At 47.5% G+C, this 274,331-nt stretch overlaps 7 protein-coding genes across 12 annotated transcripts; 3 read left to right on the top strand and 4 right to left on the bottom strand.

The window, feature by feature from the left end:
* The first annotated feature begins 53,030 nt into the window (after nt 1-53,030).
* Nucleotides 53,031-66,124, top strand: tmem91 (transmembrane protein 91). Its single transcript, XM_078533251.1, has 3 exons — nt 53,031-53,523; nt 64,616-64,771; nt 65,667-66,124. The coding sequence occupies exons 1-3, from the start codon at nt 53,074-53,076 to the stop codon at nt 65,823-65,825; spliced, it is 765 nt and encodes a 254-aa protein (XP_078389377.1). The 5' UTR covers nt 53,031-53,073; the 3' UTR covers nt 65,826-66,124.
* A 2,215-nt stretch (nt 66,125-68,339) lies between these two features.
* On the bottom strand, nt 68,340-82,821 carry exosc5 (exosome component 5). The gene is made up of 6 exons (XM_078533308.1): nt 82,345-82,821; nt 79,662-79,775; nt 76,348-76,469; nt 73,088-73,228; nt 72,071-72,160; nt 68,340-68,765 (listed from the first exon to the last, which is right to left on the bottom strand). The coding sequence occupies exons 1-6, from the start codon at nt 82,442-82,444 to the stop codon at nt 68,667-68,669; spliced, it is 666 nt and encodes a 221-aa protein (XP_078389434.1). The 5' UTR covers nt 82,445-82,821; the 3' UTR covers nt 68,340-68,666.
* bckdha (branched chain keto acid dehydrogenase E1 subunit alpha) lies at nt 82,795-126,860 on the top strand. The gene is made up of 9 exons (XM_078533289.1): nt 82,795-82,917; nt 100,068-100,244; nt 102,765-102,851; nt 103,936-104,044; nt 105,539-105,700; nt 106,234-106,440; nt 107,832-107,973; nt 120,648-120,819; nt 125,315-126,860. The coding sequence occupies exons 1-9, from the start codon at nt 82,807-82,809 to the stop codon at nt 125,483-125,485; spliced, it is 1,338 nt and encodes a 445-aa protein (XP_078389415.1). The 5' UTR covers nt 82,795-82,806; the 3' UTR covers nt 125,486-126,860.
* Nucleotides 126,861-132,087: 5,227 nt separating this feature from the next.
* LOC144671400 (N-acetyllactosaminide beta-1,3-N-acetylglucosaminyltransferase 2-like) lies at nt 132,088-158,162 on the bottom strand. Of its 4 annotated transcripts, none has more exons than XM_078533293.1 (2): nt 157,998-158,162; nt 132,088-134,330 (listed from the first exon to the last, which is right to left on the bottom strand). In XM_078533293.1, exon 2 carries the CDS (start codon nt 134,314-134,316, stop codon nt 133,084-133,086), a length of 1,233 nt encoding a protein of 410 aa, XP_078389419.1. In that variant the 5' UTR covers nt 134,317-134,330; nt 157,998-158,162; the 3' UTR covers nt 132,088-133,083. The 4 variants fall into 4 exon arrangements, with proteins under 4 accessions (XP_078389419.1, XP_078389421.1, XP_078389417.1 ...); XM_078533295.1 differs by lacking the exon at nt 157,998-158,162 and adding an exon at nt 144,355-144,377; XM_078533291.1 differs by lacking the exon at nt 157,998-158,162 and adding an exon at nt 141,705-141,757.
* A 19,856-nt stretch (nt 158,163-178,018) lies between these two features.
* Nucleotides 178,019-200,062, bottom strand: dmac2 (distal membrane arm assembly component 2). Its single transcript, XM_078533082.1, has 6 exons — nt 199,965-200,062; nt 192,710-192,891; nt 187,752-187,832; nt 184,755-184,894; nt 181,682-181,844; nt 178,019-178,621 (listed from the first exon to the last, which is right to left on the bottom strand). The coding sequence occupies exons 1-6, from the start codon at nt 200,013-200,015 to the stop codon at nt 178,432-178,434; spliced, it is 807 nt and encodes a 268-aa protein (XP_078389208.1). The 5' UTR covers nt 200,016-200,062; the 3' UTR covers nt 178,019-178,431.
* A 2,407-nt stretch (nt 200,063-202,469) lies between these two features.
* Nucleotides 202,470-224,247, bottom strand: prss16 (serine protease 16). The gene is made up of 12 exons (XM_078533281.1): nt 224,095-224,247; nt 219,705-219,892; nt 218,922-219,021; nt 216,942-217,071; nt 214,998-215,121; nt 213,799-213,876; nt 213,083-213,130; nt 211,449-211,718; nt 210,115-210,256; nt 209,131-209,310; nt 204,910-205,055; nt 202,470-203,902 (listed from the first exon to the last, which is right to left on the bottom strand). Exons 1-12 carry the CDS (start codon nt 224,171-224,173, stop codon nt 203,846-203,848), a joined length of 1,542 nt encoding a protein of 513 aa, XP_078389407.1. The 5' UTR covers nt 224,174-224,247; the 3' UTR covers nt 202,470-203,845.
* Nucleotides 224,248-249,539: 25,292 nt separating this feature from the next.
* LOC144671324 (uncharacterized) lies at nt 249,540-262,666 on the top strand. Of its 3 annotated transcripts, none has more exons than XM_078533148.1 (6): nt 249,540-250,988; nt 253,917-254,176; nt 255,188-255,309; nt 257,713-257,842; nt 258,845-258,970; nt 261,466-262,666. In XM_078533148.1, the coding sequence occupies exons 1-6, from the start codon at nt 249,662-249,664 to the stop codon at nt 261,598-261,600; spliced, it is 2,100 nt and encodes a 699-aa protein (XP_078389274.1). In that variant the 5' UTR covers nt 249,540-249,661; the 3' UTR covers nt 261,601-262,666. The 3 variants fall into 3 exon arrangements, with proteins under 3 accessions (XP_078389274.1, XP_078389275.1, XP_078389276.1); XM_078533149.1 differs by having other exon boundaries at nt 249,540-250,925; nt 261,466-262,665; XM_078533150.1 differs by lacking the exon at nt 258,845-258,970 and having other exon boundaries at nt 261,466-262,418.
* The last annotated feature ends 11,665 nt before the right edge of the window (nt 262,667-274,331 follow it).

The following is a 274,331-nucleotide window of genomic DNA, read 5'->3' as shown; positions in this document are numbered from 1 at the left end:
CACCTCATTCCACCTCACCCCACTCCCCCTCCCTTCACCCCACTCCCCCTCACCTCACCCCCACTCCCCCTCACCTCACTCCACCTCACCCCACTCCCCCTCCCCTCACATCACTCCCCCTCACCCCACTCCCCTTCCCCTCACATCACTCCCCCTCACATCACTCACCCCACTCCCCCTCCCCTCACTCCACCTCACCCCACTCCCCCTCCCCTCACTCCACCTCACCCCACTCCCCCTCCCCTCACCCCACTCCCCCTCACCTCACCCCACTCCCCCTTACCTCACTCCCCCTCCCCTCACCCCACTCCCCCTCACCTCACCCCACTCCCCCTTACCTCACTCCCCCTCACCTCACCCCACTCCCCCTCATCTCACTCCCCCTCACCTCACTCCCCCTCCCCTCACCCCACTCCCCCTCCCCTCACCCCACTCCCCCCTCACCTCACCCCACTCCCTTCTCCCTCCCCTCCCCCTTCTCCAGTGCCTCAACCCCGCTCCCTCCCCTGTAAAATTAACAACTTATTTATTTAGCACCTTTCACCTAATGAAGTCTCCCAGCAGCCAAATTGTGCACAGCAAGATCCCATAAGGTGCACTCGTTTTAAAAAGTACATTTTTGTTACAAATGAAACCATTTTGTTACAAATGAAACCAGCTCCTTGTGATTAAATGGTTTCAGCAGACGCCCTTTCCACTTACATCATAAAACTCATTCCTAAATCCCGCTTCCAGCTCCCCATAACCCAGGCTGACGCTCCAGAGCAGTGCTGCACTGTCAGAGGCGCAGTCCAAGATCCCTTTTGTACTGTGTGAGTAAAGCTATTTAACAAAGAACAGGAGAGTTCTCCCGGTGTCCCTGCCGCTAACATTCTTCCCTCAACCAACGCTGCCAAAGACATTAACTGGAATGCTGGAAATCATAGAACGGTTACAGCACAGAAGGAGGCCATTTGGCCCATCATGTCTGTGCTGGCTCTTTGAAGGAGCAATTCACCTACTGCCATTCTCCCACCTGCTCCCTGTAGCCCTGCACATTATTTTCTTTTCCAATAATAATCCAATTATCTCTTGAATGCCTCGATTGAACCTGTCTCCACCCCGCTCTCAGGCAGTGCATCCCAGATCCTAACCACTCACTACATGAAAAGAATTTTCCTCGTCACCATTGCTTCTTTTGCCAATTACCTTAAATCTGTGCCCTCTGGTTCTCGACCTAGAGCCCAAGGCTTGCATGGATGATTCCACCATCCGTGCAATGCCCCACTAAGTCTCTGGCACCTCAGCCAGATTTTCCCCTGCCCGTCTCTGCATCTCCAGTAGGCTTATTGTGGCCAAGCCCTGAGACTTGTCATCGGCCCAGGGTTGAGCATGGGCCTGATCCCAACAGTCCTCCCACTGCCAGGGACCCCTGTATCAGGCTGAGACAGGCTCCTTCAGCTGCTGGGACATGTCGGTGCGGCAGTCACCAATGTGTACCCCTGATTCTATACACGAACCCTCCGAGACATGTGCCTCCTCAGGGGAGTCACCATCTTGAGGCCACTTGTACAGATCAACATGTGCCCCCCACACACACCCCTTCCCTGGGGACATCCCCTTCCCCAGTACAGCCCCCACCCTCAGCTTCTTCCCTGAGGCCACTTCTTCCCCTTCCCCAAGCAAGCCCTAGCCCTCCAGCTGTTGAAAAGCCACCCCCTCACACTCCTGGCTTGTGCCTTGTAGATGATGGACAGGCTTTGGGGAGTCAGGAGGTGAGTTAATCATCTCAGGATTCTTACCCTCTGACCTGCTCTTGTAGCCACTGTATTTATATGGCTAGTCCGGTTCAGTTTCTGGTCAATGGTAACCCCCATTAATAGTGGGGGATTCAGTAATGCCATTGAATGTCAAGGGGCGATGGTTAGATTCTCTCTTGTTGGAGATGGTCATTGCCTGGCACTTGTCACTTGTCAGCCCAAGCCTGGATATTGCCCAGGACTTGCTGCATTGGGACATGGACTGCTTCAGTATCTGAGGAGTCGCGAATGGTGCTGAATATTGCGCAATCATCAGTGAACATCCCCACTTCTGACCTTATGATGGAAGGAAGGTCATTGATGAAGCAGCTGAAGATGGTTGGGCCGAGAACACCAACAGGAGGAACTCCTGCAGTGATGCCCTGAAGCTGAGATGATTGATCTCCAACAGCCACAACCATCTTCCTTTGTGCTCAGTATGACTCCAACCAGCGGAGAGTTTTCCCCTGATTCCCATTGACTCCAGTTTTGCTAGGGCTCCTTGATGCCACACTCAGTCAAATGCAGCCTTGATGTCAAGGACTGTCACTCTCACATCACCTTTGGAGTTCAGGTCTTTTGTCCATGTTTGAACCAAGGTTGTAATGAGGTCAGGAGCTGAGTGGCCCTGGCGGAACCAAAACAGAGTGTCAATGAACAGGTTATTGCTAAGCAAGTGCCGCTTGATAGCATTGTTGGTGACCCCTTCCATTACTTTACTGATGATCAAGAGTAGACTGATGGGGCGGTAATTGGCCAGGTTGGATTTTTCCTGCTTTTTGTGTATAGGACATACCTGGATAATTGTCCACATAGCCGGGTAGATGCCAGTGTTGTAGCTGTACTGGAACAGCTTGGCCAGGGGCACGGCAAGTTCTGGAGTCTTCAGTACCATTGTTGAAATGTTGTCAGGGCCCATAGCCTTTGCAATATCCAGTGCCTTCAGCCATTTCTTGCTATCACGTGGAGTGAATTGAATTGGCTGAAGACTGGCATCTGTGATGCTGGGGACCTCAGGAAGAGGCTGAGATGGATCATCCACTCGGCACTTCTGGCTGAAGATGGCAGCAAATGCTTCAGCCTTATCTTTTGCACTGATGTGCTGGGCTCCTTCACCATTGAGGATGGGGTATTTGTGGAGCCACCTCCTCAAGTGAGTTGTTTACTTGTCCACCACCATTCATGACTGGATGTGGCAGGACAGAGCTTAGATCTGAACCGTTGGATGTGGGATCGCTTAGCTTTGTCTATCTTATGCTGCTGCTTCCGCTGTTTGGCATGCAAGTAGTCCTGCATTGTAGCTTCACCAGGTTGACACCTCATTTTTAGGTATGCCTGGTGCAGGTCCTGGCATGCCCTCCTGCACTCTTCAGTGAACCAGTATTGATCCTTGGACTTGATGGTAATGGTAGAGTAAAGTTTATGCTGGGCCATGAGGTTACAGATTGTGGTTGTGTACAATTCTCCTTTTGCTGATGGCCTACAGCACCTCATGGATGCCCATTGTTGAGCTGCTAGATCTGTTTGAAATCTATCCCATTTAGCACAGTGATAGTGTCACACAATACGATGGAGGTTATCCTCAATGTGAAGACAATATTTCATCTCCACAAGGATTGTGCGGTTATCATTCCTACCAGTATTGTTGTGGACAGATGCGTCAGGTAGATTGGTGAGGACAAGGTCAAGTAGGTTTTTCCCTCTTGTTGCTTTCCTCAGTAACTGCCGCAGACCCAGCCTAGCAGCTATGTCCTTCAGGACTCAGCCAGTTTGGTCAGTCGTGGTGCTGCAGAGCCAGTCTTGATGATGAACATTGAAGTCCTCCAACCCAGAATACATTCTGCACCCTTGCCACCCTCAGTGCTTCCTCCAAGTGGTGTTCAATGTGGAGAAGTACTGATTCATCATCTGAGGGTTGGGGGGTGGGGGTGGGTAGGTGGTAACCAGCAGGAGATTTCCTTGCCCATGTTTGACTTGATGCCATGAGACTTCATGGGGCCCAGAGTTGATGTTGAGGACTCCCAGGGCAATTCCCAATCAACAGTTTACCACTGTGCCATCACCCCTGGTGTCCTGTCCCATTGGCAGGACAGAGCCAAGGATGGTGATGTCTGGGGTATTATTTGTAAGGTATAATTCCGTGTGTATGACTGTATCAGGCTGTTGCATGACTGGTCTGTGGGATAGCTTTCCCAATTTCAGCACAAGCGCCCTCAGGACTTTGCAGGATTTACAGGGCTGGATATGCCATTGTGATTTCCAGTGTCATAGTCATAGAGTCATAGGGGTCTACAGCACAGAAAAAAGCCCTTCGGCCCATTGTGTCTGCGTCGGTCCAACAAGTACCTAACTATTCTAATCCCATTTTCCAGCACTAGGCCCATAGCCTTGTATGCCATGGCATCACAAGTGCACATCCAAATACTTCTTAAATGTTATGAGGGTTTCTGCCTCTACCACCCTTTCAGACAGTGAGTTCCAGATTCCCACCACCCTCTGGATGAAAAAATTCTTCCTCACATCCCCTCTAAACCTGCCCCTTACCTTAAATCTATGCCCTCTGGTTATTGATCCCTCCACCAAGGGGAAAAGTTCCTTCCTGTCTACCCTATCCATGCCCCTCATAATTTTATATACCTCAATCATGTCCCCCCTCAATCTCCTCTGCTCCAGGGAAAATAACCCCGGTCTATCCAATCTCTCCTCATAACTAAAACTCCCCAGCCCAGGCAACATCCTGGTAAATCTCCTCTGCACTCTCTCTAGTGCAATCACATCCTTCCTATAATGCGGATTCCAGAACTGCACGCAATACTCTAGCTGTGGCCTAACCAGCGTTTTATGCAGTTCCAGCATAACCTCCCTGCTCTTATATTCTATGCCTCGGCTAATAAAGGCAAGTATCCCATATGCCTTCTTAACCACCTTATACAGGGGGGGATGTGTAATTACGGTTTTATCTGATGTATAATATACCTTTAAGAAGAATGTTATAAAGGAAGATCACATGATCTTAGTATCCAATAGTAGAGCAGTGTGGGCTACCTCAGTCATTTGTAGTTAGCAGTGTAGAGATAGAGTTTGAAGTGTAAGCACATGTTTAGTTGCTGCTGAGTAGCTTTGTAAATAAATTAAATTTCTACCTAAGAAGTATCTGCTGAGCAACTCTATCTATAGTACCAACTCGGTTACCACTCACAACAAGCGTGCAATGAGGATCCACAGGTCCAACACCCGACGTCGGGAAATCAGTTTGCAATCTTCCTCGCCTGCCTTTGATGATGGGTTAATGATGGGTCACCTTTCCCGCTGGTCATTGTCGGGAATCTGTTTTGCATCTCATGAATGTTCATTAAAACCCCAATAGACCAGAATCTTCTGGTCCCCTCCAATCGACCAACTCGTCAGAGGAAACTTCCACCATCCCGTTTCCTGACTTTATAAATGTGACAAGGGAGAATTTCATTACTTACTAACCAGTCGATGATGCGATGAGAAGGTGCGTTTTAGAGATGGAGGGTGGGTGGGCTGTGGTGTGTGGGTGTTGGGTGGTGCGTGGGTATTGGAAGGCATGAGGTGAAGGGGTATTGGGAGAGATGAAGGGAGGGGGGGGCGGTCAATGATATGCATGAGAGGAATGGGTGTTGGAAGAGATGAAGGGAAGAAGTCAAAGACATGAGGGGAAGGACTGCTGGAAGAGATGGGGGGGGTGGCGTAATGGAGTGAACAGGGAAGGAAGGCAGGAAAGGGAAGAGGGGGAGGAAGGCATGAAGGGGAAGGGGGGAAGGAGGGCGTGGGGACAGAATGTTTCATAGGGCAGGGACAGCCGAGTCAACCTGGAAGGAATGGAGTGTACACAAACATTAGAACAACTAGTAGCAAGAATGAATCCAGGACATTTCCAAACAGTGCAAATTAACATATATTTATAAGTGTCCAAACAATATACAATAATTGTACATTCATGCCACCAGGTGCATTCAGAACTTTTTAATCTTTCTGACCCTATCACTATCTCTAGGTGCATGCCCAATATCCACAGCAGAGATGAAGGCAGCCTGCTGAATGCTATGCCTTCTTGTCTGTGAAAACTTTGGCGGTCATCCTCTGGACGTTGAAGGCCTGGAGGGTCCTGGCCTGCTTTGGGACTCCTGCTCAGGGGCAAGTGCACCCTTCTTGGTCTGAAGGAGCTGATCAGGCCACAGGCAGAGGGCATTGGGAGTGCTTGGACACCCTTGGAGTGTCCTGTGTGGAGGCCGCTAGGGTGTCTGGCTGATGTTCCTCCTCACTCTGGGTGCCCAAGGGCCCTCCCTGACTTCTTGAGGAGAAGGAGCACCTGGGTGGAGATCGAGGTGGCCCATCCCCCTCTCACCTAGCCACTGCTGGAATGCAGCCATGGCTACAGCAATGATGTGTAGGCCCAGCATATTTACTATGACTGCTTCCAGAGGCCCATCATCAGACTTGGTCTGAGCAGATGCCTATTCTCCAGCAGTCCTCCAAGTGCCAGAGACTTTGGCTGCCACTACCTCCAACTACTGTGGACACGTGTGTGTGAGGTAACCATCAGAATTTGACCCCAAGCCTAAACTAGATCTATGATCTACCGAGCTGTGTGTCTCTGGGCTGGTGGAGGGTATGGACGATCGCTGTGATGGCTCTACAGGTGTGAAGTCGTCTTCTTCCACCAAGGTGGCCTGGAGCTGTGGATGCCTTCTGAGAGGGATATTGGCCTCCCCCTCTTCCTGTTGGCATCTGGAATGGAGTAAAGAGAGAATGAGTGACTGCATGGACTGGCTTAAGCATTGCATGCATCACCTTGATTTTCCGAAGTTCTCGGAATAATGCATGCTTCCTCGCTGGACTCTTGGGACAGGCAAACTCAGCCTCGGCACAGACACAGCCTCTAGCCTCCCTTGCCAGCTCAGCAGCCTGCTGCTCGAATGCAGTGAGGGATCTCAGCTCTGGCATCCCACCTCCTGTCTTCTCCCTCTCCCTCCGGTTGTAGGCTGTTCTCCTGCATAAAGACAGATGGATGGATTGTGGGCAAGTTTGAAGAAAGAGCAGGTTTATAGTCTGCTAATTCTGTGACTACTAACTGACCTCCTGATTCCCCCAAGGCTGACCACCACGTATAAGATACAAGTCAGCAGTCTGACGGAGTACTCTCCAATTGCCTGTATGAGTGCAGATCCAGAGAGATTTAACAAGCTAGACAGCATTCAGGAAAACATAGCTCGCTTGATTGGCATGCCATTCACCACCTTCAACATTCAGTCCCCCCACCACCAATGCAGGGTGGCAGCAGTGTGTACATGTACAAGATGTATTGCAGCAACTCACCAAGTCTTTAATATCGTCTTCCAAACACTCAAGCTCTACCAGCTAAATGGGTAAGGGCAGCAGGCACATGGGAACAGATGCACCTGCAAGTTTCTCTCCCCTCCAGACGCCATGGCTGTCCCTCCTTTGTGGCTGGGTCAAAATCCTGCAGTTTCCTTCCTCATAGCACAGCACATGGACTGCAGCGGTTCACAAAGGCAGCACCCACCACCTTCTCAAGGCATTTAGAGATGGGCAACAAAAGTGGTGGCCTAGACAGTGAAGCCCTTGTCCTATGACAGAATCGCAAAATGAGTGGTGATGTGAGTTTGGAGTGAGTAGAAGGTTCACTTAACCTGTGGCATGGATCAGATCATTGACCCATTTCCTGCACTGTAGGGATGTCCTCCTATGGAACCCACAGACGCTGACCAACCTGGTGACCGCCTCCCAGTCTGCCATGGTCAGTTAGGAGGCCTTCCCACGACAGCCTGGAGGAGAATGTCCAGGGAGGCACTACTAAATCGTGGGGCCGGAGCTTGCTGCCTTCTCCTGTACATTTTCCTGCAAGGGTCTGGTGCCGTTAATGAAGGGCTGTCCGGGTGCCTTTTAAATATGGCACCTGGACATGATGGCGAGGCTGCCGACTTAATGCCTGCCCGCCATGAGACTTGATGTGAACTGTGTGCATGTGTAAATAATGAGGGAGGGAGCGCACAATTGTGTGTAATAGCTCACCCCGTTCAATAGCGGAAGTCACTCCTATTTCCCGCTCTTACCGTGGGACTTAGGGCGGAATCGTCCCAGATTTGCACTAAGTGAGGTAGCAGGGGGCAAAGAGGACATTTTACCCACTGGCCAAAATGGCGGCTTTTCACGCCATATCATCCCAATCCCGCCTCATTAATCATGCATTCCTGAGAAACACACCATTTCGATGATGGGCAGGCTCCGATTCACCCGCCATGCCGTCACCTTACTGTTTCCTCATGCTGGGCACCATATTTAAATTGCAGCCCCGCGCACACCTCTCAGTACTTCCAGCCCAGGACCACTGCCAAGACATAGCCCCAAAAGGCAAGAAGACTGCAGCCCCCTGGTTTAATGACACGTCCGCCGAGTGCCTTTTGAATGCCGTGGAGGCCCGTCGTGATGTCCTACGCCCCTGCTCTGGCTGCTGGAAGGGCAACAACATTACCACTCCGGTTTGGTAGGTAATGGCAGTGGTGGTCAGTGGCAATGCTGCACAGAAGAGGTCGGCCATCCAGTGCAGATAGAGGGTGAATGATCTCATCCGTGTCGCCAGGGTAAGGCAACCATCTCATCACTCTAAACTCACACATTCAAGCCCTCACACATTCGCTGACATCTCACTCATTGCCAGTTCAAGGGACTCTCTCACACACACCCTCACGCCTCCATCTAGCTGATCTCCTCTGGAGACTGCCTGGGGGTGGAGGATCTTGCTGCAAACTTGCTTCCAGCTCTCTGTTTAGTCTCTCTGCAGAGACTGGGCGCTTGCAGAGGCATTAAAGTCCACCCCGTCCTGGAATTGAGCTAATGAGCATATGAACAAGGAATAGGAATAGGCCATTCGGCCCCTCGAGCCTGCTCCGCCAGTTAATAAGATCATGGCTGATCTGATAGTAACCTCAAATCTGCATCCCAGCTACCCCCCGATAACCTATCACCCCCTTGCCTACCAAGAATCTATCCGCCTCTGCCTTAAAAATATTCAAATATTCAAAGCTCCACTGCCCTTTCAAGAAGAGAGTTCCAAAGACTCACGACCCTCTGAGAGAAAAAATTTTGCCTCAACTCCGTCCTAAGTGGGAGACCCCTTATTTTTAAACAGTGACCCCTAGTTCTAGATTCTTCCACAAGAGGAAACATCCTCTCCACATCCATCCTGTCAAGACCCCTCAGGATCTTATATGTTTCAATCAAATCGCCTCTTACTCTTCTAAACTCCAAAGGATACAAGCCTAGTCTGTCCAACCTTTCCTCATAGGGCAACCTGCCCAATCCAGGTATTAGTCTGGTAAGCCTTCTCTGAACTGCTTCCAAAGCATTTGCCTCCTTCCTTAAATAAAGTGACCAATGCTATACACAGTACTCCAGATGTGGTCTCAATAGTGCTCTGTATAACTGAAGCATAATCTGATGGCGCGGACAGACACTTCCAGCCCATCCACACCATGTAGTTGCACGTGGAGCACGTGCCCGCCGCACCCACTTATGATCGGCACCGCAACTGTGTGCGTTGCGGCTCCCGACACGAGTGGAAGTGGCACCCACTTCTGGTCCCATCGGGAACTGCGCCCTTCTGATTAAATTCCGCCCTGTGACTTCTATTTCCCCACCATGTACAAATCTTCTGAATGCCCAACAGAGGGAGACAGACGTCCATTAACAAGCTTGTGTCTGGAAGCTGATGTTACTCCTTTTGTTACTTACGTAATATGATGTTACTTTGGATTATTCCCAGTGATAAAAGCCACAAGGGGCATATTAGATTTAATACACAATGAGCAATGAGCCAGATTTAGTTAACAGCTTAACGATGCGTGACCATTTATCTAATAGCGATTGTAATATGATGGAGTTCAACATAGTGTTTGAAAGGTAAAAACGTGAAACAGCAGATTCTACATTTTGGTAAGGCTGATTTCAATGGGATGAGGCACAGATGGTCCATACTAAACTGGGCAGATCTGTTAATAGGTAAAAAGACAGAGGGTTAGTGGGAGGTGTTACAAAAAACTTAATATTATATAGAAAGAGAAAAGAAAGACAGGCATTAGTATAACATCTTTCACAACCACAGGACATCACAAATCCAATGAAATACTTTTGGAGTGTCTATCACACTATTACTCTATTGTAATGCAGGGAACACAGCAGCTATAATTGGCTCACAGCAAGCACCAACATACAGCAATGTGATTAGTGACCAGATCATTTGTTTTCGTGATGTTGATCGAGGGATAAATATTGGCCAGGACACCGGGGAGAACAGGTCCCCTGTTCTTCTTTGAACTAGTGTCATGGGATCTTTTACATCCACCTGCAAGGGCAGACAGAGCCTCAATGTCCCATCCATGAGATAGCATCTCCAACAGTACAGCATTCCTTCAGTACTGCACTGTCTGCCTTGACTTTTATGCTCAAGTCCTGGAGTGGGACTTGAACATATAACCTTCTGATTCAGAGGAACATAGGAGCAGGAGTAGGCCATTCAGCCCATTGAGCCTGCTACACCGTTCAATACAATCATCCACTGATCATCCACTTCAATGCCTTTTTCCCATACTATCCCCATGTCCTTTTATGTCGTTGGTATTTACAAATCTGTCGATCTCTGCTTTAAACATACTCAATGACTGAGCTTCCATAGCCCTCTGGAGCGGAGGTGAGTGAACTACCAGTTGTGCCACAGCTAACGCTCAAAAACTATTGAGACAGGCACTTACCAAAATTACCGTAAGCAAAGTAACAGTAATGAGGTAAGTAACAGCTCTAAAGAGTGACAAATCCCCAGGACAAGATGGTTTCCACCCTAGGGTTTGAATAAAGTAGGTGAAAACATTGCAGATTGCCTAACTATAATCTTCCAAAGTTCTCTCAGTCCTACCTTTCCTGTAGATTGGAAAATTCTGCGTGCTATTTGTGAGAGGTGAAAAGTGAGAGAGAGAAATCAGGGAACTATAAACCAGTTAGCCTAACATCTGTTGTTGGAAAATTAATAGAGTCTATTATGAAGAACTCAATGACTGAGGACCTTCAACATTTTCAACTGATCAGAGAGAGCCAACATAGATTTGTAAACCTATGCCTGACAAACCTGATTGAGTTTTTATTCAAGAGGTGAGTAAAGCAGAGAACTTGGGGAATGTCTATGGATGTTATTTATGTGGACTTTCAGAAGGCACTTGATAAAGTCCCTCATGAGAGACTGTTAGCTAAAGTTGTGTTATGATCCTTGACCAGACCCCAAATGTTTGGTACTATCCAGTTAGGAACTGATAACTATTCATTTAAAGTAGACAAAGTTTGAGATTCAAGACACTTGCTAAAGGAATAAAGACACAAGATTCCACGGGTTTTGAACAACAAAAATAAACTTTATTATACAAGGTCAGAAAGATAAAACAATTTACGATATCTATTTTGTACTCTAACGTTCAGGTTTAATATGAGGTACATTTGAATTAACAGGCAAATTGTGGTTGAACGCACCACACTGCACTAAATGGCAGATGTGACCAAGGCAGATTCCACAGATTTCTCAGCAACCCACCCAGATGTCAGTAAACACTGTATCTCTCACGAGAGATTCCAGTCTTCAACTTCATAAAGAACTTGCCTTGGAATTCTCCCCAAAAGTCGCTCCAACTCAGATGGCCTCAATGAGGGCCCACCTCGCAGGGTTTCAATCTCGCCTCTCGAGACTCTGTTCCCCTGGATACCCGAGTATGCGCTCCAGCACCAACTCACAAGCACAACTTCCGCTCTTCAGCCACTCTGAGCAGAACACTGCTGCTCCAAAGAGTTATCTGTGCCCCAGTGGCCCACAGCACAGAGTCACCAACCTTTTGCTGCCTTCTTTGATTGCCAAAGCTTCTCCTGAGCCGTCAACACTTAAAGTTTGCCAAACGCAGCCTTTTTTCCTGCTTGGAGCCTCCTTTTCTGTTCCTCTTTCTTTTTAACTTAATTGGGACCTCTCCCTGTCTCTTTGTCCCCACCTGGGACTCCATTTTTGGGACCTCTCCCCATCTCCTCTCTTTATCCCCTGCCTGATCCTGGGAAGCTTCTCAACTGTGGCGCTCTGCTCCCAGGTCACATGACGCAATCCTTGCGCCATTTCTCTTTGTTCTTTTTACTCAAACCCACCGCTGTCAGGATGTCCGAGCCCTTTACCTGCCGGATCACGCGTGCACGAAACTCCCGAGGTCTGTCAGGACATGGAGCTCACGCAAGAAACTGAGTTGGGTCCCATCGCAGTTGAAGTTCATGGAAGTGAAGGCAAATTATGGTCGTGGTTTGGAAATTGGCTGAACGGCAGGAGACAGAGGGTAAGGATAATGGGCAGGTACTCTAATTGACAGGATATGACTGGTGGCAGCATCCAGTAAGGGTCTGTATTAGGGCCTCAACAGTTCAACACATTTATTAAAGACTTAGATGATGGGGTAGAAAGCCAGATATCCAAGCTGCCCAATGACAATAGGTGGCATTCTAAGCGATGTAGATGGAAGTTAGTGCAGGAGGAAGGGCTTTAGATTCCTGGATCATTGGGCCAGTTTCTGGGAAAGGTGGGACCAGTACAAGTCTGACAAGTTGCACCTGAACCGGAACGGGACCAACATCCTTGTGGGGGTGGGGGTGGGGGTGGGGTTTGCTAGTGCTGTTGGTAGGGGTTTAAACTAATTTAGTAAGGGGATGGGATACAGAGTGGAGGTATAGTAGGGGTGATGCACAGACAAGTAGAGAAGAAAAACCTGGTCAGTCTGGAAGGCAGAGCATATATAGTCAAGCTAAGGCACAAGGGAGCATGGCAAGGCTGGATGGCATTTATTTTAATGCAAGGAGTCTTGCGAGTAAGGCAGATGAGTTGAGGGTGTTGAGTAACACATGGGGATATGATATCATTGCTATCACAGAGACATGGTTGAGGAAGGGGCAGGACTGGCAGCTCAGTATTCCAGGGTATAGAATCTTCAGGCGAGACCAGGGTGGGGAGGTGGTGTTGCAATATTGATCAAGGAGTCAATTACTGCAATAAGGAGGGATTAGGAGGTTCCTCAAATAAGGTCATATGGGTAGAACTTAAAAACAAAAAGGGGGCAATCACATTGCTGGGAGTGTACTATAGACCTCCAAACAGTCAGGGAGAGATAGAATAGCAGATATGTAGGCAAATCACAGAGAAGTGTAAAAATTATAGGATAACAATAGCAGGGGATTTCAACTTCCCCAATATTAACTGGGATAAATAAAGTGTGAAAGGCTTAGAGGGGGTGAAATTCTTAAAATGTATCCAAGAGAGCTTTTTAAGCCAGCACATAGAAAGTCCTACAAGAGAGGTGCTGGACCGAATTTTAGGGAACGAAGTCAGGCAAATGGTAGAAGTGTCAGTGGGGGAGCATTTCGGTGATAGTGACCATAATTCAGTAAGATTTAAGGTAGTTATAGAAAAGGACAAAAGATGGACCAGATATAAAGGTTCTGAATTGGGGGGGAAGGCTGATTTTAATGTGATAAGACAGGATCTGGCCAAAGTGGACTGGGAGCAGCTACTTGTAGGAAAATCTACATCAGAGCAGTGGGAATCATTCAAAAAGGAAATAGTGAGAATGCAGGTCCAACATGTTCCTGTAAAGGTGAAGGGCAGGATCAACAAGTCCAGACACTGGATGTCAAGGAATGTGCAGGATTGGATAAGGAAAAAAAAGGAAGCTTATGGTAGATACTGAGGGCTCAAAACAGCGGAAGCCCTAGAGGAGTATAGAAAAAGAAATTAGGAGAGCGAAGAGGGGGCATGAAAAACCACTGGCGGGTAAAATAAAGGAAAATCCAAAGGCATTTTAAAGGTATATTAGGGTCAAGAGGGTAACCAGGAAAAGAGTAGGGCCCATTAGGGACCAAAGTGGCAATCTGTGTGAGGAGCCGGAAAACATAGGTGAGGTTCTAAATGAGTACTTTGCATCTGTATTCACTATAGAGAAGGATGGTATAGAAATCAGGGAGGGGACTTGATACACTTGAACAAATTAGCATTAAGAGGGAGGAGGTTTTAGTGGTTTTAGTGGGCTTAAAAGTAGATAAATCCCAAGGCCCAGATGAGATGTATCCCAGGCTGCTGTGGGAGTAAAGGGGGGAAATAGCAGGGGCCCTGACATTAATTTTCAAATCCTCTCTGGCCACAGGAGAGGCACCAGAGGACTGGAGGACAGCTAATGTGGTAACACCATTCAAGAAGGGTGGTAGGGAGAAACCAGGGAACTATAGGCCAGTGAGTCTAACATCAGTGATAGGGAAACTTTTGGAAAAAATTCAGAGGGACAGGATTAATCTCTACTTGGGGAGACAAGGATTAATCAAGGATAGTCAGCATGGCTTTGTCAGGGGGAGATCATGTCTAACAAATTTGACTGAATTTTTCGAGGAGGTGACGAGATGTGTAGATGAGGGGAGTGCAGTTGATGTAGTCTACATGGATTTCAGTAAGGCTTTTGACAAGGTCTCAAATGGGAGGCTGGTCAAGAAGGTAAGAGCCCATGGAATCCAGGGCAATTTAGCAAATTGGATCCAAAATTGGCTTAGTGGCAGGAGGCAGAGGGTGCTGGTTGAAGGTTGTTTTTGTGACTGGAAGCCTGTGTCCAGTGGCATACCGCAGGGTTCAATGCTGGGTCCCTTGCTGTTATGGTTTGCATTAATGGTCTAGACATGAGTGTAGGAAGTATAATCAGTGAGTTCGCAGATGACACGAAAATTGGTGGTATGGTAAATAGCACACGAAATAGACAAGCTGGTCAGATGGGCAGAGCAGTGGCAAATGGAATTTAATCCTGAAAAGTGTGAGGTGATGCATTTTGGGAGGACTAACAAGGCAAGGGAGTGCACAATGAATGGTAAGACCCTAGGAAGTACAGAGGATCAGGGGGAACTTGGTGTACATGTCCATAGATCCTTGAAGGCAGAGGCACAGGTGGATAAGATGGTTAAGAAGGCATATGGGATACTTGCCTTTATTAGTTGAGGCATTGAATACAAGAGTAGGGAGTTTATGATGAAGCTGTATAAAGCATTGGATAGGCCACATCTGGAGTACTGTGCAGTTTTGGTCGCCACACTGTAGGGAGGGTGTGATTGCACTAGAGAGGGTGCAGAGGAGATTCACCCAGATGTTGCCTAGGCTGGAGCGTTTCAGCTATGAAAAGAGACTAGATAGGCTGAGGTTGTTTTCCTTAGAGCAGAGAAGGCTGAGGGGGGTGGCAGTGGGCCTGATTGAGGTGTAAAAATTTATGAGGGGCATAGATAGGGTAGATAGGAAGAAACTTTTCCCTTAGTGAGGGGTCAATAACCAGGGGGCATAGGGCAGGAGGTTTGGAGGGGATTTGAGGAAAAAATCTTTCACCCAGAGGATGGGGGAATATCTGGAACTCACTGACTGAAAAGGGTGGTAGAGGTAGAAACCCTCACAACATCTAAGAACTATTTAGATGAACATTTGAAACACCATAGCATACAAGGCTATGGGCCAAGTGCTGGAAAATGGGATTAGAGTAGATAGGGGCTTGATGACCGGCATGGACACAATGGGCCTAAGGGCTTCTTTCCGTGCTGTAAAACTCTATGACTCTATGAAAGCATAACAATTCTTGAGATTATTATTTTTTCATCCATTAATAAATTCAACAGAGGTTGCAGGGTCCTTTGTCCTTGCAGACTGATTGTCTCCTGGCATGGTCTTAGAAATGTAAATGGCCTTCGTACAATTCCATGGGATTTGATCTCTGCAGTCACAGGGGGCATTAGCGCCTCTTTAGAGATAACACAGTTGCTGCTGGTCTGAAGGCCAAAAATTCCTTTTGCGTGAGTCATAGCCAGCCATGGCTTCAGTCACCTTAAAGCCTTTGTCTAGTTTTTTAAAAATATTAAAAGATTAAATGAATGGACAAAACTGACAAGTAATTTCCGTGTAGGCAAATCTGAGGCTATCCATTGGACCTAAAAGGGATGTAAAGGGGGCCTTTCTAAATGGGGAAAAGCTAGAAACAGTGGAGGAACGAAGACACTTTGGGGTCCAGGTACATAGGACATTAAACTGTCATGAACATATACAGAAAATAATCAAAATGCTGGTCTTTATTTCTCGAGATCTGGAATGCATGGGCAAAAGATCATGCTACAGTAACACAAAACCTTGGTTAGACCATACCTGGTGTACTATGAGCCATTCTGGGCACTGCACCTAAGTAAGGTATATTGGCCAAGAAGGGAGTACCGCTTAGATTTACCATAATGATACCTGGACTCTAAGTGTTAAATTATGAGGAGAGATTCAACTAGGGTTGTATTCCCTGGAATTTTTGAAGGTTAAGGGGTGATTTCCATCTAGCAGGCAGCAGCAGAAAAAGGGCTTTGTCCAGGTTTTTGAATACCTGGCCCCCCCACCTGCACTGTTTCCTACTGGAACCTTTGAACTTCTGTACCAGCACCTACAACACTGATTCATCCCTATGGGCCGATCTCCTCGTGAAAGTCATCTCTACTGGAAAAGTGGATTATCCAGCATCCGTCTTCAACCTGCTGACTCTGTGAAAAAATACACCATTGGACTTTGATTCTGGGCTCTGGACTCACGTGAAACAATAATTATCTTGTCTGCGATCTCTGCCCTGTACTTCTTTCCATTCTCTATCCAACCTTCATTGTAAGAATAAGAAGGAGGCCATGTTACGACCCACCTTTCGCATTTGAGTGTGTGCAGATAAATTAACCCTTTTAGTTCATCCTATCTCGAGTTTGCTGTGGGGTTATTAATAGAGAATTACATCACACCAAAACTGAGGGGTTGGGAAAATACGCCACCACAGATAAAGGGGAAATCAAAAAAGCCTTTCTGTTTACGGACGGGTGGTGAAAGGAGATATCACGGCTGTTTATATTAAACACCCTTCAGGTATGAAATTAGGAGACACTTCTACACACAAAGGGCAGTAGAAGTTTCGAACTCTTTTCCGCAAATAGCAATTGACACTGGATCAATTGTTAATTTGAAACTGAGGCGATAGATTTTTAACTAAAGCTATTAGAGGATATGAGGCAAAGAGGTTGAGGATCAGCCATGATCTCATTGAATGTGGAACAGGCTCGAGGGGCTGAATGGCCTCTTCCTGTTCCTATGTTCCTATAACATGATGTAAGTCAAAAAATCCTGTGGGTTGAGCCTGAGGAAAAGTGGCGCCTGTACTGGTTCCAGTAGCCTAGCACTGGAGTTCCCAACTGAGGGGTCCACGGCCCTCTGGGAGCACGAATGAGGGTTTCAAGGGCTCTGATTGTTCTAAGATGATTGCACATTGACTTCCCATCACGTTATACTCAATGTTCACCGTTACTTCAATGCTACTGTTCCCTAGGGACAATTATCTTTCTGTGAACAAATGCAGGGATTTAAAGATCGGGAATGCCCAGACAAGGACAAAGGTCTCCAACAGATATTAATGTTGGAGTTTGGAAGAGACAAAGAGGTCGGTTTATGCAGAGGCAGCTTTCTGCCCTGCCAGGTGAAGGACATGATGTTGCCTGTGCAGCCTTCCCCCCCCGGCTTTGCCTTTCAGCATCCTCTGACAGCTTATTAAATAAAATGATTCATTCCTGAATGTGCCCGAACAATGCAAAGGGAATCACTGAGCATGTTGCTCTGGCACAGCTATAATAATTGTTTTCGTGCATTCTTTTTTACACATTTCATTTCAATTCTACACACTAGACGAATGTCCGTTATATGATTTGCCAGTCAGCCGTGTAATGTGGAAATGGGCTGCCTGGGTTTAAATAGGATTGCGATGTCAGGAAGTAGGGTTGCAATGTCAGGGGTATTGATTTTGTGGGATCATCTTGATAGATATTGAAGTGTGATCGGTTTGATCACTCTCTGCAGATGCAGCCACTTGATAAATGCGTTTCATCTAAAGGAATGGCATCAATTTCTTAACGTTACGAACATCGATTACTGGCTACACCAACAACGGGCTGAAAACATTAAACCATTAATTTCTGCTGTGGAGCCACAAGCTGTCAATGGTCAATCCTACTTTTGTGTTGTCCCAGTTGGTTCACAAGTATTAACATTGATGTTGAGATGTTGGGCTCGACTTCTCTGGTGTATCAGCAAGTTTTCAGGCCTGAGAATCAGAATCCCAATTTATCATGATGGGACTACGACAAGATGTGGAGATTCCAAGTACTCGTCTAATTGGGAAAGAAGATTGGATAGACGGTAACTTATCAACCATTTTTAAGTTGAAACACTAAGATAAAAGCAAAATACTGCGGATGCTGGAAATTTGAATAAAACAGAAAATGCTGGAGAAACTCAGCAGGTGTGGCAGCGTCGGTGGAGAGAGAAACAGTTAACGTTTCGAGTCCATATGACTTCTTCAGAGCTACATAGAAGAGGAAATGCGATGGATTTTGTACTGTTTAAAAGAGGGTGGAGCAAGATAGAAGGTAAGGGATAAGTGACAGCAAAGGAGAGATTGACAAAGATGCCATGGACACAAGACAAAGGGAGTGTTAATGGTGGTGGCGAAGGGTAAAGAAGGTTCTGGTAATGACATAGATGTAAAATAGCAGAAGGTGTTAATAGCCGAACTGTGAAAGCACGACATAGGAACAAGTGACAGATGGCCCTATGGGGGAAGGGGGGTTTAGGGATTAAAGATTAAAAAATGAACAAATAAATAAAAGCATAAAATAAAATAAAAAATAATAAAAATAAAATAAATAAAAATTGGATTAATAAAGGGGGGAGGGGTCAAGATGGAGGAAAGTTCATTGTCTGAAGCTGTTGAACTCAATGTTAAGTTTGGAAGGCTGTAAAGTGCCTAGTCGGAAGATGAGGTGCTGTTCCTCCAGTTTGCGTTGGGTTTCACTGGAACACTGCAGCAGGCCAACGACGGACATGTGGGCATGAGAGCAGGGTGGAGTGTTGAAATGGCAAGCGACAGGGAGGTCTGGGTCATGCTTGCAGACTGAGCAAAGGTGTTCCGCAAAGCCGGTCACCCAGTCTGTGTTTAGTCTCCCCAATGTAGAGGAGGCCACATTGGGAGCAGCGAATACAGTAGACCAAATGGAAGGAGGTGCAAGTGAAGCGCTCTTCACCTGAAAGGAGTGTTTTGGGCTTAGGACAGTGAGGAGAGAGGAGGTAAAGGGGCCAGTGTGGCACCTTCTGCGATTGCATGGGAAGGTGCCATAGGAAGTTGGGGGTGATGGAGGAGCGGACCAGGGTGTCACGGAGGGAAAGGTCCCTACAGAATGTTGACAGTGGGGGTGAAGGGAAGATGTGTTTGGTGGTGGCATCATGCTGGAGTTGGTGGAAATGGCGGAGGATGATCCTTTGAATGCGGAGGCTGGTGGGGTGAAATGTGAGGAGAAAGGGAGGCGCTATCATGGTTCTGGAAGGGAGGGGAAGGGGTGAGGGCAGAGGCACGGGAGATGGGTCGGACATGGTTGAGGGCCCTGTCAACCACCGTGGAGGGGAATCCATGGTTAAGAAAAAAGGAAGACAAGTCAGAAGCTCCGCTTTGGAAGATGGCATCATCAGAACAGATGCAGTGGAGGCGAAGGAACTGGGAGAATGGGATGGAGTCCTTACAGGAAGCGGGGTGTGAGGAGCTGTAGTCAAGGTAGCTGTGGGAATCAGTGGGCTTGTTATGAATATTGGTGGACAGTCTATCACCAGAAATGGAGATGGAGAGGTCAAGGAAGGGAAGGGAAGTGCTAATTGATAGTTATATATTTGCCATGACATTCGTCACTTCATATGCTTAAGCCGGACTATCATAATAATTGAATCAATGGATAGAGTACACTTGGGGTGGTAGGAGTTGGGGGGGAAGAGGAGAGAGGGGATGATGGTGGCATTGTGGTAATGTCACTATACCAGTAATCCAGAGGCCCAGGCTAATGATCTGGGAGCATGGGTTCAGATCCCACCATGGTAACTTTGGAGTTTACATTCAATTAATAAATCAGGAATTGAAAGGTAGTCTCAGTAATGGTGACCATAAAACTATCACTTTTTTTGTTGCTAAAAACATATCTCGTTCACTCATGCCCTTTAGGGAAGGAAATCTGCCATCCTTACCCAGTCTGGCCTACATGTGACTCCAGACCCACAGCAACGTGGTTGACTCTTAACTGCCCCCTGAAATGGTCTCGCAAGCCACTCAGTTCAAGGGCAATGAGAGATGGGCAACAAATGCTGGCCTTGCCAGTGACACCCACATATAATTGGGGATACGCAAGAGGCCAGAATTAGAGGAGTTCAGATAAATCAGAGGGTTGTGGGTGGGGGGAATACAGAGATAGACACTAGGCCATGGAGGGCTGTAAAAACAAGGATAGCAATTTTAAAATCAAAACATTGCTTGACCAGAAGCCAATGTAGGTCAGTGAGAACAGGGGGTGATAGGGGAACGGGATTTAGTTAAGACATGAGCAACAGAGCCTTGGATGACCTCAAGTTAACAGAGGGTAGAATATGGGAGAGCAGTTAAGGGTGCATTGGAATAGTCGAGTCTTGAGGTAACAAAGATAGGGGGATGAGAGTTTCAGCAGCAAATGAGTTGAGACGGGGCAAAGTCAGTCGATGATACAGAGGTGGAAATAAGCAGTCTTAGCGATGGCACGGCGATGATGTTGAAAGTGCACCTCGTGATCAACTGACTGGATCGTGAACCGACTGGATTGATCTCAGAAGTTTGCCAGGAGGAGTAATGGAGTCAATCGGTAGTTAGTACAAAGCACATGGAGATTATTCAATACCAGGCGTCCATTCCCAGATTATAGACCATTTCCCACTACTTGTCATCCCTTAACTATTGCGCTGTCCTTCAGCTCCCTGATTCCCGAACAACAGCAACTTGCATTAACATAGTGCCTTCAACATAGTAAAATGTCTCAAGGTGCTTCACAGGAGTGTTATCAAATAATTTTTGACATTGAGATACCAAAGGACAGGTGACCAAAAGCTTGGTCAAACAGGTAGGTTTTAAGAAGCGTTTTAAAGGAGGAAAGAGTTGTAGAGAGGTAGGGAGGGAATTCCAAAGCTTATCGCAGCTGAGGGCAGGGCTACCAATGGCGGGGCAATTAAAATCATGGACGCTCAAGAGGCCCCGGAATCAGAATTAGTGGAATTAGAAGCAAGTGTAAGCATTCTAGGTGATATTTTGCAATATATGGGATAGAGTATGTGGCAGCTACACCTCTTTGCTCCCGTGGCCATCAACTGCAGAGAGTTAACTGTGTTTCAGAGCTAAAAAGAAGTAGAAATGTGATGGATTTTATACTGTTTAAGAGGGGGTGGAGCAGGAGAGTAAAATAGAAGGTCAGGAATAAATGGGAGCTCAGGAGAGATTGACGAAGATGTCATGAACACAAAACAAAGGGAGTGTTAATGGTAACGTTAAGGACTAAAGAAGGTGCTGATAGTGGCATAAAGGCACGATAGCAGAGTGTGTTAATAGCAGAATAAAGGTCCAGACTCTGCGGAAGCCCAACATGGAAGCATCTGACAGATGGTCCTGTGTGTGTTGGGGGAAGGGGTGCTGGTGGTGGGGGTTGGGGGAAAAAAAGGATTTAAAAAAATTAAAATAATAATAAATGAATTAAAAATTAAAAAAATATTACAATGAACAAATAAATAAAAACCAATAAATAAGGATTTTAAAAGTTGATTTAACAAGGAGTAAAGATGGAAGAGAGAGTTCATGATCTGGAGTTGTTGAACTCAATGGGGAGAATTTTCGGCTCGGCGAGCAGGGGAGGTGTCCGCTCGCTGACGCGGGGTGATGTCGGGCGTGCGTCCCGACGTCACCGTGGGTCATTTAGATTTTCAGTGCGGCAGACCCACAGCCGACTCAGCTGCGCACCCACCAAACTGTCAAAGGCCTGTTAAGACCATTAATTAACTACTTAAGGCTGTTGAGAGAGCTGCCTGTCCACGCTTCAGGTTGGCGGGGGGGCAGGCGAAGAGCCCAGGCGCCCTTCGCGTTTTTCATGGGACCTCATCCACGGACGGGATGAGGCTTCATGAAGGGTTTACAAATTAAATACATTTTTTTCATTAACGTTCATTGACACGTCCCAGCTCACGTGAGGGGACATGTCTTAAATTTTTTTCTTCTTTCGTTAAAATTTTTAAAACTTAAAACTTATCTCCCTGAGGCACCTCTGTGCTTTCTCGTATGCATGCACGAGAGAGCGCACTCCCTAACTCAGGGAACCCGCACAGGGAGCGCACAGTGTTTCCGGGTGTGCGTCACACTAGGCGGGCCTTAATCAGCACGCTCAGGTAAAATGGCGGCGTGGGCCTGATCGGGGGCGCCGATTGGGTCCATGCCCGCCCACCCCCGCACAGCCCCCCTGACCGGGGGTGGGGGGGAATTCTCTCCAATGATAAGTCCGGAAGGCTGTAAAGTGCCTAGTCGGCAGATGAGGTGCTGTTCCTCCAGTTTGCGCTGGGCTTCACTGGAACATTGCAGCAGGCCAAGGACGGACATGTGGGCATGAGAGCTGCACTGGGGCTGTTTAGTGCTCTTGGCAAGGGATAGTTTTAGTCAACTCATGCATAGATGACATTCGTTAATAGAATATCACATCCAATGAATTACTGATGAAAGAACAGGGGCCTTTGGGTCTGTTTAGTGACTGGTCTACAGACACAGGATGCCAAGTGCACCATTTTAAATGGCACACTTTCTCTGTGAAGATTTCAGTCACTCCAGTCAAGTTTCAGGAGGTGTGATCGGAGTTCACTCAGCGGCCATCAGCAGGGTTCAACACTGAAGAACTAGCTCGTGATTTGAGTGATCTTTCCTTTTGCCTTTTGCTTTTAGTCATTCTCCCCGAAGAGCATCTCCCAACTACTCAGAGTCACCTGGCTGATTGCCAACCTAACCAACCCTCTCACCGGCCATGAACTCCTCTAGGCTTGCTTCAAAGCACCAACATGGGGGCAGCATATTTTATTTACGTGGACAGTAGCTTCAAATATTTTAAGGCAATTTGATAGAGTTACCATCTGCAACAGAATGACTCATTCATAAAGTGACCAGTTAATTAGAGAACCACTCAGTGGTCAACCAATGAATATTTCCCATCTGCCTCAATTTCAGATTTCCAGTGTCTGCACAATGTTGCTTTCAGCACAGAAGGAGGCCATTTGGCCCATCGCATCCAGGGTGTCTCTCTGCAAGAGCAACTCACCTAGCCCCACTCCCCGCCCCGTCTTTTACCCATAGCCCTGCAATATTTCCTTCTCTTCAGATAATGACCCCAATTCCCTTTTGGAAGCCCCGATTGAATCTCCCTCCGTCATACTCTCGGATAGTGCATTCCAGAGCCCAACCACTCATTGTGTAAAATAGTTTTACCTTGTGTTGCCTTTGGTTTTTTTTTTGTCAATCGCTTTAAATCCGTGTCATCTGGTTCTCGATCCTTCAGTCAATGGAACAGTTTCTCTCTATCTACTCCGTCCAGTCCCCTCGTGATTCTGAACACCTCTGACAAAACTGGTGATCCACCGATCTGCCCTTTGTCATTCTGCAAAGACTGGACATGGTCAATAGTCTCCTCTCACTCTTTTTCAGCCTCTCCCACACATGGTTCACTTATCCTTCATTTTTGTCACACAGTAAGGAATGCCTTGCATGTACAATGGGTGTATTTAAGGGGAAATTAGATAAGCACATGAGGGAGAAGGGAATAGCAGATTATGTCGATTAGAGTTAGATGAAGAGGAGTGGGAGGATGCTCGTGTACATCATAAATGCCCAGCGTAGACTACTTGGACCGAATGATCTGTACCTGCGCCGTACATTCTATGTAAATCATCTGTGTAATTCTGACCATTCACAATTATTGTCCATGCCCATCTATTTCCCTCTCAGACTTTACTGCCTCTTGCCCTTAGTTTAGTATCACATGTGAATTTGTAAAGCTTACTTTTGTGAATTCACATCGTTCATGCACATCAGAAGCACGAGCAACCTAAGTATCAGCCCCTGGGCCACTCTATTCCACATAATTCCCCCCATCCCAACATTATTCCTCCAACCAGTACCCACTGTTTTATCTGTTTCAATCAGTTCCTATCCACTTCCAAATTCTATCTAGATTACTCAATGACCTATGTAAGGTAACAGCCTTTCATGTGGAACTTTACAAAAGACTATCTGGAAATTTAGGTGTAGCCATCTAATTGCTGCTTTTAATTTTTCTTGGGAAAGCAACTTACCCAAAATGTTAATGAATAGATGCCTTTATCTTAAGCACAAAGATGATGACTGAGATAAAAACAAAAAACTACTGCGGATGCTGGAAATCCAAAACAAAAACAGAATTACCTGGAAAAACTCAGCAGGTCTGGCAGCATCGGTGGAGAAGAAAAGAGTTGACGTTTCGAGTCCTCACGACCCTTCAACAGAACTGAGTATAGTTAGGAGAGGGGTGAAATATAAGCTGGTTTAAGGTGGGGGGGGTGGGGGAGAGAGAAGTTGAGGGGGAGGGTGGTTGTAGGGACAAGCAAGCAGTGATAGGGGCAGATAATCAAAAGATGTCACAGACAAAAGGATCAAAGAGGTGTTGAAGGTGGTGATATTATCTAAGAAAATGTGCTAATTAAGAATGGATGGCAGGACACTCAAGGTACAGCTCTAGTGGGGGTGGGGTGGAAAGACTGCGCACTGACCTCTACCTCGCGGAGGCTGAGCGTCAACTCGCAGACACTTCCTCCTACATCTCCCTGGACCATGACCCCACCACTGAACATCAAGCCATTGTTTCCAGGACTGTCACTAACCTGATCTCCTCTGGAGATCTTCCTCCCACAGCTTCCAACCTGATAGTCGCCCAACCTCGGACGGCCCACTTCTACCTCCTACCCAAAATCAACAAACAGGACTGTCCCGGCAGACCGATCGTGTCAGCCTGTTCCTGCCCCACGGAACTCATTTCTCGTTATCTCCATTCTCTCTCCCCTTGTCCAGTCCCTTCCCACCTACATCCGTGATTCCTCTGACACCTTACGTCACATCAACAATTTCCAGTTCCCTGGCCCCAACCGCCTCCTCTTCACCATGGACGTCCAATCCCTCTACACCTCCATCCCCCACCAGGATGGTCTGAGGGCCCTTAGCTTCTTCCTTGAACAGAGGCCCCAACAATCCCCATCCACCACTACTCTCCTCCGTCTTGCTGAACTTGTTCTCACACTGAACAATTTCTCCTTTAACTCCTCTCACTTCCTCCAAATAAAAGGTGTGGCTATGGGTACCCGCATGGGCCCCAGCTATGCCTGTCTCTTTATGGGGTATGTGGAACATTCCTTGTTCCAGTCCTACTCCGGACCCCTCCCACAACTCTTTCTCCGGTACATCGATGATTACTTCGGTGCTGCTTCATGCTCTCGTCGGGACCTGGAAAAATTTATTAATTTTGCTTCCAATCTCCACCCCTCCATCATTTTCACATGGTGCATCTCTGACACTTCCCTTCCCTTCCTTGACCTCTCTGTCTCAATTTCTGATGATAGACTGTCCACCAATATCCATTACAAGCCTACCGACTCCCACAGCTACCTCGACTACAGCTCCTCACACCCCGCTTCCTGTAAGGACTCCATCCCATTCTCTCAGTTCCTTCGACTCCGTCGCATCTGTTCTGATGACGCTACCTTCAAAAACAGCTCCTCTGACATGTCCTCCTTCTTCCTTAACCGAGGTTTTCCACCCACGGTCGTTGACAGGGCCCTCAACCGTGTCCGGCCCATCTCCCGCGCATCCGCCCTCACGCCTTCTCCTCCCTCCCAGAAACATGATAGGGTCTCCCTTGTCCTCACTTATCACCCCACCAGCCTCTGCATTCAAAGGATCATCCTCCGCCATTTCCGCCAACTCCAGCATGATGCCACCACCAAACACATCTTCCCTTCACCCCCCCTGGCGGCATTCCGTAGGGATCGTTCCCTCCGGGACACCCTGGTCCACTCCTCCATCACCGCCTACTCCTCAACCCCCACCTATGGCACCTCCCCATGCCCATGCAGAAGATGCAACACCTTCCCCTTCACTTCCTCTCTCCGCACCGTCCAAGGGCCCAAACACTCCTTTCAAGTGAAGCAGCATTTCACTTGCATTTCCCCTAACTTAGTCTACTGCATTCGTTGCTCCCAATGCGGTTTCCTCTACATTGGAGAGACCAAACGCAAACTGGGTGACTGCTTTGCAGAACACCTGCGGCCTGTCCGCAAGAAAGACCCAAACCTCCCTGTCGCTTGCCATTTTAACACACCACCCTGTTCTCTTGCCTACATGTCCGTCCTTGGCCTGCTGCATTGTTCCAGTAAAGCCCAACGCAAACTGGAGGAACAGCACCTCATCTTCCGACTAGGCACTTTACAGCCTTCCGGACTGAATATTGAGTTCAACAATTTTAGATCTTAAACTCCCTTCCCCCTCCCTTTTGTTTTTTTCAATAATTTATATAGATTTTTCTTTTCCCACCTATTTCCATTATTTTAAAATCTACAACTAATACCTTGTCAGTCTTTCCACCCCACCCCAACTAGAGCTGTACCTTGAGTGTCCTGCCATCCATTCTTAATTAGCACATTTTCTTAGATAATATCACCACCTTCAACACCTCTTTGATCCTTTTGTCTGTGACATCTTTTGATTATCTGCTCCTATCACTGCTTGCTTGTCCCTACAACCACCCCACCCCCTCAACTTCTCTCTCCCCCCCACCCACCTTAAACCAGCTTATATTTCACCCCTCTCCTAACTATACTCAGTTCTGTTGAAGGGTCGTGAGGACTCGAAACGTCGACTCTTTTCTTCTCCACCGATGCTGCCAGACCTGCTGAGTTTTTCCAGGTAATTCTGTTTTTGTTTAAGATGATGACTGAGTTGGAAAAGAGACTTCAGTAACTCACTCAACAGGACCACCTAGTGGCCATCACTTTTAATTACATTGTGGCAGCAGACATAGCAAAACTTAATGGGATCGAGAGATTCACAGTGGCAGAAACGGAGAGAGAAAGCATGAACAAATCTCAAGACAACAAGAAAAGATTTGTGAATAGCAGGTGCTCAACCTACACAGGGTGTTTAGAAATGTATTGATTGATTAGTCCCTTCTATTTAGTTACTTTGTCAGAGGGGGGATGCTACTCCCTATTTGACCATGCATCAAGCTCTGATTTTCTACACTTAAAGTATTTAAGAATATGCGTTTAAAATTTGCATGACAATTGGGAAAGGGCAGGGGAATGGGAGTAATTGGTAAGCTCTTTCAGCAGTGTCTGCACTTGACTGTAATGCGCCTTGGGATGTCCTGACATTGTGAAAGGCATCAAATAAAGATCGAGCGTGATCTAATCGAATGGCGGAACAAGCCCGAGGGGGCTGAATGGCCTCCCACCCATTCCTAAGAGCCAGCACGGGCACAATAGGCCAAATGGCCTCCTTTTGTGTGGTACCAGTTCATTATTGCCTTCTGCCTGGAGTGTAAAGGAACCTCAATTTCTCTCCCTATGCCATCAGTAAATATTAATATACCGCGTGAATTGTTGCACCTTCACCAAGATTACCGTGAATCTCTCAATTCCATTAAGTCTGCTCTGTCACTCTCCCAACGGAGGTCTTGTGGTGCAGTGGGTAGTGTCCCTGCCTCTAAACCCGAAGGTCCCGGCTTCAAGACCCATTCCAGGGACTTGATGGTCAAGGAAGGTGTGTTTAAAACATGAACCAAACAGGTTGATCCTGTGGGATCAATGGGAGAGATTCCCTGTTGGCCTTGTGATGGAAAGAAAGTGGTGCTTCTGCAATGTGCATGTGAAAGTGTGTGTACAGCTCCTCATGGAGCTGGACGATGAGGTACTTCCCTTTAATCCAGGTTGTTTTAAATCTCCAGAGAGACAACATGAATCATTTTAATCGCCCAAGCTGGCCTTGCTCGGAGCAATCCATCTTCACGAGTTCCCTGGGCGAATTATTTGCAAACCATTTATGTTGACAGAAATCATTATTTCTAAGCTGCTCGGCTAGTGAGAGTTAATGAGCTGCGCTGATCAGGAAGAGTCTGATGCTCAGCTTTGAATAATCGTCCAGCGTGCACACAGGGTGAATGTCTTCAATCCGTTTCGGCAAACTGTTTCTCTTCCACAGCCCCCACTCCCCCTCACGCCTCAGGTGTCAAGGAGCAGATGATGTTTTAGATTCCAACCGTGATGGATGAGTTGTATTCCTGGAGGTTCCATCACACGACTCGCCCCCACGCTCCAGCCATTAGTCGGCCAACACGTCCATCCTTGTGACGTACGGCCTTCCTACGCCAATTGGAAAGCAAAAAGACTCATTACCCAATTGGATGATGCTTGACTGTCAGCCAAACAGCCTTTTTCCCCCATTTTATAACTGGGTAAAGAGAAATGTTCAAAGAAAATTTTTTTAAAAAACAATCTTTGTTAATGTCCTGATGATTTCTCTCCAGGGTGGCCCACAGCAGCGTCCTGGAGATTGATCTTCAATTCCTGGAGACTCCAGGCCAATCCTGGAGGATTGGCAACCCTAATTCTGAGGCACAGGATAAAGACACTGTGAAACTGGCCCCAGCTCAGGGCTTTACCCAGACTCTCAGAGGAGTGATCCCACACCCACACAACCACCCCGCTCCCCCCGCTAACCCCTTTTGCAGCAGAGCCTCCTCTGCAGCTGATAAGTGCCGTATTAAGAGATTTTTGCATGGTGTGCCAATGGTTACCAGGAACTGAGCTGAGATTGCTAAACTCCGCAATGTTAAAACTTTCACTGCCGATGGAAGAGAATTTCAGCCCATCAGTCACTCCGGTTGTGTCTTCATTCTCCAAGTAAGACCGAGTAATATTCTTCATTGCTTTCAGCACCGTATTCCCTGTATCAATCAGATTCATCACATTTGCTGAGGTACACGATTGGGATGGTGTAGAAGGAGTTTTACTGTTGTTAATTGTATTATTAAAGTTTGTCAGAATCATCTCTCTCAAGACTGAAGTTTTCTTTTACAAAATGGAAGGACCTGGCATGAACTGGTCACCTGGATGCTAACCTGGGATTTTTTAAAAAGGTCAGAAGTTCACCTTGGAACGGTCAACAAACAGACCCCTTCCAAGAGATTACCTGAGCTTTATGGTACTTGAGAAGGAGTTGTTTCTTTCTTTGTTTGTGTTGAACTGCAAAACACTTTAATTAATGAAAAGCTGGGAGACAAAAAGGCAATCGCATGGCAGAGGAAAAAAGCTTAAGTTGTGAACCAGCTTGTTTGGAAGGCAGTCTTGTTAGAGAACAAACAGAGGGAAGGAAGGCTACATCAACTGACTCCCTCTCTCTACCTTCCCTAACATTGTGTGTGGCTATCAACCTGTAGCCAGGGAACCCTCATCTGAGTGTAACCAGTCTGCATTTGGATCTGCAAAGGCTGAGAGTTGGTGAGAACTTCCAGGCATCCACCGGCACCAGGGCCTGTCTTCACACGAGGGAAATCCAGGTCAACAGCGTCACGACCCTGTGGACTTTATCCTTTATTTTATAACACCTGTCCTCCAAAGCCCATCTCTGCAGAGAGACTCTATCTGTTTGTCCTTTGTTTGTTGTGTGTGTGTGCTGGGGAATTCTTTCGGAAGAGATAAATAGTTATACTTCCCGATTACAATTGTGTGTTAACCAGTTTTGTTCTAAAATAAATTAATCATTCTGAGTTTTTTGAAAGAAGCCTGGGTGGTCAGAGTCTCTTTTCTTCTGGGTTCTCGAGGTTTAGATACACAACTGGCCATTTCAGTGAGAAAATTACACATTTAAATTAATGGTACGGCCTGCTGAGTAGTGGGGCTTGAGAATTCATGCACTCCTCCCATCCCAGTCATAACAGGTTAAGGATATATAAATGAAGGGTACCTTGAACACATATAAAGAGAGACTCTGGGACATTGGGTGTTGGTTAGGGAGAAGGCAGGTGTTTGTAATGTTGGTGTTCTGTAACTAAATCTTGTACCACATAAAAGATTAGCGCCTGGTTTTCTCCTTCACCAACTAGCTTCAGAATGAAGTAAAATTGACTTTGTGTCTAACTCAAGCAGTCCCTTTCCTGAGAGCGTTTGATGGGAACAGTGTGGAGGCAGCTTTACTGTTTATCTAACCCAGGAGTGGGGAACCTCCAGCCTGTGGGCCAGATCCGGCCCTTTCCTCAATTTCATTCAGCCCGCAGCAAGATTTCTAAAAATATAGACCTATGACAGTAGCGCCTTCAAATAGTATTTATCATCTTCATTACCAATTTGCTTTGGATAAAAGCACCATCCAAATTACTATAATAATATTTAACAATATATTATTCAAATTCAGCCATTGCTTTAAAACAGCGGGTGGGCTGAACATTTCTATATTCTCTCTAAAAAAACTAAATTGAGTGTGGCCTGTGACTGATTCTGTCTATTTGTGAATGGCCCTTGATAAGAAAAAGGCTCCTCACTCCTGACCTAACCTATCCTGTACCTGCCCTGGGAGTGTTTGATGGGGACAGTGTAGAGGGAGCTTTACTCTGTATCTAACCCCGTGCTGTACCTGTCCTGGGAGTGTTTGATGGGGACAGTGTAGAGGGAGCTTTACTCTGTATCTAACCCCGTGCTGTACCTGTCCTGGGAGTGTTTGATGGGGACAGTGTAGAGGGAGCTTTACTCTGTATCTAACCCCGTGCTGTACCTGCCCTGGGAGTGTTTGATGGGGGGAGTGTAGAGGGAGCTTTACTCTGTATCTAACCCCGTGCTGTACCTGCCCTGGGAGTGTTTGATGGGGACAGTGTAGAGGGAGCTTTACTCTGTATCTAACCCCCGTGCTGTACCTGTCCTGGGAGTGTTTGATGGGGAGAGTGTAGAGGGAGCTTTACTCTGTATCTAACCCCGTGCTGTACCTGTCCTGGGAGTGTTTGATGGGGACAGTGTAGAGGGAGCTTTACTCTGTATCTAACCCCGTGCTGTACCTGTCCTGGGAGTGTTTGATGGGGGGAGTGTAGAGGGAGCTTTACTCTGTATCTAACCCCGTGCTGTACCTGCCCTGGGAGTGTTTGATGGGGGGAGTGTAGAGGGAGCTTTACTCTGTATCTAACCCCGTGCTGTACCTGCCCTGGGAGTGTTTGATGGGGACAGTGTAGAGGGAGCTTTACTCTGTATCTAGCCTGTGCTGTACCTGCCCTGGGAGTGTTTGATGGGGACTTTGAGGAGGGAGCTTTACTCTGTATCTAACCCCGTGCTGTACCTGCCCCCACCACAGATTCACATAATGCTGATGAGGACAGAATTTGTAAAGGAAGAAATCTGAGTAAAATTGTTACCTATGTCTTGCAGAGACTGTACTAACCCAGGTAGAAAACCAAGATTAAAAATATGGATTGGCTGAGTTACTCTTGGAATACAGAGGTGGTGCTAATCTCTATTGAGCCTGAGAGTAAACAACTGATAAGAAATTTGGGAATATTGCTTGAAGGGGAGCTGTTACACTCTCCGATTCCGCAATGGCCACACAAGACTCAGGCTTCTTTTTAACTTGTTAATTCGAGCATAAGCAAGGGAACTGCTACCATTCCGTGAAATGGCGACCCAGCTTCCCAATCGATTACATTCCATTATTTTTGTACTAATACATCTGAATATATTCGAATACAATCAATCCATAACCGGCACACCGGTTCCGTACTATCTCTATCCTACTGAGTACATAAACATGTGATTTTGCTACCCAATTATTCTAAAGCACGTATTCATAATTATACGATCCAATCAGAATCAAGGCACCTATACCTGGACCTTGATTCTTGCAACTCAAGGCTGCTTGTGCGTCATCAAAGTCCCCTCTTTGTCCATTGTTCATCTTCCCATAGCTAAGCTAAAACCATCTGCCCCTTCCCTATCTGTCAAAGAGCACACTTAAGCTATTCTTGATGTCATGCTTTTCGTCTCCAGACTGACTCTCAAGGCTGTGCAAGGTTCATCTGGCAATCTTCAACTGTTAATAGGCTTAGCAGCCATGTCTGCCTGGAGATTTTAAGTATTTCCAATGAGTTCTTACTATATTCTTCTTTCAATAAATTTAATTCCCCCTATCAGTTGCATAGCTTTTCTGTAATGATCCCGTTGCTGCATGTTCTCTCAATATCCTGGCAAAGGCACTCAGAAGGAGCGAAGCATCTATGCAATAGAGTAAAAGATACCCACCCGACCCATAGTGGAGTGTCCCTCCTCCTCTCCTTCAGCCCCACACTGATAATGCCAGTTGGGAAATAGCCAATATCTTCAAATTTAGTTGTCCATTTGTGGTTGCTCATACCGTCGGTAATGAGATGAGGCCAGCAGGTACTGCACGATTTAGATACACAATCAAGCCGTGTGTGATGGAAGGCTTTCTCCAACGGAGACACCTGACTAGTGGTAGTGTGGGTCATAGCTCAGTGTACAGAGCTGGTCAGTGATCAGCCATAAATACAGCTGGGACCTGGTCTTTTTGAATGAGAGATTAAATCGAGGCCCCGTCTACCTTCTCATGCAGGCGTAAAAGATCCCATGGCACTAATTCAAAGAGGAGCAGAGTTCTCTCTGGTGTCTTGGACAATATTGGGCCCTCAATCAACTCCAGAAAAAACTATTATCTGGTCATTATCACATTGCTGTTTGTGGGAGCTTGCTGTGTGCATATTGGCTGCCGCGTTTCCTACATTGCAACAGTAGCTACATTTCAAAAGTTCTTCGTTGGTTGTAAAGCACTTTGGGGTGTCCTGAGGTTGTGAAAGACACGATATAAATGCAAGTTAATTCATTTTTTCCTTCCTTCCTTCCTTCTTTCCTCCTTTCTCTTTGTTCTTTCTTCCACTCGTTAGTTTGTTCTTTCTTTTCCTGAGGTGAAGCAAAGAGTCTTCATGTGGCGGTAACAGGACACAATGGCCTTGAACTGGAATTGGTGTCCTTCCTGCCCCGTAACCGCCGGCAACGCAACTGGCTCCATTTTGAAAGGGGCCTACCACCGGTCAGTCGTCCGATGTACTTGCCTGTTTCAGGCGTTCAGCCCCTTTTCATATGGGAATTTTTTTAAAAATTTCATGGGGTGGATAGGACCCTGATTGCTATTTTAGGTCAGCTCTGGTGGTGCTGCCCAGGACCTCTCACAGCAAACCCTGAACCTCGAATCACCTCACTGCCAAATGTTTCAGCGAGATCGGCCTGGCGCAGATTTGAGCTTGATTTAAATGCCCTTACTGTGTGTTACAACTCACCTTTTTTTAATTAACGTGAGATATTAGCTGTCAAGCAGAAGCTTTGCATTATTGATAAGGAGACCAAAAACTGCAAGCTGACATTTACAAAATGCTTCATTATTGAATATATCCTGGTGCTTTTCAGTAAACTTGGCAAGATGCCACAGTGGACACCAGCTGCTGGTTTGACTGTACCGAGTCTCCCTCTCTAGATCTGGCTGGACTACACTGAGCTCTCTCAGGCCTTGGTGTCCTTTGACAGGGCAGCCCACCCCCTTTGCACCACCTGAGGGGTAAAAATAACATGGTCTTCTTTTCACTGCTCCAACCATCTCCTTAAACCCCTTCCCTCCCCATCCTACCCTTCCAGCAATAATGAGGAGCTCATGATTCCTTTGTCACCAAAGCTGATCTCATGTGTTTGGATGTCTCTGCTGCTGCCTCCCTTCCCTTGTCCACACAGCCTAACTCCTGGTTTCATCTCTCTCTCTCTCTCTAGTTTCCACCCCCCCTCCCTCCCCTTCATAGCCTTCCTGAGCTCACCCTGTCCATGATACCCACCGCCTGCTCCATCAATCCCATTCCGCCATCCGCCATACTGCTGACAGTAAAATTGCCCAACTCTGCCCTGGCCTCAGTTCAACTGCTGCTCAAACCATTCCTTTTCTTCTAGTCATTCATGGGATGTGGGCGCTGCTGGCTAGGCCAGCATTTATTGCCCTTGTTTAGGGGGCATTTAAGAGTTAACCACATTGCTGTGGGTCTGGAGTCACATGTAGGCCAGACCAGCTGAGGATGGCAGATTTCCTTCCCTAAAGGGGATTAGTGAACCAGATAGGTTTTTCTGACAATCGGCAATGGTTTTGTGCTCATCATCCAGGTTTTTATAGAATTCAAATTTCACCATCTGCCGTGGTGGGATTCAAACCTGGGTCCCCAGAGTATTAACCCTTGGTCTCTAGAATACTAGTCCAGTGACAATACCACTACACCACCTCCTCTAGACCTGACTATTCCAACAGGCGCCTTGCTGGCCTCCCACATCAAACCTTTTGTAAACTTGAGACCCCATCCAAAACTCAGCGAGCCTTATCCTTACTCACACCAAGTCCCATTCACTCAACACCCCCATGCTTGCTGACTGACATTGGCTTCTGGTCCGACAAAGCCTCAATTTTAAAATTCTCACCCTTCTTTTCAAATCCCTCCATGGCCTCGCCCCTCCCTATCTCTGTAATTTCCTCTGGACCCACAACCCTCCAAGATATCAGCCCTCCTCTAATTCCGGCATATTGTGCATCCCTTATTTCAATTGCTTGACCATCAGCCATGCCTTCAGTGCCCTAGGCCCCAAAGCTCTGGAATTACCTTTCCCAAACCTCTCCGCCTCTCTACCTCTGTTTCCTCTTCTAAGACACTCCTGAAAACCCACTTCTTTGACCAAGCTTTTGTTCATCTGCTGTTACAAATGTGAGGTTTTACAAGGTTGTTCAGTTTTGGGGCTGTGTTTTAATATAGGGTGAAATGTAGCAATGAGGGGATCATGTGACCTATTCTGCTGACAGCAAACCTGTGCCGTTTGATAGTTAAAGATTAAAGTGTGGGGTGGGGCAAGGTTGTTTTACTGGGAAAAAGGCATGAGGTGTTCACACTTGTAAAAATTGGCAGAAGTGCTGAAACTATTAGTCTCCAAAGTCCCAGGGAAATGTTAAGAATGTTAGGTTTTGTAAATGGCTATCTCTTAACTGTCTGTTTAATTTCAAGATAGAATAAATTAAAGAGTCTAAAGGATAACTAATCAGCATGTCTATCTAGATACCGGGTCCATGTGATTCACGTTGCCATGGTGATGGGCTTTGAGAGGGGAAGCGTGCATAGGAAGCCATTATTGGATTGGATTACAAGGTTCTCCTATAATATATTCCCGAATTTCACAGAAGGTCTGTCTGCCAGGGTCCGAGGGAAGGGGAGCAGATAGAGGTGGCAAATTCCTCTGGTTCACCATGCAGGAATGTGTGTGGAAGTTCAAGCTCGAATTAAAAGGACAAAATCTGTGAGGGTGTAAAATGAGGCTGGAAGATTCGCCTAGCTTGAGGTATAGGGGGAATGCCCAAGGAAACCCTCACCGTGAAAGACAGTTCTGGGGTTAAAAGTTACAAGACTGGGAAAGCAAAAGAAAGGAAGTAAATCCTTGGGAGCTAAGAATCGCTTTGATCTGGTTCCAGGAGGAGTGAATGTCTACTTAAGGGTCAGCGTAAAATATAACCGTGAAGTGGGATTTTCGTTTGCAATAAAAATGAAATGGAAAGTGCTGTTCTGTAATTTAAAGCATAAGTTGTCTACAAACATAGTGTTTAATCAATGTTGCTTTTGGTTTGTTTGCAGTAAAAGTCTTAAAACTTGAAATCTTGTTGTGTGAGCCTCTAAACTGGTCACCGGGAATTCGACTTTCTTTTAAAAAGTTTTGGATCTCTACGAAAATCATAACATTGCCCTAATATCTCAATCTGTGGCTCGAGGTCAAACGTTGCTTTATAATGTTTCTGTGAAGCAACTTGGGACATTTTATTATGTCAAAGATAAATACAAATTGTTGTTGTTGACCAGCCATCAGTCCTTCCTGATCTCCACCTTCACAGTCACTGTAACTGTCTCCCTATTCTTATGCACTGTTCCCTTCCCTTTCAAAACTGCTGTGCAAATACATTGATCCTCAAACCCACCCCCCTATTCTCGCCAACTACCGTCCCATGTTAACCTCCATTGCTTCTCCAAATTGTCCAAAGCTGGACCGCGGTGAGAGGCGCTGGAGGATGATGGTGTGGCCGGTCATATCAAAGGTTACAGACAGGTCAAGAAAGGCCACGAGGCCAAACCGCTGTGTGAAGATGTGTTTCCTGGCATCACCACTGAATGACCTCATTCTAATTTTAAGGTTATGCCCCCTTTTCCTCAGCATTATCGACAGACGCAGGGAACCAGAGCCACAAAATCCAAGGGGCTGAATTTTCACCTCCCAGTGGAGGTGTGAATCAGGTCTCGAAACGGTGATCCTAGTTTTTTTTTTGCTGGTGAAACAAGTTTCCTCTGTCTTCCCAATCCCTCACCATTTTCATGTGGGGTTTTGGCAGGTTGGGAAGGCCTGGGTGCAAAATGCATCTCCTCCGAGGTGGGGGGTCCCCATTGTGAGGACCACAGGAAAATTGTATTTCCTCCCGCACACTATTTTCACATGCTGGTGTAGGCTTTGGAAGCCCTAAAAAAAAACACATCTCCTTGGAGAGTTCATGAGTTTTGGGAGAAACCTGCTGAGCGGGTGGGAACATTCTGAAAGTAGCAATGAAGGGGTCATGTGACCTGTTCTGAATTCTGCTGATAGCAAACCTGCCTGGTTTGATAGTTAAAGATTAAAGAGGTTGAGGGGGGGGGGATAGGGTGCAAGGTTGTTTTACTAGGAAGAAGGTGCAAGGTGTTCACACTTGTATAAAATGGCAGAAGCATCTGTGCTAACAGTAGATAGACTGTTAGTCTTCAAAGTCCCAGGAAAATGTTAAGAATGTCAGGCTTTGTAAATAGCTATACGTTATGATGCCTTCAAAGGTCACTATTGGATGCTGTATTGTCATATGGATCTGTTTTTAAAGCAGTGATTCATGACCGGGATCTGTCCTGCAAAGGTGAGTAGACCCTTACACTGACCAGTATTGTGTAATTGTTGCCATGCATTGCAATACTTTTCCAATTGTCAAAAGTGCCATAATGCATTAAAAATACTAAAAAAGAAGTGTTGTCAGCCTCTGTTGCCATGTTTTGTACCGTGATTTAAATCAGCTGATGGCTCTGACTGTTTAAAAAAAACCCTACTTTTGAAAGTTGAAAAAAAATCTCTGCACCTACCCCCCCTCCATTGATTGACAGGCAATCCACTTGGAAATAGAAATGGGACAGGATTCAAGTTGTGTCAGTTTAAGGCAATGTCGCTATGACAACTGTAACCATTATGAATGTTTGGCTGGCTTTCAAAAGCTAAAATAGCTTCATCTCAACAGGTGGTTTATTGATTCAAGAATGATTGGCAGTTGTAAGAGGCTGTAATAATAGAATATGCCTTTTATATCGTTTCTTTGTTTGTTTACAAACATAATAGGCACTTAAAGGATTACAATATTTTTGCACTGTAGTAGTTTTTATTTACTTTCCAGTATCAAAGATAGTGTGTTTGAATTTAGGGTTTTATTAGATTGCTAGAGGTTTAATTTTTTTTTCCAATAATTTTACAATTACTCCCATTGCTATTGCATGGCTCTTGAAGACTGTAACATTGGGCAGGAATTTCAGCTCGGTGTGCGGGCGCACACCCGGCACGCATAAACGTGAAATAGCGCACCATGATGTTGGGTGAGTGTGCCACCATCATTGTGTACTCGCGCGATATTTCGGTCAGCGGGCGTGCGGGAGAGGCAGCTGCATGCCCGCCAATAATTAAGAGGGCTATTAAGCCCCTTAACCAATTAATTAAATTGAATTTTTCGCTGCCTGTCCGACCCGGTTGACAGGCGGGTGGATAGGCTAGGCGGCCGTTGCATTTTCTGTGAAACCTCATCCACGGGCAAAATGAGGTTTCGAACAGTGGCTAAAAAGAAAATAAAAATCTTTAAAACTCATTTTTCGCATGTCCCTGTTCGTGTGACAGATTTGCATGTGGGGATATGTTTCCCTTATTTTTAAAATCTTTATTTCTCATGTTAAAAATCTTCAGCTCCCTGAGCTCTGTGCCTTCAGGGAGCTGTCAGCGTGCGCTCTCCCGTACATGCGCACATTTCAGGGCTCGTGCTCCTCCTGCCACCACCCAGGCAGCGCTGAGGTTATCAGCGCGCGTTCCACACTGGCTGGCCGTTAACTGGACAGCCAACGTGTAATCGCGGTCGTGGCCCGATTGTGGGTGGCGGACCACTGCACCCACCCGATGAGGGGAAAATCCTCCCCATGGTGTATACCACATGAGTGGCTGTGGAAGATACTTGGGGGGCACAAAGAGGGCATGGAGGTGGCATGGGCAATCTGAGGGGGAAGGGATAACATTGGGGATGGGTGGGCAGTGTGAGGGTGAGGTTTAATGGGCGGGTTGCCGTATGAGGAAAGGTTGGACAGGCTAGGCTTGTGGAGTTTAGAAGAGTAAGAGGCGACTTGATTGAAACCTTTAAGATCCTGAGGGTCTTGACCGGGTGGTTGTGGAGAGGATGTTTCCTCTTGTGGGAGAATCTAGAACTAGGGGCCACTGTTTAAAAATAAGGGGTCGCCCACTTAAGACAGAGATGAGGAAAAATTTTTTCTCTCAAAATGTTGTAAGTCTTTGGAACTCTCTCCCTCAAAAGGCAGTGGAAGCAGAGTCTTTGAGTGTTTTTAAGGCAGAGCTAGATAGATTCTTGATAAGCAAGAGGGTGAAAGATTTTCGGAGGTAGAGGGGAATGTGGAGTTGAGGTTACAATCAGATCAGCCATGATCTTATTAAATGGCAGAGCAGGTTCGAGGGGCCAAGTGGCCTACTCCTGCTCCTAATACAAACGTACGAGCAAGGAACAGGAGTAGGCCATTCGGCCCCTCGAGCCTGCTCGTGTGTTTGTACGTTAAGGGGGCCTTTAAACGATGGCGGGAGCTGGGCTACTGTGTTGGAGAACTGAGGCGGGGCCTTCGAACTGGCCCACCTCCTCACCCACACTCCTCGCACTCTCCATCATGGTGAACACAACCCCTGCGTAAAAAAGACAAGAATCCCGAACAAAGTCATACACGGGGTTGGGTGAGAATTTCAGAAGGCGAGAAAATGAACAGGTTGGGCGTCCCTGAACCCACACGAAAATCTGGGCCCAGAGGCCCAGTCATTCCCGTGAGCCGCTCACAGAACAAGAACCAGCCGTTCAAAGCCTTGAGCCTGTCGTGCCATTCATAGAACCATAGAACACTACAGCACAGAAAAACAGGCCATTCGGCCCTTCTAGTCTGTGCCGAAATATTATTCCGCTAGTCCCATTGACCTGCACCCAGTCCATAACCCTCCAGACCTCTCCCATCCATGTATCTATCTAATTTATTCTTAAAACTTAAGAGTGAGCCCGCATTTACCACGTCAGATGGTAGCTCGTTCCACGCTCTCACCACTCTCTGAGTGAAGAAGTTCCCCCTAATGTTCCCCCTAAACCTTTCCCCTTTCACCCTAAAGCCATGTCCTCTCGTGTTTATCTCTCCTAATCTAAGTGGAAAGAGCCTACTCGCATTTACTCTGACTATTCCCCTCATAATTTTGTAAACTTCTATCAAATCTCCCCTCATTCTTCTACGCTCCAAGGAATAAAGTCCTAACCTGTTTAATCTTTCCCTGTAACTCAACTCCTTAAGACCTGGCAACATCTTAGTAAATCTTCTCTGCACTCTCTCAATCTTACTGATATCCTTCCTGTAGTTAGGCGACCAGAATTCAGTTAGATCATGGCTGATTTGTATCTTAACTCCAGCCACCTGATTTGGTCCCATAACCCTTAATACCCTCACTCAACAAAAATTTAGCAATGTCCGTTTTGAAATTTTCAATTGGCTTCAACAGATTTTTTGGCAGGGAGTTGAGGGGGTGGGAGAGAGTTCCAGTTTTCCACTAAAAGAAAGAAAAATTGCATTTATATAGCGCTTTTCACGACCACTTGACATCTCAATGTATTTTACAGCCAATCAAGTACTTCCTTTTGAAGCATAGCTATTGTTGTAAGATAGGAAACGCGGCAGCAAATTTGGACACAGCTGCTCCTCCCAGGACATCTACTGTCACGGTATGCCACATTCGTCTGTCTCGTGCCATCCTCACACTCCACTGTAGCTCGTCTAAAGGTGCGCTGTGGCGTCTGTCATCCAGCTATGTGCGCCCAGATCGACCCCATTCTTCCTGCTGCCCTCTAGGAGAGATCTCTGTACCTTTTCAGCTCCAATCAAATGGCCATAGAATCCTGGAAAAGTTACGGTGCAGAAAGAGGCCATTCAGCCCATCGTGTCTGCACCGGCCAAAAAGAGAGAAAAGAAACTAGCCGCTCGTTTTAATCCCACTTTTCAGCACCTGGTCCGTAGCCTTGCAGGTTACAGCGCTTCAGGTGCAGATCCAGGTACCTTTTGAATGAGTTGAGTGTTTCAGCCTCAACCACCAACTTAGGCAGTGAATTCCAGACACCCACCATCCTCTGGGTGAAAAAGTTTTTCCTCATGTCCCCTCTAATCCTTCTACCAAATCACCTTAAATCTGTGCCCACTGGTAATTGGCCCCTCAGCTAGGGGAAACAAGTCTTTCCTGTTTACCCTATCTAGGCCCCTCATAATTTTGCACACCTCATTTAGGTCACCCCTCAGCCTCCTCTGTTTTAAGGAAAACAACCCCAGCCTATCCGATCTCTCCTCATAGCTGCAATTTTCAAGCCCTGGCAACATTCTTGTAAATCTCCTCTGCACTCTCTCCAGAGCAATGATGTCCTTCCTGTAATCTGGTGACCAGAACTGTAAAATACTGACATTTTCTCTTCTGGATGTCATTTGGGCACAGCAAGCTCCCACAAACAGCAATGTAATCATGACCAGATACCTTGTTTTAGTGATGTTGATTGAGGGACAAATATTGAGCAGGACACAGGGGAGAACTCCTCCGCTCTTCTTCGAAGTAGTGCTATGGGATCTTTTACCTCTACTCGAAGAGGCAGAGGTGGTGCTTGAGGTGGAGGTGGAGGTGGAGGTAGAGGGTTTTCAGGGTTGAAAAACACTGATCTGTAATAAAAGAAATGAGAGTGGGTTTGTGGGAAGGCAAAGAGGAGGTGGTTGTTGAGCAACTATGTGGGGCCTCAGCTAGTCTGTTGTGTTTGCAAAGCTCAGTGACAGATCTTGGTTACATCTGTACGGTGTTGTCCTCTCAATTCTCCAGAAAGGACATCTCCAGACTTGGCGTTAGGGTTGCCAATTGTGATTAAATGGTATTCCTGGAGGTTTCATCACATGACTTGCCCCCACAGTCCAGCCATTAGTTGGCCAACACGTCCATCCTTGTGACGTACGGCCTTCCTACGCCAATTGGAAAGCAAAATGACTCATTACCCAATTGGATGATGCTTGACTGTCAGCCAAACAGCCCTTTTCCACCACCCCCATGATTTGTGCAAAGAAGTGTTTCTTGAGATCATCCCTGAGGGCCTGAATGGCCTGGCTCTAAGTTTAAGGTTGTGCCCTCTTGCTCTGTACTGCCCCGCCAGAGGAAATAGTTTCTATCAACTCCCTAGGTCATACATCTGATAGCAGGTGAGGTGGCCGAACTAGCCGGGAGAGGACCAGGACCGTGCGTGCATCGGTGGAGAATCTGGAGTCTCGCTGCATTCCAGTGAGGAAGACTCCAGTCTGCAGTTGACAAATGGACGCACAGGGCTAACGCCTGAAACACTTCGTAAAAGGTGTGCAGCCATCAGCCAATTCTTTTTGTTCTCCACTGCAGGTCCCCACAACAAGTCCAAGAAGAGGAGGCAGCCTACCCCTAGCTCCGGCTCCAGCTCTAGGGTTGCTAACTCTCCAGGATTGGCCTGGAGTCTCCAGGAATTGAAGATCAATCTCCAGGACACTGCTGTGTGCAGCCCTGGAGAGAAATCATCGGGGCATTAAAAAAGATTTCTTTTTTTGTCATTTCCTTTGACCATTTCTCTTTGCAAGATATAAAAATATTGAAAATGGGTGAAAAGGGGTATTTGGCTGACAGTCACGCATCATCCAATCAGGTAATGAGTCTTTTTGCTTTCCAATTGGTGTAGGAAAGCCGTACGTCACAAGGATGGACGTGTTGGCCGCCTAAGGAACGTGGGGGGCGAGTCATGTGATGAAACCTCCAGGAATACATTTAATCACAGTTGGCAACCCTAAGCTCTACCTCCACCTCCACCTCGAGCACCACCTCTGAGGATAGTCACCAAGGTCATCACAGTCAACAGGGCATAGCAGTCACATCAGCTGTGGATGTCAGGGCTGCACATAGGCATAGTGACAGAAAAAGAAAGAGTAAGAAGTTCTAAAGGCACAAAGGTGGCACAGGGTTCAAAGCCTGTTTCGATGAAACACATTTGTCAATAGCCATTTGGTAGTACAGAACTTGAGAATTATAGAGAAAAGACACATGTCGAAACTTTTCATCTTGCACTCATCAGGACCTTTCGCAAGAATGCCAAATGTAAAGGGAACAACAATTTATACTTCATGAGAAGAGAGTGCTGATTTTACTCTGATTGGCAGAGGTGTTGCCATGGAGAATGCACCAGTTAACTGATGAGCGACAGTTAACTGCCAAGCTTACCTTGTTCAATAAAATGTTTAATTGCATGTAAGCATGTAATTGCTTTAAGTATGCATGTTACATTTTCATTTTGTTAGACCTTGGCACCAGCACAGGCCTCATTGTACAGCAGACCAAAAGAGGACGACTCAATCTGTTACAGACAGAGGGACATTATTTATGACACAAAGAACAATAGCTGCATGTAAAGTCTTAACATCTCCTTCAGGGAGAACTCAAGTGTTCCACAGCTCCTGGTAGAGCCCGTTCTTTTGAATGCAGCAATGAATGTGTGAGAAGTCCCCGATTGTCTCTAATTGGTGCTATTTACAGCTGTCACCTCTCAAGTGCCTGTGAATGAAACTGAGGCCCCCGTGGACTCTGAAGAATTGTGCTTTATAGCAAATTACAAACTGCAGTAGAATTCAAATTATCCCTGTGGGTGGGAGGGAAAAACATTTAGAATAATGTGCTCAGTAATTTAGTGGTGAGGCAGACATCAGAATCAAAATGCAGTCAGATTCAATCTGGAAAGCTAGGATACAACGGGGATGTACTTCACTGGAAAATAGGAACAGGAGGAGGCCATTCAGCCCCTCAAGCCTGTTCTGCCATTCAATAAGATCATGGTTGTTCTTTAATAACTCCATCTACCCACCTTGGTTCAGTAACCCTTAGTACCCTTGCCTAACAAAACTCGATCAATCTCACTTTGAAATTCTCAGCTGACCCCCAATCTCCACAACTTTTTTGGTGGGGGAAGAGGCTTCCAGATCTCCACGACCGTTCATGTGAAGAAATACTTCTGATATCACCCCTGAAAGGACTGGCTCGAATTTTAAGGTAATGCCCCCTTGTTCTGGGCTCCAGCCAACCTGAGGAAGAGTTTTTCTTTATCTCCCCTGTCAAATCCTTTAATCATCTAAAACCCCTCAATTAGATCCTTAATTTTCGATATTCAAGGAAATACAAGTCTGGTCTGTGCAGTCCTTGGGTCCTTTAAAGGCGCTTTATAAATTCAAGCTGTTGTTGATTAGGTCCATTCTGAACCTACAACTCTCCAAAGAGCCCTAACTGATTTCAGGGAGTTAGAAGCCAGGCAGGTTTTGTGTTAATCCAATATTGTGAAGAGAGTGCTCAACGAGAGGGGAAAAGATACTTGACCTCATCCTCACCAACCTGCCTGCCACAGATGCATCTGTCCATGACAGTATTGGTCGGAGTGACCACCACACGGTCGTTGCGGAGATGAAATCCCGCCTTCATATTGAGGATACCCTCCATCGTGTTGTGTGGCACTACCACCGTGCTAAATGGGATAGATTTCGTACAGATCTAGCAACTCAAGACTGGGCATCCATGAGGCATTATGGACCATCAGCAGCAGCAGAGTTGTACTCGAACACAATCTGTAATCTCATGACCCGGCATATCCCCTTCTCTACCATTACCATCAAGCCAGGGGATCAACCCTGGTTCAATGGAGCGTGCAAGAGGGCATGCCAGGTGCAGCACCAGGCATACCTAAAAATGAGGTGTCAACCTGGGGAAGCTATAACACAGGACTACTTGCGTGCCAAACAGCATAAGCAGCAAGTGATAGACAGAGCTAAGCGATCCCACAACCAACGGATCAGATCTAAGCTCTGCAGTCCTGCCACATCCAGTCATGAATGGTGGTGACAATTAAACAACTCACCGGAGGAGGAGGCTCCACAAATGTCTCCATCCTCAGTGATTGAGGAGCCCAGCACATCAGTGCATAAGTTAAGGCTGGAGCATTTGCTACAATCTTCAGCCAGAGGTGCCGAGTGGATGATCCATCTCAGCCTCCTCCGGAGGTCCCCAGCATCACAGATGCCAGACTTCAACCAATTCAGTTCACTCCATGTGATATCAAGAAACAGCTGAAGGCACTGGGTACTGCAAAGGCTATGGGCCCTGACAACATTCTGGCAATAGTACTGAAGTCTTGTGCTCCAGAAAATGCCGCGCTAAACTGTTCCAGTACAGCTACAACGTTGGTATTTACCCGGCTATATAGAAAATTGCCCAGGTATGTCCTGTACACAAAAAGCAGGACAAATCCAACCCGGCCAATTGCCGCCCCATCAGTCTACTCTCGATCATCAGTAAAGTAATGGAAGGGGGTAATCAACAGTGCTATCAAGCAGCACTTGCTTAGCAATAACCTGCTCACTGACGCCCAGTTTGGGTTCCGCCAGGACCACTCAGCTCCTGACCTCATCACAGCCTTGGTTCAAACATGGACAAAAGAGCTGAACTCCCGAGGTGAGGTGAGAGTGACTGCCCTTGACGTCAAGGCCGCATTTGACTAAGTGTGGCACCAAGGAGCCCTAGCAAAACTGGAGTCAATGAGAATCAGGAGGAAAACGCTCCTAGCACAAAGAAAGATGGTTGTGGTTGTTGGAGGTCAGTCATCTCAGTTCCAGGACATCACTGCAGGAGTTCCTCAGGGTAGTGCCCTCGGCCCAACCATCTTCAGCTGCTTCACCAATGACCTTCCTTCTATCATAAGGTCAGAAGTGGGGATGTTCACTGATGATTGCACAATATGCACCATTTGCGACTCCTCAGATACTGAAGCAGTCCATGTCCAAATGCAGCAAGACCTGGACAATATCCAGGCTTGGGCTGACAAGTGGCAAATAACATTCACGACACACAAGTGTCAGGCAATGACTATCTCCAACAAGAGAGAATCCAACCATCGCCCCTTGATGTTCAATGGCATTACCATCACTTACTCCCCTACTATCAACATCCTGGGGGTTACCATTGACCAGAAACTGAACTGGACTAGCCATATAAATACTGTGGCTACAAGAGCAGGTCAGAGGCTAGAAATCGTGCGATGAGTAACTCACCTCCTGACTCCCCAAAGCCTGTCCACCATATACAAGGCACAAGTCAGGAGTGTGATGGAATACTCTCCACTTGCCTGTATGAGTGCAGCTCCCACAACACTCAAGAAGCTTGACATCGTCCAGGACAAAGCAGCCCACTTGATTGGCACCACATCCACAAACATTCACTCCGTCCACCACTGATGCACTTTACCAGCAGTGTGTACCATCTACAAGATGCATTTTAGGAACTCACCAAGGCTCCTTCGCCAGCACCTTCCAAACCCACGACCACTAACATCTAGAAGGACAAGGGCAACAGATAGTTGCAGGCACCACCACCTGGAAGTTCCCCACCAAGTCACTCACCATCCTGATTTGGAAATATATCGCTGTCTCTTCACTGGGTCAAAATCCTGGAAACTCTTCCTAACAGCACTGTGGATGTATCTATACCACATGGACTGCAGCGGCTCAAGAAAACAGCTCACCACCACCTTCTCAAGGGCAATTAGGGATGGGCAATAAATGCTGGCCCAGCCAGTGACACCCACATCCCATGAAAGAATGAAAAAAGACTCATCAGATTAGGGAGGCCTTGTTACAATTTGGGCATTACAGACAGGTTAATTCTGGAGTAGAAAAACAAATAGCACTAATTACCGAGAGGACACTGTTAAGATTTACTGAGGTTAAGGGAACAATCCTCAATCTGGGCCTTGTGCCATTTATCTCATTAGCATGCAGTTCATTGCTGCTAATTGCTCCCATTTTGATTCACACACATACCCTGTACAGGGCCCACATACAGCTCACACCACAACACACATATACATGCAACAGGAGGCAGCTGGGACAGAGGAGGGGTGGAGAGCAGGAAAGAGAGAGGGGGATGGTGACAGAAGAAAGGTGAAGGGGTAGGCAGAATAAAAAAGAAGGAAGCAGGAAGGGATGGGGAGGTGGAGAGAGAGAAAGGGAGATGAGAGGAACGGAGAGAGGGGAGGCGAGGAGATCAGGGGCGAGGAGGAAGGGAGAAAAAGAGATGGCAGAAGGAACCTTGGCAATCAAGAGGTAGCATCCCTGGAACTTAGATGACTTCCCACATCCAGAGATACAGAGGCAGACGAAGCACACGCTTATGTCTGTCTTCCATAGCTTGCGAACAGATCACTAGCCTGAAGTCAGAGGCTTTAGCTGGAGGGACATCACTTCACATCCGGCGTAGCTGACCAGTCGTCTCACCCATGGGCAAATCGGACGGATTTAGAAGTGGACAATCAGCCTATTCGGCCGCATTCTGAACACACCTTCTTTGGCCATCGGACTCAGATCCAGAGCTTCTGACTCAGAGACAGGGTGGGTACCCACTGCACCACAAGAACTCCCTTCGTCCCTGGAACTCCAGCCCGGAACGGCAGCACCATCCAGGGACGGGGGGAGGTCAGCTGTGGAACATGAACTCCCGTTCACCCGCAGGTTAGCCTCTTGCCCTCAGGACAAGTGAGCCAAGACCTAAAGAATGTCCCAGGAGCGTGTCCCAGCCCTTAACTACAGCCAGTGTCTTCCCTGTATTTAGCCGCTTGCCTCAGTACATGGCAGATAAATCTGCCTGGGCACCAGCTCTAGGGCACCTGCCAGACGCCTAACGCAATCCTGCGAGATGTGCGAGGCAGGGGAAAGCGAGGTACCGACGACATCTGCAGAAAGGGAGTCGAACCCCATTTGTTTAGCACAACAGCACATCCCTGGCAGCAACGGAGAGGGGAGCAGGATGGGCACTAGGACCGGGGAGGAGTCCTGCAGTCAGTGGCAAGGATAGGATTGATTGGAGAGGTAGTTTGGAGATACAGTGTTTGGTGAATGGCTGAACTGAGAGGTCTTCTGTTTCAGAAAACTTTCACCGGGGAAGTCTTTTACTGCCTGGGGCTGGGCTCGCTGTCACTTGCCTGCAAGGAAGCTCGTTTCTGATGTGGGGGGGTTTCATAGGACGGAGATGCTGATACCTTCCACTGCTAAGCTCGCTGCCGCATTCCCCACCGCGTCTCCTGGTAAGTCGCTCAGTATGTGTTGCTGAACCCGTCTCTCCCTCCATCCTCTCCATTCCCAATTAAACTGCTGACCGGCACGTCAATCCAGCAGTGTGTAAAAGCGAAAAGCTGGATCACAGAAGCCATAGAAATTAACAGCACGGAAGAAGGCTATTTGGCCCGTTGTGTCCGTACTGGTTGACAAGTAACCCTCCAGCCTAATCCCACTTTTTCCAGCCCTTGTGCACATCTTTGTATGTTATGGTGCTCCAGGTGCATATCCCAAGTATTTTTTTAAAATGCGATGAGGGTTTCTGCCTCTTTAAAGCCCTTTCGGGCAGTGAGTTCCAGACCCCCAGCACCCTCTGAGTGACAAAATTGCCCCTCAAATCCACTTTGAGCTTCCTCCTTCTTATCCTAAGCCCCTCAAAAACGATTCTGCACCTGACAATCAATTTAGAAAAATCAACTGCAGGCAACAGGATTTAAAATGAAAGGAGAAAATGCTGAGAGTACACAGTAGGTCCGCTCATGCCTGCGAGAGAGAGGGAGAAAGAGAGAGAGAATGTAAAAAAAACCTCTCACATTTCCATCGCAAAATTAGTCTCATCCAATTCAGATTGCATAATTCCCCGTACAGCAGCTCTGTGCACTCGTTACACTCTTCTAATCCCTTCTTTCTATTCCAGTCTCACTTTAATATCTCTTCTTCAATTCTCATTCATTACTCTCTCTCTCTTTATTCCATCCCTCTGTTCCATCTCTTTATCCTCTGTTTCAGCAACAACTTGTATTTATGTAGCACCTTTAATGGAATAAAACATCCCAAGGTGCCTCATAGGAGCATTTTAAAACAAAGTGTGACACCAAACCACATAAGAGGTATTAGGTCTGATGACCAAAAGCTTGGTCAAAGAGGTAGGTTTTAAAGAGCGTCTTAGAGAAAGAAAAGGAGGTAGGAGAGGCAGACAGGTTTAGGGGGAGGGTTCTACATGTGTGTGTCGGTATGTGAGTCTGTATTTGTGTGTCTGCATGTGTGTGCGTGTGTGTGTGGGGGGGGTGGTGTTCCGTGTCTGTGTCTCACTGTGTGTGGGTGTGTGTAATTTATTTGCCGTGTTATTTCACCGCTATCTCTACCTGTCAACTACTGATTCATGCAGTCACGTAAGGATCTCATTATTCATAACAACCCTCAGTACAGCTTTGTTAAGCTGTTCACTCTCTTTCCATTATCTGCACTTTAAGCTAAATTAGTCGTTGGTGATGTTGATAGAGGTCTTTTTTACTCTTTGATGGGATGTGGGTATTGGGTGTTGCTGGCAAGAACCAGCATTTGTTGCCCATCCCTAATTGCCTTTGAGCTTAGTGGCTTGCTCGGCCATTTAAGAGGCAACTACATTGCTGTGAGTCTGGAGTCACGTGTAGGTCAGACCGGGTAAGGACGGCAGATTTCCTTCCCTAAAGGGCATTAGCGAACCAGAATGGTTTTTACAACAATCGATGAGTTTTATGGTCACTATTACTGAGACTAGCTTTCAATTCCAGATTGTTTTCTAAATTATTAATTGAATTGAGCTGCCATGGTGGAATTTGAGCCCATGTCCCGAGGCCCCCTAGCTTCCTATCCCAATGACACTACCATCTCCCCAATGAGGTGAGTCCTAATGACACTACCATTTCCCCAATGAGTTGAGTCCCAATGACACTACCATCTCCCCAATGAGGTGAGTCCCAATGACACTACCATTTCCCCAATGAGGTGAGTCCCAATGACACTACCATTTCCCCAATGAGGTGAGTCCCAAAGACACTACCATCTCCCCAATGAGGTGAGTCCCAATGACACTACCATCTCCCCAATGAGGTGAGTCTCAAACACAGAAATATAACAGGGTGACAGTCTCAGAGACAACCTTTTTATATTTCATTGAGAAAGCCAGGGAAAGAATCATGATCTAGAGGACAGAACCAAGGGTGAAAAGAATAGGAGAGCTAATATGAGCTAAAATTGTGGAGGAAGCAAGCGACCCCAAGGTTCTTGTCTAAAGCCTGTGGATCATAAGACAAGGGGGAGACTGCAGGGAATGATGAGTTTAATGGTTTTACTTGAGTCATTTAGTTGGTTATAGATGTGGAGTGGGGCCATAATGTGGTGAGAAGCACAGTGGGTAGCACTCTCGTCTCTGAGTTTGAAGGTTGTGGGTTCAATACCCACCCCAGAGATTTGAATAGGTTAATCTACCCTAAAGGTGTTGGAGAGCCTGTTTCTCAGATGAGGTGTCCCCTCAGGTGGATGTATTCATAGGAAGAGGCCAATTTGCCCCTCAAGCCTGTTCTTTAATTTGAATAGATCATTGCTGACCTTTATTTTACCTCGATCCACCTGGCTTCCATAACCCTTAATACCTTTACCTAACAAAAATCAATCTCAGTTTTGAAATTTTCAATTGATCCCCATCATCGAAAGCTTTTTGGGGGAGAAAGTTCCAGATTGCCACTATCCTTTGTGTGAAGACTGCTTCCCAACATTACTCCTGAAGGGCTATAATTTTAACAGTATGTTCCCCACCACCACCCACCCCCTCCTCCCCACCCCCCAACCAACATTGCACAACTTCTCCACCAGAGGAAATAGTTTCTCTCTATCTACCCATCAAATCCTTATTAATAACCTTAATTACATCACAACCTAATCCTTCATACTCAGGGAAATGCAGACATAGTCCATGCAAACTGTGGTCATAATTTAACCCTTTCAGCCAGGTGTCATTCAGGTGAATCTGTGCTCCATGCCCTCTCCAAGGTCAATATACCCTTCCTGAGGTGAGGAGCCCAGAACTGAACACAGTTACTCCAGATGGAGCCACACTAGAGCTTCCTATATTCTAGCCCTCTTGTGATAAAAGCTAACATTCCATTAGCCTTTTTAAATTATTTCTTATACCTGTGCAGGATTTTAGTGGTTTCCTAAATCTCCCTGCTCATCCCCAGTTTCTAGTTTCTCACAATTTCGATCTACCTTCCTTAGGCCCCAAATGGATGACCTCATACTTCCCCACCTTGACTTCCATTTACCACAGTTTTGCCCACTCACTTAATCTATCAATGCCTCTTAATAGCTTTCTGCTCTCATATACCATGCCACCTCGCTTAGAGTCATCAGCAAACTTAGAAATATGGTTCAAAAACAAAAATACCTGGAAAAACTCAGCAGGTCTGACAGCATCTGCGGAGAGGGATACAGTTGACGTTTCGAGTCCGTATGACCCTTCATCAGAACTAAGAAATATAGAAATGAGATGAAATATAACCTGGTAGAGATGGGGTGGGAAAGGTAGAGCTCGATCGGGGGCCAGTGATAGGTGGAGGCCAAGAAGAGACTGCCAAAGATGTCATAGACAAAAGGACAAAGGGGTGTTGATGGTGGCAATATTATCTAAAGGATGTGCTAATGGGGGCATTAAGGGTAGCAAGCTAGTGGCAGATGGCACTAGTGGGGGTGGGGTGGGGGGAAGGGATCGAAATGGGCTAAAAGGTGGAGATAAAACAATAGATCGAAATAAATTTTAAAATAGGAGGGAAAAGAAAAATATATTTGTTTAAAAATTATAAATTATTGGAAAAGGGGGGATCGGAAAGGCGGTGGGGTTGGAGGAGATAGTTCATGATCTGAAATTGTTGAACTCAATATTAAGTCTGGAAGACTGTAAAGTGCCTAGTCGGAAGATGAGGTGCTGTTCCTCTAGTTTGCGTTGAGCTTCACTGGAACATTGCAGCAGGCCAAGGACGGACATGTGGGCTTGAGAGCAGGGTGGAGTGTTGAAATGGCAAGCGACAGGGAGGTCTGGGTCATGCTTGCGGACAGACCAAAGGTGTTCCGCAAAGCAGTCACCCAGTCTGCGTTTGGTCTCTCCAATGTAGAGGAAACCGCATTGGGAGCAGCGAATGCAGTAGACTAAATTGAGGGAAGTGCAAGTGAAGCGCTGCTTTACTTGAAAGGAGCTACCAGCTTATATTTCATCCCATTTCTATATTTCTTAGTTCTGATGAAGGGTCATACGGACTCGAAAAGTCACTGTATCCCTCTCCGCAGATGCTGTCAGGCCTGCTAAGTTTTTCCAGGTATTTTTGTTTTTGTTCTAGATTTCCAGCATCCACAGTATTTTACTTTTATCTTAGAAATATGGCTCTCTATTACTCCATTCAAGCCGCTTATAAATATAGTGAAAAGCTGAGGCCCCAGTACAGATCCCTGGGGATGCCATTACTAATGGGAGTATATATCCATTATCCCTCCCCTCTGTCTCCTACCTCCTAATCAATTACCTCCCCAAACAATAGGTTGCCTCCAATTCCATATGCTCTCATTTATGCTGACAGTATCTTGGGTTTTAGATAGGTTAAGCGAGTGGGCAAAAATTTTGCAGATGGAGTATAATGTGAGCTTGTCCACTTTGGCAGGAAGAATAGAAAAGCAATATATTATTTAAATGGTGAGAGACTGCAGAACTCTGCAGTCGAGAGGGATCTGGGTACAAGATTCACAAAAAGCTAATATGCAGGTACAGCAAGAGATTAGGAAGACAAATGGAATATTGGCATTTATTGCAAGGGGAATGCAATATAAAAGTAGGGAAGTTTTGCTACAGCTGGTGAGACCACATCTATGTACAGTTTTGGTCTCCTTACTTAAGAAAGGATACAATTGCATCAGAAGCAGTTCAGTGAAGCTTCACTTGACTGATTCCTGGGATGATGGGGTTGACTTATGTGGACAGGCTGGGCCTGTATCCATTGCAGTTTAGAAGAATGAGAGGTGATCTTATTGAAACACACAGGATCCTGAAGAAACTTGACAGGGTGGATGCTGAGAGGATGTTTCCCCTTCTGAGACAGACTCGAACTAGGGGACACAGTTTAAAAATAAGAGGTCTCCCACTTAAGATGGAGAGGAGGATAATTTTTTTCTCTCAGAGAGTCGTTTGTCTGTGGAACTCTCTTCCCCGGAGAGCAGAGGAGGCAGGGTCATTGAATATTTTGAAGGCTGAGTTAGGTAGGTTCTAGACTGACAAGGGAGTCAAAGGGTAGGCAGGAAAGTGGAGTTGAGGCCACAATCAGATCAGCCATGATCTTATCAAATGGCGGTACAGGCTTGAGGGGCCAAATGGCCTAATCCTGCTCCTAATTCAAATGTATGTATGTGGAATCTTGTTGAATGCTTCCTGGAAGCCCAATTAAATAACATCCAGAGATACTGCCTTATATACCGCATTGGTTACCTCCTCAAAAAATTTAACTAGGTTTGTTAGACATGACCTACCCTTTACAAACTCATCCTGGCTCTCCCTGAAGAAGAGGAGAGTTCTCCCCGGTGTCCTGGCCATTATTTATCCCCTAACTAGCATCACCAAAATAGATGGCCTGGTTATTGTCAGGTTGCTTTTTTTGGGACCTTGCTACGGGCAAATTGGCTGCCACGTTTTTCCTACATTACAATGGTGAACACGCTTTCAAAAAGTAATTCTTTGACTGGAAAGTGGGTGACAGGCATCATATCTTTTGAGAAAGCTTGAAGATTTTAATCGTTGTCATTCATCTATAAACAGATCCTTTTGCTTGACAGGTATGAAGCAGGGCATCTATTAACATTGGGAGAACGAGACTGTGAAAGGATGGAAAATCTGTCTGAACTTCAGAGCCCTCTGTTGGGGAAGGAGACGAGCAGCAAAGCATTTAGTCATGTATTTCTCAGCCGAAGATCAGCCCAGGAGGGTCCTACGTCTCCCCACGACAGAGCCGACCGCACACCGATCTGGAGCTACCTCGTCCAGGCCGGGTCTCCCAACAGCATGGACACCCAGCTGGTCCCGCAACTCCTGGACACCTGCTCACTGCAGAACAGGGTGGAATCTCTGTACCGCCCAAGCCTGATGCTGTGCGCAGACCCTGGCGTCTGGGCGAGCCTGAAGGACTGCACTGAGACCACTTTCACAGAGAACAGGACTGGGGACCAGGAAATCGGAAACTCCAAAGAGCCCAAGGCCCTGGAATCGGAAGTCGGCCAGGAAAAAGTTCCAACTGTGTCGATCGATGTGGAGGAACCTCCGTTTCTGGAGATACAGGTAAACTGGTTGCCGTGGAAATCAAAATGGATGGCAGGCATTACAAACATGTCTTGCCTCCTGTCCTAATTTGCCACTTACATTAGGAACTTTCAAAGATTCCTCACGGAAAAATTGTGTTGGGACTGTGGAAAAAGGCTATCTGAGTTGGAACCAAGAAGCCCATCCCTCTCTGATTGATGGCAACCTCCCCCATCTACCCTTTCACCATATCTCAAATCCTTGCTTCCCCAGAAGCATGCCTAGTCGAATTTTCAATCCATTTGTGCTATTTTTCTCGCTGATGTTCCCGAACAACATTCCTCCCTTGCCCAATAACATCACCAACAGACCGGCCCGTGATTCACCTCATTGCTATTTGTGGAATCTTTCTGTGCACAAAATGGCTGCTATATTGGCCTCAAGCGGCCATGCTATAAAAGCAATTCATTCTACATGAAGCAGGTTGAGGCATTTTCCAGAGATTGTGACAAGCTTTACATAAACGCTGTCTTTCTGCCCGACCATTTATTCAAAATGTCTGTACTTAGTACCAATGTTACTATTTGTTTGCTAAATGTAGCATGTTTTTTTTAAACCTTTGTTAGCCTGAAGGTTTTACCTGCATTATCTGATCTACCCCCTTCATAAGTTGGCAAAGTTCTAGGAGGATTTGCCTGATCCAAGGGAAGAGGTAGCAATGGCCCATCCTGAGCTCAAACGTGTGACTCATCTGTGGCTCCCAATTGGGTGGTGTTGATGAAGGATGTGGGGGCAGGGAAGGCACCTCTGACATTCTCAGCCAAAGCAGGATGAGGAACCTACTAAAGAGAGACAGTTGAGCACAAGAATCCAGGTTGACACTCCTGGTGCCATTACTGAGAGAGTTGGCGGTGCTGTCTTTCAGATGAGACATTAAACCTGCTCTCGCAGGTGGACGTAAAAGATCCCATGCCTACTTGGAGAAGAGCAGGGAAGTTCCCTCCTGTGTCCTGAGCAACGTTTATCTTTCAATCAACACCTTAAACAGGTGAATTAGTCATTATCTTATTGTTGTGTAGTGGGGCCTCCAGCAGCAGGTGGCGATGGTAGGGGAGAGCACCGAGCAGGGGAACTGGTCAGCCCTCTCTGCAAGGAGCGGTGTCGTTGGCAAACTGAGGGGTGGAGCCATGTGCCATGAGGCAAGGGAGAAAGCAGTAAGGTCAAGTCTAGGACTTGTGAGTTGTAGACTGGTGAGGAACCGAGGCCATGAATAGGGCAAAATTGGAGACCTAGTCAGACTGACTGGAAGCACCCTGGAGTCTGAGAAGCCTCGTGGAGAGAGAGAGAGAGCATCAGCCATGAATATTTGCTGTAAACAGCTTGTCCCTTGAAGTTAAGCTTTCCCTTTAGAGTTTATACAGCTTTGATGCCAGTGAAATAAAGCAACCCTGTTTTTTTAACCTTTGTGCAGTCCTTGTGCTTAAATTGCATGTTATGTTTTGGTGCCAGGCGTGAAATTTCACAACACAGGCATTGACTAATGGCAGGCAAAATGGAAGGGTGCCTGGCTGAGATGTAGCAGATGGTGAGAGAACTGAAATTAGCCATGTCAGCGAGGGAGGCTGAAGCAGCTGCAGCTCTTGCTGAGGCACAGGCTTCACTGCATTAAGCTGAGAGTCAAAAGTAGTGGCCAGGAAGTGTATTCCAGTGTTCCCTCTTTTAATGTAGCAGGAAAGGACGGAATATCCCATCACTGATAGTCTATCTGCCAACGGCTAGGAAGCTGAACAGATTTCGGGGAAGACTGGAGATGTCCAACGACGAGGACTGGATTGAGGATGCACAGCTGATCATGGCATCTGGGGGCCTCAATGACAGGGAGCAGGCAGTGTTCATGATGGAACGTCTGTGCAGGAAAGCTCACTGGGAAATACTTGGGGGGGAAGCGTAGATATTCAAAAGATATTCAAAGGTGGACCTTTGAGGGGTCCTGGCACGGGTTTTTGGTGACAGTCGTAGCCTGCCACAGCTGCAACAGATGTTTTTTTGAGTACAGGCAAGCCGAAGGTGAGGATCTGGTCTCCATATCCCTGGAGCTGGGGAAGTTATTCAACCACGTTGTCCTCCTGGATCCCTCCTTCAAATCGACCAGGGGCATGCAGCTGAAAAACCATCCAGCTAAGCGGTGAGGGGTAAAGACCTCCGGAGGGAGTTGAGGAGATTTACAAACCCCCCGAGTGTCCTTCTTTGATGTGCAAGATTACATCATCCGGAGATGATGTGGCTCCTAAGACCAGGAAAGAGGCCACCATCAGTTGGCACAGAGATGGGATGTATCCCTCAGGCTGAAGAGGCAGGCGGAACAGATTGCTGCACACCGAGCACAAATCCAATCCCTGCTGTCTTATGTCTACAGTAAGCCTCGCGATCGAGCGTGCCCGAGGGATGGTCCAAAGAGGTGCCGGAATTGTAACAGGATTGGGCACTTCCAACGAAACTGCCCTCAACGAGCACAAACACCACAGATGTCAGGCATGGTGACCCTGTCCAGCGCAACTCGTCTCTCACCAGAGAAGATACTCGGACAAGGTGATAGAAATATTGAGGCCTTCAGCCAGAAGACTGAATGTTGAAGGTAAACCATTTTTGCCAGTTTGGAGGGGATTGTGGTTGATGCTGTGCCCATGTCTCATGCAAATTGCAGCATTCACACCCCGACCCCCTGCGGAATCCAGGCAGGGAATTGTCAAAGTATCAACAATGTGCATACGAGGGAGATCCAAACGTGATCCAGAGGGGTAGAGCTTCATCTTTGACATCATCTCAAAGGAGGACATAGGGCAGCTCCAACTGGTTGATGAACACATTGGTAGATTTCACTTCTACTTGAAGACTAAACATCCAACAACCCGACGTTGCCTAATGAGGGAGTCCAAACAGGCGCGTGAGCTGCTGAGGTGCTGGAAGAGGATTAGGGAGCTGAGTGGAGTTCTCTATCAGCTGGTTCATGACGATGAGAGAGAGGTGAAGCAACTCATCCTGCCCGGCACTCTCAGACGTTGACCAGATTCATGATCAGGTGGGACACTGAACCTCGGCGAAGACAGGCTGCACTAACACGGAGGTGGTGTTGCTGGCCAGGGATGGCTGACGATATTGCCAATTACTGGCAAAACCGGGAGAGGTGTACTTTGGCCAAAGCAGGGAAGCAGCACGACACTGGTGGTCACACCCAAAGCTGCTCGGCACCCGGTGGTCACACCTGAAGCAGTTCGATACCAGTGGTCACACCAGGAGCAGCTTGACACTGGTGGTCACACCTGAAGCTAGAGGGCAACTTCAGAAGACCATTCCCAGAGCGGAGTTGCTTGATGCCAGAAGTCTGGTGGATGATGTGGGGACAAGCTTAACGCGGTAGAGGAACCAGAAGTGGCAGCCAGCGGTGGCCTGAGCGAAGAGGAGACAGCTAGCGACGGGGAATCTGGAATGTGTGTGTTAGGGATTCCAGGGGCGCATCCAGTGTGAGGAGGTGCCAAGGTGTCAGGCAGGGAGGCTGCAACTGAAGCAACCAGTGCTGCTGATCATATGGTCCCTGGCGACATGATTGATCTAGACTCCTACATGACTGACCCATCACAAAGCCTGGGTGCGATTGGAAGTGCCAGTGGGGAAGAGGGGCTGAGGAGATCATCTTGAGCAAACGCTGGCTTATCATCCCAACCCATACCATTTCCCAGATGGGTGATGGACAACAGAAATGTTACCACAATTTGTGGACTCAAATATGCTAGCTATTGTAGCTCAATCGAACCGACTGATCACGAGATTGCTCAGTAAACAGTCGCCGTGTGATAATGTCTAGTTTGCAGAGTGGCAACTCTCAAGCAGGGAAATGTGTAGCTGGGTCTCTGGCAGCAAGAGAACACTGAGCAGGGGAACTGGTCGGCCCCTCTGGAACCCTCTCTGCAGGGAGCAGTGTCTTCGACAAGCTGAGGGGCGGAGACAAAATGCCCTGAGTGAGGGAGAAAGCAGAAAGGCCAAGGCTAGGACCTGTGAGTTGTAGACTGGTGATGAGCAGAGGCCGTGAATAAGGCAAAATTGGAGACCAAGTCAGACTGACTGGCAGCATCCCTGAGTCTGAGGAGCTTTGTGGAGAAAGAGAGAGAGAGAGAGAGCAAAGGGCAGCAGCAAGGATCTGGAGCATCGGCCATGAATATTCATTGTAAATAACTTATCCCTTGAAGTTAAGCTGTCCCTCGAGAGTCTATACAGCTTTGATGCTGGCAGAATAAAGTTTTAATCTTCGTGCCGTCAGCGTGTTTAAATCGCACGTTACAGTTGTTAGTGGGAGCTTGTTGTGTGCAAAATGTTTGCTGCATTTCCTCCATTACAACATCAGTGACTACACTTCAAAAGTGTTTCATTGGCTTTCAAGTGTTTTGGGTCATCCTGGGTGCAGTAGAAATGTCTTTCTTTCTTAACAATTCTTTACTAAGACAAAAATTGGTAGGAAAGTGATAAAAGTGCTCCATTGTTTCACTGTGTGATGCACAAATCCATCAATTCACTGTCTCTGTAAACCCACCACAGTTGAATAAACTAGGAGTTAGTAGCTATCCACTTGACCCAATGACTAGTAAATTGTCTGCGAATTTAACCCACAATTGGTTGAGGATTAACATTAACTTACACAGAATTTACAACACAGGCTGCCCATTCCACCTATCCAGTCTCTGGTCTTTATCCCCCACAGGAGCAGTATTCTAATCCCATCTTCCCAAAGCCCTTTCCTTCAACCATCTGGCTTAAAACCTGGCATGGTCTCTGCTTCAGCCACCAACTCCATAGTGAATTCCACAGCCTCACAAACCCTCTGTGTAAAAAAAGGTTCCCCCTACTCTCTGTTCACGAGCTCTTACACTTAATTCTACAAGTTTATCCCCTTGATCTAATGACGGAGTTGGGACAGGGACGGCGGGAACCCTGTCCACATAACCATCTAGTGGCAGAAGCCTGCAAGTACAGTGTGACAGTTGACATAGCAATTCACAATGGGAGACGTTGAGATAAAAATGTGATCAAAAATCGCGATAACAAGTGTGTGCACCCTATCCAAGATTTTGAATAACCTGCTCTGTTTAAAGTGAATGTTGAACCAGATGAGCTGGATATTGGGCTGGGTGAGATGGGTGCCAGACTTGGTAAATTGACAGGGTGAGCTGGAAGCTGAGCTGAGCTAACAGATTATGTGATCAAACATCGATTGAACCCACCACTTTTTGACTTAGAGATGAGAGTGCTATCACTGAGCCTTGGCTGGCAGCTACATTATTAACTGCTTCAACAAATGCAAAATACTGCAGAAGCTGGGGATCTGAAATAAAAACAGAAAATGGTGAATATACTCGGCTGGTCTGGCAGCATCTGTGGAGAGAGAAACAGAGGTAACGTTTCAGGACAAGGATACTTCTTCGGTCTGTTCTGAAGACCTGAAACACCAACTCTCTTTCTCTCTCCACAAATGCTGCCAGACCTGCTGAGTATTTCCACCATGTTCTGTTGTACATTAAGTGCTCGTTCACCCAATCACTGTTCATGGGATCTTGCTGATTGGAAATCACGCCCTGAATTTGTCTACATAACAGTTGAAGCCCTGATTTCCCTCTTGTGGACATAAAAGATCCCATGGCATTTTTTTAGAGAAGAGCAGGGGAGTTCTCACTGGTGCCCAGGCCAATATTTATCCCTCAATGAACATCACTAAAACAGATGATCTGAGCATTATCACATTGCCGTTTGTGGGAGCTTGCTGTGCACAATTTGGCTGCTGTATTTCCACAACATTGACTCTACACTTTATTGGGTATAAAGAACTTTAAGATGTTCTGGGCTGTGAAAGGCACTGTACAAATATAAGCCTTTCTTTCAAAGTAACTCAGTGTGTGTGGGAAACTTAAAATGTTTCCATGATGTGATTAGATAATGAAATCTCACTCACTCAGCATTACATTCACTTTGATTAATTTATCTCTTCAATGCTGTTGATTTTTACAATTATTTCCTCATTATTCACTCCTGTGAAATAAAGTAATAATTCACACGATTGAAACAACTGGGATTTATTTTAATTAGTTCCCTTAGGATTAGAGTAACATTAGATAGAAATTTACAGCATCAAAAACCAATATAATCTTTTAATCACTTTATAAATAGCACAGGCAGAGTGAGAAAGAGAGAGGAAGAAAGAAATAGAAAGGGGAGAAAGAGAGAGAGACACACACAGAGGGATGCAAAGAGATGGAGCAAGAGAGCGCGAGAAAGAAAAAAAAAGAGACAGAGATAAAGAGAAACAGGGAGGGTGAGATATAGATAGATGGAGAGAAATGGAGAGGAAGAGAAATGGAGAGACACAGAGGGATGCAGAGAGATGGAACAAGAGAGGGAGATGGGGAGATGGACAGAGACAGAAAGAAACACAGGGGGAGGGAGATGTTGAGAGGGAGAGTCAGGGGCTGGAATTTTCTGCCCTACACTGTGGCAACCTTGGTGACCAGTGGAGGGGCGGGGTGGCATTTAATCAGGCAGGAGGGTGATGGGTGGGTGCTGGAAAGGCTCAGCAGGTCTGGCAGCATCTTTGGAGAGAGGAACAGAGTTAACAGTTTGAGTCCAAATGATTCTTCTTCAGAACTAAAGAGAAGTAGAAATGTGATGGATTTTATGCTGCTTAAAAGGGGGTGGAGCAGGTGGAGCAAGAAAGAAGGTCAAGGATAGGTGACAGCTAAGAAGAGATTGACAAAGATGTCATGGACACACGGCAAAGAGAGTGTTAATGGTGGTGGTGAAGAGTAAAGATGCTGAGAGTGGCTGATAGAGGGTGGCGGGTGGGGACGCCTTCCCATCTCCACCTCGATTAAGTCTGTGGCTGGAATGCCCGCGCACAGCCTTCCTGCCCTGCTGCCAATTCAGGCCTTTAACTGGTGATTTAATGCTCACTTAAGTGCCTCAGCCCACTGCCACTCAGATTAACCCAGCGGCGAATGGGGGACTGGCCATGCAGTGAGAACAACAAGCAAACATGTGAACAGTTGCTTGCGGGCTCCCAGTGCCTGATCGACGCACTCAACATTGGGAAGGTGAGGGCTGGGAGGGGCCATTGAGAAACACCCCCCCCCCAAAACCCCACCCCACTCCCGGGTTCAGAAAAGGCCTGCCCTGGTCTGTCAAATGCTGATTGACACATGATGAGGCAGGGCTTCCCCAAAAAGGCGACGCGGGACTCTTGCCAGTTCGATGGCCGAGACCCCATCGCGTCCACGATTCCAGTGTGAGAGAGGAGGAGAGATAAAAAAGGAGAGAGATGAAGAGATAGTAATGAAGAGACATGGAGAAAGCAAGAGAGACAGAGAGAGCGTAATCTTGGGACAGGAGGAATGTCACAGGATGCAATGTGGGTTGGCGGTGAGTCACAGACGAGGCAAGGCTCAGGTTTAATCCCTGAGTTAGCGGGATGGCAGCCAGGGTTACATCTGGATGCTGTGAATGGCCTCTGTATCCCTTGGGCTGGAAAAGTAGAAATCTGCTGATCATTATCCACTGACCTTTGCTGGAGACAGTTGGCATGTGTGAACGTACTGTCCCCACAATTGAATACTCCGCCAACGCACAATTCTGCAGACAGCTCCCAGGACCTCAATATAAGCCTGGATCAACCACTGCTTAAAGCTTTCAATGAGACAGTTAATTATAGCCATAAGGTTGTGGGTTTGAGGCCCACTCCAGGAACGTGCACAAAATCTAGGTTTGACATTCCAGTGCAGTACTGAACGAATGCTGCACTATCAGTAGGTGCTGTCCTTAAGATGAGACATTAAACCAAGGCTCTGTCCAAAAGATCCCACTGTACTATTTTGATGAAGAGCAAGAGATTTCTCCCCAGCATCCTGGGAAATATATTTCCCTTAACCAACATTGTAAACAGATGATTTCTGTTTGTGGGAGCTTGCTGTGTGCAAATTGGCTGTTGCGCTTCCTACAACAGTGACTACACTTCGAAAATGCTTCATTGGCTGTAAAGCAATTTGGGATGGTCCAATGGTCAGGAAAGGTGCTACATAAATGTAAGTCGTTCTTTATTTTAATAATGACATTTTACCATGATTTAAGTGTCAGTTGGTGGCACTCTGACCTCTGTGTCAGGAAGTTGTGGTTATAAGTCCATTCAAGTTGAGTACTGAGGAAGTGCTACACTGTCAGAGGAGCAGTCTAGCTATGATTGCCAGTTTTGGTTGGCCATATTCTTGGAGGCTTTAGCACATGACCTGCAGTCTCCAAACATCCCACTGCTACACTCCTGCTATTGGCCACCCAAAATGTCCATTTACACAGGGCCCCCCACCTTCCTGCCAATCAGAAAGTGAAGAGACTGCTCATTAACCAATTAAACAATTCCTCACAGTCCAGCCTTTTCCCCTCCACGTCAGAGACACAGGCGCTCGAGGAAAATTTAATTCCCTCCGTTTCTTCCCTGGGTTTCAATGCAGCAGTTCAATTCCTGGAAACTCCAAGGAAATCCTGGAGGGTTGGCAACTCTACATCCATCCGATGAGATGTTAAACTTGTTGATGTAAGAGATCCCACTGCACGAAGAGGAGGGAGGATATTGAGAGGGGTTGAGGAAGTGAGAGACTTTGGAGTGCATGTCCACAGGTTCCTGAAAGTGGCAGGACAGGTAGATAAGGTGGTAAAGAAAGCATATGGAATGCTTTCCTTTATTGCACAAGGTATAGAATACAAAGGCAGGGATGGAATGCCGGAACTATGTAAAATGCTGGTTAGGCCACAGCTGGAGTTTGGTGTACAGTTCTGGTCACATTACAGGAAAGACATAATTGCTCTGGAGAGAGTACAGAGGAGATTTACAAGAATGTTGCCGGGGCTGGAAAATTGCAGCTGTGAGGAAAGATTGGAGAGGCTGGGGTTGTTTTCCTTAGAGCAGAGGAGGCTGAGGGGTGACTTGATTGAGGTGTACAAAATTATGAGGGGCCTAGATAGGGTAGACAGGAAAGACTTGTTTCCCCCTAGCTGAGGGGTCAATTTCCAGGGGGCACAGATTTAAAGCGATTGGTAGAAAGATTAGAAGGGATATTAGGAAAAACCTTTCCACCCAGAAGGGGGTAGGTGTCTGGAATTTGCTGCCCGGATTGGTGGTTAAGGCAGGAACCCTCAACTCATTTAAAAGGTACCTGGACCTGCACCTGAAGTGCTGTAACCTGAAGGCTACAGGCCGGGGGCTGGAAGGTGGGATTAGAATGTGCAGCTGGTTTTTTCAACCACCGCAGACTCAGTGGGCTGAATGGCCTCTTTCTGTGCCGTAACAGTTCTATGGTTCTAAGAGTAGAAAGTTCTCCCAATGCCCTGGCCAACATTGTGCTCTCAAGAGGCCAATAGAAACAGCTTCACTGCTCATGCATCACATCTGTTCAATCTATTCTCCTCGAAACAAAGAAGGTTGAGAGGAGATCTGATCGAGGGTGTACAAGATCATGACAGGTTTGGATAAGGTAGACAAAGAAAAGCTGTTCCCATTAGCTAATGGTACAAGAGCTGAGGAACATAGGTTTAAGGGTTTTGGCGAGAGATGCTGAAGGATGTGAGGAAGAACTTTTTTGATGCAGCGAGCACAAATGACCCTGGAGCTCACTGCCAATAAAGGAGATGGAAGTGGAGATTATCAATGATTTCATAAGAAACAGGATGGGCACTTGAGGGAAATAAACTTGCAAGTTCATGGGGATAGGGTGGGGAATGGGACTGACTGGTTTGCTCTAGAGGGCCAACATTGACTCAATGGGCCAAATGGCCTCCTATGTGATAACGACTCTGACTTTATTTGCTTGTTGTGGGATCTTGCTATGTTTAAATTGCCTGTTGTCTTTGCCTACAAAAGTATCTGCACTTTGACAGGAATTCATTGGCTTGCAAAGCGCTTTGAGATGTGCTGAGTTGCTGTGTAAATACCTTACTTTCTTACAATAGACACTTTGAAACTGTCGCTGTTCCAATCAAAACACTGCTTCGGTCATGCACTTCCTGTCTGCAAACATTACCTCCCGTGACACTGTCAACATTCAGAAGGAACAAATCAAGATTTTGCAAATCACAGATTGTTGAATCAAATCACTAAGTTGAGTCTGATAGAATGTCTTGTCCAATGCCTCACCATTGGCAGCTGTAACTGCAGCACCTAAACCCCATGCTCTGCAGTACTCTCTTTAACCTTTCCACCACCCACCTCTGCCTTCTTTTAAGACCCTCCTTAAAACTCACCTCTTTGGTCATCCCTTCCCAGTATCACCTGCTTTGACTTGACATCCACCTTGGTCTGATTATGCTCCTGAGACACACATTAGAGCATTTTTCTGAAAAAAAGGTGTTCTGCCTACCACACAAATGAGTAATGTGGGATATGAATTTCAGCGCTGGTGCAATGCAAGGTACAAAGGCTGTACATTCCAACGACTGGCAGATCGTATCAAAGCACGTCCCTTTGGCTGTTCACAATAGACAGGGTACTGACTGTTTTCAACCCAATCCAAAACTCAGAACAAAATGTCCAACATTAGATGTGATTCCATGATTGGTCAGCACTTGCTGAACAATGTAGTTCACTTGCGCTTGCCAGAAGCTACATATATTGATACACAGGGACCTGTCCTCCGTGAGCAGAAAGAACATGTCCAGGCTTTACACCTTTATTGAATTAAACAAAAGCGTGGGAGGCAATAGTTCCCCAATGCATTCTCCATGGCAATGCCCCGAGCGACCAGAGTTGACTTGTCAACCAATCAGCACCCTTTCCCCATGCAGTATAAGTTGTTGCTCCCTTAGAATTTTGGCATTTTTGCATCTGTCCTGATGGGTGCATGACAAAAATCTGCGACAGCATGTCTCTTTTTTCCTGCAATACATTTTTTATGGTTAAAGGCGCTATATAAATGCAGGTCACTGTTATAGCTTGTGCTGGATTTGAACGCAGTTCCCAGAGGTGAAAGGTTGGTGCCTGAGCTGCTCCCCCACAATGTGATATTTTACCCTGAGTGTATTTGCAGTGTTGATGTTGCTGTTTTCACAGACTAATTGCTACAGCGATGGCGACAGTAATAGTGATAGTGACGGTGACAGCACCATCTCCCTCAACATCCCTCAGGATCACCTGGGACTGGCTGTCTTCTCCATGCTCTGCTGCTTCTGGCCAATGGGAATTGCTGCATTTTATTTATCACAGAAGGTAAGATACCATCTTCTGCAAATTCCCACTAGAATAGTTTAGGATTCAATTGTGAGAACAGGTCACGTAAACTTAAGTTTTGTTTCCTGGAGTTTAGAAGATTGAGGACGATATAATTAAGCTGTTTAATATGATTAAGGGGCTATTGGGGGAGATACAGAAAAGCTATTTCCTCTGCTGGAGGAATTCCGGAACAAAGGTGCACAAGATTAAAAGTAGAATGAAACGGTTCAGGACTGAAGTCAGGCAACATGCTTTCGCACAAAATCCAATGGAAATCTCCAACTATCTCCCTCAAAAGTCTGTGGATGCCAGGTGTCAGGTGGAGCTTTACGATGATGATAATAGAGCTGCCTCAAGGAGATGAGTGGCCGACTCCAGTTCCTGCGTTCCCAGCTACCTGCTTCAAGAGGGATGAGGGCATTTTACCAGCCAACAGTTCAATACTCTGTGGACAGTGTGCAGTCGCAGTAATTAAACTTGCCGTAATCTCTTCCAACCATACAATCCCTCGAGATATGTGCACTCCTCCAATTGTGGCCTCTTGAGCATTCCCGATTTGAATCTCTCCCATCACTGACGACTGAGCCTTCAGCTACCTTGGCTTGAAGCTCTGGCATTCCCTCCCTCAACCTCTCTGCTTCTCTCTCTCTTCCTTCAAGATGTTCCTTAAAGTGACCCAAGTGTCTTAATATCTCCTTATGTTGCCCAGTGTCAAGTTTTATCGCCTGTGAGGCACCTTGGAACGTTTTAACGTTAAAGGCTCTATATAAATGCAGCTGTTGTTGGATTATCGGTTTTAAATATCTTAACTGCTCGTTAGAAAAATTAACTTTGGCCGCTTCCGTTTTATTCTTCAATGTAACAATTAAGCTTCTCGTCTTATGCTTTCCAGACCAGCAAAGCCACAGCCAAAGGGGACTATCGGCAGGCCAGCTCAGCCTCCAGGAAAACTCTGTGCACAGCCATCTGCTCCATTGCCCTTGGGGTCTGTACATATATCGGAGGCGTGGTGGCCCTGGCTGTATACATGTCAAAGAATGGTCACTCGTAGCGCCAGTCCCGAGCAGGTGCCAACCTCCGCGGGAGTTGAGACCAAGAGGAGGCTTTTGCTGGACATTGGGGTCTGACTCCCACTGGTCTGAGATAGAGGACATCCCAAAAGGGAAAGCAGCAACATCTGACTAAAGGTGACCAATACCCTTGCCTGTCACGGTCTGACAGGAGGCCTCATCTGGTTGTTTGTAGAACACTTCATCGCACATCGTGTCACAGCCATTTCGCTGTTCTGACAACTGATTCAATTACAATAAATGGAAGATTTCACCTTGGGGCAACCCGGACTAAATCAGGGATCAGAGTTGCGGCTCTCTCTGTGATGTTGCGTGTAATTAATTGTAACAGAGTTAAAAAGGTCTAGTTGTGGGTTCAAGTCCCACTCCAGAGATTTGAGCACGTAAGCTAAAGTTGGCACTCCCAATGCAGTTCTTGAGGGAGTGCTGCACTGTCGGCAGCTGCCATCTTTTGGATGAGATGTTAAACCAAGACATTAAACATCTGCCCTCTCAGATGGACGTAACAGTTACCATGGCACTATTTGAAGAACAGGGGACTTCACCCCGGTGTTCTGGCTAATATTGATGCCTCAACCAACATTGCCAAAATAGACTATCTGGTTATTATGACATTGCTGTTTGGAGCTTGCTGTGCACAAACAGGCAGCCACATTTCCCACATTACTACAGTGACTACATTGTCTGTAAAGGGTTTTGGGAAGTCATGAAAGGTGCTATATAAATGCAAGTTTTTTTTTGTACAGGCTCTCAGGGAATGGGAGCCTCTGTGGGTCAGAGACTGTGGGTTTGGAGGGGGCAGAGCCAATGAGGGTGGGGTTGGGGAGGAGGAGTTGGAGGGGACAATGCGAGAATGTTAAGACACTCCAACCTTACAAAACTTTCGCAGCTAAAGTAAAACATCACTTGCAGTGGAGTGCGATGCCCCAAACTCCACTCCGATGAAAAATACTGAACGCTGGTCCCACAGATTCAGTGTGCTCCTTGTAGAGCTCCTGCTAGAGCCCTGCAGCACATCGAGGGCTGAAATGCTTTCTTCTCCTCAGTGGCATAAACACGCTCATTAACTGCAGTGAAGATCTTAATACTTACTGGCTTACTTGATAATCACTTCAAATAGACTGCACCATAAGTATGAGAGCAAAAAGCTTTGAACAGCAGGGCAGGGGATAAAGTGCCAGTCAATTTATATCTGAACAAAAAACACTGAGGATTGTTTTTAGAAAATTTAAGGAGAAACGCAATAGCAACCACACTCGCCAGCTCAACATTGCACAAGTTTTTTTTAAAAATTCATTCTTGGGATGTGGGTGTCATTGGCAAGGCCAACAGTTATTACCCATCCCCAGTCTCTCTTCAGATGATGATGGGCTTCCTCCTCAAACCGTTGCAGTACTTTGTGAAGGTACACCTCGCAATGATGTTAAGTATGGAGTTCTAGGATTTTGGCCCAGCGATATTGAAGGTACACAACAATACCTATCCAAGTCATGGTGGTAAGTGACTTGGAGGGAAACTTGGAGGCACTGTGTTTCCACACACCTGCTCACCATGTCCTACTTGGTGGTAGAGGATAAGGATTTGGGAGGTGAGGGTCGGCGCCCGGGGAACCCGCACCCCGGGGAGGGTCGGCGCCCGGGGAACCCGCACCCCGGGGAGGGTCGGCGCCCGGGGAACCCGCACCCCGGGGAGGGTCGGCGCCCGGGGAACCCGCACCCCGGGGAGGGTCGGCGCCCGGGGAACCCGCACCCCGGGGAGGGTCGGCGCCCGGGGAACCCGCACCCCGGGGAGGGTCGGCGCCCGGGGAACCCGCACCCCGGGGAGGGTCGGCGCCCGGGGAACCCGCACCCCGGGGAGGGTCGGCGCCCGGGGAACCCGCACCCCGGGGAGGGTCGGCGCCCGGGGAACCCGCACCCCGGGGAGGGTCGGCGCCCGGGGAACCCGCACCCCGGGGAGGGTCGGCGTCTGGGGAACCCGCACCCCGGGGAGGGTCGGCGCCCGGGGAACCCGCACCCCGGGGAGGGTCGGCGTCTGGGTAACCCGCACCCCGGGGAGGGTCGGCGCCCGGGGAACCCGCACCCCGGGGAGGGTCGGCGCCCGGGGAACCCGCACCCCGGGGAGGGTCGGCGTCTGGGGAACCCACACCCCGGGGAGGGTTGGCGCCATCGGTAGGGAAAGAAAATTGTCACAAATCTGCAACTTTGTTGTTGAAGTACAGAAGGCAGGAACAACCATGTTATAAAACAACGAGTTCCAAAGAATGAGATTCGACTCGAAACGTTAACTCTATTTCACTCTCCACACATCCTACCAGACCTGCTGAGTTTTTCCAGGATTTCCTGATTTTATTTGCTCCCAGGGCAGGTACTGAAACCTGAGTTGCCAGTGATGGCAGTGGGTAAATAAACCAGATTTTTACTTATTGTGAACCCTGCTTGTCAGATTTGAAGGGACGTTGCTGGATAATGCAAAATTAGCATGAAACCAAACTAGAATTCATTAGCATTAAATTTTATTTTAAAAAACAGGGCTCCTTCTTCCTGACTCCCAGATATACGCTCAGCGGGTGTTTGGCACGTTTCGTGAAGTAAGCCTCAGTGCTGGGGGCTGGTGAGGGTTACCGTTTCTCTCAGACGCTCACCAGCTCAGAATAACCACATTATCTACAGGATCAACCAACAGTTACCGTGGAGGGCTCAGGAACACGACAGAAGCAAAGCACAATCGCTGCTCTCCACCAGAGACTGTGTCCATCGGCCTCGTTCTGGATGTGAGAGGACTTGACTTTGCTGAAGACCCTTTGCACACTGCTGCCCCCAGCTTTATTCGTTCAGTTTCGAGTACCTCCTGCTCACCGAGTCCCTGTAGAACTGGAAGATTTTCTCTGCTGCTTTCTGGCACATTGCAACACACTGCTGGAGCTATGTGAAGAGACAGGAGCATTAGCGACAGCATGCAGAATGCCTTAGTTGTCCCCCCCAGAACTCTGCACAGAGGAGGGGCCCGAGTATTTAAATACTGAATGTTGAGGAAGGAAGTGTTACCTAAATACCATCAGTGTCATGTACAGCTTGAGATTATTAGAAAATTGTACATTGAGAGGGGTGGGAAAGCAGGGACTAACTCACTCAAAGCCTTTATACAGAATTTAAAGCACAGAAAAAGGCCATTCACCATAGGTCCATGCCTGTCCACCCCCCATCTCTGAAGCCTCCTCTAGCCCTACAGCTAATATTCCCTATAACAGACCAAATAACTTTAAGTTACTCTGCGTGTGGCCGCACATAAAGGTTTGAAGGGTTCACACACTTCAATGAGTAGGCAGCACAAAACCAAAAGAGAAATTAGAAGGAATGTTGCCCTCTGAAATCTCTGCACTCCTTCAATTTTGGCCTCTTGCACTTTCCCGATTTTAGTCGCTCTACCATCGGAAGCCGTGCCTTCAGCTGCCTAGGCCCCAAGCTCCGGAATTCCCTCGTCTAACTCTCTCTTCTACTTAATGACTCTTTTTAAAACCTCCCTCTTTGACCAAATTTTTGGTCCCCCTGATATGGCTCAGTGTCAAATGTCGTTTGAAAGTGCTCCTGTGAACCCCCTTGGGATGTTTGACTACATTCAAGGCACTTTACAAACGCAAGCCATCATTGTTGTTGCTGGAGTTTGTGCTCCACACGAGCCTTTCCTGCACCCTTTATCTAACTCTGTCAACATAACCTTCTATTCCCTTCTCACTCATGTGCTTATCCAGCTTCCTCTTACATGCCTCTATGCTATTTGCCTCAAACACTCCATGAGGTAGCAAGTTCCACATTCTGACCATTCTCTGGGTAAAAGTTTCACCTGAGCTCCTTATTAAAATTATTAGTGACTATCTTATATTTGCGGCTCCTAAGTTTTGGACTTTGCACAAGTGCAAACAGCTTCTCTACATCTATCGTATCAAGCTAGTCATAATTATCAAGATCTCTATTTGGTCGCCCCTCAGCCTTCTCTTTTCTGGACAGTAGAGCCGCAGCCTGTTCAATCTTTCCTGATACTTATAACTCCTGAGTTCAGGTGTCATCCTTGTAAATTTATTTTTACACATTCACCATAAACCAACAGGGAATGTTGACATGCTCACATCTGTGCACTGAGTGTTGAGTCCACCAACTAGGGGCCAAGCAAGTTACCAGCCTTTTCAATTCACATGTCAGACCGTCTATTCTGAGAAAGCTCCTACACAGTTCACTGGGTTCAGGCAGCAACAAGCCTGCACACTTGCTAATGAAGCCCTGCGCCACACAGGCACAGTGCCTGTTGACAGCAGAAGATGGAAGTTCACACTGTGCCCAACCTCAAGGAGCAGGTGTCAGGATTCTACCCTGCAGCACTTTACAAATGATCCAGATTGTGAAGCAGCCCACGCACATGTAGATTATTAAAGAATAATTAGATCTGATAAACACTGGATCGGGAGAGACACTCACTGCAGCCATATGGAGACGAGCAAAGAATACACGATGCAAAAATAAAATGGACTCAAGACTATTTCGAATATAAAGAACAATCTCCTTGATGCCTCCTGTGGGTAAAGGCATTGCAGTATTGAGTCACGCAGACCCCCAACAGAGCCAACATTGTCTGCATGTGGCTTTCTCTGACAAACCATTTCACTGTACCACAGCTGATTAAATGCAGTGGCAATCTGGCACTGAGCCATAGAAGGCTCGGAGAGTACCAGGTTTGACCCTCCTTCTCGCTGTCCTCACTACCCTGGCCCACGTTGAACTGCCAATCTTGGTCATTGTGTCAGTAAGGTTGCTACAATTAGTCTCAGTTTCCTGGGCTCTAACACACACCCACCCTTGCTGGCAGGTGTACATGCACACGCATGTCCTAGGAGCACAGAGTGGGCCTCAGTTGTGATGCCCCCACAGTTGACTACCTCAGCCACACTTCTGGGCGCACACATGAAGGGTTCCACAGGAGATGGGAAGCAGAGGGTGGTATCTGATGTCCACAGGAATTGTATCCCTGAAAGATGAAGGGCTGCAAAAAAAAAGGGAGACAATCTGGTGATATGGCCTAGCTCCCATAACTAGATCTGTCCTGTGGCTGCTCATGGTAGCACACGGTGCTGAAGTAAAGTGGTCTTTCATCTGGTCTGTCCTTTAACCCGTAGTTCTAGTTCTCCCTGAGGGCAAGTACTCAAAATAGGCACAATTAGTGTAGAATCTTTCAGTACACAAGGAAACAATTTAACCAAACAACCTGAGCTCTCTCTCCCAAACAGGGATTTGATCCCATTCCCATTTTCTTCACTAGGGAATAAAAGGAATTGCTGATAGGGTTAGATAAAGTAGAGTGGGATGAGGCTCATGTGGGGAATAAACATAGATATGGACCAGTGTGGCCAAATGGCCTGTTTCTGTGCTGTACGTTCCATGTATTTCTACATATAATGGGAGTTTATATATTACTAGATAATAAGGATCTAAAGATATATCCACAGTGCTGCTGTTAGGGAATTGGCTCATCAACAATGAAGGAATGGTGATATATCCCAAATTTGGGTTGATGTGTGACTTGGAGGTGGTGATGTTCCCATGCACCTGCTTGAGTGTCCTTTTGGGTGATGAAGGTTGCGGGTTTGGGAGGTGTGGCTGAAGATGCCTTGGTGAGTTGTTGCGTTGCATCCTGCAGAGTGTACAAAGCGAAGCCCTGCTGTGCTGGTGGTGGAGTGAGCGGATATTTAAGGTGCCTATCAAACAGACTGTTTTGTCCTGAATGGTGTTGAGCTTCGTGAGTGCTGCTGAAGCAGGCACTTGTGTCCTGTAGGCACTTTGGGAAAGGGTTAGGTGGTGACACACTCATTGCCAGGTGACACAGACTTGATGGCACTGGTGCAGTTGGCACGTCCCTTTACTTCTCGCTGTCCGATTTATTGTAGTCACTGAGACTAATGCTGTATCCCAGGAACACTGGAGTTGCTGTCAGCGTGTCCAAGTGCAATCTGAAGAGCTACTGATAATTGAACAAACAAAATCTAAGTGGGTCATTGATTATAAAATGAATATAGCTCTGCCCTTTTATTACATGTGTCTGGATCCCTTGTATCTGTAACCTCTTGTAGTGAGTCTATGGCCATTCAGCTGAGGTAGGAAGATGATGCGGCCAGCACCAGGATGTGTCAGAACCTCCTGGGAAGAAACGAAAAGGATATGCGAGCTTTAGAAAAACATACCTCTTCGACGGAATAGGACCCTTTCGTGGACGACATCAGCAGTTGCTTCTCAACACTGTCGATGGAGAACGTGAGGACGGCAGCAGCCTCCTGAAACAAGCATACCCAGGGATTAGACAGGGGCTTCCCCTCCTAGTGAAGCTAGCATACAGGACTTTCAACTATGCCGATTAAGCCACCCGTAATTGACTGTTCTTCAGGGAAATTTTTACGTTTGTGGAACAGAAGTGCCAGCTTGGCTCCATTGGCAGCAATGTTGCCTGAATCAGAGGTGGGATTGGATGCCACCAATGTTGCCTTGAAACTGCGGGGGTGTACAGTCACACAACAATCCAGAACATACTGCACAGTGCAACACACACGTCACGCACAACGAGTGTTCCCTTTAAGATGCGCAACCGTGCAGCAATCTTAACGAGACCACGCAGTGCAACAATTGGTGGTACCCAATGTTCCCTCCAAGCTGCACACATGCACAGTCACACAGCAAAGGAAGGCAACGTGCAGGCATGTTGTCCTGTTTAAGATACAGGTGTGCTCAGCTGTACAAAATATTTTAAAGGTATCGCACATTGAAATGAACAGGCCACGCACACCAAAATTTTTTTTACAGGGGCCATTGGGTATCTTAACTGATTATGTAGTACTGAGGAGGTGCTGCACTGTCAAGAGGTGCCATCTTTCACATTAAAGCCAGGTCTGTTAAAGATCCAGTGGCATGAACTATAAGGCGGGGGAATGTTCCGGCCAGCATTTCTCCCTCAATCAATATCTCGAGAAACAGATGGCCTGATCACTCATCCGGTTCCAGGTTTTTGAGCCTTGCTGTGCTCTGTGTTTGCGACATTACAAAAGGAATCAATTAACAATAAAGGGCTTTCAGATGCCCTGAGGGTGCGATATAAATGCAAATTCCTAAATGTAACGTGGATGCATCATTTTCCAGTGCTTCCAGATTTTTAATCAGGCACATTGCCTGATGAGATTTTAACTGCCCTAGCGTTTCAGATCACTAACCTTCTCCATCTTGGTCGTTGGATCTAAAAGGATGTCTCCATTGGAGTCAATCACACACGTCACCCCGCAGAAGACGCTTTTCATCGGCAGCCCGGCATCCATCAGTGCCATGCAGGCTGCATTCAGGCAGCAAGAGAGCAGCTATTCCAGTCAGTTAAGGATCTCCCAGGTGGTGACATGCAGAGGGGGGGGTACCAAAAAGACAGAAAGGACACGGACGGAAGTGTCAAACGCTGTAAATCGGCTTCACTGTTGTGGGTTCGTTCGCCTTCCACCTTGCGCCACAAAGACTGGGCCACAGAGAATATTTGTCAGGTTTCTCACCCGTCAAATGTGGCAAGCTGCAAAATGAAAGCTGTGCAGATGTGTCAGCTGTGCCTCAGTGGGCAGCACGCTCACCCACGTCGCAAGATTGTGGATTCAAGTCACAACCCAGAGACCCGAGGACAAAACCCAGCACTGAGAGAGCACTGCCCTGTCGGAGGTGCTGTCTTTCGGATGGGGCGTTAAAGTAAGGTCTTCTCTGTCGTAAAAGATCCCACTGCACCATTTTGAAGAAAAGAGGAGTTCCCCTGGAGACCTGGCCACCATTTAGCCAACAATAGAACAGGTTACCTGGTTATCACATCGATGTTTGAGGGGCCATGTTGTTAAATTGGTTGCACAACAGGAAATATATTTCAAAAGGGACTATATTGGCACTTTGGAGTGTCCCGAGGTTATGAAAGGCACTATATAAATGTATGTGCATTCATTCTTTCATTCAGATATTTTGTTTGCTTCAATCTGAAAATTCCATCCCACAAAATCAACCCAAGTCACAGATTCCCAGAGCAACTGTGACATGACATTGCAGTGTGAGGCGCTCCACAGTAGAATAGCATATAAACAGCCAGCAACATTCTAATAACAAGGCCACTGGTTTAGTTTTGATAGGTAATAAAAAAGGACAAAGTCATGGAATGTAGCCTCCAAGACTTGTAAATTCTGTGCATTAAGATTTGAACACAAAACACCCCGAAGCACTGTGCAACCAATTAAATGTTTTTGAACTCTAGTCACTGCTGTAATATAGGAAACATGGCAACCAATTTGTGTACAGCAAGCTCCCACAAACAACGTGATAATGACATGATAATCCTTTTTTCTAAATATTGATTGAGGGCTAAGTATTGGGCAAGACACCACAGATAACTACCCTGCTCTTCTTCAAAATAGTGCCATTTTACATCAACCTGAGGGGGCAGATGCAGCATCGGCTTAATGTCCTATTTAAAAGACAGCACCGCCAACAAAGCAGCGCTCACTTGGTACTGCACTGGAGTATCAGACTTGATTTTTGTGTTCATGTCCTGTAGCGGGACTTAAACCCACAACCTTTTGACTCACAGGCAAGAGAGCTACCTACTGAACCATAGCCCACCCACAGTTGCTAGGAAGTAGTGGCTCTGGCTGGTAAACCCTGCCACTGCTTTGGTGCAAAACGTCCACATTCTGAGCTTCACAACCAGCGATCCTGTTTTGTGAATCTCCTTGGCTGCCAGAGTGCGTCTGCCATCCTCACACCACAGTGTGCAGCTACATCTCCTGATTTGCAATCAGCACCTAACCTCACATTGCAGTCAGCCTGTCAGAGCTCTTAGCCCCTCCTAAGCTCCATTGCCATGGGACACCAGCAAATTGCAGCCTGCTCGTACACAGGAGCGCCGTACTGCATCGGCATCAAATATGGGCAGAGGCAATGTGGGCAAAGGAACATTTGGTAGTGAGTCTGTCTCCTCACCAGCCTCCCAACTTCCACACTCCCAACTTCAGCTCATCCAAAATCTGCTGTCCGTATCTTGTTCATCCATCGCCTGTGTTTACTGATCTACATTGGATTTAAAATTCTCATCCTGATGTCCAAATCCTTGCCCCTCCCCATCTGTCACTTCTTCCAGCCCTACAACCCTCCAAGATCTCTGCACACCTCTTAATTCTGGACTACTGTGCAGCTCTGGCTTCCTTTGCCCACTGGGAATTGCACCGTCAGCTGCCTGATCCCTAAACTCTGGAATTCCCTCCCTCCACTTCTCCGCCTTTGTCCTGACCAAATCCTGTCCTAATGTCTCCTTAACTGGCGTTAAATTTTGTCTGATAAGGCGCTTGTCAAGTGCCTTGTAACATTAAAAGCACCTTATAAATCCAAGCTGCTATTGTCTACACAGCATTTGCACCCCTCAAGCTGTCATGGGTGCTTGTAACATGAGGCTGAGTTTAGTAAACAAGTTGCAAAACCCTTTGAAATCATTTGTTTCCTTCACTTTTTAAAAAAAAAACACAATCCCGAAACAATTTGTTATGGATTGTTTCAAAATATATGGGATTATTTAAAACAGATAATGGGATCAGGATAAAAAGCACTTACACCCTCTTCTTTCATGAGTCACTAGCTACCAAAATGGAACAGCAGGTGAATCATAATTTCTGGCCTCTTTTGCTGATAGGGAATTAAATATATATATATAATATATATACACACACATTAAAATATGTGCAATCATACACAAGACTGGAAAAGACTCCCCTGCAGTTGACACAAACATCAGGAGAAGCAGCTTCTGCACTAATGGGGTCCTCCAGAAGGGTGAGCAGGGACCTGACATCTTGTTCTCCTACACAAATAAACAGGTAGTTTAAGACTATAATGATCAGGTAATCAATCTCTGGGTTTTTTTTTATTGTCAATTGATGGGCAATTATTGATCAAGGCTCCAGGGAAAACTCCCCTGCTCCTCTTCAAAATAGATCTTTTGCATCCACCTGAGAGGGGCTTCATTTTAATGTCTCATTCGAAAGATGCCACCTGCGACAGCACAGCACTGAAGTGCCAGCCTTGCTTATGTGCTCAAGTCACTAGAGTGGGACTCAAGCCCACAACCTATTGACTCAGGGATGAGTGTGCTATCCACTGTGCCATGGCTTATAGGTTTCATGTACAATTAGGGTACTCCCCAATGTCCTGGCCAATATTTATCCCTCAACAACATCCCTAAAAGATGACGTTTGTGGGACCCTGCTGCATATGGGATCTTACTATGTAGAATCAGCTGCCACGTTTCCTACATTACAACAGTCTCAGCACTTCAGAAAGCACTTCATTGACTGTAAAGCGCTTTGGGGAGCCATGAGGTTGTGATGGACACAGTTTAAGTGTAATGATGGACTTTTCAAAGTTGGAGACTGCCTGGCTGGTAGACCTATCACTGCTGTCAGGATACAGATCCAGAGTCATGGATGACTTGCAGTACGACTGTGATGGATGAGCGTGGGTGGAGAGCAGTCAGGATGGTGGCTTCACACGTGTTTCGAATCATCTGCTCCTTGCTCTTCTCAGCGACACCTTTCAGCAAACAAAGAAAAAGGCCCGAGTGAATCATGAGGCTGGAAAAGACACCTAAAACAAATCTGTAAAATCCAACAACCATGTCTCACAAACAAACTCACGATTGAAAGGGAAGCATCAGGAAGGTGAACACCAACAGGAGTACAGAGGTTAACTTTGCCCAAAACTTGACTCATCATTCTGGGATGAGCAGGAAAATATCAACCCACTTGTTAGTGAGTTACAGTAGCCCCACTTTATATTTTTTTTAAAACCCCACATTTCTGTATGTGGGACCACCCCACCCTCCTCCATAAATACTGATCTAATCCCAGGGATGTGCAGCAAGTTATTGCTAAGCTAGAACCTTCAATTAATATTTGGAACTTTTTTTAAGCAGCGAGCGCTTAGGATCTGGAATGCATTGCCCAAGAGACCGGCGTAAAAGAAAAATACTGCGGATGCTGGAAATCTGAAATAAAACCAGAAAATGCTGGAAATACACAGCAGGCTTAACAGCATCTGTGAAGCGAGAAACGTTAATGTTTCGAGTCTGTATGACCCTTCTTCAGAGCTAAACAGAAATAGAAATGTGATGAAATTTAAGACTGGTGGTTAGGATCCGGAATGCACTGCCTGAGAGTATGGCAGTTAGGATCTGGAATACACTGCCTGAGCGAGTGGTGGAAGAAGATTCAATTATGGCTTTCAAAAAGGGAATTGGATAAATATCTGAAGAGAAAAAAAAAATTGCAGGACTACAGAGTAATGGGCAGGAGAGTGCTAGCTGAGTTGCTCCTGCAGGGAGCCAACATGCACTTGGCAGGCTGAATGGCCTCCTTCTGTGCTAGCATCATAAAATGGTTATATCTTATTTGGCTCCCACCATCAAAACATTTTGCGCCCAATTCCACCCGATATCCTTGTCACTCAATCGGGCTAAATCAAACAGTGTGCTACCTCGAATCCCTAGGCTGAGTTTCAACCTCCATGTCCTACCCAAACCTAAAGCATTTCATTTGTACCTCTGCAACTTTGTTAACATCACCTACCTCCCACATCACCGCAGTGCTATTAATATCCGTAATGATCGAATGTTTGTGGTGATTTTTTAAAATTCCCAACATTCCTTTACTTTAACATACTGACAGACTATATGAGGGGGAAAAGGGGAATTGAATTTGTCTCTATACATGAAGAACAGGTCTAGGGAACAGAATAAGCATTTGGCCCAAGCATTACTGCACTATAAGCAAAGCTTGTAGCACAGAGCCACAGGCTGAAATGATTATAAGCTGCAGCCTCAGTTCAACATGCAAACCACACTACATAAGCACAGCCCACAGTGGTATTATAGCACAAGAATAGAACCAGGTCCCCTTTACCCTTGGATTGACTGAGGGGCAGAAGCAATGCAGCCACCTGAGGGCCTGAAGGCCGGGAGCTGGTCACTGCAGGACTTATGCTGTTCTCCAATATCAGAGAGCGCTTCTGGAGTAGGCGAAGCCTGGGAACCTAGGCTGTGTTACTTGCATGTCATTTAATATAAATGGAAGACCAAATCAGTCACTGTAATAAAGCTTGTTATTATAAAAAGCGCTCGTGCATGAATCATAATCAGAATTGTCACCAGACTAAAAACTTTGTTGCACTAGTTACTTCTAAGAATTCAGCTAATACCTATGCATGCTTTCAGTGTCTTCAGCCACACCCTAAACCGCTACAATCCCTCACTGAACTCCCAAGCTCCACCCCATGTGAGCTCTAACTTACTTAAAAAAAAAACTCCACCAGTGCTTTGTATCCTGCGCTGCATCCACTGCTCCGTTGCCTCTTCGCTCACTGAACCTCCACTGGCTCCTTGATGCACAACACAGTGACTTCAAAACTTCTTGCCCTTTATACGAGGCTTAGTGGCCTCTTTCCCCACTTCTGCAGCCTGTTCTCTCCTGACAGTCCTCCGACTTCTAATCTCACATGTACCTCTTCCAGCTGTTCAGCAATCTCAGTTCCACTCTCTCAAACTCCCTCCCTCCCTACTCCCATTTTCCTCTTTCATCCCCCTTAAAAAAAACTTCCCCAACACAATTTTATTTTGGACCTGTTTTCGGCTGTTCAGTTCACTGGACTGTTCGGTGTCCCCCATCACGCCCCCGCCCCGCTTTTTTTGCATTAACCTCTTGTAGTGCATCAATTTAAAAACCAGGATGTACAACACGTTCCACTCTAATCGGGATGCTGCCAGAGAGCCCCAGGCAAGGGGAACCCTCTGCTGCCACCATGCATTGTTGTGTGTGAACTACAATGAACTGCAGCAAACAACTTGCAGGAGAAGAGTTAACGGCAATCTTAACACCAGAGAACTGTTCCCAATTCAGAAATTGTCTAAAGGAACTGTACAGTATTTTCAAGTATTAAAAAAAAATCAACACACCTTAGACTTCTCATGGAAAGAGTCCCATTGGGAGAAAATGACCCACCACCCTCCTCCGCCCTAAGACCACTGCAATCCACCCAGTCCCTAAAACACTCCAGTGCCCATGTAATAACCTCCAACAACCCTCCTTGTAACAACCCCACACCTCAGCAATCATCTTCATCCCCACAACCCTATGGACCTCTGGTCTCTGGAATTCAGAAGAATTGGAGGTGACCTCATCGAAACATATAAGAATCTGAGTGGGCTTGACAGGGTAGGTGCTGAGGGGATGCTTTCCCCTGGCTGGAGGGTTTACAGCTAAGGGTCATAGTCTCAGGGTAAGGGGGACCCCCATTTCAAACTGAGCTGAGGAGAGGCTTTTTCACTCAGAGGGTTGTGAATCTTTGCAACTATCTATCTGAGAGCTGCGGATGCTCAGTCACTGAGGAAATTCAAGGTTGAGCTCGATATAGACTCTAAAGGAATCGAGGGATATAAGGATTGGGCAGGACAACGGATTTGAGATTGAGGATCAGCCATCATCTTATTAAATGGAGGAGCAGGCGCGAGGGACCAAAGCGCCTGCTCCTGTATCTTATGGCCTTAGCCTGTGATGTGCTCCTTACATCCTTCCGGTATCTCAGCATCCTTATTCATCCCGCAACTCTCACCTAACCTCCCTGCGACCTTCAACAACACTCCTTTATCCCTCCGCAACTCCACAGAGCCTTCACCCAGTAACCTTACTGAAACTCTCCCCCAACACAGTCTCTCTGAAGCTCATCACTTACTTGGTAACCCAACCTTTGGCTTCAGGATGACATCCAGCGTGGCCTTGTCGAAGATCTCTTTGCTGACTTTCACCTCCGCTGGCCCATACACAGCAGCCAGGACTGTTGTATCCCCTGAGGTTTAAAAGAAAAATGCCCAAAAGGTTGGAAGCATATGTCAGCCACTGTTTAGTGGGAATATTGCGGCAGGGGACGAGATGTTTTTAAACCCAGTCGCTGCTTCACCAATCGCCAGAGTGTTTGATTAATATAATTAGTTCCTCTTTTTAATTAAACCATTGTACAATACTTCCAAGATAAAGACTGGCATTTAAGTAGCACCTTTCGTGACTACAGGGCATCTCAATGCATCTTAGTCATTTTTGAAGTGCAGCCACTGTTTTAATGTTGAAAGCACGGCAGTCACAAATTGTGCACAGCAAGCTCCCACAAACAGAGAGTAGGAATAAACGGGTCATTGTCAGGTTGGCAGGCGGTGACTAGTGGGGTACTGCAGGGATCAGTGCATGGGCCCCAGCTGTTCACAATCTGTATCAATGATTTGGATGTGGGGACCAAATGTAATGTTTCTAAGTTTACTGATGACGCAAAACTAGGTGGGAATGTGAGTTGTGAGGAGGATGCCAGGAGGCCTCGAGGTGATTTAGACAGGCTATTTGATTGGGCAAAAACGTGGCAGATAGACTATAGTGTGGAAAAATGTGAAGTTATCCACTTTGGTAGGAAAAACAGAAATACAGGGTTTTTCTTAAATGGTGACAGATTGGGAAGTGATGATGTCCAAAGGGACCTGGGTGTCCTTGTTTATAAGTCACTGAAAATTAACATTCAGGTGCAGCAAGCAATTAGGAAGGCAAATGGTATGTTGGCCTTTATTGCAACACGATTTGAGTGCAGGAGTAAAGTTGTCTTGCTGCAATTGTATAGAGCCTTGGTGAAAGCACACCTGAAGTGTTGTGTACAGTTTTGGACTCCTTACCCAAGCAAGGATATACTGGCTATACAAGGAGTGCAGCAAAGGTCCACCAGACTGACCCTTGGGATGGCAGGATTGTCCTTTGTGAAGAGATTGAGGAGACTGGGCCTGTATTCTCTGGGGTTTAGAAAAATGAGAGGTGATCTCGTTAAAGCACATAGAATTCTTACAGAACTCGACAGGGTAGATGCAGGAAGCAGGTTTCCCCTGGCTGGGGGATCGAGAACCAGGGGACACAGTCTCAGAATAAGGCATAAGCCATTTAGGACTGCGATGAGGAGGAATTTCTTCACTCAGAGGGTGGTGAATGTTTGGAATTCTCTACTCAAGAAGGCTGTTGAGGCTCAGTCGTTGCGAACATTAAAGACAGAGATATATGGATTTCTGGATTACTGCTGAAAGAAAAGAGACATGCTGTCAAAGCTTTTCGTCTTGCACTCATCAGGACAGGTTTACAAGAATACCAAATCTCAAATGGAACAACAATTTGTACTGCATGATAAGAGGGTGCTGATTGGTTGGCAAGTAGAATCTGATTGATAGAGGCACTGCCATGGAGAATGCACCAGGGAACAGTTAACTGCCAAGATTTGTTTAAATTCAAAGCAAGCAGGTCAACTCTGATTGATACAGTAATGCAGGGAGAGGTGAAGCAATGGGTTCACCGGTATATGGGACTGGTACAGAGTTATGGGGAAAGAGCAAGGCATTGGGATTAGTTTGAGATTGACAGAGAGGCAGTGGGATTGATACAGAGCTTTGGGGAGACAGCAGGGCAGTTGGATTAGTTTGAAATTGATACAAGGCTAAGGGAAGAGAGTGGAGCAGGGGATTAGATTGAAATTGATACAGGACTACAGAGGAAAGAGAGAGAGTGGAGCAATGGGGTTAGTTTGGGATTATTACTGGATTATGGGAGGAATGAATAATGGGATAGTTTGAAATTAATACAGGGCCAAGGGGAGAGAACGGAGTAATGGGGTTGGTTTAAGATTGTTACAGGGCTATGCAAGGAATGAATAATGAGATTAGTTTCAAATTGATACAGGGCTACAGAGAGAGTGCGGGGATTAGTTGAGGATTGATAGTTAGGCAGTGGGATTATGTGGAATTGATACAGAGCTATGGAGAGACAGCAGGGCAGTTGGATTAGTTTGGGATTGATACAAGGCCAGGGGGAGAGAGTGGGGTAAGGAATTAGTTTGAAATTGATATTGAACTATGGGGGGGGGAGGTGGGGGGGAAGTGAAGCAGTGGGGTTAGATTGGGATTTTTATAGGGCTGTGGGAGGAATGAAGAATGGGATCATTTGAAATTAATACAGTGAGATTGGTTTGAGACTGATACAGGACTGGGGGGGTGGAAATGAATAATGGGATTTATACAGGGCAAAGACCATAAGACAAAGGAGCAGAAATTAGGCCATTCGGCCCATCGAGTCTGTTCTGCCATTCAATCATGGCTGATAAGTCTCTCAACCCCATTCTCCCGCCTTCTCCCTTTGAAAAGAGTGGATCAGTGGGATAAATCTGGGATTGATACAGAGCAATGAACAATTAGATGAGTTTTAAATTGACACAAAACTATGGAGAGGACACAGGGATTAGATGGAGAGGCACCGGGACTGATACTAGTCATTGGGGTGAGTGGAGCCACCAGTTGATTCCCTACCCCGTGCCGGCCATGGAGCGAACGGCTAACACCCACCTTGCGTGAAGCAGGCCGAGCCATCAGGCCTGGAGAGAAGGCTGTGCTCACAGCAGAAAGGCCGCAATTGCTGCTGGCTCTCCGCGCCGGGCTCTTCCATCCCTAGCAACCAGCACCCGCAACGCCGCCAGGAACCTCAGGCCTCCACTGACTGACAGCGGCCCCCACCAATCCGGCGCAAGCACCTCGCCGTTTCAGCCAATCATCATCAAGGGGGAGGCGGGCCATAACAACCACGTCGCATCCGTGGAGCGTGCGCCTCCCGAAAGACCCCTTTCTATAGGCGCCTTATTCCTCGCCTTTACTCAACGACGGTGATAAAGCGCGTTGATTTAAATATTACCGCGTTGCAATGTATTTGCTGTGGTGCGGTCTGTGAGGTAGCAGCTTGGGATTCATCGGGATTGGCCTCTGAGGGCGGCGATATTTACGGGACAGGCGGCGGCTGGACAGACAGCAAAGATGGCGGTGGTTGTCAGGCGCCTGGGCGGGAGATGGAGTGGCCTCTGGAGGAGCCGCGTCTCTCGGGCCCGGTTCCCCCTCACCGGGGCTCAGCGTGCCCTGTCCACCAATGTAAGTAACTTCCTGCAGCCTGACCAAGGGGGGAAATGTTCCTGTCCGTACCCGGGGGCTGAGGCTGCAGACAACTGGTAGCTGATTGGTCGGGTGAGGGGGCCCGGCTTTAATATCTAAACATAGAATCAGAACTTTACTATGTATGTACTGATTCATAACTTAACAGTTTATTATACGGATTGCTCCATAACAACGTATAAAACATCTTTACACTGTTACTGCTTCATAACTGATTTATAATTCATCACTATACTCTACTGGTTTTCATAACCTAACTTGTAATAACTTTACTGTTTACTGACTGCTTAATATAACTTACAATTCATAATTTTACTCTTTACTGCTTCATAATTTAATGTATCATAGCCTTATTATGCTTACTGATTGCTCCATAACAACGTATAAATCATAACTTTACACTGTTCACTGCTTCATTACTGATTTATAATTCATCACTATAGTCTTTTTACTAATTTTCATAACCTAACATGTAACAACTTGACTGTTTACTGACTGCTTAATAACTTAGACTTCATAATTTTATTTATTACTGCTTCATAACTTAATGTATCACAACTTTGCTATGCTTACTGATTACTTCATAACTTAACTTTTAAATCATAACTTTACTGTATTCATATCTTAACTTAGATATATCAACTTTACTCTTCATTACTTCATAACTTATAATTCATGACTTTGATCTCTGTTCACTGCTTCATAACTTATCAATCATATTACTGTATGTTTACTGATTGCTTAATAACTTATAAATTATAACTACTCACTGATTTTTTTCATAATTTATAAATTATAACATTACTATGTGTTTATTAATTGTTTGATAACTTATATTTTTTAACATTGTTTTATGTTTATATTTGTATAGGGTATGATGTAATGATTACTTTAGTAGACTGGTAATCAACCTGTTGGATTTGTACTAATAATTTGAGACATGAGTCAAACCCACAAGGGCAGTTGGGGAATTTTAATTCTGTATATTTTTAAATATTTGTTCATGTGAGTGTCATTGGCAAGACCAGTATTTGTTTGCTGTTCCTAATTGCCCTTGAGAAGGTGATGCTGCTTTCTTGAACCACTTCAGTGTGTGAGGTGTGCGCACAGCAACAGTGCTGTTAGGTAGGAAGTTCCAGGATTTTGATGAGGAACGGTGAGATATGTCCAAGTCAGGATGGTGTGTGAATTGGAGGAGAACTTGGATATGATGGTGTTCTCATGCACTGTCAGCCATTGTTATACTCTTCTGAAACTGTCAGTAAATTTTGGAGTCAGCACATGAGCAGTTAAATGTGGATCTGGAAGTTTCTGTCAGTGATTCAACGCTTCTCCACAGGTCAGGCTGTTGAAGTACCCACCGTTTTCATGCAATAAGGGATCACTGAACTGATGAGAACATGCCCATTTGTGCTATTAATCTCGCTACAAAAACCTTTAAAAGATAACATTAGACAAGTTGATGGAATGGGCAGACACGATTAAATTTAGTGCAGAGAAATGTGAAGTGATTCATTTTGATAGAACGGAGAGGGACAATATAAAATAAAGGTACAATTCTAAAGGAGATGCAGGAACTGAGGGGCCTGGGCTATATGTGCACAAATCATTGAAGGTGGCAGGGCAGGTTGAGAGAGCGATTAATAAAACATACAGGATCCTGGGCTTTATAAATAGGGGTGTAGAGTACAAAGGCAAGGAAGTTATGATAAACCGTATAAATCACTGGTTTGATCTCAACTGGAGTATTGCATTCCGTCTGGGCACCACACTTTACGAAGGCATTAGAGATGGTGCGAGAAAGATCCACAACAATGCTTCCAGGGATGAGGAACTTCAGTTACATAGAAAGATTGGAGAAGCTGGGTCTGTTCTCCTTAGAGAAGAGAAAGTTGAGAGGAGATTTCATAGAGGTGTTTAAATTCAAGAGGGGTCGGGACAGAATAGATAGGACAAAACTGTTCCCATTAGTGGAAGAATCGAGAACCAGAAGGCACAGATTTAAGGTGATTGGCAAAAGAAGCAATGGTGACATGAAAAACTTTTTTATGCAGCGAGTGGTTAGGATCTGGAATGCACTGCCTGAGAGTGTGGTAGAGGCAGAGTCAATAGTGGCATTCAAAAGAGAATTAGGTCATTTTCTGAAGAGAACAAACTTGCAGGCCCACAGGGAAAAGACAGGGGAGTGGCACTCTGTGAATTGTACTTGCAGATGGTCGACATGGACACAATGGGCTGAATGGTCTCCTGTGTTCTTACCATTTTATGATTCTATTGTATGATTCTTGTAGAATGAGATGTAACTGGGCTTTTGACGATGTACTATGTTCATAATTACAAGGAACAATCTCACCTAGCTGAATGTCAAATTTCTTCTTTAAGGTTAATAAAAATCCAGATTTTTTAAATAATTTTTTGAAACAGATTTGTTAACTATTTCAGCTTCTACCTTAGTCCCATGTGTATGTCCCAATCTTTATTTCGGTCTCTGTAAAATGATATTAAGAAGTGAATGATAATCAGCACTTTTAACTTCCTGGTTTGCTGTCTGTGAGAATACTTCAGTGTGATTGACTGTTTACCCTTCTTGATGACATTGCTGTTGGTAGACACCTATTGATCCCCTTAACATGGTGCTATATTCAAACGGATGTCGGGAAAGGGGAAATCCACGGCACTCCGATCACTTGGACTTTGTGGGCAGCTTTCTTTGAGGTCAGCCGTCATTTCACCGCTGACCACAAAATCCGAGACATTATCTAGTCACGGATCTACCTCATTGCTGTTAATGGGGCTATCTGTGTGCAAATTGGTTGCTGTGTTTGACTCCAAAGCAACATATAAAAATATTACTGTGTTACTCTACTTGTTGGCTGCAAACGCCCTTTGGGATGTCCTGAGGATGTGAATGGTGCTATATAAATTTAATTTTTCTTTCTTGATTGCTTTACATATCCATCCTCACTGTTTAGCACATCAGGGAAGTGTTAGGAGTGACATTAAAATCAGGATTATTCACAAACCCGTTTAACATTTGGAGCTGTGGTTATCTGATGCAGTTAGTTATGCAGATGGCTAGGCATAGTGCCATCATCTTATATTGTCTTGTACATTGATCATGAATTCCTTTGGAGTGAATTTTACCTGCTATGATTTAAGAGTTGTTATGATCCTAGGCCAGAACTCCACCCCCTCCCCCCCCCGCCCCCCACACCCCACAAGTCGTTGGTAAGATTCGGTTAGGGACCAATAACGTTATGTTTAAAATAGATAAAGTTTGAGATTCAAGACACTTGCTCGGTGAATAAAGCAACAAGATTCCAAGGGTTTTGAACAAACAAAAATAAACTTTATTATACAACGTCAGAAAGATAAAACAATTGCAATATCTATCTTATACTCTAACATTCAGGGTGAATATGAGGTATATGTCAATTAACAAGCTAACTGTGGTCGAGCACACCGTGCTACACAGTAAATGACAGATGCGACCAAGACAGAGTCCATGGATTTCTCAACAATCCACCCAGACGTCAGTAACATTGTGAGTCAACCAATCTTACTGAAACTCTGTCTCTCTCACAAGGAATTCCAGTCTTCACCTTCGAAGTTCTAACCTTGGAATTCTCTCCAAAGGTCGCTCTGACTCAGGCGGCATCAACGATGGCCCACCTCGCAGGGTTTCAATCTCGCCTCCCGAGCATCCGTTCCCCTGGATTCTCCAGCCTACGCTTACTCACAAGAACAACTTCAGACCTTCAGTCGCGCTGAGCAGAACACGAATGCTCCAAAGGGACGCCTTTGCCCCAACGGCCCACAGCATGCAGTCACCAACCTTGATCTGCCTCCTTGGATCTTCAGGGCTTCTACTGAGCCCTTTCTGATTACCAGGGCATCCCTTGAGCCCTCTTCACTTAAATTCTACCCAAAGACCTTTTCCTGTTTGGAGCCTTTTCTCTCTGCTCCTCTCTTTTTTAACTGAACTGGGACTTCTCCCTGTCCCTTCTCCTCTTCCCCTGCCTTCGATGGCGCACCTTTTTTTACTCTATGCGCAGGCATGCTGGGCCTGTCCTGGGCCTGAAGAACTTACACTGCAGAACTGGGCATGTGCAGCCTGCTCCTGGTCTGCACTTGCAAGAAACCTCCGAGGTCCATTGGAAGTTGAAGTTTCCAACCTCTGGTCTCAACTAAAAGGTAAGTTGGACCTTCATAACAGAGTATAACCCCATTTGTTGTGTCTGACAGCTCTGCATGGGTTTATACTAGGAGACCAGTCAACCTGTTCAGAAAGAAAGAACTTGCATTTACGTAGCACCTTTCCCAACCTCAAGATGTCCCGAAACACTTCACAGACCATGAAGTGCTTTTGAAGTGTAGTCACTGTTGTACTGTTGGAAACATGGCAGCCAAATTGCACAGCAAACTCCCAACAAACAGCAGTGAGATAATGAGCAGATAATAATCTGTTTATTATGATGTTGGTTGTGGGATAAATATTGGACAGGAGATGGCGGGGAGCTCCCCTGCTCCTCTTCAGAAAAGTGCTTCGGAATTTTTTATATCCGCATGAGGGGGCAGACAGAGCCTCAGTTTAATGTCTCAACTGAAAGGCGGCATTCTTGACAGTGCAGCACCCCCTCAGTACAGCACCATGGTTTATGCTTTTGGAGTGGGACTGAATTCCATAGTTTATCGACTCGGACGTTGGAGTGTTAGCGACTGAGCCAAGGTGACTTTCAGAAAAGGGACAGGAGGTACAGAAATAGGCCTAAGCTTGAGCAAAGACGGAGCAGTTAGTAAGATCTCTGATTATAGAAGGCTGCATTTGATTACACATATCTGACAGGCCCACTGTAACTCAGACATGGACGTCCTCTATGTTTGAAACAGTCGGTAGGCTATTCCATTGTGGACTGCATCGCAGCCCAGCCTGATGCTGCCCTTGCCTGATGCTGAGATGCATGCAGTGTGGCTCCTTCTCCACCCGTTCATCTAAGCTGCAGTGATTGAAATTTCAACTGCTGTAGCGGTTTTATTTTAAAACCTTGCACAATGAGTCATGTCTGGTATCAGAGTGTCTCTCAGCCCTGCCTGTCTGCTCTATCTACTTCCCTCAAATTGGGGCGAGGAGTGGAACGTAGGGGTGTTGCCAATTACAGGAAAGGTGTCCACAGTGTTAAAGTTTAATTGAGGCCTGATCCACGATGACTCCTGGTTTGACAACACCTTGATTTTATAAGTTTCATCTTTGTTTGCAAATACCTCCATGACTTCCCCACCAATGCCCCCCACCCCACCGCGCCCGGTGTGGTCTTTACGACCTTCTTTTAGTCCTGCAGCTCTGCATTGATCCAATTCCGGTCTCTTGCATATCCCTGATTTGCATCAGTCCACCATTAGCGTTCAGCTGCCTAGGCCCTAAGTTGTGGAATTCCTCCCCCAAACCTTCTCTTCATTTAAGATGCTCATTAATACCTATCTCTTTGACCAATCTTTTGGCCATCTGTGCACATGCACATAATCTCATCTGACACTTCACTGGATGGATGTCGGAGAATTCCCCTACTCCTTTGGAGGTACTGTGAGATTTTTCACGTTCACCAGAACAGACAGATGGGGCTTTTGGTTTAAGGTCTAGTGAAAGATGGCACCTCATAAGTACATTTAACCATTTTAATCAAACCGCCACAGTTTGTGCATTGTGATCGTTCCCCAGAAGGGATTCCGAGAATTGTTGATGGATGTGCTTCTGTTCAACCCTTTGGGACCATTCATTGCGTTTATTGCTCTCTCATTTTCCTCTTTTGCCTCTTTACTGCTGGCACGCAGTGCTATGGGTCACACCAGTTCCCTGGTACTACATGCAGGCAGCCAAATGAGAATCCAGAAAGTGTTAGCTGGCTGTTCCTCCATGAGGGGAATCACAGCCAAGACCCATCCTTTCCATTCCCTGTGTGATCACATGTGCATTTTCCAGTAGGCATTGCTGGATAATGACAAAAAGGAGGAGAGCTGGCTGATTGTCTCCCCACTCCTTAGTTCAGAGGCTTCAGCTGCCTCCTGTTTTATTGTGAAGCATTTTCTTCAGTAGACAAGCAGGTCAAGCCTGTTATTTTTGTAATAATGAAGTAATTTGTGCCTTGTGTGTACAGTCTAGGCTATTTTAACCAGCAGACATTTGTGTTCCTCACAATACTATGAATTTGTCAAAATCATTTTGAGCCAGTGCACACAGTTTGACATGTATTATTATCATGCCCAGGTTCGAGGTGCCTTTTAATAGAAGAGGGCTGGAAACCATGCTGTTGCAAACGAATGAACATTTATTGAATATTTACACTACTTACAGTGATGTACTTTAGCAGGACTCGGTTAGAACTCTCTTTCCTCAGGTTCCAGTTACATGTGATCTGACATCACTGATGATGCACCCCAACAATTAGCAAAATGGCTATTACCCCTTTATACTACACCACCTCCCGCAAGTGTTTCATCTTACTGTTATGGCACGGCTGATGGCAAATGCCGAGCTGCCCAAACCCCAGAGGGAAACTTGAAACAGCTGCCAAAACGATTTTTGCGATTTGTATAGTATGAGGAGAGGTTCTGGAATCAGGAAATTATGTCTCAGACTACTTGTAATGATTTATAGTAGAGTAAACGTTCAGTAAAAGAAAATAGAGAAAAAATACACAATTACACTTAAACACAAGATTGGCTTCACACAGTAAACATTGTTTTAAAACAGTTCCACAAGATCTTAACTTAACTACCCTCAGAGCTAACCGTCTCCTTTTCTGTTCAGCAACTATCCTTATAGATTTCAAAATCTATAGAATTCCAGTAATTTTTACCACACAGTGCCTTTTTCCTTTAGGGTGTCCTCTGAGGCTGACAGCATCTGGTTCTCCTGGTCTGCCTTGCTCACACAGTCTTCTGGGAGATCTAACCAGCTCCCCCCACCTAGGCTTCAGTATTTCCTTAAATGCATTCCCTTCCTTTGATCTCTCTATTGTCTCAACCTGTCTCTTCAGAAATGCTTTCTTCCCAGAATTGATTAGATGCTTCTTTACTTTAGCTCTTAGGTTTAAAAAAAATAAACTTACCCTATTTTTACCTTTATCTACTTACACCTTTTTTACAACCAGCATACATCCCCCTTTGAACTAAAACAACTCAGTTCAAAATTACTTCCGTTATTGTTTTATTTCAAACTCTGTTTGAAGTCCCTCTTGGTTCATTAACATTATCAAAACCACTTCTTACTGTTGGTTTTAGACTCTTGCAGTCACTCTGGCTCTTATTCAATTACCATATTTACAAACCCCAACAACCTGTCTTCCAGTACATCAGAAATATGACAGGGTTATTAACAGAAGGAAAATATTACAATTTCTTGACAGTATCCATAAACTATTTATATTTTTATCCTACTCCTACTCCTTCCCCCCACCCCCCGCCCCAAAAAACAAAGTTACTGTCAGGCTTTCTGAGTAAGATCTTGGATAGGAATATGTAGAATCCACATGGGTGGAGGTAAGAAATAACAAGGGGAAGAAGACACTGGTGGGAGTAGTCTATAGGCCCCCGAACAATAGCTATACTGCAAGACAGGGAATAAATCAGGAGATAATGAGGGCATGTAAAAAAGGCATTAATCATGGATGACTTTAATCTTCGTGTCGATTGGGAAAATCACATTGGCAGAGGTAGCCACGAGCAAGAATTAATAGAGTGTATTTGGGACAGTTTCCTAGAACAACATGTTGTGGATCCAATCAGGGATCAGGCTATTTTGGATCTGGTAATGTGTAATGAGGCAGGTTTAATAAATGATCTCAGAGTAAAAGATAGTCTAGGAAACAGTGACCATAATATGGTAGAATTTAGCATTCAGTTTGACAGAAACTTGGGTCGGAAACAACTGTGCTTTTCTTAAATAAAGGTAATTACAAAGGAATGAGGGCAGAATTGGCTGGAGTGGACTGGGAAAGGAGTTTAGCAGGAAAAACGATTGATGAATTTAAGAAAATAGTCCATGACTCACCACAAAGATATATCCCAGTGAGGAAGAAGGATTCAAGGAAGGGGATAAACCAACCATGGTTAACCAACGAAGTTAAGGATAGTATTCAATTAAAAGAAAAGACATACAATATGACAAAGATTAGTGGTAAGCCAGAGGATTGGGAAAGTTTTAAAAACCAACAAAAGATGACCAAAAAATAACTAAGGGGGGAGAAAATAAACTTTGAGGGTAAGGTAGCAAGTAATATAAAAACAGACAGTAAGAACTTCTTTAAATATATAAAAAGGAAGAGAGAGAGACCAAAGTGAACAAAGGCCCATTACAGAATGAGGCTGGGGATATTAAAATGAGGAACCAGGAAATGGCAGCGGAGTTGAATTTGCTTCAGTTTTCACAGTGGAAGACACTAATAGCATTCCAATACTAAAAAATCAAGGGGCAAAAGAGGGGGAGGAAATAAATACAGTACCTATCACTAGAGGAAAAAATACTAAGGAAACTAATGGGGCTAAAGGCCGATAAGTTCCCTGGACCTGATGGGTTGCATCCTAGGACTTTAAGGAAGTAACTACAGAAATAGTGGATGCACTGGTAGTAATCTTCCAAGAATCCTTAGATTCTAGAAAAGTCCCAGAGGATTGGAAAACTGCTAATGTTAACACCCTTATTCAAAAGGGAGAGAGGCAAAAAACAGGTAACTATAGGACAGTTAGCTTAACATCTGTCATTGGGAAAATATTAGAGTCTATTATAAAAGATGTAACGACAGAGTATTTAGAATTACATAATATAATCAAGCAGGGTCAGCATGGCTTTATGAAGGGGAAATCATGCCTGACAAATTTATTAGAATTCTTTGAGGAGGTAACTAGCAGGATAGATAAAGGGGAACCCGTAGATGTAACATATTTGTATTTCCAAAAGGCGTTCGATAAAGTACTGCACGTAAGGCTACTTAATAAGATAAGATCCCATGGTGTTGGGGCTAGTATATTAGCATGGATAGAGGATTGGCTAACTAATAGAAGACAGAGAGTTGGGATAAGGGGGGCATTTTCGGGATGGCAACCTGTAACTAGTGGAGGGCCACAGGGATCAATGCTGGGGCCACAATTATTTACAATGTATGTTAATGACTTAGATGAGGGAAGTGAATGTACGATCGCCAAGTTTGTGGATGATACAAAAATAGGTGGGAAAGCAAGTGGCGAGGATGACACAAGGGGTCTACAGAGGGAAATAGACAGGTTAGGTGAGTGGGCAAAAAAGTGGCAGATGGAATATAATGTGGGAAAGTGTGAAGTTATGTACTTTGGCAGGAAGAATAGAGTAGCTGAATATTATTTAAATGGAGAAAGGCTGCAGCACAGGCGTCCCTGCGCATGAATCCCAAAAAGCCAACATAGAAGTTCAGCAAGTAATAGGGAAGGCAAGTGGAATGTTGGCTTTTATTTCAAAAGGAATGGAGTATAAAAATATGGAAGTCTTGCTAAAACTGTACAAGGCACTAGCTAGACCACACCTAGAATACTGTGATCCGTATTGGTCCCCTTATCTAAGGAAAGATATACTGGCATTAGAGGCAGTCCAGAGAAGCTTGACTAGGTTAATTCTGGGTATGGAGGGATTTTGGAGAGATTGAGTAGATTGGGCCTGTACTCATTGGAGTTTAGAAGAATGACCTAGAGTCACAGAGGCCTACAGCACAGAAAAAGGCCCTTCGGCCCATCGAGTCTGCGCCAGTCAAACCAGTACCTAACTATTCTAATCCCATTTTCCAGCACTAGGCCCATAGCCTTGTATGCCATGGCATCGTAAGTGCACATCCAAATACTTCTTAAATGTTATATGGGTTTCTGCCTCTCCCACCCTTTCAGGCAGTGAGTCCTACCTGCCCTCAATCCATCAGGAATAGTAGTCAACGACAGTGAGAAAGGCTTTATGCTTGAAGATGAACAGACCCATCCCAAGTTGCAGCCCCCCCCCCAACCCCCCTAAATGGGCAAGATGGGAAAGATGAGGCCATCAAGGGTTCCTTGCGGTCTTGCTATGGATAGCACACGTTAGACAATTAAAGATCATGTCTGCAATGGCCTTCGAACACCAGGCCACTCGACAGAGTTGTGTGCTCCTGCCCGGCACCTGGTAATGCCCAGGTGTCCCTGGTGTAAGCATCAGAGAATGACCAACTTGAGCACCCTAGGAATAACAATGCGGTTGTTATAGTCTAGCAGCTCATCCAGAAGGCTAACATGATGGCGTTGTTTGAAGTATTGCTTTACAATGCAATTAGTGGGAATGTATGGGATACTTGCCTTTATTAGCCGAGGCATAGAATACAAGAGCAGGAGGTTGTGCTGGAACTATATAAAACGTTAGTTCAGCCACAACTAGAGTACTGTGTGCAGTTCTGGTCACCACATTATAGGAAGGATGTGATTGCATGAGATAGGGTGCAGAGGAGATTTACCAGGATGCTGCCTGGGCTGGAGGGACTGAGCTATGAGGAAAGGTTGGATAGGCTGCGGTTGTTTTCCTTGGAGCAGCGAATGTTGAGAGGGGACCTGATAGAGGTGTATAAGAGAATGAGGGGCATAGAAAGGGTGGATAGGAAGGCACTTTTTCCATTAGTAGAGGGGTCAATAACCAGGGGGCATAGATTTAAGGTAAGAAACAGAAGGCTAAGAGGGGAGTTGAGGAGAAATGTTTTCACCCAGAGGGTGGTGGGATCTGGAACTCACTGCCTGAAAGAGTGGTTGAGTCAGAAACTCTCGTAACATCTAAGAAGTTTTTAGATATTCACTTGCGTTGCCATAGCCTCCAGGGCTATGGGCCAAGCGCTGGAAAATGGGATTAGTGCAGTCAGATCTTTGTTGACTGATGCAGACACGATGGGCCGAATGGCCTCCTTCTGTGCTGTAAACGTTTGAGTATGCAGGCCGGCCAGTGAAACAATCTCCCAAATTTGCGTCCATTTAATGTTGGGTTTCTGAGCTGTACGGATTTGTTGCAATTTTTGAACGGTTGCTGGGAGAAACTTGTTCGACAAAGAGGCATACGTCTGCAACAAAGGCGACGTCCTTCCATGCAGGCTTCCCCACAGTCTTGCAGGATAAAGCATCAGTCATGATCTGGAGATTGCCCTGAATGTATTCTGTGCTAGTTTCAAAGCGTATGAAGCATAATCTGGATTTGGGGTGGCCTCTTTGCTGGCTCCTTGGTAATGAGGAGGATTACTAACAGTTTATATTCTATCCGAATGGTGGGTTTGAGTCCGAGGACACAATCCAAGAAGCTCTTACAAGTCTATGTGACTGCCAGGGCCTCTTTCTCGATGACAGCATACTGCTGTTCAGTATCTATTAGTGTCCTGGAGGCATAGTAGACTGGCCGTTGGGAGCCATCGCGCTGGATTTGCGATAAAACTGCTCCTGAGCCAGTGGAGGAGGGGTTGGCTGCAACAATAGTGGGGTGTTCCAGGTCATAGTGGGCCAGGGTTTGGGTAGACGTGAGTGTGTGCTTGATTGTATCAAAGGCCTGTTGTTGGTGTGTGTCCCAAATACCAAGCCTGCTCCTGTTTTAAAAGCTGCCTCGAGTTTGTTGATGTGCACCAGGTTGGGCAGAAACTTGTCCAATTGTTTAACTATTCCCATAAAGTGTTGGAGTTCGGTCACATTAAGGGGTGGCAGAAAATTCTTGTTGGCCACTGTCTTTTGGGGATCTGCCTTGACTCCTTAGGTATTGACAATGTGTCCCAGGGAGTTGATGGTGGGTTTGGAAAACTTACTTATGGTTTAGTATGAGACCTGCAGACGTCGCGGTACTGCCCTTACTCTGGTATTGTGTTCCGTCGTGAAGGAACCATGGATGAGAATGACATCTATGTGACCGATGACACCTTCAAGGTCCTCACCTGTCATGGTGTGTTGAGGGATTTTGGGTGCTGAGGCAATTTCAAATGGAAAGCGATTAAAACAGTATCTTCCAAAGAGAGTGATAAATATGGTTAAGAGTTTGGACTCTTCGTCCAGTGGAAGCTGCCAAAAGCCAAGTTGGCATCTAATTTCATGAAGACTGAGCTCCCCACAAGCTTTGCCAAACTCTTGTCAACGGATGCCATGGGGTGAATTTCTCTTTCTTCTGCCTTATCCAATTGTGTCAGCTCAACACAAAAACACAGCAAACCATTAGGTTTAGGTTCGGGCACCATACTGGAGCGCCAAGAAGTGGCTGGGTGACAGGTGATATCACCCCCTGGTGTAACATGATGTCTACCTCCCTCCTGACCTTTTATAAGAGAGATGGGGCAATAAGCACACTGGCTTAGCAGTTGGTTTCAAGGTGATGTGGCATGCTATTTTTAGCTTCCCCAGTCCAACAATTTTGGGAATTCTCTCTTTAACTTGTTGAGTCTATTTTGATTGATCAGCTCATCTACCTTGCAAATAAGGCACAAATCAGTGCAAGCTCTGCGGCTCAGTAGCAAGCACTCATAACTGTGGATGACATAAAGGACTTCAGTAATTTCCCTTCCTTTATAACAAAGTGTGGAAGTCATTTGGCCTTGTACCTTCAGTGGAGTGCCCCCTGGGCCATGGGGTCAGATGGTGGACAGCTGGAGGAACCCAGGTTTCAGCCAGGGTGTGTTATCAGAGGGAATGGGCACTCTTGCTCCTGTATCCAATTTAAAAGCTGTCTTGTTCAAGCCATTATTTCAGCAGTCCAGAAATGCCCTATGGATTCTGTGACCTCAGCTTAAAATAAGTGGTAGATACTCACTGAGGTTTTCTAATGCTCTAGAAGCTGATGTTGGGAGTAGCGTGTCTTAGCATTTTGACCTGGAACTGAAAGCTTTCTGTTGCAGTGGATTGTTTGAAATAATCCCTCCTGTGGCTGGACAGGCGTGGCGGCATTTTTCACCACCACTGAAACATCTAACAATGGCCGCCACTGAGCCCTGCCGCTTCCCGTTCTGCTTGTTGGTGGGCATTCTGGGTGCCCTCTCATATGCCCTGTGAACTGGCAGCTGATAACAATCATTTTGAAAGGAATCAATACTTGCTGCAGAGTTTTGGGTTGGCTCTGTCGAACTTTCTCCGATCTGTACCAGTATTGTGTTTCAAACTAAAGTAGGAGTTGAAGGCGCTAAGGACTCCTGCATATCTAGCAGTTTCCTCATCGACCAGCTTCCAAATGTGTATAGTAGCACACTGACCTGATCCTTATCTGGTTTCCCCGCAAGTCCGGAGGCGGTGGGTTAGCGGTTGAAGAGGCAATGCCAGTTGATCCAGCGCATGGCCTTGCTGAGGTCCTCCACATGGTCCAGGGGTTCAGGAAAGGGCAAGGCTTTCTCCATATCTCTGCGCACCTATTTTTGGCTGTTGCGGAACTCTGGTAACAATTCATCGCTCCATTTGCTGCTACGGGTGTTTCTTGAGTGTGCTCTGCTAAGCTGACTGCTTTTTCGTTTTCCAGCGTCAACAGGGATCCTTAAAAAATTGGTTCATGGACCGCTGCCACCATGTATTATTATCACAACCATGCTCGGGGTGCCTTTGATAGAGGACTGGAAACCATGGTGTTGCAAACAATGCATCAGCCATGGCTCAGTGGGTTAGCACTCTCACCTCTGATTCAGGCTGTGGATTCAAGCCTCACTGCAGAGACTTGAGCACATAACCTACCCAGCACTTCAGCAGGTGTACTTCACAGCCAGAGGTGTCAGGTTTTGATTGAGACGTTAAACAAGGCTCCAACTACCCTCTCCGGTGGACGGAAAGGACCCCATGGCACTATTTTGAAGATCAGCCGGGAAGTTCTCCCTGGTGTCCTGGCCAATACCTGTCTTTCATCCAATGTGATTTGAAAAAAAGATTATGGGGTCCATTATCTCATTGCTATTTGTGAGAACTTGCTGTGCTCAAACTGGCTGCATTGATTGTAATGTGCTATATAAAATACTAGCTCTTTGTAGAAAAAAAGAGATTAGCTCTACAGCCCTCTGTTTCCCCAGAGCCCTGCTATTGTTTTTCATTTCCAAATATATACCCAATTCCCTTTCAGAAGTGACTGTTGTACCTGCTTTCAGACAGTGCATTCCAGACAATAAGTCGCTGCATTTAAAAAAAAAAAGTTCCACTGCTCCTCTCAGATTCTTCTGCCAATTACCATAAATCTATGTGAACGTTTCAAGTCCAATATGATTCTTATGGACTTGAAACCGTGTTTCTCTCTCCGCAGATGCTGCCAGACCTGCTGAGTTTTTACGGCACTTTGTTTTTTATTTCAGATCTCCAGCATCTGCAATATTTTGCTTTTACCTTAAATCTACGTACTCTGGCTACTGATGTTTTGCCTGTGGAAACAGTTTCTCTCTATTTACTCTTATCAAAAAACCCTCTTCATTTTGAGTACCATTATTAAACCTTCCCTTGAAATCTGCTGAGGAGGAAAAGCTCCAAGCTTCTCTAATCTCTCCACACAACTGAAGACGCTTATCACTGATACATAGGAGCAGGAGTAGGCTATTCAGCCCTTCAAGCCTGCTCCGCCATTCAATAGAATCATGGCTGATCTGATTGTGGTCTCAGCTCCGCTTTCCTGTCTGCCCCCTATGACCCTTGACTCTCTTGCTCAACAAAAATCTAACTCAGCCTTGAATAAATTCAAAGACCCAGCCTCCACCACTCTCTGGGGAAGAGAATTCCACACACCGACAACCCTTTGGGAGAAAAAGTTTCTCCTCATCTCTGTCTTAAGAGGGAGACCCCTTATTTTTAAACTATGTCCCCTAGTTTAGCCTACCCCCGCCCCACCAAAGAGGAAATATCTTCCGGGTGTCCACCCTATCAAGTCCCCTCAGGATCTTAAACAAAAACAGAAAATGCTGGAAAAACTTAGCAAATCTAGCAGCATCTGTAGAGAGAGAAACAGAGTTAACATTTCAAGTCCGTATGACCTTTCTTCAGATTTCCAGCATCCGCAGTATTTTGCTTTTATCCCCTCAGGATCTTATTTGTTTCAGTAAGATCACCTCTCATTCTTCTAAACTCCAATGGGTATAGACCCAACCTGCTCAACTTTTCTTCATAAGACAACCCCTTCATTCCAGGAACGAGTCCAGTGAGCCTTCTCTGTACTGCTTCTAAAGTGATTATATCTTTTCTTAAATAAGGAGACCAAAACTGCACACACTACTCCAGATGTGGTCTCACCAAGGCCCTGTACAGTTGTTGTAAAACTTCCCTACCTTTTCAATTCCATTCCTCTTATAATTCATAAAATTCATAGCTCACAATGCTTCTCCGAAATCTGAGGAGGATAGTGCAGAACTTCAAAAGGACATAGACAAATTGGTGGAATAGGTGGACAAGTGGAAGGTGAAATTCAATGCAGAGAAGTGTGAATTGATTCATTTTGGTAGGAGCCAACGCGGAGAAACAATATAAAATAAAGGGTACAATTCGAAAGGTGTGCAGGAGCAGTGGGACCTGGGTGTATATGTGCATCAGTCATTGAAAGAGGCAGAACAGGTTGAGAGCACAGTTAATAAAGCATACAATATTCTGAACTTTAATAAAGAGACATAGAGGACAAATGCAAGGCAGTTATGTTAAATTTCAGCAAAACACTGGTTCATGCTCAGCTCCAGCATTGTATCCAGTTCTGGATGCCACAGTTTAGGGAAAAAATGTGAAGGTATTGCAGAGAATGCAGAAAAAGATTCACGAGAATGGATCCAGGGAACTTCAGTTACATAGGGGAGAAGGTTGAAAGGAAATTTGAGAGAGGTATTTAAAATCATGAGGGGTCTGGACAGAGTAAATAGGAAGTAACTGTTCCCATTAGTGGAAGGATCGAGAACAAGAGGGCACAGATTAAAGGTAATTGGCAAAAGAAGCAACAGAGACCAGGGGCAGGAGGTTTAGAGGCCATTTGAGGGAAAGCTTTTTCACCCAGAGGGTGATTGGAATCTGGAACACACTGCCTGAGGGGGTGGTAGAGGCAGGAACCCTCATAACATTTAAGAAGCATCTAGATGAGCACTTGAAACGCCATAGCATACAGGGCTATGGGCCAAGTGCTGGAAAATGGGATTAGAATAGATAGGTGTTTGATGTCCGTCATGGATATGATGGGCCAAAGGGCCTGTTTCTGTGCTGTATAACTCTGACTCTATGAGAGCCATGAGGAGAAATCTTTCCACACAGCAAGTGGTTGGTATCTGAAATACATGGCCTGAGAGTACAGTGGAGATAGGTTCAATTGAGGCATTCAGGAGGTAATTGGATCATTTCCTGAAATGGAAAAATGTGCAGGCCTATAGGGAGAAGGAGGAGAAATGGCACTAGGTAAATTGCTCATTTGGGAGCTGGTGCAGGCATGATGGGGCGAATGGCCTCCTTCTGTGCTGTAACAGTCCTGTGATTCTGTAACAGGATGTGTACCCCAGGGGTCGGAACTGTCCTGCCTTTCCTCTAAGATAAAAGTAAAAAACTGCGGATGCTGGAAATCCAAAACAAAAATAAAAATACCTGGAAAAACTCAGCAGGTCTGGCAGCATCTGCGGAGAGGAACACAGTTAATGTTTCGAGTCCATATGACTCTTCAACAGAACAGTTCTGTTGAAGAGTCATACGGACTCGAAATGTTAACTGTGTTCCTCTCCGCGGATGCTGCCAGACCTGCTGAGTTTTTCCAGGTATTTTTGTTTTTGTTCTGCCTTTCCTCTACCTATTAGATAATAAAACTCACAACTTAAAAAAATAAAGACTCTCCAGCTTCTCTTCTGTTATTTAGGGAAGTTAATTGAAAAGTTTTTCATACAATTTAAAGACACTCCTCCCGGTCTGCTTCACAGTGATCCTGACTTGCTTCACACTCCCCCTGGTGATTCTGTGTGTGGGGGGGTTGGTTATACTGCGCCTGTAAACATACTGCCCCACATTCTCTGATATCCTGCTAAACGTAACACATTTTTGTATGGAAATGTATCTTTTGTATGAAAACTTATTTTTTTTAAACAATCATTTGTTTCCACATTAAGTCTAGTGTGGTTATCCATCAATGCATCTGACAGTCTTCTCCCTCTCATCTCCAGCATGCGGTTCACCAGCAGCAGTTCACATCCCTGGATGAGAAGCCCCAATTCCCAGGAGCCTCCGCAGAGTTTGTGGACAGGCTGGAGTTCATTCAGCCCAATGTCATATCTGGTATCCCCATCTACCGGGTGATGGACCGACAAGGACAGATCATGAACCCCGATGAGGACCCTAAGGTATGCTGCCGCCAAATTCACAGTGTGCACTATACAGGATCGAAGCTAACAGCTTCTATTTGGTGCTCTCCAGGATCAAAGGAGTTCCTCAAAGTGCGTTTACTAACAACAATGTCTTGGCAGCCTTGCAGGCAGCTGCACTGCCAGGTGCTGACACTGAGCCCCAAAGGTGGGCAACTTCTAACAGAATTGTCGTAACTTGAGCTGTGAACTGATCTCAGCAATAAGCTACCCACCATCAGCGTCGCATTCCTGGGCTTAGGAGGGGCTCCTGCTCCTGACCACCCTGTACACCTGTGGAAGAATGTGCACGTGCAAAGAGAAGCAGTTTGAACTGCACCACGATGCTCCCTGTGGTTAAATAGCTGCTTAGTGCAAACTCGTAGCAGGCTCTCACGTGGAAAGTAGCCACTTGATTGAGGTGTCAGAGGGTTGGCCGCACAGAGGAGGCATAACTGAAAGAGGCAGCACTCTCAGTGGTGCAGAGTATTGGAGAGGGAAGACAGTTGCGTGGAGATTATTAGATCACTTCATTCCAGTTCCCATGGTCAGGTTAGATTTTAATCCCGCAGCTTGGATGCTTTCATTCAGATAGTGCAGCTTGCCAGTCTTGCTGGAGGAATACTCTGAATACTTGAATGAAACCCTAAATAATGCTTTGAAATGTGTGATTTATCGCACTGGGAAATGACGTCCAACCACTAGATGGCACAAGTGTCTTGTCCTATGGTAACCCAGACACACACTGAGGTTCCCGACAGCCAAAATGTCAAGGCCACCCTCCCCAATCATTGGATTTGAAAGCATTTAATAAAGTGATTACCATTTCCCCAGCAAATCTGGTGTGGTTATCCATCAATACACATTGGCCCGGATCTCCCGGTTAGCAGCACCCTGACTATATTGCGCATTTTCAGCCGGGACTTCCGATCGTAGCTGCAGCAGAAATGGGTCAGCACAGACCCTCCTGGGAAAGGCCGGTGAGCGTAAAATACGGGCAAAGTGAGGACATACCCCCTTTCCACGTCAGTAACTGCCATACTCAGGTAACTATTTAAAGGTCTCAAGCCTTTCGATGGCTTGGGGGGGGCGTAGTTAGGGGGAATAGTTGGGTCGGGGGTCAGATCAGGCGGTGGTCGGGTTGAGGGGTAGTCGGGTTGGGGGGTGATGGTGGGAGAGAAGGTTGGGCTGGCAGTGGTGGTGATTGGGGGGTGTCAGTTGTGGTGCTCATTTCAGTTACGCTGGTTAATCTGGTTGAGTTACATCAGAGAATTAAACCTTTGTAACATTTCCAGGTACGGCCAAAGTCTCCAACTCTGAGCTCAGTGTCGGAGACTTTTGTGGAGTGTTCCGGGTATCGCAGATCAGCCAATCAGAAGTTTAAATTTCCCGAGCAATTACAGCACAGCATTCGGATGCACAACGCAGACTTCAGTCCAGATTTCACTGCTCTGGACAACAGAAGATTCGGGCCAATGATTAAAGTGCATTCAATAAATCTCAGTGCCTCCCTCTATTCCTATCATTCCCACATAGTGCTTCCTGTATCAGCGGAGAGGGCCCGACAGGGTAAATTTACCAAGTCAGAACTTTGAAATTCAAATTATTTGGACTGGGAGTGAGAAGTGTCTTGTGGCAGATCAGGGGTGCAGTAGATGTTACTGGACTGGTAATTCAGCGAAAGCGAGTTCAGCTCCCACCAGGGCAGTTTAAAAAGAACTGAATTCAGTTTTTAGAGGCAGTGAAAAAGCTGGTGTCAGTAAAAGTGACCGTGAAGCTGACAGATTGTTGTAAAAACTTAACTGGTTCACCAATGTCCTTTAGGGAAGGAAAACTGCAGTCCTTGCCCAATCTGGGCCTATGTTCCCACTAATTTGGCCTGTTTGTTGCACTGTGGGGTAAGTTTCAGGTTGCTGCGCACCTACACAGCTCAAAGGGCCCATTGCTGACTCCAGTCCCACACCAACACCGCTGCCTCTTAACAGCAATGTGGTTGACTCGTAAAATGCCCTCTGAACAAGGGCAATTAGGGATGGGCAATAAATGCTGGCCTAGCCAGTGATGCCCACATCCCGTGGGTATTGCTCCAAAAGGAAGGAAGATCGGGAATGATCCTCCCCTGTCACTCGTGTCGCAGCAGGAGTATGCGAGTAGTGTTGGGGAACATTGACAGCTGAAACTGTGCTCTTTAAATGGTTCATAAATCACAGAATCATACAAAACAGAAGGAGGCCATTCTGTCCATCTAGCCTGTGCAAAACATGGATGTGTTTTTTAAAAAATAACTTTGTGTTAACATCGTCTTGAAAACATTTTTTGTACCTAAGGTCTAATTTAGCTGTGTCCATTTCCAGTGTGGCAACCCCCTTTCCCCCTTGAGGGGTCTGTGAACTCACATCACACTAATGTTACAGCAGGGCTTAAATTGCTGTCCTCATTGGAAGTATTAACCTTTCTGTTCACTGGCCTTTTTCACTGGTCACACATCCTTTTTTTCTTTTCATTCTGTTCTTCCTGCAGTTGCCGAAGGACATGGTACTAAAGTTCTATCAGAAGATGACGCTGCTGAACACAATGGATCGCATTTTATATGAATCCCAGCGACAGGTAAAAAATTGCAAGGTGGTGAGCGGAACAGGATATTTGCTCTGCCTGTTCTGTCACTGAAGGAGAGAGAGAGAGAAACTAATTATTTTTACCTTAAGCACAATAATCTAAGCTGACTCTCTGGTGCAGTACTGAAGGTGGGCTGTACTGTTGGAGATGCCATCATTCAGATGAGCAGTTAAACTGAAGTCCCACTTACCCTCTCAGGTGGATATAAAAGCTTCCATAATCCGATGAGAAGAAGAGTGGGGGAGTTATCCCGGGGTGTGCTTGTCGCCTTGAGAGGCCCTGAGCCCCCTCACTGTTATGGGAACGGACTGGCAACAAAAGTTCAAATGTGAGATTAGTTTCATGAAATAAGTCAGAACAAGTTTATTAAGCTTCATGTAAAGTACAGCAATAAACTCAGGTAGTGATTTACAGTCTAATGTGGGATATATACTTCCCATATTAGCTCTAGACAGAAAAGCACCCAACTTACCTTGCAGCTTCTGGTCTTTGGTCATGAGCTTCTCCCTCTCTCTCTCTCTCTCTGTCTGTCTCTCTCTCTCTGTCTGTCTCTCTCTCTCTCTCTCTCTCTCTCTGTCTGTCTCTCTCTCTCTCTTTCTGTCTGTCTCTCTCTCTTTCTGTCTGTCTCTCTCTTTCTGTCTGTCTCTCTCTCTCTCTTTCTGTCTGTCTCTCTCTCTCTCTCTTTCTGTCTGTCTCTCTCTCTCTCTTTCTGTCTGTCTCTCTCTCTGTCTGTCTCTCTCTCTCTCTCTGTCTGTCTCTCTCTCTCTGTCTGTCTCTCTCTCTCTCTCTCTCTGTCTGTCTCTCTCTCTCTCTCTCTCTCTCTCTCTGCCTGTCTCTCTCTCTCTGTGTGTCTCTCTCTGTCTCTCGGTCTCTGCCTCTGTCTCTCGCTCTCTCACCCTCACACACACACACAGACACACTCACTCTCTCTCTCTCTCTCTCTCCCGGTTTTGTATAAATTCAGGATTTTTATTTGACCAGCCAGTGTGAGTTGCCTTGATAAGACCTGTCCTGCTACTGTCGATATGTTGTTCATTGACCCCTGCCACATTTAGATTCCTTGCCTGTATTACAGGGCCGAATATCCTTTTATATGACCAACTATGGTGAAGAGGGCACACATATCGGCAGTGCTGCTGCACTGGAACCTGATGACCTGGTGTTCGGGCAGTACAGGGAAGCGGGTAAGTGAAAGGTGGAGATTGTAATCTTGGTTAGCCCAGGCCAGCGGCAGAACTGATGTGACTGCTGCCTCCTCAACCAGCAAGCCCCTACTTTCCATTGGCTCCACAGGCAGGAGTAACATTCAGGGAGTTTGCTGAGCTGCTCACCCTTTAATAAATCACTGGTCGGGCCTCAGCTGGAGTATTGTGTTGCATTCTAGGCACCACACTTTACTAAGGATGTCAAGGCCTTGGAGAGGGTGCAGAGGACGTTTACTAGATTGGTAACATGGACCTCATTTATGTGAAGAAACTGGGGCTGCTCTTCCTTCAAGCAACGAAGGTCAAGGGGGGATTTATTAGAGACATTCTAGATCATGAAGGGTTTTGATAGAATAAATAAAGAGGAAATATTTCACCTGGCAGGAGGATCGATAAGCTGAGGACACTGATTAAAATTAATTGGCAAAATAGCCAGAGGAGAGATGAGGAGAATATTTTTTTTTTTTGCAATGAGTTGTAATGAAGTGGAATGCACTGCCTTGAAAGGTTGATGGAAGCAGCTTCAATACTAGCTTTCAAAAGGCAATTAGAAAAAATTGCAGGACGATGGGGAAAGAGTAGGGAAGTGGGGCTGACTGGATAGGTCTCTCAAAGAGACAGCACAACCATAATGGGCCAACTGGCCTCCTCCTGGCACTGTATGATTCTGTGATCAGCTTCCCCAATCAGAGGTCCGATGAGCAGCGCCAGTCAGAGGGAGGCTTCCCAGGCCATCCTGCCTGTAGTGCCACAACATTAGGATGATCCAACAGTGCTAATGTGTCCTACTGGCTCTGTGGGTGGCAGGGGTAGAGAGTGCCCATCATTGGCTCTATGGGTAGCGGGGTGGACAAACCCTGCCCCATTGCTCCTTGACAGTACACGGACACCCCTCATCTTCTGTTCTAAAAATGGAAAATTATGCTTGCTAATTCCCCTCCACCTCTCCTCCATTCTATATGTGTACAAGCCATACATTGTTCACTGTCTACTCTTAGGGATTTCATGTCTGAATTGTCAGCTTATTTTAACAGATACCAGTATCGGCTATGAGTTAGAATATTTAGACTTCTCTGTGGAACTGGGACACTTCAATACAATATTGGGAGGGTGCTGTACTGACAAAATTTTAGGTCTTTGGATGGAACATTTAACCCATGGTCTACTTATTTCACTGGTTCAGATGAGTCTGAAAGATCCCATGGTACAGTTGAGGAAGAGGAGAGAGCTCTCCCAGCATCCTGGCCAACATTCTAGTCTCAGTTAAGACCACCCAGATCAATAGATTATCTTGTCATTCATCTTGTATGCTGTTTGTGGGATCTTGTTGTGCATTCCTTTGCTACCACCTAACAACAGTGATTGTGTTTCAAGGTTATTCACTGAGGATGAGCAGCTCTCCATGGTACCCTGGAGATAATGAGGCACTGCGTTCTCTTTCTCTAATGTACTTGTACTTTGCCTCCTTCCTAGGTGTCTTAATGTATAGAGGTTTCCCCTTGGAGCTCTTCATGGCTCAGTGCTACGCCAGTGCCAGAGATGTGGGTAAGGGGCGTCAGATGCCTGTTCACTATGGCAGCAAGGATCTTCGTTTTGTTACAATCTCATCTCCCTTGGCAACACAAATACCCCAGGGTAAGAATTTGCATTCTAATCACATATTACCTCCACTCTCTTACCGCTCATTTACTCTCCCATTTGAGCTCTCCCGCCTCCTTGGCGCTCCCCCCCCCTCTCCCTTGGCGCTCTACCAGGTGCAGTGCCCCTCATCGCTCACTGTCCATTCCCCACCCCCCACTCTTTCTTATCCCTGTCCTCCATGTGCGGTGCTCCTTCCCCTGGGTGTTATGCCCCACTCCCAGATAGGAATTACCCTCATCCAGCCCATTATTCGTTTGTTGATGAGCATGGCTCTCTGCCTTTGGAGACCTATTTGTTCTCCATTCTGCAGTTGGATTTTCCTGCTCCATATCCCCTTGCTGTTCCATCTGTCCACGCCTCCGGCCATACCAACACTGTCCTGGCAAAGTTGGGGGACACAGGCGGCCGTCCCGAGGGGTGATTGGTCCCCTCTTGCGCTGGTGTTTTCTTTTCCTCCCTCCATATGACAGCACAATCAATCCCTCCTGTTTGAATTCTCTGACGTCCTGTCTGCTTTCTACTTCCAGCTGTTGGGGCTGCATATGCCTACAAATTGAGTCAGGAAGACCGTGCAGTCATCTGTTACTTCGGAGAAGGTGCTGCGAGTGAAGGGGACGCTCACGCTGGTTTCAACTTCTCAGCCACTCTAGAGTGTCCCATTGTATTCTTCTGCAGGAACAATGGCTACGCAATCTCAACACCAACTCACGAGCAGTACAGAGGAGACGGCATCGGTAGGTATAGGGAATGTAGTAGAGAGGAGATGGTATCAACAGGTATTCATAGAATCAAAGAATGATACAGCACATTAGGAGGCCATTTGGCCCTTCGTGCCTGTGCCAGCTCTTTGAAAGCGTGGTCCAATCAGTCCCTCACCTTTGCTCTTGCCCCACAGCCTTAATTTTTTTTCCTTTTCAAATATTTACTGAATTCCCTTTTGAAAGTTATTGAATCTGCTCCAACATCCTTCAGGCAGCACATTCCAGGTCGTAACTCTTATTGGATGAAAAATTTTCTTCCACCCTGTTGCCTCCAGCTCTTTTACCAATCTTTTCAAATCTGTGTCCTCTGGTTAATGACTCTTCTTCTTTAGTTCTCTGCTCAAAGGCAGGTCCCGAATCCACCCCAGCCAGAACAGGGATCGAACCCTGTGCTGTTAGCACCAAACTGGCCCACACCAGCTGTCCAGCCAACTGACCCAACCTTCCCCACCAAGGACTCCAAGTTGCTGTGGCAACATACACATTTACGTGCATGTTGTAGCCTGGAGCTATGGATTTTGATGGTAGAGGCTCCGAATTTCTTTGTATCATGTGGCTGACCAGGAGGGTCTCCTGCTGTTACCGCATTGTTAACAAGTTGACCCACAACCTGCTTGGCTGCATTATGAACACACCCTCTTTGGCCATCAAGACCTGAAGTGGGATTTGAACCCGGAGCTTCTGGCTCAGAGGCAGGAACACTACCCACTGCGCCACAAACCTCCCAACGACTCTTATGCCAATCCAACAATTTCTTATTTACTCTTATCGAAAGCCTTCAGGATTTTGAACACCCTTTATCCAAACTCCTCTGAACCTTAGGATAAAAGCAAAACACTGTGGATGCTTGAAATAGGAAATAAAAACACAAAATGTTGGGAAAACTCAGCAGGCCTGACAGCATCTGTGGAGAAAGAAACAGAGTTAAAGTTTCGTTAACTGTTTCTCTCTCCACAGATGCTGTTAGACCTTCTGAGTTTTTCCAGCATTTTCTGTTTTTACTTCTCTGCTGTAAGGGGAACATACCCAACTTCTCCAGTCTGTCCGTCTAACTGAAGTCTGTCCCCATTCCAAGGCCTTGACATCCTTCCTAAGTTTGATGCCCAGAATGTTGGGAGTGAAGTACATTGGCGATAGATTGGGTGGTATTGGGAGTTGGTGCGGGCACGATGCCTGGTTTACACCTTTACTGAAGTCAGTGAAACGGGTCCCCAAGCACCCACCCCCCCACACTCTGTCATGTACCAACCTTGCCCTTTCCTGTCAGGTGGGGTAGGTTAAAATAGAGGCTGTACTGTTGGAACGGATCTTCTGGACCCCTGGGATTGCCAGAATTGTTTAACATCTTCTCTCTCTCCCAATAGCTGCCAGAGGCCCTGGTTATGGGATAATATCAATCAGAGTGGATGGGAATGATGTCTTTGCTGTTTATAACGCTACCAAAGAGGCACGACGCAGAGCGGTGGCAGAAAACCAGCCCTTCCTCATCGAGGCCATGACCTATAGGTAAATATACAGGAGGCTGGCTCATGTGCAATGCCTGTTAATGATTCTAGTTAGCAAGCACTGGTTAGCTCTGTTTAACAGTTTCCACTGGTAGATTAATGGTTGATCCACCCATCCCTCCTATGGATAGATAATTACACTCCTGTCTCTACAATATTACCATAGGCAAAGGGTCCTTTGGTGCTCCTTGTATTTTATAGATCTATTGTTCAAAGGGGTTCAGTCATTCTGGGTTCCAATCAATCCTGAATTGATCCATTTCACAAGATTACTTGGAATGAAGATTTTTTTTTGTCCCATTTGGTCTCATTCCCCTAGTATACCAAGCTTACAGTCTCCCCATTGCGGCATCTACCGGTTACCAGAATGAGGTAGAGGAGAGGACTTGAGTTATCATGGGAGTCCATGACCTTCTGACGGACAGACGAGAGTGTAGCACACTGAGCTAAGGCTGATTTTAGAGGGGCGATTCTCCAGAAAGAGACTGAGATCGATACTAGAAGAGTCAGACAGTGTTCAGCCACAGCCAACTTTTAACTGCAGGTTATTGTATGTCGATCCTCCAGTTCGCAGCCTCTCCCTCTCCCTGACCACCCCACCTCTCACTGCCTCTCCAACATGCGGCTCACCTCTTGCAAGTCAAAGCTGCTCTTCCTGCCTCTCACCACTCATCTCCAGAGCCCTTGCTCACAGTGAGGGAGAGGGAAGCGGTGAGTGGGAGGAGCTTGGAAGCAAGAGGTTCAGCAAGAGGAAGGGTCAGCAGCGACTGGGAGGGTCAGGGAGCAGGAGAGGCCAGAGGGTTGACGGAAGGACAAGTTGGGGAGCGGGACGTGATGAGCAGGAGGTTCAATGAGCAAGAAAGGCAATGAGCAGGAGGTAAGTATAAAGTTAGCCTGGTTCTTTTATATTTTTACACTTATTTTATTTTCAAAGTTATTTCATTTACCAATATAGAAATTTAGCACTGTAAAGTATTTTAACTAACTAAGAGTATAATGTTTTAATGCTTTTCTTTCTGATGAGAGAGGTCCTACAGAACCTAACTACAGTTTTTACATTGGTTTTAATGGGAAAATCTGTTGTGCGTAAAGCCGTTTCACTTCAAGTCGCACTTTTCAGGAGCGCAACTACAACTTTAAGTGAGGACATGCTACATTTGTGAGGCACCTTGGAACCATCGCTTGTATTAAACACACAGAATTTTCCATTAAGCTTCCATGACTGTTTTGTAGGCTCTTCCCTGAAGTTGTTTAAACCCTTTATAGGCAATGTTTAGTTCATTTTATCACCAGCCCCAGATGGATTCCGGAGTCAGGTGCCTTATCTCAGCCTGATGAGCTCACCAGGAAGTTTCATTTCTGTTGAACTATTTCCTGATTACACAGTTAACTAGTAAGGCTGCATACCTAATCTCTAAATACTTCTTAACTGAGGCAGAAAGAGATCATTCTAACCCCTGTGCTGGCTCATTGAAAGAGCTATACAATTAAACTCATTCCCCTGCTAATTTTTCTTTTTTACTTTCTCCTTTTCAAATGATTTCCTATCTCTGCTACGCCCTGCACCATTCTGAGATAAATCTCCAATTCTGGCCTCTGGCACATCTCTGATTTTAATCACTCCCATACTTTTCACCGTGCTTTCAGCTGCCTAGGTGCTAAAAGCTCTGGAATTCTCTCCTCAAAGCTCTCCCCATCTTTATCTTTCTCTCCTACTTTAAGGCCTACCTCTGGCAAATTTTTGGTCACCTGCTTAATTGGCTCAGTGTCAAATTGTGCCCGATAACTCTCCGGTGAAGTGCCTTGGATGCTGCACTGTACTAAAGGTACTTCAATAAATAGAAGTTTCTATAGCGTATATATAATCTGGTTTTGCAAGCTAGTGTTGGCTTTGTTCCAGCCATATAACTCTGTAGGAAAATGGTAGACAGAAAAAATGAAATCGAGCCAGAGATCAGGAGAGATTATTCTGATAATGGTATTCCTGTTTCTCCTTGCCCTGTCTTGTCCAGCAGTTTAATGATTCTGGGTTGCTCAGTAAGCTTTCAGTTTGATAGTTCATACATGCTTTGTGGTTTTCTAGGAGATGTAATGAGAGATGTACTACTTTATTGGAGCTGTCGTTGGTGTCTCTGTCTTGGGTCTGATCATGGACCTGAGCAGTCTGTGCACGTGTGTGTATACATGTGCAGCAATAAATATAAGTCTAATCCAGAAACTGTACACCCACATCATGCAGAAGCCAGCCACTTGCAAGTTAAAGAGGTAGTTGATCCAGCCACAGTCTGCTTATGGCTTTGCAGGAATCCGATTTCTGTGAGTGGAAGTAAAAAAGATGCTACATCATTATCATCGTCACCACCCTTAATGCAACCAGAACAGCTGTCTAGCCTCGTTCTGTGGCATTGCCAGCCTCCAGGATACAGTAGCTGAGGTTGAGTCTGAGCTAGTTGGCAAAGCACCTCATACAAAAAAGCTTATGTCAGAATTTGTGCATTGAGGAAATCAGGCCCCCAAATGGTGACATTTTTTTCGTGAAGGCTTTGGAGAGCGTACAGCAAAGAGTGGTTCCAGGGATTGAAGTGGCATGGAATGACTGGAGAAGCTAGGGTTATTCTCCTTAGAGCAAAGAAGGCTAGTTGGCAGAGGTGCTCAAAATCATGAACAATTTAGATAGAGTAAATAAAATGTCCCATGGCTGAAGAGTCAGTGATATGGGGAAACAGGTCTAAGGTGATTGGCAAATGAGTCAGAGGCGACATGAGGAAGAACTCTCTTGCACAACGAGTGGGTTAGGCTTTGGAATACACTGCCTAATATTGTGGTGGATACAGACTTAATAGTGGCTTTCAAAAAGAGAATTGAAGGAGAAAGAACTGCAGGGATACTAGGAAAGGGTGCTGGAGTGGGACAGGTTAGATAGCTCTTAGAACTGGCACAGACTTAATCAGCCGAATGGCCTCTTTCTGTGCTGTCCTATGATCCCGCACTCCCCTACCAACTCCTGTAGTATAGAGTCTGTAATGTTCTCTTTTACACTGCAATATCCTCCAATTGGCCTTGGCTCCTATGTGCTATGCCACAGATCAGCTAGTTTAGATAAAGATGTTGCTCCTTGCTCCAGTCGTCACACTCTGTAAACAAATGGGGGGACTGGCTGGTGTATTGGGTTAATGCACAGACCACTCACTTCTTAAACAGTGGTTGAAAAGCATCGCAGACGGCAGGAAGACAGTATGTCCTGCCTACTGGATGTAAGGTGTTATGATTCCCATGGAGACCAACGAATTAAAAGCACACTTGCATTTTCTTGACGCCAGCTCCTGGATCCAACATTCGTTTTCTTCTCTTTTTAGCTGTACCACACGCCTTCACTAAAAGAAAACCCAGTCACGTGGGCCCTGTCTTTCATGCTGACGCTGGGGTCACACAGGCCTGTTCTGCATCCTTCCTCACAGCACCCGATGACATCATGCTTGACACTTCACAGCGTAACCAACACATTCCTAAATATGCAGACTAATACTCGCGGAGCGCATCAGGCAAAGCATGGCTGCACAGTACAGATGATGGGTATGCCCTCAGTGCAGTTTGTGGCTTTGCTGGTGGCAGCCTGCTTTTGTGTCCTTGCCATTATAGTTCATTTCAGTTTCGCAGTCTAACTGCAGTCGCAGTCTGACTGCAGCCCCAGCCGCTTCAATCACGTGCTCATGGCTGTAAACTGCACAAACCACAGATTCACCACAAAGGGTCCTTTACAGATAACATGCCCCATCAATCCTCCATAGAACGGAAATTTGCCTCCTTTCTCTCCTCAATCTCTTAGTGACTATTTCATGAATCTTCACCACCAACTGCCCAATACTTCATTTCCCACACCAGTCAACCCTCTTTGTGAGCAAGACTGTGGCCTGTGTTTTATCATTTTATATAAGACTACCACCGCCCTTTGTAAACTTGAACTCATTGGAAAATATGCTGCCTTTATCTTATTTCTCATCGTGCTCCGTTCATCCCCGTGCTCACTGACTACATTGGCTCCTGGTCCATCAGTACTTCAGGTTTAAAATCCTCATCCTTGTATTCAAATCCCTCCATGGTCTTGTCCCCCCCTTTTCTCCTTAACCTCCTCCAGCTAAGGTTGCCAACCCCCCAGGATTGCTCTGGAGCCTCCAGGAATTAAGATCAATCTCCAGGACACCACTGTGTGCAACCCTGGAGAAAAATCGGGACATTTCTCTTTACCAGATGTTGAAAATGAGGGAAAAAAGGCTGATTGGCTGAACAGTCAAGCATCATCCAATCGGGTAATGAGTCTTTTTGCTTTCCAATTGGCGTAGGAAGGCCGTACGTCACAAGGATGGATGTGTTGGCCAACTAATGGCTGGAGAGTGGGGGAAAAGCCATGTGATGAAACCTCCAGGAACACATTTCATCACGGTTGGAATCTAAAACATCATCTGCTCATTGACATCTGAGGCATGAGGGGGTGGGGTCTATGGAAGAGAAACAGTTTGCCGAAACTGATTAAAGATGTTCATCCTGTAAGCTGAGCATCTGACTCTTCCTGATCAGCGCAGCTCATAACTCTCACTTGCTGAGCAGCTTAGAAATAATGATTTCTGTCACAGTTGGCAACCCTACCTCCAGCTTTATAACCCTCCATGATATCCGTGCTCCTCCAATTCCTGATTTGAACTGTCCCACCTTTGGCAGCCATGTCTTCAACTACTTGAATCCTAAATTCTGGAATCCCCCCCCCCCAAACCTCTTCATCTTTAAAGCCCTCCTTAAAATCTGTCCCTTTGACAAAACTTTTAGTCACTTTTTGTTTTGCCTTTGGGCCGGTTTATATGAAGTGCCTTGGGATGTTATTGGTTGTTACATCCAGCAGACTGACAGGAAAGATCTCAATCCTATGGCCTGGACTAGCCTTGACCCTGGAAGAGATCCAGTCAGTGGACTAACACGGTGCTGTTTGTTGTTTGTTAACCCTAACCCACATGGTATTAAATCGTTAATTGGAAAGCTTGTTTGCTTTCTGTAAAACATGTGGTTGACATGATCGCACCAGTTTTCCGTGGGCCTGGAGGGATTAAATTTGTCCCCATCCAATTTTCGGTAATTTATCGCTTTGTCACTCGAGCCAAGATGTTCATGGTGTGAAATATTGCTGAGTCTGAATGACCTTTTTGCTTTTGTTGAAAGAGTAGTTTAACCTACTCATCAAATATTCATTGGATGCCATCTTTCAGGTTTAACCACCGCCCCTAACCCCTATTAGAAATGTCACAGTGTGGAATGTTATTAAAGCACCACCCTGAATAGTCAAACAGAAAAAATCATTAGAAGCTGCTGTCACCCAGCAACCTGCTCTGACTTGCATCCAACCCAGTCCGACCAGTCCAGGAATGCAGCATTTGGAAAAAAAGACTTTGTATCAGCCAGAACAAGCCCATTTGCATGTGGACCCAAAGCTCTGCTTCCACACGTATGGTAGAGGAAACATGGCTGGACCTGATTCACACATGCTCCCCAACCATTTCAAACCCAGAAATTCCTTGTTTAGTTTTCATTTCTCACCAGGCATGATACCCTGAACCTCACAGGCAGGTCAGCCTGCAAGAATCTGGAAAGAGAGAATGAGAGCAGAAACATAAAGGCAACCAGCCCTGCACCTTAAGCAGAGAAAATGCTGGCCTGGTCAGCCACCACGTGAAACACAGGTGGGAGTTCGCACTCCGATTGAAGAGACCGAGGATTTAAATGAGATTGGTTGACACCACTTCCACTTACAGGGGCACTAAGTCCAGTTTTTGTGCTTCGACAGCTGAGATCAACTCTCAGTGGCAGGATAGCTCAGATGGTAACACTTTTGTTTTGCCTCTCACGCTGAGATCAAGCCCCATTCCAGGGCCTAGGTATATAATCCAGGCCTTCACTCCAGTGCAGTGCCGAGGGTGTACTGCGTTGTCAGAGGCGCTGCCTTAAGTTGGGATGAGAAATCAAGACTCAAATCTGTTTGTTCAGGTGTTATCAATGTAAAAGATTCCATGGCACTATTTTTTAAGAGCAAGAGTGAATTCTCCTGGCGTCTTGGTCAATATTCCTTCCTCAGCCTAACCGTAAGATTAACTGCAAATTCAGTTCACTGCTGTGGCTGGATTTTCCTGTGTATAGAATGCCTGTGCAGCAGCTGTGCCTGTACTTTGTAGGAAGTTGGAGTGTTGTGACATGTGAGAAACCGCCAAATTTCTTTCTTAGTGGAGCTGAGAACGTGTAGTCAGAATTGAATCAATGTGTGCGATATTTAGTCACTTGCTGCAAGCCAGAAAAAGAAGCTTTCATTTATATAGTGTTACAAACCCTGTGGAGACCGATAACCTATAGAAAGATCTTTGAAATTCCAGTGGCTGAACGAATGGATCACATGATTTCAAGTTTTAATACTTCTACTGTAATAAACAATGTGGTCGACTCTTAAATGCCCTTTGAAATGGCCTAGCAAGACACTCAATTGTATCAAATTGCTACAAAGTCTGAAAAAAAGAATGAAACCGGACAGACCACCTGGCACCGGAAACGACAATGGCAATCCAGTCCTGTTGACCCTGCAAAGTCCTCATTACTAACATCTGGGAGCGAGTGCCAAAATTGGGAGAACTGTCTCATAGACTAGTCAAGCAACAGCCTGACATAGTCATACGCATGGAACTATATCTTACAGATAATGTCCCAGACACCACCATCACCATCCCTGGGTATGTCCTGTCCCACCGGCAGGACAGACCCAGCAGAGGTGGGCAGCACAGTGATATATAGTCGGGAGGGAGTTGCCCTGGGATGACTCCAGACCCCATGAAGTGTCATGGCATCAGGTCAAACATGGGCAAGGGAAACTTCTGCTGATTACCACACACCGCCCTCTCTCAGCTGATGAATCAATGCTCCCCCATGTTGAACACCACTTGGAGGAAGCACTGAAGGTGGCAAGGGCACAGAATGTACTCGGGTGGGGGACTTCAATGTCCATCACCAAGAGTGGCTCGGTAGCACCGTTACTGACTGAGCTGGTTGAATCCTAAAGGACATAGCTGCTAGACTGGGTCTGCGGTAGGTGGTGAGAGAACCAAGAAGAGGGAAAAACATACTTTACCTCATCCTCATCAACCTGCCTGCCGCAGGTGCATCTGTCCTTGACAGTATCGGCAGGAGTGACCACTGCACAGTTGTTGCGGAGACAAAGCTCTGCCTTCACATTAAGGCTACTCTCCATGTTGTGTGGCACTACCACCGTGCTAAATGGGATAGATTTCGAACAGATCGAGCAACTCAAGACTGGGCAGCTATGAGGCGCTGTGGGCCATCAGCAGCAGCAGAATTGTACTCAACCGCAATCTGTAACCTCATGGCCCGGCATATCCCGCACTCTACTGTTCCCACCAACTCAGGGGATCAACCCTGGATCAATTAAGTGTGCAGGAGGGCATGCCAGGAGCAGCACCAGGCATACCTAAAAATGAGGTGTCAACCTGGTGAAGCTATAAAACAGGACAACTTGCATGCCAAACGGCATAAGTAGCAAGTGATACACAGAGCTAAGTAATCCCACAACCAACGGATCAGAGCTAAGCTCTGCAGTCCTGCCATATGCAATCGTGATTGGTGGTGGACAATTAAACAACTCACTGGAGGAGGAGGATTCACAAATATCCCCAACCTTAATGATGGGGGCATCCAGCACATCAGTGCAAAAGATAAGGCTGAAGCATTTGCTACAGTTTTCAGCCAGAAGTGCCGAGTGGATGATCCATCTCGGCCTCCTTCAGCGGTCCCCAGCATCACAGATGCCACTCTTCAGCCAATTTGATTCTCCCTACATGATATCAAGAAACAGCTGAAGGCACTGGATACTGCAAAGGCTATGGGGCTTGACAATATTGCGGCAATAGTACCGAAGACTTGTGCTCCACAACTTGCCGCACCCCTAGCCAAGCTGGTCCAGTTCAGCTACAACACTACCCGGCTATGTGGAAAATTGCCCAGGTATGTCCTGTACATAAAAAGCAGGACAAATCCAACCTGGCCAATTACCACCCCAGTAGTCTACTCTCCATCATCAGTAAAGTAATGAAAGGCGTCATAAACAGTACTATCAAGCAGTACTTGCTTAGCAATAACCTGCTCACTTACGCCCAGTTTGGGTTCTGCCAGAGCCACTCAGCTCCTGACCTCATTACAGCCTTGATTCAATCATGGACAAAAGAGCTGAACTCCCGAGGTGAGGTGAGAGTGACTGCCCTCGACATCAAGGCCGCATTTGACCGAGTGTTGCATCAAGGAGCCCTAGCAAAACTGGAGTCGATGGGGAACGGGGGGAAAACTCTCCACTAGTTTGAGTCATACCTAGCACAAAGGAAGATGGCTGTGGTTGTTGGAGATCAATCATCTCAGCTCCAGGACATCACTACAGGAGTTCCTCAGGGTAGTGTCCTCAGCCCAACTATCTTCAGCTGCTTCATCAATGACCTTCCTCCCACCATAAGGTCAGAAGTGGGGATGTTCGCTGCTGATTGTGCAATGTTCAGCACCATTCAGGACTCCTCAGTCACTGAAGTAGTCCATATCCAAATGTAGCAAGACCTGGACAATATTGAGGCTTGGGCTGACAAGTGGCAAGTAACATTCATGCCACACAAGTGCCAGGCAATGACCATCTCCAACAAGCAAGAATCTAACCATCACCCCTTGACATTCAATGGCATAACCATCACTGAATCCCCCACTATCAACATACTTGGGGGTTACCATTGACCAGAAACTGAACTGGACTAGCCACATAAATATTGTGGCTACAAGAGCAGGTCAGAGGCTAGGAATCCTGCAATGAGTAACTCACCTCCTGACTCCCCAAAGCCCGTCCACCATCTATAAGGCACAAGTCAGGAGTGTGATGGAATACTCCCCGCTTGCCTGGATGACTGCAGCTCCCATAATACTCAAGAAGCTTGACACCATCCAGGACAAAGCAGCCCGCTTGATTGGCACCACATTCATAAACATTCACTCCCCCCACCACCGACACACAGTAGCAGCAGTGTGTACCATCTACAAGATGCACTCTAGGAATTCACCAAGGCTTCCAAACCCACGACCACTACCATCTGGAAGGACAAGGGCAGTAGATAGATGGGAACACCATCACCTGGAAGTTCCTCTCCAAGTAACTCACCATCCTGACTTGGAAGTATATCGCCGTTCCTTCACTATCGCTGGGTCAAAATCCTGGAACTCCCTCCCTAACAGCATTGTGGATGTACCTACAGCACATGGACTGCAGTGGTTCGAGAAGGCAGCTCACCACCACCTTCTCATGGGCAATTAGGGATGGGCAATAAATGCTGGCCCAGCCAGCGAAGCCCACATCCCGTGAATGAATAAGGAATAAAAACAAACTAAAAGTAACAATGGCTAAACACAATTTCAATATGTAACTTATACTATAAACTGCAGAAAAGATCCCCCATTTAACTTTTACATGGACAGAAAATCCCCCTGTGTCTTTACTCTATCCCTTACGTGGACACTTCATTCTCCAGGAACCAGTCCAAAGCCAGTCTTGCCTCTCAATGGCTTGCTTCTGTTTTCCTTTTGCAGCTGGATAACTTCTAATCTCCGAAGTGAAATTCACAGTGAGGGACGAATTGGAGATTCTTCCCTCTAACCAAGCTAGGCGAATCTTCCAATCTCATTTAAATCCTCACAAACTCAGTCTCTTCGATCTGAGCGCAAGCTCCCACCAGGCCAGCGTATTCTCTGCTTAAGGTGCAGAACTAGTTGCCTTTATCTTTCTGCTCTCAACCCCCTTCCAGATTCTTTGCAGACTGACCTGTCTGTGAGTTTAAGGATATCACAGCGAAACTCTGTAAGCTGGTAGTACAATGGCTTTTTATAGTCTGCTCTCCTCTATGGCAACGTGAATCACATGGACCTTGTATCCAGGTAGAAATGCTGATTAACAATCTTGTAAACCCCTAACTCCATTCTATCTTGGAATTAAAAGACAGTTTAAAGTATAACCGTTTACAAAACCTGACATGCCTCACGCTTCCCTGTGACTTGGATACTAACAGTCTATCCACTGTCAACATAACGGCCCTGGTCATTGTTTACGGGTGTGAATATCTTACGCTTTCTTCCCAGTAAAACAACCTGAGCCCTCCCCTTTACCCTTTAACACCCAAGCTAGTTGTCAGGCAGAATTAAGAACAGGTCACCTGATCCCCTTCATTCCTCCATTTTACCCTAAACTAAAGAGAGAGTTCCAAAACATCGTAACCTGACAAACTTCACATTTATAACAGTAGCACCTTTCACATCCTCGGAAGTCTCAAATTCCTTTCCAGCCAATCATTTTAAATTGGAGTTTGTTTGGACAATTAAAGGATCAGTTAAGCCATTTGCTGCAGTTGATTGAGGGAGAGCTCCCTGTACCTTTTCTAATAGTGTTGTGCGATCTTTTATATCCATCTCCATCAAAATGGAGCCGCAGTTTAATATCCCGCCTGAAAGATGGGATCTTATAGTGCAGCACTCCCTCAGTACTGCAACACAGTGTCAAATGTGTTTGAAAGGATTAGGGGGAACTTCTTCACTCAGAGAGTGGTGGGAGTGTGGAACGAGCTGCCATCTGACGTGGTAAATGCGGGCTCACTCTTAAGTTTTAAGGATAAATTGGATAGATACATGGATGGGAGAGGTCTGGAGGGTTATGGACTGGGTGCAGGTCAATGGGACTAGCGGAATAATATTTTGGCACAGACTAGAAGGGCCAAATGGCCTGTTTTTCCGTGCTGTAGTGTTCTATGGTTCTATGATTGGCTTCCTGCATTTTGTGTCACCTGCTGTATGCTGCTGCCAGACGATGGCAGGGCTGTAGACTGGCCACCCTCCTGGCTTTGAATTCAGTTGTCCAGGTCCGGTACAGTCAATCATTGACAGAAAGACTTGCTTTTATACAATGCCCTTCACATTCCCTAGGATTTACAAAACATTTTAGTGCCAATGTGGCAGCCAATCTGTGCACATGAAACTCCCAAAATCAGCAATGTGATAATGAGAAGATAATCTGTTTTGTGACATATGGTGAGGGATAAATATTGACCAGGATGCCAAGGAGAATGCCCTTTCAAAATAGTGGCGATCCACCTGAGAGGGCAGAACGGGCCTCAGTTTAAGGTCTCATCTAAAAGACAGTGCAGCACTCTCTCAGTGCGGTTGAATGTGTCAGCGTGGACTATGAGCTCAAGTTTCTGACATGGGACTTGAACTCACAACCTTCTTATTCAGAGGCACGCAGTGAGCCACAGTGCCATAGTTAACTGATCTTAGCTGGCCAGCTGTTAGGTTGCAACAATTGGACTCAAGCGGAAGAGGCAAAAATCAGCCAGAATTCCTACTCCTGGCCCAGGGACCCCAGCTCCACCGTGCACATGTAGACATGGGAATTCAGCTGTGCTATATCAATTAAGTATTTTTATACTTGACACCATCCAGGACGAAGCTGCCCACTTCACCAGCACCCCATCCACAAACATCCACTCTTTCCATCACCGACGCACAGTGTACCATCTACAAGATGCACTGCAGGAACTCACCAAGGCTCCTTAGACTTCACCTTCCAAATGCACAACCTCTACTGCCTAGAGGGAGAAGGGCAGCAGACACATGGGAACACCACCACCTGGAAGTTCCCCTCCAAGCCATTCACCATCCTGACGTGGAGATATATCGCTGTTCCTTCACTGTCACTGGGTCAAAACCCTGGAACTCCCTCCCTAATTGCACCGTGGGTGTACCTACACCACATGGACTACAGCAGTTCAAGAAGGCAGCTCACTACCACCTATCTCGAGGGGAATTAGGGATGGGCCATAAATGCTGGCCTAGCCATTGACGCCCACATCCCATGAATGAGTGACAAAAAATATACCTACAGTACATATATTGTGAAGTATTTATTTTTACTCATTCACAGGATACAAATATCGCTGGCAAGGCCAGCATTTATTGCCTATCCCTGATTGTCCTTGAGATGGTAATGGTGAGCCGCCTTCTTGGATCATAGAAACATGGGACTTCGGAGCAGGAGTGAGCCATTCAGCTCTTTGAGCCTGCTTCGCCATTTGATAAGATCAAGGCTGATTTGGCTGTGGCCTCAACTCCACTTTCCTGTCTGCCCCCCCCCCCCCCCCCCCCCAACCCCCCATAACCCTTGACTCCCTTGTCTATCAAAAATCTTAACTCAGCTTGAATAAGTTCAGTGACCCAGCCTCCACTGTTTTCTGGGGAGGAGAGTTCCACAGACTAACGACCCTCTGAGAGAAAAAAATCTCCTCATCTCCATGTGATGCAGGTACACCCACAGTAACTTGATACAACTGAGTGGCCTGCTCGGTCATTTCAGAGGACAGTTAAGAGTCAACCACGTTGCTGTGTGTCTGCTAGACACAGCCACAGCTCATACAGTCACTTAGGGATGAAATCAAATGATGACCTATGCCCTAGTAAACTATCCAGGCAGTGAGTCTGTGCCTTCAGGAGAAGAGGAAGGGAGGGCTGAAGGGGGGAGTGTTTCTGTAATTAATTACGGACTTGTATTCTGAATCCCACCAGGATAGGCCATCACAGTACCAGCGATGACAGCTCAGCCTATCGCTCTGTGGATGAAGTGAACTATTGGGACAAGCAGGACCACCCCATCTCCAGGCTCAGGCATTACATGGTGAACAAGGGCTGGTGGGACGAGGAGCAAGAAAAAGCTTGGAGGAAGCAGTCCAGGAAACGAGTAAGTATCACCGCAGGCAGCGGGACAGCATTAAAGTAAACCTTCTAAACGCTTCCTACGTGACAGCAGTAACTGCGGTTGAATTTGTGCTTTGTTGATTGTAAGATGCTTTGGAGCATCCCCAAATGAGGGACATCTCTATCAGAATGCAGACATTCTTTCTGCAAACGATCAAGTGGGGCAGAGGCTGAGATTAAATCAGGATTTGTAAACTCATGTTTTTGCCAGTAACTGCTGGCAATTACGTTTTGCATTGTGTTACTCAGCCATAGAATACAGGCAAGGAAGCTGACACTTTATAAACAATACTTGGCCCTTCTGATCTCCTGGACTGACATTGACTGCCTGAGGAAGTCATGAGGGATGGTGGGGGAGGAATTTTCCAGGGTATTTTTTTTTTCCTTTATCAGTTGTACATTTTTTTTATCTTTTTCCCTGCAGGAGATTATGTGGCTGGGAGAGGGAGTTGGTTTGGGTCATTAGTCTGTGGAATGCTCTTCCCCAGAAAGCGGTGGAGGCTGGGTCACTGAATTGATTCAAGGCAGAGTCAGACAGGTTTTTTGATAGACAAGGGAATCAAGGGTTATAGGGAGCAGACAGGATACTGGAGTTGATGCCACAACCAAATCAGCCATGATCTTATTGAATGGCGGAGCAGGCTCGAATGGCTTAGACCCGCTCCTAAGTCCTACGTTCCTATGATTCAAGAAGGCGGGGTGAAGGGAAGGTCATGATGTTCTGACCGTCATGATGTGTGCCCGGCTTGATCAGCCAGCTGGTATTCTGCCCATCATATGCCCAACCCTCGGTCAATGGTGAGTCAGCTGACTGACATTCAGAAGTGTGAGCTCATCCACTTGGGGTCCAAAAAAAACCAAATCAGAATATTTTGATCATGGTGTGAAGCTGTGAAGGAACAAAATGTGCAGACACACACACACACCACTAAAAATCTGAAGGCGAAATGTATTCCAGAAGGTCTAAGGGAATGTTGGCCTTTATCTCAAGGAGGCTTGAAAACAAAGGCAAGAAGTGATGCTCCAGTTGTAGAGATTGAATATTCACAGGGTGGCTATGGCAAGACCATTTTAGCTGCATGCACTAATTTTAGTAAAAGAAAATGCCTTTGTGCAATGCAGGTACACGTACTCTGTATGCATGTATTTACTTAGCAAACATTTACCACCATTCAGTGACACAAGGAAGTACGGCAGTCACAACAATCAAAAGCATTCACATACTCCACTTTTTTACCTTACCAAAAAAACCCACAAGGTTAAAATCACATGCATAGGTCATGTAAATACGACGCCTGAGATTGCATGGTGGTGAATTGATTGCATATCACTCCGATTTTTATTTATGAATCAGAAATGCAAGCAGCCACGTGTGGCTAGTGTATGGGACAAGACTGGAATGAAGCCTTGGTCAGGCCCCAAATGGAGCACTGCATTCACTTTTGGGCATCATATTGCAGGAAGGGTATATTGTCCTGGGAGGAGCTCACCGCAGACTCAGCAGAATCATATTGGGACTAATTGGTTGGGCAAACATTAGTTGCCTTGAGGTCAGAAGGTGAGGGGGTGAAATGTTTGAAATTATTAAAGGATCCAATAGGGTAGATACAAGGAAACTGTTTCCCTGATGTGGGAACCTAGAACAAAGGGTCACAGATTTAACATTAGAGCTAGAATTCAAGAAACAATTTTCCACACAAAGTATGGTGGAAATCTAGAACTCTCTTTCCCCAAAAGGCTCTGGATGCTGGGATCAATTTACATCTTCAAGACTGAGATCGACAGGTTTTTGTTAGCTGTGGGCATTGAGGGATTTGGGTTGAAAGGAACCGAGGTGGGGATCAGCCATGTTCTGATTGAATGGTGGAAGATTCAAAAAAGGCTGAATGGCCTCCTTTTGCTCCTGTGTTTCTAGGATCTCAAGATGGGGAGGGCAGCAGGTGTCACAGTATTATTTTTATTTGTTCAAGAGATGCAGGTCTCACTGGCAAGGCCTGCATTTATTGCCCATCCCTAATTGTCCTCTAGATGTTTAGTGGTGAGCTGCCTTCTTGAATCATAGGAACGTAGGACTTAGGAGCAGGACTAAGCCATTCGGCCCTTCGAGCCTGCTCTGCCATTCAATAAGATCATGTCTGATTTGGTTGTGGCACCAACTCCACTATCCTGCCTGCACCCTATAACCCTTGATTCCCTTGTCTACCAAAAACCTGTCTGACTCTGCCTTGAATCGATTCGGTGACCCGGCCTCCACCGCTTTCTGGGGAAGAGAATTCCACAGACTAATGACCCTCAGAGGAAAAAATTTCTCCTCACCTCCACGTGGTGTAGCTACAACCACCGTAGAGGTTTGATGCAACTGAATGGCTTGCTAGGTCATTTCAGAGGGCAGTTAAGAGTCAACCACACTGCTGTGTATCTAGAGTCACATGGAGGCCAGACTGGGTAAGGATGGCAGATTTCCTTCAGTGTTGGTAGGAAGAAATCAGTTAGGATTCAGCTGCTGATCAGTGTTGTGTTGGTATGGGATGAACTAGCTTCTGATGCTTCCCTAGTGGAACAGCCTGCCAATTAACTCACTGATAAGAACGATTAAGGATTAAAAGTGGCTATTTGGGCCATCAAAGCTGATGCTTTTGAAACCTCATTTCTACCAGTCTAACATCTAACTGACTCTGTGTGACTCCTCTATACCATTCAATACTAAGCTTGATGAATAATTCGGTGAGGTCCCAGAGCATCAGTGGAACTGCAATCCAACATGCATCAATGCCTCAGAAAGGGAGGAGAGAGCTGACGGGTGGGTTTGGGGCCTGACCAAGGCTTCATACCAGTCTTGTCCCATACATTAGCCACTAGCCACATGTGGTTGTTACTGTGGAAGTTATATTATTCTGTAACATGGGATGGCACCATGGCTCTAATTTGAAGCAATGTCTTATGCTGTAAGATATGTTGGAATATGATTGACAAGGAAGTAGTCAATGAATGGCATGACACTAGGAAGTTCTGAGGAACAAAGGGACCTTGGCGTGTGTGTCCATACATCTCTGAAGGCGGAGGGGCATGTTAGTGGGGTGGTGAAAAAGGCATATGGGACACTTGCCTTTATCAATCGAGGCATAGATTACAAAAGTAGGGAGGTCATGTTGGAGTTGTATAGAACCTTGGTGAGGCCACAGCTGGAGTACCGTGTGTAGTTCTGGTCGCCACATTATACGAAGGATGTGATTGCACTGGAGGGGTGCAGAGGAGATTCACCAGAATGTTGCCTGGGATGAAACGTTTAAGTTATGAAGAGAGGTTGTTAGACTTGGGTTGTTTTTGTTGGAGCAGAGAAGACTGAGGGGGCGACCTGATCGAGGTGTACAAGATTATGAGGGGCATAGACAGGGTGGATAGGGCACAGCTGTTCCCCATAGTTGAAGGGTCAGTCACGAGGGGACATAAGTTCAAGGTGAGGGGCAGGAGGTTTAGGGGGGGATGTGAGGAAATGTTTTTTTACCCAGAGGGCGGTGATGGTCTGGAATGCGCTGCCTGGGAGGGTGGTGGAGTCGGGTTGCCTCACATCCTTTAAAAAGTACCTGGATGAGCACTTGGCACGTCATAACATTCAAGGCTATGGGCTAAGTGCTGGTAAATGGGATTAGGTAGGTAGATCAGGTGTTTCTCACGTGTCGGTGCAGACTCGATGGGCCAAAGGGCCTCTTCTGCACTTTGTGATTCTGTGAACTGTATGCTGTGCCGCGGAGTGATGCAATATGTCCCACTGTTGGATGACTACCTGGCTTCAGCCCCAGCACTGAGTTGCTTCCCCTCACCCAGAGCTGAGATCAGGAGATTGCTATGCAAGCTACCAAAGTATGTTGTGGCTAAATGCCAACAGTTACTCTTCCTTTTAATTTCCTAGTCACTCAGCTGCAGGCTATGTGTTATCCAAAACAGGGAATTTCTCACATACCACATTGGCCAGCTGACTGCCAGAAACAATATCACCTTTCATTAGACAAGGTGCGTTTACCACCTACTGACATCCCTTTCGGCGAGATTCAAACCAGAGATACAATATCATTACTTCATGTCTCTGAGAGATCTGCTGATGAGCTGGGCGGTACCCAGTCATGTAACCTCAGCTGGAAGCACAGTACAAAGCCGAAAATCAACTGCAGATTATCCAGTGACTCTTAATTGGAAGCTGCTGTGTGTGGAGATCAACATGTGAGAGAGGAGGTGGATATTGTGCCAATATTACATTTGCCTCATAGAAGGAATGAAGGTTAGAGCGTGTTCTCTGCACTTCATCAAAGCTGGTTTAAGAGCAATGTCTAGTGGCTGCCAGGGTGCCCTCCGTCCATAGGTGCTACAGATCAGTAAAGCAACAAAAATGCATTTTAAAGCCAGGAAAGGGAGGTTTGCTGATCATGACACAGACGAAATGCCACTTGTTTAACTGACAGACTTTGCAATCTCTTTACCAGGTCATGGAAGCCTTTGAGGAGGCTGAACGGGCACTGAAACCAAAACTGGACCACATGTTCTCCGATGTGTATGAAGAGGTTCCAGCCAACCTCCAGAAACAGCTGGAGGCACTGCAGAGGCACCTGAAGATGTACGGGGAGCATTACCCCATTGACCATTATGAAAAGTAGGCTCTTTAGGAAGTCCCACCCTGTCCACTCACCCTCGATCTGCTTGGAAATGAGTTTCTGTTACACCCACACTGTTACAAAAATCACCTCTTGTTAAGTTATTGTTTCCCTGAAGTTGAATCTCCTTAATTATTATGAATCTTCTCTCCACTCGCTGCATGCCCCTCTAATCAGAACGCTCTGTTACTTGCAGCTGAGAATTATAGGAATTTGATGTCAGAGGGGGACTGGGACTCAGTGAAATCCTGGTCGTCCCTGATCGGCTCATCCTGAACATGGGAACGATGTCGCTGCGAGGAAGAGCCTTTCACTTTAAACACCCGTGCATAATGACATCAGTTACCCAGAAGCAGGGCAAATGTTATGACAACGCGGCGGGCCTAAATTATCCAGCGCACTCTGATTATAGGAAGTGGGGAACAATGGAAAAACAGGACCTGTGAGAATAGGCTGACTGTTCACCCTTGACTCCAATGTTCTCTCAGGTTTGGGAAGGCAAATTGTGAATGGAGCTCTATGAAGGTGGGGTTGGGTGGGGGGAGGTTGGCGGTGGTCTTTTTTATTTTCTCCTGTCTCGATTTGTAGAGTGGATTTATCTTCTCACTCATGTATATTCACTAAGGAAGGGTCTGCAATTGTATTGTGTTACCCTTGTGCTATATAGCTGGGTCAGAACGATAATCCTTTTTGAACACTACATAAATTTTCAGCTCCCTCTACGCACACCTCTTCTCTACGATATTAACAAAGATGATTCTCCGAGTTCCTCAGTAGCCTTGGGGGGGGGGGGGGGGGGGGGGGGGCGGGTTTGGGGTGATGCCAGGTGAGTACGGGGCCCCAGAAACCAGACTATCCTCAACCAGTCTGTACTAAATTATCTAAAGGCAGTCTCAGCCAGGGCACTGGGTGGGGTCTTGCCATTGGCCTCAGTGCCCCTGAGCCTGAGTAGCAGGTGAGCGGTGGGGGGTAGGGAATCAGCCTCCCTGCCCATTTGTTCTTGGTACTACACGTGCGCTCAAAAAGCGATAATGAAGACCCCTGCCTCTTGTGTGTCACTCTTCATTGCTGCTGAAATACTTTGTGGTGATTTATAACACTAAAGATCAGATCTTTTTCCCATTTAAAAAACAATTCTGCTCTTGGTCATTTAAGATCAAAATTGAATCTCCCTGTAGAACAATAGTTAGATACTACGAGTTAGTTGGAAAGTCTGTTGCTAGATATTGCAAATTTTCGTCTGTCAAATGAAATAAGGTCTAAATCACTATGTGAAAGGTCTTCCTCAGTGCAAGTTGCACCTACACAATCTCACTCGCAGCTATTTAGCACCCAAAATTAAATCCTGCTTAAATTACATTACTTTGGGGCTGCAGAGAAGATCAGGGTTAGTTAGGGGGGAGTGGGGTGGGGGCTGGAAATTTAGCCAGAATGCCTAGCCTGGGTCACTGTCCATTACCTCGTCTTGGGGAGAATCAGCTTGACTTCCCTGAAGAGTTGATTGGGGGGGGTCACACCTTTATCAATACTACTGTACTTAAATTGGTGTTTGTTTACAGATGACGAGGATAATGCAGGTCGCTTCATCGTTGCTGCCTGTATAACAATCACCTATAAGCAGCGGTAACCCGGATCGTTGTCAGGATAATGACCTGTAAAACTGCCAGACTTGTGCACAGGTTGGTTAAAATGTCACAGCTGGCATTGTGGGGGTTAAATCGCAGCCTGCATAATTACAGTTAAACTCTGTCCAGAAGCATCGCAGTGCAGCTCCCCGTCAGATCCAGTGTTTCATCTCTGGCTAGCCAGGACTCCTGAAAGGGGGGGACCCACTGTCCAGGGATCAGTTGAGTGTTACATCCAGTTAAGATTCATGGGGAAGGTCAATAGAAGCTGCTGTAGAGTGGAGGGGGCCAGATCATTGAGGGTGCATCTTTGTATGTCATTCAGTTCCGCCCCCCTCCACACCCCCCTCTCCATCTTTCTCCCTCATTGTGCATTTTGGCAGTCAGGTCTGGCATTGCCTTCCTGACACGTCAAAGTAATTCACAATGTGACGGACAGGGTGTAAAGATAGGGAGTTATTTATCTCACTGGCGGCATGACCTGGAGGGACAGTGGCTGCTTTTTTGCCAAACTTGTAACAAGGCAATTAGGACATGGGACAAAAGATGCCAGATGTGGAATCGAGCAGTTTAGTTGGGGAGAGGTGAAGTTCCTAGTCCACAATGCGGTGGTCACAGAACCGAGACATTCACTGTTTCTCCAGCCCATCTCCTTTATACTCCAGTCCCACTCCTCCATCAACCTGCCCGATCCCACTCTCTTCCCCACTCATGGCATTAAAATGAGTAACGTTAACATTAATACACCATCTTATAACATTATCTAGTGTTGGCTTTGGCTCAATGAGTGCATTCTCGCCTGAGTCAGAAGATTGTGTTTGTAAGTTCCCACTCCAGCAATATGAGCAAAAGCCCAATGTCCTGAGGTTGTGAAAGGCGCTCTCTATCTATCTATATACATATATATATATATATATATATATGATATATATGTGTGTGTAAGATTCATCAGTCAGGGAGATCTGATTGTGGTTTGTGGTGTTAGAAGCCTGCCCAATATTTTATTGATCTGGAGTGAGTTCCAGACTGCACTTCACCCTATAAAGCTCATCGTTGAAACCAAAACACAGCAATGTCGACAACTGCCTGGCCATTTGCTTGATTCTTCTGTCCATCTTACTGTCTCACTGCTGGACTGCTACTGTCAGTGAGAATTGACATGACTGACTACACAAGATGACACAGGCAAGTTTGCTTTAAGTATTCACTACAGCCTTTTCCAGATGTGACAAGTATGATTTGAACAAGTTTCTGAAAAAGTCTCTTACTCTAAAGACTGGTATCAGAAATGGGAGGTGCTGCATCAAATGCACTGTTTCCCCCACCCCCAACCTCAACCTGTCTTCCATTTTCTGTATGTGTTATGTTTGTTTAAACATGCAGAGTTCCTCCTACTAAGAGGCTCGATATGGTTCCTGTACTGGACACGGTTTGTTTAGACCATTCGGGGAAAATGTGGTAACATTTATCTCAGTAGAAGGAACTTTTGGACATGTTCTGTTTTAAGTGGGGTAGGCACCCAAAACTGGTCAGTACATGTCCAAAATTGGTTATAACATGCGCCAAGTGCAATCTGACCAGACACCAGCTGATTTATTCAAGGCTGTTCCTGCTGCTCATTGATGCCAGGGTTGCCAACTCTGGTTGTGTGTTTCCTGGAGATTTCATCATGCAAACTCCTGTCTCCAGTCAAACTGCATCACTGATATTTTCATAACCAATAAATTATTTTTTTTTTAATTAAAATAAGAGTGGTTTTATTTTAAATGCCCCTATGATGACTTTCTCCTCTCCCAGTGATACGCACAGCAGTAAACAGGAGATTAATCTTTCATTCCTGGAGGCTCCAGGACAATCTTAGATGATTGGCAACCCCTATCCACATGAGCTGCTAACTGCTGTAAATTGGGTGAGCTGCAACTCCATCCTAACAAAGGAGCCAAGAGTTTACTCAAGTCAACCAACATTATGATAAGGGTGCATTCCCCTTCACCACCTCCCACCCCTTACTCAAACCTAAATGAGTAAATGGTACTCAATGAACTGTTACTGATATCAAAACTATTTGCATAGTTTTCACTCTCATTTCCTCTGTTAATTTGTCCAGTGACATTGTAAATGTTCTTTCAGGAAGATGCTGATGCTGTTGTTAATGTATGAGTCTAATGATAGCTGAAAGCTAATAGCATTGCTGTAGAGTTAAGCGCTCTTTTGATTGTGTGGGACTCAGAAGGAGAGTTTAATTATATCAACTAAAAATTCACATTGAGTGCTGAACTGGAAGCAGCCAGAACAAATTCTAATTCCATATTTATCTTTATAAAAGCTGTTACAAAAAAGATGTTAAAGCTGTGTGTATAATCATTGGTTTAAAAATAAATAAATAAAAGCAAAATGGACAGAGAGAAATTGTGCTTTCGAACATTGGCGTTAAGGGTTAATTGTTGCTTCTGAAGCACAATAAAGGCACTGACTAAAGGTGTTTTCTTAACACATGGATCCGCTCAGAGGTCTGCCTAGTGTCAGGCCATTGTGTCTCATACCTTCGGACCAGCAGGGAAAAGTATTTGACCTTAAGGCATCAACGTGTGAACAAATTTAATCTAAAATCCTTGACATGGGTTAAGCAGCCCTAGAATTTTGAATGTGTAGCAGGTAGTCTCCCCCCACATGTTGTGGTGTCCAAACTCCCTCATGCAGTGGTCTACGGACTCTATCTCTCTCACACACACACGTACAAAGAGTATACAGCAGCAGCGTGTGTGTAAGTGTGGGGGAGTTATGAGGGAGCACCGCAGGGATTCAGAGTTCTTTCCCAAATGTAATGGTGATGTATTAATTGAATAGCTGATCAAACATGACTCACTTCAGCAGCATAAGTGACCGGCTGGTGACTAGTGGAGTTCCGCAGGGGTCAGTGTTGGGACCACAACTTTTCACTTTATACATTAATGATCTAGATGAAGGAACTGAGGGCATCCTGGCTCAGTTTGCAGATGATACAAAGATAGGTGGAGGGACAGGTAGTATCGAGGAGGCGGGGAGGCTGCAGAAGGATTTGGACAGGTTAGGAGAATGGGCAACGAAGTGGCAGATGGAATACAACGTGGGCAAGTGTGAGGTCATGCACTTTGGTAGGAAGAATAGAGACATAGACTATTTTCTAAATGGGGAGAGAATTCAGAAATCTGGAGTGCAAAGGGACTTGGGAGTCCTAGTCCAGGATTCTCCCCTAGTCCAGGATTCTCTTAAGGTTAACTTGCAGGTTGAGTCAGTAGTTAGGAAGGCAAATGCAATGTTGGCATTTATTTCGAGAGGACTAGAATATAAAAGCAGGGATGTGCTGCTGAGGCTTTATAAGGCTCTGGTCAGACCACATTTAGAATATTGTGAGCAATTTTGGGCCCCGTATCTCAGGAAGGATGTGCTGGCCCTGGAGAGGGTCCAGAGGAGGTTCACGAGAACGATCCCAGGAATGAAAGGCTTAACATATGAGGAACGTTTGAGGACTCTGGGTCTATACTCGATGGAGCTTAGAAGGATGAGGGGGGATCTGATTGAAACTTACAGAATACTGAAAGGCCTGGATAGAGGGGAAGATGTTTCCATTAGTAGGAGAGACTAGGACCCGAGGGCACAGCCTCAGAGTAAAGGGAAGACCTTTTAGAACAGAGATGAGGAGAAACTACTCTAGCCAGAGAGTGGTGAATCTATGGAATTCATTGCCAAAGAAGGCTGTGGAGGCCAGGTCATTGAGTGTATTTAAGACGGAGATAGCTAGATTCTTGATTGGTAAGGGGATCAAAGGTTACGGGGAGAAGGCGGGAGAATGGGGTTGAGAAACTTATCAGCCATGATTGAATGGTGGAGCAGACTCGATGGGCCGAATGGCCTAATTTCTGCTCCTATGTCTTATGGTCTTATGGTCATAAGTGACCACCAGCTGTTGCTCTGACAGGATGTGTGAGATGTTGATAACAAAAAGCTACTAGACTAATAACCTGGAGCCAAGAGTTCAAATTTCATCACAGGAATTGAATTCAAATTCAGTTAATTAAATAACATCTGGAATAAAAAGCTGGTCTCAGTAATGGTGACCATGAAACTACCAAATTATTAACAAACCCTTCTGTTCACTAATGTCCTTTAGGGAAGGAAATCTGCTGTCCTTACCTGGTCTGGTTGATGTGTGACTCCAGACTCACAGCAGTGTGGTTGAATCTGAAATAGCCTAGCAAGCCACTAAGTTGTGTTTGAGAAGGCGACTTACCGTCACCTTCTCAAGGGCAATTAGGGATGGGCGCATCTTGAGAATAAACTTTAAAAAAAGTTTTGACATTCCTGACTTTTGACGCTATGGTGCTTCACTAAACCGCCTGAATCTCTACCCACTGTTCATGTCATGAGTTCCCAATCTTAACAAGGTCTGGGCAGCCTGACAGAGGGTTCAGGGATAGAGTTGTGCCTGTTGTGAACTGAGGTGGCAATCAGGAGGGCAGATCTTCAACCGTTATATTGTAGCACATGACTTAAAGAGGGCTGGAGCAAATTGTCCTGTCGTTTCCTTCTGGTTTAAACAATCACCATCAGGGTAACAGTCGATGAATTTTGGAGCTTTGAGGCCTCTAGCCACACTAGGCCTTTTCTGTAAAGAGGATAACAAAATAAACCAGGTTCGAAAGACGTGTTAAATCCAAAATCCATTTTGGCCAACCTTTTAAGCTTTCAGAAGCATACCAGGTAACTAACAGCGAGTCATAAATGCTAAATCCAGCATTGGACTTTATCCCTTTCTTCCATTGGCTAACACTCTGGTCACATTACGCCTCGTTTCCGCATTCAAGTAAGGTAATAACCAGTCTAAGTCTATTATCTAACTCCTCAAATGGAAAGCATGAAAGAACCATAACTCCACGTGATCAAGCTGCCCTACTTTCGTGTGAGACATGGATAAGCCGAAGCAATATAGAATACACAAGATTCATCAAAGAATTAATTTAATCAACAAAATCACAATAGGAATAAGACAAACAAAACCTTCAGTAAGCTTTCATCACCATGATCTTCACAACCCTCCTTTGTTAGTGACTCTTCATTTCTGTCCTCCCCCAGCACATTCCAGACAGCTGATGAACATCCAGATCTTTCTTTCCCCCACCCCTAGAACCCCTAGTTGTTTAGCCCTCTGGCTTGCAAGGCCATGGGCTTTGGAACCTCTCTAGTACATTGGCCCTGTGGTCAGAGACAGAGTGCTGGGAAGAGAGGTCTAGGGCTGGAACATTTACCTATGGCGGGGGCGGGGTGGGTACTGTCATACCTGAGAAACTGTTCTAATTTTTGCCTCAGTGACCCAGTACAACTGGTCATGTGTGGAGGACCCAGTGTCAAACTCTGCCAGTCAAAGCAGAGGGTTTTTTTTTTTTACTCGTTCTTAGGACTTGAACATCACGGACAAGGTCAGTATTTGTTGCCCATCCCTAATTGCCCTCGAGAAGATGAGCCACCACCTTGAACCGCTGCAGCCCATGTGGTGCCGCTGCCCTTGTCCTTCTAGTGTGTGCTCTGTTTCCGAATGTTGCCTGTATCTCACCGCCACCAAAACTACACCTCTAATTAACAGCAGAAACTCAACAGGACAGGCAGCATCTGTGACGAGGGTAACAGAGATCATGTTTCAGCTCGATCTTTCATCAGAACCGCAACTTGGAGATTTTGATTGGTATTCAAACCCTGTTATCACGCTACTGCTCAAGCTATGCCTCTTTTTATCCCGCTGGCATGTCCTTTACACCATAAACCTTGGAGACCCAAGAGTGTTCCCATCCCCAGTAGTATTTTATGGTCTGTGACACCTCAATTATTCCCATTCGCAGGAACCTGCAACGCCAATATTTAGGGATCATTCTGAAAACCACTTCATGTCAGGTTTTTTTGGGAATAGGGTCTGCCCTTCAGCAGGAGGTGAGGGAGAAGCCACTAGCACTTGAGTTCTGGGCTGCGGAGAGCTCTCCAGAGTCGGGTGGTTTGATGGGGGCTGCGCTGGTGGACAAGGATCAGCCCAGTGTGAGCACAGGGGTCGTCTCGGTGTTTGGCCTCAATGTCAAACGTCTGAAAGCCCGGGTGATGCAGCGAGCTGATCCCGAGTGCGCTGAAGCACATCCCAGTGAAAACATCATCGATGGGGAAGAAAGGGATGTAGTGAGAGACCATGTAGAGTGACCTGACCAGACTGCCAGAGTACAGGAACCCTCCACCTCCAGCATAAGCTGGGTAGGTTCCATCGTAGAAGGACATGGGGATGCTGTACTTGCTTTTTTTGTCTCGTAGTGGGCTAGCATTTAAGATGGTCTGCCCAACGTAGAGGTTGCTTCTTTGGTTGGCATCCAGAGACTTCAGGTACTTCACCAACACAGGAGTGTTAAGGAACACATCGTCATCCCCCTTGAAGATGTACTGGACATGTGGGCAGTGGACTGTGGCCCACTTGAGAAACAGGTAGTCCTTCAGGGTGAGGTTAAACAACGTATCTTTGAATTCCCACTGGAGGAGATCTCCATACAAACGGTCCTCAAAGCCCAGCAGGCTCCACAGGTCAGGCCCCTGACCCACGCTGGAGGCTGAGCCCAGGAGGAAGACCGTGCGGATCTGGACCCCCTCCAGAGTGCCCTCCTTGCCCCAGGTCTCACGAATGGCCTGTCTCCTCTCAAAGTTCGCAGCCATGGACTTGATCACAAGGAGTAAGAAGGTCCCATCATCACACTTGTTTGGATGATCAATCCTCTGCAGATAGTCCTTGCAGTTCATATAACGCAGGAAGTCTCCATGCGACTCGGAGTAGGAATAGGCATCAATGACCTCGGCTTCCATCTTGGCCACAGTGCAGCTCTGAGAGGGGCTGTACAAAGTGGTGCCGTTGAGAAGGAGGTGGTCAAGCAGCTGGAACATCTGATGCTGCCTGTGGTTCCAGAAGCTCTTCTTCACGGGGATAAAGTTCTTGAAATCAGAGGAGATGTTTATCAGAGAGATCCAACTTTGATTGGTCCGCGAGTTGGACAAGGAGATATTTGTAACATTCGCACCATAGCTGACATTGTACACTTTCTGCACAGGAACTCGCATCAGTTCCTTGGAGTGCCAGCTAAGAAGAATATGGAGCATACCAAGTCCGAGCAGAGCCAACACAGCCATCCGTAACTTGGAGCATCCCATTTCCCCTCTCTAGCCTGGAATGGGAAAGCAGGTCAGCATTAGAACAAGGTTTTCGTTCAATGGTACAGCAATCTGAATTTGTACAGCACATCTAAGGCAGTAGAACATCCCGAGGTGCTTCACAAGAAGGTTTTCAAACAAAATTTGACAACAAGCCTCATAAGGATAGGTGAGCAAAACTTTGGTCAAAGAGGTGGGTTTTTTAAAAGGGATGTCTTAAAGGAAGGGGCACGGAGAGGTTTAGGGTGGGAATTCCAAAGGTTAGCAGCTGATGGCATGGCTTCCAGTGGTGGGTGGGCTGATGGAAATCGGGGATGCTCAAGGGGCCAGAGTTAGAGGAGCTCAGAGAGTTGTAGCACTCAAGGAGGTTACAGAGATAGGGATCGCCAAAAGGCTGTGGAGAGATTTGAAGAATGGGGATCGAACAAATCCCCCTTCCTGCTCAATATCAAAACAATGGCTTAGAGTATAAGAGTGGGGACAGGAGGGGAGGGCAATCCCTGGTTAGTGTGTCCCATTTCCACATTAGTTAATACAGCTTATAACCATAGTTTATATTTCCTAGCATTTAAAAGAATGAAAGATGATCTCACCAATTCTTAAGGATCTTGACAGGGTCGATGCCGGGAGGATGTTGCCTCCTGGTTGAGGATCGAGAATTAGAGGGTCATGGTCTCAGGATAAGGGGGTTATCCATTTTGGAGGAGAAATTTCTTCACTCAAGAGAGCTGGGAATGAAGACTTCTCCACCCCAGAGAGCTGTGGATACTCAGTCTTGAGTATATTCCATTTTTGGAAACTAAGGATATGGAAATAGGGTAGAAAGGTGGAGTTGAGGTAAAAGATCGACCTTGATCTTATCGAGTGGTAGAGCGGGCCTGAAGGACCAATCCTGTTCCTCGTTCTGTTCTGCTACATAATTTAGCCATAATTTTCAAATATCCAATGACATGAGAACTCCATTTAAGCATGGCGAACTTTTATAAATCAGCAAACTCTGAAATGAGAACTGGTTAACAGTTCCACATCCGATTAATCCACCCCACGCTTCTCTCCTCCTGCTCCCCAATGTGTGCATTTAATTATATGCAATTGTGGCTTTCCCTCCTAATTAAAAACACAAATAAGAGCCTTGTTAACTGTCTCCCTCTCCGCAGATGCTGTCAGACCTGCTGAGTTTGTCCAGCTATTTTTGTTTCAGATTTCCAGCATCCGCAGTATTTTGCTTTTACAATAAGAGCCTTGTGTATCTCTGCAGTGGAAAGGATATGGTGCATTGTGATCAGCATGTTATCACATGCCTAATGTTTCCTGATTCTCAGAAATGCCAAATATTTGAATAAATAATACTTAAAGCTCAGTGTAATGTTAAGGTGTCACAATTCCGGATCAAGTTCACCTTCTTGTCTCTTGCTTTTACAATCTTGCAATGGAAATCTTCCCGTTATCCAATAATCCTGGGAGAAGATGGGGATCAGGAGCCTTGATCACCCCCAAGGTATAGGCTAACCCATGGGTCACAACAAGAACCGAACCTTATAAAGAGGAGAGGAGAGGCTGACAGAGACCTTGCATTTATATAGCACCTTAACACAAGTTGACAACATGCTCCACAGCCAATGAATTCCTTTGGACAGCTCTTTCAGAGAGCCAGCATCAATGTGATGGGCTGAGTGGCCTCCTTCTGTGCCAGGCGATTCTAAAAGTGCAGTCACAGAATCACAGAGTGCAGAAGAGGCCCTTCGGCCCATCGAGTCTGCACCGACACGTGAGAAACACCTGACCTACCTACCTAATCCCATTTACCAGCGCTTGGCCCCATAGCCTTGAATGTTATGAGGTGCCAAGTGCTCATCCAGGTACTTTTTAAAGGGTGTGAGGCTAACCCGCCTCCACCACCCTCCCAAGCAGCGCATTCCAGACTGTCACTACCCTCTGGGTAAAAAGGTTTTTCCTCACATCCCCCCTAAACCTCCTGCCCCTCACTTTGAACTTATGTCCCCTCGTGACTGACCCTTCAACTATCTGAGTCCATCTGAGCACAGCAAGATCCCACAAATGACGAGCCAGACAAACAAGCAGTTTTAGCCTGGTTTTGGGACAGTTCGGCCAGAGGGATATACACTGTGAAAAATCTCTGCTCGTGTGCATGTAGAAGAGTGCAGGAGGGCATGCCAGGAGCAGCACCAGGCATAACTAAAAATGGTGTCAACCTGGTGAAGCTCCAACACAGGACTACTTGCCTACCAAACAGCATAAGCAGCAAGTGATAGACACAGCTAAGTGATCCCACAACCAGCAGATCAGATCTAAGCTCTGCAGCCCTGCCACATCCAGTCGTGAATGGTGGTGGACAGTTAAACAACTCACTGGAGGAGGTGGCTCCACAAATATCCCCATCCTCAATGATGGAGGAGCCCAGCGCAGAAAGCTCTCCGCACGTCTGCTTTCCTCCTTTAAGATGCTTCTTAAAACCTACCTCCTATTATCTGACATACTTCTTTGTGGTTCGGTGTCAAATTTTGTTTTATAAATCTGTGAAGTACCTTGTCACATTCCATTATATTAAAAGACACTATATTTAAATAAAAGTTGTTGCTTTTGCCCTCATTGCTTGTTTCATGGGTTTACAGATCAGTATGGTTAAACTGTGATCCATTCATTTCTGATCTCTTCAAAGGTTTACCTTACTTTAAATATAAAAATCTTGAGTTGCGACTCTTCCGCTCTCCCTCCCAAACCTAATATCAAATTCAGTCATAGAGCTATTTATGGCACAAAAGGAGGCCATTTGGCCCATCAAGTCCATGCCAGCTTACCCAGAGCAATCCAATTACTCAAGCTCGTTCCTTTTGAGAAAAATCAAAAGGTGCATCAAAAAAGTGTGTTTTTAAAAAATGTCTTAAAACACTTGCACTTCTTAGCTACCTAAAAATTGGAGGTGGAGAAAAGTCTTGGTTAATAGTCAAGAATCATCCAATTGGAAGAAGAGTCTGCTCGCTTTCCAATTGGCCATGGGCAGGCTGTGAATCGTGAGGTGAGGTTGATGTGTTGGGCAGCCAAAGCCAAATCCTATTACTGTCACTATTTGCAAGATATTCCCTTGCCTTCAGATTGTTAATTAACTCTTCTGCCCACATCCTGACTCGTACCATGTCCTGTTCAACCATCCCCCTTGTGCTCGCTGATCTACATTGGCTCCTGGCCTGGCAATGCCTCCATTTTAAAATTCTCATCCTCAGGTTCCAATCCATCCATGACCTTGCCCCTCCCTCCTCCAGCTCCACCATCCTCCGAAATCTCAGCGCTCCTCTAATTCCAGCTTCTTGAGCATCCCTGATTTTGATCGCTCCACCACAGGTGACTGTGTCTTCAGATTCTGTAATCCCCTCTCTAAACCTCTCTACGACACTCCTTCTCCTACCTCTATGACAAAACTTTGAGTCACCAGCCCCAATATCTTCTCATGCAGCTCCATGCCAATTTTTATCCAATTATGCTGCTGTGCAGTGCTAAGGGACATTGGAAGGAGCTTTATAAACACAAGTTTCTGTTATCTGGTCCATTACACCCAGTCACCAAATCCAGTATGGCCAGATTCCTTATTGGTTCTAAGTTATTCTGGAATACTGTCCCAAATACATTCCCGAAACTCATAACAATGAACGTGCTCAGTAACAACATGACTAATCACGAACATTGACAAAACATACCCAGGGCTGCCTAATACTTTCAGTGTGCACGGAAATCCTATTTACTTAGGTCTGTTGTCGTGGCGACGAAATTAATTAGACAAAAGAAAAGAAACTCCCGGTTTTTGGACTGTGAGTGAGGGGATGCCAGGCTCGGTCAGCATTCCCGACTCTGGCTACCAACCAGTCCGGCCCGTGACCCTAGCAGACCTACAGCTCTCTCGGACCTGACTCATTCCTGCCCAGGGTCAGAAGTCACGCTTTCCCTGTGGCCTCACAATACAAAGGGTAGAGAATCTGAATGTTGAATAAGCAACATACAAGGAAAGCACTGGACCTCTCCCAGTGATGAGTTTCTAACTGGACCTCTCCACTCTAATCCTGTTTCCTGGATAGCTTTCCCACTCTTGTGTGGCCCACTCCTTTTGTCCATCACTGGTGGCTATCATCAACCTTTTAGGCATCTCACAACAGGAATTACCTCTCTAAACCTCCTCCCTATCCACTTTTCTAAAGCTTTTCTTACAACTACTTCCTCAACCAGGCTTTTGCATGCCCCTCCCTAGCTTGACATCCGTTTTTTGACTGATTAGGCTTCCGTGAAGCACCTACAGACATATTGTTACCTTAAAAAAGCCACTATATAAATGCAAGTGGTTGCTTCAAATCTTTATATAACTCCCTTTTGCATGAGGGTAACCTCTGCCCCTATAGCACCCTGCGGTGAAGCATTCAATCTTCAATTAACCCCCTCTGCAAACGTAAGTCCAAATGCAGCAAGACCTGGACAATATCCAGGCTTGGGCTGACAAGTGGCAAGTAACATTCATGCCACACAAGTGCCAGGCAATGACCATCTCCAACATGAGTGAATCTAACCATCGCCCCTTGACATTCATAGAGTCATAGAGGTCTACAGCACAGATAAAGGCCCTTCGGCCCATCGAGTCTGCGCCGGTCAAACAAGTACCTAACTATTCTAATCCCATTTTCCAGCACTAGGCCCATAGCCTTGTATGCATTGTGGCATCACAAGTGCACATCCAAATCCTTCTTAAATGTTATGAGGGTTTCTGCCTCTACCACCCTTTCAGGCAGTGAGTTCCAGATTCCCACCACCCTCTGGGTGAAAAACTTCTTCCTCACATCCCCTCTAAACCTCCTGCCCCTTACCTTAAATCTATGCCCCCTGGTTATTGATCCCTCCACCAAGGGGAAAAGTTCCTTCCTGTCTACCCTATCTATGCCCCTCATAATTTTATACACCTCAAATCATGTCTCCCCTCAATCTCTGCTCCAAGGAAAATAACCCCAGTCTATCCAATCTCTCCTCATAACTAAAACTCTCCAACCCAGGCAACATCCTGGTAAATCTCCTCTGCACTCTCTCTGGTGTAATCACATTCTTCCTATAATGCAGATTCCAGAACTGTATGCAATACTCTAGCTGTGGCCTATCCAGCGTTTTATACAGTTCCAGCATAATCTCCCTGCTCTTATATTCTATGCCTCGGCTAATAAAGGCAAGTATCCCATATGCCTTCTTAATAGAGTAAAGCTGGAAATCCCTACTCCATCTTTAAAATGGCGGGAGATCCAGAAGTCGAGAGGGAGAGGCACAGAGAGACGGGGTGTGAGAGAGAGGAACAGAGAGTGATGGAGAGATGGGGTGAGAGACAGAGAGATGGGGCAAGAGAGAGACAGAGTGAGACAGAGAGAGAGGGACAGAGAAATGGGGCAAGAGAAAAAGAGAGACGGTGTGCAAGAGAGAGGGACAGAAGCGACAGAGAGACGGGATGCGAGAGAGAGAGAGAAAGAGAACAACAGAGATAGGGTGCAAGAGAGACTCCCAGGGTGAGAGAGAGGGGCAGAGAGCAACACAGAGACGGGGTGCGAGAGAGAGACAGGGTGAGAGAGAGAGGGATAGAAAGCAACAGAGAGATGGGGGGAGAGAGAGAGAGACAGAGTGATGGGTTGAGATACAGAAAAGAGATGGGGTGAGAGAAAGCGTCAGAGCGACAGGTCAAAAGAAGGCAAAAGAGATAGGGAGGGAGGGGGAGAGAAATGGAGAAAAGGAGGCACATCTCTTCTCCATCTCTAAAATGGCATTACCATCACTGAATCCCCCACTATCAACATCCTGGGGGGTTACCATTGACCAGAAACTGAACCGGATTAGCCATATGTATACCGTGGCTACAAGAGCAGGTCAGAGGCTGGGAATCCTGCAACGAGTAACTCACCTCCTGACTCCCCAAAGCCTGTCCATCATCTACAAGGCACAAGTCAGGAGCGTGATGGAATACTCCCCACTTGCCTGGACGAGTGCAGCTCCCACAATACTCAAGAAGCTCAACACCATCCAGGACAAAGCAGCCCGCTTGATTGGTAGCACATCCACAAACATTCACTCCATCACCGACGCACAGTGGCAGCAGTGTGTGTACCATCTACAAGATGCGCTGCAGCAACTCACCAAGCCTCCTTAGCAGCATCTTCCAAACCCACGACCACTACCATCTAGAAGGACAAGGGCAGCAGACACATGTGAACACCACCACCTGGAAGTTCCACTCCAAGCCACACACCATCCTGACTTGGAAACATATCGGCCGTTCCTTCACTGTCGCTGGGTTAAAATCCTGGAACTCCCTCCCTAACAGCACGGTGGGTGTACCTACACCACCGGGACTGCAGCGGCTCAAGAAGGCAGCTCACCACCACCTTCTCAAGGGGCAACTAGGAATGGGGGAATAAATGCTGGCTTAGCCAGTGACGCCCACATCCTGTAAAATAAATTTAAGAAGAGAAACCACCTTTCCACTTTCATTCTCCTGACATCTGTTCCTCTCCGCTCTTCAAATTCTCTTTCTTAACTGTCTTCAAACTTGCCCCTGACTTTTGAAGTTATCACAGTTTCACCTCCCCCCTCACCCCCTTCGACCAGCCACCCAATTTTCTGAACTGTCCCTTCAAAACAACCAATAAGGATTGCAGTGAGCACACCACCGAGTGAAAGGGGTGGGAGAAACAAAGCAATAACAAAGAGAAAAAGTGAACCAGGGCGAAATGACGAAAGAAAGACAGACAGAGAGAGAGAGAGAGAGGAGAGGGGCGGGGGGGAGAATAAACAAGAGGTGAGGAAGGGGACGAAGAGCAACTCTAGAAAAATTCTCGTGGGCAAGTGACTGACCGATAAGAGAGTTGAAGATCCAGGGATCTGCCTGGTTGTTGTCCCACCAGGAACAATGGGGACAAGGAGGAGAATGTCATGGCACAGGGGAGAGGTCCCAAACAGGGCACCAGGCTACGGGGTGGGATGGGGGGGATGAAAGGGGAGATCAGAACCACAAACTGGACCCCCTTGTTTAAGGAGAGGAGCCACACCGGGGGACACACACACACACACACACACAGAGACTCCTTACCTGGTCACACCAGGGCGAAGGGGGCACACAGAAGGTCCAGGCTTGCTCTGTGACAGCAGCCTGAAGTGTGCAGGCAACACTTCTTGACTTGGCTGCAAATTCCGAGAGAATGGGCTGGGCTCCCCGTATCCTGCTCTGATATCACGGAGCTTATCTCCACTGAAAATAACAGTCAAAGAGCTGGACTCTGTGTGGGGTTGGGGTTGGGGTGGGTGGGGGGCGAGTGGAGTCACAGACCCAGCCGGTGGCTCTAAGTAAAAAAAGGCACCTTTGTGTTTGTCCTCAAAGGCATTCTCCGAAACCCTGATCCCACTTCGGCTCCCAGGTCCTGTTCCCCTGACCCGTAACTGAAGCGAGTTTATTTCTCTAGTCGAGTGAAAGGCTCCGCCTATTAAACGCAGCAGAGTTTAACAGGCTTCAGGTAGCAGTCAGCAAACTGGACCCTCCACCCTTCTCTCTCTCTCTCTCTCAGCCTTTCAGACTGTAGTGTGGAGCTATTCCCCCCACCACAAGTTCTCCTGTTCAATGGAAAGGAAATGTCCTTAAACGGTGGTGTTGTTAATGCCAGTGACTCACACTGTGGGCAGTGTCTGCTTGAGTCTGTGTCTCTTGCCTGTGCCCTGTCCTGGTGGGCACCGCAGGGACTGGGGTGTTTTGTTGACCCCCTTTAATCACATCTTGGTTTAATGTTTTTAAGGTTCCTTTAAAGTTTTTCCCTGATTTTACAGCTGACCTGAATTAGGGGCTGTGCTTGATTTATCCCTTGTTATTGTTAATTTAGTTCATTGTTGTCTGTAGCCGGAGGTGTGATCGTGTCCCCGAGAGACTTTGTGCCCATAATCCAGGCTTGGCACTGAGGGAGTGCTGCGCTGCCCAGGGTGCTGTCTTGCGGGTCAGACGTTAAACCGAGGCCCCCTTCTGTCATAAGGAATTGGGGCAGGAGGAGGCCATTCAGCCCCTCGAGCCTGCTCCCACCATCCAACAGGGTCATGGCTGGTCTGATCTGATAAAAAAGCAAAACACAGCGGATGCTGGAAATCTGAAATAAAAACAGAAAATGCTGGGAAAGCTCAACAGCATCTGTGGAGAGAGAAACAGAGTTAATGTTTCGAGTCGGTATGGCTCTTCAGAGCTAAAGAGAAGTAGAAATGTGATGGATTTTATACTGGAGCACTCACTTTTCCAGAACCACTTCATACAATTCAGGGTCACCGGGAGCTGGAGCCTGACAGGCAATAGGCACTAGGCGGGGTACACCCAGGCCCAGACACTAGTCCAACACAGGGCACACACTCACACAATGGGGGACAAGTTACCACAGCCAATCCACCTAACCTGCTTGTCTGTGGACAGTGGGCAGAAACCCATGCGAACACAGGGAGAATGTACAAACTCCACGCCACAGACACCTGAGGTCAGGATCCAACCCTGGACCCTGCAGCTGTGAGGCAGCTGTGCTTAAACACTGCACCTGTGAGGCAGCTGTGCTTAAACACTGCACCACCGCAGGGGCTGGGGCAGGTGGGGTAAAATAGAAGGTCAGGGATAGGTGGGAGATCAGGAGAGATTGACAAAGATGTCATGCACACAAGACAAAGAGAGTGTTAATGGTAGTGTTAAAGACTAAAGAAAGTGCTGATAGCGGCATAAAGGTAAGATAGCAGAAGGTGTTAATAGTGGAACAGCTCTGTGAACGCACAACATAGGAACAAGTGACAGATTGGCCTGTGGTAGGTTGGGGGTGGGGGTAGTGTTTGGGTAAAAATGATTTTAAAAAAAATAATACATCAATAGAAATGAATAAATAAATAAAAATTTCAAGACGGGATTAAAAAAGATGGTCTGATTGTGGCCCTATCTCCTCTTTCCTGTCTGTCCTCCTCTCCCCGCCCCCCCCGTAATCCTTCACTCCCCTGTAGATCATAAATCTGTCCCATCAGAGGTAGGTAAAAATCCTACATCAGGAGTGAGGGGACTTCTCCCCAGTGTCCTGGTTAATATTTATCACTCAACCAATAACACTAAAAAGAGATTATCTGGTCGTTATCACATAATTGTTTCTAGGAGCTTGCTGTGCCAAGAATTCACTACGGCGTTTCCAGCACAGGCATCAGGGAAAATTCGTCGTAAGTTTGTCAACTGACAACAAATTCCTTCACTGTCGCTGGGTCAAAATCCTGGAACTCCCTCCCTAACAGCACGGTGGGTGTACCTACACCACAGGGACTGCAGCGGTTCAAGAAGGCAGCTCACCACCACCTTCTCGTACAAACAAGGAGCAGGAGTAGGGCATTCGGCCCCTCGAGCCTACTCCGCCATTTCATAAGGTCACAGCTGATCTGACAGTAACCTCAAATCTGCATCCCGCCTACCCCCCGATAACCTATCAACCCCTTGCTTACCAATGGGGCAATTTCTCAAGGGGCAATTAGGGATGGTCTAGCCAGCAATGCCCACATCCCATGAATGAATACATAAAAAAAAGCACAGGTGAGCTTGTATTTTGACACTTTTCGAGTTTATGAATGTGGTATTATCAGCGTAAAGAAACCCTATCTTTAAATGTCTGAACCCTCTTGCCAAAATCAACCTGTCAATAGTTTTGTGTTCTCTCAACAAATTACACTTACAGCAAAACAGTAAACGGAATAAATCGCTATTGCATATTGAAACATTTTAAAGAACGAGTTCCTCTTTCTAGTCACGCCCACAAGAGGAAACATCCTCGCAGTACTGAGGGTGTGCTGCACTGCCAGTGCTGCTGCCTTTCAGTGAGAACACAACCAGATCAGCCATGGTCTTACTGAATGGTGGAGCAGGCTCGAAGGGCTGAACAGCCTACTCCAGTTGCTAAGTCCCATGTTCCTATGTAAGAATCCGCCCCCCCCACCCCCCCTCTCGAACAAGGCTGAACTCACCTGATGCTCAGCGCCAGCCTTGACACCAGTGGGTCTATCTGACCAGCCTCCTATTGCTCTCTAGTGTCAGATGATAGAGCCAGTTCACTTTGTGCTGCCTATGCAATGGTCGCACCCACACCAACTGCCATTCCTTCACTTATCTGTCTGATCTACATTCCCGATGGCGCTTGTCAAACAAGCTGGAGGCCCACTCTTAGAGCCTCCATTGAAGGGCGAGGGAGTTTCTGCTCAGTCTGAGCGATTCACTGCTCCAACTGCTGCCCATGACCCATGTAAAAAAATAATTACCATGCCAACGTTTCTTTGAACCATTGCTTCAGGGTTTCCTGCAGTGTTATCTTCCATACCCAACCTACTCATGGCATCCTTTGTGGTTACCCACCGACAAGGCTGCCTTGCACTACAGTTGTGGCTGTAAAGCATTTTGAGATACCCTGATGTGCAGTGGAAATGGGACGTGGGCGTCACTAACTGCCCTTGTTTGGGGGGCATTTAAGAGTCCGCCACATTGCTGTGGGTCTGGAGTCACATGTAGGCCAGACCAGGTGAGGATGGCAGATTTCCTTCCCTAAAGGGGCATTAGTGAACCAGATGGGTTTTTACAACAAGCAGCAATGGTCATCATCAGTCCTTTAATTGCAGATTTTTACTGAATTCATATTTCTGCCATGGTGGGATTTGAACCCAGGTCCCCAGAACATTACCCTGGGTCTCTGGAATACTTGTCCAGTGACAAGTGCCTGTGGGTACCAGTATGTGAAGATAGCACCATAGGAAAATCATAACAAATTTAACATAAAGAATCATCAGATTTTCAACCTAAATCTTTGAAGATTTTTCCTGTTTTCCCTGGGGAAGGAGAGCCTTTTATTCCCCAGAAGCCTCCTGTCCTGTCACGAGGCATTTTAAAATGGGGGTTACTGATTTGCTACAGTAAGATATCCTGGACATTCTGCTGCCCCATTGTCCAGTGATTCAGGGCACCCTTAGGTGGGGTACTGAGCCCAAGGGGTTCAGAAAGGAAGCGACTCTCATTTTTCCCTGTTTAGTTCACTCCTTCTAGGAGGTGGGAAGAATTTAGGGCACAGAAAACAGGCCATTCAGCCCAACTGGTCTATGCTGGTGTTATCGGCAAGGGTAAAGGGTCATCATCAGGCCTGCTGAGTATTCCCAGCAGTTTCAGTTTTTATTGCTGCATGTCCTTTGATTCCTTTCTCCCTCACAATGTTGGAATGAAGGCACGAGGAAAAACTTTTTCACGCAGCGAGTGGTGAGGATCTGGAATGCACCGCCTGGGAGTGTGGTGGAGGCAGGTTCAATCGAGGCTTTCAAGAAGGAATTGGATTGTTATCTGAAAAGGAAGCATGCGCAGGGCTACAGGGGTAAAGGCGTGCGAGGTGAAGTGTTCCTTCAGGGACTCAGCACAGACACGATGGACCGAATGGCCTCCTTCTGCGCTGTAACCATTCTACAATTCTCATGTGTTTGCATCAATGCTATATCCCTCAGCTACTCCCTGTGATAGCAAGTTCCACATTCTCTGTGTAAAGAAGTTTCTCCTTAATTCCTTAGTGACCACATCTTGTATCCGACATCCAGTACTGGATGAACAGAAATTTGCTCCAATTAAATATTGGGAAGAATGAGGCCATTGTTTTTGGTCCCTGCTCCAAACTCCGTTCCCTAGCTCCTAACTTGGTCTCTCGCCCTGGAAACAGTCTGAGATTAAATCAAACTGCTCGCAACCTCAATGCCACATTTGACCCTGAGATGAGCTTCTGACCACATATTCACACCATCATTGCGATCCCATATTTCAACCTCAATAACATCACCCGGCTACACCCCGGTCTCAGCTCATTCGTCCCTTTGTTACTTCTAGATTTGTCTATACCAACCCACTTCTGGATGGTCTCCCACATTCTACCCTCCATAAATTTCAGACATTCAAAACTCTGCTGCCCGTGGTCTTAACTTACAGTAAGTACCGTTCCCCTATCACCCCCCCTCTCCTATCACCCTCTCCCCTATCACCCCCAGTCACCTATCACCCCCCTCCCCTATCACCCCCCTCCCCTATCACCCCCCTCCCCTATCACCCCCAGTCCCCTATCACCCCCTCCCCTATCACCCCCCTCCCCATCACCTCCCCTCCCCTATCACCCCCCTCCCCTATCACCCCCTCCCCTATCACCCCCCCTCCCCTTTCATCCCCCCTCCCCTATCACCCCCTCCCCTATCACCCCCAGTCCCCTATCAACCCCCCTCCCCTATCACCCCCCTCCCCTATCACCCCCATTCCCATTTCAACCCCTTCTCCTCTATCACCCCCCTCCCCTATCACCCCCCTCCCCTATCACCCCCCTTCCCCTATCACCCCCCTCCCCTATCACCCCCCTCCCCTATCACCCCCATCCCCTATCACCCCCAGTCCCCTATCACCCCCCTCCCCTATCACCTCCCCTCCCCTATCACCCCCCTCCCCTATCACCCCCCCCTCCCCTATCACCTCCCCTCCTTCCCTTTCACCCCCCCCTCCCCTATCACCCCCCCTCATTCTCCCTGACCTACACTGGCTCCCAGTCAAAAAAACGTCTTGACTTTAAAATTCTCAGCCTTGTTTCCAAATCCCTCCATGGCCTTACCCCTCCCTATTTCTGGAATCTCTTTCAGCCCCGCCACTCTCCGAGATACCTGCACTCCTTTAATCCTGGTCTCTCGAGCATCCCAAAGTTTCACTGTTCTGCCATTGGTGGCCGTCTTCTTTTGCTTCAGTCCCAAGCTCTGGAATTCCTTCCCTACACATCTCCGCCTCTATACTTTGCTTTCCTCCTTTAAGACACTCCTTAAAAGCTCTCTTTGATCAAAGTTTTGACCATCTCATATACTATCCCCTTATGCGATCCCATGTCATATTGTGTTTTTCAACAGCCCTGTGAAGCACCTTGGGACTTTTTAATACGTTAAAGGTGCAATATAAATATCAGTTTTTATTGTCGTTGTTACTTATGACCTCTAAATTTGGACTCTCCCACAAGGTGACATGTCTTGTCATGATGCACCAACCAGTGAGGAGACTGTGCTATAGCGGTAATGTCACTGGGCTGGTAATCCAGAGACCCAGGCTAATGCTCTGGGGACATCAGTTCAAATCCTCCCCATGGCAGCTGGTGGAATTTGAATTCAGTTAATAGATCTGGAATTGAAAGCTAGCCTCAGTAATGGTGACATGAAACTATCTTTGATTGTCCTAAAAGCCCATCTGGTTCACTAATGCAGTTCACTGAAGAAACCTGCCATCCTTACCTGGTCTGGCCTACTCCAGACTCACAGCAACGTGGCTGACTTGACTCTTAACTGCCCTCTGAAATGGCCTAAGAAGCCAGTCAGTTCAAGGGCAATTAGGGTTGGGCGACAAATGCTGGCCTTGCCAGTGATGCCCACACCTCATGAAAGAAAAAATAAATTGTGGGTGTGGGGCAGGCTTGGTCTTCTCCCGCCTGAACCTTTCCGTGCGTTCATGTTAGTCTTGTCATTGTGAGTGACAGAGCGCAATCATTGGCCAGAGTCCCATGGTAGAGGCTGGGGAAGGACAGAAGCGAAGTGAGTATTGCTACATTGCCCTCCACAGCCGCTGAAGGGCTCATTCACATGCAGAAAGTGCCAATGTGGTTGAGGTGGTGCAGTGAAGTTGGCAACCGTGGAACTCGGTCACCAGCAAACCTTGCCGAAGGTCAGAAAATTGGCATGGGGTTAAGTTTGAAATGAATGCTGCTTTCTTCTTCTTTGACAGATCCTCAGGATCGAGAATGACTTGTTTCCACCCCGGCTCGATGGATTCTGAGATGGCCCGATAAGTCCAATGTGTGATCAGCAGATTCTGTCACAGCCGGGGCAGGTGATGCTTGAAGGGTTAGATAGACGAGGTGTTTGGAGGTTTGTATGCTCCCTCCAACACCTTGACTTCGCTTCTGCACGTCCCCGATACTCTCTCGATGTGTTCGGTGCCTTCCTGGATGAACCTTCTCCGTTTTGGTCGGTCACAAGCCAGGGACTCCCAAGAGTCAGTGGAGATGCTGGACCTCTTCAGGGATGCTTTGAGGACATCCCTCAAGAGTTTCCACTGCCCTCCGGGGAGTCTCCTGCCTCGACTGAGTTCTGAGTAAAGCAGTTGCTTCGGGAGTCTGGGGTCAGGAATACGAGCGACTCGACTTGCCTAGCGGAGCTGGTTTTGAGTGATTAGCAGCCTGAGGCTAGGTATGTTGGCTTGGGAGAGGACGCTGCCAATTCTTGCACTGGGTTTGGAGGATCTTGTGAAGGTCCTGCTGGTGGTGCTTCTCCAGTGCTCTGAGGTGCCTGCTATAGGTTGTCCAAGTCTCCGAAGCTTTTAGGAGCATGGGGATCACTGCTGCCTGGTGAACCGTGACCTTAGTCTCGGGTTTGAGATCCTGGAACTCAATTACTCTTTTCCTCAGTCAACTGAAGGCTGAGCTGGCACATTGTTGGGAGGAAGAGGTGATGAATTTTTCATCTACATCTGCCTTGTCGAGGATCTTGCTATTGATCTTAATCGACAGGGGGAGGTGTTGTGCTGTAGGGGCTGGTTGGAAAAGGACCTTAGTTTTCTGGATGTTTAGTGAAAGGCCCATTTGCTCATTTGCTTCAGAGAAGGAGTCAACAATGACCTGGAGCTCAGTTTCTGAGCAAATGCACACACAAGTGTCATCTGCATACTGGAGCTCAATGACTGAGGTTGTAGTTTGAAGACAGCATAGGGTGAACAGTTTCCTGTCTGTTGTGCCTTGGTCCAGTAACAGGGGGGGTTCCAAGATGATTGGAGGCCAGGCTCCATTGCGAGACATTAGCACAGTCTGTGCATAATGATGGTGTGTATGTGGTCACAGGGACACAGGTTATTTTACCTCCCCTAACCTTCATCCATCCCTGCATCTCCCTACCCCCCACTCCCCATCAGATACTCCTCCGCAATTTCCCCGGACCCTCCCAGGTTCTTGATGCACTAGCTTTATAAATGCATCCAGCTGACCCCTCCCCCTGCCTTCAGTCCTCCCGCACACATTCTCTCCCTCCTGGAGGCCCCCCAATGTTCCTTGCCCAAGACCCAATGTTAAGGTTGCAATTGTGCCGCAATAGAGTTGTACAGTAGATGCTTTAAGTTGGTCGTCAAGAGTAGCTGTCGCCAACTGGGGAAGTATTAGGGCTTCATTACAAGAGTATAAAAAGGTGTTCACACTGGGTGTTGGGGCAATTGAAAGAGTCTGTGTCTTTACTCTGTAGGAATGGAAATAAGCCTGATTTAAGGTACAGCCTGGCTTCAGACTCATTTTTTCCTCAGCATACAATTACTGGAATTGGCACCAAACCAGGGTCTTCCCCACGCTCAGCCCTTTGCTCTGGTGGAGAGGCCCCGGCTGCCATCCTCTCTGTCCTCCAGCCCTCCTCACAGTTACTACCAGGCCATATGGGACGACTCTTCATGCAGGCACATGCACTGGATTAAAACAAGAGCTTACCATAAAACATGTTCAGGACATTCCAGAGTAGGCACAGAATTACTTTCAAACGGCAGTTACTGTCATTATTTAGGGAAATGCAAAAGCCATTTTGTGCACAGCAAGATCCCACACATAGCAATTGAGATGTGTGGCTAATTCTCTTTTTGGTTGACGCATAAACATTGGCCGGGATACTTGGGGATAGCCACTCTGATCTTTTTTGAACAGTGCTGCAGGATCTTATATGCTTACCTGGGAAGGCAGATGGGACCCTGGTTTGGCAGCTCATCCAACAGACAGCACCTCCAACAGTGCAGCAGTCCCTCATTACTGCACTAGAATGTCAGCTGGACTACAGGCTCAAGTCTGGAGTGGGGGGGGGGAGGGGCCTTTAACTGTCTTTCCTTCTTCGGTCCTCAGCAGTGAGGTACCTCAATGAAACGAGCCCTTGAGTGCGTGATACTAATCCACGAGTCACTCCGAAAAAACCGTTAAACTCTTGCAACTATCGTGGTTTACCAAATGTCTCAAGAGCATTCTTCAGAAAGCATTACACAGCCGGATCACGTTATCAGTTATCTTCCTAGAACTAAAAAACACTTGCATGTACATGACACCCTTCACAACTTCAGGGTGTTTTTACAGCCAATGAGGTACCTTGAAGTGTGCTCGCTGTTCTAATTCAGGCACACTGCAAGGTCCCACAAACAGCAACATGATAATGACCAGATAATGTTTTTTTTGTGATGTTGGTTGAAGGGTCAGGACACCAAGAAGAGCTCCCCTGTTCTTCGTCAGAACAGTGTCTTGACATCTTTCACATTCGCCCAAGAGGGAAGATGGGTTTAACATATCATCCAAAAGCCGGTGACAGCACTCAGCCCTCCCTAGAGGGTGGAGCGAGGGAGGTGATTAAAAGCTGAGTGACAGTGTTGGACTTGAGTGAAATTGCCATCTCCTAATTTAGATTGCTACATTCTGAGTCACAGTGACTTGCACCGACTCTAGGAACTAGAGAGTTTGGCTAATATTGTGTTTCACTTTCCCTCCGAGAAAAAGCCACAAGCCTGTTCTTTTACATTTTAGTAACCTGGGTAATGCTGGCAAAAGCAGCAGTGTGGACTGGATCAGATGTAGAAAAGACACAGCGTTTTTTTTTCTCTGAGTTTTCAAATTTTATTTTGCAACTACTGTACATGAAGGCACAGTACCACAACAGAGCAATGTACAAAATCTTCTCATGACCAGCATCTGAAGTGCCTCTAAATTGCTGGTCTTAGAAAAAGATGTATAAACAGAAGCGTCAGAGTCCATTTGCCAAGTAAGATTCAGCAATGCCTGATCAGTACCATATCTTCAGCAGGTGTTCACCACTTAGCTCCCACGTCAACAAGGATCTCAAAAGACAGGATTTCCCTGAAGGACATTTGCGAACTGGCTGAATTCATGCAACAAGATGCCAGTTCCCATTGTCACTTTGTTTCAATGTCACTGAAACAGAAGTGAAACACAGTATTAGCCTAATTCTCTTCCCGTTGTGGGTGGGGAAGGGTGGTGTTTAAATATTAGCTCAGTGCCACAGCGAGTGGTTCATGATCTTTACTAGGGATTTATTTATCCGCTCACAGGATGTGAGCGTCGCTGCCTGGGTCAGCGTTTATTGCCTGTCCCTTATTGCCCTTGAGAAGGTGGTGGTGAGCTGCCTTCTTGAGCTGCTGCTGTCCATGTGGTGTAGGTACACCCACAGTGCTGTTAGGGAGGGAGTTCCAGGATTTTGACCCAGCGATAGTGAAGGAACGGCCAATATATTTCCAAGTCAGGATGGTGTGTGGCTTAGAGGGGAGCTTGCAGGTGGTGGTGTTCCCATGTATCTGCTGCCCTTGTCCTTCTAGGTGGTAGAGGTCGTGGGTTTGGAAGGTGCTGTCTAAGGAGGCTTGGTGAGTTGCTGAAGTGCACCTTGTAGATGGCACACACACTGCTGCCACTGTGCATCAGTGCGATTAAGCAGGATGCTTTGTCCTGGATGGTGTTGAGCTTCTTGAACATTGTTGGAGCTGCACTCACCCAGGCAAGTGGGCAGTTTTCCATCACACTCCGACTTTGTGCTTTGTAGATGGTGGACAAGGTTTGGGGAGTCAGGAGGTGAGTGACTCTCTGCAGAATTCCAAGTCTCTGTGCTGCTCTTGTAGTCACAGTATTTATATGGCTGGTCCAGTTCAGTTTCTGGCCAACAGTAGCCCCAAGAACGTTGATAGCGAATGGGTTTGCAATATGGACAGCGGGATTAAATACACATTAAGACATGATCGACAACAACCTGCAAGTCCCAAAGCACCTCCCAGAAGGGTCATCAGTAATTCCTGAGATAAAGTGGGAGTGACGAGGGGTGATTAAAAGCTTAATGAAGGAGATGGATTCTAAGGGTCTCAAAGGAGGTGAATGGGCAGGAAGATATTGGAGCAAATTCCCGTGCTTAAGGTCTCGACAGACGAAGGCTCGGCCGTAAGTGTGTGCGATACACAAGAGGTCAGAGTTGAAGGGACACAGCGATCTCGGACTCATGGTCAATATTTCTCCCTCAATCAACAGCACTGAAAACAGATGATTCGGTCATTATCACATTGCTGTTTGTGGGAGCTTGCTGTGCACAAATTGACTGCTGTGTTTCCTACATTACAACAGTAACTACACTTCAAATAGCACGTCATTGGCTGTAAAGCGCTTTGCGGCATGTTAAGGTTGTGAAAGGTGCTATCGAACTGCAAAACCTTTCTTTCTCTTTCTCAATCTCTTTGAAGACCTGTCAGGTCTTGGGTTAACAAGCTTATAAAATACTTACAACTCACTCTCTTCCTCGTTTGCCTCCTCCTCTTCCCCCCACCCCAGTTTGGATCCAATCATCATTCCCTGATCACGAACCCCGCTTACCCTGAAATCCACTCCTCATGTTCACTCCAGGCCGGCCTCCCAAATTCTACCATCTGTAAACCTTCAGTCATTTACAACATTGCTGCCCAAGTCCTAACTCGCGCTAAGTTCCATTAATCCACACTCCTGTGCTTGCTGACTTGCACTGGCCTTCGGTTAAGCAAGGCGTCAATTTTAAAATTCCCACCCTTGTTTTCAAATTCCTCCATGGCTTCAGCCCTCCCTATCTCTGTAACCTCCTCCAGCCCTACACCCTCCCCCGCCCCCCCCAACACCAGCCCCCAATATCTTCATGCTTCTCTAATTCTGGCCTCTTGAGTATCCCCGGGTTTAATCGCTCCACCATTGGCGGCCGGGCCTTCAGCTGCCTGGGCCCCATGCTCCAGAATTCTCTCCCTAAACCCCTCCGTCCCTCTCCCTCACTTCCCTCCTTTAAGATGCTCCTTAAAACCGAGCTCTTAGGCCAAGCCTTTGACCATTTACCCTAAATCTCCTTATGTGGCTCAGTGTCAAATATTGCGTGATAATATTCCGGTGAGCCGCCTCAGGATATTTTAATATTTTAAAAGGTGCTATGCAGATGCAACCTGCAATTGTTGTTATACTGCCACAAGAAATCAACTGGTAAATTATACATGTTTTCTATAACATGATCTATTATTTATGTATATAAATTACCATATTAAATATTAATCATTTTATATTGAATTTTCATCCGCAACAAAATGCGAAACACCCCTTCCCCCCCAGCTATTGACTGGACAGAGGGTGGTTTTCAAGAGGTTGAGACCTCAGGGCATGGGTGAGTCTGTCAATCACCCCCTGCTCCCCGCCTAGTGATCACCAGGCAGCTCACGGAGTAGTTAATAGTATCCTTACTGTGCTGTAAATTCAGCAAAGGGTTCAGGGTTCACGGCCTGGTGTCCCTGGAGAGGGAGCACGCGGTGTCTGCCGGCACCATCAAGGCCTTCCGTGCCCGGTGGGCACCGCGGGGACTGGGGTGGTTTGTTGACCCCTTTAATCACATTTTGTTTTAATGTTTGTAAGTTTCCTTTAAACCTTGTTCTTGGTTTTACAGCTGACCTGAATTAGGGGCTGTGCTTGATTTATCCCTTGTTATTGTTAATTTCGTTAATCGTTTTGACTCGAAAAGAGTTACAGCTGTAGCCCTAGGGGTTACCGTCTATCCCTGTTAAACAAGGGCCACATCCCGCCCTCAACTTTAGATTCCTATTGGTTATTTTTGCACTGTAAGGGTGGAGCTAGGAGTAGGGTCACATCTCTTTCGGCATCCAGCACTTCCCAGGGCAGGCACAGCACAGGTCGCACACGTTGTGGAGCTCCCTCCACAACGTGCTTCTCAAACTGAGGCTGGGAGGGATTTGCCGGGGGTCTGCGAAATGCTCGAGCAGGATGGCTGGGGGTGAGCTTGGTGTGGCTCAGGGGCCGTGGGTGGCCACCAATGGTGCAGGGCGGAGTGGGCTGGGGGACACAGTTTGAAGGGGAGCAGGCGGGCAGTGGCACTGAGAGCGGCAGGGAGATGTTCAGGTGGACCTACAGCTACCAAGGCTGGTGGTGGGCACCAGGTTAACTCTTTAAATATTTGAGCACTGCACACCACCTAAATGCAAAGAAAGGTGCCAAGATACAAGCTTGCCCAGGTATTATGAGTATTATATAGCATTATCATTTCAATGGGGGCTCCATTGTTACTCATTTATTTGAAAAGGAATCTTTTAAACAAAAAAAAAGCCAAAATGCTCACTCCCCATCCTTCCCAATCTTGTTCCCTGTTTTCTGCTTAAGTTTAATAATTGTACAAGTGTGTTTCTCTGAAATGTGTTCCTTGTGTATGATTCTATCATTGGTGGAGGGAGCAGGGACAGAAATGTTACAAAGAGACATATTGTTAGAGGCTTAACAAGCTTTCAAAATGTCTGTGGACCAGGGTTCATGCTTGTTTTATTTCAAGTGTGGCTGTTGATCAATGAAAGACTGCACTCTGTTTCAAATAAATGGGATGACTAAGCTAATTGTGCGATGTTCGCAGTCTTGAGAAACCGTTGTTCTTACTTGATTCAAATAGATTTTTAAAAATTATTTCATGGGATGTGGGCGTCGCTGGCTGGGCCAGCATTTATTGCCCATCCCTAATTGCCCTTGAGAAGGTGGTGGTGAGCTGCCTTCTTGAACCGCTGCAGTCCATGTGGTGTAGGTTCACCCACAGTGCTGTTAGGGAGGGAGTTCCAGGATTTTGACCCAGCGACAGTGAAGGAACTGTGATATATTTCCAAGTCAGGATGGTGAGCGGGGTAGAGGGGAACTTCCAGGTGCTGGTGTTCCCATCCATCTGTTGCTATTGTCCTTCTAGAAGGTAGAGGTCGTGGGTTTGGAAGGAACCTTGGTGAGTTGCTGCAGTGCATCTTGTAGATGGTACACACACTGCTGCCACTGTGCGTCGGTGGTGGAGGGAGTGAATGTTTGTGGATGGGGTGCCAATCAAGTGGGCTGCTTTGTCCTGGATGGGATCACTAAGCTAATCATTGTCATATAATGTTTGTGGTCATGATGTTGTAATTAAATTGTGACGGAATTGACGAGTGACCTGCAAAGACAAGCAGAGGATGGAACTCAACTAATCTGTCATTATGGGTCACACTACCAAAGCTAACTAGAAGACTCTGTGGTTATGGGCATGATTGATTTAAACTTTACAAAGTCTGTAGAACTTGTGAAAGCAACTAATCTTACAAACCTTATCAGCATATATTGACGCCAGAGGTAACAACAAAGTAGAGAACAGCTTAAAAGGAGGAGATTGCGCAGCCTAAGGTGCTGCAGTCCGGTAGGAGTGATTTGGTCCCACTCTGGACAATGTGAGGTGCCCAGCCAGTGAAGTCCCCTCCCAAGCAAGGGTAACTCAGAGATCTGGGGTATTGTAACTCAGAGATCCAGGGTATTGTAAGTGCAACTTTTCCATGAACTTTTATTTAGAATAAACCTTGCTATACTTAGTGGAAACAAATTGAATCTGATCTGAGTGTGTGTCATCCTCACTAGTCCAGAGTAAAGCTCTGAACTTAAAGGTAAGATTTTCACATCTTATAGCTCTACCAAGTCCAATCAAACACTCCCAGGACAGGTACAGCACGAGGTTAGATACAGAGTAAAGCTCCCACTACACTGTCCCCATCAAACACTCCCAGGACAGGTACAGCACGGGGTTAGATACAGAGTAAAGCTCCCTCTACACTGTCCCCATCAAACACTCCCAGGGCAGGTACAACACGGGGTTAGATACAGAGTAAAGCTCCCTCTACACCGTCCCCATCAAACACTCCCAGGACAGATACAGCACGGGGTTAGATACAGAGTAAAGCTCCCTCTACACTCCCCCCATCAAACACTCCCAGGGCAGGTACAGCACGGGGTTAGATACAGAGTAAAGCTCCCTCTACACCGTCCCCATCAAACACTCCCAGGACAGATACAGCACGGGGTTAGATACAGAGTAAAGCTCCCTCTACACCGTCCCCATCAAACACTCCCAGGACAGGTACTGCACAGGGTTAGATACAGAGTAAAGCTCCCTTTAAACTCTGATCAAACACTCACAGGGCAGGTACAGCACGGGGCTAGACGAAGAACAATGCTCCCTATACACTGTCCCCATCAAACACTCCCAGCCTCAGTAAAGAAACATTTCCTGCATCACCTGCCTGAATCATGTTGTCAGAAGGGTGATTCTTGTGTTCCTATGGGCTAGTCTGAGCCTGTCCCAAACACATCTCATTAGCTGAACCGTGGTGAGCTGTTCAGACCAGAAAGACTGAAGGTTAAATGCTCAGAGTGGGGAATCATTGGGTTGATAGTCAGGTTAACAAGAATCTGCATCATTTGAATGGGAAGTGTAAAATCAGCCAAGTACACGTAATCACTAAGCAGTGACCCTCGCTGGTAAGTAAGTGTGTATGTGCATATATACATCCTGTAGTGACAGGATCAGGCTCAGCTGCAATGGCCCTGCTACCATTCACTGTTCAGGTTCGTATGGGTGAATGTAAAAAAAATCTCACGGCACTATTTGAAGAGCAGGGTGAGCTCTCTGTGTCTTTGCTAATATTTATCTCTTAACCAACAACAGCAAAACAGGTCCTCTGGTGATTATCATGTTGCTGTTTATGGAATCGAGCTGTGTGCAAACTGGCTACCATGTTTCTGATACTACAGCAGTGACACCAAAACCACTTCAAAAAGTTGTGAAAGGTGGTGTGTAGACAAGAACTTAAATAAGAATATAAATAAGACAAGAACTAGGAGCTTAGTCAGTCATTTGGCCCTTTGAATCTGTTTCACCATTCAATAAAATCATGGTTGACCATCTACATAAACTCCATCTTCCCGCACTAACTCCACATCCCTGGATTCCCTCAGTAACCAAAAATCCATCGACTTCTGTCTTGAATATACTCAACGACTGAGCATCCATCGCTCTTTGGAGTAGAGAATTCCAAAGATTCACAACCTTTTAAGGGAAGAAATTTCTCCTCATCTCAGTTCTAAATGGCTGTCTCCATGTTCTGAGACTGTCTCCCATAGTTCTGTACTCTCCAGGCAGGGAAAATATCCTCCCGGCATCTACCGTGTCAAACCCCTTAAGGATCTTATGTCCCAATGAGTTTGCCTCTCATTCTTCTAACCTCTAGGGAATATAGGCCTGGTTTACTCAATCCGGCCTTACAAGCCAATCCCCTCAACTAGGGTGACCAGGTTTTCAAAAGTCAAAGCCAGGATACATTAAGCCTTGGGAAGACTGGGCTCGGTGACGATTGAGATGTTGGTTGACCAATGGCAGAACACTGGGGAAGGGGAAGTTGAAGGTAGGAGCCATGTGATGGCATCTCCTGGAGCGTGTTCAGCCAGAGTTAGCAACGCTATAAAGACACCCAATTGTTGAAGTCAGCAGTTAGGAACTACAGACTTTTGTTTCAATTACACTTCTACCTCATTTCCTTGAAAAGAATTGAACCAAGGCCACAAGATTCCAGAATCTTCTATTCCGCACAAACTGTACTGTGCAATGCACAATGGCAAGACCAATCACCTTTTAAAAGCCTCGTTTATTTTCATTTACGCACTGGGTTCCAACAATGGACGTTTCTAGCTAGAAGCCGGATTTTAAATGAGAAAACCTACCTCAAGTGTGGGAGATTTTGTTTGCACCCAGGGTTGCATGTCAGAAAGCACCCGATTTTTCAATGAGAAGTTTGGTTGGACGTGCCACGGCTCAACCACACTAGTCTGCCACCTTCCTCAGCGCTGATTGGTGGTTTACCGATGGACGCTGTCTGACCACTTCTTCAAATGCGGCCTGTGATTGGCAGACACTGCTGTCAATCTTCTGTCGTCACCCGGAGACTGATTGTCTCCCAGCTCCCAGGTGGTCATGGGAGTTAATTTATAGGCGGTCATGGAGATAAATTACGCCGCCCCCATAACTGCTACAAATTACCCCCATAACTCCTGCAAATTACCCCCATAACTCCTGCAAATTACCCCCATAACTCCCGCAAATTACCCCCATAACTCCCGCAAATTACCCCCATAACTCCCGCAAATTACCCCCATAACTCCCGCAAATTACCCCCATAACTCCCGCAAATTACCCCCATAACTCCCACAAATTACCCCCATAACTCCCACAAATTACCCCCATAACTCCTACAAATTACCTCCTATGCCTCCCTTACTGGTCTCCTCAATGGGATTCCTGATTGGCCAATTGGAGCGCTCTGACGGAATGGGTCAATCAGAGCACTTAAAGGTGAGACAATCAGGACAGAGGAAAGCTATCCCATCGACAAAACTAGTCTATTTTGGCGGAAAAGAGGTTTTTCCCCCGGCACTGGCTTTGGATGCTGGTGAGAAGGATTTCTGTCCATCCAGGAGCATCCCAACACAGCCGCTGAACAGTCGGCGAGTGGGCGACATTCCGATTCCCGAACCTGGGACGTTTCATGAGAAACCGAGACTGTCCCAGCAAAACAGGGGCAGCTGGTCACCATACCCTCAACCCTGGAATGAATCTAGTGAACCTTTGTTGCACTCCCTCCTAGGCAAGTGTATCCTTCCTTGGGTAAGTAGATCGTAACTGTACCCAGTATTCCAGAGTCGGAATTTTTAGGATGGGGGGGGTGGTTTCCCTTCCTGCCACCTGAAGAGTCGATGGCCAACACATCGCCACCCATAGTGGCTGCCCCACAGCCATTTAATGCTCCAGCGAGCGCCAATTGGCTGGAAGCGGGATTTCCACCCCTCGCTCGGGAGGAAGTCCCACCTCAGACAGCAGCCGGCTAATCTGATTGGTCGGCAGCTCGCTCGTCCCAGCAGTGCCAGGAGCTGGAGGTGGACAGGACTGGGACTGCAAGCAGTCCCCAGAGTCCAAGTCCCGGGAGTCCAAGACCAGGCAAACGTTGGGATCTCGGGTCGGGTAAAGGAGGGGAGGGGAGGCCCGGGGAATGGGGCAGAGGGGGCAGCCGCAGGGGCCAGGCCTGTGTGGGGAGGGGGTGGGGGTGGGGTGCCTGAAGTTGAAAGGAGGCTGTTGATAGCGAGGACCCCCCCACGCGGCCCCCATTCCCACCCAAACCCTGAGCAGGGTCACTTTCCAAGATTCCCCCTTGCCTCTGAACTCCTCCCGCCAGCCTGCAAATTGGGCTGGATGGAGAAAGGTCCTTAATTGGTCATTAAGTGGCCAGTTAAGGGCCTTAATTGGGGCAAAGGTGGGCAGGCAAGCCTATAGGCCTCGTCCATCCCAGGATAAAACTGCAGAGTGGTTGGGGCGGACCAGAGCCTGGTGGGAAGGCCATCTGTGGAATTTTACGGGCTCCCCCCACCCCACCTACAAACCCACTGGCAAGGGAACGTAAAATTCTGCACCGGGTGTGGCTTCCCCAAGGCAATTGCAGTAAGGCTTCTTCACTCCTATACTCCAATCCCTTTTGTAAAGGCTAGTATTATCATTTGCTTTCCTCATTGCTTGCTGTACCTTAGGGTTGCCAACTGTGACTAAATGTATTCCTGGAGGTCTAATCACATGACTCGCCCCCACCCTCCAGCCATTAGTCAGCCAACACGTCCATCCTTGTGAGGTACGGCCTTCCTACGCCAACTGCACCCAATTGGATGATGCTTGACTGTCAGCCAAAAGGCCTTTTCTTCCCCGCCCGCCCCAATTTTCAATATTTTTATATCTGGTAAAGCAAAATGTTCAAAGAAAATGACAAAAAACACAATCTTTTTTAACGTCCCGATGATTTTTCCCCAGGGTGGCACACGGCATTGTCCTGGAGATTGATCTTCAATTCCTGGAGACTCCAGGCCAATCCTGGAGGTTTGGCAACCCTAAGTGTAGCTGCATGATAACTTTCTGTGATTTGCGCTCAAGGACCCCCTGCCGGTCCCTCTGAACACAATTCCCCAGTCTCTCACTATTTAGAGTATATTTTGCTTCCCTATTTTTCCTTTCAAAGTGTGAGGCTTTCTATCTCTCTCACATGAACAATGGGTGAGGAGAGAAGAAGCCAGAATTCCCTGTAGTTCCGCCTCCCAAAGAGCAGGAAAAGATGACTCTTATCCCCTCTAGTCAAAGCTTGACTCGATCGAATTCCACCTTTAACGCAACTGCTTTGTTGGCTGCAGGCATCAAGCCACTTCTCACCCCAACTGTTTATTCTGCACATTCACAGCAGGCACATAAATTTCCCGCAGCTTAAAAATTAAAACTCAGCATGGGTGACAGAGGAACATTGAGTGCCAACACCCACCAAGGATTGTGCAATTTTCTTAAAGGTGCAGCACAAAGTGTCCGGGTTCCTGCAGCCCCAGGCGATGCCTGAGTCAGAGTTACAGGGATCCAGCCCGCACGCTCCAACACTTCACTGATGGAGCCAATGGAGACGCTATCTCTTGAGACTTTAGCCTCCGCTACTCACCAAATGTATCAATGGCTTGGACGGAGGAATAGAGAGTTCTATATTCAAGTTTGCAAAAGTCATGAAGTTAAGGGAGGAACAGGAAGCTGCAAAGATTAAGTGAGCAAGCAAAACCATGGCAAATTGGGCAAGTGCAAGATCACCAACATTGGATGACACAGAGAAATTTCTAAATGGTGAGAATCTAGGAACTCTAGTGGATGTTGCGGGCTTCAAGAGCAGAAATCATTAAAAACCAGTCTGTCGGTGCAAAATCTCATCCAAATGGCTAACAGAAGGTTGGCCTTCATCTCAAGGGGGCTGCAATAAAAAGGGAAGTAGTTAATCTTCAGTTGTGTACAGCTTTTGTCAGACCACCTCTGAAGTAACCGTATTCAGCTTTGGGCACCGCGCCACAGGAAGGAAATTCTTGTGGGTACTGTGCAGATTCACCAGTGACACCAGTGTTTAAGAGGGTAGAATTACTGCGCACGATGACTGTGTGAGGGACAGGGCTGACCACAAACACATCACTGTGCTACCCGATGGAACATCCAAATGTTGAAGTGGAATGCAGCTCGGCTCCATATGAGAGTCCCACGTAAAACCCACAAAAAGAAAAATAACTTGCATTTATATAGCGCCTTTCACAAACTCAGGTGTAAAAGCCTTCAGCTGCCTGGGCTCTAAGCTCTGGGATTCTCCCCCTAAACCTATCTGCCACCCTTTCCTCCTTTAAGATCCTTCATGAAACCTCAACTGTCCTAATATCTCCTTACGTGGCTCAGTGTCAAATATTGTTTGATAATTCTCCAGTGAAACATCATTAAACATTTTTCTACCTTAGAAGGGTGTTATACAAATGCAAGTTGCTGTTGTTGTTACTTTACAACCAATGAAGTCCTTCTGAACTATAGTCACTTTTGTAATATAGGAAATATCCACAACCCAATTTACACATAGCAAACTCCCACAAATAGCAATCATTTGTATTTTTGCGATGGTAAGGGATAAATAATCACAAGAGCAGCAGGGGAAACTCCACTGCTCCTCAGCTAAATAGCCGAGTGGGACCTTTTCCATACATCTGAAAGGGCAATTGGGGCCTCAGCTTACCATCTCATCTGAAAGGCAGCACTCCCTCAGTATTCCAACAGAATGTCAGCCTGGATTTTGTGCTGAAGCCTCTGGGATGAGACTCGAATCCACAACCTTCTGGATCAGAGGCACAGGAACGGCGAAGGCATGATGCTCTGGGCCCCCAACAAAACCCAACTCTAGTGCTAAAGACTGGTACTCCAGAACTAGCTGTGCCCCTGGCCAAGCTGTTCCAGTACAAGCTACAATATTGGTAACCGCCTGACAAAGTGGGAAATTGCCCAGGTATGGCCCGTCCACAAAAAGCTGGACAAATCCAATCTGGCCAATTACGGTCCCATCAGTCTACTCTCGATCATCTTGAAAATTATGGAAAATGACCTCAACAGTGCTACCAAGCAGCACTTACTCAACAACAACCCGCTCACTGATGCTCAGTTTGGGTCCCACCAGGACCATTTGGCTCCTGACCTCGTTACAGCCTTATTCCAAACATGAGCAAAAGGGCTGAGCTCCAGAGTTGAGATAAGAGTGACTGCCCTTGGCATCAAGACAGCATTTGACCAAGTGTGGCATTAAAAAGTACTGGCAAATTGGAAATCAGTGGGTATCAGGGGAGTCTCTCCACTGCTGAGGGTCATACTGAGTACAAAGGAAGATGGTTGTGGTTGTTGGAGGCCAATCATCTCAGACTTAGGACATCACTGCAGGAGTTCCTCAGGATAGTGTCCTAGGCCCAAAAATCTTCAACTATTTCATCAACGACCTTCCCTCCAACATAAGGCCAGAAGGGTGGATGTTCGTTGATGATTGCACACTGTCCAGTTCCATTTACAACTCTTCAGATACTGAAGACGTCCATGCCCACATTCAGCAAGACCTGGACAACATTTGGACATGGGCTGATAAGTGGAGAGTAACATTTGCGCCACACGAGTGCCAAGCATTGGCCATCTCCAACAAGAATCTAAAAAAAACTCTCCTTGACATTCAACGGCATTACCATTGCTGAATCCCTCACTAACAACATTTGGGGGGGTTTACCATTGACAAGAAACTAAACTGGACCAGCCACATAAATATGGGGCTATAAGAGCAGGTCAGAGGCTGGAAATTCTGTGGCAAGTAACTCATCTCCTGGCTCCCCAAAGCCTGTCCTGGCACGAGTCAGGAGTGTGATGGAATACTCTCCGTTTGCTTGGATGAGTGCAGCTCCAACAACACTGAAGAAGCTTGACACCATCTAGGACAAAGCAGCCCGCTTGATCGGCACCACATCCACAAACATTCACTCCCTCCACCACCGACACACAATAGCAGCAGTGTGTACCATTTACAAGATGCACTGCAGCAATTCACCAAGGCTCCTTTGACAACGCCTTCCGAAGCTGTGACCTCTACCACCTAGAAGGACAAGGGCAGCAGACACATGGGAACACCACCACCTGCAAGTTCCTCTCCAAGTCACTCACCATCCTGACTTGGAAATATATCGGCCGTTCCTTCACTGTCGCTAGGTCAAAATCCTGGAACTCCCTCCCTAATAGCACTGTGGGTGTACCTACACCACAGGGACTGCAGCAGTTCACCACCACCTTCTCAAGGGACAAGGGACAGTTAGGGATGGATATTTGAGTGTATTTGAGGTCATTGAGTATATTTAAGACCGAGATAGATAGGTTCTTGACTGGTATGGGGATCAAAGGTTATGGGGAGAAGGCGGGAGAATGGGGTTGAGAAACTTATCAGCCATGACTGAATGGCGGAGCAGACTCGATGGGCCGAATGGCCTAATTTCTGCTCCTATGTCTTATGGTCTTATGATGATAAATACAGACCGATCCAGCAAAGCCCACATCCATGGTGACTAAAAAAGGAACTTTGCTGAGCCACAGCTGAATCAGATTTGGATGAGGAAGTGGTTGATTGTGATGCCTGCAACCTGGGGCTGCTATGACCAACCTCCCCACAAAAGTCATTGCTGTGTGTAGGAGCTTCATAAAAAGTCATCTTTCTAGGCCATCCAGGGATATGGTTAGTCCAAGCTCAGGGTGGAAAGGCTCTTCCCCTTTCGTTTACTGTAATTGTGTGATCTCGCTCTCTGTGGAACGGCATTGGGAGGGAGGAGAGCCCTTTGAAAATGCCTTTAATGACTGTGCCTAGGACCCACGCAGACTGGTTGTGCATTTTTTTTACTGTCGCTGTGCATTGCCAATCAGCATGGAATTAGCATAACAGGGTATCAGCAGGAGATAGGCTTCTAGTGAACCATATCCATCTCTGATTTCTCCACCTTTGTCATTGGTAACTTCACCTCATTTAAAACACACAGAAGAGCATTGCGAGCAGGGCTGCCAACTCTCCAGGATTGCCCTGGAGTCTTCAAGAATTGGAAGATCAATCTCCAGGACATTGCTGTGTGCAGCCCTGGAGAAAAATTATCGGGACATTAAAAAATATTGGGGTTTTTTTTTGTCATCTTCTTTGACCATTTCTCTTTATCAGATGTAAAAATTGCTGAAAAAAGAGACATGTCGAAGCTTTTCATCTCGCACTCATCAGGACACTCACAAGAATACCAATATAAGGGGGAAAACAACAATTTATACTGTATGTGAAGAGAGTGCTGGAAGGGCAAGATATCTCATAAATTTGAGCAACAGGTGAAGCTAGATGTTTCAAGCTGCTACTATACAGTAGCAACACATGTGGTATTCACCACTAACAGGATGCTGCCATCAAGTCAAAAATATATTCTGTCTATCACACAAATGAGTAATGTGGCATATGAATTTCAGTGCTAGTGTGATGTTAGGTATGTAGGCCATACATCCCAAAGACTGGTGGATTGTATCAAACAGCATGTTCCAGTCATTGTTCACAATGGGCAGGGTACAGACCGTACCCAACCAGCCCGTACTCGCAAAACTCAAAGCATAGTGTCCGACGTTAGATGTGATTCTGCGATTGGACAACATTTGCTAAATAATCCTCAATGCGCAAAGAATTACGCTGACAACCAATTTAATATTGTCAGTTGGGCTCACAGTGTGGTGCATTTGTATGTACTGCAAGCTGCATGTAATAACACACAGGGCCCTGTTCTTTGCAGACAGAAAGAAGGTGTACATACAAGCGCCTGTTTCAGCTAAACAAAATAAGTGACAGCCATTCGCTGACTCATTCCTCAGGGCAATGCCTTGGACCAATTAGGGTCAAGCTGCCTGGTTTAAATTTCGAACAATGCTTGGCAGTTAACTGTCAGTCACCGTCACTGGTGCTGCGATGTTTATGTTTAATGTTTATGCTTTTTTGTAAAGGGACATTTTAGTTAAAAAGAAGTGTTATACAAAAAAACCTGCCAGTAAGGTGTGCTAAGTCCCGGATGTATTACCCTCTGGTGTAGAATAAGGAAAAGAGGAGCCTTTTGTTTTTTTTTACATAGGAAGCTGGGGTTCAGAAGCAGATAGCTGTGCGTGTGTGTGTATTCTTAATTGTTAAGAAGTGACAAAACATTTTAAATGGCAATGAGGATGGGATCATCATTATTAGGGGCTTTAGAGGCTACTATGATCCAGCTACTATGGACTTTGTAGTTTATATTGAGCAAATGGAACAGTTTTTCATTGCAAATGAGACTGAAAAGGAAAAGCGGCCCTCAGTGTTTGTTACAGTCATCGGAATGAAAAATTTCACATTACTGAGAAATCTCATTGTTCCTGACAAGCCAGCAGATAAAAGCTTTAAAAGAGCTTGTGGATGTTTTGAATCCCAGACCAGCAATTATTGCTGAGAGATTCAAGTTTCGCCAAAGTGAACAACATGAGAGTGAGTCAGTTTCTCAGTTCCTGGCTGGGTTGAGAAAATTAGCAGAACATTGTGACTTGGAAGAAGTGTTGTGCGATCGCTTGGTTTATGGACTAAGAAACGAAAGAATTCAGTATAGATTGTTAGCAGAGCAAGAGTTGGCAATGAAGAAAGCGTTTGAGATTGCAAAAAGCATAGAAACGGCAGAGAAACAAGCTGGAGATTTGAAAGCGCATTCCAACATGTCAAAGTTAAAATAGTAAAGTCGGGGTATACACGCTTTCAAACATGTTACCGCTGTAATGGAATAGGGCATAATGCAGAAGCCTGTAAGTGGAAAACCGCCGATTGTCGTTACTGTGGAAACAAAGGACACACACAGCGTGCATGTAGATCAAAGGCTGATCACAGTAAAGCAGTATCACCAAGATAAGGGCATCACGAGGAGCACACAGACACTTGAAAATAAACAGCCAGTTTAAAAAGACGCATTACTTGGAAACAAAATACAAAAGTAAAGTAAGTCCAGATGAGACGGGCAGGAACTGGTTAAAAGAAATTCGACTGGACTGGAATAAAATAAATAAAGTGCATTGCAATCCCATGCTGCAGTCCTTGTTAGAGAAGCATACTGGTGTCTTCAAAGAACCGTTAAAGACATTGAAGCCAAACTTGCTATGAAGGCTGAAGCTCCTCCAAGGTTCTTCAAACCATGTTCAGTTCCCTACTCAATGCGACAGAAAATCAAGCAGGAACTAGATAGAATGACTTGAAAACTTTCAGAAAACTGAAAAAAGTTGATTATGCAAAGTGGGCAGCTCCAAAAGCCCCAGTAGTGAAGGATGACGGGTCTATCAGAATATGTGGTGACTATAAAATCACCATTAATCCTTTCCTGGGAATGCGTCAGTACCCGCTACTGAAAATTGAGGACCTGTTCGCTGCTCTGAATGGAGGTGAATTATTCACAAAGCTTGGCCTATCACAGGCATTTTTGCAAATGCGGCGGAGTGAAGATTCCAGGAAGTAGACAAGCATCAGCACACACAGAGGTCTAGATCAATACAAACGACTATCATTCGGAATCACATCATCACCATTATTCCAGCAGGCCATGGACAAAATACTGCAGGGCCTCCCTGGTGTAATCTGCTCCCAGGACGACATGCTCATCGCCGGGGAAAAACCTCCCAACTCATTGAGAGAACGTAGGCAGGATCCTGCGTAGACTGGAAAAATACAGCATCCGCTGTGAAATCCAAATGCTTGTTCCTGAAGCCCTCAGTGGTGTACCTGGGATACGTGATCAATGAAATTGGCCTCTCAACCTCACCCAGGAAGGTGGAGGCAGTGGTGAATGCACCACCACCCAAAAATCTTAAGGAGCCTCATTTGTTTTTTGGGACTTGTGAATTACTACATTTCCAGTTTGGCTACCAAGGCAGCACCACTGAATAACCTGCTGAAGAAGAATGCAAAATGGGATTGGTCACAAGCCTGAGAGGAAAGTTTCAAGGAACTCGAGCAAGAGTTCACTTCTGCTGAAGTCCCGGCACATTTCAATGAAATGTTGCCTGTCAGCCTGGCTTGTGATGCATCTGGATACGGTGTTGGAGCTGTCATCTCCCACACATTTCCTGATGGCAGTGAAAGGCCCATTGTATACGTCTCACACACATTGTCCAAGGCAGAACAAAATTATACCTAAATTGAGAAGGAAGCTCTTGGACTAATCTATGGAGTCTAGAACTTTCACCAACATTTGTATGGGAGTAAATTCATGTTAATCACAGACCACAAGCCTTTGACCTGGTTGCTTAACCCGAAGTCACAAACCCCACCACTTGCTGCTGCACGCCTACAAAGATGGGCTCCGATCTTATCTGCTCACCAGCACAAAATTACATTTCGCTCGACTGAGAATCATGGAAATTGCACTTTCCAGACTTCCGTTACACCACAGCTCCACAACCCGAAGTGAAGCCACTGCTTTCAATGTGAACCAGATAGACACGTTACCTGTTAAAGCGGATCAAATTCCACTTGAAATGCAGAGGGATGCTGTGCTCTCCAAAGTTTACCTGTACACACAGAAGGGTTGGTGTGTACCTCAAGAAGTGACTACTGAACTTGAACCTTACTACATGCGTAGATTTGAGCTGATTCTGCAAGACGATTGTTTGTTGTGTGGAATCAGAGTTGTTATTCCTCCAAAATTCCAAACACGACTGTTAGAAGAACTTCACCTCAGTCACACGGGAATCATCAAAATGAAAGCATTGACTCGTCTACGTGTATGGTGGCCACACCTGGATATAGACATCGAAGGCATGGTCAGTGATTGCTTTCCATGCCAAGAAATGAAGTCTTCTCCTGCACCTGCCCCGTTACATCAGTGGGCTTGGCCTGACCACCCATGGCAAAGACTTCAGGTGGACTTTGCCGGACACTTCTCGGGCACACATTCCTGATGGTGGCGGATGCCCACATGAAGTGGCCTCATGTTATTCCCATGAAGTCGACTACTTCAGCAAAGACCACCGATGGTCTCCGGAATATGTTCACAACTTCTGGGTTGCCGGAGCAGATTGTGTCAGTGTGAATTTCAAACATTCCTGAGAAACAGTGGGATCAAGCATCCCACCTCGCCTTACCACCCATCCTCAAAGGGTGAAGCGGAGCACTTTGTCCAGACATTAAAAATGGCCAAATTGAAGGGGAAGGCGCAAACAGATTGGAAGCTGAAGCTGAATAACTTTTTGATGATGTATCGTAACACTCCACATCCGACCACAGGCGTACCTACCTCCTGCTGAGCTGATGTTTGGAAGATGACTGCGTACCAGAATGGATTCACTGTGTCCGGGTTTGAAAGGAAAGATTGGTTCCAGGCGATCTGATCAAAAAAGGTCACATGACACAAGTAAACCAGCTCGGGATTTAGTCTGGATCAGTCTGTTTGGGACCAAAATTACTGTGGAACACCAAAGTGGCTCCTGGGAAGAATCATCAAGCATCGAGGACCACTGACCTATGATGTTGAATCTTCTTGTGGAATCTGGAAGAGACACATTGACAAGATCAGAGAAGCCAAATCCAAGGAACCAAATTTCCAGGGATCTCTAGTCACAGTGGGAGATTTCTAGGAAACACCAGCTCCAGTTGGTGAAACCTAATCGATTCAACTGACAAATCCGTAGCATCGGTAGCTGCAACTGTTGAACCTGAACAGAAACCAGTGGAACAGCAGAACCTTCCATTCCTAAGCAAACAAACTGAGATATCTAAGCCAACACTGGACCAAAGCAAATCTGAATTTGTTCCCGGCTAAAGGGGGAGGGGACGTGATGCTTGTGTTTAACGTTTATGCTTTTTTGTAAAAGGACATTTTAGTTAAAAAGAAGCATTATATAAAAAAGCCTGTCAGTAGAGTGTGCTAAGTCCCGGATGTATTGCCCTCTGATGTAGAATAAGGAATAAAGGAACCTTCTGTTTTTTTTTCCACACAGGAAGCTGGGATTTAGAAGCAGAAAGCTGTGCATGTGTGTGTGAGTGTGGATTCTTAATTGTTAAGAAGTGACAATACACTTCAGGGACATTCTTCATGGCAACGCCACTTGCCAACCAAATGGCACTCTCTGCACATAATATATAAGGGGGAAACAGCGATTTATATTGTGTTATTCTTGCGAAGTGTCCTGATGAGTGCAAGATGAAAAGCTTCGACATGTCTCTTTTCTCAACAATACTCAAGTTCTGTACCACCGAACAACCAAATGTAAAAGTATTGAAAATGGGGGGGGCAGGGGAAGGCTGACTGGCTGACAGTCAAGCATCATCCAATTGGGTAATGAGTCTTTTCGCTTTCCAATTGGCGTAGGAAGGCCGTACGTCACAAGGATGGATGTGCTGGCTGACTAATGGCTGGAGCGTGCGGGCAAGTCATGTGATGAAACCCCCAGGAATACATTTAATCACAGTTGGTAAACCTAACTCCGAAACTCACTGATTTATCATTTTCTCACCAATGGGAATAGGTAAAACTGTAATAAAGAACACCCCATAACACAAAACAGTAGATTACATAGAAGGGTTGAGTGTACATTGGTTAAGAATTCTGGCCTCTGTTTGGCTGACTTGTTTTGCTATAGTATAGATTAGTGGGATTAGTTTGGGACTGATACAGGTCTAAGGGTGAGAGCAGGACAACGGGATTAGTTTGAGATTACTGCAGGGCTCTGGGGAGAGAGTGGGGCAGTGGGATTAGTTTTGGGGTTGATGCAGGGCTCTGGGGAGAGAGTGGGGCAGTGGGATTAGTTTTTGGGTTGATGCAGGGCTCTGGGGAGAGAGTGGGGCAGTGGGATTAGTTTTGGGATTGATGCAGGGCTCTGGGGAGAGAGTGGGGCAGTGGGATTAGTTTTGGGGTTGATGCAGGGCTCTGGGGAGAGAGTGGGGCAGTGGGATTAGTTTTGAAGCAGGCTCTGGGGAGAGAGTGGGGCAGTGGGATTAGTTTTGGGATTGATGCAGGGCTCTGGGGAGAGAGTGGGGCAGTGGGATTAGTTTTGGGATTGATGCAGGGCTCTGGGGAGAGAGTGGAGCAGTGGGATTAGTTTTGGGATTGATGCAGGGCTCTGGGGAGAGAGTGGGGCAGTGGGATTAGTTTTGGGATTAACGCAGGGCCCTGGGAGAGAACAGGTAATGGGATTAAAAGCAAAATACTGCAGATGCTGGAGATCTGAAATAAAAACAAAAAGTGCTGGAAAAATTCAGCAGCATCTGTGGAGAGAATGTTGAGTCCAATGTGACTCTTCTTTGGAACTGGGAGTGGGATTGGTTTGTGGTTAACACTGTCCTGCCTTCTCAAGTGGCTGTAAAAGATAGATTGGCACTATTTCAAAGCAGAGGAGGGTGAGTTCTCCCCAGAGTCTTGGTAAATATTTATCCTTTAAACAACATCTAAAACAGATTATCTGGTTATGATCTCATTGTTTGTTGCAGCTTGCTGTGAGTTTGAGTCACTTTAGTTGGTGGTTTAAAAGTCTGATTTTTAAAAGTTCGTATTTCCTGCAGTAGATCAAAGATTAAAGCACATCTTCATGACACCACTTAATCTAGAATCCTATAATTTTGTGCACCTCAATTAAGTCTCTCCTCAGCCTGCTCTGTTCCAAAGAAAACAACCCCAGCCTATCCATTCTTCCCCAACAGCTAAAATTCTCCATTCCTGACAACATCCCATAAATCTTCTCTGTACCCTCTTTAGCGCGATCACATCTTCCTGTGTCACAATTGTATCGAAGCACCTCAGGGTGCAACACGGGGCAGAACTTTACGCCTTGCGGGCGAGCGAGCGAGCGCCCGATCCAAACGGATGTGAGAGAGCGCGAGATGACATCGGGCGAGACTCCCAACATCACCCCGCACGAGGGCGATCTTCAGGTCGGCGGCTGCGCGTGGCAGTCAGAAGCGCATCTGCCGCCAGTTAAGCCATTGAAGGAGCCAATTGAAAGCGATTTTACGTGGCCCGTCCACTTTGACGGTCGGCGGACGGGCCAATCGGCCTTTACATTTTTGCTCAAACCTCGATCCATGGAATCTCCGTGGGGAAATAAAATAAAAAGAGGTATCTGGGGACTGGGTTTTTTTTATGGGGTACGCTGTCAGGTGACATCCATGCCCACCCTCTTCCTGCCCCCCCGCTGGCGGTGCTGAGCCTTTCCCAGTGCGTGTTTCATGCCGGCTACCCGGTAATTGGCCCAGCCGGCGTGAAGCCGCGGTCAGGGGCCCTGTTTCCCGTCCGCTCTCGGGCCCGCCGATCGCACGCGCCAGACGGGCGAGAAATTCAGACCATGATGGATGTGGAAAATTTGAATATCATTGCACTTTCTGTAACAATCACTTTGAAATGTTTCGTAACTTTCTTTTCAATATTTTATGAATATTAAGTATGTTCTTGCGAAGAAAAAACCTTCCTGCAATGCGGGGACCACAGCTGTGCGCAGTACCCTAGCTGCAATCCAACTAGTGTTTTGTACAGTTCTAGTATAACCTGCCAGCTCTTGTACTCTAGGCCTGGGCCTGACCAGCTGAGCATTTCCAGCATTCTCTATTTTTCCTTTCAGCTTTTCAGCTGTGGTAGGATTTAAACTAGCAGCTGTTTCTCTTCTACTTGACTGGATGGTTCATTTCTATTCTTAGATGTTGGATCAAATGCTAGGTGTAAATGCCAAGGTTTCCATCATCAGGCATGTGTTGTCGTGGTGGTGAGTCATAAATGACTCCTTGGCCTTCAAGCAGAGTCCGGCAATGTTTACCTCAGAACTTTAGTCGCCTGTTCCTATCATTTGTGACTGGTGATTGTGTGGGGAAAGAATCATGGCCTGATACAAACACGCACACGTTCCAAATTCCTCCCTACAATATCCTCACGCAGGCATTAATCCATATAAAACGTAACCTTTTGAAATAAAACATCTAGAAACTCGCCTGTTAAAAACAGTCTGGCATGCTGGAAGACTTGGAACAAGGCTATTAAATGTAAAAGAACACCAAGTGCAAATTCCACTCGATATTTTTTCAGTCTGTCGTGCGCTTATCCTGAGGCTATGATCCCTAGCTCTAGATGCTACAGTCAGGAGAAAGTCAGGAGTGACCCTGTCAAGCCCTCTCAGGATTTTACACATTTCAATAAAGTTACCTCTCATTGTCCTAAACTCAAGAGGCGCTTGGGGTTTCTTAACTAAAGTGTGCTGTGGAAGAGTTGAGGTTTGCGTTGTTTTTCCTCTCTCCTGTCTGGATCCTGCAGGTGCTCTACCCGTCAATGGCTTCTCTTAGGATGGCTCGGCCAATCTCCTGAGGCCTGCAGCCAGGGCGAGATTGTCGCTGCAGAGCTTGGGTGTTCTTGGTCAGGTCGAGGGTCAGATGGAGATCCTTGTTTTCAAACCTCCAACTCCCCTATCTCTGCAAACTTCCCCAGCCCTACAACCCTTCAAGATCTCTGCTCTCCTCAAATTCTGGCCTCTTGTGAATCCCCGATTTCTATTGCTTCGCTATTGGCGGTTGTGCTTTCAGCTACCTGGGCCCTAAGCTCTGCGATTCTTTCCCTGAAAGCTCTCTGCCTCTCTCCTCCTTTAAGACGCTTCGTAAAACCTGCCTATTTGTCAAAGCATTTGGTCATCGGCTCTTACAGCCTCTTACGTGACTTGGCGACAAATTTGTTTTATAACACTCCTGTGAACCGCCTTGGTTCATCAAAGGCACTATATAAATGCAAGCTGTTGCTGCTAATGAGGGTCTGGCAGTGGGGAGCTTTGTTCAGGGAGTGGCTCAAGGAGTTACATTGACTGCCGAGGGGTGGAGGCCATCAATGATTTCAAAAGGAAATTGGATGAGGCGCTCGAGGGGAATTAGAGCAGGGGAATGAGACTGACTGGGTTGCTCTAAGCAGAGCCAGCACAGAACCAGTGGGCTGAATGGGATCTTTCTGTGCCGTAATGACGACTCGATGACAAATTCCTATGGCGATGCCATGTCATTGCGGTCAAATGGCGCTTATGCGAACGCATCTATGCTCAGCAATGGGGACCATAGGTAGTAAACAGGGTACAATGTCTTAATTATTGCTTCAGGGAAGGCTTCAGCACATTCATTCTCCCATTAAGTGCAAATGTTGAAATTGATCTGATTCCCTGTCACATTTTAGGCCTGAAGATGCAGGCAGAACATTTTCAGAACACGCTCTGTCAGCTATTGGCTTGAAACCCCAGAAGGATTCAGGTTTGAGACGGCTGGGAATGCTGCACTGTCGGAGGTGCTGTCTTTCACCAAACCGAGGCCCTGTCTGCTCTTTCTGGGTGGGTACAAAAGAACCCATGCCACATATTTTAAGGTAAACTAATAAGACAGCGGGGGAAGTTTCCACAGTGTCCTGTAATCATCTATCCCTCAACCAACATCACTAAAAAATAGATGAGCTGGTCATTATCAGACTGCTGCTGGTGAGAGCTGGTTGTGTGACACACTTCCTAAATTACAACAGTCACTATGCTTCAAAAGTGCTTCATTAAGCTGTGAGGCGCCTTAGGAAACTCTGAGGGTGTGAAATGGGCTACACTAATGCAATTTATTTCTTATTTACAGTTAAGAAGCAGAACAATCAAAAAAATCTAAGTCCCGGACACAATCCAGTGATTCCCACAGGAAGAATGCAACTGCGCGGGCAATGAGGTTTGGCGGTGAAGCCCACCCCAGCCAAATAGCCCACCGCCTGGGCTGGCACACAAGGAACTGGGGCGCAAGGGCAATCCGTCACCTGTTGAACACTAGTCCCGGCGGGAACCGGTGACTTGAGAAGGGGGAAAGAAATGAAAGCAGCCAAAGAAGATTAAAGGCTTGGGTTCTGTCATTTCCCCAGAGTCACCCTGTGCTGACTTTTGTTGATGCAAATTCTTGGAACTGCCCTGTGCACAAGGTCACTGTTGCATTGCAAATATATCACATTACAAATTGACAGAAAAGCCTGAGATAAAAGCAAAAAACTGCGGATGCTGGAAATCCAAAACAAAAATACAAATACATGGAAAAACTCAGCAGGTCTGGCAGCATCTGCAGAGAGGAACACAGTTAACGTTTCGAGTCCGTATGACTCTTCAACAGAACTAAGTAAAAATAGAAGAGAGGTGAAATATAAGCTGGTTTAAGGGGGGGGTGGGACAGGTAGGGCTGGATAGAGGGCCAGTGATAGGTGGAGATAACCAAAAGATGTCACAGACAAAAGAACAAAGAGGTGTTGAAAGTGGTGATATTATCTAAGGAATGTGCTAATTAAGGGTAGAAAGCAGGACAAGCAAGGTACAGATAGCCCTAGTGGGGGTGGGGTGGGGTGAAGGAATCGAAAAAGGCTAAAAGGTAGAGATAAAACAATGGATGGAAATACATTTAAAAATAATGGTAATAGGTGGGAAAAGAAAAATCTATATAAATTATTGGAAAAAAAAGGGGGGGGATCGGAAAAGGGGGTGGTGATGGAGGAGAGAGTTCATGATCTAAAATTGTTGAACTCAATATTCAGTCTGGAAGGCTGTAAAGTGCTTAGTCGGAAGATGAGGTGCTGTTCCTCCAGTTTGTGTTGAGCTTCATTGGAACAATGCAGCAGGCCAAGGACAGACATGTGGGCATGAGAGCAGGGTGGAGTGTTGAAATGGCAAGCGACAGGGAGGTCTGGGTAATGCTTGCGGACAGACCGAAGGTGTTCTGCAAAGCGGTCATCCAGTCTACGTTTGGTCTCTCTAATGTAGAGGAAACCGCATTGGGAGCAACGAATGCAGTAGACTAAATTGAGGGAAGTGCAAGTGAAATGCTGCTTCACTTGAAAGGAGTGTTTGGGACCTTGGACGGTGAGGAGAGGGGAAGTAAAGGGGCAGGTGTTGCACCTTCTGCGGTTGCATGGGAAGGTGCCGTGGGAGGGGGTTGAGGTGTAGGGGGTGATGGAGGAGTGGACCAGGGTGTCCTGGAGGGAATGGTCCCTGCGGAATGCCGCCGGGGGGGGTGAAGGGAAGATGTGTCTGGTGGTGGCATCATGCTGGAGTTGGCGGAAATGATCCTTTGAATGCGGAGGCTGGTGGGGTGATAAGTGAGGACAAGGGGGACCCTATCATGTTTCTGTGAGGGAGAGGAAGGTGTGAGGGCGGATGCGCGGGAGATGGGCCGGACACGGTTGAGGGCCCTGTCAACCACCGTGGGTGGAAAACCTCGGTTAAGGAAGAAGGAAGACATGTCAGAGGAACTGTTTTTGAAGGTAGCATCATCAGAACAGATGCGAAGGAACTGAGAGAATGGGATGGAGTCCTTACAGGAAGCGGGGTGTGAGGAGCTGTAGTCGAGGTAGCTGTGGGAGTCGGTAGGCTTGTAATGGATGTTGGTGGACAGTCTATCACCAGAAATTGAGACAGAGAGGTCAAGGAAGGGAAGGGAAGTGTCAGTGATGGACCATGTGAAAATGATGGAGGGGTGGAGATTGGAAGCGAAATTATTAAATCTTTCCAGGTCCCGACGAGAAAAGCCTGAGACCCTGGTTTCAGGTTCGCAGCGATGTAGGAAATGCAGATGAGCAGTTGGAGCTGTGGTAGAAGCAATCCAAACAGCAGCACAAACAGCCCAGTATTTGGATTCGTCTCAGGAAAGGGCGAGGCTATGATCACAGTGTAAGCGCCAAGTCAATATTTACAAAACAGGAGAGGACTTATCACCTGACCCCACTGTGTTTGCGGGGAGCTGCAATTTGAATACTTACTGGTTGCTGAGAAACCTGGTTCCACGATTTCGGAAATGCCTCAAGAAGATTACCTGCTGATTGAGCAAGTGGAAAACAGCTCCTGCTAACGCCAGTCTGCTATCCCTTTTTCAGAAAAATGAAACATTATGAAAGAATTCACCTCCGAGCCTCCCCGTTCCCTGCTCCCATCACCTGCTGTCTCACCAGCTTCCTCTTCTGAAGACTCCTCTTGGGGTTCTGGCCCATACACTGCTGGCTCGCTGGGTGGGGGGAATGGCGGGGCGGAGGTATTCTTCACGTGTGGGCCTCCTCACGAGCGAAGTCAGGACTCCCCCCCCACCCTCCACCAACCTTTCCCATCAGCAAAGGCAACATATGGAAAAGGAGGAAGGATGGACGAGAGGGGAGGAAAAACTTGCATTGCTGTAGCACCTTCCACCACCTCAGGGCATCCTTTACAGCCAATGAAATACTTTAGAAGTGTAGTCACTCGCAATGAGATCATGGCAGATCTGTGATCGTCATATACCGCACCCCCCCCACCCCCACTGCCCCATGTTCCTTGACATCTTTGATTAATTTAAAATTAACAATTGATCCAGCATCAATTGCAGTTTGTGGAAGAAAATTCTGAACTTCCATCACCCTGTGTGTGAAGAAGTGTTTCCTACTTTCACAACCGAGAGTAGGGAAGCGTCAACGCAGGAAACCCGGCAGCCATTTGGTGCACAGCAAGATCCCACAAACAGCGACATGATAATAACCAGGTAATCCGTTTTAGCGTTGTCGGTTGACAGACACTGGGGAGAAGTCCCTTTCCTCTTCTTTGCAGTATTGCCACGGGATCTTTCACATCCGTCTGAAAGGGCAGGCGGTCCCCCAAGAAGGGTGAGATAAAAGAGGCAAGACGGTCAGTGGATTGGGCGTCCAGGTGCATAGGTCATTAAAATGTCATTGAAAAGCACAGAAAATAATCAAAAAGGCTAATGGAAAGCTGGCTTTTATGTCTAGAGGGCTTGAACACAAGGTGGGGTGGGGTGTAGAAATCATGCTTCAGGTACACAAAGCTCTATTTAGACCACACCTGTAGTTACTTGGGAGCAATTATGGGCACCACACCTTAGGAAGGACATACTGATCTCGAAGGGAGTACACTTACCAGGGACGATACCTGAACCTTAAAGGTTAAATTACAAGGAGAGGTTACACAAATTAGGTTTGCGTTCCCTGGAATTTAGAAGGTTAAGGGGTGACTTGATCAGAACTTTCAAGATATTAAGGGGAGCAGACAGAGTGGATATAGAGAAATTATTTCCACTGATTGGGGAGTGTAGGACCAGGGGGACATCATCTAAAAATTAGAGCCAGACCTTTCGGTTGTGAAAGAGGGAAACACTTCTTCACACAGAGGGTGGTAGAAGTTCGGAACTGTCTTCCACAAACTGCAATTGATACTGGATCAATTGTTAATTTTAAATTAAACCAAAGATATTAAGTATTAAGGAACATGGGGCAGGGCAAGGTGGGTGGGTGGGGGGGAGGTTATATGGCGATCACAGATCGTAAGCAGGTTTGAGGGACTAAATGGCCTCCTTCTGTTCTTATGAATTTCTCTGCACGGGTGTGGAAATCCCACGTGTGTGTATATGTTTTTAAACAAAGCTTCCTGCTCCTTTAAGTTACTGCAGATATCAGCGGCACTGGGTCAGAATCCTGGATCTCCCTCCCTAGCAGCAGTGTGGCTGCAGCTTCACCACATGGTCTGCAGCGTTTCAACCCCAACATTATTTTATCGAGGGCACTTAGGGGGTGGGCAACAAACGCCGACCTTGCCAGCGACGCTCACATTCTGAGAATGAATTTGCAAGACTGTGGGGTGAAAGGAGGGGAACGGTACATGGTGAACCGCTCCTTCAGAGGGCCAGCACAGACACGATGGGACGAATGGCTTCCTTTGGCGCCTTAGGAACCATTCCGTGAATAATTAAAAACATCCCCACCCCGCCCCCCACTCTCTCCCCCACATCCACCACGAGGATAAACTGGGCACCAATGTCACACAAATAAACTATTTGTACTTCAAATTTAATCAATTTTCTCTTCAGATATTTGAACGAGCAATTGGGCTTGAATTGTGCCAAAAACGTTTTGACAGGAGGGGACAGCCTTCTTTTAAACAGAAACGATTCTGTTAGGACCGTGTTGCAATAAGGTGCAATGCGGTCAAAACGCTGATTTCACAAGTGCTTTCCAGGCTAATGCACACCATTAGGTTTATCAGAAACAGAGAGGAAGGCAGCTAAACTGTCACCACGTACTGCTCGAGTCCATCCTCTAGTGGCTGATTCAAGGGCAGCACTGACACTGGGCTGGGAGCTGGTTGCATACGGCGGGAGATCTAAAAGTTGTTGGAAATCCCTCAGAAAACAGAGGTGAGCTCTTGGTGCAACCGAGTTGATTCAGGAAGGCGTGGCCGCGTCGATCACGGCCTTGAATTCAGAGAGGAGCTGCTCAGCTCAGGGTCCTGTTTGAGCAGGGTCTGCTGCAATAACCCATCCTCGTACTCAATCCCCACAATCTTGCACTGCGGCAGGCTCTCCTCCAGCAGAATTCTCACCAGTCCTCGGTTGTCCACAGCAGGCAGGTCTGACAGGTCCAGGCGCTTTAAGTTCCTGTGGGAAACAGGCAAAGGTCAGTGACTCGTCAGAAGCCAAAGGGTAAAGCAGGCACAGGGCATGATGAGGATTTGGCCATCACTTAGAACAGGCGATGCCACATGCCTCCTTGTCATCAAAGGACTGCAGGCTCTGCAGTTTTAGAGTGTCAGCCGTGGCTTAGTGGTCACGCAGTCTGACCTCTGAGTTGGAAGATTGTGGGTTCAAGTCCCACTCCAGACACTTGAGTACATAATCCAGGCCGACACTCCCAGTGCAGTGCTGAGGGAGTGCTACACCATCAGAAGTGTTGTCTTGCAGATGAGATATTAAACTGTGGCCCCTTGTGTCCTCTCAGGTGGATGTAAAGGATCCCTTCGAGGAACAGGGGAGTTCTCCCTGGTGTCTTGGCCAATATTTGTCCCTCAATATCACTGAAAAACAGATTATCTGGCCATTTATCTCATTGCTTTTGAAGGGTGCTCACACCTTTGGTGAATTGTACCCTTTCAGGGAAATAGTGGAGAAGACTGGGGGATAAAGCTGTTTACTAAAACAATTAAGGAGGCAAATGGTATGTTAGCCTTTATTGCAAGGGGGCTGGAGTATAAGAATAAGGAAGTCTTGCTGCAAATGTACCAGGCTTCGGCGAGACCACACCTGGAATACTCCGTACAGTTTTGATGTCCTTACCTAAGGATAGTTATGCTTGCCTTAGAGAGTGTGCAATAAAGATTCATTAGATTGATTCCTGGTTTGAGAGGACTGTCCTATGAGGACCAATCGAGTAGGCAGGCCTAGTTTTTGGAACTGAGAAGAATTAGGTGATCACACTGCAAACTATAAAATTCTTAAGAGATGTTGACAGGGTAGATGCTGAAAAGCTGTTTCCCCTGACTGGAGAGCCTCAAACACAGAGTCATAGTCCCAGAAGAAGGGGTTGATCGTTCAAGACTCCATCTCTCTACCCTCTTTCCTCCTTTAAAAAGCTGTTTAAAACCTACCTCTCTGACCAAGCTATTAGTCGTCTCTCTCAATATCTCTTTACGTGACTCAGTCACAAGTTTTGATCAATAATACTCCTGTGAAACATCTTGAGACAATTTAGTATACAAAAGGTTCTTTATAAACACAAGTTATTGTTGTTGTAAAGTCGCCTGACCCAATTGTCAGGCATGAATAGTCCAGTTAATACCAGATGTCTGAAAAGAAGCTTGTACTATTCCCCATCCCTCAAAGACGTGGGTAGTCAGTCAAAATTTGCACTTCTTTCTTGGTGCAGGTTTGCAATGTAAATTTGTGTTGCTAAATGGATCAGCCTGGCTAGTTTGCATCTTTTTAAATTTATTCATTCATAGAATGTTGACATCACTGGGTTTACTGTCCACCTCTAATTGCCCTTGAGAAGGTGGTTGTGAGCTGCCGGGTGTCTTGCTAGGGCCATTTCAGAGGGCAGGTTAAGAAGAGACAACCACATTGCTGTGGGTCTGGAGTCACATATAGGCCAGACCAGGTAAGGATGGCAGATTTCCTTCCCTAAAGGACATTAATGAACCAGATGGGTTTTTAACCAGAATTCAATAGTTTCCTCCTCACCATTACAGACAATGGCTTTTAATTCCAGGTATATTTAATTAACTGAAGTTAAAAAACCCAACTGCTGTTGAGGGATCTGAACTCTCAAGTTTTATTAGATTATTAGTTCAAGTCTGTGGCTTATAACCCCTATATTACCATACTCGATAAATTCACAACTACATTCATGGGTGCGGTAAGGGCTGTTTCAGTAACTTAAACCAGTGAAATCAGCTTGGGCCACGTAATGGAAAGTGAATTCAGCATCGCTGTGAATGAGTGAGGTCAAGGTCATGTCAAAAGGTTCAGGCAAGTTCACAGGGAGCAGGAAGTTCAGGCATTCTTTATACTTTCACGGGATGTGGGCGGCGCTGACAAAGCCAACATTTGTTGCCCATCCTTAATTGCCCTGGAACTGAACATTTCAGAGGGTAGCCACATTGCTGTGGGTCTGGAGTCACATGTAGGCCAGGGTGGCTATGGAGGGCAGATTTCCTTCCCTAAAGGACATTAATGAACCAGATGGATCTTTACGACAGTCAATGATCATTTATATTTCAGATTTATTGATTGAATTTAAATTCCACCAGCTGGTGCGGTGAGATTTGAACCCACGTCCCCACAGCATTAGCCTGGGCTTCTGGATTATTAGTCCAGCGATATTACCACTGCCTCCCCCGAGGCTGAACCCCCTTGTAAGCCGACAGAGAACTCAAACATCTGGCCACATCTGCGACAGGAAGATGAATCAGGCGCTCTGAGCCACCCAAACTGAGGGAAACAGGGATGCGTTTGTTTGTGCTTTGAGAACATCCCATGAAGGGGCTGAAACAGGGGCTGTACTCATAAACTGAAAGTAAGATTCAAGTAACTTAACAAAGCTTAACACCTTTATTGAGCCGATGGAACTCTTTGCAACTGAAGGCTTCCCAAAATGTTTGAAGCAGGTTAAAAAGTATTTCGGACATCAGTTCAAGGTTTGAAACTTTTACAGTTAGTTTTGAAATCCCCTGACCTCAGTTGCTTTGTCCCTACCCTCCATCTGGAACAGCTGCACCTGAAACTGGGCCGAAAAAAATGAAAGGGTTTCGCAACTCCTGTTGAAAATTACTTTCGCACGGTTGCGACGCAGGAAGCTCGGCAGCCAACGTGTGCACAGCAAGATCCCACAAACCGCACTGGGATTATTACCAGGTCTGTTTTTTTTTCAGCTGTTGGCTAAGGAATAAAATTTCAGCCAGGACACGGGGTGGGGTGGGGGCGGGGGAGAACTCCTGTAATCTGCTTCGAAAGAGTGCCAGGAGATCTTTCATGCCCACCTGAGGGGGGCAGATGCCTCAGCCGACAGGCAGCACCTCCAATGGCACGGCACTCGCTGACAGTGTCAGCCTGGACTCCGGGGTTGAGAGGGGTGGCCACTGAGCCAAACCTGGCAACACCAAAGTGAAATCATCCTGTGTCAAAACGAATTAGCTGTGCCTGGCCCTGGTTGACATAACTTACTTCAGGTGGTGCAGTGAGACCAGGCCTCGTTCTGTGACTCGAGGGCACCCGGAGAGCTCCAACTCTTGAAGCGAGTCTCCAAACACGTACAGCCGGCTGAGGCACCAGTCATTGACGTAGGGGCAGCTGCTCAGGTTCAAATACTTCAGCTCCTTCAAACACACTGAACAAACACAAGGACATTTAGGGAAAGAAAGAACTTGCATTTATAGAGCCTCTTTCATGGCTGCAAATGTCCCAAAGCACTTTGCAGCCAATGAAGTGTAGTCACTGTTAAAAAAAATCATACAGCACAGAAGGAGGCCATTCAGCCCATTGTGTCTATGTCAGACCTTCGCTGGAATTATTCAGTTCATTCCACTCCTCTGCTCTTTCCCTACAGCACTCTGATTTTTTTTCCCCCCCTTCAAACATTTATCCAATTCCCTTTTGAAAGTTTGCTGTTGAATCTGCTCCCACCAGCTTTTCAGGCAGCGCGTTCCTGATTCCACTGGATAAGAAAACGTTTCCGCATTTCACCCCTTTACTCAACCGCTTTAAATCTGGGTCCTCTAGTTATCGTCCCCTCCGCCGCAGGGAACAGCGTCGCTCCCTCTTTACTCTTAAGGTAGGAAACGCCGCAGCTAATTAGCGCACAGCAAGGTCCCAAACATAACAGTGGCCAGATCATCAGGAAGGAAAGACTTAGATTTCTATGGCGCCTTTCGCAGCCTTAAGATGTCTCAAATCACTTTACAGCTACCGAAGTCCTTTCGAAGTGTAACGTAGCAAATAGGACTAACCAATTTGTGCACAGCAAGATCCCACACACAGCAGCGTGTAGGTGACCAGATAATCGTTTTACAACTGTTGGATGAGGACACCCAAGTCTTGCTCTTCTTCAAAGTAGTGCCCTGGGATCAATTACATCCAACCGAGGGGGCAGGCAGGGCGTCAGTCTAATCTCACCTCCAAAAACCACCACCTCTGACAGTGCAGCACTACGGTGTCAGACTGGAGTGCAAGCTCTATTGTCTGGGGTGGAATCTGAAAACCACAGCCTTCTCGCTCCCAGGCGAGAGGGCTACCCAACGAGACACATCTAACACCCTAGAGATCTAATTTTTAGGGTCACAGGTTCTTACAGAGGTTGCAGTTACAGGGTAGTGGCAGGAGGCGGGGAGCCCAGACAAAGAGGCACATGCCACAGAGGGGTGGAATGTTGGCCAAGGCACTGGCACAACCTCCCCTTCCCCTCCTCGAGTAGGATCCTTTCTAAACACCTGAACAGGTAAACAGGCCTTCAATGTGACATCTCATCTGATTGGACAGTGGCTTTCCATCAGTGTTGTGCCAAAGGGTAGCCACATGCCATGTGGTCAAGGCCTGTAATGGGGTCAAAGTGCAGGATGATCTGACTCAGAGACAAGAGAACTAGCAACTGAGCTAATGTGGCACCTCCGCCAGTGTCGAGCATAGTGCTGAGAACATCAATTTGATTAGAAAATAAGCAAAATAAGGAGCAGGAGTAGGCCATTCGGCCCCTCAAGCCTGCCCCGCCTCTCAATAAGATCATGGCTGATCTGCCCCAGGCCTCAACTCCTCTTTCGTGCCAGCTCCTCATAGCCCTCAACTCCCCGATATTTCACAAATCGATCTACCTCCTCTTTAAATACTTTCAGTGATCTAGCCCCCACAACTCTCTGGGGTAGAGAATTCCAGACATTCACTACCCTCTGAGAGAAGAAATTCCTTTGCATCTCAGTTTTAAATGAGTGTCCCCTTATTCTGTAACTATATCCCCTAGATCAAGATTCCCCCACTAGTGGAAACATCTTCTCAACATCGACCCTGTGATGTGTCTCCTGGTCTTTGTAACCAGAAACATAAAGTATGAGAGATTATGGTGAGTCAGGAGGGGAAATAGGAGACAGACTGACAGCATAACAAGTTTTGCATTTATATAGCACCTTTAACATAGTGAAACATTTCAAGGTGTCCAACAGAAGCATTACCGAGCCATAAAAGGAGATACTAGGACAGGTGACCAAAAACTTGGTCAAAGAGGTAGGTTGCAAGCAACATCTTTAAGGAGGGGAGAGAGAGAGAGAGAGAGAGAGAGAGAGAGAGAGCTGTGGCAGCGAAACTCCAAAAGCAGAGTAAAAGACTTGTATTTCCATAACGCCTTTCACAAGTTTGCACCCCAAAGCACATTACAGCCAATGAAGTACTTTATGATGTGTAGTTGCTGTTGTAATGTAGGAAACGCAGGAGCCAATTTACGCAGAGAAAGCTCCCACAAACAGAAATGAGATAAATAACCAGATTCTAACATGGGTAGCACTCTCACCTGTGTTAGATTTGTTAAGTCACTGAACATTTGCCTGGCAAAGGAAGAAGCTGAAGACAGACAGTCTTCAACATAGGTTTATTCAGGAAACCCAGTGTTACATAAGTAATCACATAAATGCAGACTACCTTTTGCCTCCTCTCTCTCCCAGGTGGAAACTGGTTCTTATATAAGTGCCCTAACCTTTCCCTGATTCGTATCAGTCGCCCTTAATCACAACTAGAGCATGCACTCAATTGTCACAGCATTTGCAACATTAACAAGGTTATGGGTTCAACTCCCACTTCAAAAACTTGAGTTTAAAACCCCACGCTGATACTCCTGGTGCAGTACTGAGGGAGTGCTGCACTGTTGCTCTTTTTTTGGGTGAGATACGAAACCCAAGGAGCTATCTGCCCTCTCAGGTGGATGCAAAAGATCCCGTGAAACCATTTTGAAGTTGAGTAGGGGAGGTCTGCTCAGTGTCCGGGTCAATATTTATCCTTCAATCAACGTCACATCTGGTCATTATCACATGGCCCGTTTGTGGGAGCTTGTGTGAATTGGCTGCCACGTTCCCTACATAACAACAATAACGACACTTTCTAAGTGGCTCATTGGCAGTAAAGCGCTTTGGAACGTCCTAAGCTTGTGAAAGGTGCTACATAATTCAAGTCTTTCTTCTTCTCAAGTGGAAACAGGAGAGAGAAACTTGGCTGTGAATCTTTTGAGTGATAGATGTGGCTAACTTCACTCGCCCCTCACCTAAATTCTCCATCCCGTCATAGGTCATCAAGGTGCCGCTGGCATCGACTGCTTCGAGTGGGACCTCTTTGAGATTCAGGAAATCCCAGCTGAACTTGCCCCTTCCATCTGCCCGGAACCATTCCTCCTGCCCTGCAAACCTGCAAACAAGACGGGTCTGCATCATTGCCTGGGACTTAGCCAAGGCCACAGTGAACCACAGGCATTCACAACATACAAGGGAGCCGATTGTATCTGTGCCGACTCATTGCCAGGGATATCTAAAATTAATCCCAGCGCCCCATGCACTCCCAATAGTCCTGGCTCTTTGAAGGCAAAACACTGCGGATGCTGGAGACCTGAAACAACAAACGGAAAATGCTAGAAATACTCAGCAGGTCTGAAAGCAACTGCGGAGAGAGAAACAAGAGTGGCCAGGCGGAAATGGGGAGCAAGAGTGCTTAAGAATCGGTTCCAGCTCCTGCCAGCATTTATTGCCCATCCGTAACTGTCCACGCTCAGAGAGCAATTTGCTTTTTAAAGAGTCAACATGTCCAGAGTCACCTGTAGGCCAGACCAGGTAAGGATGGCAGATTTCCTTCCCAAAGAACATTAGTGAACCAGATGAGTTTTTATGACAATCGGCAATGGTTTCATGGTCGTCATCAGACTTTTAATTCCAGATTTTTTTTTTTAAATTGAGCTCAAATTTCACCATCTGCCGTGGTGGGATTCGAACCCGGGACCCCAGAGCATTACCCTGAGTCTCTGGAATATTGGCCCAGCCACAATAGCACCGCCTCCCCCTACATAGCACCATCAATGTTATAAAATAACTCAAGGCACTTCATAAAGTAAAGTATGACACCGAACCACATAAGGAGGTGTTAGGGCAGGTGACTAAAAGTTTGGTCAAACAGGTTGGTTTTGGGGAGGTCAACCAGGAGCCTTAGAATAAAAACTCTTAATTCCTGCCGCCGCCTGGAAAGGCATCGGGAACGGCTGTGCATACACACTTGACCCATACTGCGGCCGCTGGCACACGCGCAGCTGATCCTGACGTCCGTCCGGGGACGGGAGCAGCTGCGGCGCATGCAGAGCTGCAAAGCATCAAAACCCTCTTCAAATTTCTCCTTCACTATTGGGAATAAACTTGTTGGATTTGCAATGCATTGCAGATGTACAAAATGGAACTTGGAGTAATCGAGTCGAGAGGTCACAAAGGCGTGGGCGAGGGTTTCAGCAGGAGATGAGCTAGGGCAGGGGGTGGGGGTCAGGCAGTGTCACAGAGGTGAAAATAGGCAGTCTTAGTGAGAGCCAGATTGCCAGCAGAATGCAAAGTGGTCATGGTCATCATCCGTGGCTTGCTCCATAAGGTAGATGTCCAAGGGCTGGTCATCAACAACAACTTGTATTTGTATAACGCCTTTAACGTAATGAAACATCCCAAGACACTTCACAGGAACATTATAAAACAAAATTTGACCGAGCCACATAGGGAGATATTAGGACAAATGAGCAAAGGTTTGGTCAAGGGGGTAGGTCTCATGGAGTGTCTTAAAGGAGGAAAGCGAGGTAGAGAAGTGGAGAGCCGTATTCCAGGCAACTGAAGGCACAGTGTGCCAATGGTGGAGCAAGTAAAATTGGCATGGCACCTCGGACAGGAACATGCTGTATGAAGGGAAATTGAACTCTATTGTATATTCTGTAATTTTTGAATTTGGAATGTTTTGCATTTCCGTATGCCTGACATGGAATGTATATTGTAAATATGAAGAGAATTAAAACTGTATGGAGGCATCTAAGACTGGAACACTCTGTATGGAGACAGGTTGGCACATTCTGTAATTTTCAAGTTGAAATGTTTCGTACTGTACTTTTACAAATTTTATGAATTAAGTATATTTTTTGGGGAAAAAAAACTTTAAATCAGGATTGCTCAACAGGCCAGGCTTAGACGAATGTAGATATCTCAGAGAGCTGTAAGCCTGGGGGAAATTACAGAGACAGGGAGGGTGCAAGGGCCAACAAGGGGATCTGAAAGCAAAGGATGAAAATTTTAAAATTGAGGCATTGCTTAACCTGGAGTCTGTGTTGGCCAGCAAGCACAGGGGTGATAGGCGAACAGGGTTTGCTGCAAGTTAGGACACGGGGAGCAGAGTTTTGGTCAAAGTGGATCAAAGCTCAGGACAGGGTCAACATTCATCTGGGAACCAGGTATAACCCGAACAAGTGTCCCCATGGGGCAGTGATGGGGAATTCCCTACCAGATGGAGTGGGTGAGGGGAATAGCATAGATCCATTTAAATAGAAGCTAGAAAAATAGATCAGGCAGAATGGATTAGATTACACGAACAGAGTCGGATGAAGTAAGGTGGGAGGAGGCTCATGTGGAGCACAAATACTGGCATAGACCCATTGGAATGAATGGACTCTTTCTCTGCTGTAAATGCTAAGCAATATCCATCTGAAATGTCCATCTAAGCGGGAGGCAAAGGGGTAATGGTAATATCACTGGAACAGAAATACAGATGCCCAGGTTAATGCCCTGGGGATGCAGGTTCAAATCCCACCAGGGCTGCTGGTTGAATTTAAATTCAATTAATAAATTTAAAAATCTGGAATTAAAAGCTAGTCTCAGTAATGTTGGCCATGAAACCATTGTTGAATGTCATAAAAAGCCAGGTTCTCGAATGTCCTCTGGGGGAAGGAAATCTGCCATCCTCACCTGGTCTGGCCTACATGTGACTCCAGACCCACAGCAACGTGGTTGACTCTTAACTGCCCCTCAGAAACGGCCGAGCAAGACACCACTCACTTGTATGAAGCTGTTACAAAAAGTCTGACTGCAGCGGTTCAAGGTAGGTAGGTCACAACCACCTTCTCAAGGGCAATTAGGGATGGGCAATAAGTATGGATGTGATCGCCCACATCCTGTGTACAAATAAAGAAAAAAATGTGCCAGCGATTGTTTAGATTTATGGCCCACAGCACAGGAAGGATTACACCGTGACATACCGTACAGCCCCTCTCTGCTGCAGGATGTAGTAAGCTGCAGCAACATAACTGCCATACGTTCTCTGGGTGTATCCATAGTATCTGTAACAGAGAGAAAAGTTGCAATTACACGGTGCCTTTCACGGGCTTTCACTGACAGAGGCCATTCGGCCCATTGTGCCTGTGATGTTGGTAATAGAACCATAGAACCATAGAACACTACAGCACAGAAAACAGGCCATTCGGCCCCTCTAGTCTGTGCTGAAATATTATTCCGCTAATCCCATTGACCTGCACCCAGTCCATAACTCTCCAGACCTCACTCCCCCTGCTCCTTCCCCATAGGCCTGCGAGATCTTTCCATTCAACTATTTATTCAATTCTCTTTTGAACATTAGGCTTGAATCTGCTTCCACCACTCCCGCTCCCTCCCCCCACCTCTCGTTTTCAGGCAGTACATTCCAGGGCACAATATCTCACTGTGTAAAACAAACAACTATCCCATGATGTTACCTCTGGTTCTTTTCCAATTTTCTTCAATCTACGTCCTCTGGTTGTCTATTTCTCCACCACGGGAAACAGTATCTCCTTATTTACTCTATTAAAATCATTTATGATTTTGAACACCTCTTCTAAATCCCCTCTTAACCTTCTTTGGTCGAAAAAGAACAATCTCAGCTTCTCCGGTCTCGCCCATTAACCATAATCCCTCATCCCTGGTCCCATTTTAGTAAATCTCCTCCGCACCCTCTCCAAGGCCTTGACATCTTTCCTAAAGGGTGGTGCCCAGAATTGAACACAATACTCCAGCTGGGGCCTAAACCAGGGCTTTTTCAAAAAGTTTATCATAAGCTTACAATGTTCCAATGGGGAGACAGTGGCATAGTGGTAATGTCGCTGGACTAGTAATTCAGAGAGGCAGGTTATTGCTCTGGGGACACAGGTTAAAATCCCACCACAGCACGAGTGGTTAGGATTTGGAATGTACTGCGTGTTAAAGTGGCAGATACAGATTTAATTGTAGCCTTCAAAACGGAATCGGATAAATACGTGAAGGAGAAAATGTTACAGGGATAGGGGGAAAGAGCAGGGAAGTGGAACTAACTGGACTGCTCTTTGAAATGGCTGGCATCAAATGGCCTCCTCCTTAGTCAGAATAGTCAGGGAGAACTACCCTGATAGTATTCTAAATAAAGCCTTGAGATATTTTACAAGTACCTGAGGGGGCAGACATTCAGTTTAACATCTCACTCAAATGGGTGCCATTTCTGACAGGGCAGCACTGTGAGTGTCAGCCCATATGCTCAAGTCTCTGGAGTGGTGTTTGAACCCTAACGCTTCTGCCTTTGAGGAAGGTGTGTGACCCAATGAGCAACCGCTGACACTCAGGGGTACTGAGGCTAGCAGCTCAAGCCAAGCACTGGCTGAGACCACGGCACGGGCTGGGCTGGAATTCACTGACCTCGACGCGGTTTCAGTGCGTGTTCTCACCCAGCCACCAGGGACCTGGCCTGTTTCTGCACTGGCAAGCGAGATAGTCATCAATCTGAATAACCACCTCCACCCTCCACACAATTAGCTGCGTTCCAGGAAACAGGATCTGGATAAATCAGGAAACATGCCACGGGATAACAGAAAGCTTCAACCCTTTACACTCCAACTGCCTTTTGCAGTTTTTGCCTTTTGGACATGAGACATTAAACGGAGGTACTGGTTCAGGTGGGGTCAAGGATCCACGAACAGCATTTCAGAGACGAGCAGGGGTCCCAGTCAATATTTATCCAGCAACCCAACATCACGAAAACAGTCATTTATCCCACGACACTCTATGGGAGCTTGCTGTGCACGGATTGGCTGCCGCATTTCCTACAGTGACTATGCTTCAAAAGTTCTTTCATTGCCTGTAAAGTGTTTTGGGACAGACTGAGGGTCCTGAAAGGTGCTGTACGAACATATGAATTAGGGGCTGGAGTAGGCCACTCGGCCCTACGAGCCTGATCGGCCACTCAATAAGATCATGGCTGATGTTATATGTAAATGAAATAAATGAAAGTTCTTTTTCCCCTTTCTTGCTCTTAAACCTTTAGTTAGGCTGTTATACAACGCAGGCTGCAAAGTTAACTTCAAAGAGTCCCCGAGGACCCACAAGCTCTGGAATCTACTGGTCCTTCTGTCAAAATCTGAGGCGCAGTAATCCCAGTGATTCTCTCCTTGCGATTGCAGAGTCCCCTCTCTCTAAAAGCTCTCCATTTTTGTTTCGATTTTGCTCCAGTTGCACTGCTTTGTTTGGAGGTTCTCTCTTCCCCATCACCACCACCGCCAACCTCTCTGCTTTGCGACTGTCCACATCAAATTGTCCTGGGCCTCATTCGATGCAGCTCAGCGCCAACCAGGGCCAACCACGAGGCGTGACACCCGACAGCGCCGTATGGTGTAGTGTACGGCAGGGGGTCCTCAGCCAGTGGTTTCCTGTCTCTGCCTCGACAATGACCCCCCACACCAAGGGGATCTGCGGGGGGCGGGGAAATCGCCATCATCCCAAGCCAGAAACTTTGTAACAGATAATTTAAAGATGATTTAAAGCTGATTCCCTGGAGGTTACAGAGTCTTTCTTCCCATCACAGCATCGGAACCGTATAAAACGCTAGTTTAAGGCAGCATTTGGGGTACTGGGTACAGTTCTGTTCACCACACTCGGGGAAAGGTGTGGGCACACTGGAGAGGGGGCACAGAGGAGATTTACGAGCATGTTGCCAGGACTGAAGGATTTTAGTTATGAGGAAATATTGGACAGGCTGGGGTTGTTTTCTTTGGAATGGAGGCAGCTAAGGGAGACCTAACTGAAATGTATAAAATTATGAGCGGTCTAGATAGGGTGGATAGGAAGGCCCTACTCCCCTTGGTTGAGGGGGTCCTGTAACCAGGGGGATTTAGGGAAGAGGTAGGAGGTTTAAAGGGGATTCCAGGGGAATTTTTTTTCACCCCGAGGGTGGTGAGGATCAGTGCCTGAAAGGGTGGTACAGGCAAAAACCCTAATCACATTTAAAAAGTACTTGGATGTGCACTTGAAGTGCCGAAACCTACAAGGCTACAGGCCAAGAGCTGGAAGGTAGGATTAGGCTGGAGGGATACTTGCCGGCTGGCACAGACAGAGCGGACCGAATGGCCTCCTTCTGTGCTGTAAATTTCCATGATTCTAGTAACACTTGAATCCCCAGCCCAGGCCCTGAGCTGGACACACAGAACTGGAACCTGTTCACTTGGCCCCGGTGTCTCGTGGTCATTTGCCTGCTCCGTTGTCAAGGAGACACCATCCGGTCTCAGCCAGCATGCTCCCGCTTGGCTTGTCAGTGAGAGAAGTGAGAGCTGGTGCATCTGGCAACAGCATCATCGGCAACCTAACAGCCCCAGTGACACATCAACAACGGCAGTGACACTTTACAGGGAGTCCGTGGAATTCTTACAGCACAAGGTAGAGCCCATTGTTGTGGGGAGGGAGGAGAGGGGGAGGGGGCGGTGGGGAGGGAGGGAGGGTGCGTGGGGGGTGTCCACGGACTGTGCTTCTCAGCACAGCCCTAGTGAGGTGAACAAATGGCATCTTCCATTTGAACGCTGACCTCTGGTCAGAATCCAAACTCTATGTCACACCCACCCCACAACTCCATGGGAACTCTCAAACCATGTAAATGCATCCTACCATTCCAAAGCACAGTGCGTTTCCGAAATGAATGAAATGCTTGCGCCTTCCAAAAACTTTAGGACATCCCAAGGCCTTTTACAGCCCGCTTACGAATTGTAGCCACTGTCGGAAAGCAGCTGTAAAATCGCCATGGTACAATCTGAACTCTTGTTCTCTGGTTTTAGTCCTGTAAAATAACCACTACACTACCAAACCCCACTGTTTGGGCACTGATTATACACAGTCGATTATAACAAATACTATAGTGTTAGTGGGGAGCACTTTCTTCTGAGTCAGATTGGGTTACCAACCCTCCAGGATTGGCCTGGAGTATCCAGGAATTGAAGATCGATCTCCAGGACACTGCTGTGTGCAGCCCTGGAGAGAAATCATCGGGACATTAAAAAAGATAGTCTTTTTTCAAAACTTTCTTCGAACATTTCTCTTTACCAGATATAAAAATATTGAAAATGGGGAAAAAAAGACTGTTTGGCTGACAGTCAAGCATCATCCAATTGGGTAATGAGTCTTTTTGCTTTCCGATTGGCGTGGGAAGGCCGTACGTCACAAGGATGGACTTGTGGCTGGAGCGCAGGGGCGAGTCATGTGATGAAAACTCCAACCCAATAGTCAGAAGGCTGGGGGCTTCAAATCCCACTCTAGGGATCTGAGCTCAAAATCCAGGCCGACGCTCCCAGGGCAGTACTGAGGGAGTGCTGCACTGCCGGAGACGCTGCATTTTGGATGAGACGTTAAGCCGAGGCGCCAACTGATCCCTCAGGTGGATGTAAAAGATCCCACGGCATTATTTCGAAGAAGAGCAAGGGACTTCCCCTCCCCCCCACCAGGTTTCTGGCCCATATTTATCCATCAATCCACATCAGTACAACAAGTGATCTGGTCAGAATTACGTCGTCATTTGCGGGATCTTGCTGCGTAAACTGTCTGCCACATTTCCTACATTACAACAGCAACTACACTTAAAAAGTGGCTACAAGGCGCTTTGGGACACCCTACGGTCCTGAAATGGAAATCTTTTTTTTGTACGACTGGTCCCATACAGGGTCCCCAAGGAACCACTTGTGACGGGATTGGGTCAGGCGGCCTCTGTGGAGGGGCAAACAGAGTTAATCTTTCTCGCTGACGACCTTTCATTTCAAAGGTCACTGACTTGAAACGCTAAACTCGGTTTCTCTCTCTACAGATGTTACCTAACCCGCTGAGTTTTCCCAGCATTTTGTGCTTGCAGTTCAGATTTCCAGTGCCTGCATTTGTTTTCTGTTGGCCAAACAGAACTTACGCGTTCTTCCTCCGCAGGTTCCAATTTCGAAACGCAATGCTCCAGTTGAAAAGGTTTTCAATGTCATAAAAGCGTTCGTAAAGTTTCAGGAGCCAGCGCTGTGCCCAATGACCCTGTGCCAGCTTGGAGGAGTCACTGTGCACCCAGCAGCCGTGGGGCACCAAAAGCTGATATGCACCAACCTAAAATTAAACAGAACGGATGATTCAGCGTTAGCAGAACTGACCAGTAACAGAGACTGCCCGCTCCCCCCACACTGACCAGTAACAGAGACTGCCCCCTCCCCCCACACTGACCAGTAACAGAGACTGCCCCCTCCCCCCACACTGACCAGTAACAGAGACTGCCCGCACCCCCCACACTGACCAGTAACAGAGACTGCCCCCTCCCCCCACACTGACCAGTAACAGAGACTGCCCCCTCACCCCACACTGACCAGTAACAGAGACTGCCCGCTCCCCCCACACTGACCAGTAACAGAGACTGCCCCCTCCCCCACACTGACCAGTAACAGAGACTGCCCGCTCACCCCCACACTGACCAGTAACAGAGACTGCCCCCTCACCCCCACACTGACCAGTAACAGAGACTGCCCCCTCCCCCCCACACTGACCAGTAACAGAGACTGCCCCCTCACCCCCACACTGACCAGTAACAGAGACTGCCCCCTCCCCCACACTGACCAGTAACAGAGACTGCCCCCTCCCCCACACTGACCAGTAACAGAGACTGCCCCCTCCCCCACACTGACCAGTAACAGAGACTGCCCCCTCCCCCCACACTGACCAGTAACAGAGACTGCCCGCACCCCCACACTGACCAGTAACAGAGACTGCCCGCACCCACACACTGACCAGTAACAGAGACTGCCCCCTCACCCCCACACTGACCAGTAACAGAGACTGCCCCCTCCCCCACACTGACCAGTAACAGAGACTGCCCCCTCCCCCCACACTGACCAGTAACAGAGACTGCCCCCTCCCCCCACACTGACCAGTAACAGAGACTGCCCGCTCCCCCCACACTGACCAGTAACAGAGACTGCCCGCTCCCCCCACACTGACCAGTAACAGAGACTGCCCCCTCACCCCCACACTGACCAGTAACAGAGACTGCCCCCTCACCCCCACACTGACCAGTAACAGAGACTGCCCCCTCACCCCCACACTGACCAGTAACAGAGACTGCCCGCACCCACACACTGACCAGTAACAGAGATTTCCCCCTCACCCCACACTGACCAGTAACAGAGACTGCCCACTCCCCCCACACTGACCAGTAACAGAGACTGCCCCCTCCCCCCACACTGACCAGTAACAGAGACTGCCCCCTCACCCCCACACTGACCAGTAACAGAGACTGCCCCCTCCCCCCACACTGACCAGTAACAGAGACTGCCCCCTCACCCCCACACTGACCAGTAACAGAGATTGCCCCCTCACCCCCACACTGACCAGTAACAGAGACTGCCCCCTCACCCCCACACTGACCAGTAACAGAGACTGCCCCCTCACCCCCACACTGACCAGTAACAGAGACTGCCCCCTCCCCCACACTGACCAGTAACAGAGACTGCCCCCTCCCCCACACTGACCAGTAACAGAGACTGCCCCCTCCCCCACACTGACCAGTAACAGAGACTGCCCCCTCCCCCCACACTGACCAGTAACAGAGACTGCCCCCTCCCCCCACACTGACCAGTAACAGAGACTGCCCGCTCCCCCCACACTGACCAGTAACAGAGACTGCCCTTTCCCCCCACACTGACCAGTAACAGAGACTGCCCCCTCCCCCCACACTGACCAGCAACAGAGACTGCCCCCTCCCCCACACTGACCAGTAACAGAGACTGCCCCCTCACCCACACTGACCAGTAACAGACACTGCCCGCACCCACACACTGACCAGTAACAGAGACTGCCCCCTCCCCCACACTGACCAGTAACAGAGACTGCCCGCACCCACACACTGACCAGTAACAGAGACTGCCCCCTCACCCACACTGACCAGTAACAGAGACTGCCCCCTCCCCCCACACTGACCAGTAACAGAGACTGCCCCCTCACCCACACTGACCAGTAACAGAGACTGCCCCCTCACCCCCACACTGACCAGTAACAGAGACTGCCCGCTCCCCCCACACTGACCAGTAACAGAGACTGCCCCCTCCCCCACACTGACCAGTAACAGAGACTGCCCGCACCCACACACTGACCAGTAACAGAGACTGCCCGCTCCCCCCACACTGACCAGTAACAGAGACTGCCCCCTCCCCCACACTGACCAGTAACAGAGACTGCCCGCACCCACACACTGACCAGTAACAGAGACTGCCCGCACCCACACACTGACCAGTAACAGAGACTGCCCCCTCACCCCACACTGACCAGTAACAGAGACTGCCCCCTCACCCCCACACTGACCAGTAACAGAGACTGCCCCCTCACCCACACTGACCAGTAACAGAGACTGCCCGCACCCACACACTGACCAGTAACAGAGACTGCCCCCTCCCCCCCACACTGACCAGTAACAGAGACTGCCCCCTCCCCCACACTGACCAGTAACAGAGACTGCCCGCACCCACACACTGACCAGTAACAGAGACTGCCCCCTCACCCACACTGACCAGTAACAGAGACTGCCCCCTCCCCCCACACTGACCAGTAACAGAGACTGCCCCCTCCCCCACACTGACCAGTAACAGAGACTGCCCCCTCCCCCACACTGACCAGTAACAGAGACTGCCCGCACCCACACACTGACCAGTAACAGAGACTGCCCCCTCACCCACACTGGGAAGGGGGGCAATCTCTGTGTGACTGGTTAGTGTGGGATGTGGCAGTCCGTGTGTTACAGGTCAGTGTGGGATAGGGGTCAGTTTCTGTGCTGCTGGTCAGTGTTGGGTGGGGGACAGTCAGTGTCCCCTCCTCCACACTGACCAGTAACAGAGTCTGACCACTCTGCCACACTGACCTTTAAGAGACACTGAACTCCTCCCCCACACTTACCAGTAAACACAGAGACTGCCCCCTCTCTCACACTGACCAGTAACAGAGACTGACCCCCTACCCTGTGCTGACCAGCAAAACAGAGACTGACCCCCTCCCCTGTGCTGACCAGTAATACAGGGACTGCCCACTCTACTGCACTGTCCAGTTAATACAGATTGCAGGGGCCGGGCTACTGCTAGAGGGGCGGGGCTGTGGGTCAGGGCTGGTCCATAAGCTGGCGGGTGGGGTCTGTGGGCTGGGGGCAGGTCTCTGAGCCGGGGTATGTGTGACAGGCACGGGGGCGGAGTCTCCGAGCCGGGGTCTGTGTGATGGAGACGGGGGCGGGGTCTCTGGGCCGGGGTCTGTGTGATGGTGGTTGACAGGGCCCTCAACCGTGTCCGGCCCATCTCCCGCGCATCCGCCCTCACACCTTCCTCTCCCTCACAGAACCATGATAGGGTCCCCCTTGTCCTCACTTATCACCCTACCAGCCTCCACATTCAAAGGATCATCCTCCGCCAACTCCAGCATGATGCCACCACCAAACACATCTTCCCTTCACCCCCCCCGCGGCGGCATTCAGCAGGGATTGTTCCCTCCGGGACACCCTGGTCCACTCCTCCATCACCCCCTACACCTCAACCCCCTCCTACAAGCACCTTCCCATGCAACCGCAGAATGTGCAACACCAGCCCCTTTACTTCCCCTCTCCTCACCGTCCAAGGGCCCAAACACTCCTTTCAAGTGAAGCAGCATTTCACTTGCACTTCCCTCAATTTAGTCTACTGCATTCGTTGCTCCCAATGCGGTTTCCTCTACATTGGAGAGACCAGACGCAGACTGGGTGACCGCTTTGCAGAACACCTTCGGTCTGTCCGCAAGCATTACCCAGACCTCCCTGTTGCATGCCATTTCGACACACCACCCTGCTCTCATGCCCACATGTCTGTCCTTGGCTTGCTGCAATGTTCCAGTGAAGCTCAACGCAAACTGAAGGAACAGCACCTCATCCTCCGACTAGGCACTTTACAGCCTTCCGGGCTGAATATTGAGTTCAACAACTTTAGATCATGAACTCTCTCCTCCATCCCCACCCTCTTTCCAATCCCCCTTTTTTCCAATAATTTATATAGATTTTTCTTTTCCCACCTATTTCCATTATTTTTAAATGTATTTCCATCCATTGTTTTATCTCTACCTTTTAGCCTATTTCGATCCATTCCCCCCACCCCACCCCCACTAGGGCTATCTGTACCTTGCTCGTCTTTCTTTCTACCCTTAATTAGCACATTCCTTAGATAATATCACCCCCTTCAACACCTCTTTGTCCTTTTGTCTATGACATCTTTTGGTTTTCTTCACCTATCACTGGCCCTCTATCCAGCCCTACCTGTCCCACCCTCCTTAAACCAGCTTATATTTCACCTCTCTTCTATTTTTCCTTAGTTCTGTTGAAAAGTCATACGGACTCGAAATGTTAACTGTGTCCCTCTCCGCCGATGCTGCCAGACCTGCTGAGTTTTTCTAGATATTTTTATTTTTGTTTTGGATTTCCAGCATCCGCAGTTTTTTGCTTTTATCTGTGTGATGGGCATGGGGGCGGGGTCTCTGGGCCAGGGGCGGGGTCCCTGGGCCGGGGTCTGTGTGACGGAGACGGGGGGCGGGGTCTGTGTGACGAGAATGGGATCTCTGGGATGGGGATAAAAGAAAAGAACTGCAGATGCTGGAAATCCAAAACAAAAACAAAAATACCTGGAAAAACTCAGCAGGTCTGACAGCATCTGCGGAGAGGAACACAGTTAACGTTTCGAGTCCTCATGACCCTTCAACACAACTAAGTAAAAATAGAAAAGGGGTGAAATATAAGCTGGTTTAAGGTGGTGGGGGGTTGGGACAAGAAGAGCTAGGTAGAGGGCCAGTGATAGGTGGAGATAACCAAAATATGTCACAGACCAAAGGACAAAGAGGTGTTGAAGGTGGTGATATTACCTAAGGAATGTGCTAATTAAGGGTAGAAAGCAGGACAAGCAAGGTACAGATAGCCCTGGTGGGGGTGGGGTGGGGTGAAGGAATCAAAAAAGGCTAAAAGGTAGAGATAAAACAATGGATGGAAATACATTTAAAAATAATGGAAATAGGTGGGAAAAGAAAAATCTATATAAATTATTGGAAAAAACAAAAAGGAGGGGGAAAAAACCGAAAGGGGGTGGGGATGGAGGAGAGAGTTCATGATCTAAAATTGTTGAACTTAATATTCAGTCCGGAAGGCTGTAAAGTGCCTAGTCAGAAGATGAGATGCTGTTCCTCCAGTTTGCGTTGAGCTTCACTGGAACAATGCACCAAGTCAAGGACGCACATGTGGGCATGAGAGCAGGGTGGAGTGTTGAAATGGCAAGCGACAGGGAGGTCTGGGTAATGCTTGCGGACAGACTGAAGATGTTCTGCAAAGCAGTCACCCAGTCTGGTGGTGGCATCATGCTGGAGTTGGCAGAAATGGCAGAGGATGATCCTTTGAATGCGGAGGCTGGTGGGGTGATAAGTGAGGACAAGTGGAACCCTATCACCTCACCAGCCTCCCCATTCAAAGGATCATCCTCCACCATTTCCGCCAACTCCCCCAAACACATCTTCCCTTCACCCCCCCCGGCGGCATTCTGCAGGGATCGTTCCCTCCTTGGACACCCTGGTCCACTCCTCCATCACTCCCTACACTTCAACCCCCTCCCACAGCACCTTCCCATGCAACCGCAGAAGGTGTAACACCTGCCCCTTTACTTCCCCTCTCCTCACCGCCCAAGGGCCCAAACACTCCTTTCGAGTGAAGCAGTATTTCACTTGCACTTCCCTCAATTTAGTCTACTGCATTCATTGCTCCCAATGCGGTCTCCTCTACATTGGAGAGACCAAACACAGACTGGGTGATCGCTTTGCGGAACACCTTCGGTCTGTCCGCAAGCATTACCCAGACCTCCCTGTTGCTTGCCATTTTAACACTCCACCCTGCTCTCATGCCCACATGTCCGTCCTTGGCTTGCTGCATTGTTCCAGTGAAGCTCAACACAAACTGGCGGAACAGCACCTCATCCTCCAACTAGGCACTTTACAGCCCTCCGGACTGAATATTGAGTTCAACAACTTTAGATCATGAACTCTCTCCTCCATCCCCACCCCCTTTCCGTTTCTGCCCCCTCCTTTTTGTTTTTTCCAATAATTTATATAGATTTTTCTTTTCCCACCAATTTCTATTATTTTTAAATGTATTTCCATCCATTGTTTTATCTCTACCTTTTAGCCTATTTCGATCCCTTCCCCCCACCCCACCCCCACTAGGGCTATCTGTACCTTGCTCGTCCTGCTTTCTACCCTTAATTAGCACATTCCTTAGATAATATCACCACTTTCAACACCCCTTTGTCCTTTTGTCTGTGACATCTTTTGGTTATCTCCACCTATCACTGGCCCTCTATCCAGCTCTACCTGTCCCACACCCCCTTAAACCAGCTTATATTTCACCTCATTTCTATATTTCCTTAGTTCTGTTGAAGAGTCATTCGGACTCGAAACGTTAACTGTGTCCCTCTCCACAGATGCTGCCAGACCTGCTGAGTTTTCCCAGCTATTTTTGTTTTTGTCTCTGGGCTGGGGTCTATGGGCTGGGGGCGGGGTCTGTGTGATGGGGGCGGGGTCTGTGTGACGAGTACGGGATCTCTGGGCTGGGGTCTGTGTGACGGAACCGGGGGCGGGGTCTCTGGGCTCGGGTCTGTGTGACGGAGACGGGGGCGGGGTCTGTGGGATGGGGGCGGGGTCTGTGTGATGAGGGCGGGGTCTGTGTGACGGAACCGGGGGCGGGGTCTCTGGGCTCGGGTCTGTGTGACGGAGACGGGGGCGGGGACTGTGGGATGAGGGCGGGGTCTGTGTGATGAGGGCGGGGTCTGTGTGACGAGTACGGGATCTCTGGGCAGGGGTCTGTGTGACGGAGACGGGGGCGGGGTCTCTGGGCCTGGGGCGGGGTCTCTGGGCTGGGGTCTGTGTGACGGAGCCGGGGGCGGGGTCTCTTGAGCCGGGGGCGGTTCTCTAGGTGCGCATGACGGGTACGGGGTCTCTGGGCAGGGGGCGGGGTCTCTGGGACGGGGCCTGGGTCTCTGAGCCGGGAATCGTCGATCGGCCGGACTCTCTTTGCAGCAATTGCCGCGCGGGCAGAGGCTGCGGACGGGGTCTCCTCTACCCCGGGGAGAGCGCGCGTTCCCGTGTCGGTTCCCTACCGTTCCCCGTGAGGAGAGCGCAGCCCAGCGGCCCAGCACCGCCGCCGCCATTTCTCACCGCCGCGCCAAGGAGGCTGCGCCCACTGCAAGAGTGGCCCTTTTACCCTCTGGCAGTGGTGTTGGGAGGAGTGGTATTCACTGTAGCGCCGCTAGCGGCAGGAGGACTGAACTGTTCAGCTCTCAGTTAGCAGCAGTCAGGGCGTGAATTAGACCATTGGAAGGCTAGCCCTCTGATTAACTCTTCAAACTTTTGCAAAAGGGGGGTAAAATCATAAGCAGCCCTTTATTTATTTGGTGTGTTATCCTTCAGCAAGAGTCCCACTAAACTCTCCCAGACCAACTCCAACCTGTACTGACAACCTGTCAGTTGACAAGTAAACTCTTTCCTCTGGTGAAGGAGTTATCACTAGGAAACGAAGACTGCCTTTCTATAACACCTTTCACAGTCTCAGGATGTCCCAAAGCATTTTACAGCCAGCGAAGTAATTTTTCAAGTGTAGCCACTTATTATGTAAGAAGCGTGACAGCCAATTTGCGCACAGCAAGCTCCACAAACAGAAATTTGATAATGACCATATAATTTTTTTTTGTAATGTTTATTGAGGGATAACCGACCTGCTCTTCTTTGAAATAGTGACATGGGATCTTTTACATCCACCCGAGCAGGCAGGTGGGGGCCTCAGTACTATAACACCCCATCCAAAAAACGGCACCTCTGACAGTGTGCAGCACACCCTCAGTACGACGAGCATGTGCAAAGCTTTCTGAAGTTGTCCTTTCAAAATATTTTCAGCAAAGCACAAACGCTTACCACGTAAAAATAGGGCTTGTGCCTTCCTCATCGTGACCCGTGGGTCAACAACTCTCTCAGGGCTGGTTTAATTGAGATGCCTCAAGAGTAAAGACCAAGGGAAAAAAAATGGCAAACGCTCTGGGTTCAAAGTCCGCCCACCTGACATCCAAGGTGTCGTCTTTCGAACGAGACGTTAAACTGAAACCCCAAGTGCCCTCTCGATTGGATGCAGACGACCCAGTGACACTATTCGAAGAGCAGAAGAGTTACTCCTGGTGGCCTGGCCAATATTTATCCCTCATACTTCACCAAACAGAGAATCCGGACATTATCTCTGCTGTTTCGTGGGAGCTTGCTGTGTGCAAATTGACTGCCAGGTTTCAGACATTAGCTACTTGTGTAGTCAGTTGTAGAACACTTTGCAAGACCCTGAGATTGTGAAGGCTTTATATAAATGCAATCTTGTTTCTCGTCTACAAACCTCCTTTCCTCATTTTTGGTCCCGCTTGGGTCACAACCACACCCCTCCCCACCCCCCCATTTGTAAACAATTTATATCTGCATTTCTTATAGGAAAATGTATGTCAACTTTCACTGTCACAGACTGATCCAAAACATTTTCATCTGCCTTTATTTCCTTTAAGTGCCTTCAATTTCTAATGACTCAACAGAGCTGACAAGCTAAACTGTTTCAGACACGGGAACCATCCAGGTGAGAGTGTCTGCCAGACTGAAAACCCTCCCTTACACCATATTCTCATCAGGAATGGGAAATAAAATAGAGTGAATGAAGACAGGGAATGGAATCAAGGTCTCACGAGCAAGTCCCTCAGCATCATGACCTGGTGTTAAATCACACCTTCAGAAGTGAAACCCTATCTGAAAACAAATTGCAGAATGTTACAAAACTATCATATTTTTCATAATATTATTGTGGGTTATTTGTGTATGAAATTTGCATTTTAAGATAAGTGGAGAGGTGTTTGAGTTTCAAAGAGACGTGGTAGGATGTTTACAATTAACAAGACAAATAAGGCAGGTCATTATACGGGTTTATCCCAAAAGTGCTGACCATCATGACAACATAAAAAGTTTTGATATTATGGGAAAAGTTAATTCCAGAGACATGTGGGAACAATGGGGATTTTTTGATTAAAGAGGGAGAAAATATATTTAAAGGACGACGGAAGGCTGTATGAGGTGTGGTTGTGCAATATCTGAAAGGTACACCGTGTGAAACAGACTTGGGAAAAAGCCTCCAACCACTTTGCAGCAGTCTGCTGTTCCAGTCACCAAAGTTGTGTTAAAAGCCTTTGGAGTTCCACTGTCGAGTGGGTGCTGGTGGTAACCTTGCTGAATTGTTATAAATTTAGAATCTATTTTGGACTGTTGCCTTCAAGGGGGGGGATGTACTTGGGAATCAGATTAACTAGGAATTTTGGTAATCGTTATAATATTAAGTAACCGTGTAATTGCAATCTTGTGTGTGTGTTTTATTTGTTTCTGTTGTTAATAAATGTTTTAATTTAATTTTTTAAATCTCTAAAGGTGTCGGTGGACTCCTTACTTCTGAATTCAGTGCACAATCTTCTCATAATAAATACAAATTGCAAAACCGTTGTGATAGTGTGGCCAAGGTTCCCTTGTGGATTTGATCTGCTTGGCACATATCACCTGCCATATCATAAGAAATAATAAGGCTCAGAAAAAAATTCCTTCAATGAGGCAATTTATTAAAATACCAATGATTAATTACACCAAGATTTCAAACAATATAATTTTAACCATTGAAAAATAGTTTCCCATAATTTAAAATCAGAATTGTGAAAAACTCAGGCCGATTTTTGTAAAAAATAGAATCCAGTAAAAAGCATTTTTAAAAGTAGCAACTGTGGAGGCTTGTGATCGGTGTCTGCCACCTGGGATCGATCTCATCTTCAGGTGTGCTTCACAGTTACTTGCGAGTTAATCTGTTGGGGTATTTGGGGGATTTCTGTGACAGAGCAAGTACCTCAAGTTGTCAGCTGCAAACTCCAGTTTCCAATATGGGGAAGGCTCATTGGTCTCCCCCACAGGTCTCACTTATACCATCACGCACCCAGGTAATGCACACGCCAGCAAGCATATCCTGGTACCTCTCCTCGGCTGACCGGCTAAGCTAGGCAAGGGAACCAACAGCATCGCCCGGTGTCGATAGGGGACGTAATTCCTCCACGTGCAAGTCTAGAATGATGGAAGAGGCAGCTGATCCCAACAAGAGTCCAACGGCTCTGAAGGCAGACACCAGCAAGATGAGAGACAGATCCAGGGCCCTCTGCTGAGGAAGTGGAGAGTCACCTTGGAAAGGATTGGGGCCTTATCGAGTGGCACCCCACAGTTAGCAGTGAAACCTAAATCGCAAAGTTGCTTACTGCAGAAGCAACTGGGCACAGCATTGCTCCCAACCCTCGGTTAAGAGGAAGGAACCTTATGAGGAATCTATCTAAAAGGCCACCTCCCTCCCCTAAATTAAAACTCCAAAGTCTTCCATAAGGGGAGGACTGGGGTGGGTGATCTCGTTCTCTCCCAGCCCTCACGTGGGTGGAGAAGGCTGGTTCGACACTCCTGGGACAAGCAAAGGGAAGACAGGCTCCACTTTGCCTCCATCTTGGCGAGGGCCACAGGCAGTCAGGGCGACAGTGACGGAAGAACACGTCCGAGCACAGAGAACAGCACCACCCTCCCCAGGCCCAGCTGCAGGTCTTGTGTGGAGGGGGGGCCACACCCAGGCCACAGGGAACATGAGTGCACGTAAAAGGTGGGATATTTAAACCCCTCCCAAGGCGTACTTAGGAAATCCTCCCCGGACTCCTCCAAGGCACAGAAAAGCAGCGAGGGGAGAGGGGGAGGGACAGAGACAGAAGGAGAGGTAGACAGAGAGGGAGGGGGAGGGAAAAGACAATGAGTAAAAGAGGGAAAGATTCAGGAGATTCTCCTCAATGGCGGGATCAATGGGGGCAAACCTTTCCCAAAACCGGAAATCCCTGCACGCCCGTCAGTCATTGAGAATAAGGTGCCCTCTTCCCGCAACTAGAGTTCTGGGCCAAGGTTACCATGGATACAGGTGTTTCTTGGCCAACCAGGCTCCGATCTGATCATCAACCTTCTGTAAGAGAGAGATGGAAGGAGTTAAACTCATTCAATAATCACTTCCAAATATCAATTCTTCAAGCAGCAACACCCGAGGGCTCCCTTTCCCAAAGCGATTCTTTTATTAAAGAAAGAGACTTTCTTCTTGTATTGAGAGTTTGGGCTGAGGAACGGGACACTTCACAGTTCATCCATCAAACACTCCCAGGGCAGGTACAGCACGGGGGTTAGGTACAGAGTAAAGCTCCCTCTACACTGTCCCCATCAAACACTCCCAGGGCAGGTACAGCACGGGGTTAGATACAGAGTAAAGCTCCCTCTACACTGTCCCCATCAAACACTCCCAGGGCAGGTACAGTACGGGGTTAGATACAGAGTAAAGCTCCCTCTACACTGTCCCCATCAAACACTCCCAGGACAGGTACAGCACGGGGTGAGATACAGAGTAAAGCTCCCTCTACACTGTCCCCATCAAACACTCCCAGGGCAAGTACCGCACGGGGTTAGATACAGAGTAAAGCTCCCTCTACACTGTCCCCATCAAACACTCCCAGGACAGGTACAGCACGGGGTTAGATACAGAGTAAAGCTCCCTCTACACTGTCTCAGCGTGCATCAGTAAAAGACCCCGCTCTATCCAGGTTTGAATTAGCCTCTGTATTGCCCACCCTAGAGTCTCTCTAATCTAGAGGGAGGGTGTGCCATGGCCCCCCGTGCCAGAGTGAGGGAGTGAGTCCAAATTCATTAGCAGGAATCGTGTCTATTTAACCCACCGGCTCGGATAAGGTTCAAACAGTCAAAAGGTCCGACCCTTGGCCGTGGCTCCCACCTGTGTGCTGCTATCGACAAGGCTCATGCTCGGGGCTTGGAGAATTACAGAGGCACTGGAGAAGTTACTGAGGATCTCGCATTGCGCTCGAGTTTAATCTGCTGGGAGGACATTGTACAACGCCCCCCACCCCCACCCACTCCCAGACGCAGACGGAGGGTTTGCGGTGGGCAGCTGGAAGGATCGGGTCTCACCTGTCTGGCCTGTCGGAGAGGGGGCGGGTCTCCCTCCTGCACAGGGTTCATGTTGGCACAGTGCGCAGTGCCGTTGATGAATACCGCCACCTCCGATCTGGACTGGTTCTTCAGCACGCTGAGTGCATGCCATGGGTCGATGTCACCTTCACAAAGAGATCCCAAAACAAATTTAACTGAGGAGCAGCGGCCAACACTCAGCACTTGATGCCACCCTTCACCCCCCCCCTGCCAAGTCATGCTTAAATACAGAATTTTCAATAAGAGTAAAACATAGTGAACGCCAAAGTTGGGGGAGGGGTTCTGTTAAGAGTGAGTTTCCAGCACCTGTCTATGTCGAGTTGGCTAATCTCAGCCCTGGGGACTTTAATGGACCTCAGCACTCCTGGGTAAGGCAGACTGAGACAAACTAGAACGGTTAGGGTCTTATAATGAGCGTGTACCCGAGGCCAGACTACAAGGGACAGCCAATCACAGGGGGAGATGGTGATAATGTCACTGGGCTAGTAACCCAGAGGCCCAGGCTAATGCTCTGGGGACACGGGCTCAAATCCCACCACAGCAGCTGTTGGAATTACAATTAAAATAAATAAATCTTGAATATTAAGCTAGTCTCAGTGACGGTAACCATGACAATTGTCATCGATTGTTGTAAAAACTCTACCTGGTTCGCTCATGCCCCTTTAAGGAGGGAAATCTGCTGTCCTTATCTGGTCTGGTCTACACGTAACTCCAGACCAACAGCTGCGTGGTTGACTCTGAAATGGCCGAGCGAGCCACTCAGTTAGGGATGGGCAACAAATGCCGGCCTTGCCAGAGATGCCCACATTCCATGAAAGAATAAAGGGGGTGGGGGGGGGAAAAAAAACAAGGCAAATTTATAGGAAAGTGACTCAGTCTGCAGAATCAGGCCTCAGGAGGACACAGGGGGAGATGCCATAGAATCTCTTACATCTAATTGTGAGAGCAGACTGGGTCCCAATTTAACGTCTGATCCGAATGACGGCACCTCCAACAGTGCAGCGCTCCCTCAGTGCTGCACTGCAGCGAGAGCCTAGGTTTTTGTGCTCAAGTCTCTGAAATGGGGCTTGAATGCAGAACCGCGTGACTCGGGCAAGAGGGCTCCCCACTGAACCATGGCTGGCGCACCGAGAACTCCACCCAGGCACCCACTGAATGCCCGAGAGTAGGCGGGCGGCTTGGATTTCAGTCAGGAGGCGGGAGTGATTTCTCGGCGACCATCTTATGTCAATGGCCGCTAGCTTTGCTTTTTCCCCCACACCCAATTAGCACCTTTAACATGGTAAAAATGCCCCACAGGAGCGCAGACAGATAAAATTTGACAAGGAGCCACTTAAGGAGATGTTAGGAGAGGTGGCCGAAAGTTTTGTTTTAAGCAGCACCTTATAAGAGGAGAGAGATGGAAAGGTTTACGACAGGAAGTCCTGTCGTAAGAGTCTCTGCAGCTTTCAAAATTCAATATTAAAATGTTGGTGGACAGAGGAATATGGGAATAGGGTGAATAAATGTGACTAGAACTATTTGTGGAGGGTAAATGCTAACACTGACTGGTTGGGCCAAATGGCCTGTTTCTGCATTATATTTCTACACACTGCCTTCTCAACTCCAGCCTAACTTCCCCTCCCCTTGTCCTGCCCTAAATATCTCCAGCTGCATTCCCCGGCTTCCCAGAATTTCAGAACGCAGCAGTTTCCTGGGCCAGCAACACATGCCCAGTCAAACACTATTGATCATCGTTTTCCTCAGCATTAACCTGTTGCATTACTCAGCTCGACCACATGGTGCCAGCAACACACCAGGTTAAGGACCAGAGTGCAGGAATATTCATTCCTTTTTAAACATTCATTCATTCTCAGGACGTGAGCATCACTGGCAAGGCTGGCATTTATTACCCATCCCCAGGAAGTGGTGGTAAACCACCCTAAACCGCTTCAGCCCACGGGTGAAGGGGGGGAGTTGGGGTTCCAGGATTTTGACCCAGCGATGAAGGTAACGGCCGATATGCCTCAAGCTGGGGCGACGAGCGGGATTCGGAGGTGATGTTGCCCCCCAGGCGTCTGCTGCCCTCGTCTGGGCAGACGTTGCGGGTCGGGAGGTGCTGCCGAAAAAGCCTTAGTGAGTGGTTCAAGAGTTGCTCATAGAGTTAATAAGGAGAATCTGTTTCCACTGGGGAGGGAGGTCAGTAGCAATGGGACATAAAGTTAAGACAATCGGAAAACTGCTGAAAAAGAGACATGTCGAAGCTTTGTCTTGCACTCATCAGGACACAAGAATACCAAACAACAATTTATACTGTATGTGAAGAGAGTGCTGATTGGTTAGCAAGTGGCGTTGCCATGGACAGTGCACTAGTGAAGGTGACTGACAGTTAACAGCCAAGCATTGTTTGAAATTTAAACCAGGCAGCTTGGCCCTGATTGGCCAAGGCACAATTGGAGAAGAACCAGAGAGATGAGACGAGGAGGAATATTCTTCGCACTGAGTTACACTCATTTGGAATGCACTGCCTGAAAGGGCAGTGGAAGCAAATTCAATGAACACAAAAGGGAATTGGATCAGTAACTAAAAAGGAAAAGAAATTTGAAGAGTTACAGGGCTAATTGGATTTCTCTCTTAAAGGGCCAGAATAGACATAATGGGCCGAATCCCTTCACTCTGTGCTGAAAGATTCTGTGTCCTCAACCATTCACCAGTCCCTGGGGTGGCAAATATTAACATTGACACTTCACCGAGTGTTACCGGTTCAAACATGTCTTTTACATCGCCCGTGTTCTATGGAGCAACCATTAAACTCCCTCTCATTAATGGTAACTTTTCATCCTGTCCTTTCCACTCTGTTTGAACCTTAATTATCCCGACCAATATTACATAACAACCAACAATCACAAGGAAACAATTATCTGTTCACTATCACAATGTTGTATTGGGAGCTTGCTGTGCACAAATTGGCTGCTAGGCTTCAGACATGACAATAGTAATCCATTGGCTGTAAAGCACATTGTGATGTCCTGAGGTCATGGAAGTTGCTATATAAATACAAGTCTTTCCACCCATTAAAATCTCCGTTCCTCTTTAATAGGCAGCTCTGACAAAGTATCGGCACTTGAAATGTCCTTTTCTTATTCTTTCATGGGATGTGAACATCACTGGCTTGGCCAGCATTTATTGCCCATCCCTAATTGCCCTCGAGGTGCTGGTGCACTGCCTCCTTGAATCGCTGCAGTCCCTGTGGTGTAGGTACACCCACAGCGCTGTTAGGGAGGGAGTTCCAGGATTTTGACCCAGCGACAGTGAAGGAACGGCCGATATATTTCCAAGTCGGGATGGTGAGTGACTTGGAGGGGAATTTCCAGGTGGTGGTGTTCCCATGTATCTGCTGCCCTTGTCCTTCTAGATGGTAGTGGCCACAGGTTTGGATGGTGCTGTCTAAGGTGAATTCCTGCAGTGCATCTTGTAGATGGTACACACACTGCTGCTACTGTACATCGGCAGTGGAGCGAGTAAATGTTGAAGGTGGTGGATGGGCCGTTTTGCCCTGGATGGTGTCGGGCTCCTTGAGTGTTGTGGGAGCTGCACTCATCCAGGCAAATGGAGAGTATTCCATCACACTCCTGACCTGTGCCTTGTAGATGGTGGACAGGCTTTGGGGAGTCAGGTGGTGAATAAGTATTAACCTGGATTAAATTTCCCTGTAACAAGGTGCTGGTTGACCTGCTGCCTTCTCATGTTTTGAATATCAGGTTGCCCAATGTTTTTTACTGGCCCTCCCATCCCTTCCCTTAATCATCGGTAAAATCAAAATACTGCAGGTGCTGGAAATCTGAAATAAAAACAGAAAATGCTGGAAAAACTCAGCAGGTCCGGCAGCATCTGTGGAGGGAGAAACCGAGATATCGTTTCGAGTCCGTGTGACTCTTCTTCAGAGCCCTTCCCTGAACCAGTTGGGGTTATGATCGATGTTTCCTGTAGATTGCGAGTGGTCACTCACACGATGCACCCTTTCGGAGAACATGCAACAAAATTTGAAGGTACCACAATTTCAAACAAACAAACGTGCGTAAGAAAAAAAAATTGAAGGGACCTGGCTCACAATCCCCTCCCATACCAGCATCACCCTTTAACCCCTGACCTCCCTCAACCGGGGTCATGAACCCCACCCGCGCTGACATCAGCTCAGCCCCGTCCCGATCTGCTGCTCACCGTTGACAAAGATGATGCGACTCGACGCAGGGTGATTGGCTCCGTAGTAGTCGTTGGTGAAATCGACGGCACTCTGCACCTTGCCCGGGTCAATGCCAAACACCAGGGCACAGGGGTCCACCTGAGATCGCAGCGTCAGCCAGCGGGAGAGCGGGCAGCCTTCATCCTCACATGTCTGGTCTGGGGGAGCAAGAGGGGGAAGTTTAGCCCGCTGGACAGTCTGGAGCGGCCGCGTTAGGGGGAAGGACTCTCTCCCCCCTCCTCACCCCACGTTAGCTATGGCTCAGTGGGTAGGAGGGACAGTGATGTAGTGGTAATGCCACTGGACTAGTAACCCAAAGGCCCAGGCTAATATAAAGTAATGGTGACCATGAAACTATCATCGATTGTTGTACAAACCCATCTGGTTCACTAATGTCCCTTTAGGGAGGGAAATCTGCCGTCCTGACCCTGGTCTGGCCTACATGTGACTCCAGACCCACAGCCATGGGGTTGACTCTTAACTGCCCCCCCCCCCCGCAACCCCGAAATGGCCGAGCAAGGGCAATTAGGGCTGGCCTTGCCCGGCGAAGCCCACCTCCCACGAAAAAGAAGAAAAAAACTCTCTCCTCCGAGTCTGAAGGTTGTGGGTTCAAGTTTCACTTCAGCACAAAATCCACTCCCGGTGCAGTACCGAGGGAGCGCCACACTGTCAGAGGTGCCAACCTTTGGAGGGGACAGTGGGACATTAAGCTGAGGCTCCGTTTGAGTTGTCAGTGGACCTGACCAATCCCATGGCACTATTTCAAAGAACAGCTCTCCACGGTGTCCCAGTCAACCAGTATTACTTAAAAAAAGAATTGTCTAAGTCACTTATCTCATTGCTGTTTGTGGCAGCTTGCTGTGCGCAAATTGGCTGCTGCATTTCCTACATTACAACAGTGGCTACACTTTAAAAATAAAGTGCATCGGGCATCCTGAGACCGTGAACCAGGCAGAACTCACAGTAACCAAACTCGGTACAGGTCTGGTAATACCACTGACGTTCTCCCACTCCAAACGGTTCCACCTCGGTGCTCATGAGTTTCTGCAGGGAGTTCTGGTAAGAGTTGTCCACGCATTGCAACCCCATTCTGTCCATGTAGTTCTGAAAAGAGAAAAGCCAAAGTCACCTCGGGCTAGGAGGTGCCACAGAAAAGCTAGACCTTCACCCACCCCCCACTCAACCGCCCAGACAACCCGCCAGACAACCCGCCAGACAACCCGCCAGACAACCCGCCAGACAACCCGCCAGACAACCCGCCAGACAACCCGCCAGACAACCCGCCAGACAACCCGCCAGACAACCCGCCAGACAACCCGCCAGACAACCCGCCAGACAACCCGCCAGACAACCCGCCAGACAACCCGCCAGACAACCCGCCAGACAACCCGCCAGACAACCCGCCAGACAACCCGCCAGACAACCCGCCAGACAACCCGCCAGACAACCCGCCAGACAACCCGCCAGACAACCCGCCAGACAACCCGCCAGACAACCCGCCAGACAACCCGCCAGACAACCCGCCAGACAACCCGCCAGACAACCCGCCAGACAACCCGCCAGACAACCCGCCAGACAACCCGCCAGACAACCCGCCAGACAACCCGCCAGACAACCCGCCAGACAACCCGCCAGACAACCCGCCAGACAACCCGCCAGACAACCCGCCAGACAACCCGCCAGACAACCCGCCAGACAACCCGCCAGACAACCCGCCAGACAACCCGCCAGACAACCCGCCAGACAACCCGCCAACCCACCAGCCAACACGCCAACCCGCCAACCCCCAGCCACTCCAGCAGCCCTGAGTGTAATAGGTTAGAGCTACAGCCTGAACCAGAGGTCAACGCGTCAGACGCTGTGGGCCATATGGCCTTGGGTTCTACTGTGGGCTGGGGGGGGGGGGGGGGGCAGTGGGAGGGGTTCCAATTGGCCTCAGTCCCTATGGTCAGGAGAGGGGGGGGGGGGGGGGGTCCTCCTCTACCTCCACCCCATGAGGAGACACTTGGTCCTGTTTTGCCATCAGAGATACCAGAAGTGAACCAGGATCAAACAGCCCTCGGGTATCACACTATCGGGTATCTCCTCTCCGCATCCCTCCTGACACCCCAATGCTGCCCCCAACCCCTCTCCATCTTCTTTCCCCCCGACACCCCTTGCCACCTGCCTGCCCCCACCCACCTTTCCTCACCCACCCCGACCACCACCCCTTCACACCGTCACATCATCACCACCGCCCCCCCTTCACTGCCCCCCCTCCATTGATTCACTGCCCCCTCCCCCACCGCTCGGTTACCTTGTTGAGGACAGTCAGCCTCTGGTAGGCGGAGCCCAGGTTTTCATCGGTCATGACCTGGCACAGGTTGGCGATGTTGCAGCCGGCCTCCTCCTCGTTGTACTGGACGGTCCCCATGACGATGTCGGCCAGGTTGCCGGCAAACTCCCCGCGGTCGTCGTTCCCGTTCAGCTTCTGGCACGACCGGAAGTCTGCCTCCAGTCCGGAGGTGTTGCCTCGCGCGAGGATCCTGTCCAATGTGGAGAAGGCCTGGGCCACGGCGGCCCGGCACTGGGGGTGCGGGTAGGGGGGGGAGAGAAAAGTCAGCAAGGCTTCGGCCTAAATCCTTCCCTCACGGAGAAGCCTGAATGGAGAAGCTGCCCCGCTCCAGCCGCTCGCCCGCCCCCCTCCAGCCGCTCGCCCGCCCCCCCTCCAGCCGCTCGCCCGCCCCCCCCTCCAGCCGCTCGCCCGCCCCCCCTCCAGCCGCTCGCCCGCCCCCCCCTCCAGCCGCTCGCCCGCCCCCCTCCAGCCGCTCGCCCGCCCCCCCTCCAGCCGCTCGCCCGCCCCCCCTCCAGCCGCTCGCCCGCCCCCCCTCCAGCCGCTCGCCCGCCCCCCCTCCAGCCGCTCGCCCGCCCCCCCTCCAGCCGCTCGCCCGCCCCCCCTCCAGCCGCTCGCCCGCCCCCCCTCCAGCCGCTCGCCCGCCCCCCCTCCAGCCGCTCGCCCGCCCCCCCTCCAGCCGCTCGTTGCCTCTCCTACAATGGGGAGGGTCAATGAGCTTCGACTAGACCCCAAATCACCCCTGGACATGGAGATGGTGACAGCTTTTTAATGTTGGAGGATCAGAAATGGTTGCAACTGGATTTGCTGCAGAATCCAATCGGGCTCCAGCCTCTGACACCAAAAATGTTCAGGATGAAGCCGGTGGGGTTTTTTTTGTTGGGAGGGTCACAGGGGAAAGGACGATCGTTCTGGACCCAGAGGAAGTGGAGTTTCCACCTTACCTGGGCCACTCGCTGGATTTGCTGTGCACCACTCCTAGTGTAGTCCTGAGACAGTCATGATGGGCCCTGGGGGGGGTGGGTTCCAATCCCACACTGCGCTCACATGGTGAGCGAGGGTGGTGGTGGTGGTGGTGGGTGGAGGGAGAGGAGGAGAGGAGAGGATGGTGGTGGTGGGTGGAGGGAGAGGAGAAGAGAGGGTGGTGGTGGATGGAGGGAGAGGAGTAGAGGAGAGGGTGGTGGTGGTGGGTGGATGGAGGGAGAGGAGGAGAGGAGAGGGTGGTGGGTGGAGGGAGAGGAGGAGAGGGTGGTGGTGGGTGGTGGAGGGTGAGGAGGAGAGGAGAGGAGAGGGTGGTGGTGGCGGGTGGAGGGTGAGGAGGAGAGGAGAGGGTGGTGGATGGAGGGAGAGGAGGAGAGGAGAGGACAGGGTGGTGGATGGAGGGTGAGGAGGAGAGGAGAGGAGATGATGGTGGTGGTGGGTGGAGGGAGAGGGGGAGAGGAGATGATGGTGGTGGTGGGAGAGGAGGAGAGGAGAGGGTGGTGGTGGTGGTGGTGGGTGGGGGGAAGAAGAGGAGAGGGTGGTGGTGGTGGTTGTGGTGTGGGAGGGGGAGAGGGTCAGAAGGGGCTGCCTGTTGCTCATTCTGAAATTATTCATACCTTTGGGGATCCTCCAACAACTGGGTTCGACAGGCTCCTGGACACTACCTGTAGGACAGAAAACATTTAAATACCAAATGGAGAGAGAGAGAATGAGTTACTCCCTTACCCCTCCCCCAGGAATGACCACCACCTCCCCCAACCCGCACACAGGAATGACCACTGACCCCTATCACTGACCTTCAATCTCTTATTAACATCACCTGTCCTGGGAGTGTTTGATGGGGACAGTGTAGAGGGAGCTTTACTCTGTATCTAACCCCGTGCTGTACCTGTCCTGGGAGTGTTTGATGGGGACAGTGTAGAGGGAGCTTTACTCTGTGTCTAACCCTGTGCTGTACCTGTCCTGGGAGTGTTTGATGGGGACAGTGTGGAGGGAGCTTTACTCTGTATCTAACCCTGTGTTGTACCTGTCCTGGGAGTGTTTGATGGGGACAGTGTAGAGGGAGCTTTACTCTGTATCTAACCCTGTGCTGTACCTGTCCTGGGAGTGTTTGATGGGTACAGTGTAGAATGAGCTTTGCTCTGTATCTAACCCTGTGCTGTACCTGTCCTGGGAGTGTTTGATGGGGACAGTGTAGAGGGAGCTTTACTCTGTATTTAACCCACCTCATTCGGAGTGAGGTGCAGACCCTGTCAGTTCAATAGCCGACATATATTGCAGATTCTGGAAGGTGAGTGGGCGAAGGAGCCACGGCACAGAAAGGGAATCTTACCTTGTTGTAACCGGTGAAATCCAGCTGGGCCTGGACAGGGGCAGATGAGGCAACAGCAGCAAAAACCAAGTGAGGGAACTATTGGAAAAGACAAATCGTCAGAGACAGGTATATTTCAGAACTTGGCCCAGGTTCCTTCAGAACAGTCAAGCCTCCCCTCAAGATTTCCTTCTCACCCAAAGGCCCAGACTCTCACTGATATCATCCAGTACTTTACCCCAGCTGTTAAGTGATTGGAATCCATGTTACTCACATAATTTATATACTTTCTTTATTCATTATGCTGGGCCATCATTTATTGCCAATCTCCCATTGCCCTTGAGAAGGTGGTGGTGAGCTGCCTTCTTGACCCGCTGCAGTCCCTGTGGTGTAGGTACACCCACAGCGCTGTTAGGGAGGAAGTTCCAGGATTTTGACCCAGCGACAGTGAAGGAACGGCGATATATTTCCAAGTCAGGATGGTGAGTGGTTTGGAGGAGAACTTCCAGGTGATGGCATTCCCAAGCACCTGCTGCCCTTGTCCTTCTCGATGGTCGTGGTCATGGGTTTGGAAGGTGCTGTCGAAAGAGCCTTGGTGAGTTGCTGCAGTGCATCTTGTAGATGGTACACACTGCTGCCACTGTGCGTCGGTGGAGGGGGTGAAAGTTTAACGTGGGAGATGGGGTGCCAATTGAATGGGTTACTTTGCCTGGATGGTGTACAGCTTGTGTATTGTTGGAGCTGCACTCATCCAGGCAAGTGCACTGTATTCCACCACACTCCTGATTTGTGCCAGGATGTTGATGGTGGGGGGATTCAGCGATAGTAATGCTGAATATCTAGGGGAGATTATGTAACTATCTTCCACTCACTTGATTTTGGAGTAATAAACCTGGTTTTATCAAGATATTTTGTTGCAGTTTCAGTCACAAGTTTCGTTTGCTGTAGCTCATGGAGGCTATTTTAAAATAGACTCTGTAGACTGTTTGTTGGAATGTACTGATTTAATAGACTGTTGGCTGAGTAAAGACTTTGCTTGCTGTGAGCCCTGTAATTCCCACCCTCCCTCCAACTCATTGGCTAACTAGGATGTCAACAGACATCCCTATATTTCCCTAAACAAGGCCAGAAATAGAAACGGTAACTGTCCAAGCACCGGCTCAAGTCAGGCAGCCGCGGAGTCACTGCCGGACCGTGGCCACAAGCTGACCCTTCCTTACCTTCAGTCGGAACCACGCAGAGAGGGAGCCTGGGTAAGAGCCCCCAAAGCAAATCCAGCGGTTGTTTCTGGTCAGGTTGTACTGTTGGTTAATGAACTCATGGAACGTCGCTAGGTCAGCTAGCCTATCCAGAGAAGCACACAGAGTTAGGGGCCACCCGGATAACCAAGAGGGGTCAAAGGTGAAGAACCAAAGTCCACACAAAACACAAAGTATCGCCAAGATTGCAAACAACCACCTGCATTTATATAGCACCTTTAACATAGCAAAGCATCCCAAGCTGCATCACAGGAATGTTATCAGACAAAAATCAACACTGAGCCACATAAGGAGCCATTAGGAGAGGTGAGAGAGTTGGGTTTGAAGGAGCTTTGTAAAGGAGGAGAGAGAGAGAGGCGGAGAGGTTTAGGGAGGGACCAGGCAGCTGAAGGCACGGCCACCGATTGTGGAGCGAAGAAAGCGGGGGATGTGGAAAAGGTCAGAGTTGGAGGAACGCCGAGTTTGCAGAGAGTTGTAGGGCTGGAACAGGAAAACGAAATCAGCAAGTAATTAGTTGGCACCAGGTTTGGACCCCGTGAGAGGAAGAGAAGACCAAAGTAGATGAGGAGTGTTGGAGAAATAAGTCTGCTTTTATCAGGAGAGGTTTCTGCAGTTTTGGTCAAGTTCAATTTGCTGTACAGTAGCTCATAGAGCTACTTTTTAAATAGACTCTGTAGACTGTTTGCTGTGGTGCACTGTTTAAGTAGACTGTTTGCTGGGTAAATGTTTTGTTTGCTGCGAGTCCTGTAAGTCTCACCATCCCTGAAACTCATTGGCTGACAGTGACGTTTCCCCACTGCTGCCATACCAAATGAGACCAGAAATAGGAACGTTAGCCACTCGAACACTGGCTCAAGTAAGGCAGCCACAGGGTTCACTGCCGTTTTGCAGCTACAAGCTGAGCCTTTCCTACCTTGGGCTGATAATGTGGCACCAATGTTACTTTCCACAAGTGCCGGGCAATGACCATCTCCTACAAGAGAGAATCTAACCAGCTCCCCTTAACATTCATCACTTTCGCTGAATCCACCATCAACATATTAAGGGGTTATCATTGACCAGAAACTGAACTGGACCAGCCATATAAAAACTTTGGCTACAAGAGCCAGTCAGAGGCTAGGAACTCTGCAGCGAGTAACTCACCTCCTCACTCCCCAAAGCTTACCCATCGTCTACAAGGGACAAGTCAGGCACATGATGGAATGCTCTCCACTTGCCTGGATGAGTGCAGCTCCAACAACACTCAAGAAGCTCAACGCCATCCAGGACAAAGCAGCCGCTTGATTAGCACCCCATCCACCACCTTAAACATTCACTCCCTCCACCACCGACGCACAGTGGCAGCAGTGTGTACCATCTACAGGATGCACTGCAGCAACTCACCAAGGATCATTCAACAGCACCTTCCAAACCCTCGACCTCTACCATCCAGAAGGACAAGGGCAGCAGATGCATGGGAACACCACCACCTGGAAGTTCCCCTCCAAGCCACTCACCATCCTGACTTGGAAATATATATCGCCGTTCCTTCACTGTCGCTGGGTCAAAATCCTGGGACTCCCTCCCTGATAGCACTGTGGGTGTACCTACACCACATGGACTGCAGCGGTTCAAGAAGGCAGCTTACCCACCACCTTCTCAAATAAATAAATGCTGGCCTTGACAATGATGCTCATATCCCATGAAAGAATAAAACCTTCAGTTCTGGCAGGACCCTGGGGATTGGGGGGGGTGGAGTGGGTGAGTAGAAGATGCAAGGAAGCACAAGTAAGATGGAAAATTTGGAGCATGGAAGGAGTTAGAAGGAGAAACAAACAGGAGCAACAAAGTGAGAAGGCAGTAAGGAGCAGTAGAGAACACACCAGTCAGGTCCAAAATCACTACTCAATTAAGAATCTGACTCACGCTTGCTGGCTGGACAGATACTGGATGTTCTGATTGGTCAGCCCATCGGGATTAATGCTTGCTCCGTAATACCGGTGCTCTAGAGACACCAGCAGGGCTCTGTACTTCCGTGCTAGGTCCACATGTTCGCCTGCAGAAACAGAAGCACAGCAAGAGGCAAATTGCTGCAAGATACCAAATACTGACTTGAGGAACAGCGAATGCCAAAAACCTCCTCCACCCCCGACCGGGCGCATCAACCCAAAGCTGGACCACCCTGCGATGGACAACGACCCCCCCACTCCGAGAGCGAGCCACCGATGGGCGGCACATGGCGGGAGGGGAATCGAACCTTCGCCACGAGGTCATGGAAGGTGTTATAGAAATTCAAGGTTTGCTATTTCTTCAATTTGCCTGGCTTAGGGTCAGAGTGTCTGTGCTAAAATAAACAAATTCACCGAGGAGCTGCAGGAGTTGAAAACTGACCCACCGTCGGGTGTTTTCCCAGGTTGTACAGTGACCGGCTGCAAGGGGGTTGCAGTGTGGGAGAACACATTGGTCCTCATTGCCCAATTAAGGACAGGGGTTACTCATTCCCAAGTCCCACTCCGGAGACTTGAGTACCCCGAGCAATACTGAGGGAGTGCTGCACTGTTGCGGGTGCGGTAGCACAATGGTTATGTAACTGGGCTGGTAGTCCAAAGGCAAGACTGATGATCGGGAGACAAGAGTTCAAATCCCAGCATGGTAGTTGGGGTATTTAAATCTGATGAAGTAAATTTGGGACATTAAAAGTTTGCATGTGTAACGGTGACCATGAAACTGCTAGATTGTTGTTATAAGCCCAAACAGTTCATTAATTTCCTTTAATCTCATCCTCCATCCTCATCTGTCTTCCTTTAAGCAGCTGAAGGTGGTTGGGCTGAGGACACTACCCTGAGGAACTTCTGCAGTGATGTCCTGGGACTGAGATGACTGACCAACAACCACTTTCCTTTGTGCTAGGTATAACTTCAACCAGTGAAGAGTTTCCCCCCCCGGTTCCCATTGACTCCAGTTTTACTCGGGCTCCTTGATGCCACACTCAGTCAAATGCTGCCTTGATGTCAAGGGCAGCCACTCACCTCAGGAGTTCAACTCTTTTGGCCATGTTTGAACCAAGAGGTCAGGAGCCGAGTGGCCCCGGCGTAATCCAAACCGAGGTCATGTATATGTCTGGCCTATATGCGACTCCAGACCCACAAAAATGTGGCTAATTCTTAACTGCCCTCTGAAATTGCCTAGCAAAGGAACTCAGTTGTATTCAAGGGCAATGGCTCTCTGCTATTTTCATAAAGGCAATTAGGGATGGGCAATAAATGTTGATTGTACTAATGACCCCTACTTCCCATGAATAAAAAAGCCATCTTTAGAATGAAAGAATAAACCGAACCACGACTAACCTCCCAGGTGGGACGTAAAAGATCCTACGGCACAACTGGAAGAGCAGCAAGTGAGTTCCCTCCACTTTGCTGGCCAATCCCTCAAATAACATTAGCAAAAGAGATTACCTGCTAATCGTCAGAGTGCCATTTGAGAAATCGAGCTGTGTACAAATTGGCTACCCAGATCCCCGGCAGTGTTAGTAGCTGGGGGCAAGGGTCAGTGTACCAATATTCAAAAGAGTGTTTCCCCGGGAGTTTCAGTCAACTCATTGGGGGATGTCGGAGAATGTGTCAACATCGAAGGATGTTTTGGATGTTGGGGAGGGAGGCTTAATATTTGCAGATTCCTTTTCAGAATACCAACCCCCTATGAATAAAGTGGACCACCGACACCTCGTCTCATTCCAGCAAGGACTCAATTCTGTGCCGCAATGACTGTGACTTGATGGGGTTGCATTAAAAAAAAAACCTACATCCGGGAAAGGAAGTGGGGAGACCTATTCAGGGCATTAATGTGGAAATCCCAACACGGATGTCCCTTTCACAAACCCAGTCTGCCCCTGCAGCCACATAATACCTGCCAGTACAGAGTATGATGTCAGAACGCTCTCTCCACCAATATACAGGAACACGGGACCCTGCTGTTTCTCCCACAGCTCAGCGTTCACCCAGTATCTCTGCAGAGCAAACACAAGGGACGTTGGTTGAAGCACACGTAACACACAAAGCACCCCCCCCCCTCCCCCAATAGCGCTCAATACCCTCAATGGCCATTCAGGCAATGGAGAAGGTGCAAAAACGATTTATAAGGAGGGCACCGAAATTGAGCGCTCTTCCCTAGAACCTTTGAACTTCTGAAAAGGTTTGATAGGGTAGGTGGAGAGATACTTCCAATTGTAGGGCACACCAAAACTTTGGGGGGGTGGGGTGGGGGTGGTTGGGGAGGAAGTGCGTGGTGAGGGTGGGGGAGGGGGGGGGGGGTGGTGGAAGAGCCATAAACATAAAAGTTTCACTGATAATCCCAACAGGGAATTCAGGAGAAACTGCCAGAGCACAGCTAGAATGTGGAATTTCTGACCCTAAGGAGTAGCTGAGGCTAATAGTTTAATTATATTTGAAGGAAAGTTAGATAAACACGAAGGAGGAAGGAAAAGGACATGGAGATAGGGTCAGATGGGCGGGGGTAGCTCCCAAGTGAAGCATAAACACCTTCAGAGTTGTTGGGCTGAATAATTCCACATCATTCTCTGTAATTCAGAGTAGACCAACAACCAAAGGTGAGTGGGGAGTGGGTGGCGGGCAGGGTGGGGGGAGAGAGCGCGGGGAAAAGAGAGAAATATAACACTGTGGATGCACTGACCTGCTTGAAAGTGCCATTGTTCCTTCTGTTGAAGTGGTCAAGTGGCTGTGGGAAGTGCCCCTCCTCGGGCTCGGTCCATTTAACGCTGCCAACAGCTGCAAAGGTTTTCCACTTCTCCACCAGGTGCTTCTGGACCCTCTGCTCCCGGGATTGCAGCACTTTCTCCTTGATCAGCCACATGTTCCGACCTGCAAGTTGGGAGGAATACAGTGGGGGGTTTAATGGGCTGCTACACTGTTGGTTCAAATCGGGGTTCACATGAGGAGCCTGACAATAACTTCAAAGCGGTGACACCAGGGCCACAAAATGAGATATTGGGCAGATCAGCAAACACTGGGTCAATGACAAAAACAGAATTACCTGGAAAAACTCAGCAGGTCTGGCAGCATCGGTGGAGAAGAAATCAGTTAACGTTTCGAGTCTTCACGACCCTTCGGCAGAACTGAAGCATAGTTAGGAGAAAGGTGAAATATAAGCTGGTTTAAGGTGGTGGGGCGGGGGGAGAGAGAAGTTGAGGGTGTGGTGATGCCAAACCTGCTGAGTTTTTCCAGGTAATTCTGTTCTTGTTTTGGATTTCCAGCATCCGCAGTAGCTTTTAGCTTTTTGTTTTTATCACTGGGTCAATGAGGTGGTTTTGAAGGAGTGTTTTAAGGGCAGGGGGGAGGTGGGGGACGTGCATCTTGAAATGAAGTTGCAAAACTAGTTGTGGCAGCGGTTTCAAGTCTCCCCTTTGGGATTTGAGCAGCTCAGCATTTACCATCAGCTGGAGCTCCCAGTCCCCCTCCTGTCTGCCCCTCTCCTCCGCCCCCCCACCGCCCCCAACGCTCTTTACTCCCCATCGCTGTACCCCACTTCTGTACCTTCCACCCACCCTCCCCAACACCCCCCTGCACATCTCCCCGAACCCCTGCCCAGCCTCCCCAACACCCCTCTCCCTGAAACCCCCCTCCGCCTCTCCCCGAACCCCCCCTCCGCCTCTCCCCGAACCCCCCCTCCGCCTCTCCCCGAAACCCCCCCTCCGCCTCTCCCCGAAACCCCCCCTCCGCCTCTCCCCGAAACCCCCCCTCCGCCTCTCCCCGAAACCCCCCCTCCGCCTCTCCCCGAAACCCCCCCTCCGCCTCTCCCCGAATCCCCCCTCCGCCTCTCCCCGAACCCCCCCCTCCGCCTCTCCCCGAACCCCCCCCTCCGCCTCTCCCCGAACCCCCCCCTCCGCCTCTCCCAGAACCCCCCCCTCCGCCTCTCCCCGAACCCCCCCCTCCGCCTCTCCCCGAAGCCCCCCCATCCGCCTCTCCCCGAACCCCCCCCATCCGCCTCTCCCCGAACCCCCCCCTCCGCCTCTCCCCGAACCCCCCCCTCCGCCTCTCCCCGAACCCCCCCCTCCGCCTCTCCCCGAACCCCCCCCTCCGCCTCTCCCCGAACCCCCCCCTCCGCCTCTCCCCGAACCCCCCCCTCCGCCTCTCCCCGAACCCCCCCCTCCGCCTCTCCCCGAACCCCCCCCTCCGCCTCTCCCCGAACCCCCCCCTCCGCCTCTCCCCGAACCCCCCCCTCCGCCTCTCCCCGAACCCCCCCCTCCGCCTCTCCCCGAACCCCCCCCCCAGGCCCCCCAACCCCACGTGACATCCACCCCCATCAATCCAACCCCCCCATCACTCCAACACCGCCACCCCCCACCCGACCCGAGCTCTTCCCCCCCTCCTCCCTGACCACCACGTCCCCTCCCCCCTCCTTCCCTCTGCCAGGCGCCCCTTCCCCTCCCTCCCTCCCTCCTGCCTCCCCTCCCTCCCCTCCCTTCTGCCTCCCTCCCCTCCCTTCTGCCTCCCTCCTGCCTCCCCTCCCTCCCTCCCTCCTGCCTCCCCTCCCTCCCTCCCTCCCTCCTGCCTCCCCCCCGCCTCCCCTCCCTCCCCCCCGCCTCCCCTCCCTCCCCCCGACTCCCCTCCCTCCCCCCCGACTCCCCTCCCCCCCGACTCCCCTCCCCCCCGACTCCCCTCCCCCCCGACTCCCCTCCCCCCCGACTCCCCTCCCCCCCGACTCCCCTCCCCCCCGACTCCCCTCCCCCCCGACTCCCCTCCCCCCCGACTCCCCTCCCCCCCGACTCCCCTCCCCCCCGACTCCCCTCCCCCCCGACTCCCCTCCCCCCCGACTCCCCTCCCTCCCGCCTCCCCTCCCTCCCGCCTCCCCTCCCTCCCTCCCTTCCTCCCGCCTCCCCTCCCTCCCTCCCTTCCTCCCGCCTCCCCTCCCTCCCTCCCTCCCTCCCGCCTCCCCTCCCTCCCTCCCTCCCGCCTCCCCTCCCTCCCTCCCTCCCTCCCGCCTCCCCTCCCTCCCTCCCTCCCTCCCGCCTCCCCTCCCTCCCTCCCTCCCTCCCGCCTCCCCTCCCTCCCTCCCTCCCTCCCTCCCTCCCGCCTCCCCTCCCTCCCTCCCTTCCTCCCGCCTCCCCTCCCTCCCTCCCTTCCTCCCGCCTCCCCTCCCTCCCTCCCTTCCTCCCGCCTCCCCTCCCTCCCTCCCTTCCTCCCGCCTTCCCTCCCTCCCTTCCTCCCGCCTCCCCTCCCTCCCTCCCTTCCTCCCGCCTCCCCTCCCTCCCTCCCTCCCTCCCGCCTCCCCTCCCTCCCTCCCTCCCGCCTCCCCTCCCTCCCTCCCTCCCGCCTCCCCTCCCTCCCTCCCTTCCTCCCGCCTCCCCTCCCTCCCTCCCTTCCTCCCGCCTCCCCTCCCTCCCTCCCGCCTCCCCTCCCTCCCTCCCTTCCTCCCGCCTCCCCTCCCTCCCTCCCTTCCTCCCGCCTCCCTCCCCGACCCTCCCTTCCTCCTGCCTCCCTCCCCGTGCCTCCCTCTGCGCCCCCTCTCTGCCTCCCTCCCCTCCCCGACCCTCCCTCTGCCTCCCTCCCCTCCCCGACCCTCCCTCTGCCTCTGCCTCCCCCCCTCCCTCTACTCCCCCTCCCCGACCCTCCCTCTACTCCCCCTCCCCGACCCTCCCTCTACTCCCCCTCCCCGACCCTCCCTCTACTCCCCCTCCCCGACCCTCCCTCTACTCCCCCTCCCCGACCCTCCCTCTACTCCCCCTCCCCGACCCTCCCTCTACTCCCCCTCCCCGACCCTCCCTCTACTCCCCCTCCCCGACCCTCCCTCTACTCCCCCTCCCCGACCCTCCCTCTACTCCCCCTCCCCGACCCTCCCTCTACTCCCCCTCCCCGACCCTCCCTCTACTCCCCCTCCCCGACCCTCCCTCTACTCCCCCTCCCCGACCCTCCCTCTACTCCCCCTCCCCGACCCTCCCTCTACTCCCCTCCCCGACCCTCCCTCTACTCCCCCTCCCCGACCCTCCCTCTACTCCCCCTCCCCGACCCTCCCTCTACTCCCCCTCCCCGACCCTCCCTCTACTCCCCCTCCCCGACCCTCCCTCTACTCCCCCTCCCCGACCCTCCCTCTACTCCCCCTCCCCGACCCTCCCTCTACTCCCCCTCCCCGACCCTCCCTCTACTCCCCCTCCCCGACCCTCCCTCTACTCCCCCTCCCCGACCCTCCCTCTACTCCCCCTCCCCGACCCTCCCTCTACTCCCCCTCCCCGACCCTCCCTCTACTCCCCCTCCCCGACCCTCCCTCTACTCCCCCTCCCCGACCCTCCCTCTACTCCCCCTCCCCGACCCTCCCTCTACTCCCCCTCCCCGACCCTCCCTCTACTCCCCCTCCCCGACCCTCCCTCTACTCCCCCTCCCCGACCCTCCCTCTACTCCCCCTCCCCGACCCTCCCTCTACTCCCCCTCTCTGCCTCCCTCTACTCCCCCTCTCTGCCTCCCTCCCCTCCCCGACCCTCTCTCTACACCCCCTCTCTGCCTCCCTCTACACCCCCTCTCTGCCTCCCTCTACACCCCCTCTCTGCCTCCCTCTACACCCCCTCTCTGCCTCCCTCTACACCCCCTCTCTGCCTCCCTCTACACCCCCTCTCTGCCTCCCTCTACACCCCCTCTCTGCCTCCCTCTACACCCCCTCTCTGCCTCCCTCTACACCCCCTCTCTGCCTCCCTCTACACCCCCTCTCTGCCTCCCTCTACACCCCCTCTCTGCCTCCCTCTACACCCCCTCTCTGCCTCCCTCTACACCCCCTCTCTGCCTCCCTCTACACCCCCTCTCTGCCTCCCTCTACACCCCCTCTCTGCCTCCCTCTACACCCCCTCTCTGCCTCCCTCTACTCCCCCTCTCTGCCTCCCTCTACTCCCCCTCTCTGCCTCCCTCTACTCCCCCTCTCTGCCTCCCTCTACTCCCCCTCTCTGCCTCCCTCTACTCCCCCTCTCTGCCTCCCTCTACTCCCCCTCTCTGCCTCCCTCTACTCCCCATCTCTGCCTCTCTCTACCCCATTGCTCTGTCGCTTCCGCAACCTGCCAACCTCTCCTACGGCGTCTCACCTCCGAGTCCCAGGCTGAGTACGGACTGTAGCCCGAGAAAGAGCCGCACGGAGAACAGCAACAGGGACATCCTCGCCATTCAGGAGTTCCCTCGCCTCCCGGGCACCGTTCTGATTGACAGCTCAGTCACATGACGCAGCATCACAAGATATCCTCGTGCCACGGTCCCGCCCACTCTCTCCTCCCATTGGCTAACCCCTCTGTCAATATTCCCAGGTCTGAAAGCTTCTTTAATTATGATTGGAGGATTGTTGCTAGGCAGATTGTTAATGTGGGCTCATTTTTTTACGAATGAAAGGTACTGATTTATATTGAATTTTACACAACGAACAAACATTTCAAAGCACTTTATAATCAATAAAATACTATTGAACAGCAGTCACTGTTGTAATGTAGGAAACCACAGTCAATTTGCGCACAGCAAGCTCAAAATCTGGTAATAGCCAAATTATCTGTTTCTGAGATGTTGATTGAGGGATAAATCTTGACCAGGACACTGGGGAGAACTCCCCTGCTCTTCTTCTCAATAGTGCCATGGGATTTTTACATCCACCCCTGCAGGCTGATGCGGTCTCTGTTTAACACCTGAAAGACGGCACCTCCAACAGTCCAGCACTCCCTCAGCACTGCACTAGAGTGTCTGCAGAGATTATTATGTTCAAGTCCTGGAACAACGATTTTGTGACTCAGAGACAAGAGCGTTAGCCACTGTACTAAGGCTGATAAGTGTCATCAACAGTTTAACAAGTTAACTATTTAAAGTGGCAGGAAAAAATAAATGGTTAATTATAATGATTTCATGATAACTAAACATAAGAACATATGAATAAGAGGGAGTGCAACAAGGTCTAGGTTAGGTTTACAGTGCATGTAACCACATGGAAAAGTGTTGTGGTGGTAACATGCGTCCAGATCAAAGATGGGCAGAACTGGGTACTACATATGCCTGGATACAAGTCGTTCAGGCAAGTTAGAGAAGAAAGGAGGAGGGGTAGCAATATTGATTAATGAGAATATTATAGTGCTGGAGAGGGGGAGGATATCCTAGAGGGGTTAAGGACAGAATCTGTTCGGTTAGAGTTAAGAAACATTGAGATACCGCTATACCATTGGGTGTATTCTATAAGTTACCAATCAGTGGGAATGATATAGAAGAGCAAATTTACAAGGAAGTTACAAAGAGGTGCAAAAGCTATAGATTAATGATCACAGAATGTTTACAGTACAGAAGGAGCCCATTCGGCCCATCGAGTCTGCACTGGCTCTCTGAGAGAGCATTCAACCTAGTCCCATTCCCCTGCCTTATCCCCGTAACCTTGTACATTCTTTCTCTTCAGATAGCAATCAAATTCCTTTTTAAAGACCTCAATTGAGCCTCCCTCCACCACTCTGTCAGGAATTTTGTTCCAGACTCCAACCACCCTCTGGGTGAAAAAAATTTTCCTCACATCACTTTTACTTCTTTTGCCAATTATTTGATAATGGTGACTTAATCATGCTGATAAAGGTTGGAATAGTAATTGTGTAAAAGGTAGAAAGGAGAAAGAGTTTCTGAAGTATGTTCAGGAAAAATGTCTTTATTAGTATGTTTCTAGCCAAACAAAGATGGAAGCATTGCTGGATTTGGTTGCGGGGAATAAGGTGGGTCAGGTGTCAGTAGGGGAACATTCAGGCAACAGTAATCATAATATCAAAAGGTTTGAATTAACCATGGGAAAGGATAAGGAATAATACTTAAGTAAAAATACTTAATTGGAGGAAGGCCAATTTCAATGGGGTGAGGAGATAACAGAGACGGGTGATGATAGAAATGCAGTTGATGTGTGAACAAAGTCTTTTGAAGGGCACTCGATAAAGTGCTACATTAAAGGCTTGGCTGAAAAGTTGAAACCCATGGAATTAAAAGGACAGTGACAGCACGGATACAAAATTGGCTGTGTGACAGGAAACAGAGTCGTGGTGAATAATTATTTTTTGGACTGGAGGAAGGTATACAGTCAAGTTCCTTAGAGATCAGTACTAGGACCACTGCTTTTCTTGACGTATATTAATGACCTGTGTCCAGGGCACAATTTCAAGATTTGCAGATGACACAAATCTTGGAGGTATTGTGAACTGTGAAGAAGACATAGGCAGGCTGGTGATATTGGCAGGACAGATGGCAGATGAAATTTAATGCAGAGAAGTGTGAAGTGATAGATTTTGAAAAAACAAGGAGAGGTAATATAAAATAAAGGGCACAATTCTAAAAGACATGCAGGAACAGAGAGACCTGGAGATACATGTGCACGAATCATTGAAGGTGACAGGTCAGGTTGAAAAAGTGATTAAAATGACAAATGGGATCAAGGACTTTATAAACAAGGGCTTAGAATAAAAGAGCCAGGAAGCAATAATAAACCTGTATAAAATACTGGTTTGGCCTCAACAGTATTGTGTCCAATTCTGGGCACTGCACTTTAGGAAGGATGTGAAGGCATTAGAAAGGGTGCAGAAAAGATTTATGAGAATGGCTTTAGGTCAAGGTAGATGATCAGCCATGATTTCTTTGAATGGCAGAGCATGTTTGAAAGGCTGAATGGCCTACTCCTGTTCCTATGTTCCTGTGAGGGACTTCAGTTACATAGATAGATTTTTAAAATTCTTTCATGGGATGCGGTCATCCCACAACTGGCAAGGCCAACATTTGTTACCCATCCCTAATTTCCCCTGAGAAGCTGGTGGTGAGCCGACTTCATGAGCAGTCCATGTGGTGTAGGCACACCCACAATGCTGTTAGGAAGGGAGTTCCAGGGTTTTGACCCCGTGACAATGAAGGAGCGGAGATAGGTGTAGATGGTGTGCGGCTTGGAGGGGAACTTGCAGGTGGTGGTGTTCCCATTCATCTGATGCCCTTGTCCTTCTAGGTGGTAGAGGTCGTGCATTTGAAAGGTGCTATTGAATGGGCCTTGGTAAGTTGCTGCCATGCATCTTGTGGATAGTACACACTGCTGCCACTGTGGGTCAATGTGGACGGAGTGAATGTTTAATGGAGTGCCATTCAAGCAGGCTGTTTTGATCTGGATGATGTCAAGCTTATTCAATGTTGTTGGAGCTGCACTCATCCAGGCAAGTGGAGAGTATTCTGTCACACTCCTGACTTGTATCTTGTAGAAGGTGGACAGGCTTTGGGGAGCCAGGAGGTGAGTTACTCACTGCAGGATTCCCAGCCACTGACCTGGTCTTGTAGCCACAGTATTTATATGACTAGTTCAGCTCAATGGTAACCATTAACCAGAAACTGAACTGGACTAGCCATATTAATACCAAGGCTACAAGAGCAGGTCAGAGGCTAGGAACACTGCAGCGAGTAACTCAACTGCTGACTCCCCAAAGCCTGTCCACTATCTACAAGGCACAAGTCAGGAGTGTGATAGAATATTCTCCCCTCACCTGGACAAGTGCAGCTCCAACAACGCTCAAGAAGCTTGACACCATCCAGGAAAAAGCAGCCCACTTGATAGGGCACCACATCCACAAACATTCACTCCCTCCACCGCCAATGTACAGTAGCAGCAGTGTGTACCATCTACAAGATGCATTGCAGAAACTCATCAAGGCCCCTTAGATAACACCTTCCAAATCCATGGCTGCTACCATCTAGAAAATCAAGGGCAGCAGACGCATGGGAACACCACCGCCTGGAAGTTCCCCTCCAAGCCACTCACCATTCTGACTTGGAAATATATCGCCGTTCCTTCATTGTCGGTGGGTCAAAGTCCTGGCACTCCCTCCGTAACAGCACTGTGTGGGTGTGCCTACAACACATGGACTGCAGCAGCTCAAGAAGACAGCTCACCACCACCTTCTCAAGGGCAATTAGGGATGGGCAATAAATGCTGGCCTAGCCAGCGATGCCCACATCCCATAATTGAATTTAAAAAAGAATGTCAAGGGGAGGTTAGATTCTCTCTTGTTGAAGATGGTCATTGCCTTACACTTTGTGACGTGAATGTTACTTGCCACATATCAGCCCAAGCCTGAATGTCATCCAGGTCATACTGCATATTGGTACTGGGCTGGTTTATAATCTGAGGAGTTGCGAATGGTGCATTGTACAATCATCAGCGAACATCCCCACTTCTGACCTTATGATGAAGCGGCTGGAGATGGTTGGGCCTAGGACGCTACCCTGAGGAATTCTTGCAGTGATGTCCTGGGATTGTAGATGATTGGCCCCCAACAACAACAACCATTATTGGAGAAGTTGGACTTGTTCTTAATAGAAGGTTGAGAGAAATTTGACACAAGTGTTGAAAATCATGACGGGTCTGGACAGAATAGAGAGAGAAGAAACTGTTCCCATTGGCAGAGGGATTGACGACCAGAGGACACTGATTTAAGGTGAATGGCAAAAACAAAGGGGTGACATGAGGAAAACCTTTTTTTTTTCACAGCGAGTGTTTAGTATCTGGGATGCACTGTCTAAGAGTGTGGTGGAGGCAGATTCAATTGTGGCTTTATAAAAATAATCATCTGAAGAGAAGAAACTTACAGGGCTACAGGGAAGAGGAGAGGAGGTGGAAGCAGCTGAACTTTAAGTGGCTTCTTTCCAAGGCAAATCTATCCTTGCTCAGGCACAGAGAGCAAAACTGTAAATTGTACTTCAGGTGTGGCCTCACAAATGCCCTGTTCAGTTAAGTTAAAACATAGTTTGTGGTATTCACTATACCCTCTAGTGCTTCCAGTACCCACTGGCCGCAAACACTGGTGTACGATGATACCCCAGGCTCACCAACAGGAATTGAATGTGGAATTGAGGCCGTGCAACTGGTGGAAGAAATATGTGCGCATCATCTGGGGCAGGGCTGAGCAAAATATGGACCGTGGGCCACCTCCGGCCCATGGGGAGCTCTCAATCTGGCCCTCAAGCTGCATTGTGTTCTATTATTATTATTACAAAAAATAGTAAAATATAAAAACCATTAAACCGATCTCTGTCAGTGATTGATTTCAGTCTGAAATAATATCTATCGACCTAAATGTTTTCATGGTCTACCAATTTACTAGGCAGAAGCGTGAGTTGTCAAAACAAAGCGCTTTGCAACGCCCCACATGGGACACTTCATGTTACTCCATCTCTGCCCAAAATATGAACAATCTTGAAAAACAGCAATTGGAAACAAGGCTGGGAGTTACTTTCTCTTTTCCATTTGAAAAACGAGTGCCGCAGGGAAAAAACAATAGCGGACAGTGAGTGCCAGGGCTCTCAATGAAGAATGGAAAGCACTTTTTCCACAGACGTGTATGCCTGATTTGTCAGGGAGCGTCACAGTGTTCATGAAGTACAACCCGAAGCACCATTCTTCAATGAAGCATCCTGATTCTGACAGCGACTGAGGAGAGAGGAAGAAAAGCCGAGAAAATCACTGCTAATTTAAAAGCTCAGCACAACCTAGAGGTGGCCCTCACACCGGGAAGTTTGCTCTCCCCTAACCTAGGACAATTCTCCACTTGCAAAGGCAGAAGGTCACACCCTGGGCGTGAAGATACAGCACAACCAGATCACCCTCCCTAAGCTAGAGATTCAGAAGTGCAGCAGAGACCCAGTGCATCCTTTTGTCCAGTGGAAGCTGATGTACTTTTTTCTAATTCCTGGCGACACACTCAGCGAGTGAGATCAAAGTGACCAACACCAGCCTTCAGCTCCAAAGCCAGCTGAGGACCTTGACCTGTCAATCAGATTTGCCCCTCCCCTAGCATATGATCTGCTCTGTTGTCACTACCCATGATGTTTACTGCTTTTATACCATGAAGCAGTCTTGTTGAGATTACAAAGAAGTTTTTAGTAACATTACTGAGCTATGTACATATTTACAGTAGAGGGTACAGGCATGGTGTGGGCCCCATACTAAATCCTAACATGTTGCTACCTATCTCTAGACTGCCTTTAGCTCTAGGTCATGTGCCTTCTTACATCACCATGTGGGTGGTACTGTACTCAGTACTTTTAGGTACCAGATCCTTTTACTACAGTGTACAGCCTAAATATTTTTAAAAGCTACATTTTATAACAAGCTGTCTGTAATGATGGGAGCTGGGCAGCTGAAGTCAATTAAGCAAAAGGAGGAATTTTGTCATTAAAGGAAAGACTTGCAGTTACATCGTATCTTTCACAACCTCGAGATGAGCCACAGCACTAGACAGCCAGTTAACTATTTTCCAAGTGTAGTCACTGTTGGAATACAAGAAACAGCCAATTTGCACACGGCAAGTTCCCACAAACAGCAATGTGATAATGACCAGATTACATTTCCACTTCTCTTCAGCTCTGAAGAAGGGTTATACGGACTCAAAACGTTAACCCTCTTTCTCTCTCCACAGATGCTGCCAGACCTGCTGAGTTTTTCCAGCATTTTCTGTTTTTGTTTCAGATTTCCAGCATCCGCAGTATTTTGTTTTTATATTTATGACCAGACAAGCTGTTTTCAGTTATTTTGGCTGAGGGATAAATATTGATCAGGAGACTAGGGAGGATTCCCCTAATTTTCTTCAAAATAGTGCCATGGGATCTTTCATGTCCACCTAAGAGGGACGAAAGAGCTCAGTTTAACCTTTCTTCTGAAAAACAGCACCTCTGATGGCGCAGCACTGCCTGAGTGCCACACTGAGCTTGCAATTTGTCCTAAATCTTTGGACTGGGACTTGAACCCACAACAATCTAACCAGGGGACTTAAGGAAAACTAATGGATTTGACAGGTACAGCACGTTGGTACCAACTAAGCCAGGGTGGCTAGAAGCCCTACTAACAAAGTGAGCAATGTATAGGAAATCCGCATGATATTACAATATGCATGGAGCAAAATAAAGATGTTCTCCTACGTTAATACAGGTGGGCAAGACATTCAGTTCCAGTTATCACAAATGGGCAAAGAGGAGGAGGGTGAGTCTAACTGGGTAGCTCCACCGAACGGCCAAATGGCTTCCTTCTGCACTGTAACATTCAATGATTCTATCAGGTCAAATGGGGGGACAGCCTCATAACTGTCAAAGACTGGTGACCCATTTATCATTACTAAGGAAAAGGCAGTTTCAATATACCAGGGGGTAGGCATGACAGGGTTGGTTACAAAGACTCAGGCAAGACTGGTGTAGCGGGCTTGATTGACAGTTATGTCTGAAAACTTTGAGATGGCACAAGGTTCATTGATTGGCTGGAGGCCTCGTTGACTGGGGCCTCCTATGTTGGCATCATGTCGGGCTTCATTGGGAGGACTCTGCAGTGAGTTTCAGTTCTCCAGTTGTGGTGACCTAGACAACTATAGGGAGCTCACTTAGTACTAAAAGGGTTAATGGAGAAATTGAATTAAATGCTTAGGCCTAAGAGAAAAATACTGCAACCTTGAAGAACAATACCATCTTGTCTGACCACAGTTGTAGGATGAGCCCTCAGACATACCATGTTGTTCTTTCTCAGGCCGAATGTAACCAAAGTTGTGATAACCAAGTGCGTAAGCACCACATCTGTTGTGGTGGGAATGGAAATTAACAAAAATATGGATTGGTCAGTTAATGTATGCAAATAAGCGGATTGAGATGTGCAAAATTTACTGATTGGTTATAAAATGCTTTTAAGCAAGTGTTTGTGTATTCTGCTTTGAAACAGTACAATAGCTCTCGCTGTATTGTTCTCCCTTGTGCACAAGTAATAAACGGGGTTTCTACGTACGAAATGATGCCTCGGTGTGATTAATCTCCGACAGTTTCTTGGAGGTTCCTCCGAGATGACTAACCCCTGGGGTTGAGTCACGGAGCGCCAGCGTTAGGACCTCGCAGTTCAAGGACTCCTCAGTCCACAGCAGCCCCATTTGGGCTTCTGAGGTTCGTTGACCTGCGATCTGCCTTCGCCTGCCTGTGGCTGACACTTAGGGTAAGTCATCTATTTAAGTATTTAGGAGATTAGTCTGGCCAGTAAGCTCAGGGTGGGGTTGGAGCCCCTGGAGCTTAGATTTAGTGTACTCAGGGCTCGAGTCCATGGAGTTGGAAGTAGTATTAGTGTACTCGGGGTTCGAGTCCCTGGAGTTGGAAGTAGGTTTAGTGTACTCGGGGTTCAAGTCCCCTGGAGTTGTAAGTAGGTTTAGTGTACTCGGGGTTCGAGTTCCTGGAGTTGGAACAGTGTGTGTGTGCTCAGGGTCAGTAGCCCTTCGGAGTTGGAACGCTGAGTGTGTATGTGAGATTGTGGCTCAGGGTCCCGGACCCCTGGAAGCGTACGAGTGAACTGATTGGTGAAGGTTCCTTGTAGTTGTAGATTGGGGGTCGAGGACCCGCCAAAGACTGGCCTTTTTTTTGTGTATATCATTAAATAAAAATGGGAAATAAGGCATCAAAGAAACCCCAGGTTCCCCCTTTGAAGGGAACCCCAAATGCTTATATGTATGTCCACTACGGTCCTGAAATTGTCCAATATGTTTCTGATTGGGTTAAATGGACTCAAGGTAAAGGAGAGAGCTTCCCACCAGATGGAACTTTTAATCGGGACAGAATTGAGTGCTTATAATATGGTTTAAGGGAGGTAGATAGTCCGCTACTGAATTTTCTGTAACTTAAAAAAAAATGAATTGATCTAAGTTGCAAGAGCTGGTTGTGCTGAAGGGAGAGAGAGAGAGAGAGAGAGAGGGTTAATGAGCAATTGACAAGCAGCAGCAGAGAAATTGTGAGCTTTCGTCAGTTTGAAGGTCCCTATAGGTGGAACCTTCAAGATCCCTTTATTCCCCCCACTGCTACTTGAAACTTCGTTTAGAGTTAAGTTAAATACTTTAGGAATATCGATACATACCTTTATCTATGTGTTTGTGTGCAATGAAGCATTTGTATGTGAGCTTTAATGTGTTTTCTTCCCTGAATTGTCTTTTGTGTGTGTAGTTGAGTCAAAAGCCCCAAATTAGATTAAAAGAAAAGTATACTCAAACATTCCAAAGTTTTGAGTATAAGGTTTGAGTTGAGACTTCTGACAAAAATCGTAATTTGAAGGTAGTGTAAAGATAAAACAGGGCTTGCCTTTGTTTATGAACCAACCCTTGTATCACCCCCTTGCAGACTAGTAAGGAATAACCCTCATCATCAGCTTCCAAGCTGATTGGGATTGATACACACGAATTACATTAACTCATACGAGTTAGTATTCTAAAAATTCTGAGGACAAAAAATTACTTGAAGTTCAAGGGATTCAAGGAAAACCAAAAGGCATAAACACACGGTCTAAGTGTTTCCAATGGATAAAAAGGGGTTTCTTTTGAAGAGATGAATTAGATATGAAAGGAAATCTGCATCCCAACAGCACTGTAATTTGAATTTGGGACAATCTTGTGATGTAAAGTGCAGTGTAATTTAACAGGATATTTTTGAATCACTAGGATGCTATCTAAGATAAAGAATGTGTTGATAAACATACGGAAATTATAACTTGGATACAAATCATTACACAAAAAAAGAGGTTGTTTTAATTTTGATCATGTAAATTACAGTTCTTACAAAGTTTAAAAATTTGAGGTTTGGTTCTTGATAAAGTTCTCAAAAGGGAATTTTCATTTTAAAAGGTTTGACAACAATTGGCACTAATTCAAATGCTGCAAGCTTTAGTGTTTGTAAAGTCTGTACCCAAAATATGAAGCTAAGCTCAAGGCCTTGACAAAGTTTGGCAGAAATCCAATTTTTGGCTGAGTTAACGAATCTGGGATAATTCTAAAAGAAAAGGGTCAGACACAATTTAGTGGGTTACTTTTGAGACAATAAAATGTTTGAGGAGAAGATAAGGAAGCAAAACATGTCAATACCTGATTTCTGTTTTTAAAGTTGTTATGAGAATATTTTATTTATTTTAAGGTCTCTCCAGGAAACCTGAACAAGATAAGATGGTAGCAGTTGCATGTGTAAAATGGTATGAGGCAAGTAGGAGAATGAGTTAGGGAAAGAAGACATAATGTACAAACTGTTTTAAGGGAAATGAATTTGATAATCTGGCCATCAACTGAGGCATTGGAACTGCACAGGGGGAGATAAGCAAAGGTCTAGAGATAGAGATCCTCATTGAAATGGAATAGTTAATATGGCCTAAGGAGTAAGGAAACATTTTAAACAATCAAGACAATAGAGAAACTGAACTCAAGAGAATCTTAGGATGATCACAGTCAGGAGAAAAAACTTAGAGATAAATTATGTGGAATCTGTAGTTCAGGAATTGAAATTTAAGGAGAAATAATACTTAACAACAATTTACCACAAGATGGATACAGGTAAAGGGAAAGCTGGAAAAAAGCTAAATAGATGTATTACTGATTATATTAATGTGCCTGTGAGCTACAAAAAGTAAGACCACAGGATTAACACCTTGAGGACAGGAAGAGTTAAGCGGTTCCCAGAGAGAACCATCACTGGAAGTGAAGATACTGAGCCATTGAAAGATAGGATAAGAAGGTGCATTGTAGAGTTGTTTAAGGAATTGAGGCCTGACATGAGACAGCAGCAGGAGAGAGTAAACTGGAAGGAGTTTACCCAGATGGATTCAGATCAGGGAACTCATTTCACAGGGAGAGTCATTAAAGAAGTGTGTAACCTTATGGAGATTAAACAGAACTTCCATATTCCTTACCACCCCCAGAGTCCAGGGATGGTGGAAAGGATGACCTGAACTTTAAAAACATCTATAGCCTAAACAATTCAGGAGACAGGCAACAGCTGGGCCACCGTATTGCCCAGCATTCTGATGCGCCTTAGGGCTACACCAAATAGGACTACCAGGTTCACCGCATTGAATTGATAACAGGAAGGGCTATGCAATTACCTGAAGGCATTATAGTAGGAGGTGTAGGGCCACTGAAAGGAAAAATACGGACTATGTAAGGGAATTAAGTAAGTAATTGCATGAGTTAAGGAAGGGAGTCAGAGACCGACAGGTGATTAAGGATATGGAAACAGGCAAATCCAAATAGCAACAAAGTACCAAGGGGGAATAAGGTGATGGTCAAGGATGAGCTCGGAGAGAACAGGCATGGACCAAACGAGGTAATTATGACAGGTGATACATGCGGACTTGTAGATATGAGAACGGGAGCCAATGTTAATGTCTCCACAGATCTACGATCCTGGTCGTGGGCGTATCAGTACTGGCAACAAGGTCGGGGATCATCACTGCTCATCCTGCACCGCAGGAGGAACTTTGGTACAGCACGGACAGTGCTGAATGTGACACGCAACGGGGAATGATAAATGTAACAGTAGGAGAACAAGTGCTTTCGAATTGTAGTAAGGGTTTGCTTCAGATCGGGCGTGGGAGGTCCACCACTATCCAGCCACCTTCCACATTTACTTCCACAGTCCGAGCAGAGATAATTGAAGCCCCTCAAACCACACCAACTGACCCATCTTGTCCGACTATGCATCCAGGACCGACGAATGGTTTGGTACTGGTTAATCAGAAGTTTTGTATGATAATGTAAACCATGAGCTGGTACCCGTAGTCTTGAATGTATCCGGTGTCGTCCTGCCCCAATGGTGCTCAACCCATACCCAAGCACTCTATACGGCCCTGACCAACCAGTTGATGACTGAAGCAGTTCAGTTCAATGGCGAGATGCGATCAGGCTTGGGAGGGAACCGCGTTAAGCGCAGCCTGATAAACGATGCCGCTATGATGTTCAATATAGGGACATCATTGGTTAATTCAGAACCTGGCAACTGTTGACCAGAAGGTCCGTACCCTGAGCTTTAAGCTTAAGGAGATTCTAGAGCGGGACAGAGGATCCAGGATATCCAATTAGATATGGACCAGTATGTGACACGGTTAATCCAAAGCCTGGCTACCGTGCTCGAAAGTCATGTGGGGACTATCAATAAATTAATCGAAATAGGGAAAGATATTTCAGACGAAGCGAGCAGAAATGATGTATGCAGCACCTATGGATCTTGGGCACAGGAACAAGCCCGAGAAAATTTAAGACAGATTAAAGAAGGGGTAGTCCCTTTATGGGTAACTAATGAGCATTTATTGAATCTCTCACGACACAAGAATCATGACTTGACCGGTTGCCAGCTCAGGGGTTTAACAGGTGTATATAGAATGAATGTTGAATGTATAGTGAATAGTAATATGCTAATAGGCATTGTATTAGTAATACCTGTCATACCTTTGTCAATGACATAACCCAGGCAAGACGCCCAGAGTGACTGCTGGTACGGGACCCCAGCCATGGGGCCCATTTGTACACCTACAAATGGACTTTATACAAATGCCTAAAAGTATGGGATATAATTATGTTTTAGTTATAGTATGTTTGTTCTCGCGATGGGTGGAGGCGTATCCCACCCGACGAAATGATGCTGTTATTGTTGTAAAATTATTGTTGCGTGAATACGTACCCAGATTTGGGATACCAGAGATTTTACCGAGTGATAATGGGCCTCATTTTACCGCTAGAGTGATAAAGGAACTGTTGAAGGCCTTACAATGCAACCATCACCTTTCCTACCCATACCACCCCCAGTCTGCTGGGGCCGTGGAAAGACAAAATGATATTCTGAAAAACAAACTAGCTAAATTATATGAGGAAACCGGTTTGAAATGGCCTGAAGCTCTACCCCTGGCGCTCATGACTATGCGCTCTCACCCTAACCGTACCACCTCCCTCTCTCCTCATGAAGTTGTAATGGGGTGACCCACGTGCCTCCCAGTGGCCCACCTTTGTCTGCTAGGGAAATGGACACCCACGCGATGGATGAGGGAATGGTTACATACTGTATAGCGCTCACTAATTCTCTCAAAAGCTTGCATTTACAGGTAGTAGAAGCTCAGAAAAAGCCCACCATTGAAGACTGCCATCAATACCAGCCCGGGCACCTAGTCCTAGTAAAGACCTTCAGGAGAAAGAACTGTTTGGAACCTCGATGGGAGGGGCTTTTCCAAGTCCTGCTCACCACCCATACGGCTGTGAAGGTTGAAGGACGTTCCTTGTAGATCCACACATCGCACGTCAAGCGGACGCGGACCTCGGACGGAAGTGCTTGTGCAGGAACTTTAACTGAGCCGTCAGAATGCTGACTCTGATTTGGATCCTGTCCTGCGTGCTCCTTGCGGGGGCATGGACTACCAATCCTGCGGTTCAACGAATGCAGGCCATAGCCTCGCAAGTTAATCGGACTGAATGTTGGGTTTGTACTCATTTTCCTGTTAACCCCTCCTCCTCTGAGATGCATTTTCTGGCTTTCCCCTCAGACTCTGCATGGTCCTTAGGTAATACAGGGGCCCTCATCCATCAAACGCCCATCTGGAGACGGGAGCCCACCTTTGTGGTTGTTAAGGGGGAGGTCTGGCTATGCGTCAGGAGAAACTATACCAAGCGTAGTACTCGGGTGGGTGAGCTGCCATTGGGTTCCCCCTACTTTGCTGATTCAAGCCAGCTATCTATTCCCTCCCTCTCCTCAGGGGATCCCCTCTGAGGATGAAGCCCGGTGGTTAGAATACATAGAACTTGGCTAAGGGTGGTGGATTGTCCTTTTAGGACAAAAGGGGGGAAGTGTGGTGGCCTAGACAACTATAGGGAGCCCACTTAGTACTAAAAGGGTTATGGAGAAATTGAATTAAATGCTTAAGCCTAAGAGAAAATTACTGCAACCTTGAAGAACAATACCATCTTGTCTGACCACTGTTGTAGGATGAGCCCTGAGACATACCATGTTGTTCTTTCCCAGGCCATATATAATCAAAGTTGTGATAACCAAGTGCGTAAGCACCACATCTGTTGTGGTGGGAATGGAAATTAACTAAAATATGGATTGGTCAGTTAACGTATGCAAATAAGCGGATTGAGATGTGCAAAATTTACTGATTGGTTGTAAAATGCTTTTAAGCAAGTGTTTGTGTATTCTGCTTCGAGACAGTACAATAGCTCTCGCTGTATTGTTCTCCCTTGTGCACAAATAATAAATGGGGTTTCTACGTACGAAATGATGCCTTGGTGTGATTAATCTCCGACACAGTCAGCACCAACAGATGCTGTAGAAATCATAGGAACCAAAGAACATTACAACACTGAATTAGGCCATTAGGTCCATTGTGTCCGTGCCAGTTAACAAACAGCAGCCCAGCCTAATCCCACTTTCCTGCACTCAGTCCATAGCCCTGCAGGTCATAACTATTCAAGTAGACATCCAAGCACTGTTTAAATCTAGTGACAGTTTCTGCCTCTATCACTTTCAGGCAATGACTTCCAGGTCCCTACCATCCTCTGGGTGAAAGAATTTCCTCATCGCCCTCTCTACTCCTTCTACCGATTACTTTAAATCTAAGGCTCTTGGTTTTTGACCACTCTGCTAAGGTAAATGGATCATCCCTATTTACTCTATCCAAGCCCCACATAATTTTATACATCTCAATTCAGTTTCCCCTCAGCTTCCTCTGTTCCAAGAGAAACAACCCAAGCCTATCCCACCTTTCCTCATGGCTAAAATTTTCTAGTCCTGGCAACATCCTCCTAAACCTCCACTGCACCTCCTCCAGTGAAATCACATTTTCCCTGCAATGTGGTGGCCAGAGCTGTACAGAGTCCCCAAGCTGTGGCCTAATAATATTGTATACAATTCCAGCATAACCTCCCTGCTTTTATATTCTATGCCTGGGCTAATAAAGGAAAACATACCGTATGCTTCTTAATCACATTCTTTACTGTCCTGCTACCTTTGACGATCTGTGGACACATACTCCAAGGTCCCTCTGTTCCATCATACTACTCCCAATCCTCCAATTTATTGTGTATTCCCTTGCCTTGTTGTGCCTGCCAAAATGCCTCCCCTCTCACTTCTCTGGATTGAATTCCCATTTTCTGCCCAATTGTGTTTAGAAATTATGGAAGGGTTGAGGTAAATCTCAAATGGTGGCTAGTTCCATTGGGTAGGAAACACATGTAGAATCAACTGGTAGGATTTTAACTTTCTCCCCCTTGCAGTATGAGGCATTAGACTAAAGTGATGTACTACTGATCTTTTTCAGCTGTGTGCTTATTTTAAAGATTGGCAATTGAGACACTCTCTTAATATAAGGGAATTACGTCAAGTTTTACAGCACAGAAACAGGCCATTCGCCCCGTCTGGTCTATGCTGGTGTTTATGCTCCACACGAGCCTCCTTCCATTCTACTTCATCTAGCCCTATCAATATATCCTTCTTTTCCTTTTACCCTCATGTGTTTGTCTAATTTCCTTTTAAATGCACCCAAGCTATTCAGCCACTTCGTGTGGTAGTGAGTTCCACATTCTAACCACTCTCTGAGCAAAGGCAATTCTCCTGAATTCCCCGCTGGATTCATTAGTGATGAGTCATTGGCATGTAGCTTTTTACATGCTGAATAATATGTCATGAAAGTCCCATCTGTCCTCAACTGAGATTTCCTGCTTTATTATCCACAGCTGACCTGGTTAACCTCTCATCTCATTACCACTGACGTTGGCTCTTTAGAAGTTCTTTATCCAAGAAATTAGTTTGGGTTATTGGTTTAAACGAGATTAGGCCACATTCTAATCCTCATAATCCTCTCTTACTGCTGCTTCCACTCCCAGTATATGGTCAGGGTTGCTTGGCAGGTTGAGATATGAGTTAGATTGCATGTTATCACTAATGCAATGGGTCAGGAAACAGACATTTTATTCATGAGCTCAGGTTGCGCATTCCCACTTCATGTTGAGCGGGTTTAAGTTCCCTGTCCTATGACCTTTCTCTTCACATTATTACTTAGAGTGTGGTCAACATTGGGAAGGCAGCAGTTATTGCCCTAGTTGCCCTGAGGGTATTAAGACTCAAACAAGCACGATGGCTGAAGTCCCATGTAGGCTTAACTGAGTTGGGCTGATCCCTTTTCCGAAAGGACATTAGAAAGTTGGCTGTGTTTTCATGATCATCTGGGGGCTTTCGCGGACATTGTCCAGTGTGAGTCCACAAATGAGCAGGTTTATTGAATCCAATTCATAAATTGTCATGGTGGGGTGGAGCGGGATTGCCTGCTGGGATGAGATGGATGCATGGAGAGACAGACCCGCCTTATCGATTTTTAAAAATTCATTCTTGGGATGTGGGCATCACTGGCAAGGCCAGCATTGGTTGTCCATCCCTAATTTCCCCCAATCAGGTGAGTTTGCTAGGCCATTTCAGAGTCAGCCACATTGCTGTGGATCTGGAGTCACATGTAGGCCAGACCAGGTAAGCATGGCAGGTTTCCTTCCCTAAAGAGCATTAGTGAACCAGATGGGTTTGTGACAATCTGGCCATTTCAAGATCATTATTAATGAGACTAGCATGCTATTCCTGATTTATTAACGAATTTAATTTAATTTCTCCCAGCTGCCTTGGTGAGACTTGAACTCATGACTTCAAAGCATTAGTCCAGACCTGTGAACTACCAGTCTCATGACACTACCACTAAGGCTCCATCCCCCAGAAAGAATGATTGACTCAGGTTACAGTCTGTGATGAGATGGATGGATGGAGTGACAAACTGGGGTTACAGGTTGAATGAAGTGAGAGATGGAGTGACAGAGCCAGGTTACAGACTATGATGAGCTGATGGATAGGGTGACAGAGCCGGGTTACGGTCTATGATGAGCTGATGAATAGAGTGACAGTGCCGGGTTACAGCCTATGATGAGCTGATGGATAGAGTGACAGAGCCGGGTTACAGTCTATGATGAGCTGATGGATAGAGTGACAGAGCCGTGTTACAGCCTATGATGAGCTGATGGATAGAGTGATAGAGCCGGGTTACAGTCTATGATGAGCTGATGGATAGAGTGACAGAGCCATGTTACAGCCTATGATGAGCTGATGGATAGAGTGACAGAGCTGGGTTACAGTCTATGATGAGCTGATGGATAGGGTGACAGAGCCAGGTTACAGGCTGTGTTGAGCTGATGGATAGAGTGACAGAGCCGGGTTACAGGCTATGATGAGCTGATGGATAGGGTGACAGAGCCGGGTTACAGTCTATGATGAGCTGATGGATAGGGTGACAGAGCCGGGTTACAGGCTGTGTTGAGCTGATGGATAGGGTGACAGAGCTGGGTTACAGGCTGTGTTGAGGTGATGGATAGGGTGACAGAGCCGGGTTACAGGCTGTGTTGAGGTGATGGATAGGGTGACAGAGCCGGGTTACAGGCTGTGTTGAGCTGATGGATAGGGTGACAGAGCCGGGTTACAGTCTATGATGAGCTGATGGATAGAGTGACAGAGCCGGGTTACAGGCTGTGTTGAGCTGATGGATAGAGTGACAGAGCCGGGTTACAGGCTGTGTTGAGCTGATGGATAGAGTGACAGAGCCGGGTTACAGCCTATGATGAGCTGATGGATAGGGTGACAGAGCCGGGTTACAGGCTGTGTTGAGGTGATGGATAGGGTGACAGAGCCGGGTTACAGGCTGTGTTGAGCTGATGGACAGGGTGACAGAGCCGGGTTACAGGCTGTGTTGAGGTGATGGACAGGGTGACAGAGCCGGGTTACAGGCTGTGTTGAGCTGATGGACAGGGTGACAGAGCCGGGTTACAGGCTGTGTTGAGCTGATGGACAGGGTGACAGAGCCGGGTTACAGGCTGTGTTGAGCTGATGGACAGGGTGACAGAGCCGGGTTACAGGCTGTGTTGAGCTGATGGACAGGGTGACAGAGCCGGGTTACAGGCTGTGTTGAGCTGATGGACAGGGTGACAGAGCCGGGTTACAGGCTGTGTTGAGCTGATGGACAGGGTGACAGAGCCGGGTTACAGGCTGTGTTGAGCTGATGGACAGGGTGACAGAGCCGGGTTACAGGCTGTGTTGAGCTGATGGACAGGGTGACAGAGCCGGGTTACAGGCTGTGTTGAGCTGATGGACAGGGTGACAGAGCCGGGTTACAGGCTGTGTTGAGCTGATGGACAGGGTGACAGAGCCGGGTTACAGGCTGTGTTGAGCTGATGGACAGGGTGACAGAGCCGGGTTACAGGCTGTGTTGAGCTGATGGACAGGGTGACAGAGCCGGGTTACAGGCTGTGTTGAGCTGATGGACAGGGTGACAGAGCCGGGTTACAGGCTGTGTTGAGCTGATGGACAGGGTGACAGAGCCGGGTTACAGGCTGTGTTGAGCTGATGGACAGGGTGACAGAGCCGGGTTACAGGCTGTGATTCCACCAGGCTCCGCCTCTCAGTGAGAAGCAGACAGACAGACAGAGACAGACAGACAGAGGGACCGGAATCCGCTACAGACCGAGTGAGTAAATCTGCGCCAATGCGGTTTGCAAAATGCGCTAAGGAAATCCGACTGCAGCGCAGGGAACGCAAACAGCCCCCGAAACACTAAAAAACCCTCGTCCCCCTTCGCCTAGGGGGGGTTTCCCGGGGGCATTTCATTGTTAATTTCAATTGAAATGATTAAACCTGTGAAATGCGTGGCGTCCAATTCAGCATCGCCATCAGGTTCTGGTTTTGTTGCACACATCAGACAGCTTCTATTTATTTTCACTATTTTCTCACGATCCCCTTTCTCTGGTGAGCCGAGTGTCGGTGGGTCCGTCCCGACGTGTGTTTGGACCCGGTGCGGTTTGACCCCGTCCCCGGGACGGGTTTGGGCTGATTCCAGTCTCTCTCGGGAGTTCGCACACTCACTGGATGAAATGGCCATGAGCGAGGGTTGCTGATCGGGGACACTACTTGGGACAGGGTGAGTGGGGAAAAACCGACAGAAAAACAAGAGGGGATGGGTTAGACTCACACAGGGACAGCTCTGCTCGTCTTAAAAATATTAAACCCAGATTGACAGGGGGAAAAGCGATATGATCTCCATGACTCTGTGGCCGATAAACGCCACACAGGCTGGTTACATTGTGTTTGAGGTTGACAAATATCACACAGGCTGGTTACATTGTGTTTGAGGTTGACAAATATCACACAGGCTGGTTACATTGTGTTGGAGACCGACAAATATCACACAGGCTAGTTACATTGTGTTGGACACTGACAAATATCACACAGGCTAGTTACATTGTGTTGGAGATTGACAAAAATCACATAGGCTAGTTACATTGTGTTGGAGATTGACAAAAATCACATAGGCTAGTTACATTGTGTTGGAGATTCACAAATATCACACAGGCTAGTTACATTGTGTTGGAGATTGACAAACACCTCACATGCTAGTTACATTGTGTTGGAGATTGACAAACACCACACAGGCTAGTTACATTGTGTTGGAGATTGACAAACACCACACAGGCTAGTTACATTGTGTTGGAGGTTGACAAATGCCACACAGGCTAGTTACATTGTGTTGGAGATTGACAAACACCACACAGGCTAGTTACATTGTGTTGGAGATTGACAAAAATCACACAGGCTAGTTACATTGTGTTGGAGATTCACAAATATCACACATGCTAGTTACATTGTGTGGAGATTGACAAACGCCACACAGGCTAGTTACATTGTGTTGGAGATTGACAAACACCACACAGGCTAGTTACATTGTGTTGGAGGTTGACAAATGCCACACAGGCTAGTTACATTGTGTTGGAGATTGACAAACACCACACAGGCTAGTTACATTGTGTTGGAGATTGACAAAAATCACACAGGCTAGTTACATTGTGTTGGAGATTCACAAATATCACACATGCTAGTTACATTGTGTGGAGATTGACAAACGCCACACAGGCTAGTTACATTGTGTTGGAGATTGACAAACGCCACACAGGCTAGTTACATTGTGTTGGAGATTGACAAACACCACACATGCTAGTTACATTGTGTTGGAGATTGACAAACGCCACACAGGCTAGTTACATTGTGTTGGAGGTTGACAAACACCACACATGCTAGTTACATTGTGTTGGAGATTGACAAACGCCACACAGGCTAGTTACATTGTGTTGGAGGTTGACAAACACCACACAGGCTGGTTACATTGTGTTGGAGATTGACAAACACCACACATGCTAGTTACATTGTGTTGGAGATTGACAAACGCCACACAGGCTAGTTACATTGTGTTGGAGGTTGACAAATATCACACAGGCTAGTTACATTGTGTTGGAGATTGACAAATATCACACAGGCTAGTTACATTGTGTTGGAGATTGGTAAACACCACACAGGCTAGTTACATTGTGTAGGGCATTCACTGATAGGACAACTTGTATTTTGGTGAAGAAATCCCTTTAAAGGACAGCCTGTTAAAAATGTAAGCTTTTTTTAAAATGAGTGATATCAGGCAGCAACTCATTCAGGAGTAGATTATTCTCTACGTTCTGCTCGGGAATCCAACTGTGTGACTGTGCTCGCTGATTGAGTGGAGGGCACTTGAAGTTAAATTGCAACACTCAAGATGAGCTCAAGTTAATGCCGGGTGGAAGATGGGAGATCGTCCAGGAGAGCATTGGAATGGTCATGTCCACAGGTAACAAAGGCACAGAGGGCAGTTTCAGCAGCAGATGAGCTGAGGCAGGGACAGAGTCAGGAAATTTTACGCAGGCGGAAAGAGGCAGTCGTAGTGATGACATGGATATGTGGCTGGAACCTCACCCCAGAGTCAAATATAGCACCAAGGTTCTGAACGGCCTGGACTGGGCGATTCTCTGGCTACAATTGCATAGGAAAGGATGGAACCAGGTGGGAGCAGTCCCAGCTGAACAATAGTGGGGAGACATCGGAGGAGGGTGACGTGATCAGCCATGTCCAATGCCGCACAAAGGTCAGGAAGGACGAGGAGGGATAGTTTATCACTGTCACAGTGACATAGGGTGGCATTTGTGACTTTGATAAGTGCTGTTTTGACATTGTGGTAGGGGATGAAACCCTTTTTAAAAATTCTTTCATGGGATGTGGGCATCGCCAGTGAGGCCAGCATTTATTGCCCATCCGTAATTGCCCTTGAGAAGGTGGTGGTGAGCTGCCTTCTTGAACCGCTGCAGTCCCTGTGGAGGGATTCAAATATGGAGGTGGACACAAGTTTGGTAGGCAACAACACGTTCAAGGGCTTTGGAGAGGAAAGAGGGTTTGGAGAAGGGGTGATTGTTTACAGGGTCAGAGGGGTGAAGTGTCAGTTGTTTTAAGAAGAGAGGTGATGACAGCAGGTTTGAAGGCGAGGGGGAGAATACCTGACAGTCCTACAAAGTGCCTTGGAACAGTTTAATATATGTTAATGCAAACTGGGTGTGTTTAAGTGTGTGTGTGGGAACATTGAGTGAGGACAGATATGCTCATCACTGAAATTCCTAGTACGCACTCCTTAGGCTCACCTTGGCCATTTGGGAATGGAGGGAACTAGGGTCTGTGTAGCCCAAAACCTGGCAAGGGTCAGTGTTGGGAAGGGGACAGAAAAGTAGCCTCATCCATTTTTTTTCCATGACCATTCCCTTAAATGGATTTGCAACAGGCACACAAACACTTCTCATTTTCGTGTTCATTATACTGCATCTCATTAACATGCACCAATTCCCATGCATCTCACTAGTGTGCGACTAACAAGAGAAAACACAAGTAAGGATAGAAAATGCTGGAAAACATACAAGTCTCTCAGCTTCTGAAAGAGAAAAGACAGAATGGCTCTGACAAAGCTTTCTAGCTGAAAATTGCCTCTTTGAAAGGCACTTCACACACAGTGAAATGTGTCCTTTCTTTCGATGCTGATGGACCTACTGTGCACTCCCAGGAGTTTCTGTATCTGTCTCCACTTCTATCTCCTTACATAAACCTCAGCTCATCTGTTGCCCACATGCCATCATACACCAAGTCCTGCTCGCTCATCGCTCCAACCCTCAGTGACCTACAGGGTCATCTAGTCCAGCTGTGCCTGTAGTGTCAAATTTGTCCTTCTTGTGTCTAAGTCCATCCATGGCCTCACCTTTCTCCATCACTCACTAAGAGATGGGGCCAAGCAGGCTCTCCAAGGAATGGGAGCTAGCTAGGAATATGGATAGATCTAGCTGGGAATGTCTTGGAGATTTAACCAGATCTGGGTAGGAGGCTGAGCTGGTTGAAAATATATTGTCATTGGGAATCCAAGTATCCCTATCTTTCTCTCTCTCTGTAGCCTATTCAAGCCCCACAACTGTTTGGGATCTTCCCACTCCTCCAACTTCAGCCTCTTGCTCATCTCTGATTTTCATCGCCCCACCATTGACGGTTATGCCGTAATCTGCTGAGGCCCTAACTTCTGAAATTCCTTCCTTAAATATTTCAGGCTCTCTCCCCTCCTTTAAGACCCTCCTAAAAACCTACCTTTTTGACCAAGCTTTTGTTCACCTGCCCTAATATCCCCATTTGTGACTCAATGTCAAATTTAGTTTGATAATCGCTTCTGTGAATGTTTAATTATGTTAAAGGCGCTATGTCAATGCAAGCTGTATTTGGTTATAACGAAACATTATATTTGGTATCATATCAGAATTTATTTTTCTACCTGTAAATTCTAGAAGAAACAAAACTTCACAAAATCATGTAAATTATTAGTGAGGGTTTATATTTATATTGGTTGCGATCTCCTCATTCTCTCCAGCCTCCAACACTGGGCTTCACAAGCCTCTAACTCTGTTTGTCCCAACATTCCATTCATCATCTAACACTTGATGCCTCTTCAACCCTCATTCCCTCAGCTGTGAAAGGCACCAACTAAAGGGAAGTTCTTTTTAACAAATTGGAGGCCCTACTAGAGCCGACAGGAATGGCTACATAACAAAAGGAGGCCACTTGGCCTGTCATGTCCTTCCTAGCTCTCTGCAAAAGCAAATTGGCTAGTCCAACTCCCCAGCCCTTTCCCCCTAGCCTTGCAAAAAAAATTTGCTCTTCAGATACTTATCCAATTCCCATTTGAAAGCCACTTGTTATTGAAAAAAAACCTTGCTTTGCTTACTTGAGTGGTAACAAGGTCAGTCAATCGATCATTCTTTATTCTCTTACACCATGTTATTTATATAATTACACTTTATTATTTATAATTGAAGCAGCTTAAAGATAATTGAATGTTAGCATTATACTACCTTGCAGAAGAAATTGGTTATACACTATTTTTTCTTAACTTTTGCTCCCCGATTGGTTCTTTTACTGCCTGCAGCCCTATATGGTAATCCCTAGCTAGCCTAATTCCTAGTATCTAGTCTTAAATCAGCATACATCAGCAGCTTTTCTGTTGTGCTGTTACAATTAGAAAATTCCATTGCTCAATCTTGAACACACTGACTTTTGCTGAGCTAATCCGTAACTCTCTCTCGGTCTCTCGTGTATCAACATCCCTTACTTCTTTCTTATTACTGACTACCTCTTAAGAGAGTGTTTTATATTCTTCTTTACATTAATAATCCTATCTCACTTTCCGTGCCCTTGCTATCAACAACAATTTATATTTATATAGCACCACTAACGCAATAAAACGTCCCAAAGCACTTCATAGGAACTCTATAAAACAAAGTATGACATTGAGCTAAATAGGGAGATATTAGGTTATATGACCAAAAGCTTGGTCAAGGAGACAAGTTCTAAGGAGCGTCTTTAAAGAGGAAAGTGATGTAGGGAGGTGGAGGGAGGGTATTGCAGAGATTAGGGCCCAGGCAACTGAAGCATGGCCACCAATGGTAGAGTGTTTAAAATTGGTAATGCTCTTGAGGCTAGAATTAGAGGAGCGCAGATATCTCAGAGGCAGGTAGGAGGTTACAGAGATAGGGAGGGGCGAGGCCTTGGAGGGATTTGAAAACAAGGATGAGAATTTTAAAATCAAGACATTGTTTGACCGGGAGTCAATGTAGGTCATCGGAATCCCATCCGTCACCTTAAATATTCGCTCCCTCCACCACCTGCGCACAGTAGCAGCAGTGTGTACCATCTACAAAGGGGCACTGCAGCAACTCGTCAAGCTCCTTCAACAGCACCTTCCAAACCCGTGACCTGTATCACCTAGAAAGGCAAGGAGTAGACCCATGTGAATACCAGTACTGCAGGTTTCCAAACAAGTCACTCACCATCCCGACTTGGAAATATATCGCTGTTCCTTCGCTGTCACTGGTCAAAATTCTGAAACTCCCTCCCTATCAGCACTGTGGGTGTACCTACACCACATGGACTGCAGCGGTTCAAGAAGGTGGCTCACCTCCAACTTCTGACGGGCAATTAGGGATGGGCAATAAATATTTCCTTTCCAGCAATGCTCACATCCAAAAGAACAATTTTTAAAAAATCTTGTCTTATTAAACATGCATGAATGTTTTTTATGTTGTTGCTGTTACAGTTGGAGCATTTTGTTGCTTAATTCTGAATACACTGGCTGTTGCTAGGCTAAATCCGTAACTCACTCACTCTCTCTCTCTCTGTCATATATCAACAATATTAAGTCTCACAGACCAGAAAGGTACAATCCCAGGCCTTTGTGGAATTAGCTGACCTCAGTTGGTGCCTGAGAAAGGAAGGTTCCTGCTCCTGATTATTATCCAGTGACCCTGGATGTGAATGGGGTCAGATGTAGCCATGACGCCCTCCATAGACAAGTATTTTGTTCAGCCAAGCCTCATACATGAAGGATAACTTCTTGGACGCAGGTCTAGATGGTAATTATCTGGTCCTTGTCCCACTGCTGCTTGTGGGAGCTTGCTGTGCACAAATTGGTTGCTGGGTTTCCTACAACATTTGCAAAGCACTTCATTGGGTGCAAAGCATTTTGGGATGTCCGTAGGTCATGAAAGACGCTATATAAATGCAAGTCTTTTCTTTCGGGAATGGGGGTACAGTTTAGTGTGCTGGATACACTAAATATGCTGACCTTGATTGTCACACTGACTTTTATTGTTCTTCTGTACAGCTGTGTGGTTTGACTCCTGTATGCCGCATGGAACTTGATCCCAGTCCTTACTTCAGCTGCAACCTTTCTGGATCAGCAGAGATGGATTAACTTTGCTCAGATCCCCGGGAACTGAACTAAAGAAGGAGGGGAGAAAGAGCAGGGGCTGTTTCAAGTTATCCTCAGCAGCAAAGCTGCCGTCCAATTGTCCCAAGTCCTAGAGCTGGGGCTCAGGGCCTGCGCTTCCCAAGGTGGGCACGCCACAAAAATGGTTTGAGGGGCAGAATTCAGATTGTGCTTGGAGACTGTAAGTAGGTGAAGGGGCGGTGGTGGGGGGAGGGGGGGGGAGGAAGGGAGCGGGGTTGGTGGGGGTGGGGGGTGGGGGTGGTGCTGAAAGAGGTGCTTTCAAGGCTTTGCCATGCCGCATTCAAATTAAAAAGCTTTGAAAAGTCATAGGCGTGGATGCCAGGGAAGGAAAGAAAGCAGAGCATTCAGGGGACGCTAGGCAAGAGTCCAACACAGGGGATGGAGTTTCAGAGCCTTTCCCAGCTCTAAATGGAGAAGGGACCTGGCTGTTGAGGGAAATGATGCTGTCAGGCCGCCCGCTCTATGGTGCTGGCTGCCTGGCGCCAGGCACTGGGGATTTGGTGAGCAGGCTCTCTCCACAAGCCAAGGCCGACCACAGCCTATGGGTCCCGCTCAGCCCGGCCGGGAAGGGACAACGGCAGGGCAATGGCTGCTGCTGGAGACGAGCCCCTCTTAAAATGGCTGAGGACAGTGCCCGGACCTTGCAGATGCCTAGCCGTCACCCCCGGGAGAGGCTTGAGGGACTTGGCAATATGGATGCCAAGAGGCCAACGCACCTGGCTGGGGCTGTCACTCGACCCACAGTGAAAGGAAAGGATAGGTCCTGCCATGGGGTCGGTCACACAATGGAGGCTGAGGATGGGCTGTACCTTGGAGCTGGTCCCAAGGCAGAGGCAGAGGATGGGCCCTGTCGTCCAACTGGCCACACACCAGAGGCATGTGTTGGGCCGTATCATGGAGCTGGTCCCACAGCAGAGGCAGGGGGTGGGCCCTGTCATGGAGCTGGTCCCACAGCAGAGGCAGGGGGTGGGCCCTGTGATGGAGCTGGTCCCACAGCGGAGGCAGGGGGTGGGCCCTGTGACGGAGCTGGTCCCACAGCGGAGGCAGGGGGTGGGCCCTGTGACGGAGCTGGTCCCACAGCAGAGGCAGGGGGTGGGCCCTGTGATGGAGCTGGTCCCACAGCAGAGGCAGGGGGTGGGCCCTGTGATGGAGTTGGTCACACAGTGGAGGCAGGGGGTGGGCCCTGTGATGGAGCTGGTCCCACAGCAGGGGCAGGGGGTGGGCCCTGTGATGGAGTTGGTCCCACAGTGGAGGCAGGGGGTGGGCCCTGTGATGGAGTTGGTCACACAGTGGAGGCAGGGGGTGGGCCCTGTGATGGAGTTGGTCCCACAGTGGAGGCAGGGGGTGGGCCCTGTGATGGAGCTGGTCCCACAGCAGAGGCAGGGGGTGGGCCCTGTGATGGAGTTGGTCACACAGTGGAGGCTGAGTGTAAGGCCTATCATGGGACTGGTCTCAGGCAGGGTGGGAGCTTTCATGATCATGCGCTATGTGCTTGTAAAGATGGTGCATTTGAAGAACAGGCAGAACCTCACAAACACCAATGGAGGGACCGGAACATCCAGGCTGTTGAAGGGACTGTTACCAAGGTGACTGGCCTATCAGAAACCCAGGACAGCACCAGGCTCGCAGGCCTGGTAAATATGGCAACAGGCACTGTGGAAGGCCATGCCCAGCTGTGTGATGCCACCCAGGCAGGGAAGAAAGTTGGTGCGAGTGACTGTGAGGAGCACAAGGAAGCCGACGAACATGACGATGTGTTTGGTAGTTTTGAGAAGGCGGGGAACCTGGTGCACTGGGCCGAATTTCCAGGCCCTCTGGGACTGGAGTGTGAGAATCTGCATGAACAGAGCGGCACTACAGCTGGCTGGAGTCAGGAATCAGGTGAGGACATGGCGACCAGCAGAATGTGGAGGCGAGGGTCCGACAACATGGCAGCCAAACCAGGTGGGGGGCGAAACCGTGCAGCGGGGAGCAAGGCTCCATGGTAGGCAGCGAGCACCCAGAGTTGGGCATTCGGGTGGGTGGGCTGGTATGAAACCTCGGGCTGGATTTTACTTAATGGCAAGGTAAGGGAGGCGGAATGGGGAACGCGCGGTGACATCACATTGAATCAAGCACGCAGCCAGCCAATTAGCGGCCAGCTGGCGAGAATGTCGACCAATTAGTGTAGCATAGGGTGGGGCTTCACAGCAAATCAAGCGTCTAGACTGGACGGCTGGTGTGAAGGGGAGTTAGGAAGTCGGTCCCGGCCACCAATTTAAAGTCAAGCTGCCCTCTCACTCTTTAGTTGTTCTGTCAGCCTGTACAAGTACACTAATGGGCAGTTTGATGTTTGTAAGTTTCCTTTAAACTTTGTCCTTGGTTTTACAGCTGACCTGACTTAGGGGCTGTGCTTGATTTATCCCTTATTTTGTTAATTTAGTTAATTGTTTTGTCTCAGAAGAGTTACACTAATGGGCAAACTCTGCTGCTACACACACTCCTGGACACGTTTGCAGGGCTTTTCATGTGCCCTTGTGCCACCATGACACCCCCCTGCCGTTTATATCTGGCCTAACTAATTCCCAATGTTTTTCCCGTGTACCTCCCAAAAAATGGAGTGGGCCACGAAAAATTGCAGACCATTAGCTTTTTTTTAACCAAGTTTAATAGCTTGGCAACTGACTCTATTGTGAAGGCAGGTGGGCTTCTGGTTTCAGGGACCCGCTTGCCTTCCGTTTTATCGGAGACTGGATTGCTGACCCAGTGTCATCATGCCATATTTTACCGAGGGCTGGGAATTGCCTTTGTAAAACCCAGCCCCTTGAGCGTGAGATTCTTTTGTGACTGGAGGCTGGTTGATCACACCCACATGGGCTGCCTGGTCTATCTCTTGCTTTGCTCTGAACGGCAATACTTTAACTCTCTGTCCCCCATGAGATTGCTTTTTAAATAAAAAGATTCTGCAAAATAGTTTCTTTCTCAACCTCCGATTTTCTCTTCTCTCTCCCTGCCTCCTGACTGGCGGGCGAGCTCCATCGGTGAAGGGTCCCCTGCCTGATAAACTTGCCCCAAGCAACCGATCTTCATCTGTGAGTTGACACCATGAGTGTCAGCAGGACATTTGGCTGTGGGAGCACCACAGTGGAACCTCCTCTGATCTCAACTGATGTCCGGCTGATTTATTCTCCCCAAACTCCCTCTCCCCCCCAGGAACCCCAGGAATGTAGAGTGCCTCAGCCAAGTCAGCACAGGTGATGTTTTAGCCTCTGTCCTTCGAAGGTGCCATTTTTCAGATGAGACGTCACACTGAGGACCCAACTGCTGCCAGCAACATCATTGTTAGAAGGGTCACAGGGCAAGTGCTGAATTAAAATACCCACAAAGAGGGCTGATTTGCAGGTTTTTAGGGGGGAAAAAAAGCTGGTGTGTGGGACTTAATTGGAGAAGTCTTTCAAAGAGGCGGCACAGGCACAAGGGTGGGATGCGGGTGTCACTGGCCAGGCCAGCATTTATCACCCATCCCTAGTTGCCCCCTAGTTCAGAGGGCATTTAAGTGTCAACCACATTATTGTGCGTTTGGAGTCACATGTAGGCCAGACCAGGTAAGGACAGCAGATTTCCTTCCCTAAGGGACATTAGTGAATCAGACAACAATCTTTTTTCATGGCTATAGTTAGACTTTTAAATCCAGATTTTTAATGAACTCAAATTCCACCACCTGCCGTGGCAGGATTCCAACCCAGATCCCCAGAGTATTACCCTGGGCTGTCTGGATTACCAGTAACAATCACCTCCCCCAGTTTCTGTAAGAAATAGCCCATTTCTGCAAGATTCTATCATTCTGTGATACTGCACCATACCTCCATTTATAACATTGGGGTTTGTAATGGATCAGCACCACATTGTGGCCTCTCAGCTCTGGGCCAGGCTTTTATAATCGGTAACTGGGGAAAGATGGGTGGAAAAATGTAACCAATTGCCCTGATGGCATTGCCTCCACCAGCATGCACCCCAATTACTAAAGCAAGGTCCCAGGGAAGGTGAAAGGAACTCACAGCCAATTCCAGGCAAAGACTCTTGAGGAATTCCTCCCTCATTCATGGAATCTTACAACATGGGAGGCCATTCGACCCATTGAAAGGGCTATCCAATTAGTCCAACTTCTCCACTCTTTCCCTATTGCCCTGCAAGTTTTTCCTTTTCAAGTACATATCCAATTGCCATTTGAAAGCTACTATTGAAGCTGCATCCCACTGCCCTTTCAGCTAAGTGGATTCTCCCTCCCCCAATCATTGCCCACGCACATCAGCACAAAACAGGAGTTGAACTGGCCCCTGGTCCTGTTGGTCAATTCAATTTTGAGGACAGGTTGGATAAACTTGATTTCTATTCTCTTGTGTTTAGAAGATTGAGGGGGTGTCTTATAGAAATATCCAATAGGGTAGATATAACCTAATTTTCCTGCAGAGAGAGCATTCAGAAAAGCGGGCATGACCTTAAAATTGGAGCTCGGCCATTCAGGAGTGAAATCAGGAAGCCATTCTTCGCACAAAGGGTAGTGGAAATCCGAAACTTTCTAATCCCACGAAAACCTGTGAATACAGGAGGTCCGTTGAAGCTTTCAAGATTATTGGTAGATGTTTGCTGGTTAAGGGTGTCAGGGGTTGTGAAGCAACGGTAGATAAATGGGGCTGGGACACAGATAAATCATGATATGATTGAGAGGCAGAACAGTCTAGAGGGACTGAATGACCTCATCCTGTTCCATTATCCACTGAGTGATCAGGGAATCCCAAATTGCCTCTTTGTGGGGAGGCAGTGACCCGCCTGAATTGGAAGCTGAGACTCATATTGTACCAGATGTTTATCTCTGATGTGTCATCCTTTTAGGTCCTTCAAACAGGGCAACGGGAAGCTGGCAGAGCACCTGCCCGCCCACCAGGGTCACACCCAGTCGTGACCTTAGCTCTGAAGGTGGCTGGAGGGCCTTCCACGGTGAAGACAGGCAGAGCCAGGAGAGCGGCTTTGATGCTTTCCCCTTGAACAAGTGGGAGGTGCCACAATGGGGAGCCGGAGGGAAGTGGTGGTTAACTGCCTTGGAACGTCACACGTTTCAGCCAACGTCATCTTCAGAATCGTCACTGGGCAATGTAAGTGTCATGCAGCACACATGCTGAACGTAAGAAGCCTGTTGCTTAGAATTTACAGTGCAGAAACGGGCCTTTTTGGCCCAATTTGTCTCTGCGATCCTCCCCCATCCCCATTTCATCTGACCTATCTGCATATCCTTCTATTCCTTTTCCTCTCATCTACTGATCTAACTTCCCCTCAAATGGTGGACCAGGAGAATCAGCAGCCATTCAGGTCAACTGGTGCTGGCTCTGCCTCCTGAGACTTTGATAGACAGTAAACTTGACCATAATGTCAACAAACTAAAGAGTGAAGGGTCAAAGTTCATTAAAGATGCTATAGCGCTGCTTACGTTGGGAAAAGTGCTTCAAGGCACCACAGCAGCTTCATTTGTACAGAGTCTCTAACTTGGATAAATGTCCCAAGGCATGTCAAAGAGTGTACTCAGGAGAAAATGGTGACAAACCACAGGAGGAGATGTTAGGACTGGTGACCAAAAAAGTTGGTCAAGGAGGGATGTTTTAAGGAGAATGGATCTTAAAGGAGGAGAGGGAGGTGGAGTGGTTTAGGGAGGGAACTCCAGTGCTTAGGGCCCAGGCAGCTGAAGGCACACCACCAATGGTGGGTTAAAGGTAATTGGCGAGAGGCCAGAACTGTAGAAACGCAGAACTATTGGGCTGGAGGAGGTCACAGAGATTGGTCGGTGGGGGGGGGTGCAGAAGCTATGGAGGGATTAGAATACAAGAGTGACAATTTTAAATTTCAAGCGTTGGTTAGACTGAGAGCCAATGCAGGTCAGCGAGTACAGGAGTGATGGGTGAACAGAGTTTGTTGTGAATTAGGATGCGGTAAACAGAGTTTTGATTTAACTCAAGTATACGGAATGTGGATAATCTTCCCATGCAATACAAGAGTGTCAAATGGAACCAAAGAGGAATTCTCATTCTGACGGCACTGGTGAAGAATGGTCTTGAATTTGCTGCAACTGTTGCTCGTCTGCCTGTACTGAGTCGCCTGTGTCTGGTTTGCAGGTTGGGCTGGAGCCGGTTTTCCGCTCCTGTTTTCCCACCATCTCTTCCACTAGCTCGATCGACCCGACCCCGTCCCTGGGGAAGCTGCTGGGTGCAGAGGAGGGGGGCGAAGGATCCATGAGGTACAGTAAATTGTCCGTTGGATGGTCCACACCACGCGCACACCGCAGTTATGGCATCACAGGCGGCTGCTGCCCCAGTCAGTCCAACATGTGACAGCCTCGTGTTTGCTGTACATCTGCTGTATATATTACATAGAATTTACAGCACAGAAACAGGCCATTCATCCCAAAAGATCATGCTCCACCCTACTTCATCTCACCCTATCAGTTTAACCTTCTATTCCTTTATCCCTCAAGGCACCTCAACTCTTTGTGGTAGCAAGTTCCATGTTCTAACTACTCTCTGGGTAGGGATGTTTCTCCAGAATTCTTTATTAGATTTATTAGAGACCATTAAAGGCTCCTTAGGTTTGGACTCCCCACACAAGAGGAAGCAACACTACGTTTATCTTATCGAACCCTTTCATAATTCTATCAGGTCACCCCTCAGCCTTCTCTTTTCTAGAGAAAAGTGCTCTGGCCTGTTCAGTCTTTTCAGACACCACATCAAGCCTTATATCAAAATGCTTGATTCCATTGTACAGTCATAAGAGCAAAGGAAAATCCACCATTCAATTAGATCATGGCTGATCTGTGACTGAACTCATTACACCCACCTCTGCCCCATATCCCCTAATCCCCCCATAGGTTAACAAAAACCTATCTCCGATTTAAAATTAACAATGGCTCCAGCATCAATTTCCATTTGCGGAAGAGAGTTCCAAACTTCTACCAGCCTTTGTGTGAAGAAGCGTTTCCTAATTTTACTCCTGAAAGATCTGGAATCTAAGTTTAAGAGCCTAGTCCTAGACGCCCCAAAGCGGGAATAGTTTCTCTGAATCTACCCTATTTGTTCCCCTTAATATCGCGAAAACTTTGATCAAATCACCACATAACCTTGTAAGTACCAGGGAATATAACCCTAGTTGGTGTAATCGCTCCTCGTTGCTTAATCTTGGGGTGCAGGTTTAATTCTGGTGAATCTATGTAGCATTCCCTCCAAGGCTAATATATCCTTCCTTGGTTATGATACCCAGAACTACTCCATTAATTTAATCCTGCTCCCTCATACAAGAACAAAAGGCAGTGTTTATAGAGCACCTCATCCTATTTGTCAGGGAGGTCTCTTTGCTACATAGACAGAGCATTGGTTAGACCACATCAGGGTATTCTGTTCATTTCTGGGACACCACATTCTCAGGAAGGATATATTGGCTAGTGACAGTACAGCATAGATTCACCAGAACAATACAGGAGCCAAAAGGGTTAAATTTAGGGCTGCCAGCCCTCCAGGGCTGACCTGGAGTCTCCAGCAATTGAAGATCAATCTCCAGGACACGGCTGTGTGCAACCCTGGAGAAAAATCATTGGGACATTATAAAATGGCTGATTGGCTGACAGTCAAGCATCATCCAATTGGGTAACGAGTCTTTTTGCTTTCTGATTGGCGTAGGAAGGCCGTACGTCACAAGGATGGATGTGTTGACTACTGGCTGGAGCGTAGGGGCAAGTCATGTGATGAAACCTCCATTAATTATGCTTAATTACTGTTGGCAATCCTAGTTAAATTATGAGGACAGGATGTATATACTTGGGCTGCATTCCATTGGGTATAGAAGTTTGAGGGGTAAGATAATTGATCAAGGGGATGGAAGGATTTCTACAGTAGATATAGAGGAGCTATTTACCCCTGGTGGGTTAATCAAGGCCATTGTGGGAGAGCTGGACTGGGGCGAGGGGAGGGGCAGGATTTTCCCCACACTGAGATCCCAACGCTAGGGTCAAATGGGGATCCCAACCCTTCATTGCATGAGAACAATCGCCTGGGGGGGAGGAGGGGAAGGGTGAAGGGAGGGAGAGGGGAGAGTGGGAAGAGGAGGGGATAGGGGAGGAGGGGGAAGTGGGGGGAGTGATATGGCGGGGGGAGCGGGGAAGAGGAGGGGGAGGGGGAAAGGGGGAGAGGGGGATGTCACCTGGAAGGTGTATGCAGTGGTCTCCAGCACCTTGGTGGGCTGCAGGACACTGAAAAATTCCAGTTGGTCTCTGGCAATAGGCCTTAATTCCTATGAATTGGCTATGCACCGCTTGTCGAGAATAGTCCTGATCTCCAGCTCGCCTCCAACCGCCATGGGGAGAGATGTTGCCAGCAAACTGGCACGCCAACCAACAGAGTGAATTTTTGTGCCCACGCCTGTTTCCATGCTCGCTCCACAAAGGCTAAAAATCCTGCCAGGGGAAATCAGAGGCCCGACTATAGAGGGGAGAGAGGGCTGGACTGGGAGCGTTAAAGAGGGAGGCGCCTCTACAATCTGGTTACATTCTTGGTGAGAGAGTTCCATTCACTATATCTCGCAAGCGTACCCCTGACTCCTGGCGAAGTGTACTGTGCTGGCCAGTCATTCCTTTCCTGTGGCTCTGTTACAGCACACAGGCCCGTGGCCTCTGGGGTTTGCTGCAGAATGTCGATGAGGCTGTTGGGCTGAAATATAAATGGTCCGAATGTCAGAGTCGAAGACACCTCCTTGCGTCGCTGTGCGTAGATCCTGCAACCATGGTGAGTGATGACACACTGGGAAGCAGAGTTCATTTCACTAGGGCTTTTCAATCAAACATTCCTAATTATTTTTCGTTCTCCTGCCACTTATTTTATTGTATCATTTTGATAAATTAACTTAGGCCAGGAGATGATGCCTGGGCTGTGGAGTATCCTGGGCTGGAAGCTCTCTCGATAGGGGGGGAGTGGTGCCCTGGGCTGGGGGATGTAGGCTGCCCTCAGCTGGGGAGCTTGCCTAGGAGCGGCAGGGGTTCTCCTGGGTTGGGGGGGTGGAATGATGCCCTTGCTGTGGGTGAGGGGCTCTGGGCAGGGATGGCCCAGGAGCTGGGGTAATGCCCCGGGGGGTTGGTGGGCTGGGCTGGGGGTGGGGGCTGCTTGGGATCTAGGGGGTTTGCCCAGGATTTGGGGGGGGGCTGAGGGTTTGGGGGTCCCATGGGCTGGGAGATGCCCAGAAGCGCTGGGGTGATGCTCAGGTGCTGGTGGGGTGGCGGGGGGCGGGGGGTTAACTTGGGCTGGTGGGGTTGGGTGGGGCTGGGGGCAATTGCTATGATGGAAGGGTGGGGGATGCCTGGGAGCTGGGGATTCCCTGGTTGGGAAGGGGATGCTCAGGAGCTGGGGGGGGGTGGTTCCCTGGGCTGGGGAATAATGTCCTGGAGCTGAGGTTATCTCAAACAGCTTCCTGTTGTCTTTGTACCGTACGATGAATATCAGATATTTGGCTTCAGTTGAAAATTTCTTTCTGTCTTTTATTCCCCATTCTCATCCTTTTCCCATTCCGCTCGGTTTTCTCTGTGCTCTTTTCCCCTGTTTCTATTCTTTTTCTCTCTCTCTCTCTCTCTGTTCCCTTTCTCTCTTCACGCTCTCTTTTTATCTCCTCTCTGCCCTCCATCCTTTATTCAAACCCTTTTTCTTTTCCCTATTCCCTCTCTTTCTGCACTCCCTCTCCTGCATTTCCCTGCCTCTCTCTTGGCCCCTCTCCTCTCATTCCACTGAGACACCCAGGAGACGTCCACAGGGCATGTAAGAACATTGGGCTCTTCCCCTGAGTTCTCCAGAGAGGCAACGATGGAGTTACAGCCTTCTCCCGTTACCTCAGACCAGGATTACAAGGAGTTAATGTTAATTAAGGTACGCCAGTTTAAAACTAACTGAACAGTTTGCCGCTCAAAATGGCAGCCTCATTAAAAGGGCATTTCTGCACAAAATAGTGGTTTAGAGAGAGATGATTCAGCAGGAAAACCACATGCTGCTGCTGTTTTTTTAAATTCATTCATGGGATGTGGGCTTCGCTGGCTGGGCCAGCATTGGTTGCCCATCCCTAGTTACCCTTGTTCAGAGGGCATTTAAGAGTCAACCACATTGCTGTGGGCCTGGAGTCATGTGTAGGCCAGGCCGGGTAGATTTCCTTCCCTAAAGGGCATCAGTGAACCAGATGGGGTTTTTACAACAATCGACAATGGTCATCATTAGACTTTTAATTCCAGATTTTTACTGAATCCAAATTCCACCATCTGGATTCCAACCCTGGACCTCTGGATTATTAGTCCAGCGACAATACCACGACACCTTCTCAAACCTGCTGCCCCCGACCCTGACTCCCGTTCACCCGTCACTCCCCCGTGCTTCCCGACCAACATTGACTACGGTCTCAATTTTAAAATTGTAATCCTTGTACTCAAATCCCTCTGGGTCCTAACACCCCTGACCCCACCCCCGACCCCACCCCCCAACTGTCTTTAGCCCACCCAACCTCCCAAGATATCTGCACTTAACCAATTCTGCCCTTTTGGGCAGCTCAAGTTTTAATCACTCCACCACTGGTGGCCGTGCCTTCAGCTACCTTGGGCTCCGTAATTCCCTCTGTAAACCTCTCCGCCTCCCTATCCTGCTTTCTTCCTTTGAATGCTCCTTAAAGCCTTTAACTTTTAACTAGTTTTTGGTCACCTGTTCTGTTATTGTCTTATGTGCCTCGTTGTCAAATTTAGTCTGATAAAGCTTGTCCAGTGCCTTGGGATATTTTATTCTGTTAAAGTTGCTATATTAATGCAAGTTGTTTTTGTTTATCATGTCGAAGGCCACATTAAGTTATGAAGTGAGTTTCCCAGTCCAAATCCAAATAGTCATGGTTCACGAGCACTACCACCTAGAAGGACAAGGGCAGCAGATAGATGGGAACACCACCACCTGGGAGTTCCCCTCCAAGTCACTCACCATCCTGACTTGGAAATTTTTCTAACAGCACTGTGGGTGTACCTACACCACATGGACTGCAGCGGTTCAAGAAGGCAGCTCACCACCACCTTCTCAAGGGGCAATTAGGGATGGGCAATAAATGCTGGCCCAGCCAGCGATGCCCACACCCCTTGAATAAATAAAAACAGGCATGAAACTGTTCAAACTCTGGCACTGATTAACATTAAATTGCAGTGTCCTTTAGGGAAGGAAACCCTCCATTTGGTCTGGTTGACTTTTAAAAGGCCTCTGAATTGACCTAGCAAGGTACTCAGTTGAATCAAAGTGACCATCAAACACTCCCAGGACAGGTACAGCACGGGGTTAGATACAGAGTAAAGCTCCCTCTACACTGTCCGCATCAAACACTCCCAGGGCAGGTACAGCACGGGGTTAGATACAGAGTAAAGCTCCCTCTACACTGTCCCCATCAAACACTCCCAGGGCAGGTACAGCACGGGGTTAGATACAGAGTAAAGCTCCCTCTACACTGTCCCCATCAAACACTCCCAGGACAGGTACAGCACGGGGTTAGATACAGAGTAAAGCTCCCTCTACACTGTCCCCATCAAACACTCCCAGGACAGGTACAGCATGGGGTTAGATACAGAGTAAAGCTCCCTCTACACTGTCCCCATCAAACACTCCCAGGGCAGGTACAGCACGGGGTTAGATACAGAGTAAAGCTCCCTCTACACTGTCCCCATCAAACACTCCCAGGACAGGTACAGCACGGGGTTAGATACAGAGTAAAGCTCCCTCTACACTGTCCCCATCAAACACTCCCAGGACAGGTACAGCATGGGGTTAGATACAGAGTAAAGCTCCCTCTACACTGTCCCCATCAAACACTCCTAGGACAGGTACAGCACGGGGTTAGATACAGAGTAAAGCTCCCTCTACACTGTCTCCAACAAACACTCCCAGGACAGGTACAGCACGGGGTTAGATACAGAGTAAATCTCCCTCTATACTGTCCTCATCAAACACTCCCAGGACAGGTATAGCACGGGGTTAGGTACAGAGTAAAGCTCCCTCTACAACACTGACTCATTAAACTCTCTGCAGGTACAGCATGTGTTAGATATGGAGTAAATCTGTCTCAGCAATGCTGCCAAGCCTCCATCTCCAAAGACATTGTGACCTTTGTCCATTTACCACAATTCCCCTTCTGAAGTGAGATTGCCAATTGGGGTGGAGTGACTTGGCGGCGGGGTGAGAGGGGGTGACGGGGGGAGGAGGCAGGGCGTGGTGGGGTGGTGGTGGGAAGTAAGGGGTTAGTTTCATGCTATGCACCCCATAGCCATTGGGCAGTGGGCTTGAAGCGTCTCTAAATTGGGGTGAGGTGATGTTATCACTGGGCACCATGGCTCTGTTTTTCTCTGTTCTAGAACTCTGCCCCTCAGCTCCAGAACGGCTTCAGCCCGACCCACCGTATCCAGGCTTTCTTTTACCACTGGACACAGGCCGACAGAAATGGGAAAAGCAAGACTTCATACGACGTCAATAAGAACTTCATGGCCTAGCAGACCAGGGGCTGCAGCATCAGCTCTGCCTCCTTCTGCATCAAGTCTTCTTGCACAGCCTTTAATTGTGTCTCCGGATCATGTCTTTCATTATTTAAAGGGGCTGCTCTGTTTTGGGGAGGTGACCCCTGGAACGGGCGGGGGGGGGAGTCAGGTGAGGGTGTAGATATTCATACACGAAATGGATGGCACACATCAGAACGCAACTGAACTTGGTGTTTGCGGGGAGCTTGTGTGTAAATCGATAGCCGTGTTTCCGACATTGCAACAACAGTGGCTACACAAAAGTACTTCATTGGCTGTAAAGTGCTTTGAGGTGTCTTGAGTTTGTGAAAGGCGCTATATTAATGCAAGTCTTTCTTTCTTGAGAGTAGGATAGGGCAAGCAGCAAGCAGTCCAAATGTTACCCTCCGCTGTCGGTAAGCAGCCAAGAAGAATATTTCAAACCCTCCCCCTCCCCCAGCGAAGTCGGAGATGAGTTGAGTTCCCATCCTGCTCCCTGCAGCTCTAACTGTAACTGGGGAGATGGTGGCATAGTGGTCATGTCACGTGACTACTAATCGAATTAACCCCTTAATATGTCTAGGGCAACACAAGTTTAAATCCCACCACAGTAGGTGGTGGAATTTGAATCCAATGAATTAATCAAAAAATCTGGAATTAAAAGCTAGCCTCAGTAATGATGCTATAAAACTATCGGCCTTCACAATGGGCAGGATTTTTCACTCGGAGCGTGGAATAGCACGCGATATTTTGGTCAGCGGGCCCGCTACTAAAGAGGCCTATTTAAAGGCCATTAATGTAGTAAATGAGCTGGATTTCTTTACCGCCCGTCCATCGTCACAGTTGGCGGGCGGACAAATTGGCCAGGCGGCCTTTGGATTTTTGAGAAAACCTCATCCAAGGGCCGGACGAGGTGTCCGATGTTAATTTTTAAAAATAAAAACGTTCGGGCAGAACTTTTATCATCGGTATGTTTAGGTGAGCGATTCTTATGGGTGGGAATTTTTTTCGGAATTTCCTCATGTTTATTTTTGGGTTGAAAATTCCTCGGCTCCCTGAGGCAGCTCTCCGTCTTCAGGGGGCTTTCATTGCGCACTCCCCCCCCCTCCCTGCGCCCGCGCTGACTTCAGTGCTCGCCCCTCCTCCCGCCCCCCCCGGCAGCGCTGGGTTTTTCAGCGCGCCTTTCACGCTGGCTGGCTGTTAATGGGCATGAAATCGTGGTCGGGGCCTATCGCGGGCAGCAGCCTGTTTCCCAGCCGCTCCCAGGTCCGCCCACCGTGCCTGCCCAACGACCTGAAAATCCTGCCCAGTGTTTACTAGTTTCACATATATGTAGGCAAATAGCACTAGGGTAGAGATGAGTGACTGTCCACAGTCGTTCATTATTTCCTTTTTTGCCAGAGGCAAATTAGTATCACTCCACAGAAGGTCCTCACTGTGTGTGAACTGCACCTCCATTTTGTATGTATTTCACCATTTTGGACTGCAAGGAAGCAGAGCATTTGTTTGTAGCCTCCGAGCTTTGTAACACTGCTCAGTGAAGCTCCCTCTTTCCCCCCCTGTTTGTTCCTGGAGAGTGTGCACAATGATTTTGGTCCTTAATATTCTGAAATATTTTCAAGTGACATGGCACAGCCTCCCAAACTCAAATCAAATTGGCCGCTCCCCATGTGTGCAATGTACCTTCATCAAAGAGGCAGCATCATTTATTAACGTTGAGCTCCTGGATGCTGAATGGGAGCCCCAATATCAGGAGGCCCCAGTCAGTCACTCACTCACACACATATTCCAAAATATATGCACACTCACTCACATTCATGCACAACCAATGAACATACTAGCACTCACCCACATTCACTCTTACACACACAAACAAAAACTCACACACACAACTGCACCCACACGCGCACACACACAAGCACTCACTCACACACTGACACACACCCCCTCACACAAACACTTACACACACTAACACACAAACACTATCTCACTCACAAACTAACACTCACACGCGCTCACGGTTACCACACATTCACACAAACATTAACACTCAGCTGACTAAAACTCACACAAACCTACACTAACGCCCATACTAACAGTCTCACTCACGCACGCTGGCCAGAATTTTTCACTCGATGGGCGGGTACGCGCCCGACCCAAATGAGCGTAAAATAACCCGCGATGACGTTGGGGGCGAGCATCCCGACATCATCGCGCACTCACGCGATATTTCGGTCGGTGGGCGCGGGTGGGAGTCAGCAGCCCACCTGCCGACAATGAACAGGCCTATTGAGGCCATTAAAGTACCAATTAAATGAAACTTTTCGCTGCCTGTTCCAACCTTACAGTTGTCGGGCGGGCGAAAAGGCCAAGCGGCCTTTGGATTCTTTTAGGAAACCTCATCCACAGGCGGGATGAGGGTTTCCAACAGCAATTAAAATTTAAATAAAAATTTTAACGTTTCGTTAATAACATGTGCCTGCTCAGGTGACAGAGTCACATGAGGGGACATATTTTTTTTAACATTTTAAAAGTCTTTATCTTTCATTGTTTAAATCTTCAGCTCCCTGAGGCTCAGGGAGCTTTCATTGCGCACACTCGTGCGCTCACCCTCCTCCTCCCGCCACAGGGAGGCAGCGCTGAGCTGGAGCACTGGAGGCCCACCAGCATGAAATCGTGGTCATGGGCAGCAGTCAGCTTCCCGACCGCTCCCGCTCATCCCCGCCGAGCCCACCCGACGCGGGCAAAGTTCTGCCCACTCACATACCAACACTGGCACAAACACTCACATTAACCCTCATACACAATGCACACACACACACACACACACACATACGCACACACTGTGCTGACCACTCACTGAACCAAGGTAACTGATCACAGACCAGAGCTGGATCCGGGGTCTTCCAGTCTCTGTAGCTCAGTCCCACACCAAGCTTAGTATCACACTTAGCTACTTTTTGCAAGATCTTTTTAACTTCCTTATTTCTTCTAAAGAAAGAGAGAGAGAGAGAGATAGTCGAGCTCTGGTGAGCAGCAATGCTGGTGTAGGTGAGTTTAGTGGTATATCGCACATCCAGAGGGAGATCTGAGCGAGGACAATGAGGACAAGAGTGACTCTTGGCACAGCATTTCAATCAGGCCTGTGGAGCACTCAACTGGACCTTTTGGGAGTTGGAGTCAGTTTGTGCTCTTGGCACTAGGGAGATCACATAACAAAGAATGTTAGGCTGACCCTTCATTAGTCACAAGTTAGGCCTCAATTAGAGTGTTGTCCCCGATTCTGGGCACCACACTTTAGGAAGGGTGTGAAAGCCTTGGTGATAGTGCAGAGGAGGTTTACTAGAATGGTAGCGAGGGATGAGGAACTTCAATAAAGTGGAGGAGCAAGAGAAGCTGGGCCTTTTCTCCTTGGAGTAGAGATTGTTAAGGGGAGGCTTAATAGAGATGTTCAAAATTACAAGGAGTTCTGATGAAAAGAAAAATGAAGACAAACTGTTTCCATTGGCAATCGGTGACCAGAGGACATAGATTTAAGAGAATGGTCAAAAGAACCAAAGGGGAGGAATTTTTATGCAGTGAGTTGTTATCAGGAGTGTTTTGCCTGAAAGAGCGGTGGAAATGGTTCAATAGTATCTTTTAAAGGGAATTGGATATATACTTGATAAATTTGCAGGGTTATGGGGAAAGAGTTGGCAAGTGGGACTAATCTTTCAAAGAGTCGGCGAAGGTGTGATGGGCCGAATGGCCTCCTTCTGTGCTCTATGATTCTATGAAGTCGCTGGCACAGCTCCGTATACTTGACTGATAGCTTGGTTGGTGGTAGGAAGTGTGGTAGAGACGAGAAAGGGCACAGCCTCAGGGTGAGAGGTCAGCCATTTCAAACTGAGATGAGGAGAAATTTCCTCTCTCGGAGAGTTGCGGATTTTTGGAATTCTCTACCCCAGAGGGCTGTGGATGCTCAGTCGTTGAGTATATTCAAGACAGAGAGCAATAGGTTTGTGGGCCAGAATCTCATGCTCCCACGTCGGCGGGTTTTTAGGTAGGAGGAGCATGGAAATTGAAGGAACGGGCTTACCGCCCTGACCACGCAGCGATTTTACACTGGGGCAGACAAGGCCTTGGACAGGAAGCCGTCCCTTTCCCCAATTGAAGTCCGTAAGTGGCCTATTATTGGCCACTTAAGGGCTGTTTCCCACCCGGCCTCAATTTTTAGGCAGGTGGGAAGATTCACTTGGTGTGTGGCAAAGCTGAAAAAGAACGGGACCAGATCTCGGGCGGGAAGGGGAGGGGTGCCTCTGTCGGAAGCCCCCTTCTGACTGCGGGCACCCCTCCCTTAAGGTCCAGTTGCTGCTGGACCTCTGCCCCCCAAACACCCACCCCGGCCTTTCCGACGTCCCCATCACCCTCTTTGTGCCCCCATTTTTCTGCCCCCATCCCCCAGGCCTTCCCTACCCTCCCCACCCTCGGACCCCTTAAACTGAGCTCGTCCTCCGGTTCTGGGACTTAGGCTCAGGCCTAAGGGACGGGCAGCCCTCTAAGGCAGGACTTCCTACCGACTGAGGGGCGGAAGTCCTGCCTGCAGCCACTTACTCTCATTCAAGTGTGAAATGGCTGCAGGGCACTTGGAGTCGGCAGGGAAGTGTTCCCCACTGACTCTTTGGATGGTAGGAAGCCAGGCCCCACCATCCAAAAAATTCAGGCCGTGGACTCTAAAGGAATCAAGGGATATAGGGATTAGGTGGGAAAGTGGATTTGAAATCGAGGATCATGATCTTCATGATCTTATTAAATGGTAGGGCAGCCTTTGAGGGGCTACATGGTCTACTCCAGCTTTTATTTTGTTCTTATGTACTTCAATTCCATGGATATACTGTGATAATTATCCTGGTGTTGTCTAGTGACCCCCCCCAAACTGGGAAATGGGGGGGTGTGACACTCATGATGAGTTCGGAGTTGGCTGTGATGTCCAAATGGACAATTATCCTACAGACACTCAGTATGCCCAATGGAACTGTATGGCAGCCAGGATCACACTCCCAGAACTATATTCCACCTAGCCATGAGTCCTGGAGCTGCAGGGTAACCTTAGGAAGGTTAGATGGGCCTTAGTGTGTTGCTTTATCAGAATGAAGAGTTAAACTGCAAGGAGAGATTACACAAACTTAGGGAATTTAGAAGGTTAAAGGGTGATTTGTCCGAATTTTTCAAGGCATAAAGGGGAACTAATAGGGTAGATTGGGAGAAACTATTTCCACTGGTTGGAGAATCTGGGACTTGGGATAGTCTAAAAAATAGAATCAGACCTTTCAGGAATGAAATTATGAAACACTTCAACACACAAAGGGTGGTAGAAATTTGGATCTCTTCCGTAAATGACAATTGATGCTAAAGCAATTGTTAATTTTAAATCTGAGATAGGTGGCCAAAGGTATTAAGGGATACGGGGCAAAAGTGGGAATAGGGAATTAGATTGCAGAACAGCCATGATCTTATTGAATGACAGAACAAGCTCAAGGGACTAACGAATCTATTCCTGTTCCTATGTCCCTATCTGTTCCTAATCCATGTTTTGAAAATTTGAATTGACTCATTGCTTTCTGACATGACCCCTGAACAGCTTAGCTGTACTTGTAAGGTAAGGCCACAATGTTTTGGAAATAATTTCTATTTATCTGCCCTATCAAATCCTTTAATCATCGTAATCATCTCGCTCAGATCAGCCTTTAATTTTTTTGACCCAAGGAAATACAAGGCGAGTCTATGCAACCTGCCCAGTGCCCCTAGGCTTTGCATTTGAGACCGTGCCATCAGCAGTAAGCACAAGTACTGGGATCATGAACAGTAATAAGCAGGAAGAGTACGTGTGGCTTCCATGTCTGGCAATCAACTACAGGGTTCCAGAGATGGAGGTTCAGAGAACACTGGTCTCTTTCGACTGTCCAACAAGGACCAGGGCAGGACAGGTGAGAAGGCTGAAAGGGAGTGGGTCCTCAGTGGGCCATGCTCTGTCCCCTGTCCTTGCCCAGCCATCCTGCCCCCAATACAAAGATGCTCGATAGCAAGACATCACATCTCACGATTCACCAGGTTGCTGCGACTTTTCAAGCCTGAACTTGATGGATGTTTGTTGGGTGAGGTTCTTAAGAGAGCAAAGGAGGAAAAATGGAGTTGAGGCGCAGATCAGCCAGACTGAAGCTGCTGAATGGCCTATAATGGAATTATCCAGCTATCTAGTAGTTTGACCGCTCCCTCGGTGCCAGAATAGGACACGGGCGGACGGATGTCTAATGAGTATCAAGTGTCCATGTGGTAGGACAAACTACAGATAAGAGTGGGGAAGGGGAGAACTCTCAATCCTACTGGGCAAACGCAACAAGTACAACTTCTTCGGGCTGATATCCGTACTTGCAGATACCACCTATTAAATAAGGGTGTCTGAGTAGCATGTAGTATTCAAAGCCTCACTATTGCATGGAACCTTTTTAAAGTGACACAGCTTCTTAATGAAGTCCTTCTCCTGCTTCGTCCTATGGTGAATACTCCTTGCAAAGGCCACGGGGGTCAGCGCATCTGGTTAAGGATGGGCTGAGACTCGGCAGGATATAGATGTAGGTGATGAACTATTCTATGGAACATCACAGACTCTGTAATGTTGTGGATCTGTGGAAGGCAACATGTCTGGCTTGGGTCCAGGGGAGATTTTGATAGAAATTTCTCCTCTGGGAGGTTTTCCATTTGGTTATTTATAAGATTAAAAACAATTGCATTTTTGCAGAAAAAAAGAGACATGTCGAAGCTTTTTGTTTTGCACTCATCAGGACACTTGCAAGAATATAAGTGGGGAAAACAACAATTTATACTGTATGTGAAGAGAGTGCTGATTGGTTGGCATGTAGAATTCACCACTGATGGTGACTGACAGTTAACTTCCAAGCATTGTTTGAAATTTAAATCAGGCAGTTTGACCCTGATTGGTCAAGGCATTGCCCTGAGGAAAGGGTCAGCGAATGGCTGTCACTTATTTTGTTTAGCTGAAACAGGCGCAATGTACGTACATGTTCTTCCTGCCTGCAAAAAAGAGCCATGTACGAACATATGTAGCTTCCAGTACACGCAAGTGCGCAACAGTGCGAGCCCGACTGACAATTTTAAATTGGATTATTTGGCAAATGTTGTCCAATTGCGGAATCACATCTAATTTTGGACACTGTGTTTTGAGTTTGAGTTGACCAGCACAGGCTGGTTGAGTACTGTCTGTACCCTGCCCGTTGCGAACAGGGGCTGGGACATGCTGTTTGATACGATCTGCCAGCATCACACTGGCGCTGAAATTCATACACCACATTCCTCATTTGTGTGATAGGCAGAACATCTTTTTGGCTTGAGGGCAGCATCCTGTTAGTGGTCAATACCACTCATGTTGCTACTGCATAGTAGCAGCGTGAAACAGCTAGCTTTACCTGTTACTCAAATTTATGAGCTATCTTGCCCTTCCAGGGTAATCTGAGGTAGACGGGGCACTTTTCACTGCTTAAAGTGACAGTCTTGGACCTGTTCATGAGGCTGTGCGATGTACAGTGTGAAATGATGTGATCGGGATCGCCATTATCCTGCAGAACGGCTTTGTTGTGCCCTATTTCAGCATCAAGTTTGCATGGTGAGCAAATGGCTTGGGCCATATTCATGAGGTTGTCACAAGGCCAATCTCATAGCGTGTGGAACTGTAAGAATCCCAACGCGCATATTGACCAGTGAAGGTAGGTTTGCGGTAGACCGTGGCAGAGAACCCCCTGGCAGATTTCTCAACTCGTATGTCCAGGAAGAGGAGTCCATTTGACTGCTCCAGTTCAAAGGTGAATTTGAGCGCAGGATGGAGCCCATTAAGACATACGAGGGAATTGTTACATGCAGCTCCTGATTTAAATATAGCAAATGTATCATCCACATATCGGAAATATGCGAAGGGTGGGAGGTTAGGTATCATTCCACCGAAGACACGTTTCTCATGGAACCAAACAAAGATGTTTGCGAGAGCTGGGCCTAAAGAGGATCCCATTGGCAACACCATCTATTTGAACATACATGGTGTCTTTAAAACTGAACTCAACTGCGCGAGTTGCCGAGTTCATAAGCTGAATGAATACTGATTCACGCGATGGTGGCGGGTCTGGATCGCTATGATATAGCGCTGCAGCGCCAATATCTATGGCATCCTTAAGTGGAACATTGGTGAGTAGGTTAGCAATGTCAAATGAACACATGGACACAGCATTGCTATCGATATGCAAGTCCTGTGTGGTCTTCGCAAATGTGAAGGAATCCTTCACCGTGTATCTGGAAAACTTGGTCAAAACTGGTTGTACTAATTCACCCAACCGTTTGGCCAATTCATGCTGTGCAGAACCGACCGTAGATAAGATGGGACGTAGAGGGACATCACTTTTGTGTGCTTTGGGCAGCCCTTACATACACTAACGCAGCGAACCATGAGGATGAGCCCTGTCATGTATGTCACGCGGTTTTTCCCTTATATTGGTATTCTTGCGAGTGTCCTGGTGAGTGCAAGATGAAAAGCTTAGACATGTCTCTTTTCTCAGCAATACTCAACTTCTGTACTACCGAACAACTAATTGGATTTTTGTTGCGAGTGCCAGTGGGCATGGGATGTTGAAAGGAACAGGGGGGAGCTGAGTGGGGTGGTATTTCTTTCTGCACACTTTACTTGTCAAACACAATCTGTTTCTAGAGCTTCTGTTGATTGTTTTACGAGATCAAGTTCCAGTCCTCAAAGTCTTTCACTGATCCCCGAGGTGTAGCTCCAGTCCTAAGTTTGCAGCAGACTGTTAGCGCCAACTAAATGAGGCAGCGCTGCACTGTCGGAGTGCTGAATTTCAGATGAGATGTTAAATCGAAGCCCCACACAGGTGCATGCAAAGATCCCGCTGTACAATTGTGGAGAAGGTGAGGGGAGTTCCCTCTGGTGTCCTGCCAATATATACTCTGCAACCAACGTCACTAAAAGAACATTTGGCGGGATTTTCCGCACCCACCCAGATCTTGCGGTCCCACCGCAAGTCAATGGAATTCTGGCTGGGGCACCGCCTCACCCACGGTGGGTCCCACCCGCGACGGGGCCAAAAAATCCCGGCCATTGCCTGGTTATTTATCCAGGGCTGTTCGTGGGATCTTGCTGTGCGCACTTTGACTGCTGCATTACAACCGGGCCGTCAAAAGCACTAAATTGGCTGTAAAGCACTTTGGGGCGTCCTGAGGCTGTGAAAAGCGCTATACAAATGCAAATTATTTTTATTCTTAATCCTAATTGTAATGTGGCCTGGGGGACGCTCTCCCCTGTTCCCCTCCTCCTCCCCAGCCTGCTCCTCCTCCCGCTCTCCCGGACATGCTGCTTTAACTGTCTTCACATCCTATCCACTTGTGGGCTGTTGAGTGAGCCAGGATCCAGTGCTGTCTGCTCTCTGTCCCTTGCCCTCAAGCGAAGGAAGGCAGGAGAATGGAGGCACAATATGCCAGCTCTCGCGCAGCAGGTGAAGGAACCCTGTCAGAGCATCATTTTTGCCTACATTGAACCTGTTGGAATCTATTGGTTCTCTCCCCTCTTACTGCCAGGAGGTGCCTGGTCTCTATACTTGGCAGCTACTCACAGAATTCCCAGCTGAAATCAAGAGCTCACTCACTGCCTGGGGGAAGCACAGTCATAGACCCGCGGCCCATCACAGTGTGAATTTGCAGACCCTGGCAGGCATGCCCATCGGCTTTAGATCACACTAGCAAAGAGTGGCTTTGATACAGTGAATACGGCTGAATGTCCTCCATCTGTCCTGTAAACCTCTATTGTCCTAGTGAGCAGTGTTCCTCACCCTCCAATGGTTTAACCGCTCTCTGAAGATCCCATCACTGTTGTAACATCTGATTGCTGAGTGCAAGTGTCAGAAAGGAGTGAACACCGAGTGGTTTTACTGGAATAATAATGGTGAAACTTCATGAAATATCACTGACATTTTCAATAAATACCTTGCAAAGTTTACTAAATTATTTTACAACGACAAGCTGTTGATGCATGCTGTTTAATTTAACAAAGTTCCAAAAAAAGAGTATGTTTTTAATCATCAGGTTGCCAACCCTCCAGGATTGGCCTGGCCTCTCCAGAAATGAGGATTAATCTCCAGGACACTGCTCTGAGCAACTCTAGGAGAGTAAAATCATAGTGGCATTAAAAAAAGATTGTTTTCTTTGAACACTTCTGTTTATTAATATTAGAGATGGTGGAGGGTGGGGGTGGGGCTGGTTGGTGAAATGGCTGTTTGACTGACATTTAAGCACCAGCTACTCAGCTCATGAAAAATCCCTGCACTTTCCAATTGGAAGGAGGCAGGAAGTCAGGGGAGACATTCAACCAGAGCTGGCCACCTTAATTTAACAGGAATTTTGGTATTTTTTTTTTCAAGTGGACAGCATCAGCAAGAAGCCCGTCAGATCATTTCGTAGGTGGCTGCTTTGCTAATCACGTCCTCATAGGTGTCATTGTCTACGAGCTCCAGGTTGACCTCGTGAGAGTTTCTCATGTGCTGTCTCAGTGCCTTGTAGTAGCGGAAGACGCTGCCGCAGGCTGAGCGCCTGTAGTGGGGGTGACTGCTGTGCTTCTCCTGGTGCCTCCAGCAAGACTTCTGCGTGTGAAAGGCTCGGTCACACAGGCCGCAGCAGTAGTTCCTCCTCCAGAAGTGGACTTTCAAATGGAAAGTAAGGCTCCTCTCGTCATTGCACCAGAGGTCGCAGATGTTGCAAACGTGATAATTGTGGCCACCGGCAAGCGCCAGGTAGAAATGTTTGGACATTGGAATGAAGCGAACTGGGCAAAGGGCAGAGGCATGTTCTGTGGGACCCGGCCTCTTGCTGACTGCCGCCTCGTGCTGCTCAGATGTCGGCTGGCTCAATACGCGCCCTGCCCCTTCAGGAGGAGGTCTATCTCGACTTAAGCACACCCAACGACTGAGCTTGTGAGGTTTGCAGTATTTAGCATGAACCTGCAAGGTGTGAAAGCTCCTGAAAATGTTCCAGCATGCCGAACACCAATAGGCTTTGGAATAATATTTTGGAATGCCCATTGGCTGGCATGTGGCTGAGGCACTGGCGTCTTCAGCAGGCTGTTGGGTGAATGTCTGGCTGTGCGCCATCGGGTGGGATGGCATTGACCAAAGACCCACTTCCAGGGGAATATCACTAAGGTAAGGAGTAATATCAGACTCGTCAACTAGGGCTTCATTCAATTCTTCATTGATCTCCATTGGAACATCATTCAGCCAGTCTGTCATTGCACGCTGAAAGTCCACAGGGGTTGTGAGGGCTTTATTAAACAGACAGGCATTCCCTTTTGGCAGCCCAATGTCCTCAGCCTCATCTGAAGAAACTAGTCCTTCTGAACTTACTTTACAATTAATATCTGAGGAGCTTACGCCAGTGCTGGAGAGGGGCTGAACATCAACAGTTATAGATTCCTTTGGGGAGCCTGGGCATGGAGTTGGACTAAGAGATCCTGCTGCTGGTCCCTGGAGCGAGCATATGACCCCTTCTAAAAACGGGGTTGCTTTCTTCAAGTATTGAGTGAAACTAGGATTGTGCGTTTTGCTGTATTTTCTGTGCAAGAGTAGGGTAGAGAGGCTCCTGAAAGCTTTCTGGCAAATGAAACATCGATGAGAATGGGACTCAAGTTTCAGGTTATCCTTGGGTTGAGCTCTGTCATTGGGAGTTTGTTGGGCAGGCATTCGAAGGTGTGTCACTGGGCTAGTGGACGTCTTCTTATGGGTAAGGCTGTCTCTAATGAAAGGATGATCGGAATCAGAATCCCCATTGAATCCGCCATCCTGCTTTGAAATGTTATCTTTCCAGTGGGTCATTGTCTGCTGAAGGTCCACAGGAATGCACTGGTAGTCACTGAAAGAGAAAACACTCTCAATTCTCAGGCCTGTGCTCTCACTCATGTCTGAGGGAGCAATCAGTTTTGAGTTGTGTTCATAGTCAGTGTGGGCAAGTTTTGGATCAGAGCTGGAGCTGGGCAGCTGATCAACAAGTTGAAGCCAGTTGGGGTTTAGGGATCCTGAGTTTGTATTTCGCCCATTTTCTGAATGCACTCCTCTCCCTGTCCGTGCAATCTTCAATTCTGTTTTGTCCTGCTCGCCTGAGTTGATGGAATTCCTCACCAATGGTTTTATATTCTTCAAATGATTCTGGTTGTTGAGGTTGGAGACGTTGTCATAGAAACATCCTTGTGGGGCATCTTGAGACTTCTTCAAACCTTCCCTCGATGTTGATTGGTTTTCAAGGTTGTCTTCTGATCTGCCAAACAAGTTTGGATATGTCTGGTGGTTGGAAGATGTAAAAGTGGCCAAGCTGGAGTGAGACAACCAGCACCTGAACAACGTAGAACTACTGATCTCTTCAAAAGCATCTGAATATTCAACATCTATGGGATACAGTTTCATGAAACCTTTAACTGCAAGGGAAGATTACTCATTTAAAGGCATCTAGATGTGCATATACAGGCATTGCCAAGGACATACAGTCAATTGTAACACAGAACCCAATTCATCAATGTCCCAAAGCCAGGACTAAACAGTTAAAACCTTCACCCCTCAGCTGGAATATTGTGTCCAGTTCTGGGCACCACAACTTAGGAAGGATGTCAAAGCCTTAAGGTGTGAAGTAGAAT

The sequence above is a fragment of the Cetorhinus maximus genome, chromosome 32, assembly GCF_964194155.1.
Source record: "Cetorhinus maximus chromosome 32, sCetMax3.hap1.1, whole genome shotgun sequence".
Classification (NCBI taxonomy): Eukaryota; Metazoa; Chordata; class Chondrichthyes; order Lamniformes; family Cetorhinidae; genus Cetorhinus; species Cetorhinus maximus.
Note: the sequence above shows the minus strand (reverse complement) of the source record. Positions and strands in the feature narration are given on the sequence as shown.

What these genes read in the sequence shown, in the direction of transcription:
- dmac2 (XM_078533082.1), bottom strand. Translation starts at nt 200,015, where the DNA reads ATGGCGGCGGCGGTGCTGGGCCGCTGGGCTGCGCTCTCCTCACGGGGA. An exon ending in CAGCAGAGAGGGGCTGTACG is followed by an intron (nt 184,895 to 187,751) that starts GTATGTCACGGT and finishes TCTTGTTTGCAG; the next exon opens with GTTTGCAGGGCAGGAGGAAT. An exon ending in GTCTCACTGCACCACCTGAA is followed by an intron (nt 178,622 to 181,681) that starts GTAAGTTATGTC and finishes TGTTTCCCACAG; the next exon opens with GAACTTAAAGCGCCTGGACC.
- prss16 (XM_078533281.1), bottom strand. Translation starts at nt 224,173, where the DNA reads ATGGCGAGGATGTCCCTGTTGCTGTTCTCCGTGCGGCTCTTTCTCGGG. An exon ending in CTGCGTGGTTCCGACTGAAG is followed by an intron (nt 213,877 to 214,997) that starts GTAAGGAAGGGT and finishes CTTTTCCAATAG; the next exon opens with TTCCCTCACTTGGTTTTTGC. An exon ending in GGCTGACTGTCCTCAACAAG is followed by an intron (nt 210,257 to 211,448) that starts GTAACCGAGCGG and finishes TTCTCTTTTCAG; the next exon opens with AACTACATGGACAGAATGGG.
- exosc5 (XM_078533308.1), bottom strand. Translation starts at nt 82,444, where the DNA reads ATGGAAGAGCCCGGCGCGGAGAGCCAGCAGCAATTGCGGCCTTTCTGC. An exon ending in CTCGGCCTGCTTCACGCAAG is followed by an intron (nt 79,776 to 82,344) that starts GTGGGTGTTAGC and finishes TTTAAACCTCAG; the next exon opens with GGGATACAACAGTCCTGGCT. An exon ending in GCCAAAGGTTGGGTTACCAA is followed by an intron (nt 76,470 to 79,661) that starts GTAAGTGATGAG and finishes GTTTGCTGAAAG; the next exon opens with GTGTCGCTGAGAAGAGCAAG.
- LOC144671324 (XM_078533148.1), top strand. Translation starts at nt 249,662, where the DNA reads ATGGCTGAGGACAGTGCCCGGACCTTGCAGATGCCTAGCCGTCACCCC. An exon ending in CAACATGGCAGCCAAACCAG is followed by an intron (nt 250,989 to 253,916) that starts GTGGGGGGCGAA and finishes TCATCCTTTTAG; the next exon opens with GTCCTTCAAACAGGGCAACG. An exon ending in AGGAGTTAATGTTAATTAAG is followed by an intron (nt 258,971 to 261,465) that starts GTACGCCAGTTT and finishes TCTCTGTTCTAG; the next exon opens with AACTCTGCCCCTCAGCTCCA.
- tmem91 (XM_078533251.1), top strand. Translation starts at nt 53,074, where the DNA reads ATGGAAAATCTGTCTGAACTTCAGAGCCCTCTGTTGGGGAAGGAGACG. An exon ending in CTCCGTTTCTGGAGATACAG is followed by an intron (nt 53,524 to 64,615) that starts GTAAACTGGTTG and finishes CTGTTTTCACAG; the next exon opens with ACTAATTGCTACAGCGATGG. An exon ending in CATTTTATTTATCACAGAAG is followed by an intron (nt 64,772 to 65,666) that starts GTAAGATACCAT and finishes TATGCTTTCCAG; the next exon opens with ACCAGCAAAGCCACAGCCAA.
- LOC144671400 (XM_078533293.1), bottom strand. Translation starts at nt 134,316, where the DNA reads ATGGGATGCTCCAAGTTACGGATGGCTGTGTTGGCTCTGCTCGGACTT.
- bckdha (XM_078533289.1), top strand. Translation starts at nt 82,807, where the DNA reads ATGGCGGTGGTTGTCAGGCGCCTGGGCGGGAGATGGAGTGGCCTCTGG. An exon ending in AGCGTGCCCTGTCCACCAAT is followed by an intron (nt 82,918 to 100,067) that starts GTAAGTAACTTC and finishes TCTCATCTCCAG; the next exon opens with CATGCGGTTCACCAGCAGCA. An exon ending in TATATGAATCCCAGCGACAG is followed by an intron (nt 102,852 to 103,935) that starts GTAAAAAATTGC and finishes CCTGTATTACAG; the next exon opens with GGCCGAATATCCTTTTATAT.